Raw genomic sequence first — 243,793 nt, forward strand, 5'->3', positions numbered from 1 at the left:
TTGGCAAGTAAGCAGGGGGCTATGATTGAAACCAGCACTTTCATTGCCGTGCTCGCCCGCACACTTTTATTCTGCGCACTATTTTAGCTCTGCCCTGTCAGCGTCAGACTGCAGCATTGGACAGCTAGGCTCAGTGAAGCTCGCAGGAGTCGGGATGCGTGAACAGTTTGCCAGGTCCTCGCAGAGGGGGAGCCAGGAGATAATAATGGTTGGAACGTGAGGAGCCATGCATGTCGTGCAAAAGAATAATTGCTGCTCTTTCAAGAACACAGCTCTAATTGGCTTCACTGTGGTCGGAGATGCCTCACGTCGAAGAGAGGCTGGCACAAAAGGCTTGTTGAGCTGTTGCTCAGGCAAAGTTGCCCAGGGAGCTGGAGCTGAGCATCTGAAAGCTTCCTCCTGCTCAAGTAAGAGATATTTCAGAGAGCTTTGTTCGCTCACTCAGCACTTTTTGCCAACTATAGCAGCCATCAAGGGACCTGACCACTCATTAATGCGGAGGCTTAGAGTTGCGCTAGTTTTTACCAGAACCAAAAATAAAGTACGTTCAAAAATGAATCCAAGAAACTTCAAGCTTCTGTGGTGTTGTACTCATAGACTTATTTCTCATCATTTCGTATTGCAGCCTAAAAGTCGATGAGGAAATGTTTTTATTGAGAAAATTAAAATTGTTTCGTATTATTTTCATCATGTTTCCTACTATTCATTTTCAATCGAATTTAGCATGCAGTCAACCACATGTACAAAGCCTCTTACTGAGCTGCAGGCAGAATGCTCTATAGATGACTGCTCGTACTTCCCTTATTGCTGTTTTATGACAAGGTGATTATGTTCATCTCCACATGGCGTGTCAGGCAGTCTCTGATGCTGTACGCACAGCTGGGGTTCAGATCTCCAGCGTGTTCTGCTGTCTGAGCTTTGTGCCCATCAGTGCAGGCTTAGAGTACTACGGTCTCAATATGAAGGGGAACAGATTATGTCATGTCACTATCTAGCTATATCCCTTCCAAATCCTCCTTCATCACACCTATCGAGTCTCATATATCAGACTATTCCCATTAGTCTTATCTTCCCTGCTCTCGGATAAGGCCTTCACTTGGATGTCTGATGCCAGGAACTGGTAATATATCGTTCTTAATGAATGTGTGACTACAGTCCCAGCCAAAGAATTATCGCATCCTAAAAACACTATCCTTTCTGTGGATTTTTGTGGCAGTCCATAGAATATCTTACACAACATTTCTTTTTTTTTACATGAATATCCAGAGCAGTTTATGAATTATGCATCCCCACGCTCTCTTTGTAGTTGTAATAAATTTTGTAGACAGTCTTTGTGTCTCAGCTGTGTGTTCTGAAAACAGATTTTACTTTACATTAGGACTCCGGTGTCACTACAGCGCTCTGTGTGTTCAAAGCTTGTTGGACAAATCCTTTGGTTCTTACTTTGTCCTTGTGGTGCTCAGTCCAATAACACCACCTCCAACGGTAGAGGGGAACAGCAAATATGTCAAAGTAATAGTCAATTGTTTGGCAGCAGACCGAAGAATCTCCACAAGGAGCTTGGTACAATAGTGGGTCAGACAAGGTAAAACCAACAGTCAAGCAAGACAGCAAGAAGAAAACAAAATGGCTAAGCAAACAAAGCAACAACCCAGAAGTCCAGACAGCTAACAGGCTGTTGAAATTTATAAGCACAAATAAGAGACGTGTTTAATTTATTAGGAAAGCCTTTTTATTCATGTGGTTATGTGAAGATTGAATAAAAATCCAAGGAATCTTCTGTCCCGTTTGGGGCGGGTTCTGTGCCCGCTAGTCATATACTTGTTCCAGGCTGACAGGCGTAGAAGCTGATGTGCCCTTCTAACTTCATAGCCCATCCACCTTAAAATTAAACATGTCCATTTTGAGATGTTTTTCTGCTCATCATGGTGGTAAAGAATGAATCCGTGTTACTATACTTCCTGTCAGTTCAAACCCATCTGGTCATTCTCTTCTGACCTCTCTTATCAACGACATGTCTGCCTGTAGAACTGCCACTCACAGGATGTCATTCTGTTATAACACTAGATACGGTTGTGCATGAAATCCCATGAGATTAGCAGTTTTTGAAATACTCACGCCAATCCATCTGGTACTACAAGCATGCCAAGGCACTACGATCACATTCTGATGTTTGATGCGAACATTAACCGCAGCACTTGACTTGTAGCTATGTGATTATATGCATTGTGCTGATGCTGCATGACTGGTTGACTGGATAATTGCATGAATGACCAAGTGTAAAAGTATTCCTAATGATTTCTTAATGTATATATTGCAAACACACCATATGATGTGCAAATGTTACTTGTCTTTAAAGGTGCTTTTCTCTCAAAATCAATTTGGCTTGTCTCTACAATGTTCATTGAAACTAACAAATCTTTTTAAAAGCTTTTGGAAATCAAGGCCTCCCCAGTATTAGACAGGAAGTGTACACATTTAGTTGTCTGCTTTTCATTTTATCAGCAAAACATATTACATAGGCACCTGATCACTGACTGTTGCCAACTTTTTGTTCTGTACAATTTATCTGACCCTTACTATCAGTAGAAATGGATCACTGTAGACCAGATATTATTTGGCTGTTGGGTTATTCTCAGCACAGCAGTGCCACTGGCATGTTGTGTTGTGTTGTGCTGTGCTGGAACATGTGTAATTAAACACTGTCTATTTTTATTGACCACATTATTACACACTTTGTTGATCCCTCTTGTAGTTATATAGTTAGCCATGCAAAAATGCATTGATGTTAATTATCCTTTAGTCCTTTATTGGTGCTCAAATTCTGCCCATAGTTTTGTTATAGGCTGTAACACGTCTTTGCACCTTATACACCTTTAGCTACACTATCACACCTGTTACTGCTGCACTGAAAATAATTGGCGTTCCACATGTTCTCCCTGTGTCCATATCGGTTTTATTCATGTTCAGGTTTAGTCTCAACAACCAAAAACATAGCAGAAGATGAATTGTCTATGCTTGACTGCTTAACACTAGGTGTCAATGAGTGTGTGAATGTGGTGCATCATGTTATAGACTGGAATATCATCCAGGCTGTATGCCCGCCTTATTCCTAGGGTTCCCAGGATAGACAATGGATCCATTATGACTCTTATCAGAAGAAAAAAAAAGTTACGAATGAATGAATGAATGAAGGAAGGAGGGAAGGAAGGAAGGAATTAATAGGTTATTAACAAGTCTATCTACAAGTACATATAGTAAAGTATGTCTTCATTATATGCCTAATGATCACCAGATCACCCTCTTCATTTTGTAGTTGAAGACTCCTTCAGTACACTAATGAAGTGCTTGAGGTTTAAGATATGATAATCAAGCAATACATAAATAAAATTTATAAAGACAATGAATTTATAAATCTAATTAATGAAGAGATTTTTTTACTAGAGCAAAACTGATCCCTTCCTAATAGATATAGAATCCTCTAAATAGCTTGAACAGTCATATAAACATTTCCATTTTGCCAGAAGTGTGAAGGAAAAGTAAAAAACAGAGCCTGTGCTTATCTCAACATTGACAGTTTCAATAGGAGGGAAACTGCTGATGTCATAACCTGGGTGTTATTTGTCTGACGCACAGAGTGTGTGAAATTCACACGTTCGGCTCCAGCATTTTTGCCACACATTGATTCAGCTCAGTACAGGCAGGACAAGAGAGAGAGAGAGAGAGAGAGAGAGAGAGATGATACAGGCTTATCCTGTGGACAGCAGGAAACTTGGAGTTCTCAGCATGCCTTTTCCTTTGCAAGTCCAGGAAATGCAAATATACATCGACTGTAGCTTTGTCATGTATGAGTCTGATCATAAAGCTTTTATGGTGTCAACATCAGAGTTTTCATCATGTTATGTACTATAAAGGGCAGGTGGCATCTTCAGATCACTAATGTACTAATTAACACGCCTACATATTCCTATGGCAACAATCACCTTATCGCTTGCATGGTGTTCTTTTTCAAATTGGATCTAGCACATTCTCAGAATCAGCATGCGACCGCTTTTATACCTAATAAACCCATAAAGTCATCATGTTGTAAATAGGTATTGGTCACACCTTTAAGGTTTGCCGCTGCGATGTTCTTTTCACCTTCTTGGTTAGCTGCTATTATTTGCTTATTCAAATTGAAACTTTTTGCTGTGGGCTCAAACTCAGTTCTGTTTCCCCTCTCTCTCTCTCTCTCTCTCTCTCTCTCTCTCTCTCTCTCTCCCCCTCTCTGAGCAGTGTTTTACAATGTACTCCAATTAGATTAAACAGGATTTGCTGGAGGATGATCTACAACTGGCCAGTTATGAAAATCAATCACCACAATGAGCTTCCTAATGTTCCTTATAAGATCTACTAGGTGAGCACTCTTCTTGACAAGAGACAGATTCCATGGCAACAGTACAAAGGCAAACAAATGCTGTCGCAAGATGTAACCTAATAATGTATCACCAACAAATTTATCATACAAGAAATAATAGCACATTAGTAATATTTTTGTGCAGCAGGAGTTTCTCTGGATTTGTCCGGGAAGTAATCCTATTATGGCAAGACAAAGGCGAACAAAAACAACAAAAAAAAAACCCTCCATGCTTTTGGTGGTTGAATAAAGGAAACTTTCAGATGGCATAGACAAGAACAGCGTACGTCTTAAAGGTCTGAGATTTACAGTGGTTTGAAAGGTCACCGTCTGCGTCTCGCAGGCAGCTGGGACTTGTAAACGACTCCTCTTATCAAATGTTAATGCTGCCAGACCCACATTGCTTCAGGGACAAGCGGGGAATAGCCTATGTCTGTGAGGTCTTAAGGTCCCTCAGAAACAAGTAATTCAATTTGCATGCAAAAAACAGACTCTAATTGCATCTCGACTCTCAGAAACTCAAATGGAGTTCCTTTGTACTCTGACTGTCACAAGGGAGAATGTAATACAGTATCTTGGAAGGAAGTGTCTTTTAGCGTGACTGCTGACCAATCTAAAGGTAACACACATACACACACATTTTTGCCTTGCTATCCTTGTGAAAACCTTCAACTGATATAAATCTTAATGCGGCAAGTTTTTGTTGTACCTAGAATTAAACCAAACCCAACCCTAACCTTAACCTTAGTTGTCATTTTTTTTTTTTTTAATAAAAGCTGTAGCTCACATCATAGGATCCAGCTCCGTCCCACAAGGTGAGACATTACTTAGATTTACACACTCCAAAATATTTAAATATCTGAAAATTCAATACCTTAACTGTTCAAATGGTTCAAATCTTTTACAATTAAATTACAGTGTATTGAACTATCATTTCTAAAAGTAAATCTGTCCAATATATAGTTTAAGTTGCTTGTAGGCGAAATATTATTGCTCTGCTTAATGACAAGTGCTAATCTGTTAAATCCTCTTTTTCTTGGACTGATAATTTAGTGCAAGAATTAGTGAAGAGCAGCCCGCCAGAAGTCTTCATAGTGCTAATTATCTGCCAAATCAAGCACACAGTAAAAGGGAGTAAAAATAAGCACGAATATAAATTTGATTGTCCTTGAAGTGAGCAATGAGAGCTATTCATTACAGACTGGTATTAATGCAGACAGTTTTCACAAATACTCTCTAAACACAAAGCCTGCCCCAGTTTATATTTATGCATGTCCACAGACATAAAGAATAGTAATTGTATCAGCGTTAATTATACATGGAGAACAGGTTGTCTAAACAAAATTGAGGCATACAATGCAGACTGCCAGAAACTGCTGTAAATCCACAGGCATTTCATCCTGCTGTTGCTACACAATTGCCCTAAATGTAATGCAGTCTCTTTTTTTTATTTTGAACAAGACTACTGCTCCTGTTGGAGGACGAAAAGACACTCGATTTTGTAGGTCACATTGCCCCCTGTTGACCATTAGCTGCATGTGTAGGCATTAAAAATAAAAAGTGTCTCTGACTTGAAAAGGCTGATTTCAAAAGGCCATGTGAGTCGTCAGAAATATGGAGACACGCCATAATAAGCTGAGTGCATTTGGCCACAAATGGGGCTCACGCAAGGTAAACAGTATGAAAATATTAGGCAGGTTGCCCAGTGGCAGATTTAGAAATCGATCCAGCACCTATGGTTGTGTTTTTGAATGTCTTGACAGTAACCTTGCCACCAGATAAGGCTTTCTTCTTTAAATTATTTATCATGGGTTTCACAAAAGAAACGACACACAAGTTCATGCTGCAAATAGAGAAGTGAGAGCTAAATGGCTGCAGCGGACACGTATGGATTTCCTGTCAGGGCCGCTGTGTAATAGCACAGGCTGAGAGAGCAGATACTTCACTGTGCAGTATGTAGATGAGCCATTGGCTGTAATTGAAAGCTGGCTAATGCAAGACGCTGGAGAGCACTCTGGAAAAGTGATTTTAAGCAAGACAGCAATCCAAGGAGACATCCATGGTGTTCTTTGAATAACCTTTGGTTAGCCACTGATAGACCATGATACCACAGATGTGAAAGTAAGTGGAGAAGGCAGAATGGAGAGAACTCATCAGGATGACCCAGTGGGGTTTGGAATTGATGGACCTGACTTTGTTTACTAGTACAACCCCTTTTCTCCAATTGGTACTGTCCGGGAAAATAAATGATCCATGAGTGCAGGCACAGTGGGTTGTCAGCATTAACTTGGCAGAGTTAGGAGATGTTTCAGGTTGTATTCTCAATGGTCATGCACTGCTTTCTACGAATCTTACCTGTCAGCTTAGCTTTGTGCATGGAGTCCTGCATATTGATCCATCCTGGCACAACATGTCCTCCATAGCTTGCTGTCCATCCTTACAGCATGTTAGTGATGGGAATACACTGAGTGGTTGGGAAGTAGAGGTAAGGAAAGAGCCTACAGAGCAAGATAGGGGAAAGGAGACATTATCTGCCTGATGAGCATTGCACTGTTTACAAACTGGACAAGAGAGCCTCCATTTACGTGAGGCTGTTGTCAGCCGCTAAAAGCCGAGAGCTGTGGGCCCACTTTTCTCCCTTGTTAAGCCAAGGCCAAATCACCAACCCACGCAGTGTGGTTCTTTCTCAACAAAGCAGTGTGCCGCAGCCACCGATGTGATGGCTTAATGTTCCCTACAAGGCATTACTGCCACGAAGGGAAGACTAGCTCTTTCTCCGTGACAAACCTGATTTCAGACACTTTTCAGCTCAGCAAATAGAATGCTGCAACAGGGAAAGCAACATTCGGTAATTTGACAGACCTCTTCCTTCTTTTTTGTTCTTTTCCCCCGTACCTTCTGAGAGCATAACCAGCTTATTGGAGAGTTATATTTTCCTCCCTGTGATAACAGTTAAATGTCAGATTTATTAAGTAAAATCTATCAATAAAGGCAATATTGATTTTGTTGCTTTATTTCTCTGACTGTGTCCTCCGGTAGGGGGGGAATTAATCATGCTCCAGGATGTCATGTAGACACCATAGATCACTGCAGGTTCTGTTTGGAGATGCAAATAGCCACTGCCTTTGTGCTGAATTAGTGCCCCTGGGCTTCCAATTTGCTGAAGGATTAATGTCGGTCAGAGCTTGAATTAGCAATCAATTGCTCTGGCATCGTGTAGGACATGGAACAGCTGAAGATTTGCTAATAGATGAAACTGGAACTCATTAATTTTCTGCAGTGCCGAGTATCGAGTGCATGAAGTAAAAATAGAGCGAGCAAGCCTAGTGTAAATCCACAGCTACTCAAACTGACAAGTGCATGGTAGGAAGGTCACACTGAACTGACAGAAAAGCATCGTATATGAAAATAAAAAAGTGAGAGAGAACTTGAGAGCCTCGAAAGCATGTCAACAGCATAACCATTTAGGACTTAATTGCTTCGAAACACATACGTTATTGTAAAAATCCTGTACAGTAATAACCTCAACCTGTTGCACTTTAGTATAAATGATTAATAAATTAAACAGCATTAAAAAACATTGTCTTCATTCTCCTCATCTAAGAGAGATAAGAATGATTGGTTTGTATTAATACACTCGTTAATTACTGATCTATAGTAACAGCTCATTCACAGGGACTTGTATGGTGGACACTGTTTACTTCAAATTAATTCTATTTTATTTCTATAGCACTTTAAATATCAGACACTGTCACAAAGTAGCTTTACAGAAATATTTAAATATAGGATAGAAATTAGACATTTCTAATGTATCTCTAATGAGCAAGCCAGTGGCAACAACGGCAAAGGAACAACTCTCTGAAAAGATTTTAGCAAGAAACCTTAAAAGGGAACCAGAACTCATCTGGGTCATACTGGAGAGTGTGAATTTAAATCATTTACTACTGTACGCTACATAGTCAACTGCAAGTGATCAGCATAATTTCTGAATTCATTATAGTTTTGACATAAATTCCTCCTTGCCAGAGACCTGAGCGCAAATCCGACTGAATGACAAGAATGTAGGAATATCTCTTATTACTGCTAACTTTGAGACACAATTACAACATACACGCAAACACACAAACACACACACACTCACACACACACTCACACACACTCACACACACAGGGTCTTCGTCAAAAATGGCTTAGCTTCTTAAAAAGATCCAAGATTGTAGGTTACAAGCCATTTGAACCATTAAAGGTATATTTATATATAAACATGTTTAATAGTTTGGGTTTTAAATAAATATTGAATGATATTTGAGAATATAAAATGAAAATTTGTGAATATTGAAAGAAACTAGAGCTCTGCACAGGCACCAGTTTGTGTTTCTGTAGTGTCCAACTGGATTAAACTTTACCTAAAATGGATTTTCAGAAGGAATGTAGAGTCCGTAAGAAATCTGCTGGCAAAATCTAAAACACCATCACATTAATGAATACACTGGCTAATGCTTGTACAGCCCATAATAATACAAACATTGTCTGGCTCTGCAACACCGGGAGCCCCTTGTTCTGTTGTCACACCCTTGTGTTCAATCACGATCTGCATCACTAGCCACTGCAGAAACAGGTCACCCAAAGAAAGATGCACTATCTTATTTATTTGCCAGTAGATGCTATACTGAGATGTGCAATTTGGTTATTTGCACAGATGAGATTTTCAGTACTCCAGGGGTCTGGAGATGTAATGCAATACCACTATTGGTATCTGTATTTGTGTACTGCTTTAAATATCTGAATGTTTATTCAAATTTTAACATAAACCGAACATGGCCTAATCCGAATGTTACGTCTGTTTTTCATTTTAATAAAGATGTATAAATGTCGGTTCAGTCAGTACAAGTGTGTAAAATTCTGGCTCTTAGAGTTCCTTGAACTCAGCTACATCACTCGATTACAGAAGTAATAATAAGAAAACTAACGATACCAATAGGTGTCTACGCCCCTTCGGGGCTTGACCCCTAAATATACAGTATGTCCAGGATTATTCTTGTACCTAATATTTTCAAATGATGTAGTTCATTTTAATTCTCTAAATATAAACAAACTTTGGGGCACGGTGTCAGTCAGGGCAGGGAAAAAAGCAGACCCAAACGCAGGGATAACAAAATAAAAAAGATTTATTAACAAATATAAAACAGGGAAAATTAATAACTAGAAACTAAAACCGGCAAAACATGAAAGAACCAAACCACAAGACGATACAAAGACGAGGACTCTGCGAAGCTTAACGCAACACGAATGAAATAAATACACATAATTATTAGCCCAATTACAACCAGGTGAGAATGATGAGACACGTGACTCACTGCCGGAACAGCCCCCTAATGTTCTGGCAGGGAATGTATAAGCAGAAGTGTGTGGCTTGGTTCTTAGCATGTTTGCACCGCACCTCAGGGGTTGGGGTTCAACTTAGGGTTTAACTCCACATGCTTCTGAGATTTCCTTTCTGGAGTGCTTAGACATGTGCTGTAGGCTGATCAGAATCAGAATCAGAATCAGATTTATTGGCCAAGTGTGTTGACACACCCAAGGAATTTGGTTCCAGCAGTTTGTGACTCTCAAAGGTACAGACATAAATAACACTATACTATACAAGAAAACAATGCAGACGATGAGATACAATATAGACAGAATGAGTATAAAATATGGATATATAATGAATAAAATATCTAAAATATGAATATGGAATATGATCAGTAATGTACATAAAGTGTGGGAGTGCAAATAACAATATTGTGTAATATTATGCTTTTTGTGCAATATATAGCAGCAGTAGTGTGTGTAATATATACAGATGATTTGATGATTGACAGTCCTGATAATGCAGTACTTATGATATGAAGCAGAGTTATGGTGAGTTGTTCATCAGGGTGATTGCCTGGGGAAAGAAACTGTTCCTGTGTCTGGCAGTTTTAGTAAGTAAAGTTCTGTAGCACCTGCCAGAAGGGAGGAGCTGAAAGAGGTTAAGTCCTGATTGGCATCTCTAAAATGACCACTGTGTGTGAATGAGTGTGCAAACTGTGTTGGATTGGAATCCCATCCAGGATGTCCTCTGCCTAATATCACAAGTCCCCTGGGGTAGACTCCAGGCTCCCTGTGACCCTGTGTTGGATAAGCGGTACAGAAAAAGTCTGTTTATGGAAAAACAAACTACTTTAATCCACCATGACCCGGACGAGGCTTTTCCTAAACATGAACGAAGGAACGTTGCAAGCAAATCATGTTCAGATTAATGAGTGTTTGTATATCTGAGCTCTGAGATTGTTGACGCTCATAAATAGAAAAACCGCCCACTTGTGTGTTTTGTTGCGGTCCCAAGTACAAGTCTATTCTCAAACAGATGCCTTTTGAACCTTTCTGCCAAACTTTCTTTAGAAAAAAGTGCACCTCATTTTTGCGTCTATATTTGTATCTGTTAGAACACATTATCGCTTCATTCTTCGGTTACATCTCTACTGAGGCCTAATCCCAACTTTCTAAAGCTCCTTATGTTTTCACCATAAAAGCTTTAATGGCAGATTTTTCTATTCTGGAAAAAACAAACCAGCCAGTTGATTCCATTTTGTCTTTGTTTTCACTTTTGATGTGTTTAAATTTGAACTGCTGAAGCTCAACATTTAAATATGAACAGATGAAGAAGTTAAAGGTTCATTGAAGCATTATAACTGCTGCTCATTGACACCCAACATGCCTTACTAATGTATATGATCAAAAATGTTTATTAGCTTGACAAAGCCAGCGTGGGCAAAGCTGCTTTCTGCATATTGGGTTTTAACTCAGAGGCATTGGAGCACTAAAAAGGAATTAAAAGTCAAAAGCTTACTGAAGCATTATAACTGCTGCTACTTCAATGTTTCCTTTTAAACCTGACATGCAGAAAGCAGCTTCGCACACACTTTCTTTGTCAAGCTAAAAAACATTATTTAATCATATACAGTACTAAGGCATGTTTATAATAGTCTGATGGAACAACACAGACAGTTTGTTTAACTCAGGATCATTCAGGTTCAGTTAAAAAAGTGAAGTTCAGTTTCAATTGAAGTTGAAGTCCAATTTCTGAAGTTAAAGATAAGTCTATTCTGAAACACAATGAATGTTTTCATTTAAAAATTTTGATAATTTGCTGGCTGAAGGCTGTATTTTTATAATTCCCATGAGAGGTTTGCAGTTGTGTGCTGTGCTGAGGAGACATTGCTAGTGCAATTACAATGACATTTAACAGCAGAAACAATTTCAACAACAAACAGAAGGGATAACAGTATTAGGTTTCATTCAGAAAACAAAAGAGCAAGAGAATTTTTTATTCTCAGCTGGGCAGATTAAAGGAATAAAGCACTGCTGCACTGCTCCCTTTAGGCAGAGATAAAGCAAGGGCTAAAGGGTCCACCGGCACCCGCTATGAGTGACAAGTCAAATGGCATTGTGGGTACTGAAGAAAACTGCTTCAGCAAAGTGAAAGTACAAATGTACACGAAAGAAGCTTAAAGGGAAAATGTCAAGTCAGAATTTCCTCACAAAATAAATCGTGGACGCCATGATAGATCACGTTCAGTAAAATTTCCTTTAAGACATGATCAAGTCTAAAAAAGTTAACAAAAGTTGCTCTTTGTCTCCATCATATGGTGATGTTAAGAATCACAGAAGTTCAGCTTACTGTGCATGCAGCCTGGGTTGAGTCATGGCTTGAGGTAAGAATACTAAATGTGTGTGTGTGTGTGTGTGTGTGTCTGTGTCTGTGTGTTAGTGTGTGTGTGTGTGTGTGTGTGTGTGTGTGTGTGTGTGTGGGTGCGTGTGTGTGTTTGTGTGTGTGTGTATGTGTGTGTGTGTGCGCGTGTGTGTGTGTTATGCAATAAAATAATGTAATTTTAAGCATAATAAATGGTATATGGTGGGTGATCTTATTCCACTGAAATAATAAATGATACGGCATACAATTCATTCAGCTTTCAGCTTTTCAGCAATCATTCACTCAAACTGTAGCACAATACCATATTGTACCAGTATTGTTTTTTTATCCGTCACCGTCATTGTAAACCTAATTCGATTATGTTCCCCATTTTCCTTCAGTCCTACTGCATAATGTTTATATAATTGAATGCATTGATTTTTTTCCCTGTGTGTCAGCATGTGGCTGCAGTGTCGTGTGAGTCCGACTGGGGGAAGCAAAAGACTTCATAAAAGCAATGTGACCTAGTTTCTGTTTTCACTGTCTGGAACATTTTGTTCTCTTAGATACTTCCCACTCATTCAAGAGGGCACACAATGAAGCTAAGTTCACCGTCAAGTCCTGGCATAAGTGTGTGAACACGTTGAGATTTTAGTATCTGCAGAATGAAGTTCAAATCTGTGAACATTATAAGGCAAAGAATCCCATGCAAGCTTTAGTTGCATGTTGAGAACACTGGTGTTTCTGTGGGAATTTGTACAAAACCCTTTGTTTGATTTCTTAATGATATGATATTTTAATCTCTGATACATCTAAATATTCGTATGAAAATCACATCGAGCATTTCCAACAGGGATTTTCTCTGGATATCTGGAACATCCTTTCCAAACCTGAGCACTTTCCTAACACTGGACATCCAGTCTTTATGTGTGTGATGTCTGTATGACAGTAGAGACATGCAAAGAGTGTGTTTGTGTCTCATAGACAGCATGAAAGCGTTGTGTACACAGAACCTTCTGTTTGACTACATTGTGGTGGGTGTGGGCGAGGGGATGTGGGTACAAGAGCATTTCTTACAACACGTACACGGAACAGCAGTGTAGTGTTTCATCCTTGTCAAACAGCCAGGTTGAAGCCAATGTGTGTGTGTGTGTGTGTGTGTGTGTGTGTGTGGTCTCTTATATATGCTGAGTTCACAAAAGGTAGATCGAAATCTTCCTGTAAGGTAGCGATATGTGACAATGCCGGCATTCCTGCACTTGTGTGTTACACAAAGTCACACATGTGTTCAAACCAACTGCTAAACACAATTAAACAATGGACAGGTCCATCTGTCTTTCATGCGGCTCAGAGAGCTTTCACCCATTTCCCACAGCTCTAAGTCTTTTCCAGAAACATTTTAATGAGTGCTTGTATATCTGTGAATTCCTCTATCGGACTGCAAGGAAAGTTAGTCTTTTGGTTTAAGTATACTTGTTTTCTATATTAGTCAAAATTTTGCACTTCAGCACAAATTAAGCATTAAAAAAACATTAAGAGATAATTGATGGCATGCTCTGTCTAGAATAAGGGGCATGGCATCATCTGCTAATTTCTGTTTCTATGTTCGAAACAACAGCGCTCCTGTTCGGTACATTTTGTCTCTTCTACACCAGAAAAAGAAGGAAGTAACACTCCACTGCCGTCAAAATAAAAACACGTGGCATGTTAGAAACTAGTTTGGACTGAATTTATGAGGTACAAATTTCAAGCAATGCAAAGTGTTGTAATGTTTGCCAAGGTTAGAGTGCCAATGCAGTTTTTGACATGATAAGGTTTTAAGATAGTGTGAAAAGTACATTTTGTTGTTTTCCTTATTTTTTAAGACAAATTCACATTTCACATTGTTGTGGGTGTGGGAGGCTGCACGATGGTGAATTGGTGACTCTAAATTGCATAATTAGTCAACATGTGCATGAATCACTTGCCCACAAAATTCCAATAAGTAACTTGTTTTGTTTGGAAACATATTTTGGATCCATTCCTATAAAATTCCTATTGGAACTGTCTTAAAGGACAAGATATAAATGTCCAGTAGGACCATTTCTACAGGATTGTAACAAGATCCTTTTTAATGGGTCTCTATAGAGGTTTAAATAAGAAATCAATGTGCGATTTTTAAGAAAGTTTCTAATCTGATCAAATTGAAGTTATAAAAATATGTTTGGAAAAAGTTTTATTGTAATTATCTGAAAAAAAAAAAAAAAACCAGCACGTTGTAACACGTTGTGCTAATATTTATTTGTCAGCACAGTGCGTGTACCTTTTTCTTTCAGACTTTTACAGAATGGTTTCTTAAGTCTTGTATACCAATATATTGTAACCTATTTAATACAATATATACTTTAATTTATCATATTTATCATCACAAAAATTTGGTGGTGTGTGTGTGTTTGTGTGTGAGTCTGTGTGTGTGTCTCTGTGTGTGTGTGTGCGTGTGTGTTTGTGTGTGTGCGCATGTGGGTGTGTGCGTGTGTGTGCGTGTGTGTATGTGTGTGTATGTGTAATTTACAATAACAAGACATTATAAAATATAAAATACAAGAAGAGTTTCAATATGATTCTAAAACTCAAGTAAGATCTTACAAAACAAATTTAAACTCCAATAGCATTTTTTGGAGAAGGGATGTGTGTGCATGGTGCACTGAGCTGGAACAGGAGCTCATCCAGGGTGTCATCCTGCCTCACAATTGTCCAGATACACCATGATTCTGACCAGGATTAAGGTCTTCCTGTAAATGAATGAATAAATATACGTAATAGTTCAAATGTAATAAGTGTAATAACTCAACAGCTGTCAATAAGTCTAACCAATAAGACTATCCTACTATATTAGCCGAATACTCTAATCTATTCATACTCATATGTCATCTCGATCTATAAACAATTCAATGAGCTGATGTATTATTGGTGTTTACAAATTATTAAATCTGTCAAGGTGCATTGGTTTAACAAGACACTTGAAGATACAGTAGAAATACAGCAAACATCTCTAAACAACATAAAGAGAAGGGCATAGAAAAGTCATGTTTAGGGCAGTAACCCCTCAACATGTTTTCTTTCATAATTAACAGAAAAACATCTTCTGCTCTGTACATTTTAGAGGAAGTGGGATCACATGAGCACTATCAGATTTCTCTTGCGGGACATAATGAGGTTAAGAACTGATGCACTGACAGTGTTAACATGAACATTCACAGCAAGAGAGATTTCATCTCTAGACACATATGAAATGGTTCTGGAGCAGGACTAAACATTTAGGGTGTCTATCTCAAGGAAGTTTCATATTCATTTGAATGAAAATATTGAAAAACTTTATATTTATATTTGACCCTTTTTGAGTCTAAATGCACATTGTCCTGTAATTTCAAAGTCTATTGCCATGGGATTCCCTAAAGGTTCTACAAACTTGAAACTCATTTAGATATCTAGAAACCTTCCAAAGATCCATTAAGAAACTGTTGATCTATTGGGAAAGTCTTTGTTTTTCTACAGGTTCTTCTCATTTATTACATTCTTAGGGAAAATGTTTCTCAAGGGATCTTTGGATAGTTAATATGGCTCCTGCTCTGTCAGGCAAATCACATGAATGTACTTGTGTGTCATGTGTATTTGTTATCACGTGACATATCAATAAATGACCATTAAACCAATCATTGTCACTTCATCTATTCATATGGCTCACATGTCTCAAATACATGTAGTTTGTATCTGTCATACTGTATACTGACTGCCTTTATCACATGAAATAGCATAACAAGATCATTGACAGTTAAATCCATAAACAAGACATGTTTAGGGAGCTGTAGTCATTTGAATTTGGGTTTAAAATGTCAAGAAGATCTTGAGGACAGAAAAAACAAATTTGGCCATGAATCTGTTCCCGCAGATTCATGAGAATCATTGCATCAGTTCTATTTACACAAACCATGGCTGGTCTGAAGCATGCTCACATGCTAATGTTCTCAGAAAGTTTAGGCTTAACTCTGAGCCCAAACAAACATGACCATGACCAGTCTCTGGCACACAAAACACCACCTGTTTACATAACTGCCTCCAGAGCAAAATGACAGTCAGGACTGGGCAGCCTTAAGGCCTCAGATATCAAATCATAGAACAGTTATGCTAGTTAACCTGAATTTTCTTTGTTTGACACTCATGATGAATTAAAATGGTTTAATGAGGTAAAAAAGTATTTAAAATTAATTTGGGAGAAGATAAACTGTGCCATAAATAATATTGTAATACAATGTTTGTTCCTGGGTATTAATTGTTATTTATTATTTGCTTGTAAGTGGTAGCTCAGTGGTTAAGGTGTTAGACTACTGGTCGTGAGTTTGAATCCCTGGGACACCAAGCTGCCACTCCTGAGCCCCTGAGCAAGGCCTTTAACCCTCTTTTGCTCAGTTGTATAAACAAGATAATTGTAATAGTCTGGATAAAGGCTCTGGATAATAAAAACAGGAAACTTTCAAAATATGTTGATATTTCTCTGCATGTACTGTATATGAAAGAAACGACGCAAATTCACCAATATTATCAATTAAAACAAAGAAATTTCAAAACTGAAATTAATGAATTAATGAAAAAAAAGTTTGAGTTCATTAATGCCCATTGAGTTCATTAAAGCTCATTTTCTCTATTTTTGGTGTAAGCAATTAGGGCTACACTTACAACACAGGAAAAAATATCCATAACTAATAGACTTGAGTGACAGTGCCTTGTAGTCACAGTCACCGTGGTGCTTTACAAAGTTTTCCAACACACAGCAGTCTTGAAGTTTTTCTTTTCTTGTGTTTGGCCAGTGTGTGGTGTTTGTGTGTGTTTGTGAGAGAGAGAGACGGAGACATGCTGGTGAGCTGTAACTGTTTATTTGTTATTATAATGTAGGTGATTACAGGAACTGCACTTGTTTTGCTGGTGTTCCAAAATATTGTATCTAATTTTGAACCATTAAAAAATCAGTCATTAATAAATGATTGTACATTATAGACTTTGGTTTTCTGTTAAGCAAAACAGGGTGATATGAGATCACTCCAATAGAACTTTGGGTTATGTTCATATCAAACACCAGAATGGGGCAAAAATGTGACTTAAGCTGGTTTGAAGACTCCTTGATCTCCTGATCTCCTGTGATTTTTCATGCATAATAATTGCCAGCGCTTACACACATGGTGCCTTGTGGATGAAAAAGGTCAGAGAAGAATAGCCAGACTGTTTCAAGCTGAAGGTGACAGTAACAAACACTAGATAGGCCTTTAATAAACACTCTTTCCAAATGTGGTGAGCAGAAAAGCATCTTAAAACACACAACACATCAAATCTTTAGGCAGATAGAGTGAATGTTTTTCAACTGCGCAGTTGTTAATGAAGCACAGACACGATGACGAGCTATAGATGTGAATACACCTGTGAGTATCTGAGCCAACAGTCTCACAGGAAGACTATGAATAGAAATAGCTAGAACAGTTATCAAAGCATTATTAATCAAGACCTTAAGGGACATACATCTATAAAACTTGTTTCTCTTTGCTCTCTGTTTCTTCCTTTTCTCTTAAATTTACCCAAAGTATTGTGGCGGCACTTTTGATCTGGTCCACAACAAGTCTCAGGTTGCTCAGTGTATTTAGCAATACACTTTGGACCACTTGTAGCTATTATTTTGTAGATCAATGTACTTAGATAACTGATTTTCACAGTCATATCCAAGTTCGGCTTATGATACTTCCAGCGTGCCTGTGCCGAAATAAACACCTGGACTTAGAGCTCGTTTTCAGCAAGTAATTTTCACAAGTTTCCACTGTTGGATTTAACGATGGGAACATACTTTGTAACAGATGCCAAGACGATATGCTTTCAAATCCTATAATTAGGCATCAGAAATACATGCACAGCAAGCCACATTTATGGTGTACTATATCCTAACAAACACTTTGTGCTGTCGAGACGAGCCGGGACAAACTTGAATAACCTCCAGGCTTTGTTTGCCAATCTGAAACGGAGACAATTATGTCTGCACGTTTGTGAGGACAGGAATATGCCGATGAGATCTTGATACAGAACAGGCTTTTTTTTTGCAGGGAACAGCATGACCTCAAACTCAAGGTCATAAGACTAGAAAAGAAATGCGCACTTTGCAAGATCTTTCCTATGGCGCGTGTATGTGTAGCTTGCCAAGACTTCATGGTACACTTGCAGTGTTTACTGAGATATGAAAGCTTTTAAATATGTTATCAAGAACAGCATCAATATTTTTGTCATGCTATCTTTGCATTTAACACAGTCTGGCACAGACACCTTTGCTGAAGTGACAGTTAATGAGTCGGTATATGAACAATCTCCTGCGTTAAGGGTCACGTACTGTATGCTTAGCCACAGGGCTGTAAAAAGAACATTATACTTAATTGGTCAATTATGATAAATAAGTGTGAGGATTGTGTGATACTCAAAAATCTTCCACAGCACTTCTGTACTTCTATGAATGTTAACAAGTGTATATATAAAGGTTACAGATTTCTACTGCAGTTAGAAGACAGCACTAGAAGCCACACTTGCAAATGTTTAGCAATTTGCATGATTTAAATAGTATGACAAGCCACAAGTGTTAAGCTTAGGGTTAGGATGGATGCTTTATTCATATGAAATCAAACAAAATCGAACGGAAATCACACCGCTACAGTCTGCTTCTTTGTATTTAAATGAATAACTCAATAGCTAACTTTTATATATAGATGTGCCATGTGTAATTAATATATAAATTAAACTTTGCAATCTATTTCAAATCTTTGGCTGTGGTGTAAACAGTATAACCCGCTCCTGTCCTGATAAACAAAAAGAATAAACTTAAGACTGTTATTGTCTATTCGTTGATAATGATTTATCTTATAAATATTCTAAATCCAATAATAATTCCATCCACTAATAATCTACAATGATTACAATGTTTAAATGTATGTATACCATTAGAAATGTACTGTAGCACTTACACAACAATACCTGGTTGTTGTAGCTATACAACATGACACAAGTATAGTTTAGTATTTCCCTATGGCAGCACCTCTGAAGCTTTCCTTACCTATTAACAATATTTAACTATAAGATTCAATCAAATCTGTGCTAATTCATATGGCTGCCATATGTGATCATGACCGGGAAGAACAGCAAAGCATAATCAAGTTCTCTTTGTTCTTCTTATACGACAACGATTTCCCAACAATTAGTAATTCTAATCTTTAAACAATAACACACCAGTTTATATTTGCATTACATCACTAATCAATTGTCCACTTAACAGCCTCTTTTATCTCTTCTAGCCTCTCTGCTGTCTCGGTGAGAAATGTACTGACTTTAACAAATCTAATATAGAAACATGAATGTATTAAAATGAAAATGAGAATCAACATATACCTGTAATATGTCTTAAAGACTGTGTTTTTATAAAAAAAAAATAATCAACACCTTCTGACCATATCAGTCAGAATTGATATAGCAAATATTTATACCAAGGTGTTTTAAATCTCAGTGAAAGCACTGAAAAAATTTGGATTATTACCATAACAAAAATATATAATATATAACAGAGCATAAAATATACAATAGCATTTTTAGTATTTAAACATTCTGAATGGCATTAAACTACATATAATATATAGCGTAAACATATTCATATCTTATAACTTTTTTTATTATATTTTAACATGACACACACAAACACACACACACACACTCAAGGGAAGGGGTGTCACAGCAATTCAATTCAGTGAAAGGAAAAGTCCTATGCTGGAAGGAGTGTTTGAGTCTACATGTCAAGATAGTGGCTTATGGATGTTGCAATCCCCTGCAATAAAACTTAAGTATAGTAATAAAGTGCAGTTACTGTAGCAATTTCAATCTGTATGGGAAAGTTATGTATGGAAATGTTCTGAAATGTTCTGTATGGAAAATTTCTTGACCCACAATGAGTATATTAAGGTATAATACAGTATAATAAAGGTGTTTGAGTAAGTTAGTGTGAAATTGTTGTGTATTTTTCTCGTGTGAGTATTGTATGTCTTGGAAGCAGGGCTGTTAAAAAGAAATTCCTGATATTCCCCATTCTTACAAGGCCTCCAGATGGAGAATTTTATGCCACTTGACAGGGGACGGATGACTCCCTGGGAACAAAATCAGACCAAAATGCAAGGATAGCAAAACAGAGGTTACTTAAAAACAAGATCGATACTCACTGGAAACACTAGTAATAAATTAGGCAGAAAAAAACAAAACAGCATACAAAAACCAAGCGCATAAAACAGAGCACAAGACTATAGTGATAAGAGACACCCAGCAACATCAAGGACTCAGCTAAAACAAAACGCAACACAACAGGTATAAATAGGAAAGTTAATTACAGAAACATGGGGAACAGTTGTGCAGAAAAGACTAAGGATCAGGTGGAGTAAACACACATGAACATAACATAAAACATAAATAAACACACATGGCACATAAAATAACCAAACACTACCAGAACGCCCCCAGTGTTCCGGCAGAGGATTGTCCAACCAACCTTGACATCACTTACAGCAACTGGTTCTTATTCTTGAATGTCAGTTAGATTTTTTAAAAGCACCACAGCACTACAGTGTAAGATTTATGACAGCACTTTCATAAGCAATAGATTAAAAAAGGCAAAGAAAAAAAAAAAGGCAACTAGTTATTTGCTCTTCTTCTCCTTAAAATTTTTCCATAATAGTAGCTTCAAGAAAAGTTGGAATTAGGTTCCAAGTGCTTTTTTTCCTCCAGCCTTTAAATTTGACTGGACATGAAACTTTTTTCCTTTGAAAAAAAATAGTCCTACCTTTTATAACCAATTCTGTTCATAATGTGTCACTCATAAAACCAATACGCCATGGTTAATTTAAATAATCAGTCAGTATCCTGAATTTTAGGGCTGGGGAAAAGAGGATGATGTTGTTGTTGTTGTTGTTGTTCTATCTGTTCCAGCTTCCAACATTGTGGCTTGACATTCAGCCAACCAGAAGAGTACGCAAAAGTTCAACTGCCTTATTATCATCCTTATTATCATGTCTGAGGCTCAGCTGTATGCTTCACTCATTATACCACAAATAGAGATAATAATCATTTCAAAAGGGATGGCACGCAACCTCTACAGGCTACGTGCCAGGGCTAATGCAATAAATGTAGTGAACAAACAGGTTATGTACAACATGTTCTTTGAATCATCGAAATTGAAAATACTCAAAACATTCTGACACAGACATGCACACCCAGGTGTTAAATGTAAATTGATAACAGCCTGAAGTTTGAATATGTATTGTGCAACACTTGTTAAAAGTTACGAGGTTAATAATTTTTTTTTTTAAATAGAATGCATATGCTGATCAATTGCTTCTAACAAAACAAAAGTCTCATGTGGGTCTGTTTCTCTCAACAGTAAACACACTACAGCATAAGAACATTTTATCACGAGTCAAGATGAGTACAGTGCAAAATTATAGTGCAAGGTTACAGTTTGTGCATGCTAATGTGTGGAGGCATGCATGCACTGGGGTCACATGAGGATTTGTGGTCCGGCCTGCACTACCTTTATGCTACCCACAGATGGCATGCTTCATCATAGAGAACCTTTTTCCTGAAAGTTTACTGGAATGTTGTACTGCTCTTTCTGGATTACTTGTAAGAGTCTCACCAGCATGTAGTGTGCGAGTGGATTTTAATCAAGTCGAGTCAAGAGGCTTTTATTGTCATTTCAACCACATATAGATGCGGTACATAGTGAAAAAAAATAATGTTCCTCCAGGACCACAATGCTACATAAAGACACAGAGCTACATAAAACAACACAGAACTAACAGCTATAATGTACATTATACTGTTTACATACAGTGCATATGTGCAACCTTGCGCAAACAGTGCAAGACAAACGACCAGAGACAGCAAACAGACAATACAATACACTACAAGACAGATACATAAAACAGCATGATCGGTATATAGAGACTTGATTATGATTGACTTTATCACAAGTCATCATCGTGAAGTAATTCGGAATCCAGTGACTCAGAGAACATGTCTATCTGATATACAGTAGCTGAATCACAGTGTAGAATAGTTCATGCGTAAGAATTTTCCAAGGGTTAGGGTTATCTGTCAGTTCAAGAAAATGAGCTCCTTCAAAGGGACTCTCCATGTCGGAAAAGTCCATACATTAAAACATGACATGCATACATACATATAGGTGACATTAGTGTGTGCAATAACTGTGTCATGTGGATTGACCAGTCACATAGATGTCTGGGAAAAACCCATCAACTCTTGTTTTAGCTAAATTCTGTAAAACAGCCAAATGACAAATAATAATACACTTTGATGTCTCTAAGACAATTAAAGACAAAACAAAATAGATATGTTTTTATTTAGGCTGCTTTCTAACCTTCACTTGGAGGTTCGACTGCAAAATAAAAACTCAGAAATAAAAACAGTCTGTCTGTCTACCGATATCTTGAAGTGTGGATACCTATTTGGCATTTTTTGATCAGATACTGGTTGTCAGGATGTTTGCAGTTCTCTTGATAAAGTAGTAGACGAAATGCTTCACTGATCTGATAGAAAAAACCTGCAAATTTTGCCAGTAAAATAAACAGCGATGGCTACTCACTACTGTTTATCTTATACAGGTTCAGTGGAGTGAAAAGACAACGAGGCTTGTGTTTAATTGCTAGGAGTGATTTATTTTCTCTGGTGTTGTGTCTGAGACTTATGTGGATGTGAGCACTCTTTTCTCGTAGTAAATGTATAATTCTTTATTAGTTTTGCAGCAAAGTTGTGGTTACATACGTAGATTAGGTTATAAAAGGAGAGGGAGTTGGGCCGTCTTTCAACTGAACCGGACAAGAATGTCAAAATACAAATTTCTCCCTTTACACTTTAAGTGGAAACTTTAAATGTAGTGTTTGTTAGATACATGAAAAAAGTTAAACCACATTTCAGTTCTAAAAAGTGGTAGCTGAGTGTTTAAGGTGCTGGACTACTAGATGAAAGGTTGTGAGTTTAAATCCCAGAGCAAACAAGCTGCCACTCCTGGGGCTCCTGAGCAAGGCCCTTAAACCTCAATTAATCAGCTTTATAAATAAGATAAACATAAGTCACTCTGGATAAGGGTGTTTGCCAAATGCTGTCAATGTATACTAGAAAAGTACTAAATAAAACAGACATGCACAGAATTACATCTGAAAAGTTACTTGGAATATGATATGTTTGGGCTCCCTTTTCCTCCCACCTGGAGTAACAGCAGGTGTTAACTTGTTTAGCACCAAACCCAGTGTGTTGTTGACAGATGACTATATTCTAACCAGAGGGATTTACTTGTGAGACTGCTGTACACATAAAAAACACATGCAAAATAAAATCATTATAAAAGATTTTCAGTGGATTTCAACGCATCATACAGCTTTTACATCTAAGGATTTATTTTTCTGTATATATCTAAAACATGAATAAATTCATTATAAAATCTCTCCTAAGTAGGGCGTCTGTACTTCGTCTGTGACATTTGACTGTTTACTGTGAAAAAGCTCACACCCAGCCGTTGGGTCAATGTCAAGGTGAAACCACCCAGGGAGAAAACTCTTACTCTTATTATCACTGTATTCTAGACCAGAGTAACATCATCTTCGTTGTCATAGGCCCTGGACCTGTTCATGCTCACAGTAGATACCTCATTTTTTTTCTGTTTGAATTATACGTACTATTTTAAGTGCCGTCTGTATGAGATGCCTACATTACGGCAAATTGGCAAAAATAATCTCTAAAAGGAAATGCTGTCACCCGTAGTTGCAAGATGGTTTCAGCAGAAGTTGAGACCGGAGATAGAGGGAAGTTGTGGTTAAGCAAAATGACTTCAATGCTGATTACTACTCAGTCACATTTTGGGTGGGATGAGAAAACTTTGTCATGTGATAAATTTCTGCATTCTGAGGAGGTATAAAAGCGAGAGAGTTATTTTTAAGCTGTAGTACAGTGCCTGATAACACAGCAGCTGTTTCTGCTCTTAGTAGTTCTGCCATTTAGTAGTTCTGCCATTTTGTCACTTTTTTACAGTCTTTGTTGGCAGTTCATATACATTTAGCAAACTAGAACTCGACATAAATGTTATATTTTCTGTGAAGTAAAAATTGTTGTTAGATGTTATTATGTAATCTCTCTGCCTCCTCAAAGTCTAGTTCACAAAAGTGTTTAATATGCACAAATAGCCATAAGTTATTACGGTTGGACTGTCCTTTAGAATTTTAGTAAAAACCAACATTAGTCTTTTTGCCTGATGGCAAGTGAAGAAACTGAGTATCCATTCTTTTATTTTGAAAGCCAAACTATGACATGCCAGCAAAGGTAACTGACAATAACATGCGTCCTTGTATTTACATCTTATTTAGAAACAGAATGTTCCTTGAACTCTCTGAACAAAACAAGCGTTGATTTCCGACACTAATTTTAGGGTACTCAGGCCAGACAAGAGACAGAAAGCAGAGCAATAAACTTTAACGGTGTCTGGGATATTCAAGAAATGCATGGCATTTACAAGAGAAACCAAACAATATGCAACTGCTGAATGTTCCTATATTTCTACAAACAGGCAGGGGCTGATTGAATGCACAAACAGATTAATTTACCCCAATAAATGCTGACTGTTGATTTTTACAGAATGGGACACATGGGATCCTGAATTAACTATTTTAATGAAATTAATTAACCAAATAAAATTAATAAACACGTTCTCTTATTTTGAAACAGAGTGTTAATGGGATTTGCTGATCAAAACAAGGTTGATCTCTGACACAAAATATTAGGGGGTGTGAATTTTTCAGGGTTTTTTAATATGTTTGTAAAAAAAAGATTTTGCCCCTAATTTCATTACAGAAAATAGAAGCAGGTTAACTGCTAATCCAGAAAAAAAAGAAAAAAAATATATTTGCCCTTAATGAACTTAACAGACTCTGCACCCTGTGTGCAAAATAACAACAATGATTGTGTAATTTATTATTATAAGTGTAATAATTCCAGTTAAAGTCTTCCCTCGGGACACTGTGTAATCAAATACACTGAAAACCTTGAGGTCTATTCTGTTTTTTTGTTTGTGTAGTGGAAAAAACAGCATGTACGCCATCAACAAATTACCTGTTGCTTGATTTGTCTGCTTAGGAAGTCTTGAGAGCATGATTGAAGAGCTTGAGAAGGCATTTTGAACGTCACTAGTCAAATAAGTCTCATGACTAGTTTGTTCCATGACTTTCTTGTGATTTGTGATCTGACAGACTTAGCATAATAGGAGATCAGCTAGCATGATAGAAGCACATGTGTGAGAGAGTGTGAGTGACCCAAGAGAGCAATGGGCCTCCTAGATGCACCTGCAGAGTTACTTTCCCTGCAGGCGTTGGGCAGTGTTTTCCGTTCAGGGGGCAGGAAAGGTCACAACGTGACCATCTCCAACATGGGGCTGCAATCTGCATATGAGGTTGGGACCAGCTGCATGGAAAAAGCTCCTTCCTGCTTTTTACCTTTATCCCCTTTCTTCTGCCAGCACGAAGTCACTAATCTTGTCAGCTGGACTTACTCCTCATGGATTACCACGTCCTGCACGTCTGACTGCCTCACGTGCAGGGGCACCTGCCTGAGTACTGTTTAGATCATACAAAGCACACAATTACAGTACAGTGTCATTGAGGCTTTGTTAGAAAATGCATATGCTCTCTTAGGGTTTCTGTTGTGATGTAAGGAACACAATGACCTCGGTGCTATGTGACTGAGTTTCTCAAACACACAAATTAAGTTATTTGCATTTGCATGCTGGGAATTTTCTAAGCAACCCCAATATGTATTGCAGTTAAGTAACATGTTAGCTAGGCCCAAAAAGACAAGATGGTTCACTGAAAGGTTTATAGCCTTTATGTTCACATGTCATAGGCTTCAGACACACCTTGACCCTGATTAGGATAAAGTGGTTAATGTAGACAAATTAATGAACTAGTAAGGTTCAAATTTCTAGACAACCCTACTTTCTGTCACAGCTTATTTATTTATATTTAAATATTCCAGATGCATTAGTTTATTAACTATATATAACATACTTACCAAAGCTTATAAAAATGTATTCATTCATAAGTGTATTTACTACTGGCTATAACAGTTTTACTGCAATTAAGCATGTCCACCATGTACACCAAGGTTGTGCCCTACTGCAGGAAAGGGAAGGGCTGGGTGTTAGATAATGCTTCCTTTTTTATTGCGTAATATATATATTGAAGTACCAGTAGCCAAGTGTGAGAAAGTGAAAAAAATAAGAAGTTAGTTATTTCACTGGCATTTATTAGAAATTCCTGGAAATTCGTATTGGAACATCTTGGAAATTAGTACTGGTGACAAACCAGCAAAATTAAGTGTGAGTGTAACTTGAATGGAACAAACCAAATAATTGGTAATACAGTGTTTACTCCATGCGTTGAAAACTCAGTATGACTTGCAATGACCAGTAGGTGAGCTCATCTCTGTTCCTCTTGCATTTAGCGGGCTTTTGCTGTTCCACTTTCAACACTCAGAGATAAGCTGAGACAGTTATGGCTTTGAGGAAGTTATACTGTGAACGTCTCAGTGTCTTTGCTGTCAAGTTGGTCATGACCTCCATGACAGTTAAATGAGTTTCTTAGACACCCTACTTACTTTACAGACATGATGGGTAATTGTCTTAGCCACTGCAAATCTGTTCTAAGGCCTGATTAAAGTGAGTGAAGGTGCTGTAAGGTTAGTGTGCTATTAAACAGATTTTGGGTTGCAACTGACCATTTTCAATTTATGCACCAGTGAGAATTTGCCAACAAGACATACTAACCTTGTCCTTAAAATGCAATGCACATTATATGACAGGGTTTGTGTTGTTAAGCCATATGTATGAATAATGTATTAGTTTCTCAAAACTAATTTACACAACTATTTAGCCATCCTCAATATGTATGCCAGTGAACACCTAACTCCATTTGAAACAGTACTAGAGTTAGCTCACTCTGATTAGGCATTTTTCGTATATAACTTTTGCATCTTACACTTTAAGTATTGTATAAATGTCCAATTGATATACTGAATCCAACTTGATTGGCATGAAAAGAAATACTGCCATGAGCTCAATGCCGTTACGCAGGTACACAATGTGCAAGGATTGTGCCCTAGTGCAGGAAGGGGAAGGGTTGGGTGTAAGATAGCGCTTCCTTCTTAAAAGTACACAGCCACAGTTTCATTATCCCCACCTCAGATGTGTAATATAAGTTCCTAAGCAGTCAAAAGATTGTAAAACGTAGAATAAACACATTTATTTAATTATAACAGGTATTATGTTATCTCAATGTTCATACCAGCAGATCCTAATAAGATTAGAAATATATAAATACCAAACCATTAATTATTATGAAAAAAATAAGTCATTAGAAAATTATGATACCAATTCAATCTGATTTGAAAAAAAAAAAAAAAAACAGTGCAATTACTTCTATAACCAGTAGGTGAGCAGCTCTTACCTGCTAATCCTACCTTACTGATTAAATAGGTGTCTCCCTTCTCAATTACAAGCTCAACACTTAACAGGAATTTAACATGCAAAAACTTTTGAACTTTCATACAGGGCAAACAGTGACAGATGTGGCTTAGGGGCTTTGTTATACATTGTTATACAGATACACTGATATTGCAGATATTATCTCTGGATACCAGCTAAATGAGTTTCTCAGAGACAGGTGTGTGTGTGTGTGTGTGTGTGTGTGTGTGTGTGTGTGTGTGTGTGTGTGTGTGTGTGTGTGTGTGTGTGTGTGTGTGCGTGTGTGTGTGTGTAAAGGGTGGGATGTTTTTGAAGCAGGAAAAAAGGGGGAGATTTTTTTAGGTCTTGTAGGCTGTTCCTGGTATGCAGTGTTTAATACCTACCAAAAAGGGTCCAAGGAAGGGCAGAACACCTGGTAACACTTGCAAAGGCACAATGATGTGTGAGGAGAGTGAACACTTGCCAGAATTGTCCGTTCCCTAAAAGAGTTACTGTTTAATCTGGCTTATGAAAGTGTCAGTATACACAGTGCATCGCAGTTTGCTGTGAATGTGGACATACAGAGTGACCACGTGTGGACTGACAGAGTGCTTATGATGACCCCTGTCTCTTGTAAAATGCACCTACAGTGGTTATGTAAGCATCAGAACTGGACCATGGAGCCACAGAAAAAGGTTGTTTGGTCTGATGAACACATTTTCTTTGAAATAATTCGGAAAGCCAGGTGTTTGTTTGAAAGAAAACCTGGGAAAGACATGGCACAATGATGCACTATGGGAAGAAGACAAGCAGGTAGAGTCAGTGTAAAGGTCTGAGAAATCTTCTGTTAGGAAACTTCAGGTTCTGACAATCACATGAATGTTACTGTGACCCAAGTACACCTCCTTATGGCATTGGTATTTCCTAAGGCAGTGGTCTCTTTCAGCAGGATTATGCATAATTCCACACTCTGCTTTCATGTGTCAGAGATGTTTTATTGGTATTCTACCATACTATACTTACTATATTAGGCAGGGGATTTTAATGTTATGGCTCCTTGGCGTATATGTGTATGTAGGTTCGGAATGTAGACCCAAAATTCACCAATCAGCTAATTCTGAATGGTGTACTGCAAGGTTTGATTATATTACAGTATTATACAGTATATGTTCATATGAAGGTTTGCACAGACTAGTTGAATAGACACTTCTGTGGGGATATAATGACCAGACTATACAGAAAGGCACATGGAAAAGAAAGAAGATAAATGTACTTTCTTTTGGTTTCGCTGTCATCTGAAGAGATGACCTGCATTTCCCTCAATTTATTTTTTTGACAAATTGAGTGAGTTGTGTACAGACATGTTGTGTAATTATCTTAGCCACCCCCAATATGTATGCAGTAAATCACACCTTAGGCCACAGCCACTGCCTATCAGAGGATAGCAGGCCAGATACTTACTGATGAAACAGTGAATAAAACCAGTAGAAGTAATGTAAGTGAAACTGTGTACTACACAGATTGGTAAAAAGACATTGTACAGAAAAGCTGAAATGGAACCTAAGCCACTGCTTCTATTTTTTTTACAAATACACTGATATCCAATCATAGAGCAATCACTGCCCACAAAAACGTAATGTGTTTTTTTTTAATAAAAGCTGGTACAGGCAAATTTATATAAGAAGGCAAAACCAATGCATCCATGTAAAACCTGTCCCCACACATCTTTCACAATAATGCTTGATTTTATTTACTCACATACAGTATCAGGGGTTGCGCAGCAACATAAATATTTGCACTTCTTTCCAAACTAGATATCACATCCAGATAAGTAACAGAGAACAGCACCCATATCAAACCATGATCAGTATGACTAGGATATCTCACTGCTGACATCACACACTTAGCTATAAACATTGCTGCCGTTGTGTCTGCTGACCTTCCACTTTAGGAGTTCCCTACACAGCACACACTTCTTCTTTTTTTCCAATAATTACAACTCTTTTAAACAGTTGGCTGCTGTAGTTTTGTTTGTTGTGCTTGTTCAAGGGTCACCTGTCTCGTCAATACACAAGGTCCAGCTGGCTGAAATACCTGCTTCTGCTTTGGGTGGTAGGCTCTGGATTATCTCAGAAATCCAGGTCTGGAGCTAGCATACAAAATAAAAAGAGACTCACTGTTCGCGTTAGTGATCCACCACATTAAACTTTTTTGGAAGTTTCTGTAATGGCCTGGCATATGATGCGAGTGGTTCCAGTGGAAAAAAATCAGTTAAGTGAAAGACCATGCAATGTTCTGTTCTATTCTCGTGAATTGGAATATCTTGAACTGTTCCACACTGGAACGAGACTTGAAAGAGAATGGCATGAATTTTTAAAACGCTGTCTACTATTTTCCCCATTATAAATTTATGTTCTTTTCCAATTGCACACTGCTTACTGATGATATAAACTGATATTTTTAGAAGGCAGCAGCATCATCAGTGGATTGTCTGTCGTGAATAATAAGAGTCTACATGTACTGGTTAACTGAGATAGTACGGCTCTACCAAGTTTCTTACCTCAAGCCTGTTCTCTTTTGTTCAAAGCCAATTTAAGCCAGTTTTATGACACAATTCAATTCAATTCAATTCAAGTTTATTTGTATAGAGCTTTTTACAATGGACATTGTCTCAAAGCAGCTTTACAGAACATAAACATAGAACAGAAGATAAACATAAGGAGTAATATAAAGAATTAATATAATAAAAATTCAAAATATATATAGTTCACAGTGTGTATGTATGTATGTATGTATGTATGTATATGTATTTATCCCCAATGAGCAAGTCTGAGATGTAATACAAGTCTATTACATTTAGCTAAGTCTAGCCTGTAGTTTTGCTGCCATATATAAATTGTAAAAATAAAAAATAAATAAAAAAATTATCTCGTGTAGTGACAGAAGTCATCACTGAGATGCCTCTGATGTGAAAAAAAAACATTTGATGTACATTTCAAGGACATGTCTGCAGCTATTACCAAAACCATGAGACCGTGCAGCAACAAAAAATATTGAAATTATAAATATTCATTTATAAAATATTTATGGCTCCCAGTTGGTAGAGAATAGCATTCATACTATCGCTGGGAGGCTAAGAGTTTAAATCCCGGCAACGCCGTCATTATTCATTGCTGGGAGGGAGGGATTGCACACTCACTTTCGCCTGTCAATCACAGTGACACTAACTAATCAGGGTGTTTGTGAGCTTATATGATGAACACACCAGATAACATTTTCTTCCAACTGTGTATTGTTGTGATGCAGCATGAGCTGTGGCTTGAAAAGATGCAACTGAAAGGCATCAGGTGTCTTGAAGGAAGCATGTGTTAGCCTTGACCCTCCCTGGTTAGTACCTGATGTATGATAGTGGAGAACTGGCTGGTGTGAGGAAACTAGCAAATTACATACATTCAGGAGGGGGGTGGGGGGTGGGTATTTTATCGTGAGAATAGATGCATCCCTTTTCCATATGAAATCTTCTCATATGAAATGCATCTACAGTATTTCTCCCTTACTGTTTTTTACACTGTGGTAGTTTGTGGTAGTAGGATTGTCAACTCTCAGCACTTATATTGGGAGAATGGAAACATGGTCTGGATGGAGCGGATGGAGAAACATGACCTTACAGGATACTGAGATCAGCTCAACTGTCAAACACAGGATGAGATAGAGATAGTAAAATCTGGCCTTTTCCTTTCAGTTTCAGTTACTATCATATGTAATAAATCATGACAAAACACAACTGAAGATCATTTAAAAAATTGTAAGACTTTATTTCAAATAAGGACCAGTTTGTTTTATAAATTACATGAACTTTACTGTTTATTGGGCAGAATATCTGAACAACAGCTTTGCAACAATAGTTTTTGCAAGCTTTTTAAGAATCTGCTTGAACACAACTTTGCTCAGCAGTTTCAAGACTCAGATTCCAGAGCTGATCAGTTAGCAAAGTGTCTAATCAAATCTTGTCTGTGAATATGCACACTAGTACCTTTTGTTTTTTTTCCCAGCCTTTTCTTTTCCAGCCCTTTGCCTGGGCTTGTGCCAGTGACCGTCCTTTGAACTTCCATCTGGAGCAAACAACACAGTCTACGTTTGCTTAAATGTTTTTTGACATTTTTTTTTGCCAAGCCCTGTACACTTCAAGCCAAGTTTTTGAGCTGCAATTATTGCCAAACAAAATTTTTCCACCATTTTCTCACTGAAAATTTTGTTTCAACATGTTGAGACAGTGAAGCCTGCAAGCCTGAAAATTCTATGTGAACAAAACCATTTTTTTTGCTTTCTGTTTAAATGCAATGCTTATGTCAATCTAGATAGAAAATTATTGCCATTTCTTTATTTATAAGTATCTTTTTAATCTGCAATATGTGAACTTGAATTGCTGGTCTAGTTGGTTGTTTTTACTGCCCGGTAATTTTGCACTAAATATAGAGCTTCATTTCCCATTAGAAGAGAACTACAAATAAGACACAGATTGGCTTTTTCCACATCTCAATCTCCTCGCAATGCCAGTTCTTTACGTCATCACTACAAGAGTGGAAATGAAATGAAAAAAAAAACAGCTGTAACTGCCTTGTCGTCTCTTAGGAAGAAAAACAGTGAGACATCAGCAGAAATATTTCAGCTAAAATAGAAAAAAGACTAGGCTGGTAAATGACATGGTCAATACATCTTAAATTGTTATATAAACTTCATTAGATGTTCTTATAGAAGTGAAAAACAAATGCAGTGTTTTCTTTTATTTATATAAGACCAACATATCAGACGGAACACTGTGAATTATTAACAATTTGGCAACTGGGAGCAAATCAATAAGTACATTATCTTTGCCATGTCGGCAATCGGGATCTTCCAGATGTAACTGGTTTTGAAATGAAGTGCAGTCAATGGTGTTGTTTTCCTGAAGGTTTATCCAGATTTGTTTTGTGCTGCTGATTAAACTAAGGCAATTTTAAATGTTTCTGTTGGGTACATTCTCACACAAGCATTCTTCTTCTGAGGACTTGTATCAAAATTTAAATCTTTTGTTTGTTTGTTCATCTACAGACTTATAAGGTAAAATTTTGTGTTCATAAAAAAGGGAGCTTTTATTTTTGTATTTAATTGTTTATTAGTTAGTTAGTTAAGCAGCTAGTTAGTTATAGACACATAAAGTATATATATATATATATATATATATATATATATATATATATATATATATATATATAGTATATATATATATATACAGTATATATATTTACAGAGAAAACAAGCAAATAACAAACTAAATAAAAAAACATTTTACAGTTTTGTTACATATATATATATATGATATATTACATGTATATTACATATACATATATATGATATATGTAACAAAACTGTAAAATGTTTTTTTATTTAGTTTGTTATTTGCTTGTTTGTTTACAGACACAAAGTTGAATTTGCATGTGTTTTTCTAAACAAGAAAATGTAGCATTTTGTTAATTATTTAGTTTAGTTAGTTATAGACACAGTTATTGTTTTTTTTTATAGACACAAACATAAAATTAGCAATAATTTTAGTTTTTTGTTTGTTTGTTTGTTTGTTTTTTATTTTGTTTGTTTGTTTTCGCCGAGTAGTTTACCACTATGTTTTGAACTAAACTTATGGGAATGTGGTCCACACTTGCAGCAACACTTTCACACATCCTTTCCAGCACACACTTGACATTTACAGCAATTACACTATTAAGGCTATATGTGGACCATCACTAAAGATGAAAATCCTCTGGCATGAAAATAAGCACTACTATTTTTGGCTACCTACCTGTTTGGGTTTAGAAGGCTAAATTTAGACGGAGCTCTGTTTCTGATTAAAAGGGACCGACTTTGCACGTGAAAAACAGGACGTTCATTCATTCATGGTTGGGTGTGTTCAGCTAAAAGAAGCATGTAACACAGTTTTATGTGCTGGTAGTTTATAAGAGAGAAAGTGAGTACAAACTATTACTGGGGTAAAATGTGCAGTTTAAGAGGGATGAAGTACGTTGTGTCCAAGTCTAAGTGTGTAAAGTGTTTCTCGATGGTTTTAATGCATACTCACTTTCTGGCGTGATTTAGCTGTCTTTTGAAATGTGTCAAATTTTATAAGGGACAATTCAGTCATCACTGTCCAGTTGATACATTAACTGAATACCAGGTATTTTACAACAGGGCTTACATGTAATCAAACATTTACATTTGATGAGCTTGTTTTTATTGTGTACAGTAATCTATAAAGGCTTGTCAGCAAACAGAGGCACTTCTGTCTGGATCAATTAGAAGCTTTCACTTGCACTTCCTGGAGCTGCTGTCTTTTATTTTAGGTCTTTTATGTCTATGCATCTTTATTGGGATTTCTAGTTATAACTTTAACTCTGTTCTACAAAATCCTCTTTCTGTTCACTTTATATCTAGCTGGCATGGTTACTCATTAACTTGATGCAAATCAATTTTTTGTCTAAAAGAGAGCCTTTGTTAAATGCAGACTGTTTGTTTTTCCCTACAGCAGAGCTGCTTTAACAGAGCAAATTTATTACTTTCTCCTTCTTAGCATCATTTGTGTCTCTGAGTGTGCCATAGGAAGAGATATATTAAGCATGGGTGGAGTTTATTTGGCTGAGCTAGTGGGAAAGGAGCACACTGAAAGAGTAAGACATGATGTGTGTTTTTCCATTATAAGGGATTCCCTCAACTACAAACGCAGACTGACTGAGCCATGCATGTTTTTCTTGTTGAGAAACAAAGGCCTTGGTAACGTAGCTCTGACTCACTAGCGGCAGTTTACAGATTTCAGTTTCGCTCAGCAAAGGCAGGAAGGGGAGGGAAAACCAGATCTGGCTGGTTTTGACTTGTCTAGATGTTTATGTGAACTTATAGAGCACTAGCTAATGCTGAAGGAATGAAGCTCTAAGTTGCACATATGTAATTTAACCACAATATGGAAACATTTTGCCTTTTTTCTTTTTGTCCCCTTTTTTTAGAGTCACGGTGCCTATTTTTACTGAAAATAAAAAATATTTAAAAAAAATAATAAAACATTATTTTGATTGAGGATGGTTTACATCATGCTTTATTTTTCCACAATTATTTGGGTGGGTTACACTGGCAAGTGATTCATGGTTAAAAAATGCCAAATTTAGCTATACTATAACCTTAGTTGTTTTTTTTAGCCTACCTATTACAGCCCTGTTCAGGGAACATATGAAATGATCCATTGAAAGTAGGTGTGAATATGAATGATTTCATTGTGAGCTCCATCATTGTACCCAAAATAACAAAGAAACATGACATAATCATCTTATGTGTGGGTCTGACTCTCCAAAAATGGGTGTGGGTAGAAGTGGCATGACATTCTAAGAAGCCAATCAGATCGAACTCATGACTTTTCTTTTTTAAACAACCAGTGGTTGCATGAGAGTAGGCTTTAGTAAACGTTTCACTCAGCATTTGGGTGTGATGTGGTCTTTTTGACACAGGAAACTGGGCTTAGGGAGGAAGGAGACAGTTAAACACAACAAGGAGTGTGTGTTTTCCATGGATAATTTCCATGCTTGTCTGGATCATTTTGGAAACTTGTGGCTCTCTAGGAGCAAATTCCAGGGACCAAGAAACAAAACACTTTAACTGAATCAACAGTAAAGTGAGTTCAAATGAATCAACTGTTAGCAAATCAGTTGTCCAGATGCATCTATACACAAGATTATTTTATTTATGAATGTATTCAACCATTCTAAGAATTCAAACTCTGCACCACGAACACCTGGAAAACACATGCAGACAGACAGTGTATGTGGGTCTATATAAGAGCACCGGCTGCCTGCGTCATCCGTGCTGAGCCACTTCCTCCTTCACTTCCTCCTCTCTCTGTTTTTAGCTACAGCCTGTCTCCATAGGAACGGTATCCTAGTCAACAAAGAAAGAACAGTGTTTTGATATGACAACTCCAATAGAGATCTGATAGTCTTTGCGTATAACGGTGCTGATACCGACCTTAATCAAGCCCTTTGTTTTGAAGTTTCTGAAGAGAATCAATGCACAGCAACATTCAATAATTAACATAGAAAAGTGAGGATATAAATATTTTTAGTCTTTTTGCAGATTTCACTTGTGTCCTTTTTATTATTTTTCACTTATTTTAATTAGACAGTATTTATGCTTCTTTCAAAGTTAATAAGCTTTCCAAAGGAAACACATTATCTTACATTGTATAATGTTGTCCATCGCCTTGTGCCTGAGTCCCCTGTTGCAGACTATGTTCATGTCCAAAACTCCTGAGTTTCTCAGGCCCCCACATCAGAAAGCACCGATAAAATGGGGGATATCAGTAACCCTGGAGATTTTGTTGTATAGTCTCAGCTTACAGTGAGCAATAGATGCGTTAAATTTAGGAGGCTGGACATCATAGTTGGCTTTTTTCCTACTATGACTCAGGGGCTTCCCCAGTGAACACTGTTCAACTAGACTGTCAAGCTTTTCCTAAAGTACAGTGTTTAACTAGACTGAAAATCAGTCCCAATGTACACTGTCCATCTGGAATGTAGTTCTTTCCTCAAAGTACTAATCTAGACTGAGGATTTTTGCCCAAATTTCACTGTTCTTCTAGACTGGAGATATTTCCCCAACATACACTGATCATGTGAAATAGAGATCTCTGACCAGCCTCCACTGGTCATGTAGAATAAAGATCTTTGTCCAGCATACACTGGTGATCTAGAATAGAGATCTTTCTCCAGCATACACTGGTGGTCTAGAATAGAGATCTTTGTCCAGCATACACTGGTGATCTAGAATAGAGATCTTTGTCCAGCATACACTGGTGATCTAGAATAGAGATCTCTGTCCAAAGTTCACTGTTTATCTAGAATGGAGATATTTCCTGAAGCTAAGCTCTTGATCTTGCCAAATGACATCATTCAAAGTACAATTATACAAAGTTTAGCCAGATTGCAAGTCTATACCCACACCCTATATTTCCACTGAAAGAACCACCTCAGGATGGGCGTGAAATGGTTTGAGTGAAAGCACTGATGACCTCATCTGAATGGCTTGTAGTAAAAACCCGGATCTTCATGGGATGAACATTAGGAGATGGAGGCACTGGTTGTTAGCAATTTATGTGACGTCTATGTGACGTCTAGCAGTCTATGTGACGTTGCTGATGTCCTCACTGTTTGGATGCACTGATCAGTTGTTAAGAGTGTTTGGTGTAGGATGTGAGGAGGCTTTGATAAAAGACCCACGTTTATCCTACACATTCATATCACGAGTGACGACATGTTCTCATTGCATGCTACTGTTTATAGAAATGTCCTCCCACAGATTATACACACTTCATACAGTGGAAACTGGAGTGTATCACCTACTTAAATTGGGTGACTCTCAACCGGAAGGGTAGAAGCGATGTCTTAGTCATTGCTTTTTATACAGTATATGGACTTTGCAATCCACCTACAGCATAAATTAATCCGGTGTAAGATGATATGATGTTAGTCATACAACAAATATGATGCAACATTTCTGTACACTATCATCAGACTCAAGAATGAGAAATCTAGATGCTAGATGGAGTTGCATGGTATAACAGCTGTACTGTATGATACAAATCAAGGTATATTAATTTGGCATGTGTTCAGAAGTGATTAGCTCGAAGCCTTATAAGGAAGGTGAAGAATGAATCTCAAATGCCTGATAAATAACTATTTTGAAAAATGTCACCTTGTGAAACTTCAGTGAAGAGTTGAAATGAAACTTTAAAACATGTACTGCTACAATGCTTTGGCTACTGGCTACATGCTTTCACTTTCACTACTTGGATAGAAAATCCCTTTGGCTTTATGTGTCTTACACATTGTACAGGCCTTTAGGCAGTCTTAACATCAACAGTAGATGGTATCAAGATGTAATCTGGTGTAATGCAGACTTTAAACTCTGTGATTATGTTTAAATGACAGTTGTCTTTGTGTCATTGACAGATACTTGTTTATGCCAGACTGAACCAGTTTTCAGCTGCCATTCCCACTGAGTGATTTTGTAATATTAGCTTCCTGGATTTCTGTTCAGGCGCATGGAATAAATTCAGATGAGACTTGAACTGTCCCTTTGGCCTGAAATGAATTTCCCGACACTTCAGAGAGCATGTGTTCAAGTTTCTCTTCACTGTTTACTTTATGATTGGCAGGTATGTGATCCAGTCTGCTAATACAGAACAAAAGGACTATTTTTTTTTGTAATTATTTTAAGAAGGTAACCGTATTCTTTTAACCAGAGAAGGCCAAGACTTGTGTGGGCAATGAAACAGAAACCTCCTATCAATGTTTCTTCATTCAGCTGTAAAAATGCTAATGGTATATGTATTTATGGTGTTTATTATTTTGTTTTTGTTTTTGTTTTTTTCCCCTAGGATTTGGCTCGTGATGTCTTTTGCAAAGAGTTAAGTCCTGTATGACACAAGTATGTTAATTATTTCTGTTTGCATGTTTGCAGAACACCACAAGCAATATAAAACAAGAGGTTGACGTGTGTACCTGCCTATAGAGGGACTTCTGTGGTATCCTCTTGCTGGTTTTCGGGGAAACATCAAAAGTGTGTTTTATAGTGAAAATGAAATAACTTTCACAACCTGCCTGCAGCATGGATCCTGTAAATGGTTTTGTGACTGATTTGTGTGTTAGGTTTCAAATAGCCCTTAGGATTGATTTGCCCTGTCCTGTAATACAGCATGAATTATATGCTTAAATCCTTAATATATCTTATCCCACTGTAAGATCAATAGGTTGAAGGTGGATTTAACCTTCTCTGTGTTAAAAAAGATCCATATAATGGATCAGAGCAACAGAAGATCCATCTGCCCTTCAGCCAGTTAGACCTTGATTCAACCGATTAGAAGGGAATTTATTGGGATTTTTTTTATTTACAAAGTATTCCATACTTTATTGTGTTAAGTTCAACAAAACTTAACTTAAATGTATTTGGATATTGTCTCAAAGCAGCTTTACATGAAAATAAAATCAGTTATTGCTGTAAATATTCCTTTTTATAATATGTTCTTCAAAATGTTCATGTGATCTTTACCGTTTTATGGAAATTCCCAAATTTGTACAGGAGGTCTATTCAGCAGTCTATGCTCACAAACCAAATTCCTGATTTCATCCAAAAGCACGCATTTAAGAGAAACAGAAAGTATTTTATGCACCAGTGAGCTTGTGACCAGAAAGCATTGTTGCCTCAGTGCATGTGACCTCATTGCTTAATGTACCGCTGTGTACAAACTCTGTTGTGAAGTGGTTGTCAATGACGACGCCAGTTATGTGTGCCACACTAATGAATAATACAAGTATGTCAACTTTCTTAATGCTCCGTGACTCAGATCACACTCTCAGATCAGTCAAATCAGTTGTGAAAACTGTGGAATGCAATATGCAATACTGTACATGACATCACACACTATTCAAATAGTGCCCTTTTATTTGAGCTTTATAGGTTGTTGAACAAACTCAGAGAGTGTTAGAGCAAATGGAGCAAGATGTGATGTGTTCTTCAGTCTGGGTAAAGTGTAACAGTGTACAGTCATGGCTTCTGGCTTAAAAAGTGAGCATAAGCGCTTGAATTAGAATGAGACAAGCTGTGCTAAAGGGCCTCTTACACAGACAAGTGAACACACCATACACTATTAGCTCCAAACCGCCTGCACATGTGTTTATGAGTCAGTGTGGCATCCACTCTGTCCAGCAGAGACCCTGCTGACACTGATAATTGCTAGCTGTAGTTTAAGACACTTGACCATGAGATTTCATCCATATGGCATTGCATATTGGCATCTGCTCTGTGACCCTACCACCATTAATCAGACATCTCAGCAGGTCACTTTTTGTTCAGTCGGCCTTGTCGACATCAGAACAAGCCGTTGCATCAAATTACATATGTTTATTACCAGCATGCAAATTTATAATACGCCTTGTATAAACTAGCATTCATCATTTTCACCTACTTTGTGTAAATCTTTATTTTAATCTCATCTCAGGTTTAGCTGTCTCAGATGTATTAGGATATTTTCACTTTTAGGCCACACGCGTAGGAGGAGATTTGGTAGAAATGCATGATTTTTATCAGTTTTAAAGCGAAGTGTTTCACAACCCAGCACTCAGCAGTTTTAACCTTCAAAAATCAAACACAACATGAAGATAAGCTAGCAAGTTTGAAAAACAGTTACGATAACCATGATTATTTAATTATGCTATTAGTAGTCTTGCTAGCTAAGTAAATATAACTTTCTTTTTTATTTTAGATATACTCTATACAGCTAGATATTTGTGTTTACCATCTCACAACATACCAATTCACCAAAACCACCAAATATAGTAAAAGTTCATTCTGGTGCAAAGGTCATTCACAGTAAAATGATTTTCTTAACTGATAAGAGTAGATAGTGATTTGGGTCTAGTAGCTGGGATTGCTGTTTATCATCCTGTGGCATTTCCTGTCTTTGATGGATTCCGTCTGTCTGAATTTCCCAAGCTGAAACCATCATGTTCTGTGTTTATGTAAGTAAAGGTATGCTGCATTTTGAGAAGTGGTAGTGAGAATGCGTTTGAGGTGAACGTTCTGTCCCAAACTACATTTTCATATCAGGTTTAAATTGTTAAACATCCCACTCAATTATCCCTATTAAACCAATGTGCATGTGTCCTTAACTTGATAGCTGGCTACTAAAATAGAAACATCATTAAGGACTACATTGTTTAGTCTAACTGTCTCCTCCACACGCGCAGATACAGATAAGGTCACTAAGTCTGTATGGATCCTTCATGGTCTACTTCAGTTGACTCGGCCGATCTGATTTGTGAACTTATTCACAAAACTTATTCACGGCCGAACTTATTGCAGTGGTCCAAATGTTAATGGGATAAATTAACATTAGCTTTGCTTCTTGTTTGTTTCAGTGCCACCTGTAATCACAATCTACATTCAGGAAGAGAATACATGCCACAGTTACTTTGGGTCCAAACGAGATTAGATAACAGTTTAATTATTCTGAAGTCTTCCTTGAGAATGTTGTTATAGCCAAAGAAATGTTAAGTAATTACTACATCAAGAGACATAAATTAATATGACACTGAAAGTAAGCACAGACACGCTGTTATAAAGCATAGACAACTGGACATGTTGTGAACATTTTTTCCCAGTGGTTGAGATTCTATTAGATAGACCTAAAGTTAGATAAAAGAACAAAAAAATCCCATAAGGTACAGTGTGTACGTGTGTCATCCTCACATGTGGAAATATCAACAGACATTATATCATATCTGGTCTGTGTCATAGAATTTGCGTTCTCTATTTCAATAAATAATACGTTGTTGTTGATTTTTTTCCGGCGCTTTTCCATTTAGGACCATCTGTTGCATGTAACCAAAACACAACAACAAGCTGCTTGCCTTTTTCCATTCAGATGATTCCTGTTATTCTTAATCTGAGACAATAGTCTGTACCATGTTTCAGCAATAGCTGCTGGCAGTGTCTGCTATATTAATAGCTGTGCCAATGGGAGGAAACCGCATTAGAAAACCCTCTAACAATGTGATAATCAAATTCTCCCATACTGTCGGCATCTTAAAAATGGCTCTTGTTGTACTCCATAGAGCAGCTTATTAGCACAGTACCATAAAAGTACTCTCAGTTTCTCTAGAGCCAATAGTATGTTTATGGTCTGGCTAAAGAGCTATGTGGCTTTGTTTCCCAAAAGGAATTAGGATCAACTATCAGCAGCGGTTCCCGTGCATTAAGCTGCTCAAGTCCCTGGATCAGAGCCTTGCTATTTTCTGGAAATCTAAAGAGTATGTGGCTGTGTTTATCCTCTGACTCAAGCAACAAATTAGCAGCTACAAGGCTTTGTCACCAGAAACAAACCATTGTAAGGAACAACAACAACACTAATAATAATAATAATAATAATAATAATAATAATAATAATAATAATAATAATTACCCCAAGTAAGAAAATGACAAAAGCAAAAGAATAATTCAATTAGGGAAAACGTAAAATGTGTGATAGTCATTACTCCTGCAGCCCACAGACATCAGACCGGCCCAATTATAGACACATCAGTGCAGGCCAAGATGACTCAGCAAGTGCTGATTCTTAATGTGTCCCTGTTTCCAGCTCCCTGCCTTACTTGTTATTTACATAAAGATTTCTCGTCACAGTCACCATTGGTAACAGCAACCACAGGAAAGTAAACAGACTAGTGAGCCTTTAGTTAGGGAGGTGAGTCGAGGATGATGAAAGCTAGAAAGCTTTTTTTTAACAACTTTTCCCAGCGTCTCTCCTGGGGCGATGTGTATCAGCCTGTGGTCAGAGAGGTCAATCCAGCTAGGCGCAGATGTGTGTCACAGGAGGATGTAGACTTCTGGCTTAGCATCAAGCCACAGGTTGCCTCCCTTGAGTCCTGGGAAAAAACAGCAGGTGGTTTTAGCATCTTCAGTATATATGATCGTAACCTAAAGATAATTTTTGTTACAACTAAAAATAAACTTTCTGTGAATCAGCTGTGCAAAGAAGTTAATATAGTTAATCCCACTGTAAAGTTTATAGAAAGGCACTTTACAGGTGATTAAATAGACATTGGGCCAGTCATGGAAAACTGCTACCCACTTTCCCTGAGACAGCCATATCCCTAAACTCACATCAGATTTAATGAGGCTTTGTGCTACTTTCCATGAGAACTAAATCTTGCCATATCTTGGAGAGCCTTAGAGGATTTCTCCTCTGTCTGTCACCTTAAGTGTCATCACAGTTGTTGTCCTGTTGCTCTGCATCTACAGAAAAACACTGGAAGATTCACCTCTCCCATGAACTTTAAATGAAAAAAATCAATGGTCAGCATGCTCAAGCAGATAATGAAAATAAATTAAAGCAACCCCTGATGTCAGGTGCACATCTGTTGCGTTTCAAAAGTGTGAGAAATCTTTTATACAAATTGATCCAAATGCTGATGTGGCCTTTGGTTTGTTTGTCAGACAAAATTGCCTGTACATGGGTTTCTTTTTTTTTTTCCTCTTAAAAGTGTCGTCAATTGCGGTTTATACCTCAAAACGTAACTAAAGTGCAGATTATGTACCTTCTATTTAACAAATGGAGTAAAACTGAGAGTGAGACTGGGTGTATTGGTCTATCCTGCCCTGATGTGTCAAAGGTCTCAAAACCCTGCCTCATACTACCTAGATGCCAATTTTCATTCTCACACTCAGTAATGAGGAATTTTATTATTTAATATCTTCTACCATTAGGAACAATGTAGTTGGCATCAGCATGGTGTGTAAGCACTGTTGTGTCCTAATAGCCCATTCAATCCTCCCTCCTCTCATCCCTCAATCCTTCAATCCAGCGCTTAGTGTACTGTCTAGAATGTGCAAAGGACCATGTGGGTGTTCTCTGCCTCTCAGGTTTCTTCACAGGAGTGAATGAGTGTGTGAATGTGTACGTATTTCCCATTCTGGTGTCCTTTCCAGGGTGTATTCCACCTCACTTCCTGTGTTCCTGGAATAACCTCCAGGCCCACGAGGCTCCCAGAGCAGGAAAAAGCAGTTACTGAAGGCGATGAATCAAATTCGATGTAGCTGGGGTTCAGTTTAAACCGGCACTCATGGCCAGCTACAGATATCTGTCTCTTATGCATTATTTTTGGTTCTACAGCACCATAGATCAGGACCTGCCTTTGATGTGTTACCTACTGTAAGATTTCATGATTATGAGAACAATACAAATCTATTGCACTATCTACGTCTGTTTCTATGTCTAAACCAAAGCATATATTTGCTCTTGAAAGACAAATCCACTCAGGTCTCACAGAGATTTCATTTTTAAGCACATGACTCAAGTGCATTGTTGATAAATAAATAAAAATCCAATTCTTTTATCATAAACTTAATTTGACTTGTCAGGGCTTACGCAAAATCAGCAAAGTCTTATCCCGTCATCAGGAGAAATAATCAGCTACCAGTTACTGCCAATGTACTGTAAACAGGAGAACATGGCAGACAAGTAACTTGCCAAGAGAGAAGAGAGCAGAGTCCAAAGTGAGTTAGTCCTTCTCTGGAATTGGAATTGCACACACACATTATTGAACTTTTGACGTCCGAGTCAGTAACAAGCCAGTTGATTGAAATCAAATGTTGATCTCTGACTTTTGCACAGTATTGTACATTATTTGAAATTACTGGTCACTTGGCAGAATCACAAGGCCAAACCTTTACCTATCTAAATGACAATAAAATATTAATTTAGACTAGTTGAATAAAAATAACAAACAACACATGAGCCATACTTCAGTGTCATCTCAATTTCAAAGATGAACTTCTATAGAGATAGGAAAAAAAAAAAATCCAGTGTTGCAACATAAATAATGCTTTATAATATATTACCACATTCTCAGAATGTTCTCCAATTGTTTCATGCCTTGTACCATAAATATATCCAGTCTGTAAATGAATGGCAACTCCCTGAGAGCATGCACGCTCATTTATTAACTTGTATCACAGTATCAGTTAAGAAAAGTCTTTCTAGAGGCTGCCCTGCTTCAGATATGTTGTTTTTGGACACTGGACAAACCTGCATGAGAGATTGTACAACAGATGGATGCATCAGGACACTTTTGAAACCTTTCCCATATAATTATATGTGCTATATGGGTGCAAATTCTAAAGTAAGTAGAAATCACGCAGGAAGGTAAAGGTAAAATATGCTTCATTCATTCGTATTTTCATTGGATGCTTGTATAATTGCTTCTAAAAGAAAAAAACAAAGATCACCTGATATGGTCATTGCATCACTAAAAAAAATGGTGTGAAGGGAGTTGATTTGAGGGAAATAAGGTCCAGACAGGATGTACGTGTATTACACCTCTTCCTCAAAGCCCCAAAAGTAGACTGTACTGCTTTAATAGAACACCGTGGCATGGGAATAATCTGCCCTTCTGAAACTAGCCAACATGCTGTCGTTTGGAAAGGAAATAAAAAGTGTTTCCTATTTGCCATACAGTCACTCTGGGAGGGTCTGCCATGTTAGTTACAATGTCAGAATAGGTGTTTATAACCTCAGTAATTTATTAATAAGAGGAAACTGCAAACAAATCGCAGTTTTGACTGCTGAGCCGTAATACAGGTCGTGGAGGTGTGAATTTGCAGTGTGCAGAAAGGGAGTCACTCCACACTCAACACTTAAATTAGAAGTAAAAATAGCACGTAACTCTGAAACTGAATGAGCAAGAGTTGATGAAGCTTGGAAAGAAAAAGAAAAAAGGACCTGGACGTTTTTTTGGAAATTCCCAATTCATACTAAAAAAGAACTTCTTGGAAGAGCACTGATAAATTTACATGATGGAATATTTGGTACAGATGAGGAACAAAAAGACAGCATATGAATTTATATAAATATTAAAAAACTGAAACTCACTGCATGGTATGATGTTTACACAAGCTTTGACAGGCCAGAAGAAAATCGAAGAGTTGCTGACAAACGCTTTTCAACTTTTCTTTACCGCGTTTTTACTAATTCTCTATCAAACTGTTTACAAGTTTACTGTGTCCTCCACAGATACAGTAAGACCGTCGTAATCTGTTCAGAAGTGCAGAACATACCTCCATGTTTTTTTTCACCTCATTTCATGCAACATCTACAAACGTGAATATTCAAAGCCAAATGTGAAATTTTCATTTCATTCAGATGAAATGGCAGAATTTCTAACCCACTCCTTATTCCTCTTTAAAATGAACCATTCTCACTCTCATTCCTTTGCTTAGTAGTTTAGTATTAAATTAGCATTTTTACAAAACCACCAAAAATAGATTAAATACAATGAATGAGTCATTTATTAATTATTAAGGAAGTACTGGTAAAGCATTACTATTGTGTTTTTTTTTTTACAAGAAAACCACTGGGCTGGTTTGGGTTATGTTTCTTTTTAATAAACACGATGGTGAATGTGGTTGGGCTGGTGGGGATTTTACAGAAATCTGCTGCTCTATGCAGCTCCATTTTTTTATATGTATTTGTAATCTGTATCAAGACAAGCTCGAGTTTAGTTTTGTCTGAAAGCAGCTCCCATGTCTAAGATTACTGGCTCAGACATTGACAAAAAGATTTACGTAATACATGAAAATTTTTCATGGTAAGAAGAAAGCATGCATTGCTAATTTAAAAGCTTATAGTTGATTTTATGCTAGCTTTCGCAGTAATATCAGCCTTTTATATATGTTGTAAAGTTAAAAGAAAGAGGTCCTGGTGTTTTCCTATAAAAATGAAATATTGAGCGCTTGAAGCCAGAAATTCACTTTGCAGCCTTTAGAATTTCCCTTGATCTTTAACATAATGCATTTAAAGCCTATGAACCACCAGCATTGCCTGATTAATGTTTTTCACTTTTCCGAGATTAACTGCTTTTAAAGCCATGTTGTGTGCATATAGATGCATCACAATATTAGGTTTCACACAGATCAAGTGCTTCATGCTTATATATCTTTTAAAATAATGCTTTATTCTCCTCCTAGCAGTCCAGTTCTGTGCCTGCTTTGTGTCGTGCGAAGTTATGACATGAAATGATGGATTGAGGACACAGTACACTAAACACCACCGCCTCCGAGTGTGTACACATTCACTGCTGACTGCATCAGGAGCACAGGATGTATACTGCCAACTGTCTGTGTGTAACACGATGCCAGAGATAAAGTGCCCTCAATTAATTTTTACAAAAAAGGTAAAAATATAACACTGTATTTTAGATATATTTAGAATTGAAAACATGAGCCTTGTTTTTAGGCTGCTTGTTTTTAGTGATTAATTAAGAATAGTCCTCTGATGTCCAAGAAGAAAGAAGAAAATATTAAATAAAACATAGATAAGGACAAAAGAAAATCAATTAAGCTCGGTTAGAGATCAGTCAAGAGATTAAGCATTCATATTTTCCTTTTTTGTGTGTTAACATAGAGCTTTATTTTGTGTTTATCGTGTGGCCAGCCAAGTAAACTAAGATGTTTTCATCACACTTTAATCCAGCCTTGTAAAGCAATTACTGGATGTAATGTAACTTGCTTTTATATTCACAACCAGGAATAGGGCTTACCAACAGATTTCTTTGTACATGCTATAAACTTACATTTACAGCATTTGGCAGACACAATTATCCAGAGCGATTTAAATTTTTATTGCATTTTATACAACTGAGCAATTGAGCAAGGGCCTTGCTCACTGGCCCAGCAGTGTCAGATTGGTGAACCTGGGAATTGAACTCACAACCTTCTGATTCATAATCCAGTGCCTTAAACATTAAGCTACCACATCCCCAGTTCAAAATTATAAACATTAATTAAAACATTGGTCCGTTTAATTAAAAAAAAAAAAAAAATTACAGATCTTATAGTTATCCCTTTTTTTTTAACTGATGTATATTTGTACATTTTAGACTGATGTACATCATTACATTTGTCTTAAAACTTTTGAGCTTTGTGTTATGTTAATTCTTTGGACCCTTTGGTACTGTTTGGATCAGATTATTGGGTTTTAAAAGCACCAGAAAAACCCTATAAAAAGTTTTACACATACTGTCTTTAGCTCAGTCCAAAAAAGAGAGATAACATTTGTGATTAATGTTTGCAATTACTAGATCACATTTAACAATGCAATTGTCATTATAGTTTATATATACAAAATATACTATAATAAGACCTGTGTAAATCTAGAACAAAATTAAAAAGGACCAAAGTTTCTATTAATGATTCAAATTTTGAACTGATTTACTGATTATGAACTGATATACCCAGGCATTCCCTTAACAAGATCTGTTATTATTTCTTTTTTTGTGTTTCTAAGACAAACATTTCTGTCCTTAAGACTCTACCAGTTTAGAAAACATAACACAATTGGAACCTTCTGAGCACCACTATAGTCCACTACATATACACTAGTAAATGTAGTGTAATCTTACTGTATTCTTCAGATAAATAAAAAAGTGTATTAAGTTTACTTACAAGTATACATTTTAACCCAATTTACACCAAATTAATTTTACAGCTAGTTCATATGTACACATTTTATAAAGTTTTTAATATTTTTTTTAATCTAATGTTATATCTAAATAATTTGTTTAGAAGCTTACTAATGTACATTTCCATAAGGACTGTTTTTTTCCCCCCTGGACTTTTTACCGGGACATAAATTAGCCTTGACCTGGTATTTAATGGAATTTATAAATGTCTCTCTTAACTGTTGGGACAACAAACTTCACAGAGCAGAACATACAGCAGTGAAGTGTTTCATGCTCTCAGGTTCATTCTGACTTCCTGAATTTTGACTTGTGTAACGTAAACTAATTTTCAACCTGTCAGTACACACTTCTTAATGTATGTACCCCATTTCCTTAATTGTAGGTCTTCTGACCGACGTCCGAGATTGCGCTAGCAGCATCATTCCGGTTGTGTTTATACAGAAATTATCTGAAGCTTGAGGCAGAAGCAAAGCAGAGCGTTTGGAGGCATCCCACACTGGAGTTCGAGGAGGCATGTGTCCAAGTGAGACAGAATGTACTGTGTGGGATGATCAGTTCAAATTTTCACATTCCCAAATGTGCACACAGCTGTCATTGCAGATTGTTCATCAATGTGCGTTCGAGGAGTCACCATTAACTGCGTGTGTTAGGACTGGATATGAGGACGGCCTGTCCGACATCCTAGCTGTATGCAGATTGTTCTGTTTGAGCTTCAAGTGGCATCCAGGCAGATCAAAAGATGAAAATTGAGAATGCGTGTTGCTTCTTGATTCTGGGCTTCATATGATTTTACACTGATGTATTCTACAAAGGAAAATTCTACAATATACAATTCTACATTATATTTGAGTTCCAGTTCAAATATTAATCACAGTGTGAACATTTTGCTCCTGCCACACGCCAAAGTCTGTGTAACTTTAATTCTTAAAACACTCCTTAGCATATGTATGATTGCTCAACAATCATACAAGTTTTAGAATCCCAAGGCCCCAAAACCTGAAAAGTCGATGAATGATGAACATATGTGTAAATTACTACAACAGAAGGGCAGAAAAAAAAACAGAATTTGTCCTTTTTTTGACTGCTGCATTCAGCCTTTTCACAATAATGCCTTTTCATCAAAATGCTGTCTCAGTATCTTAATATGTTGCATTCTTATTGTATTCTAAGGTTTTTAATCATTAGTATTTCTAATCTTTTTATTCTTTCCTCAAATACCAAAGGCCAAATTCAGCATTATTTTCTTTTGCCCTGCTGCTCATGCTCTGTCACAGGGTGGGGTAACACTCAGAGGAAGGTTCTGTCAGCCTTCTTCTACATTCATGAACTCACGGATGTCACTGACTGTCCAGTAGAGAGAAAGCAGGTCATCCACTAATTATATCCACTATAGACCATGGATGATTGTGTTGTTTTAATGCTTTCCCTACAATTGGATGAGATATTGTAAAGTGTTTTATTCATTGTCTATTTTATTTAATGTAACACACTCAAATTGATCAATGAATCAGTCGATTAATCATACTAATTATTATTGTTATATTTGTATTGCTATTTATTATTATTATTATTATTAATATTGTGTTCTCTAATGCAGGATTGTAGAGGATAGTACAGCAGGACTGTAGATTAAACTGTCTCTTATATGATCCCTTCAACTCTTCTGTCTGTGTTTGTTCATTCCTGCAGCTATACATTTCTCTCTCTATCACAGCAGAGTCAGTAGCCTCAAACCCCTACCATAATCATTTCCTAACCTTATCAGTCTGCATTGCTTCAGTGCTGTCTGTGTTGTTATTGAGACTTATATGGACTGTGACTAATAAAAAAATGCTTTTTGAGCATTGAATGAACTGAGTGGTTAAGGTGTTGGATTACTGATCGGAAGGTCATGAGATCAAATCCCAGATCCACCAAGCTGCCACTGCTGGGCCCTTGAGCAAAGCCCTTAACCCTCAATTGCTGTAAATGTAAGTTTAAAAGTCTGCACTATTTTTTAAATGCAATGTACTGGGATAAGTAGGTGAGAGTTCATGGGTTACAGAGGGCCAGTTTTTTTTTCATTGTATTTACTTAAACCTTGTTTCAGAGTATTTGCCTTGACGCAGTGTGGAGCACAAGATTTATGTGCACTTCTAGAGAATTGTTTTATTACTGAACATAAACACACAAGTGCAGTATGTGTATCTGTTTGCTTTCATGGGTGCCCAAAGGTGTGTGTGTGTGTGTGTGTGTGTGTGTGTGTGTGTGTGTGTGTGTGTGTGTGTGTGTGTGTGTGTGTCACACTCATGAGTTCCTGTATAAAGTCAGCTTGGTCACCAGTAACAGCTGGGAATTTTACAGCTCTTTTCCAAAACAAGTGTCTGCACTCTGTATACCCGAGCCATGTGCTTTATTATTCTACAGCAATTTAATGAGTGGCTGTTTTCTGACTGAAACTCGTAGGAGCACATGCTGTAATCAAATAAAACAGCTATCCTTGACTGTTAACAGTGTTAACATCAAACAGTGGTGTATTCCCAGCCACATTTAAACACAGCAACTAGAATAATGTTCATTTTAACTGTAAAACTGCAGCATACCTTGGTGGTCTTGGTGTTAATAATTTTGCCTCAGTCTTAAGTAATTTTCCCAGTGCATTTTATGGCTAATTACAGGAAGTGAAATGTAATAGACAATTTACAGCATATACAAAATTACTACCTGTGTTACTGTATATTGCTAGTAGTAGTATTTGTAGTAGTAGTAGCATTGTTAATAGTAGTAGAAAATGTATTATAATTTGCTTGTGTTGCTGTTGTTATTGTTCCTACTGTTGTTGTTGTCTCTGCTAATGCTGCTGTTCTTGTTTTAATATTCATGAGAAATAATCAATCCATTTATTCAGTCAGTCATTTATTTACCTATCATTGTTACACTGGATGTGACGCATGCTGTTCATTGGAGGGCACTATGCATAAATGTACACACACACAAACACAGACACACACTCATATTCAAGGGCAATTTTATCACAGCCAGTCCATCATACATTTCAATTTGCATATCATTAATAATTCCTGGTGAAGCAATGTGTGTAAATAAAGCAATTTTTAATATATGGTTGTTTTTTATACTGACATTTTCTTTCCTTTTCTCCCTAGTATAGGTCATGTCTGTCCTAACACAGAGCCTGGCTGTAATGACATGAGCAGATGTGCCTCCCTTTCTGCAAACTTTGACATGGTGCACATTTGAATGCATTAATAGGTTCATCATGCACTGGACCAACAAGTCAAAAAGTCAGTAAAATATTTGGCCTGTCAAAATTTCCTTCATCCAGTAGGTGATGATTTCATTAGTCCATCTGCAACTAGCAGAGCTTTCAAGAGCTATTCGCCAAACCTTCTCATTTGAACTTGTTTGTTTGTATTACATGACAACTTGAGCTATTACGTCTTTAAAACTGAGGAACATGTGCAACATCTGGAATGTTCTGTTTCTCCGAAGTTGCTGTTTACAACATTTCAGCTTGTTTTGCCATGCCACACTACCTCAATTAACACCATGGAAACACCATATCATGTTTAGGAAATTTATACAGCTTTCGAAGACATGAAAATAATAATATTCAATCTAAATGATTTAATTTGACATATTATAAATAGCTCGACTGCACTTTTGGTGCAAAACATATGCGCTAATGTGTTTATGCAACTTATTAAGCACCTTCCGACCTTCAAAGTGAGTAATGGCTGAAAGTTTTATAGTTTTATGGTTTTGCATGTTGTTTTACTTTGTATTTACATGCAGAAATATATTTTTTAATGCTAACACATCGATCATACACACAGTAAATTTAAAGATTTTTGTACAGTAAAGGTTGCATAACAAAATTTGTGTGCAACTGCATGGCGAAAATACATAGGCCCGCACATTATACTGTATAGCTCATGCACACTCAAACTGTGCCCTAGTACTGTCTCGATACCACAAGTCATAAAATCAATAAAGTACACAGTGTACCTGCTCTCTCATGTAAAACATGTCTACCAAATGCATGTGATAATTGTGCTGTTTAATTATACGATGGCACACACAGTGATGGAAGCAGTTAACTATACCTGCTCAGTTCAGGCAACAACTCCCAAGATGTTAAACAGGTGTGTTAGCACAGAGCGATTTTTTTTTTCATTAAAGTATGATGTTAGCATAATAGTAGGCTGTAACGCGATTTAAAGAGCACTCACCAGCCATTTGGGCGTGAAAACTTTGACACATTGTAATCAAAATATGTTGTGTTATAAAGTGGTGCATTTAAGCTTTGCATATGTTGTACTGTGAACCATGTGTCAGTACCCAGAAGACATGTGAGATGTTTGTATACTTTTTGAATATCACATTAGGGTTAAAGATTTATAGTTTAATTAGCATTTTTTAGGAATCTAATGAATCCTCATTATAGCTCAGGCTACACTTCGATGTTTTTTTTTTCTCAGTAGGATATATATATAAATGCTGTAAACACTTTTCAGTAACAGTACATGAGTAATCCTGCACTAATACCTGAATTAATACTTAAATATGTACTCATGATGAGTAAAGGTATGTAAGGCATCTAATCATAAATAAAAAACTAAACTAGCTAATTCACACTGCATTTTACCTACATACTTAAAGTTAAGAAATGGTCCATCTGTTTGAAATTCCATTGTTTACTAAAATTGTTCATTTTTTGTGACTGGGTATTGGATAGTGATTTGCATTTTCCTGGTATGCATAATAAACATAAGAATAAACTACAACTTTTACAGATCTTGTGTGAAATTTGTGAGATCTCCCCAGAGAAACCTTCCAAGATTTGTCAATCATGTTCACACCCCAAGCTATTTCAGCATATTTCACAAGACGCCCATGCAACACAAGATGATCTGTTGTAATATGCTTGATCTGAGTAAAGCACTGACCCACTGGAAAGTCAGAAAATCATATTTTCTAACCTGTAAACAAGGCACAGTACCTATTTCCAGTCTACTGGTTTTGAAAATAGACTTCTGAATGGTTCCTAAATAAGGCAGATAAGCTCTGCCAGATGACTTTACACTTAAATTTCAGTATTGTTTCGAAGCAGTTTCCTGGATTTTCCCTCTCAGGCAGAGTTCCCTTAAATAGTCACCAACTGGGCAAAGCTAAGTTCCTGACCAGAGTGGACAAGGAACTTAGCAGTCTCGCCGTATATAAATAGCCATTATAAGACACTTTTTTTTTTTTTGGATGGAAAATGTGGATTGAGAGAGCTATAATAAACTGCTATGGGATCAAATTTTACATACAAAACATCTCAGCAACAGACAGAGAGATTAGATTAGACCTATGTTACAAAACACACACAAAAGAAATGTTCGTAAAGAAATTATGCAATTTGAATTAGTGTTGAAATCTGTTTTATGAGATTAGCATTATACTTTAAAGTGCATACGTTTGGTGCAGTCCTTAAAAAAGCAATCCATCCATATATACCTCTATATCAGATAGTAGACAGACAAAACACAAAGCATGGTGTAGCAGTAGAAACATCCGTTGTTTTGAAAATATATGCTATTAACAGCTTGTCCTCGAGGTCATATCCTGTACTGTTTGCGACCATACGTTTCCTGAGGTGTGTAGACAACGGTGGGAAAGTGACGACTGCAGGAATAGGGAATTGCGTCTGCTTTCATGACCAAATAACCACAAGTATCGTACACAAACTGTAACAAACACAATTACATAATCATGCAACTTGGCACAAATTGAATACGAGATGTTTTTCTTAAGAATGGGCTAGCCAGTGTAAAATAATGTCTCCTGAATCTTCCTCGTAGCCAAGCCTTTACTGTGGTATATATTCACGTCATTATTGAAGCGCTGAGGTGATTTTTATCAACCACGTTCTTCAGTCCTCACACCACCCAAAACAACCTGGTAGAGTTGTTATTAAATTTCCTAACACCATCATCTCCTCTGGCGTCAGAGACTTGGAAAATAGTTTCAGATTATTCCCATGGAAATGTACCACACTGCTATTATCACAAAATATTATGAAAGCTGTAAACGTCTGAGGCTCGTGGTGGGAAAACAGTGTTTATACTGTAGATCTTATTCCCTTCATCCAATGACGACATTCAATATCCCTTCAGCCTTCGGTATCTAAAGCCAGCACTGAAACATTTGTATTGCCCTTCTACTGAATCAAGTGTTTAAGCTGTTATTCTAGATGTAGTTTGTTCTGGCATTTGGAAAATGTGTACAAATTGTTATTCCAGAGTAACAAATTAGTAATTCCAGCGTGATATCTAAATTCCTCTGAGAGAATTTACAAATCAGTTTGAAAGTATCTAAAATTTTATTCCTTATAGTGTTCAATTCATTCCAAGTCCAGGGTTTCACTTATAGCCCTAGTGTATTTTTATCAGAAGTTATTCCAAATATAACTTATTTATTCAAAGAGACATTTTTTTATCTTTTAACTTTAGACACTGACAAACATTTGTTCGTTCATCTTCAGCAACCTTTTTTTTTTTTGGGCAGGTAGTTGGATTCAGAGCCTACTCACAAACCTATTCCTGAACACTGGTCCACCAGTCCATTATTAAAGGGCACCACACACACACAAACTGACACACTCGCTACAGCTAGAGGAATTTAGCACAGTCAATATACCCACAGTATTGGCATGTTTTTGGAAGGTGGGAGGAAACCTGATAGGCTCAGGCTCAAACCCGGACATTGCTATTTGCTAATGAAACAAATAGCGAGATGAGTTCTACCTTTACTTTTAAGTAATTTAACTAGCATTGGTCCACTAAATTGGAAATAATAGAATGTGTATAAAATATTACTATATAATTCTCCTGTATTTGAAAAATGTAGTGATGCAAGGCCAAAATCATTGTTACTGACCACTGTACGATGGTCACAATCTACACCCTATATTTTTGGGCCAACGCCATTAGTCTTGTCTTTAGTCACAATATTTCAATTTTTCATTATTTCAGAAGGTCAGGTGTAGGCCATGAGCCCTGCTGAAAGACCCACTATGTAGATACTGCATGCAGGAATTTCTGTTTTCAGGGATTAGCTGTCATCACAAAGGCCCTCATTTCCCAACTCTCTGATTTGAAAACAGACCGTCAACAGGTAGTTTGTATTATGCTGGTGTTATGTTTGGTTTTTTCCACTGGTGCACCGGGACTTAGGAAGGTGAATGAAGACCAAACGTGTGTATGTTACTGCAAGAATGAAATGCATTTTGCCTTACAGCTCCAGGGTCCCTAGTGAAATCCTGGGGTTACTGACTGTGAAGTGTTTTGCATGTTCTAAAGATATATTTCAATTTTAAATTTCATCATAATTCCCAAAAACATACTGGTAAGTTGACTGGCTACTCAATATTACCCCTAGGTGTGAATGACTCTCTCTCTCTCTTTCTCTCTCTCTCTCTCTCTCTCTCGCTGTGTGTTGCATCAAGTGTTGCATGGGAGAGGTTCTGGATCCACTGTGGATCTACCAGATTTCATTTGTGTATCTAAAACCATTATAGTCAATAATATTTGAGACAAATAAGCAAATTAGTCATTTTCTCTTTTTAATACTTTGATTCATTTTCAGTAATCATTTTACAGGGTGAACAGAGTCATGTTGAATCTGACCTTTATAGTGGGAACATTGGTGTGACATAGGGACAGGTTGAAGCATTTGTCAACATACATATTATGCAACTGATGATATTAGAACACCAATGATTATGCATGCTACACAAGTATTGATAACTCTTGTAGCTTCTGACTATTTTGCTCACTGATGTAAAACCTAATCTTATAGTAATCTTATATTCTAATAACCTTAAATGTTTGACCTGTGGATATTCTGAACCTGACCCTATTTACCATATGACCCTATTTGCACAAAAATGCTTTGATTTCAATGAGCTAGAAAGCCTTCAGCAATATTTTGTACTTAAGAATCTCAGCAACACAAACTAATTAAAAAAACTGTATTGTTTGTTTGCATTTATGATCAGGATAGGTTAGATATAAAAATATCTGCTCGCTATCATTAAAGCATGGATTTCAAACTTTGAAAACATTGTTTTTTGGTTCTTGTCTCTGTCTTGACGAGTCTTGTACAGTACTAGATAGGACCACACACCTCACCTAGAAAAACAGAAGCTTCAGTAATGTCTATTTGTTAGGAACAGGTGTGTCGCACAGTGAGAGATGGCCAGAAATAAAACCTACCCTCCCTCAAATGTATTATGTAAGGCCTGAACCCTCCCTCAACCACCACTAGGTCAAGGTGAATGTACTCACACTGCATTCTGGGCGAAATCTCAGCTTGTGCAAGTCTTGTGGTGGAACCACTTTACAGCTTTAAATTAAATCCTTCACCTCATGCTGTTGGTCTTTATTCTGCCTTATTTATTTAGCATGAGATGTTCTGGGTTAGCTACATTCCTGACATAGCTAATACCACAAACAGGAGAGAACAAAACTAGGAGGTTACCGACTGTACAGGGTGTTTATCAGACAAAAAATGACAAACATTTACACTCCTTCCAACACCTTCTGCTAAGGATTCCTTTGATATTATGATGAATTGAAACTGTAGGACAATCGAGTCAGCAGTTAAAGGTTCATCCACGTTGATAGACAAAATATTGTTTACATTCGAACATTAACAAATTGGAATAAAAACAGAAGCTTTGACGTGTACGTTAAAGCAAAATATCTAACAGTAGTCATTCTATAGTAACTCGGTTAAAAATAAATTGATTAAAAAAATTAACGAAGGAAAACATAGTCTTTCAAGAATTTGAATAAAAATGAAAAGGTTACAAAGAACAGCGCAGGTTTCTGAGCATGATGAACACTGTGATGTCTCAAGCTTTTGTCTGAAATTACTGTGTAAGTAGTGTAAGTAGCGGATGACTGGGAGAATTAACAATGGTCTTAAGTTCTGAATCATTACACTTGTTCAATTATTTCACCCAGTCGCACCAGAAGGACACATTTTCTAACAAAGAGTCATGTGGGGTTTTTTTCATTCTTAAACTCCTGCCTCAAGCTTGACCCCTTATTAATAATGTGGGAACAGATCTAAGTATGTAAGCTAATCTTTATAAATATTTAAATGAAACTATGTGAACTGTGTGTATTTGTCGTTTTATTCATTTGTTGGTTTGTTTGTTTGTGTTATTTACCATAGCAGTTGTCATTCTGGTGTGTAGCTTGGTTTTGGTTTGGTGTAGCATTTTGCTACTAGCTAGGTAAAGATTTTTTTTTTCATTGTTATTGTTACTATAAAGAAGAGCATGGTAGCTAAGCGAGTTTTCATGATCTCCACATGCTTCGGGGTGACCGTGAATATTCCAGATTTCTACCCAAGTCCAAAAACTGAATGGGTGTGTGAGTGTGTGCCCTGTGACGAATTGCCACCCTGTCCAGGATGTTCCCTGCCTTGTGCCCAGAGTCCCCTGGGATAGGCTACAGGCTCTCTGTGACCCTGTGCAGGATAAGCAGTACAGAAAATGGATGGATGTTAATATCAAATGCAAAATACCAATAGTTTCCTATGTAATATTTATAACTGGTTATAATGAGCTAGCTGGAATTGTGATAAAATGGCTAGTTGGCAAGGTAAGTGTATAATTCACACTCTGGTACAGGAAATCTTTATTTCCTCATTAGCACATCTACTTTGTTTGCTAATACAAGCCTTAATGGATTGGATATGGATTTACAAGGAACCATAAATAATTTACGGAAAATATAAAAAGCATTGGTAAGTCGTTGGTCAGTTAAAATAATTCTATTTCAACCAGAAAAAACTTGAAGCTACTTACAGTAAGCATAAAATAAAAAGATGATGTCTATCACCAGATGTCTGCTTACATAAACCAGATCTATGAATGTTATCAGCCATGTGAATCGCACATGAAGGTGCGTGAAAGTCACAGGAAAGCAGAGACTAGGATAATACAGGACTGCGTGTTTGCAGTTACTGTAGGACTTACATGCCTCTTAGGTGAAAAAGGAACTGTGCTTTGTTGAATTACTCAACACAAAATAGAGACGGACTTGCCTGACTCTGTGTGTTTGCACAGCATGGTACTTGCAACCTTGCATGTTCTTTCTTTTATCCCGCCGCAAAGGAGATGTGTTTGCTGCATTTCCACAATTCTTTATGTGAGTCTCTATAAAACCACCATGTATAACGCTTGCTTTAAGTCACTATGCAATAAAAAATGAATAACAATAAATGAATACTTGCTTTTTTACACATTTTATGCCTTTCAAAAGCTTCATGAGCCAAAACCCCATCACATGTACAGTATATAAGCTCAGTGACATAAAGCCCTTCCTGATGTAAATGCCTTTCTTTCACTACAGGATGCACCTGCATGAACCAAGCATAAAATATCTAACAAGGTTCATGCATTGTATACCACCCAGCATTTTTTTACAGTGCATTGATGTCAAGCATTACACAGAGAGCTTTTGACCTGCTTCAGGGCTATATTTAGGCAAAAGACAAACAAAAATTAGAGCAAACCAAACTGTAGGGTGTAGAGGACGCTGGTATGAGTTGGTATGAGTGACACTAATGGGAAAGTGAATTGTTTCCTTTGCGCTCCTGTTCCACTCAGAGGAAAGACGTTCATACAGTCCATGCGATGATCAAAAAGTGAAAAACATCGGTTGTGTGAATAATAATAAGGATATTGCAATTTGCAAAATGACTGTGTCCTGCATTTTTCCTTTTCCTCCTCTCTCTTCCTGGGACTAGACTTTATTATTATTATTATTATTATTATTATTATTATTATTGGCATGTCTTTTATAGCTATTTAAAAGGCCTAGTAGCAAATAGGTCTTCACTTGCATGCGAGGCGCACCGCAGTCAGTCTAGTCTTGAAGTCCAGAACAGCTCACCACATCATACTCATCCAGATGTTCAAAAGTTACATAAGAGACTTGCATAAAAGCTGCTTTTTTTTTTATTTTAATTCCTTGGCTAAAGTTGAAGTACAGCTCCCAGGCCAGAAGCCATGAGCCACTCCAAAGAGCCATCACATTCCGAACAAATATTGTGGAGAGAAAGTATTTGTTCCAATTCCAGACAGTTTTATTTAGACCATTTCAGAAGCACTAATCACAAGAGTTGTTGAAAAGTGATGAGAACATAAAGGATTCTTCTAGCACTTCTAGGGTTTGAGGATGCGTATTGCTTTCAGAGCTAACAATCGAGAAGACTTTGCACTATTACAACGCTAAACAACGCTAAATCGCGGAAAAAGTACTGCTAGTTGTGTTTCCGAATAGAGTGAACCGAACATGAATAGAGAATACTTCTTTTGAAGTCTGCATGCATGTAAAATCACCCAGTGGACATTCCTCAAGAGATATCTGAACTCAATAACCTTCCTTATAATCCCCTTTTTGGATAGTGTTCCTTGTAAGGAGTTGTACTGAAATGTTAAGCTCTGAATCGCAAATGGAAGGTTGCCACCTGGGAACATGAGACTGCTCCAGTTTCAATAAATGCCCAGTGTTGAGATTTTCTCTGCTTTGAAAATAGCAACGTAAGGCTCGTACACACTAGGGGTCATATCAGGTTCTTATTGGTGATTTCCTCAAAACCTCTAACAAATGCTCTTATAATTTATACGTATATTTACTTAAGTCCTTAGCGATAAACTGAAATGGAGGTAAATACTGAGCATTTGATTGAATCATGTTATGCAGGAAGTGTATATAAAGGACGCAAAATTAATTACTGCTATCTGTGATCATGCCTGATAGTTAAATGTCATGTCACTATTTACCAAAGTCACTCAAGTTAGTGTTTAGTTGTCTAAATATAGGAATATATGTCCTTATTAGATTTTCTTTAGGTTCTGGAGTAGTTTTAAATGATTGAAGTCAATTCTGAAATAAACATGTAAAAAAAATTCTCACTGATGCAACCTTAAGTATGTCATGTCCACGATGCTGGAAGATGTGTTTACCAAATGTAAGCTAATAACCGATGCTGTAGAGGAGTTATTTCCACTGTTCAACTACAAATTTAATGTTACGATTTACTGCATTAACGATCATTTTAAGTGATTACAGCAAGAGTCAGGAAAGATTTAGTGTAAACATAAGGTTTATTGCTATGTGCATTTTGTATCCGTACATTGTAGGAAACATTGTTCAATGGACACAGTGAAAGCAACAGCACTCATGCTTTAAAAAAACAAAAAAAAAAAAAAAAAAAAAACACACAACAACAACAACTTCACCACACGTAGTCAGTGACGTGAGTTTGAAGTGAGACTTTGGTAGTTAGAAATGTTAGAGCATGTTGTCTTCTTCGGACAACATGCATACACAAACAAGTCCTGCCAGTGAGCAAGCTGGCAAGATCAAGAGTGCACATGCGTTAAAAAAAATAAAAAGGAGCAGATGCTGCTCCACTCCATCATTCCATCACTTTACTTTACATCATGTGCTAATTTACAGATCTAAGCAAATTTATACACATCACTACCCCCACAAACGAATCAACAATTTACAAGAGAGTTGATTTTGTTCAGTTGTGAAAGAAAAACCAAAGCAGAACATCCCTTACAAGCAGCGAGCCCGGTCGGCAAAGAATACAAAAGATTCTTATGAAGCGTGTGGAAAAAAAAATTAAAATCACCAACGTAATAGCATGGACCAAAAAGTCCAGCTCAACTACATAAGCTCTTATGGATGTGTGCATGTGAAACCACTATTGTGATTATATAAGCACAGTCAACAGGCTTGACTTTGTGCAATCCCAGGTAGCTTGTAGCACTGAGAACTCCACATGGGGCTCTGAAAGCATGTCTCTTAGGGGACATTCCCTTGGTGCTTATTCTTGGGACCAGCACTGTCAGACAAGCCCCTCTCGTCCTCAATAGGCAGCGAGAGAAAAGCTAGGCCGGGTTCGCCCTCCACGCGGCCGGTCGTCTGGTCTTACTGTAACCTACATCACTCTCTCTTTTTCCACATTAGTCCGAAGAGATTGTCGGGTATTACAGAAGAGGCAAAGGCCCTGGCTTTCATTTGGGTCGAGGTTCTTCCTTCGTCTGTACAGCCAACTTCACTTAGAAGCTGCATATCAACAAGGACGACAACAACTTGTGAGGTCCATTTCAGGTGGGAGCCATGGCTCTGCCCGCCCCAATGCAGAGCCACTTATACAGCCGAGCCTTTGTACAGGCTGCGCTGCTCAGATGTCTCCATCCCCTGTGTTTCCAGCGGAAGCTGGGGCTCTGATGGAATACGTGACTGGAACTTCTCCAGCTGCTCCGGGCTCGCCAAGTTCTTCAGCAGGCTGTTTTCGCGCTCCAGCTGGTTGTTCTTTTCAGCCAGCTCCTTGATCTGCTCTTTCAAGATCTCCACTTCCTCCCTGACTGCATACATCAGGTGATTCTTTACAAGATCCTGGACAAATAAAAAAAAAAAAAGAGCAGAGAGAGGAGAAGGTTAAGTTTGCAGTCTGCATCACTCCATATAAGACATGTAAAGCAAAACCCGTGTTTAAAACTTGGTCAAGAAAATGGGATTCAGAGAATTGGGTCTCCCAAGAAATGTTATCCCTGCATGAAAGAATGTAATTTTATCAGTTAATCAGCTTTCTATTCAAGTTTCGCCATCCTATGATGGTTATGGAGTGCGTGTGTGTGTGTGTGTGTGTCACTGATCTAGTCTTACATATTGTTACCAAATAATAGATTGTATACATTGTTTTCTTGGCCAAGCCTGGGAAAGGAATTTAATTTGTATTCACGCTTCTCAGGGGAATTCCTGCTTACCATTGCTTGCTCGATCTTGTTGTCTATCGCCACAACGCTAGCACCAGAGGCACTGTAAACACAAAAAGAAAGCAAAAATATTAGCACCTTGTGCTCAGGGGTAAACATACACAGACGGTGGGATCTTTGTACGAAGAGTGCAAACAAGGGTGCAAATCAGAGAAAGTCTGCAAGTGAACCGAACAGGGTGTTAAGCGCTAATTAGGATAAGAATAAAAACAATAAGAAGAACAGAGAGATGATTTGCAGCTAATGTAGAAACCGGACAACCATCAAACTGACAGGTTGTTGTGTATTTTATAAAATAATCTATATCTAAAGGCATAGTTCAGACTAAAACTATACTGCATAGCATTGAAGGCTTGGCTGAAAGGAGTGTATTTACCTGTTGTCAAGTTTGACCGATACTACATCCCCTCCCAAGAACGACGAGAAGAAGGAGATGGAAAAGTTGTGCAGCTGATAAACAGCCACCTCCATTGGCGTTTTGAACATCTCCGCGTTCATATTCAGGATTAACCCGCTTTGAATAATGCTTGTCGCCACTTTTGCGACTTTTGTCTGTAAGCTAAGTGAAGTTTTGCGGTTGTTTTTGCTTGCACGCTTCCAGAAACGCCGGACGCTAATTCTACACTATTCGGTTTGAGCGAAACGCCGTCAGCAGAGTGCTGCTATTTCTGCTGCAGCTCGCTTTTATACTCGCAGTCATGACGTCAGAACGACGCATGAATAAATTATGTAAATAAGCCAGGCGGGTTTTGACCCCTCCCTGAACCCATGCAAGGAACACCGCAGGCTGTGAGAAGCCACGGGGCAAAAACAAGAACATAAAAACCACAAACAACCCAAGCGTGCAGTATAGAGATAAATAACTCTCTGAATACGGGCCAAGTCTAAAACACCACAATGCATCAACCTGAATGTCACCTAATATAGTTCGTATTCAATTTAAAATGTTATATATAACATTTTTTCCCCATTTTTATCATGTTCTATTATGCCAAATGCATACCAATAAAAGTTTATTTACATTTAATTATATGTATATTTAAGATTAATATGCATTTTCCCCCGAAACTCCTTTTGCATACATTTGACTGTCCCGTGTTATTGACTGTTTATTGGCTCATGCCCGACCTCTAGTGCCTTTTTTGGAAATTGCACGGTCTCAGAAATTAAATATCCCAAGACAGACTGCATCCTCACTCACTCACTCATATTCTACCGCTTATCCGAACTACCTCGGGTCACGGGGAGCCTGTGCCTATCTCAGGCGTCATCGGGCATGATGCAAGGCAGGATACACCCTGGACGGAGTGCCAACCCATCACAGGGCACACACACACTCTCATTCACTCACGCAATCAGACACTAGGGATGCCAATCAACCTACCATGCATGTCTTTGGACTGGGGGAGGAAACCGGAGTACCCGGAGGAAACCCCCGAGGCACGGGGAGAACATGCAAACTCCACACACACAAGGCGGCGGCAGGAATCGAACCCCCAACCCTGGCGGTGTGAGGCGAACGTGCTAACCACTAAGCCACCGTGCCCCCTTCTTTACGTTACCAGTGCAATGAAAAGAATAAAAACATGGTGTACTGTTGCATGAGATCAGACACAACATATATATGACAAGCTTTGCAGCACGTAATCAACACAACTATGATGAAGCAGTCACATATCTATGAGAAATGTCACTTGTGTCTATTCGCTTAATGCATAATGCTTAATAAAATAAATTGCATGAAAATATCTTCAGCTCATCCCCATCTTTCTCTTTCTTTCTCTCTTTCTTTATACAGTATATTTATATATAAATAGCTTAGTATTATAGTACTAGTACTAAATATTAGCTTTATTATTACAATACTCTGTCACAAAAGTCTCCATAAATTTTAACAAAATGTTCCTTTTTTTACAAAACATCCACTATAGAATTGGCTTTTTTTTTTGTAAACACAAACAGAGTTGTCACACCCACTCATGACAAACTTGCATGAACACATCTGATGTTATGCATGTAATTACACTTTGAATGCGTGCCTTTAAATGATCTTTGAGCTGTATTGTTTCCTGGTACACTAATACCGTCTTCTCTGGTCGTAGGCATTCTTACAGGCTATTTGACATAGAATATAAATTAGGATTGTACAATATTGGAAGACAATTTGATAAATAAATAAACAAACAAACAAACAAACAAACAAACAAATAAATAAATAAATAAATAAATAAAGTGTTCATTTTATGGAAACTTTCAGGACAGACTGTTATTGAATTATTAGAGTGTGTTTTTATATATCAGAATTGTACCATTTGTACTTTGGCTGCTTTCAATCTCATGTGTAAGCATTCCTTAGCACTAGTCCTCGACCCAACCCATGTGTTTACTTGTGGCTCTTTTTCTTCTTCCTACAATTAGTTTGCACTTGGCTTTTTGTTCAATCTGTGGAAACATCTGCCTTTCTGAAGCCCTTGTCTTTTTCTGTCTTCTTTGTGAGATACTTTTGATAAAAGTAGTGTCCAAATTAATAAAGAAATCTAAGCAAATAATCATTCACTATCACAACTGGCTGTAATGTTATATTTGATATATTTTAAGATATGTTTCAGTTCTGTAAAGGCTAAAATTACATCATATGGTTTGGACTCTGAAAAGACATGTCCACATTTTATACAGTGTGTGTTGCAACATGGAAATGTAAAGATTTCCCAGGCATTGTGCAAAAGCAATAATTTTATATATACTTTTTCTTCCCATATCTTGAAAAAGCAAAGTTCATAATCACGTCATCTAGAGACTTTGCAGTCCTTGTTCTCCTTGCATATAAACATCAAACCAATTTAAGTGCAGTATTTCAATGAGCCCATGGAGCTGAGAGTTTACTGTGTAAAGTTGTGTTGTCTTACAGTAATGGCATCTTGAGACTGAATTTGGTCCCCTTGCATAAATGAAGGCAGTTAAATAGAAGGCAAGTTATTCATTACACTATAGATTGAGGAAGTACTTGAATTATTCTTTTCTGAATAGCACCAATTAATCACTATAACCATGTTGAAGCAGAAGCAATAGCATATTTTTAAAGAATCTGGATTTTTTGAAGGTAGTAGTAGTAGACTTTTGGAAAAATTGTCATTTATGGATGGTTATAGGAGAAAACAGGGAGTTGATTCATGTCATCAGTTCTTCAGAACCACATGAACTGCATAAAATGGTGCCAATAACATCCGAAAAGAAAAACTGTAAACATGATTTCATCACAAGGCAATCAAGATGTTGCAGGTGTAATTTATTAGCTTTGTATGTGGGTGTTTTCCTGGGCTGGATCATTTCCCATGAGAAATGATGAATCGGATTAATGATTAACCCTCAGTTTAGCTCATGGCAATAGCATCAAGCATTCCTTCACTTACATCAAGTTAGTCGATTTAGATTATATACACGTCTGTGCCGTTTCATACTGGTGATCTTTTACCAAAGGATTTGTGTAACATGTATATTGTCAGTTATGTTAACTAAGAACTTCTCATAGCATTACTGCCTTACATGGTTTCCAGAGAGAATTCACATCTTCTCCCTATGTCCACATATGTTTCCTCTGGGTCGTCCAGTTTCCTCCCATTTGTAGGGGATCATCTTTTAAATTACCCCTAGGTGTGAATGTGTGTTTATATATGTGTGTACATTGTTCCTTACAATTGCCTGGCATAACATACCCTCCCCTCACCCACCAGTGTTTCCAGCCTAGGCTCCTGAAACACGGTTGAACTGTCATCGTATCAGATATTTAGCAAATATAAGTCCTCGGTAAAAAGGCTTGTTTAGAAAAAAGACTCAAGGCTCTGTTTAGAAAAAAAATCAGCGTTAACTCTCTCAGCTGACTGCACTTTAATTCCTAGATGTACAATACGGTGGTAAAAAGTTTTCTCATGGAATTACCAAATTAATGAACTTAACCCAAAGAACAGTAAGACAGTTAAAGGCTCAGCACCCATCCCACATAGAGAGAATAAACAGAACAGGACGGAAAACCCATTAGTGACTATATGAACCGGCTGTCATGTTTAATTTAAGGCTCTCAGGTTGGATTTTAAAGCTATGCTTGCATCTTCTCTCCTGGACTGTGGACCTCAGCTGTGCTCCAGTCAAACTAATTGGTGAGGACTGTTGACTGTGGAGTGTATGAAATGAAAAGAGATGTAAGGTTATTCATCACAGTGTGAGCCCTGAAAGAGCCAAGGAACAAATCTTCAATTAGTGGTGAGCTCAACATTATGGAATCTTCTTCAAAGGGTCTGGTGTACTTATTAGCTTCATATGAATAAATACAAAAAAAAAAAAAGACAGAGAGTGATGGTTCCATAATTACAGAACTCACTCGTCTGTGGTGTAGTCGTGTGCTGAGCCAGCGTTCTAACAGCTTCTGCTTTGTGCATATACCATTACATACAGAATGACTAAAAATGTCAGTGTTTTGTTTGTGTTTTTAAAATTCTGGTGAATTCTGTGGTTGATCCGAAGCCTATTTCAGGGGCACCGGTCCATTTCAGGGCACCATGTAGCTACACAGATACACACATAAATTAATTTAAATCTAGAAGCAATTTAGACAATTCAGTCCACGGACTAGCATGTTTTTAGGAGGTGGGAAGAAGAGAGCCAGGAGGAAACCCACAGAGACATTAAGAGAACAGGCAGAGAAACTTCACATTTCTAATACAGTTTTGTTAAATTAATTACATCACATTATTAACTAATAAAAGTGAAATGATTCAGTAATCACTGTGACTGAATTCTGGCCAACATTTTTGTTCATGTACGTGGCTGTAATTTGTTAGTATCCATTATTTAAAACTTAAAAAAAAAAAAAAAACAGTTTTGTCTGTAATCTACCTATTGCATGGTTTTATATACATGTTTTTTCCCCTCCTTCTGATTTTTGAAATTGCAAAGTAAATGTGGGTAGGGATATATATATATTTAAAAATAATTCATATTAATGTATTAATTATTAATCAATGATGCATTTATTGTTTCAAAATAAAAGTGTGTATTAGTTTTTGAAACCTAAATAACATTTAGACCTCTTAATTGTATTGATGCACAATAAGACACTTTGTAAAGTTTAAAGTGAGACAGTGAACAGTGTGTCTCTTTCCTGTCACCATGGGATGTCTGAGATGTCTCCAACTCCCTCTACTCACATTCACAAATGCTCTGTGCTGCACAAATAATGTCCTTTACAAGACTATTGAAGGCTAATATAAATGTAGTTAGAAAAATAATGAAAAGAAGCTGTAGTCTGTATTTCTGTAGCATGGAAACAATACAGGTCATTAAAGCATGCATTTCGGTACTAATATTGATATCATGACTATAACCGATAAACTCTTTTCTTATATTAAAGTGCATAAAAGTGAACTGTCCCAACATTATCAGCAAGTTCTAGGTTATATTTGTACTATTTGTCCAATATTCAGATTGATTAGTAAAAACTGTTGTTGATTAATCATCAAGCTCTTCTGCACTTTAATAAACAGTACAAATCAGGGTTAATTACAGCATGATCAATCCATCACCGATTTCAGCAATGATGTTAAGCAGGTAATGAACTTGTTAGTGAAAGCCTTGCCAAACACTTTTGCAACTCTGAGCTGGAAGGAGTCAAACAAGCGCTCTTTTTTCCACTCTCCCTGCATACCTACACAACCAATCAATCAGCTGTCAGCAAGGATGATTTACAACCACTTACCGCCTGTCCCTCCTGTTGAATAGGCTAGGTGAGAAAGGAGGTTTGTAGCTCATGGCTGCATGCGTGTTGTATGCTATCTTGGTGCCAGGCACTGGCGGTATTGTGCAGAATCTTTGGAAAAGTCAGGATAGGACTGAAAGTGTCCCATTGTCTCAGCTGAATGGGAGATGAGAAAACAGACAACAGTGCTTTCTGTCCTCACTCTACTCCTTCATATAATGGATCAATAAAACTATTCAGAATGGTGTTGGACATGAGTCATCAGCAAATCTGCAAATGACAGGATGTCAAATGAATCATACTCATTGACTAGCTGATTATATGACAAGGTCATGTCAAGGGTACAGAAATAGTTCAGGTATGTTTTCTGCCCTCATTTCCTGTAACTAAGAAGTTGATACCTGCCTTATGCAATCCCTTGTATTGTGGGTTTGTTTCCTTCTTTGAAAGAAGATATTGTCATGCCTATCTTGAAGTTTCCATAAATCTTAGATGTTTACTCTTCTTGCACAGGATAATTATACCTTCCTTCAAGGTGTCCAGACGACGTGTTTCAACTTTTTCGAGTCTAATGTTCAACTCAGTCCCCAGACAGCATTGTTACGAATGAATAGGCAAAATCCAGACAACAGAAACGAAAAAAAAAGCTTGATAATTCTCTAAAGAAGGCTGTTGCTGAGGCCAATATAGTTAGACATGTGCAGAATTAATGTACTATGTACAAACATGTGCAAACAGGTGCTCTCTATTCATGTCAGGGGATTAAAAGCTTTTTCAGTCTATTGAATATTGCTATTAGTTTGATTGGGATGGGCCGAGAGCTGGGATTTACCTGGGATTTACCTTTTATTTATGTCTAGTTAAAGTGTTTTCTTCATCCTGAAATAGCTTATCAGAGTAATTGTCTATTATACAGATACTGTATATTGACCTATTAAATATTTCATCTTGAGCAACATTTCAGTTATTTGCCTCTGTATTCAGTAAATCAACAAAGCAGTAGGGTTTTTTTTTTGTAATTCCTGCATGATGCAATAAGTTGAGCTTTAAAATATCATACACACTGCAGCAGAAATCATGTATTTAAATATTTCAAAGATGTGTTTTTTGTTCTTTTGTATGCTTGACCTATACTGTACACAGGGAAAAAAATAAGTGGGTTTCCAGATTCCAGCCATTGCAAAGGCTTTAATGCTGCAAAAAGGTCACAGAAATTTCCTTTGCTTTATATTAGACAGAGTGGTATGTTGTAATGTGTGCACAGTAAACAGCTTTACATCGTACAGCTTCATCTGGCCTTGAGTGACATACTGAAAGTGCTCCGTATGTCTCTGCCTGGCCATCAGTAGGAACAAATAAGGTAATTTTCCAGCTCTTTCACTTGCACGCCCACGCGGGTAATACTGTACGCTGATCACGTGATACACCACAGTTACACGATTGGTAAAAGCTCTAAATGGCACCATTATTTGATTGGGTATGTGACATTTATATAAGGCTGAATTTAACGAATTCATTGTCACATGTATACATACAACACGTACACATGTACAACACGTACAACACGTGCAACACGTACAACACGTACAGCACGTACTCATGTATTCATGTACACATAAAACATATACACATGTACACACACAACACATAGACATGTACAACACGTGCACCATTTAATTCAGCTTTAGGAAGCTTATGACGTCTTCTCTGATATCTGCTCCATCAACAATAAAATATATCTCTCTGAATTTTATACAATCTAGAAACAAAATAGTAAGCAGGATGTATACTGTATGATCATCATAATAGTAAAAATATATAAACTAATGAGTGTATATCAAAATATCATCGTTTGATTGAATCTGTTTCACATGCAATAAGGATGAATTAAACAGACATTTTAAGGCAATGTGAACAAGAGGATTTTGTTATAGAAATTGCTATAGTGTTAAATACAGTACAATCTTAGGATAAAAAAATAAACTACCAAACACAAATGTTTAATTTGTCTTCATGGGGAACCTTGATGTTTATATGTAGAAGACTAGACTAGTTTTTCCTACTAACAAATGATTTAGGACGGAGGCCTATCTAAAGGCATATTACTTTAGAATGTTCTTCCTAATTTGTTCAACTGCCAATTTCCCACCCACCAGCAACTACAACGTGAAAAATGCTTAACACGTGCTTCCTCTGACACGTGAAGCCACCTAACCTCATTAATTCCTCCTTTAACTGCCGCACATGTTGTCACACACTCTGAGAAAATGCTATCTACACTCTTCAACATACATGAGCTCATAGATACTAGTGTCACAGTAATTAACAGTGGAGACTGTTTCCTCTACATTTTACCTGACAACATTTTTCAATTGTGTATCTCTCCCTCTTTCTAAGCCATGTTAACCATTCTTACGTCTCACATCTAGCTCTATTACAAACCTGGCTGGCTGATAGTGCTAGTTAATGCACACCACAAGGTTATACAGTGGAGAATTGGGACCCAGCCAGTTCCTAAATCAATGGTGATATGAGCAACATAAACCAAATCTCCTGACTTGATGAGCCAAGGGGAATCCCATTTCTAGCTGGCGTCTTGTCTCACTTTATTACAGATATACTAAGCACTGCAGAAGGACATGAGTTCTTTGGAGAGGCAGACAGTACAAGTCAGTTCTCTAGGGTGTGTATATAGTGCAAATGCTTCAGATTCCATTTGTTCTGAATTCCAGGTGTGAACCTATTTACTACCATGTCAAATAACAACATGCAGTGAATCTGTGGATGTACCTTAGACTGCAAAGCTATTGTTCTGTCATAAAAATTTAAGCAATAATTATTTCTTCTCATGTGAGGATCATTATGATTCGGAGAATTTATACACATGAAGCAAGTTTATGTTGAGTTGTTGAATGCCTCACCATATATCTGAGTGATTTGATAGTGTAGCTTCAATAAACTCTAAATTATTGTTTTTGGGGGTTTTTTTTATCTCTTTTGGTATGAACAAAAGTAAAACCTGATTTGTCCAAATTCATGATATGAAGGACAACATAGTTACATGCTATGCGATTGTGGTGCATTGGAATATTTTTAAATACACTTCTTTGTGCATCACTCTTTTAAAATCATAAAAATCATGCAACCTGTAAAAGGAACCATCATCACTATCATTTTATTTGTATGATTTAATGGCTTCTACCTCTAAATATAATTTTTTTAAAACATTTTCCAGAATGTGCCCTCTGTTCTGAGTTTTCCTATGTTGTTGTTGCACAGTTCTATAGTTTTGCGTCATTGTCACGCCTTTAGTAAAAGGATTTCTCCTTAGGCTTAAAGCCAGATCAGAAATTCACGAAGATGCTCCACACTGAGCTTTTCCAATCTGATTAGCCCCTATCTACATGATCACAATCTGCTTAGTGTCCCAGAGCGAGTTCTGCTTCACAGCCCAGTGTGACTGTTTGACTGAAATGGTGTGCTTATCTACAAGCACTAATGTCAGGCATTATCACCGAACCCGCCATCAGCAGCTCAGCTCACAGTAAGATGCTTTGGGCTGACTCCCTTGTTCATATCCATGGTGAAGACAGAGTGTTCCAGAGTGTCCCAGATGTAAGTGCAGCTGTGCAACTGTGGTGGTGCTGCTGTAAATGGGCACACTTAATAATGCATGGTTTTACGCAGAGGCGCAGAAATGCCAGAGTTGCTCTCCCACGCATGAGCTCTCTGCGATTGCGCTAATCCATGTTTCTTGTTACACAACGGCCTCCTGTGGGCTTTTGCTGCTTCTCAAGAAAGTGGAGTCCATTGTCACGGCAGGTTTATATAACCAGCCTTATCTGCAGCGCCTGAGAAAGCTGTAAACACAGCAACTGCTTCTGCAGTGGGCTTTTCCTCAACACAACCATACAACATGCATGGACAAAACATAAATTAAACCATGGCAAGTGCATATTTATATCCCTCAGATGTAAGGTGCAGCTACAAGCCAACTAAAAGTCCTGTTTAACTTAAGTCAGGTTTACATTGTGCACTTACTTTGTCTTCGCCATACTGTACTAGATGAACCCTTTATAATTTAAATTGAATTCTAAAATAGATATAACATGCTTTCTCAATGTCAAGCAATATGATTCAAATGGTCTAAAGCTACACCTAAATGTTAATGTCTGTTAATGACACCAAATACTATGATCCAGGTTCTTCTGGAAAATTGTCTTGCATAAACAAAAACAAGCTCTTAGCAATGTTATGGAGACTTGCAATATCCAATGACCTTTAAGGAGTTAATAAGGATATTTTTCTGTACGTTAGCATGCATGATATCTTTGAAAGTCAGTGTACAAGGGGCCAGGCATGTTGACCAGCAACTCTGGATTATTGATTTATGTGGACAAGTTAGTATGATTTTCCATGAAATGAATTTCCCATTATCTTTTGGTGGTTTTAAGAAATCCATTAAAGCAGTGCTCACATTCTGAAATTTGAATAAATAAAAATTCTGACCATGTTAAAAAAAATTTAGCAGCTTTTTACAATGGCACTTAAGGCTTGGAAATTATTTTAAGATAAGATGGGTATGATTTTTGTGTATGACAACATTTTAAAGTTTAAAGCCTTCCTAAAACACAAACTTATCATTATAAAGTTCTATTTGCCATAAGAAAGAATAGGCTCTTCTTTGGTCAAGAAATATAAAAAATGTAATATTATCTTCAAAAATATATTTTACAGAGATTGTGAACCTTGTGTAACCAGATGAAATAGACTCTAAAATAATTTACACTGGGGGGCACGGTGGCTTAGTGGTTAGCACGTTTGCCTCACACCTCCAGGGTCGGGGTTCGATTCCCGCCACCGCCTTGTGTGTGTGGAGTTTTCCCCATGTTCTCCCCGTGCCTTGGGGGTTTCCTCCGGGTACTCCGGTTTCCTCCCCCGGTCCAAAGACATGCATGGTAGGTTGATTGGCATCTCTGGAAAATTGTCCCTAGTGTGTGAGTGCGTGAGTGAATGAGAGTGTGTGTGTGTGCCCTGCGATGGGTTGGCACTCTGTCCAGGGTGTATCCTGCCTTGATGCCCGATGACGCCTGAGATAGGCACAGGCTCCCCATGACCCGAGGTAGTGAATGAATGAATAATTTACACTCATAATCACTTATAAGTGTGGGGGTTAACCTGTAGATATTCTTGCTCAATGTGTGAGCTTGCTCAACAGTTGCTGCAGAAATGCCCATCTTAGCAATTAACACATATCTTGGATATTATAAGATTATAATCTTATATATAAGATTATGCAGCATATTTCAAGATATTTTTCTAACATCTAGTTTGAAACTGTCTACTCTACTAATAAAAATATCTGAAAATAGCATCAGTTTGCTAATCTTGAACATTTATTCCTTGAAAGAAGTACAATTATTTACCAATAGAATAAGACAATCCTCCGGAGTTGAGGGTTTTGTGTCTGGAGTTTGTCCTTCTGCTTAAGGGATTTCCTCTAGGTACTCTACTTTCATCCCCCAGTCCAGAGACATGCATTGTAGGCTGTGCGTGTGTGTGTGTGTGTGTGTGTGTGTGTGTGTGTGTGTGTGATTGTGCTCCATGATGGGTTGGCACCCTGTTCAGGGTATCCCCTGCCTTCTGCCCCAAGTCTTCTGGGATATACTCCAGGCTCCCTTCCGATCTAGTAGCGCTACATCAAATGGATGGATGGACAATATTGTCTCCTGCTAAGATATCTTTTCTCTCTCTCTTTTCTAAGAACACGAGGGATAAATCTACAAATTGAGCCATTACAGATTGAGATACTAGTTTTCCCTTATTTCACTCTGAGCTGAATGACATCAGAACCAGACCAAAGCAGACACGGGTCATGGCTCGGGGTTATTGTTTGGGTGATCACAAAGCCACTGCCCTTCCTGCCTTGAAAAGCAGCAGTGTTGTTTTGGCTCTAGCAGAAGGAAACAGTGCCAAGAGCAGACAACGCGACTCTTCCAAGAATCCACTCTCATGTGGATCGGATGGCATCAACAGCACAGCATAGACGCTGTGCCCGAATCAACTCATTAGAGCACGCCTCTTCTGCAAGCAGAGCCAGGCGTACACCCGCTGTGTCTCATTTATTTGCTCAGGTACAGGGCTGGCAGAGAGTTGCTTTGTTTGTTGCAGGCAATGAGGCCTGAAAATAAGGCTAAATGTATTGAAATTCAACATTGTTCCTGTGGTGCCTCTAGACAATGACAATTTAAGGAATTCATTATCCCGTGGGCACAAAGAATAATTAACCTCTCAGACAACGGAAAGCCACAAGATGGTGGTGTTTTTTTGTGGTTTTTTTTTTATGGTGCTACGGCTGATACATTCATCCTCTTAGACGCATCAGAGCTTTTATTACTTCCATTATTTTTCAACACAGTCTTGACACGGTGGATTCAATTGTCTTGAATGAGGTGAATGCAAAGAAAGTTTGGTCTTTGTTTTTCGAATGTTATTGCCCTTTCTGTCTATTATGTTCTTAACCACAATAATTATTTCTAGTATTGTTATCTATCTATTCTTTACACAATGCAGGACTAAAGATGTCATTTATTGTTCACTCTGACAATAGAGTACATACACGCACAGAATAGGTTAAAGAAGCTGTGAGAGCAGTGAGTAGGAACGTTCATGTTCATGTACATGTTCAGGCTATGAATTTGGATGCCAGGACAGATTTAGTGCACTTATTCCTCATTGTCTTTTCTTACATACTTTGTATTTAAGCCCAGATCTTAGGTCTAAAGACAATTCCAAGAAAAAGTCAGGCTAGAGCCAAATGCAAGCTGTGTCTAGCTAGTGCAGGCTTGCTTTAGAGAGCAGCATACACAGGTGTGTTAGCATGCACATGAAGGTTTGTGTGAATATGTGTGCAGATTCTATTTTCTACTCTTAATTTCAGTTTAGATAAAACATGACATACAGTAAAATAGTTTGACAAAGCAGTGACATACTGTACACACTCTCATCGCATTTCACTTTCAAAAAGCCAGAGTGAAGTGTGCAGCTAAACAGAGCAGAAGAGAGATGAGGTAGATGATGTGTAGGATTTGCACACGTAGGCAGAGAGTTTGGAGCCAACAAGCTGTCATTTTTATCTCCAGAACAATCTGAAACTTGCTGCAAAACTGGAGTTCACACATATGTGGGTAAATTCTGGCACAATCCCAGTGCTCAAAAAACATGTAATGTACAAAAAGGTCAGTGAGGTTAAGGATCCATGCTATGGTGCTTACCGTTCTATGCATTATATAGCTTTTGTTGGTTTGTTTGTTTGTTTTTCCATCCCCAATAAATATGGCAATACACAGACTTTTTAAAAGAGCTTTAAAATCTACATCTACATGTAACACCGGTGGGTGGAAGGTGGGATACAGGTCAACATGGAACAGACATATACAGTATACAGAGATCTTCCTATAACAATACTTTCCAAACTGTAATGTTGTATTCCTTTTATAGCATTATAGAATGTTTGTCAATTTTTACTTACATTTCATGTTTTGGAGCTTCCACTAATTAGATAATGCTTACACTGTAGCTTAGCTGTATATTTCGTAAATACCGGAATTACGTATATTATTATTATTATTATTATTATTATTATTATTATTATTATTATTATTATTATTATTATTATTATTATTATTTTACTCTCACTCTTGAAGTTCATAATGCATAAAAATGCAGCTTGTCATGTTGCCATGTAAATGTAAAGGCTTTTTTCTTCTAACTGTTACAAAGCGCTGACACTGGGAATGACATTTAAAAATTCGAAATAAATATCTCCTTTTATTCAAAACCTCTCCATCAGCTATATCTACATGTGGATTTTGTTTTTTCCAGTTAAACTTGAGGAGTTATTATAAGCATTATGAGGTAAGACAGCTATAAGAAAAGAAAAACTGGCATGTTCCAGTGTCCATTTATACATCCATACATCCATCCATCCATTCGTGTCCATAATCTATTTTCTTTACTGCTTTTCCTGCACAGTGTCACATGAAGCCTGAAGTCTATCCCAGTGGACTCGGAAGGAGGACGCTCTAGATGAGGTGCCAGCCAATCGCAGGCACACACACAAAACACACACATATACACAGTGGACAATTATAAGATGCAAAGAATATGCAAACTCCCCGCATGCAGGGCGGAGACTGGAACTTAAATCCTAACCCAGGAGGTGCGACGCAAATCTGTTAACCACTAAGCCACGGTGGCTTGTGCCCCCCCCCCCTAAATATTTTTTTATAGCTTAATGAGCATTCCTAATAAACCAGATACATGTCTGAAATTCTAACTTGCTCCACCCAAAGTGTTCCAATATATTTTGATAGTCTACTTTTAGTTTTCTTGACCAACATCTCCATCAACAGCAGACATCCATTTGTGTTTCTCAAGAAAATTCTACAGACTCTGTGAGGTAAAATTATCTTTAAGGGTTTATAGTGATGAAAACAATCCATCCCTCTATTATTTGCTCAGATCCACCCAGTGCACCAGCCGAATGATGTTCCTAAACCACTAAATGAGTTCACTCATCCATCTGCATGTTTTTTTGCGCTGATCTTGATACTGTGTCAACATGTAAAGCTCCTTTAGCCTGAAGCACAGGAGTGTGCTGCTGTCTGGCCTAGCCAGGTAATTAGCGTGCCTTTCACGTGTGCACGAGTGCTCGACTGCTTGTCTCGTTCTCTGCTATTCCTGGCATGAGCAGAGGTGTTAAGCTCCTAGCTCTGACATTCAAAATGCCCCCCAGGCCTCTGGAGAGATTGCCTTGAACTGTATGTTTGCTTGTGGCAAAGGAAAGTTTGCACTGTCTCTGCCTTTTGGCTTTTGCATGCTCTACTGATCAGGGGTGTTGAGTTGTCTACAATCCAACCACCTGATCAATCTGTCAGGCTTCCTACACACACCATGTATTTTGTACCTCTGGATATCAGTTAAATTCCTGTAAATGCTTATGATTCTGTGATACTAATTATTTAATACATTAGTCTATTTATTTTTAAATGCAGGTCCATCATTGGCCTGAACGGAGTGGTCCTATATTCTTTTGATTCCTTTAGCACCAAAATATGATGCGATTCCAATCAAATCCACATCTTTGCCTCTAAAACTCATTTTGCATTGCACATAGTTTATAACATACATGCTTGTGTAGCATCTGTGACTATTTATATTTCCTATTTAGAATGGTGTAAATAATAAAAACTGCAGAAAGCCTGCCAACACTCAGCTTTAGTATATACTCGGAGATTAGGTGGACTTAATCAGCCCTGCACTTCAGTCCATATACAAACTTGGTAACTAGGAGTTTCCTGGCAACATGGGAAGTAAACAGCGCATACGACGAGCCTCTGCGTGACCCTCACATGAGGACAGCGTGGAAAGCAGACACAGAAAAGCCCTATTATTAGACAGATCCCCTGAGAAGTGGGATTGGAAGTGGCAGTTAAGGCGCTGTGCTTTCAAGCTGCTGAGTATTCTTTGTTGACTCTTTTTCTACATGAGTGAAGTAGATCCAAAGCACACAGCACACTGATTCGCCTGAACACAATGTTTGGGGTGCGGTGGATTGTTCTGATAGCTATAATATTTCCGAGTCGAAAATATTTTGTGTGCACCTTTTTATTTATTTTGCTGACAAATGGGATCAATGTGATGTATTTTCTTAAGGAGGTGTTAGGTCTTCAACTGAAAATGGGTGCAGCACTAATACTTCTGTCATTAACACTCATTGTTGCAGCTCCAGACACTTGCGTTTTGTGAATGTTCGTGAGAAGGGTGTGCTGTGTCACTGTCTGACACAGTTGACGGGCGTGTGTGTTTATGTGTGTGTGTCTGTGTTTGTGTGTGCATGTCTCTGTATGTGTATGTGTGGAAGTGTGTGTGTGTGTGTGTGTGTGTGTGTGTGTGTGTGTGTGTGTGTGTGTGTGTGTGTTTCATTGCATGTGTGAGAGAACAGCAAAAGAGGGAAATAAAAAAAAAGGAAGAGAAAGAGGTGGGGAGCGAGGGTGCTCACAGCTGTTGTTCTGCTGTGCTTCCTCTGATAGTGTACTTGGCAGTACTCCCAGTTCTTTAGGCAAACTGTAGAAAACATTAATTGGAAGGGGAAGCAAATGTACATTGGATGCATTTTATTAATACAAAGTATGTCAAGTCATGCAATGATCTTGCATTATGGGTGCCTGACCACTTCTTATGAGTATTGTACATTTTTCGAAAGTATTTCTTATCACTTCAGCTTTCTGAATCTAATTCCTAGGTTTTGCGTGACGTTTAACTATTTTTGTCCTTCCTTCATGCATATATTTTACAGATTCTAGACACTAAAAGCGCTTTATTAAAATACATTAAATGTATTTTTATATATCAGAAGCAGCAATCATGACAGAATGTTGCACTACAAGTTTAAAAGAATTAATTTTAAGAAGATTGCTTAAAAAAAAAAAGTGGTTATATTTTTTTACATTGCTGCTACTAATAAATTTGGGCTAATAAATTTCCTTGCTATTTCACTACTGATCTGCTGCACAATGCAAGCTGGTTAATGATTAGAAAACTAGAGCCGCTGAACTGTAGTCAGCGTTTTTTTTTAGTCTCAAGAGCACGCTGAAAATTTTTCACTGTGTTTGCATCCAGACTACAGTCTGCCAGTTGTAGAGCATTTTTGTTTTCATGTACCCATAAAATCTGTGTTGATCCCTTATTACAGTTATCAGACTTCACATGAACAAAAATGCTGACATATGGAAAACCATGAGCTTCTTATTACTGGATCAGCTGATAAACCAGACTTTAATTCTTTAATCTGTTCTGCACAGTTTGCCCTTCATACATGTAATACGGGCAAGAAGGAGCAACAAAGGAATCTCTAAAGAAATGCATCAAGGCCCAGGTGCTAATAAGCTTTGGGTCTATAGTGGCTTAGATATGAAATTCATTGCCACTTCCACACTTGACTTAAATGAATTCTGGGGATTGGAATTCTCTAGAGAGGAGGACAATAAACATAAGCTTCCTAACAAAAGATCTTAAGCACAGAAAAGGACATCACATAAGGCACACGTAAGCTGTGTGAGAAGTCTATTGATTTTATTCGGTGCAACATCAACTAAGTACTATATCTGACATACCACAGCAGGGTTGTGGCATGAAAGTTTTTTATTTTAAAGCGCTGCTATTTAACTAAAAAAAGTCGAATTATTAATAGAAATATTTGTAAGGAGTTTTTTTTTATTTAGAGAACATCAAAATAGTCATAGTATTCTTTTTGTTTTTGTGCCATTTTAACTTTGAAATATGGGGGGTTTGGTGGCCTAGAGGTTAATGTATTGGACTACTGATTGGATGATTGTGAGCTGGAATCACAGGTCCACCACGCTGCCAGTTCTGGGCCCCTGACCAAGGCCCTTAACCCTCAATTACGAATAAAAATAAGATACAAATGTTAGTTGCTCTGGATAAAGGAGTCTTCCAAATGCTGCGAAAGGTGACTGTCATTGCAGTTACAGTACCCTGTAAGTGCTTCATGTAAAAAATGTAATTTTACACAGATAAAAAAGCATGGTGTCTTATCTTTAACATATTGCTGTGGTATAAGAACAGAACAACTTGCTACTGGGAAATGATTAACTTCGGGGTGGTAAAAGTAGCCAAACACATTTTGCTTTAAAACAAAGTATACTGTATATCATGTCTTTTGTGTAAATACAGCAGTGCATTGTGTTGAGCTTAAACAATAAGAACTTGTTCCAGTGCAATGTTGAAGTAAAAGGTATTTTTAAGACCATTTAATTGATGGAGATTTATTTAGATTTAAGTAGATACAAGATGGAACTGACATTGAGGGAAGATTATGCTGGCGCTGAAGTAGATTAAGACAAAAATTATCAAAAGGGATCATATGTGAAGGAAAGCCAGTACATTACTGTGAAATGAATGATTTGTCTGCTCTTTTTCATTTTAGTAGATCAATAACTAGGGGAGAAGACCTAAATAAGGAACAGCAACTAATAGGAAGAATACAAGAACTGTCTGGAAATTGAAGGGATTCTGAAATAAAGACAAAAGGACAAAATTTGTCTTAATCTAATCTAAACTTATGTGATGACGCTTACCGTGCCAAAACTTGCAGGCCTTGAGAATGCAGAATTAGTTAAAAGAAGAAGCTAATGCTAAACCATCTAAATGTTTTGTAATGCAAGTTTCAATATATTCATTGTTAGCATGTTACTAGTAAAATTATGCTAAGCATTTCAGCATTTCAAGGTTTTCCTTTTTTGCATGTAGAAATACTTTTATATGTCCATTAAATGCACCCTGCGAGGATTAGGACACTGCAAGTGAATGAAATCATGCAACAAACAAGACTTTTTTGGATTCCAAGAGCCCTGCTCTGTGGAATCCATTCAACCCTTTGCACTGACATAGAGCAAAATCTTTCACGTCCCAGGCCTCATTCTCTTGGGTTTCTTGGCAGTCTATGTGGGTTTCTTTGGCAGGACGTGTAAGCTGTGTTCTTTTGCTCTTCTCTGTTTTCCAGACTGCTTTGCTCTGCTGAGTCATTTGCCTATTAGCTGCCATGTTAACAGGCAGACTTGTACCTCGCTCATGATTTGCTCTATGACATCTCAGTGGAAAGAATGCCACCACAAACTGGGTAAATGGCACTTAGTGTCCTTCTTTGACAACAGAGGTGCTAGTGCATGCAGAATGATTAGAGCTAGTCAAACTGTGGCACAGCAGTTTTAGTAAATAGATCATAAAAAGTGAGGCTCAGACAGAATCATGCTCAGATGATTTTTTTTAACCTGGGAAAGGCCTAAAGACAATCAGATCAATCAGTCCCTGTTTTTGGCAGAGAGCGCTCTTAATACAGCAGCCTGCTCAGTATGACCCCATCTCAGGAGTCTGAAGGCAAACTTGTTCAATCCTGTATTTACAAGCAATTAACCTAATCCTAACTTACAAGAAAAAGCCTTAAAGGTGAAAAGGTCTAGTGCAGACTAACACTTATAGGCATAAAAATTGGGACTTTTTTGTTTTTGTTTTATTTTCTAATGAAAACACAAAAGGAGACTGGCACAGGCATGAAACAGGGTGTTTCCAAGAGAAGCTGATAGTTTCCTGTAAAGCCACATAAAGGTTGCTTAACTAAAATTGCCTTCCCCGTTATTTTCCCACAGCTGTGGTAAACACAATATAGGAAATGAGTGGAAAGTAAAGGACAAATCTTTACATGCCCAAACACTGCACGGATTATTGAAAAGGCCAAAATGAAATCAGTGATTTCAGATCGTCGGATCTATAACTGGGACTGTATTTACCTCATTCAATCACAATCTTATGCATTACAACAAAATGTCCTATACTTGTATGTTACACATGAGCACCAATTTTGGTTAAAAGTAAAACTTACATAAGTATAAACTTTTTGGTTAAGTCCAATTTTAGCCTTTTGCCAATAGACACTGTTTGAGTCCATTGATTTAGAGAATATAAAATGATATACTCATAGTAAGAGTGGAGAACAGTCTGAAGTCACTGTGAATATGCAAAAAATGCAAACAAATATATAGGAATTGTTGGCAAATACTTCTATCATTAGTTTTGTTTTGTATGACATTTTGCCATATTTTTATTATGATATTGATCTTATTTCATGGACATAACTAAAAATTTTAATCATATATACCAGCATCCTCATTCCTAAACCAACCACCGCTCAGTCCCTAACAAACTGACACACCTAGATTGGACAAATCTTGTATATGCTTGAACAAGTGCAAGCAAAAAAAAAAAAAAACACTTCTGGTATTTTTTCTTCTTGTTTTCATCACACTAATGTAACAAAGGGTTGCAACATTAAGTAAGACACTGATTAAGTAAGGCCTGAGTTGCAGCAGTAGCAGTATCACCTTATATGTCTCAGTGAGAAACCGATCTCTGGATATGTTATGATGAAATTATCTGCTACAACACGAGTTGAATTCTTTAGTCTGATAAAAAACATTGTTCAAGTTTGTGCTTTCTGAAATCTATATTATGAAGGGTTTGTTTCAGATATTCTATTAATGCAAATTTGTATGCTGGTAATTCAACTCAAATTTGAAGTGTTCATGTGTATTGCTTTATTAGACAAACTGATGTTTACCATAGTGTAGAAATTACCACTTGCCACCTAAAAGTTGGATTAAAATATGCAGTCACAGTGTTTCACAGAGAAAATCACAGTGTTTTTACAGCTTGTCATATGGCCTCAAACCGTTGCGTGAGAGTGGCATTTTATAAAACAAAAAAGCTCCTGTAATTACCCATCAGGGGCCACAAACCAAAACAGAGAGTTTAAAGTTGTTTACAAAGGAAAGGCTGTTTTGGAGAAAGAAAATCTCGCTTGCCAGACTCAACAGTACAACTGCAGTCGGCACACAGACAATGACCTGAACATCAGTGTAAAGGTACAGAGTAAAATCATACTGTTTCACTGGCAAGCTTCAGTACTATGTAACATGCATGTGTAGTGTTCACAATGCTTTGACTGCCAAACAACACGCCTGAGGAAAAGCATTATTTGGAGCTTTCTAGTCAAACAAAGGATAAGCTGTGATATCTGGATGATTCATTTCTCCCTCTTTATATGGAGACACGACACAATGATTCTTTCAGGCTAAGCTAGGCCTTGTCTGGGTTAATCTTAGAACAGTGTAAACATGACACCAACAATCCTTCATCCATAGCTAGGCTAGCTTCTGCACAATTTAAAAAAAAAATAACAGCTTCTTTATTATTGGGTTATTTGCATTAGCCTTGTTAACAATGTCACAGAGATCACATTAGCACCAGCATCTAGGTCATGGTGGACAGGATCTGATTGCAAGAGTTGGGTTATGCTTGGCCAGGAAGGGGGATGGCTGTTGCTGACAGTCTCTCTCATTATCGTAATAGATGTCATTGCCTGAATGTGAGTAGATAGGACTAATGCAGAGCAGCACCTTAACAGAGCTCACCACTCTGCCCTCGCTGTCATACACTATCTCTTATGTAAGTCATTCGGCTGACAGCCACTCCCGATGGCGTGGTGGCCACAAATGAGCTAGGCAAATATCTGAGGAATCATGGCAATGCAGAGGTGGCACTCCTTCATAAACAGATTGTGAAAAAAAATCAGCAACAGCCTTCAAATCAATAAGAAAAAATTGTTTATCAGGTATATAAATAACTCAAAATACCGTCTGCAATGTTTCTGTTGAATTCAAATCATGAATCTTGTAGGTTCTTTTTTTTGACATAGTAAAAACAAACAAACAAATCTGGCTAAAATTTGGAAATACAAATTAATATCCAAATTTTGTTATGCCACTGATTGACATTGCCAAATTTCTACACTGGAAAGTGGATCAGAAATAGGAATTGCGGTGCACTCTTTAAAAAAACAAAACAAAAACAAAAAGAGGTTCCCTGCAGTTCTGTACTTGAGAAAGATTTCTATGAAGAACCCTTGGAGAGCATTGTTTGTTAAAATGATTAAATGTGTAAGGTGAAATCAGTCAATATGTACATAACTATATGTGGAATATTGTTTTAAAATGACATGTTTATGAATGTATTATTATTATTATTATTATTATTATTATTATTATTATATACAAATAATAATAATAATAATAATAATAATAATAATAATAATAATAATAATAATGTTATAAAATAGAAAATGTAAATTCACTATAAGAGAAATAATGCTTAAAGAATTTAATAGTAATTAAAGAATTTAATATATCAAAATATATAATACATTTAAAATGACACAGTAAAGGTATATGTACAAAAACCTAAACAATAAACCAAATCAATCAGTCAATCGAAAGGATTAATTATTTAAATTAAATAAGGAATTAAATTCTACAAAAAATTCTTCCAAAAGTAAATAAAAGTAAAAACTATAGTACGTAAACCATCTACGACATATATATATGTGGTGCAGAGATGGGGTGTGGTGGAAAATTGTGGACCAAGACAATGAGCATAAGGTGGGGATGGTATTAGGGATGCCAGGATTTTCAAACTTGTGCAGCTTTCTACATTAGACCCTGCAAAATCAACTCCTTCTGTCCTCTCCTTAACTAATTCCATCATATCGTGTATGCTAGCATGTCTAGTCACTATTGTTTATTGTAACATAATTTACTAAATTATAAATATTCCTACTGGGTATTTTCAAAGCCATAATACTGTCAGGTTTTGTAGTGCCGCAGATTGTTAATGTTTTAACACTCTATATCTCAGTTTTTAACATTTTTGCAAACATTCCCTAATTTATTTCTCTAATAAAACTTGGGTGTGACACTACAGCACCTTACTTATAAAGTAAACTTTATAATCTTTCTAGAACTAAATTATAATATAAACACAATGCCATTATTATTACAGCAAAGACAGAAAAAGAGAGAGAAAAAGATGCAGCATATTTTCTGTTGTGCTCAGATTCTGTCAGAAGGTTGATTCAGTATTGATTTGGATCAGCGAGAGCAGACAATTGAGTGGAGAAGCTGTGCAGATTTTTGCAGAGTTATTTTGGCCTTTTTAGGGCATTGGGCCAGGTCTGAACCCAAAGGTGAGCTATTCCAGTCCACAGCTGTTCCTGCCAGCACTCTCTGTGGGCATGAGTAAAATTTTTTGGATAAGATTTACCTCACTTTGACCTCCTCAGCTGCGTTGACAATAGCATTCTGAACTTGTTAAATTTCTGGCTTTGCGACGTACCCAGTAGTCTCACAAGACCACATACATACATACATACATACATACATACATACATACATACATACATACATGACTAGATTTCTCATCTATATTAACTTACAAAGTCTTGCAAAATTAATTAAACTGGAGATGTATTGGTATTTAATTGCAATGGCTCTCTACAGATTTGTGTTTAAAGACAGCCATGTCTTAAGGCAATTCGTCGAGTATACTCAGGCTTCGACTAGCTCTGTGATCAACATCACTGAGCCCATCCAAGAGAGATTGCGTTGTAAGCCAAAAACCCTTGACCTGTGTGTGTTTCACAAGCTAAGAGCACTAGGCTATTTACATTAGCTTAGCATTGCTTAGCATTGGCTAATCTGAAAGCATACAGTACATAGATAAGTTTTATGGCTTTGTTTTGTTCCTAATACATAAATGGTTTTACTTTCCTTTAGTAAGAATAATCAACCTTTTCATTCTGCCTCTTTTATTACTCCATTATTTGCTAACCACATGGGCTCAGAAGCAAAATTTTTTCGTGTCTGACATTGTTTGATTCACATCTACAGTGTCTATTACGGTGATACTGAATAGTTTGGCATTATCTGCTTGATTCTATTCAGTCAGATGTTTTGGGTGGTTTTGAAAATACCAGGATTGGGTGTGCCTTGTAAGCAGTGGCTTTTTGTACCAATTGCACTGTTTCGGTGAAGAAAAGCACCATGCACCAAGCAGTTGGCCCCTTTCATTGACTGAGTCATTAACAATGCTTTTATTCAACCTGTCAATTAAAAAGGATATCATACTCCTAGGTTTATGCGATTCCCCTGACAATTTACTTACACCCACTATAGTCAATGTTTGAGTTGAATCATAATCCCTATTTTGAAAGCAATTATATGATCAAGTGGGTTGTCTTTAACTACAATTACAAGATGATTCCAAATAAATCTGCCACTCCTGTTGTAGTCATCGCTTCAGAATTTATAAAATTACCAAATTATGTGTTGTGACATTGATGTCAAGGTTTGCCAGTATGGTTTTAGATGCCAAGTGATTTCAGTGGATGTTTATCTTAACTTAATTATTTCTCAACACATTTTGAGAGAAGGTGTTGATATTCCTGACAGCTTTACATTAGTTCTTGCTAGGGGCATCATGATTGCACAGCAGCAAACATAGCTACCTCACAACCTCCGGTTTGCTCCTAAGCTTGGGATACTCTCTGTCTGGTGTTTCTGTACATGTTTTTCCGATGACCGGGTTTTCTGGTTTGTGGTTCAGACCTCCCAAAAAATGATGGTGTATTTATTCCTGCTTCACCTATCCTATGAGTTCTCCCCCCAGAGTGTGCTAGCGATATCGCTTTAAATCCACTATGATCATGACCAGGCTAAAGCCATTAATGAAGTCCAATCCATGACAACCTTACAGTTTCTGGCAACTGTAGTTTATAAATCCTTTCTTTAAATAGCTAATTTCTCAAAAAAGTATTTCATTCTTTCATTTTAAATGAGGTCATACAGGAAGTTATGAAAACCTTGTCTCAGCTTTGTGTATTTCCCAGGGGAGAGGCTTCCCTGAATTAGCGCTTCTGTTCACACTGTGCTTTTCCCTTGCACTTTTTGTTTTGTAATATTTATTGACACAGCTGGGAGCAGCCACTGTGACTTGTGAAATGCATTCACTTGATCTCCTTCCAAGAGATGGCTATAGCATACAAGCAGGTTAAGGGGCATTGTAGAGGTAGGAAGTACTTTATTCACAATGCTTGGGGTCCTCAAAGCCCAGATTTCCCCTGCTTTATCCTATCTTGTAGGATCAGGTTTACTTTCTCCAAAACAACTTTCAAAAGGAAGCTCTTCAGCCAAAACCTCAAGCGCCTTGCATGACCCCAGAAGTATTTGCGTAAGTAGTCTGGCCCATATTCCTTTCAAGAAATATCCCGCAGGCTTAAAAGGAATCCATGAAAATGTGTTTCATCCTTTGGTGATTTCTGTCTTTTAAATAGGCTATTGCAGCCCTAACATTTTGATATAGCCAGAAATTTAGTCTGTTTTAGGATAGACAAATAAAAAAAAATACACAGAAAAACTGTACAGAGTTGCACAACACCATACTACACCTCTTAAAATTATGAGAAGAAAATGGTAAGAGACAGAACTTTGCAGTCTTTAATTATTTGTCCCTTCGTTTGGGGTTTTCCTGCTGTTTTTCCAAATCTCTGGCATATTGTTTATAACCCTACACAGTCCCCTCCCTCCCACTCTGGAGACAAGTTGAAGTCCCCAAGCAGGCCACTGTGCCAGGGTTGTTTTCGTATCGTTTGTGTTGTAGACACAACTGTATGTGTGCTTTTTAATCCTGACTTGTGTTATAGACATGATTCCTGAATCCTTGTCTATGAGTGACCGTGTGTGCTTTCTTAGCTGCTGTCTGACATATTTTTGTGTTAACTACAGGAAAAGAATGACACCATGAACATAAGGAAGTCCAAAAATTTACTCCTGAGACCTAAGCCTGAGAACACAGTGTATTGCTCTGTTCAGGTGTGCCCATGGTCTGGTCAAGTTTTTATTATTTAAGTATCTAATTTAATGTTTTAGAAAATAAGTCAACACCTTTTGACCAATCAGATTAGAAAATTCAACACCGCAGTGTGGTATAAACAGTCTAGGCTCAAGAGTACCCGTGATTGTTTGTGAGGGAGCTTTAGGATGTTAGATCTACTATATGTTCACTGAGGCTCAGACCTTAAACAGGCATAACCTGTAAACATGAATAAGTTTTCCTGCTTGTATTAACCTTAATCCAGCATTAGCATTTATTGTTAACTCCATCTTAATGTTTGAGTGACACAAAGTTTATATACCTCCACCCAGATATAATCCTCATAGAGATGGCTGGCATGAAGCAACTTAAAGGCTACTTGGAAAATAATAGTGCAGCATTAAGGCTGACAACACCCTAGTCCAAATCCTTTACATGGATTTCAACACATTAAATAAACTCTTCAGGGTTGTTTAGTTTTTAGAAAACAGGTCACAGAGTTCTTCCATGTACAGGACACCAGAAAGCAGTCTTGCCAAATCTCCCAGTTACTCTCTGTCCTAAACACTTTCAGACACAGACCCCCATTATCTCAGCTATATCAATAGCCCTGTGCTATTTTCAAAAAATATCAAGAGTTTACATCTTAGGAAACATGCAACTTATTATTTAGGCTTATTATATGAAATATTTCTGCTTGACTGAGTGAAATATAAAAATATGACATTATGTAAGTAAATGGAGGAGGAGGGAGGGGCATTGCTTCTAAAGCACAGTACAGCCGTGGTGCAATTGCTTTTCTGGTCACATAGTGACTAAAAGCACCTGGGTATTTATTAACAGTGGCTTCTAAGAATAACGTCGTGTATGATAGATAGGCTCATGATAGAAATATTTGTTTCTGGTCTTATATATCCTCCACATTTCTCATATGTTCAATTATGCAATTAATCAATTATGCATCTTTGACTGTAGTCTTTTAGTGCTACATCTGAAAGGGGGAATTCAAGAAAAATTAAAAAAGCATCTTTAGTTTTCAATAATTCAAAGATTCAAGGCCCAAGCCCTGATCTTAAAATACTGTATGTGATGATATCACTTAACAGACAATATGACTAACACTGAATTTAAATAATTTTTTCTCTAATGAACATGAGCTATTAAAATATATGCCTAATGTAATTATTCTAAATTAGGAAAGAATTTCATTAGGAAATACTTCAGTGCTGCTGACTGCTTTATTCTGATTCGTCAAAAGCTGTTGTTGTTTAATTTTCTAACACAAGTTAGAGTTCTAACACAACTTTCTTGTCCCAAAACCTTCCTTCAGGGACCAGTAAAAGCTTAAAAACAGCTATTGTATATAGTGACAGCAATTGTTGATATGATGAGGTTTTCTGCAAAGAAAACTTTTTTAATCAGTTTTCAGGATAGAGGACTTGACAAGTTGCATTTTTTCCTATTAAATTTAAAAGAGAGGTAAACAAAAAAAAAAAAAAGACTGTTGGGTTTATAGCTGTTATAGTATAAATGGTAATAAAAAGCTTTTTTCACAGACATTGCATAACAATAAACTTAGCTATAGATGGATTAAATATGTGGCATTCTTTAATAAGAATTGTGTTATAAGAGGAATAAAACATGACAGAGCATGCTTGTTATTGAAAAATAATCAGCTTCCAGGTGGTAACAGATAACATGTTGCACGCCACGTCGTGTTTTATTTCATGCATAAATCACTATCATTGTTATTGTGAAATGTTTTTAGCAATACAAACACTATAAAAGGGGGATCTATGACCTGGGAAGGTTGTGCACCTTATCTGACTCCTCCCTGATTTTCATCAGCCAGTTATCATTAGAAATTTATGATTGCTAATTTGCCTAGAGGTTTTGTGGTATTAAGTGATACGTTAGCACAAGAAATTAGCCATTAATCATTTTACAAGCATAAAAAAAAACTGTTAGAAGTCAGTGATTCAGCTTGCATTCAGTTCTAAATAATTACTTAAAAGCGATTGAGAAATCTGTTTCGAAATGTCTAACCTGTGGCTTGTACAGGTTTGCTGCTGAATAAAGGTACACTATGATGTCACTTATCACTCAGTGGGGAAAAGAAAAAAGACACAAAATACATACTTCGCTGTGTAATGACCTGCCAAATGTCTCTTAAGGAAGCTTTGTCTGCAGGGTGTGTTTTAAATGTTTCATCTATGCATTTGTCAAACTCACATAAAAGCACAGACATATGAAGCCCAAAAGTGTACAATGTGCACTGGCAGCAGATAATGCCATGAGTCATTATTATCCTGACAGATACTTCTATCAGTTAATCAACAAGTGTCAAAACACATTTCACACATGCATGAGTCCTTCCTCTAAATATAGCATCAGACTAAACATTTCAATCTGTAGCAGAGTTAATAAGGAGAATTTGGAAGTGTGCTTCTGGAAAAACAAAAATGCAGCCAGTGATTAAATGTGCCAGACCTCACCGGTAATTACTTGGAATTACTCTTCCTTTGTAACCTTCTGTGAATTACTTTATATTACGTTTTCACTGTAGTCTGAGAGGTAAGAAGCACAAGCAAACATCATTTATACAAAAGACTTTCAAACTCCTGGATATAAAGGAAGGATGTCCAGAAATCAGGCTCACCCTTAGACTCTATTATTATATACTTAGTGCACTGTACATTGTAAATATACTCATATTATTTATAGGAATATTCTTGAAATGGTAATGATAGATAGAAGATGAAGATGATAATAAGATTTACAATTATATTCTGTCGTGACAGCACTCAGTCTATCTCAGTCTTCTGTAAAGGATTTAACTTTGCTATTAATTGATTAGTATCCACAAGCTTACATCCTCAAGTAGTAAAGTAGTTCTTCAGTAGGTTTAATTACTGTGATAGTTTGTGCTTATATAGAAAATGAGGTTAGAAATGAGGTTACAGATTTAGTTTGAATTCTTTGGCACAGTTCTGAGTATTTAATCCATTCTTAATGAACTGTTCCATCGAGTTCCATCGAGTCAGGATTCAACATGCATTAAACAACATTAAAGAAAAACTTTTTTTAATTGTTATTAAATTTCTTCTATAATCTGCCAATCAAATCATCATGGGTTAGTGTGAATGATTTGCTGCCCTTGGCCATGTGTAGAAAGTGTGTGTGTGTTTGTGTGTGTGTGTGTGTGTGTGTGTGAGTGTGTGTGTGTGTGTGTGTGTGTGTGTGTGTGTGTGTGTGTGTGTGTGTGTGTGTGTGTGTGTGTGTGTACCTGTGAAAGAAGAGCAGAATTGACAGCATGGTCTGGTCGATGTTGCTGTTACAGATTCCCTCGTTGAGCAGGTAACAGGGGTCACGCACCACCGACTCCATCGAGTCCTGTCTCATGATGGTGTTTAACTTGTCTGTGTTCAGGTTCTGGAAGATCAGCTGGTCCCGGAGTTGTCTAAAGTTACTGATGGAGGTCGGGCTTCCCAGGCTTGGGAGTCCAGATCGCCCTGGTTCTGTATCACTTTCATTGGCCAGATCCATGCAGCAGCTGCAGCAGTCCAGGCCAATGGGGGAACGACAGTCTTCGTTTGACATTAGGCCAATTTCAGAAAAGATCCAGTTCCTTTCAGATCCGCATACACACACGTCCAATCAGTAGTCCTGGCAGCTCTGAAACTCCAGCGAAACAGGCGTATGTCTGTTTTGGCTGTGAGTGTATAGAATTCCCTGCAGGTGCTCTCCGTCAGAGTCGAAGTTGTCAGAGTGGGTGGCTGGACACAAGCTGTGTGTTTGTATATTTGTCAAGATGGGATTGCTCCCTGAATGTGTTTGAATGAGAGTGTCTCTGCCACGGCAGTTTTGTACGCACGAGGAGGTGATATGGCATGCAGCGAGTGTTTGAAAGCAGAACCAGAAGCTGTCTAAGCTTTTCTGTCCCCTCCTCTTCTCACTCTGTACTTTTTTCCCTGCCCATGTGCGTGAGTACAGCAGCTCACAAGCAGGATTGAGAGAGAGAGAGAGAGAGAGAGAGAGAGAGAGAGAGAGAGAGAGAGAGAGAGAGAGAGCGACAAAGGGTGGGGAAACTCCTGTGATTGGTTTGAGTGTAAGAGATTCTTCTCAGTGCACGCACTGGGCCCTCCCCATTCTGTTCACACACACTCACATCACAAATTAGGGGAGGACCTCAGTCAGCTATGGAGAAAAATACAGTTTGCATGAGCTGAGGTGGACGACAGAAAGCACATGAGAGGGAACAACAAATCTATGCCCCCACAGACACACACACAGAGAGAGAGAGAGAAAATACATGTATTCACACTGCCACTGGTGCTCTTTAGTTTCATTGTATTTCGTTTAAGGTTTATTTGTTGACAGGTATTAAAGTCTCTTGTCTGGCTTTCCATTCCTTTTGACATGCAGCACCTTTAAGTAATGCTACATGACAGGTGATTATTGTCAAATTTTTAGAGTACTAGCAATTAACGGCTCAACCTTCAAAGCTTTTGTGTGTGTGTGTGTGTGTGTGTGTGTGTGTGTGAGTGTGTTTCTGTGAAAGAGAGAGAGAGAGAGAGAGAGAGAGAGAGAGAGAGAGAGAGAGAGAATGGAATACAGAGCAAAGTCTATGCAAGGGCTCCAAGAAAGTCTGCTTAAAGTCCATTTGTTGTCCTTGACAACTGTGTTTGAATTGTTATTACTACTGATTATTTCTTAATTATGTATAAGTAAATACAAAAATATATAAATATGTGATGCTTTTTAAATACAAACCATGGTGCTTTTTAGAGAGCAGGCATGTTAGTATGAGAGGAAATTGATTGCACAAGCAGCATTCTTCTTTTTTTTTTCTTTTTTTTTTTTTCTTTTTAAGTAAATGGAAAAATTCTGTAGTTCCTCCATGGCATTTCATGCAAAGATCATGAAATGGTGCGTATCTTTGTCACTGAACAGACTTTTTTCAGTTCAGTCTTTTGGTATAGAAGATTAAGTGACTCAGGTTTGACTTATGGAACACTCCACTGTTTATTTTAACCTTTAATTCACAAACACAAAGCTAATCACAACCCCTTGATTAGCAAAGCCATAGCAAAGGGGTGTTTCCAGAAATGATCTGGAGAAATCTCATGGCATTATTGTGTAAAGGCTCTATTCTATCTAGTGAACAATAACAAAAAAATAGAAATTCGCTTTGCAGAAATCCCTTGTCACGTTTCATTTCCGCAACTATATATATATATATATATATATACTGTAGTGTATGGCCCCTACACGCCTGTATGCACTCTTTAAAATGTCTGGGCATGTTGAGATGGCTGATAGTGTCCTGGGGATCTCTTCCCAGACTTGGATCACTGGGGACAGGAGGACAGTCTGTGGTGCAGCATAGAGGCTTCAGAAGCTGCAATATAAAATGTCCCAGATGTTTTTGATTAGATACAGGTCTGTATTGTCACGCACTAGGAGGAACCCAGGGTCCACTGCACTAGCATAAGGTCTGACAGTGGCTCAGAGAATTTCATCCCCTAACTGCAGTAAGGTTTCTTCCCCAGACCTTCACTGATCTACCTCCAAACCAGTCATCAGTCATGCTTGATGAGGTTAGGGTCAGTATAACGTTCTCCTCGTCTGCTCGGTGTGAACCTGCTCTCTTCTGTAAAGAGAATGGCACGGCAGTGGAGGACCTGCCAAGTCTGGTGTTCGAGATCGAGCTGCACATTGCTAAGCTTTGAGCACAGGTTCCACTAGAGGAGGTTAAGCCCTCATGCTGCCCTCATGGAGTCTGTTTCTGACAGAAACATGCACACCAGTAGCCTGCTGGAGGTCATTATATAGGTCCCTGGCATAAAGAAAATTCTGATCCTACTGCTGGGTTGTTGCCTTTCTATGGCCCTGTCGAACTCTTCTTGTGTAACTGCTCATCTCCTGGTATCTCTGCCATGCACTTGAAACTGTGCTGGGAGACAAAGTAAACCTCCTCAAGATGGTATGTATGGATGCACCATCCTAGAGGATCTGGACTACCTGTGTAACCTGATTCGGTTGCAGGGACTGCCTCACGCTACAGGTAGAGACAAGTCAGTTAAGAAGGATAAGGAGAGAGCAACTGTCTTTAGCTACCACCTAAAAACTATTTTCTTTTTTGGAGTTGGCTTGCTGTTGCCGCTCCAGTGCACCTGTTGATATATTTATTTGCACCAAAGCAGGTGAAACTGATTCACAATCAATTGTGCTTCCTAGCTGGACAGATTGACATCCTTAAAGTGTTCTTGTCTTGCTGTTATACTATGATGATTACGTGTTCCCTTAATTTTGAAGCAGTGTATATAGAAAACAGTACATAGTGTTCCTCACTAACGTTACATAATCGAGCCTGTGTGAAGCTGTTTTTGGTTCTCGGTCCGTTCCCGGACATAATTCCCAATCCTCAGCCTCTAGGATTATTTATCCATCTATTAGCCCTTTCTCCCTTTCTACCCTGTTGACAGTCATTGCAACTACCATTCAAGAGACACATAAACTGGATGTTCCAAGAGCAATCTGTCTGTTCCACAGACACTGCATGTGTTTTGCATTTGCTGACTTGAATGTCATGATGAACTTCATTCCATCCCTCATCCATTCCTTCTGGCCTTCTTTGGCTACATTTTCATGTTGCCCAGAACCTCAGCTTTGGACTTGAATTCATCTAAAATATATTTACTCTCAGAAAAAATATTATACACCTTATGATACATAATTGGACCCCAATTTTTGTACCTTTAACTAATTTTTAGTCTAGTTACCTGTATGGTGAGGAACACTAAAAATTGGCCAATATAAAGAAATATTATTTTAAAAACTGTGTGATCAGTAACCAGTGGTTTGTTTTTAACCTCTGGAATTAATTTGAATATTGAGACTCGGATTCAGAATCTACACAGACAGCCTTGATCAGAAGAGTACTTTGGTCCATTTTCGAAAAAAGAGTGTCTTTCACAATTTAGGTCAACATTGAACAGCTCAATAATCAACAAAACATGCCTAAAAAGGAAACAGGACTCAGCATTTTGCAGTTAAAACAAACGAGAGATGTTTTAATAATGTAGATTAAAATAAAGCCTCTATGTGATCATGCACAGTTCTACATCCCAGTAAAGATCTCTCTTACGCTCGATGGCATCACTGCATTTAGTGTAGGTGTGTTAGAGTCTCCCCAAGATGCTACACCTCAGTCACTTGAGAAATAGATGATCTTGATATTGAATGCATAAATGACTTTTGAATTGATATCTGTGTGTTAGAAAATCTCATCATTGTCAATTTATAGTAACTGACACTAAACCTACTGACGATGCTGCATGAACTAAAAAGAAATAATAGACTTTCCATAGAATAACTCGAAGAAAGGACTAGGCTGAGATTAAAACATGAGATTATTCAATGAAGTTATTCTGGCAGGTTGTGTGCAGGACATGAAAACAATAGAAAGTGTTAATAATTAACAAATTTCACTACTACTATTAGCTCTGATATGCGAAGATATCTCTTATCCGATCTCAACTTCTCAAATGCGAAGTTACGTGTATAATCTGACCAGAAATTGTCTCCATAAATTATACTTTTAAAGTCTAATCAGTGAGTAAGACAGTAATCTCATAAAGAATTATAACCAGTATTAAAGCATTGTGTAGGTCAAAAGTAATGTGTAATTAAAGCGTTGCTGCCCTCTTGAGGGGAATTGTTGTTATTATTCATGTGGTTTTTCAGTGTAAAAGATCATTGATGACTCTTTACTCAGGCTTTGATAATGACATATTGACACATGTACTAATTCTTAGAGCAATGTATACGTAAAATAATTATGCACATAAATTAACATGCAAATGAGTCACTTATGAATAGCCATCCTGATACTGGTTCACTGGGTCACAGACTAAGAATGAAGCTCTGCTGTGTACTGGATATACATTCATTAATTAACATCACAATTTATGTACATTATGAAAGGTTTGTCTGGATACAGTTAGGCAATTTTAGCTATTTTTTTGGCCACTTTTCCTATCTTGTGTAATTTTGTCAAACTTTTAGAGTTTTCCGGACCTTCTCATTAGAGCCTTATTAGAAGACTTGAGTCCCCTTTTTATTAATTATTTATTTAGTTATTTAGTTATTATTATATAGTTGTTATTATTATTATTATTATTATTATTATTATTATTATTATTATTATTATTATTATTATTATTATTATAAATACATATATATTCTGTATATACAATCAAATATACATGTTAAAATTTTTGTTTCTGGTATAAATCATTTTACATACAGTATCATAAAGACACATTTTTTCACATTTCAAGGATTAGGCATTAACATTTGAGAAGATAATGTATGCTTTGGACTGGTCAGAGTCCAGATCTTAATCTAGTTGGCATGGTGTAGAGAGGTGTTCTTTCAAAGAATTTTAGAAATAGTAATCAACTGAAATCTGTTTGTATCAGAACATTTGGTCTGAAATTTAATTCCTTCTGATTGTTGTCATTGTTGTCATTTGCTCTTCATAGCATATGCTGTAGACTATTTACTTAATAGATCAAACTCTCTCAAAGTTATCAGAACCACATCTATTTTTATAGCATTGCACCAATGAAATGGTTTAATGGTTGGTGGTTTGACTGTATTGACTGATTAAATTACAATAGAATTTTTGTAAATACTTTGAAATAAGACTTTCCTAAATTAACTGAACACCCCGTAGAGTAAAGATAGCTGTTAAGGCTTAACTCAGAGCTGTGTATATTTGAGAGCACAGATATCTGATATGGGGGGAACAGCTGTTTAGTGGTTGCCGTGTTTGCTTTACATATCTGGGGTTTGGGGTTTGATTCCCGTCTCCACCCCTGTGTGTGTGGAGTTTGCATGTTCTCTCCATGCTTTTTACTGTGGTTTCTTCCCCTAGTCTAAAAACATTTAGGCTCATTAGTATTAATTGTGCATTAAGGGATGGGTTTATATGGGTATATAAACTTAAGTTTATCTAAAGTAAAAAAAAAATAATAATAATTATTTACAAAAAACTTAATTGAAGATTACATAATTGAAGGCTCTTTCTGCATACTATCATGCTCCCTGTTATAAAGGTCAATATCATTTCAGCACAATAGTTAAATATTGCTAGAAAAGTATTCTTGCTGAGTGCAAAAGCCTGGAGCACACATTAAAATGCTGTCAGTGCTTATTTACAGTGGTACATTTAAAATCTCCATTAGCTCGAATCCTTCACCACTGACTAATCAAACTTACATAACTGTGAGGAAGAATTTTACACCATTCCTGCTGACAAATATGTTTTTAATAATAATGTCATAAATATTTCTAGGATACTTGCAAGAATAGCTTTCTTAAGACCTTTTTCCCCGCATTGCAAGTGTTAATTGAAATGTTAGCCATTGTTTTGTTGAATTATCCTACTTTAATTAGGTTACTGTGACAGATCACAACCCTGAGATTCATTCATTCTTTCTTTCATCAGTAACCTCATAAGTCAAGCTTGTTGCGTATCTGAGGTGAAACTTTGCCCAATGTTGGAGAATTCACAATGGATGGGACACCAGTCTGTAACAAGGTACCACACACACACACACACACACACACACACACACACACACACAAACACACACAAACCAGGTGAACTTACCCTGAAACGTTTTGTTGAAAGCTGATTGTCCCCTCAATGTTTGAAAAATCTGTCTCATGAACATTATCCCAGAACGTCTAGGTGATTTTGTGAAACTGAGACATTCAGCAATGTGTTTGTGGATGCTGCAGCAAGACACAATGAAATCAACAACAGAATTTTTACAAAAAAAAAGTAGATAATGTATGTTTTTAACTGGTCAGGCCAGAGTCCAGGCTTTAATCTAGTTGTAAATGCTGCAATTTCAATAAATCCAAGAAAGATGAACTAGGGTTTGTATCGGAACCTTTAGTTCTAAGGAAGAGTCCTGTTCTACCTGGCCACTGATATTTGACAATTTTATGGATCTGTTCTTTAAACCCAGACACCTCCATTATAAGAAAATTATGTGTGATGGATGATTTCAATATGTCCTCTCTCAGACTCAGGCTAGCTGCTCGTATCTCATGTTCATGTGAGCCAAAAATGGACACAGCTATGATTCAGAGGGAAAATTGTGGGACCCATTTTAGGCTAGACTTAGTTAAGGTGCAATCAATCAATCAAAATACATTTTCCCTTAAAAAAATACCAAAAGAATGCTTAAATAATTAATAAATAAAACAATTAATTAATGCAGCAGACGCTCATGAACATACTTTCAATTAAAAATGAAGTTTGGAGGCCATCACAATTGAATAATGTTATCAATATCTAGTGAATTTTTATTGTAATTTTTTTTAAATAATATAAAATAAAATAGGGTGCATGATGGCTTAGTGGTTAGCACATTCGCCTCACACCTCCAGGGTTGGGGGTTCGATTCCCGCCTCCGCCTTGTGAGTGTGGAGTTTGCATGTTCTCCCCGTGCCTCGGGGGTTTCCTCCGGGTACTCCGGTTTCCTCCCCCGGTCCAAAGACATGCAGGGTAGGTTGATTGGCATCTCTGGAAAATTGTCCGTAGTGTGTGAGTGCGTGAGTGAATGAGAGCATGTGTGTGTGCCCTGTGATGGGTTGGCACTCCATCCAGGGTGTATCCTGCCTTGATGCCCGATGAGGCCTGAGATAGGCACAGGCTCCCCGTGACCCGAGGTAGTTCGGATAAGCGGTAGAAGATGAATGAATAAAATAAAATAAAAAAATAAATAAAAATAATAGTAATAGTGAGTTTAGAGTCGACAGCATACAGTCTAGTGGCTCGTTCTGAGCATTTTTGTATTCATCTATTCATTCAAGTATTCATGTTTGTTTGCAGTTCCTATTTTTGAGTAGGTGACTAGGTGAAACTGAAATAAGTATGTACTCTGGTCGGCACTGCTTTTCTGTATTGTCTTTTGTGTAATTGTATTGTAATTGTATTTTGCATTGTTTGTTTGCATTGTTCGTTGAACGTTGTCTTATTTCACTATGTACTATATATGGATGAAATGACTATAAAAGCTTCTTGACTTGACTTAAAATATATCTCTCTTGCTGTGACTAGCAATCCCGATGCCGGACAGCAGAGGTCACTCTAAGCCCATAAAGCTACCTCACTACACATTCTTCATCTATCCTATCCATCAATTGTACAGCTGGTAGATTCAGATACTTGAGTCAGTCATCAACTATTTAACATAAACTACTTTTTAATATGTCAGACGTGACTATAAATAAATACTGACATGTTACAGCAAACCAGAGCTTTTGTTTTTTTTTTTTTAACTGAAACAGAGTTTGAAGATCTCCATACAGGATGCAGACTAAATATTTAGTAATAAATAGGACTGCTTACAGGAAAACTGATCAATTCCTTTTGTACACTGAAGTGAGTGTTCCATGATGCTTCTCAGCCAGCTAGAGGTTCAGCAGATATTTTGGAGGCTGATTAATTCTGGATAGAATGTGCTTGTCTTACTGGAAAGGAAATTTAATGCCATGTTTACCAAGCTTTTCATTAACCTTCATTTAAAAGTCTGAAACCTACATTTAACCTGACAGTTCACCAGATTAAAAAGAGAATAAATCCTTCTTTTACTTTTCTCTAGTGCATGTAGCCCTAAATGCAAATATCTGAAGAGGGATTAATCATTTCCTAGCCTTACTCAATGTGAACATTTCCCTAAACAAATTCACCACTGATGTGTATTCTAGGGTAAGTAAAATCAATATGCTGAGCATGTTGAGAGGACACTGTTAATCCAGGATACAGAGAAAAAGACCTTTGCCATTTGATACCTTTGCCTTTTTCCCCTCATGAAGTCCAGCTCATGCCCAGACTTTGTATTGCACGGGATCAACAGACTTTATTGATACTGTCTAGACTTCTGACATTATTCTGAGCCGAGAGCGAAGTCTTATGACCTCCCATCCTCACTACCTTAATCATGTGAAATGTGGCCTCCAGGTCACAGACGATACGACTGATTCAGTTCCACCAGCATGAATCCTTGAGGAGAACCATGCAGTGTCATACCAAAGCCAAGGACGTCAGATATCAGATTTATGATTCTGTCTTATCTAAGCTCAATTCAGAAGCCTGAGGTGGTTTACTTTAAGTGGGAGATTTTGGGGGCTTGTGACGCCTTGTGACAGATCTAAAAGCGACTGATCTAAATCTAGAGCACAACCAACATGTACTTGTCATGCTGAGGAGTCGCAAAGGCATAAAAACTTTTGCAGCAATCCAGAAACCTAGATACATCAAATATCAATTTGGTCTAGTCTTGAAATTTTGCAGTTTTTTGCAGCATGTCTATTTTCTTCATTTATTGATTAAATCCTCTTTGTATGTATTTTCTAAGATTTTCTTCTCTCTTCCTCTCGCTAGCTTCCCTATCACACAACAGCTACCAACCAAGCAGGATGAAGTCTAACACATGCTTCCTCTGACATGTAGCTTTCCCAGTGTATCTTTTAACTGTTACACATGGAACATCACTTCACAGCTTGAATTAAAGCCAACACGCTTGAATGAAAGCCAAATACCATCTTCAGTATACATGACCTAGCAAACACCCACAACAGTTTAGTGTTACTCTGACTGACAGGAAAGAAATGAATGACGACTCTCCACCTACATATGTAAGCTAATGGCTATGACATTGCTATAAAAGTTTACCAGATATTTGTTGATAATGCCATCTAGAATAGACCAGATTTTATCGAGCAAGTGAATCTTTAAAAGCAAGTCACATATCTGCGTAATTAATAATTTTGAATTCTGTGGAGATAAAGCAGCTTACACATCAACATTCCTCAAAGCCATTAAGATGTCACAGGATCCCATCATGGCATCACTCATTTATTCATCTTCAGTTAGAGCTTTATCATGGTCGAGTAAATCTGGAGCCTATTCTAGGAAATACTGTGAGATGTAAGATGGGAATCATGGCACCATGTACACACACACACACATACACACACAACCAAGAGCTATTAAGAGTAGCTAATTTAGTATAGTATAGTATAGTATAGTATAGTATAGTATAGTATAGTATAGTATAGTATAGTATAGTATAGTATAGTATAGTAGCTTGTTTATGGAAGGTAAAAGGAGAAAACCTGAGAACCCAGAGGAATAAACAGGAATAAACCTTGAAGCTTTCCGACGTTAAAGTTAGAAATAGGTATTTATAAGTAAATATTGTAGTAGTGTATTTATGTACCTACATACGAGGTATATATTCAGTCCTGTGGATTTATTCTATTACTGTTAGGGGAAAACCCATAATACCATGATATCTATGAAAAATATATGTGTGTGTGTGTGTGTGTGTGTGTGTGTCTGCGCACTTCCCTGAGTGATTCAATTCTCTATATATTTCCAAATGGAAATTTCCAATTTCCAACATCCCGGACCAGGATAAAGCACCTACTGAAAATCTCTGAAGGATCTCTGTAATAGATCTCACAGAAAATCATCCAGATCAGGTTGCATTTCAATGAGGTCATATTTTTCACTCATCATTTCCCAGGCTCAGAGCTGTTTGTATTATTCATAGCAGGAATTATGCATTGCATTCTTCCCATCGCACTGTATTTTATAGCACAGTTCTGTTTATTGCTATTCTCTCAGAGGCAAACAAAAGTGCCACTGTGACGCCACATAAACAAACACCAGTTTTCTGTTCACATAAAGATGAATACATTTTGACACAAAGTGCTATGACAGTTGACGGTTACAAATAACATGACAAAAACTGGTTGCATAAGCAAAACAGTAGGGTCCCAAAGTGACTCTAGGCTACTTGGTACTATTAGTGAAAAGAAAATGGAATGAATGAATCATTGATGTGATATGTCATATTTTGGTTGTGTATTGCTCTTCCACTCTTAAATGTTTATCTTGACAACAGTATCTATGTATTTGCAGTATGACTCAGTTTCCTGTTGTTCACATAAACCAGTACATCTGATTAAAAATATAACCTTACGTCCATAAGCTTTTAGCAGTGACGAAGGCAAGCAGCCAAAAACAAGCTACTCTGTTTTGTAGTAATAGATTTATGTTTGGTTAACACATTTGAAAGATGGTAAAACTGGTTGAAAAAAAGGTTTGCAATTCTGTTGTCTGAACTGAAAGCTTACAGGCCACATGAATTGTTTTCATCATATTTTCCTTAATTATACTTTTCTAATTTGTAATTATGCAATTAGCAGTTCCTTATAATTTTAGTTTATATGTTTATTTTGAGTTATACATAGTGAAACTTTTTCTCTTTTTATCCAAATAAAACCCAAACCATTATATAAACATTATATCATGAGGTTTAGGGTAACGTTGCTGCTCATTTCACTTCAGAAAAATAACGTACAGTTTATGTGAAAACGTGTGCAGTTTATTTTGGAAAGGGATTTTAAGCTGGTTCAGTCCCACTGTTAATGCTGTTTTCATGATGTCTTCTTCTTCTGGCTGCTCCCTGTGCAGGGTCGCCACAGCAGATCACGTGGTCCGCATATTAGATTTGGCACATGCCCGTCCTGGCGCTATTAACTCTTCAGTAGCTGGGTTAGCTGCCTGCCCGGGAATCAAACCTGGGCCATGGCAACGAGATCGCGGGATCCTGTTGCTGGACCACCTGGAAATTGCTGTTTTCATGATATAATGACCTAAAGTGCTTCCCTGAAAGGAAATAAAATGAGATAGAACATCTCAGCTATAATTTTTAAAGGCAAAGCTAACCAATGACTATTTGCTTTTTGATGGCTGGTTATTATAAAAAGACAGACTGAGGGTTTAGTTTATTAAGTATTGTAAGTCTATGTTGGTCTTAAGTTTTTGCTAAAAGAATACAGTGGAGCTTCTTGAGATTTCAGGCACGGCAAAGGCTCAAAAACTCTTAGCATTCGAGTTTGTGCTGGGTAATTCCAGATGACTACAACCTTTTTGTCAAGGAGTGAGCTTCTAACATGCACGTGCTTTGTAACTTCATTTGATGCCTCACAGACACACGAGACAGCCCATGACCCAAGAGAATAATTGGTGCTGGACAACTATAGAACAGTCTCAGGAGTGTTGAGCTAGTACTGATTGTGTCAAAGACTCCTGTGTGCTTTGATAAGTAACTCTTTCTCAGTTTGCTTTACCCAGAGCCACCATGCGACTGCTGTTAGACTGACCTTTGTGGCTCCCTGCTGAGGGTCGGCTCCGTCATTACCATAACTGACATTCTAGAGAGAGTTTAAAGACAGGAAAGGTGGGTATCAGAGACAATACTTTATGTGTATTCCAGGCACGTATGTGTGACTGAGGGTGATAATCTTTTTATTTTAAAATGTCAACAATGAAAATGTCTAATGGTGCCAAAGTGCTGCCGTAAGCAGACAGTTTTGACCAGTACATTGTGTTTGAAGACAATTTTATTCCTGAATATTCAACTAGTCTGTTACCATTTTTTATACAGTCACTACTTGCATGCAGCCTACCACTGAACTGTTTTTTCCATCAGTGATAAGCTCTGACTGTGTCTACATGTACAAGCAGATGCCCAAACAAACTGGAACATCCTTTGCTTACAAGGGGGCCATAGGGATCCTGCCCTCCTTCATATCCAGTGACATCAGTATTACACCTGAGGATTATGTATGGCTGGAATGTAAATTAGAACTGACACACTGTTTCTGAACTACCCTGGTGTATTTGCCCTCAGTTTTTAGTATGTGAATATTTGATCGTTGTTAAACACACTGGGTGTGAGCCAAACCTTCATGTTGGCTGACAGTAAACAAATGTGCTTCTTACTGTAGGTCAAAGGTTCCCTTTCATCTCCTTAGTGGCCAACCTCTTGAAAAGTGCGCATTATCTCAGGTCTGGTGTGTAAATCAGTCTCTTATCCAAGAACCATCTGTTTCAACTCTCTCGCTTTCTTTTTCTGGAATGTTAGTGAGCTGTCTTTCTAATGAATTTCTCCCAGGTGGCTGAAATGTCTGAAATATACTTCTCTGAAGTGAAGAGTGTTTACATGCCACTAGATAAGAAGTAAGAGTGATTAATACTCATTATTTCTGTTCCATATACTGTTTAATAAGTGAACATTTAGTCAGTTTTTCCCTGATCTTATACCTGAATTTCATATAGAGGACTTAAAAAAAGAGTTTTAGTAAATCTAAAGTCAATTTCATAAATGCATTCGCTCATATCTCTTGTGTCTGAGTGAGTGTCTGAGACAGAAATTATTTTGGAATTCAAATATTTGTCTTTTGAGGCCTAGATGATTTTATAAGAGAGACTGAGGGTTTCATTTGGTGAGTATTTTTAGGTCATTGTTGGTTTTAACATTTTGAAACAAGCGAAACCACAGTGGAAAGTAAAACTTCAAATGAAATGAATCAGATCCAGGTCTTTCTTACATAAGCCTACTTATGTTTAATTTTTAAAGGAATATTTATCTTGGAATCATTTTTTATTAAATTGGTAAGATGTTACTGCTAAAACTAGTGAACTATGCTACATTTATACATATGTTAATCTTGTATAGCTTCAGTATAATTATTCAACGCCAAGAAAACCTGTTTATAATCCTTGCAAAGAATTGAGGAGTGCTGCTAAGTAAGAATTAAGAGTGATTAGTAGTGAAAGTAGACATATAGGTAATATATGTTTATATATTTCTATTTGACTTGATTTTAAATGACTAGGAAGAGGTACTTCAGTAATAAGTTAATATTTATTCAGCCCTTACCTGATCTTACCTCCCACTTTCAAAACATATACCGATTGAAAATATCTGTTTCCTGCTCACTGCATCCACACATCCCTCTTGTGTTTTTCTTGCCTTTCGCTTAGACAGGTCTATCTGAAGGAGCAGGAAGATTGGAGCTCAGAGACTGGGGGGTCTGAACATCTGCTGTGGTTTTAGGGGAATTTGTTCTGTAGCTTTGCTTTTAACCTGACTGCAGGCAAACTACAGCCTTATTTCATCTCACACAGCTCTCACAGTAGCAGTTCTCTGGAAACCTTGGGTCATGTCAGTTTTCAACACAAACACTGTCTATCTTATTCCTTGCTCTGCTTGATGAGATATTTCAGACTGCTCCCTGGGGATCAGTTCAGAATATAGTGAGGAGGTCCATTTATCTCCTTCTGCTGTGAGAGCAAGTGCTTTCACAGAATTACCTTTTTCCTCTGAAATAGCAAGCCTTAAAATCCACACAAATCCATGAAGGCTGTGTTGCCCTTGCTCAGAGGCACTTGTTCATGTGCATGCCAGCACGTATAAAGTGTAGATGGTGCTGGAGGTGAGAGAAGCTCTATTTTGGTTGGTGCTATGATTTGCCTGAGGGGACCTTTGGCTAGGATTAGCCAACAATGATAAAAGCAGACTGTAGTAAGGGGTTAGACCACTATTCATATACCTAAGTACTCACAATACTTCTAAAAGTTGTAAATTCTTCCCTAATTCTCAGATCACCACAACAAAGAGTCTTTTAGTTTGTTTCTTCTCACAGGCTTTTTTTTTTCCTACTGCCTCGGGTGTTTGTGGGAAATGACGGCAGACAACAATTGATTATATTTGGCAGGCTGCTTCCTTCTCTCTGGCTATTAATAGTGCTGATTTTGTCAGGACTCTGCCCGGACTTTGACCATGTGCCTTTTTGTTTATGTTTGGTGTTCACGTGTCTGCCCCACCCTTGTCTTTTCCTCCCTGCCTCTGCACACCTGTCCCTCATGTTTATTGATTATTTGTATTATTTAGTTGAGCCGCGTTGCATTGAGCGGCGCGGAATCCTCTGTTGTCTTCTGTTGTCGTCATGTCTGTTGTCTTTGTCTCCTGTTTCGTGTTTTTTTTAGTTAATAAACCCTGTTTCTGTTAAGCTGTCCTGCATTTGAGTCCGCTTTTATCCCGCGTCCGTGACAGATTTGTTTACTTCAGAAGAATATTGAAGGCTCTAAATGGCTACAGTATGTGACATATTTTGCTTTGATTCATGAGAAATGCTTTTGTTTGTTTGTTTTTTGGCAAAAAAAAAAAAGGCTTTTGTACTTTTACAATGTTCAAATTTTTTTGGAAATTCTATCGCATTTAGTTTTTGTTACTCATCGTAAGTTGATTATTCGTCGTATATATGTCAGTGTATGAGAAATTTACCCAGGCTACACTCATGACCAGAAAACCTTCATTATACTCCGGTTAGATTTGTCTGATCTTTGCTAAATCACACCCACTTGATGCTTCAATCCCAAAACTTTCTTGTGATATATTTTCATCATTATCTTCTAGTTTTTTCTTTATCTTTTGTTTCCTTGACAGATGCTCTCCCTTGAAGCTGCATCTCACACACCAGAGAAAAGATATCGCATAATTGCCCCTCATTTCAAACTACAGAAGGCAGTCAACCAACCATTTCCTTTTCAGACTAGCACACTACATCTAAGAGATTTATCCTTCATCATCGGAGCTTCAGCAGCCTCTGGGAACGTTACCATTGGCTATCATTATTTCACAGGAGTTCTATCAGGAAGGAAGGCTGCATTGTTTCTCATGTTTTCCTCAACCTCAGCAAATCATTTTTCTACATCAGCTTTTGTTTTCTAAGTGGGACGAATATACACAGTGATGGAGCAGTAATGATTCACACTGAAATTAGGTTGAGCTTCCAAACACAGAACCTCTGGAGGAACAAACAAAATCTGCAAATCAGCCCTGATTCTATCTGAATTTCATCATTCAGTTTGGTGACACTGAATATTCGTTAGAATTTCTACTGCTGAAATGTAGAAGACATGATTCTTTCTGACTAATTATAATGCACTCCAACTTAGTTGCAAGCTCTTGAATGTTTTGACATATTGTAAGATCGTTTTGACTGAACCCGTCATTGATAATTAGTACAAACCATATGGTGCTTGACTATGATGAAGCATCACAGCATGTTTGGTTATGGTTGATACTGTATCTGTGATTCGAATGTTACATTTTCTTTAGAGTTCTCAAATATGCATGACATTTTTTTGTAGATATTTTTGTAGTTCAGTGCATGTATTGTCAAATTGAAAAACCACTGTCTAGATGTGGATCCAAGAATGGAGTCTAATGGGATGAACCATGGGAAACAATTCCTCTGGGTTTCTAAAAATGAATTAGCAAAATTTCTTTAGCAAACCTCTGTTTGGAAAACACCTACATGCATTTATGTAGATTATAGCTAAAGGCAGTTCATCAACCAGAGTAGCTACATGGGTAGAGACATTAGTTTTCACAAAAGATAGAAAAAAGATCTGTTTACACATTATAGGTCTTATTAGCAAACTCAAAACATGGCTTGTTGACGATGAAAACGTTTATACAAAAACATATATATATATTCATCCTGTTTATAATTTTATTGTGCTAGTCTAAAGTGTTGTAACGCAAAGCATAAAATCTTAAAAATATAAAAGTTAAAAATATTACCATTTATAGCACAATAAAAGATAAGGGTTCATTCATGGCATATTTTAGAAGGAAATGTATTTTAGAATAGAAGCCTTTATTTTGTCACTTATACATTACAGCTCAGTAAAATACTTTCTTTGCAAATCCCAACTTTTGGAAGCTGGTGTCAAAGCACGGGGTCAGCCATGATACAGCACCATGGAACAGAGTGGGTTAAGGGCTTTGGGTTAAGGGCCACCATAGCTCAAGGTTTTTAATCTTTTACAAATATTGCTTTATTGTTTTTCTTTTCATTTGCTAAACTATTTCAGTTTTTCACCAGATTCTTCATTTTCATTTCATCAGTTTCTAAAATTTTCACATACAATGTCGATTTATTTTTTATATAAACTTTTTCTGTGACATGATGCAGGTACCTTTGCCAAGAAAAGCCAAAAAAAGCAAGTGCTGATCATTTTTGTTTGAGTTTTTGAGGGATCAGAGGGATTTGCAGTCATTAGGAAAGTGACCTTGAAAAGCCATAGTGAAAGAGCTAGGTGACTGCTTACCATCTGTCTGCTTTAACTGTGTCCAAAGTGGATGCCAAGCTTGTCACTTTTACCTTCATCCAATTTTGTCACTATGTTTGGGAGCTAGACTTGGTTACAATATGAAACAATTTCATGTCTAGGCTTCCAGGACCTCAATTTCAACCTGAGTAGATAACTAGAAATATTTCCTGGACTTTTCAAAGTTTTATTCTTCCCCATGGGTAGAAGCAGTTGTCTGCATGTATTGTAATTATTATTGCATATTTGCATGATAAGTGCATCACAGCCCCTACAGGATACCCTACAAGACTGTTTTTTCCTGAACACTAGGGTTTTTTTCAGGTCATTATATCGATGTAGTGAACTTAAATCCTGCAGCCCTCCAGCTATTACAGCTCATCATGATTACCATATTTTCAGTGAGAAACCTGTCTTTGTGTGTGTGTGTGTGTGTGTGTGTGTGTAGGTGTGAAATACTATCTGAGAAGCAATTTAGCAGGATTAATTAGACAATTTTATAATAGCACAAATGTCAAAAGGTCCAGACAGTCGACACACACTGCAACGCTTTAGTTTTGCATGATCATCACTGATCATATTTTATACAGAAATGCCATAAAACAGTATTCCCACCTCATATCTTTGGGGTCCAAAGCTACAGGGTCTGTCCAGAGTGTTTCATGTTCTACCTATGTCAGAGTAGGCTTCTTTTGAGCTCTCTGTTTCCTTCCCACCTCCCCAAAAACATATATGTGTAGGTGGACTGGCTACCCTAAATTACCCCGGGTGTGAATGAGTGTGTAAAAGACCTAGGATAAACAAGCATCCAATTTAGGATATCTTCTCAGCCCATCCCCAGTGTTCCAGAAATGTAACCAGTGCCTTTTTAAAATGACTTTACAAGAGGAAACATGAAACCACATAAAACTAAACAGGTTTTTCAGACACTCGCAAAAGACAGCATGTAGACTCGAGAGTCAGCATCTAGACTCAAAAGTCAGCATTTAGACTCGAAAGTCAGCATTTAGACTCAAGGCCAAAGTAAAGAGGATGTGTTTCCTTAGTATTTATTATTACCAAGAGACTAATGCAGTCTGTTTATTGGTTCCTGTGTATCTACCAGATGTGTCTAGCTTAAAATGTCTACATAACACATTCTGCAAAGCTTCAGCAGATTTATATTTGACCTTGACTAAAAATAGCATTTTTGCCACAATTATGTACCCACTATCCTGGTCCAAACATTAGACAAACTCAATAATCCTATTAGACTATTAAAACATTATCTCATCTTATAAGCAGGGCTCAATTTGATTGGAAAAGCAAGGGTATCATTCCCCCAAAAACATTCCCATGGTAAAACTGGCATGACCCTTTGAATTAATCCCAATGACACATTAGTCACAATGTCACACTAATTAAACTGGCTAGCTATTAGATTAGCTGCTCCATCTGGGATTTTTAAATACTGCTATGTGAAAATGCTTATTTTAAATCTTGCATTTGCTCAAAAGGCAGTTTAGTACATAATTAGAAGTGATTGTATGGTCTGACCTTGCTGTCTAGGACTTTCATGTCTCAAAAGTCTCTTGGGTAAAAGTCATAAAATAATAATCCTGTCTCCAAACACTCTGTTGTATAATGCTATGAAGGGACAGGGTTATTCTTGATTTTAAGAATTAATGAGTAAGTCAAGGTGGTACTGTATGTCTAGAAAATATAAATCAATACATACATCAAAAATACCACTGGTATTTCATATGAATATAGTTTATGAAGCCTCGCATTCAATCTTTTCTCATTTTACCAATGTTCCACTTTTCTTGGCGCAGAAGTGGTACAAAAAAAAGGTTTCAATTGCATCTCTGAAAGCATTTTCTTCATAAAATGCCCTTGTGTTTCTTTCATTATTTGGAAGTTTAGATATCCACCAGTCTAGACCTTATGTTAAAGTAATCCTTTTACTTCTTTCTTTTATCGTTGAGCTAAACACAAATTCCACCTTCAAGTTATTGTGCAATTCTCATAACAGGTTGGAGTTTTTCCTGAAAGGTGTCCAGACACCTGTTTTCTGTGCTGAGGTGATTATAAGAAAGTATGAGAGATCAGCATGTTGTGAAGTCTTATATTAAATATGGAAGAAGGATGAAATCTGCTGGCATTCTTCAACTCATTTGCTATCCCCTCTGTAAATCTTCTAACAGATGGACCAGACAAATGAACACTTCAGCTTACACAGTAAGTAACCACCCTCATGTCCTTCATATTGATACCTGAGTAAGCATTCAAAAGACTCATCAACATTGATAAATGTGCACACAATAATCATTCCACATCACATCCACAGCCTCTATTCAGTGAAGTCAGTACTATGGTTTTAAGTGTGTCTTAAGCCATAAATAAAGAACAGAGCTTATCGGGACTTAATTAGCCATTATGTCCCCTTTGTGGTGCACTTCATCAATTATTTTACAGACTTTACTGGATCTGCCCATAGCCAATGAACTATTTATAAACCTTTAATGATTCAAGATAACCTAATCGCTATGTAAATTGATGTCGTTTATCAGATATACCGTAGTCTTATCCTTGGCCACTCTAGTTACATTTGCTTGAAATGCACTGAGGTTATTGCTTTTATTCAAACTCTATTCCAAATATGCAATTTCCCAAACCAATCAGAGGAAAATTAGAGGGATTTTGGTAGGAACTTCCAAAGGTTAAAATAAGGTTTCAAATAAAGAGTTGAATGACTTTGGTACTTTCCCATACTTCTGCACATGCCATATAGAACCTACAGTATTTACACCGGTCGGCGCTGCTTTTGTGTATTGTCTTTTGTTTAATGTCTTGTATTGTTTGTTTGCACTGTCTTTGGTCCTCCACTGTCTTTTTGTCTTGCACTGTTTACACCAGGTTGCACAGATGCACTTTATGCGGCTAGGATTAACTCACTTATGTCCTTAGCTCTGTGTTGTTTTTTGTAGCACCATGGTCCTGGAGAAATGTTGTCTCATTTCACTGTGTACTGCAACAGCTACAATATACAGTATATGGTTGAAATGACAATAAAAGCCTCTTGACTCTGGACTTGACTTAAAATCTATTGATATGGCTGGCAGAATTTAAATAGAAGCCTTGCCCACAGGCTTACAGCGCTCTAAACCTAAGACTTTAATGAACTTGGATAAGATTCATGTCACTTTTCTTTGAAAAGGCAATTCAAATTCTGAACACAGGCTTAGCAATTACATAAACAACTGAAAAAATGGTTCTAACTGAAAACCTGTTGGTTCCACTGTCCCTGAATTATCTCCAAATATGATGGACTTATTGATACATGAATTATAGACTTCCCATGCTCTTCAAGCAACAGCTGATATCTAATGAGCATCATGGAAAATGTTGCTGATGGATTATCTGAAAAAAATGCTGCTGCTCTAAAGCAAGCACTACAAATTACAGACCAGTACAGACACAAAACATTACTACTTATATTAAGAGTAAAGTGGTGCTGGGCTGTATCATGGTTTTGCTTTCACAATTTACAGATATAGGAGCCGGAAAAGGATGAGGTTTTGTGGTTTGTTTTTCCAGGCATTAGGGCTACCTATTTAGCATTCTGCACAAGGAATCTGAAAGAAATTCCTGCCATCTATAATGTCCAACCCCTTCATTTTCCTTCAGTTTGCAGCTTAGAAAAGGAACAGCCTCTGCCATTTGTTCCATTTTATTGTTTTCACAGCTCACAGTTAGCTAATCTCTATTTCCTGGGGGTTTCAGCTGTAACTGACTCATATGCATTTGGTACTGTACTGTATATTTACTGTCTTCCAACCTTCTGTCTGTACACTTGTTGACTGCCAGGGTGAGATTGGTACTGACATTTATAGGTACGCTTGCTCAATAGAAAAGCAGACAAGACATGACACATTTAATTATATATATATATATACAGTAGTGAATTGGCACAAATTGGAGATAGCAAAAAAATGCACCCACTCCTCCTGACTTCATCCTTAAGAGTCTCCAGTAACTGCAATGAGAACAAAATTCCCTCAAGGGATATACAATGTAAACTGTAAAACTCTGCATGTTTTATTTGTTTAATGTAGCTTAGACATAATCCTTTCTCTATTTTTGCAGCCCCTCTGTTTACATTGCACTGCTTCAAGCCTGTGATCAGATAATGAGGGAATTAAGTTAGTGGTTGAGCCTTTATGGTGATACATGTAATGCTGAAAGCTGTAGTTTAGATTAAATATTATGTTTGCTTTAGTCAGTAGGGACAGATCTTGAAGGGTCTTACCTTTAATACACAGTATAGAGTGTGAAGTTACTCTCTCTTAGGCTTACAACTACTGCCTTCAGTAATTACTGTGGCCAATTTGCATGCGCTCTGTACTGTCTTTAGAATTTATTGAGTGAGAAGTTAAACACACTCAGCTGCACAAAAGTTTCCCAAACAAACGGTGCTGTGTCAGCGAGTGATGCACTTTACACTCCGGAACGAATTTGACTTGAAAGGCTTTTTCATGCCTGCCTTGTGGCATTCCAAGGGCACAAATGATTGCACAAGTTGTTTATTCCACATAGTTTCTCATTTTTGTGCTATATACAAACGTATAAAATTTCTTCTCTCTCACTAGTTATATAATAAGAAATAGTGAGTACATTTCCAAGTGCATGCTTCATGAATCTTCCAAGGCGAAATTTTCCACTTTAAAAGCTGTTTGTGATGGAAAGGTCCCAGTGTCATGCTCCAGGAATGTTGCTCTCACTCCTGGTATTTCTGCAGACTATTGTAGGGCAAATAATTTAAGAAATGCATTGCTGTAACTGTAATAATCCACAGAAATTTAGAATGTAACTCCCTGTTGCATCCAAATTAAGAAACTTCATAGTTCTAACAAAGTTTTAAAAAAGCATTAGCTAATTAGTATGTAAAGGTGGGGTCTCTGTTGTTTGAAAGCCAATGTTGACATTTGAAATCACCAAAACAAACACGCCCCTAACCCAAATGGGTCCCACCACTGTTGGGTCCCACCACCGCCCCACACATACACCAGACAAGTATAACCCAAGTATAACCCAGACAAATATTATGGCGGAACCTGTTGGGGCAGCTGCCCGAGGGGATATTTTTATCAATAAATGAACTCAATGAGTAATACTATGGTAACACAAATGTGTTTATGTAGTACTGTGTGTTGTACCGTGAAAGGTTTATCTCCATTTCACACGGAAGACGTTCAGTTCTCTCTAGCGCTGGAAAGCTGATCCTATATTAACACGGGTCCTGCTTCTTGCCTTATCGTAATCCTTTCTTCGCTTTCTTTCTTTGTTTTTATCCACCATGTCAACGTTAAAACCGCTTTCTGCTAATGTCACACATGTGCACTGAACTCTCTCTCCGCCCATATTGACAAGACACGCCCCTTTCTGCTCATTGGCTACACGTTAGTTTTGTTTTTGTTTTGTTTGGCGGCCCAACACAGTTTTCTGAAGCATTTCTCAAACAACGGAGACCCCACCTTTAATGGATGTAAACTCATCTCCCTTCATGCCACTATGAATCAGTGAGAAGAAAAATCTGATTTGGGACATATGATCCACAAAGAGACAATACATGACATAAGAATTTTCTGTTAACAACAGTTAAAACTTGAAAAGATATCTAAAAAAACATATTTTTTCGCTAATTAATATAATTACTGATAAGTAAATGGTTTAACAGTACAGCCGTTTAACTGTGCAATGGTATAACTATATAAGTTATGTAACTCTATGGCAACAGGTAGCAGTCTAAATATATAAATGTATAACAGTGTTAATTTGTAACTGTATAACAGTGTATAACAGTATAACGGTGTAAGTGTATAACAGTATAACAGTGTATAACAGTATAACAGTGTAAGTGTATAACAGTATAACGGTGTAAGTGTATAACAGTATAACAGTGTAAGTGTATAACAGTATAACGGTGTAAGTGTATAACAGTATAACAGTGTAAGTGTATAACAGTATAAGCGTATAACAGTGTAAGTGTATAACAGTATAGCAGTGTATAACAGTATAACAGTGTAAGTGTATAACAGTATAAGCGTATAACAGTGTAAGTGTATAACAGTATAGCAGTGTATAACAGTATAACAGTGTAAGTGTATAACAGTATAACGGTGTAAGTGTATAACAGTATAACAGTGTAAGTGTATAACAGTATAAGTGTATAACAGTGTAAGTGTATAACAGTATAACAGTGTAAATGTATAACAGTATAACAGTATAACATTGTAAGTGTATAACAGTATAACAGTGTAAGTGTATAACAGTATAACAGTATAACAGTGTAAGTGTATAACAGTATAACAGTGTAAGTGTATAACAGTGTACAGTATAAGTGTATAACAGTATAACAGTATAAGTGTATAACAGTGTAAGTGTATAACAGTATAAGTGTATAACAGTGTAAGTGTATAACAGTATAACAGTGTAAGTGTATAACAGTATAACGGTGTAAGTGTATAACAGTATAACAGTGTAAGTGTATAACAGTATAAGTGTATAACAGTGTAAGTGTATAACAGTGTAAGTGTATAACAGTATAACAGTATAAGTGTATAACAGTGTAAGTGTATAACAGTATAACGGTGTAAGTGTATAACAGTATAACAGTGTAAGTGTATAACAGTATAACGGTGTAACAGTGTAAGTGTATAACATTATACCATTATAACACTATAACAGTGTAAGTGTATAACAGTATAACAGTGTAAGTGTATAACAGTGTAAGTGTATAACAGTATAACAGTGTAAGTGTATAACAGTATAACAGTATAACAGTGTAAGTGTATAACAGTATAACAGTGTAAGTGTATAACAGTATAACAGTGTAAGTGTATAACAGTATAACAGTGTAAGTGTATAACAGTATAACAGTGTAAGTGTATAACAGTATAACAGTATAACAGTGTAAGTGTATAACAGTATAACAGTGTAAGTGTATAACAGTATAACAGTATAACAGTGTAAGTGTATAACAGTATAAGTGTATAACAGTGTAAGTGTATAACAGTATAACAGTGTAAGTGTATAACAGTATAACAGTATAACATTGTAAGTGTATAACAGTATAACAGTGTAAGTGTATAACAGTATAACAGTATAACAGTGTAAGTGTATAACAGTATAACAGTGTAAGTGTATAACAGTGTACAGTATAAGTGTATAACAGTATAACAGTGTAAGTGTATAACAGTATAAGTGTATAACAGTGTAAGTGTATAACAGTATAACAGTGTAAGTGTATAACAGTATAACGGTGTAAGTGTATAACAGTATAACAGTGTAAGTGTATAACAGTATAAGTGTATAACAGTGTAAGTGTATAACAGTGTAAGTGTATAACAGTATAACAGTATAAGTGTATAACAGTGTAAGTGTATAACAGTATAACGGTGTAAGTGTATAACAGTATAACAGTGTAAGTGTATAACAGTATAACGGTGTAACAGTGTAAGTGTATAACATTATACCATTATAACACTATAACAGTGTAAGTGTATAACAGTATAACAGTGTAAGTGTATAACAGTATAACAGTGTAAGTGTATAACAGTATAACAGTATAACAGTGTAAGTGTATAACAGTATAACAGTGTAAGTGTATAACAGTATAACAGTGTAAGTGTATAACAGTATAACAGTGTAAGTGTATAACAGTATAACAGTGTAAGTGTATAACAGTATAACAGTGTAAGTGTATAACAGTATAACAGTATAACAGTGTAAGTGTATAACAGTATAACAGTGTAAGTGTATAACAGTATAACAGTGTAAGTGTATAACAGTATAACAGTGTAAGTGTATAACAGTATAACAGTGTAAGTGTATAACAGTATAACAGTGTAAGTGTATAACAGTATAACAGTATAACAGTGTAAGTGTATAACAGTATAACAGTGTAAGTGTATAACAGTATAACAGTATAAAAGTGTAAGTGTATAACAGTATAACAGTATAAAAGTGTAAGTGTATAACAGTATAACAGTGTAAGTGTATAACAGTATAACAGTATAAAAGTGTAAGTGTATAACAGTATAACAGTGTAAGTGTATAACAGTATAACAGTATAACAGTGTAAGTGTATAACAGTGTAAGTGTATAACAGTATAACAGTGTAAGTGTATAACAGTATAACAGTATAACAGTATAACAGTGTAAGTGTATAACAGTGTAAGTGTATAACAGTATAACAGTATAAAAGTGTAAGTGTATAACAGTATAACAGTATAAAAGTGTAAGTGTATAACAGTATAACAGTGTAAGTGTATAACAGTATAACAGTATAAAAGTGTAAGTGTATAACAGTATAACAGTGTAAGTGTATAACAGTATAACAGTATAACAGTGTAAGTGTATAACAGTGTAAGTGTATAACAGTATAACAGTGTAAGTGTTTAACAGTATAACAGTGTAAGTGTATAACAGTATAACAGTATAACAGTATAACAGTATAACAGTGTAAGTGTATAACAGTGTAAGTGTATAACAGTATAACAGTGTAAGTGTATAACAGTGTAAGTGTATAACAGTATAACAGTGTAAGTGTATAACAGTATAACAGTGTAAGTGTTTAACAGTATAACAGTGTAAGTGTTTAACAGTATAACAGTATAAAAGTGTAAGTGTATAACAGTATAAAAGTATAACAGTGTAACTGATCGTGGCGCAGTAATTTCTAAAGGCGCGCGCGAGACAGAGAGATATAGCGGGGCGCGCGCAGCTTTATTCCCGCCGGTGGGTCACGTGCCCGCGGGGAGCTCAGAGTGTGGGAGTTTGTCGACTGGGGAATAACGTCAACCGCGTCGAGGTGACTTGAAAGCTCCTCCGTGAGGGGGCGGTTCAGGCACAGGCTCATTCTGAGCTTATTTTCAGTGTATGTTTTTTAGAGCGACGGTTAAGGGAAAATGAGCTCGAGCTCCCTGCTGAAGTCAAGAAAAGCGTTTTCAGTAAAGTTCTGACCGGCGGAGCGACAGAGTAACGTTACTGTTACTGTACAGACAGGACACAAGTGCACTTCAAAGGGCGGTGTGAAGAAGGTAGGAGACGTTCATACACGAGCATGATAACAAAAATTGGTGTTTCTACGTCACCTTGTGTGTGTGTGTGTGTGTGTGTGTGTGTGTGTGTGTGTGTGTGTGTGTGTGTGTGTGTGTGTGTGTGTGTGTGTGTGTGTGTGTGTGTGAATAAGCGCTATACTTGTACCTGGGCTTCATCTACTGTATCTACTATAAGTATTTGTTGTTGATTTAAACTGCACAACACAACACAACATTACACTCAGCAACAACCGAATAAACATCAGCAGACCTTCAGTGTGAGCTATAAAGCGCTGATGAACGCGTCAATCTTCACCGTTGTGTCTTCTGCCCAAATTCATGTCTCCTTTTCAAGAGATGTTTTCAACTCTTTTCAGGGGAAAGTAGATAAACATGCACAAGTCTACAAGCCGCCACGTGACGCAGCTGGATGAATTTGCATATTTATTGAATCTTGTGTTCATTTGCATCTCAAAACAGATGACACTGAAAACTAAAAACTAAAAAAAAAAAAAAAAAAAAAAAAAAAAAAAAAAAAGAATAGACTAGATGAAGACTGAGTTTAATCTAATTTTAATTATTATTATTATTATTATTATTATTATTATTATATATGTTAAATAAAATATAGCATTTCTAATAGAAAGAATGGTAGCGTTAACTATTAACCTGTTTAAAATAGTCAGTGCAACTATTTATGTGTTTACTGTACTGTATGCCAGCATTTCTGTAATAGGACCTTTTTACACCTGGTCACTTCATGTTTTTTCTCTGATTCGATAACTATCTGATTTGTTAAAACTGTTCAATTTACATTAGGCCACATAATTGCGTCTTGGCGAATCGGATATCAATCCGATCTTTCTACTCCCGCCCAAAATGCAAATATATTTTACCTCATTTCCGAGGTAATTGAAATGGAACATGCTTTGGTGTATGCGGTTTTCAGAATGCAATCAAAAAGAAGACGAAAAAACTTGTTACGACGGTTATGCTACAAAAAATAGCATTTACTGTTTGCTGCGTTTTCGCTGGTGGCAGCAGTGCATTTTAAAACCCAACAAGACACCTGGGTGAAAGTCACTTGCGAGTGACGTACTTCCGTTTGGGAGGAGTATAGCGCTGACATATGTGGCTCGAACAACAACCAAATGCGTCCCAGACCACCTCCTGAAGTGGTTTGAACGATCAGATTTATATCCGCCTATCTCTAAAACGTTTCGGAGGGCATTTAGACCTGGTCTTTTTACGATCGGAGCTATCCGATCACAGAAAACGCATGAAGTGACCAGGTGTAAAAAGCCCCATAGATACAGATTAAAAGAATCAGTGGTATTGAGAATATGGAGACAAGAAGGAAGTGGTTACAAATAAAATAACTGGCTTGGTGAATATAGTCAACAGGAGTGTTTAAAACAACATGAAAGTGTGCGAAAAGCAATAGTGATTATTTATTGATTATTGGGTACAATAGTGATTTGCTGTTGGGAATAATGATGATAAGGTATGGGAACCAGTGGAGATCGGTGATTGGTCATTGAAGAAAAGACGTGATCAGTGACCGGTCCTTGGGAAACGTCTGATTAGTGATTGGTTGTTAGGAACAATGGTGATCAGTGATTGGTCACTGGGAAGCAATGCTAATTGTGGGTGACAATGTGGTTGTGGGGAACAATGATGATTAATGATTGTTGGGATTAGTGATGTTGACAGTGATTGGTGATTAGTTATTTTTTGATGATTGGGAATGAGAGAGCGAGGGAGAGAGAGGGAGATAATATTAGAAGTAATGTGAGGGGTTTAATTTATGTTCTGTGCTGTCTACTGTAATATATAGTATGGGTGTAGCTTTCTTAAGTACTGTGTCATAGCTGACATCTGATATATTGCTCCTTCACATTTCCAAACCCTAAGGCTTCTTATCCAATAACACAATGAAAAAAAAATACAAGGTTGTTAAGATTCTAATAAAAGATCGAGGACTAAATGTGTTTAGAAAAACATCCATCCACAATGAGTTTCGGAGGCTGAAAATTAGGCTATAGTTCTTATATAGCCTAAGAAAAGTGCTTTTTTTTTTCTTTTTAAGGTTTAGTAATATCGCAAACAATTCAGTGCTTATTATTTCCCTATAAAAACACTAAGGGCTGAGTAATATGACTAGAATATCATTTAACATTTTTTTTATTTCCAAGCCAACCTACATGAAAAGAGTACGACTTCAGGACAGCGATGTTTTCTGGCTTTTGGCGAGGGACCAGTCAATGAGGCCTGCCTTTTCAAATATTCACTGTAGAATGATTTGTGTTTCCTGGCTTTGCAGTAATGTTTGTTCGTTTGAGAGCTGCTTTTCTGCGTGTAATGAATCATGGATCCATAATTAAGGCTGAGGTACAGGAGGCCAATCAGGTCACATTAAGGATTTAGCAGTATACTGTAGTAATGCAGGAACGTGATAAAAGTCATATCACAATTGCACCGTGAAGAAATGATTGCATCATTCCATTCTGTCTATATTGTGTAGCCTCTATTTAAGGGTAAGATTTGATAGACTGTATCTTTTCACATCCAACACCAGCTGCGCTGCTACGGCCAAATAAAACAAGATGACAGGCTACTCAGGGTTTTGACTGCAATTCAACCACAATGTTTTAAAAGGTGACTTTCCATCCATGTCAGTTTTTATATTTAACCACTGGGTGGGTGTTTTTGGTTTCGTAATCCCATAGCTGCTTATGTGCATCTGCTTGATGTTTGGATAGCTTGGATAGTTGGCGTAACTCACGTGAATCTGTTGTACACTTTGGTTATAAAAGCAGATTGCAACAACATACCAAAAGAACGTAAAACGTATGCCACTTCGACCAGTTGACTCAGTCCTGTGTGATAGGTGTGTCTCCTTGGTGGATATCTCTATGGCCATCTGTCATATCCTTTGTTTGCTGATGAAGGTGCTGTTTGAATTTTAATGAGCAGGACAGCTCAGATGACGTTCTTCGGCCAAGAGGAAGTGCGTGGCATTAGGATGTCAGGTATCTTTCAGCAAGCCGTCTAAGGTCTCGCCGTGCCTCAGATAATGCATTCAGCTCTGGAAGAGGGAACCTCCTAAAACAGCACAGTCTTCTCAGTGTTTGTTCAGGTTTGCTCCTTATTATGCTGGCTGTTCTCAACTTCCTGTCAGAGTTCGGTCATTAAGGTAAAAATGTCACGTCACTCAAATACTTGAAGACGTTTCCACGATAAACATTACAAAAACCTGTCAAAAGTCTCCAAAGCAGCAGTGTAACATCTGCAGGGGAACAAAAAAAAAATCAAAAAGACAGGTAAGTATATGGATTTTAAACATCAGCTCAGCTTCCAGTTGGCTGTTGTCATAGAAACACTGGCAATCTCAGGAAAGCAAATCATGACATCATTTTTTGCAATATCAATATCACAGTGTCAGCAGCACCTAATTAATTTAAGCTCACCTCCAGGTTTTGTACATTTTAATAGGAAAATATTACTGTTGTGCTTTCTGCTGGGGAACTTTATTAAACATATGTCTCAGTGTCCCCAAAGTCAAAAAGTTTTTTTGTTTTTTTTTTAATATTTGGAATTGCAGCAGGTATTCTTTCATGGTCTACCCAGTGTCTCAAATCTATTTCTTAGGGCAACTATTCTTATCCCAGTGATGGCAGCCTCATACTGGCTACAGTAAAGCTGCAGGTTATGTCTGTAGACAATACAGAGATGTGTCCTCCACCCACAGCTCCAGTGCCAAGAATCCAGGAGGAGAAAAGAGGCTAGAGTCCATTAATGCTGTTGGCTTCTCATCAGGGGTTTGAAATTCAATTAGCAGGTTACGATCTCATGTAGGGTGAAATGTTTTATGTGAGTGCAGCCCTGTGTCTGATTGATTAACACTTTCTGTACTTGACATCACTGTAATTTATTTTACTCTGCCAAGGGGACAAGAAGAAATGTCTGTGGTGCTGAACTTCTTTTTTATATTATACACATAAGCTGAAGATTATAGACCCTGGTATTTCTATCACTACTGAGGTAAAATATAATAAGATTTCACAGTTGAGCACGACATACTGTATGTTGATAAACATGAAACCCCAACGACTTCTGGATTATCTCAGGCACTCCGTCGTCTGCAGTTATTCCAGTGAACTATACCTCGTCCATTCTTCCAACCTTACACATTCAGCAGTGAATGACTCGAACACGAGTGGAGACCAACACAATAGGTTATCCCAAAACACATCCAACATTTTAACAGAGAATATGTAAGTATGCCCATTCTGAGTCAAGATGTCTGAGGTTGTGTGAGTATGTCCAGTCGTACAATAATAATCCAGCACTTCTCCAAAAAAAACATTTTTTCTTGTGGTCAGTGAAATATAACTTGAGAAATCAAATATATAATTAATTCAAACATTGGATTTAAATATCTCGAATTCCTTAGTGACCTGCGAAAATGTGAGTTCAATGGTATTGACGCTGGTATTTGCTTGATAGTTGCAGCTTGAAAACATTAGCTTTGAGCAGAGTGAACAGATGAGGAGGTACTGTAAAGAAATTGCACATAGTAAAGATTAAAATGCTGCTGCGTTGATCTCATTAAGTCTAAATCCTACCTGCACTGCTGTCAGTAGGAGGGTAATGTATGGAACTGTTAAATAACCTGAAAGTAGACACAAATGTTGATGAAAGAAGACTTTGAAAAAAAAGTCAATTCAGAATTGCATTACAGAGAAATTGATCAAGCTGATGAAGATGAATGTGATGAAGATCCCATTAATTCTGAAGATTAATATGCAAGTCAGTGTGGGTGGATTTTTCCTTTAAGAGTCTCACAGTGACAACTTCATTTACATTTTAGACAATGTCTGGATTTCAATCTACAGATTCTCTGTTCTCATTTGTTTTCCTCATTTACTTGCATATCCACGTCGAAGTGGTAGTGATGCACATAAGCATAGGACAAGCACAAGGACGTATGGATGGCGGAATATGGGGATTTGCTTGCTTTTTGTAAGAACAATGTTTAGCCATGGAGGATATGAGTGCATTTGGTGTCCTCATTATCCTCATGGCAATCCTCATTATTGCTCCAGGTCCAGGTACTCTACTCTGCCAGCCTCCTTTCTTGTGGCTTTTGTTGTGTTATTTCATTACAGAAGTATGAGTGTGAGAAACACCTTGCTACATCTGATTTGACTGGTTACAGTAAATTATTAGTTGAGAGAAGATTAGACACAGGTAGGGCAAAGCGATGCAATGGCTTCCACTTTATGCGCTCTAAATCAGCTGGTGTTGCTGGGTTGAAATGCTTGTTAAAATGGAGTTAACTGCTATGTTTCTCGTCTAGTTTTAATTAGCTTAAATAGAACAAGAACCTAATATAACATTGCCTCAAATGTTAAAGACACTCAAACATTTTTATAAAGAAAAAATTGGATATATTGGGATAGTTTGGAAAACTGAATAGCTCGTGGCTCCTAGTCCTGACTTCTTTATTAGACTAATATGTATTATATTTCACCATTTTCCATTTAGTGTGCGGTTTGTTACAGCCAGTATCTCAAAGAGAGTAGTGTCACTTTTTACTTCAAGCTCTGTTCAAAATGCATTAAATGCGGCTTCAATGGACAAACGATCATTTCATGCAAGTCTGAGGAGACGGAAAACTATACAACCAGGATCTTATTTCTAGTACTATTTCTAGTATTGTGTTTAAATAATATCGAATTTTAGCTTTTTTTTTAGAGGAGCACTTAAGATTTCTTCCTATTGCATCATTAACAAATAATGTCACTGTCTCGGATCCGTTGTTATAGTTCCCAGAATGTTCAACAAAGCACATCTTACAGCAGCACAGTCCTCAGTAAGATGTGCTGTTTGGTCTCTTGTAAGAGGAAAGGATTGTAAGCATGAGGACTGGCAGCTTGTTATGCACCGCACTAAACTGCTGAAATAACTCCAGGAACTAGAAGCTCATTAGATACAATGCATTCAGCTGAATTGCCAAGATGATAATTATTTCACAATGATCATAAAATATTCTCAGACCACCTCAGTCTCCTGAATGACCCCCTGCTGGATATTTGGATTTGGCTGAAAGGGCAATCACAAGGCAATGTTGGGACAGGTCATTAGATGTCCTCGACAAACTCCTTCAGGGAACGATCCTCCTTTTTTGTCTGCTTTTTTTTCCTCATTGTTCTCTACTGTGACACATCAATGACCGTGTTACCGGCATCTGGCTGTTTTGCAACAGATGATACAGAAGAATAGAGGTTACTGTTTCACAGGCAACAGAACAGAGCCTACAAGTGTTCAGTAAAAATGTGTTTGGTGCGTCAACACACTCCTCACACCTTCTTTGTGTCAGTTTCACACAAAGCTCAGCACCCAGCTGAATCCCGCCAGGTCCTAATGCTTTTATTTTACAGCAGAAGGTCAGTGGTGTCAGCAAAGAAGAATAGCACAGATGTTAGGAGAGTTATAACTCTCAAAAGGAGAACAGAGAAAGCTGTCTTATTGTTTTGTCTGCTGACTAGAGACTAGCGAGTCTAAAAGCAGGGTAAGAAATGACCTGCAAAGTATTATTTATGCAGTCAAGTCAAAAGCAATGCAAGGAGTATGACTGTGGAAATGACATGAGGCCAGAGTTCATAATTAAAGCCACCACCAGTCTCTTTTTCTGCATCCCATTGTCTGCTAGATTATTTGCAGGCTATGATAATCAGGCTTCAAATAAAAAAAGGTAATTTTCTGTTGATAATGTTATCTTCTGTCCTGTCAGCTTGTGTCTCAGTTTTCATTATGTTACCGTCATCTGCTGTATCCTCTGTGAAATTAGTTCTCACTCGGTTTTAACCTGCTGTTCTATTTGTACTGATGAAATTGTCCTACATTTTCAAAACAGGTCTTCCAAGTGGATTGAATAATTCATTCCATAGCTGTAGATCAAAATATCCTTACGCTGACAAAGCCAAAATGTTCTGCATGTGAACGCAGGTACATGTTTGGAGAAGCTAAGTGCCTCACTATACTGGCCTAAATATCAGACTGCTAATTTGTCCCGCTGTGGATATGAATAGAAGAAGGATTACTTGGCTTGAAAGGTTACAGAGAATGAAGATTCATATAAGTAGCAAAATATCAATATGGATGTTAAATTCCACTAAATGGCTAATTCATCATTGATTTTATCCTCCTCTTCAGACTGGATTAGTTTTGCACAGGGTGTGGGAATGTGTTTAGAGATTAAAGTGATTAGTTTTTTTTTTATGTTCTTGTGTATCTGTTAGAGTTTAATCTAGTCTAAAGCTTTCATGCATCACTATCAGGATCTATGTTAACAATCCCAGGTAATACATGTCTCCTCTGAATCTCGGTAAAGCCATCCTTAAAAATATTCCTGTTTGCCGTAACCCGGCCGACCCTGTCAATTTAGGACCGACTCAAATTTTTTTTTTTGCTTTAAGTCCGACCGACTTGCCGGTTGTAAATTTGCGTTAAGACCGACCAATTTTTTTTTTTTACTCTTCAAACAACTAATACAAATTCTATTGTCCGAAAATCTATTGCACGAATCGATTGGACCAACCAACACAAGTTTCGAAAACGAAAATAGGAAATTGATTTAAACGGCCTTCTCTCGGAGCACGTCCAGGTTTTTTTTTTTTTTTTTTGGAACGCGTCGCACAGCAACTGCAGCTTCGGACACACACGCATACTGTAACAGCAAATAACACTTCTGCACAATGTTTCTCTTTTTACAACAGAAATGTGAATGGTGTGTTCGACCGAAGGCACGGGTTGAAGACACAGTCAGTGATGTCACGATATGCTAATTTGTTTAAATTCATACCTACGTAATCACCATCACCAAAATTGTACTTTTTTTTTTTTTTTTACACTAAAGAGGTTTTACAGTTATTTACAGCTATTTTACAGTTATTCTGGAGTGGAAACACTCCAGGAAGCATTCATTTGCTGTTACCTTCTGCCAAAACTGAACCAAAGTAGCTTTTTGAATTTTGAAGCTAAATGGCAGGATGACATATAGTAGATTTTTACATTGTCAGCACCACAAACTAAAGTTCCCAGAACACACAACGGCTTACAAACATTGCCTCTTCACACTACAATCCCCAGAATGCATTGCAGTTTACGCGTTGACAATAACCAGACTATTAATCACACACACCTGCACGTATATTTACAGACTACGAATGCTGTGATGTGTTTTCGCTTTTGAAATTCCGAAGCCTTTTTTCCCCATCTATGTTATACTGGTTTTGAATATTTGCCTGCTGATCTATTGTGTGATATATACGTGTTTGTTTTGCATAGTGTTTTCTGTTTGTTCATCGCTTGACGCTTGCCTGTGTTTTGACTTTGACTTTGCCTGACGATTTGAATCGCTCTTCCTTGACCTTTATTAAAATTGGAGAACCGCATTTGCATCCATCTTGACTCACAGTTTGTGAAATACACTTTCTTGTCAAAGAAGCAATAACTCTGTGAATGTTAGGGAAGATATTGAGTCCCTTGTATAGTTACAGCCTCTATACATGTTATGGTCATGTGACCTTCTACTGATCAAGCACAACCTCTGCAGCCTCAAACCCTACAACAAGCTTCAACAATTATTCGATTTCTATTATTTCTTATTTCTTTTCACTTCTTATTTTTAATTTAGTTATTAGCAACATTACTTTAGTGTCATGTCTAGAATACTTATACTGTCATAATAGTATTTATAACTCTCATGCAGACAAAAACGTCTTTTATTTTTTCCCAGAGATGGGAAACGATGGGCATGCCTTCTCTTCCGGAGTCTCCAGGGATTCATGAGAATGTTGTCTGATTAGAAAAGCATGCAGCACGGTCAAACCTACAGTCTCTTTCTGTAGAGTTGTAGAAATGTTAGATCTGTAGAGCCTCTGTTTGAGTTTCTCTAGCTCAGGTCACTTTCAAGCTCGGCCAGGTCACGGATGCAGCTTGTGGGTCAGCGCACCATTTCACTCCCCGTGTGCAGGAGCATCTCGCTGTGCCTTAAGTAACAAATAAAGGCCACCATTGTTGCCTCCCTCTTTGGCTGCTGGATTCCAGGGCTCGAGAGAGGAAATCTATCCATAGCACTAACAAAAGCGAAGCCACATACCTCTGAAGAAATCAGCCTGGGATCCTGGGAAAGTTCCTACCCATCTTAGGGATTTTTAAAAAAAAAATTTTTTTATTGGAACACGATGCCAGATCACATCGTGTTCATCTACTGTGCCCTGCCTCTGCGTGTGGGAAATGACGCTCCAAACGGCGTGACCATTCAGTCTGTTACGTTCCCGCTGAGAGTCTTAACAGTAGCACAACACAGGGGAGCTGTGATTTCCCACAACACAAAAAGAGTTTTAAAGAGTGTCTTTACTCCAGTGCCAGAGAACTATTACTATTCTGAGAGTGGTCGTGGGTGTCAACAAGACATACGATCTTCAAAAAAAAAAAAGAGGATAATAAAGAGTTCTTAGCTGTTCCTCTCTAAGGGGAACAGGGAAACCCTCCACTGCATGGTTCTATATTACATTTAAAGTTTCAACAAAAACAAATAACCTTTCACACCCTTTAAATTTTAAGTAGTACTCAACTACGTTCCTTTTTGCTGGAGTAGATGTACTCTTACATCATTTAACCTTTAACATGAATCTGTTACCCAAATTTGTGGATATAGTGTTCCTTTAAAATGATTTCAGGTAAATAAATGGACATTAATAAGAGTTTACCCAAGATATCAGTGTTGCTGAGTGTTTCTCCTCTCCGGACCTACCTGATCCTTACTGATGCCCTACTTCAGTTTGGTGTTTTATCACTTGGAGGCTGATCACTGCTGCTGCGTATGTTTCTGCATGGACAGCCTAGAGATACATGTGACTACTGTGGATAGTGTCGGTTGGACACCATGGATGTAGCTTTGTACTGTTTGCTGTTGTCACTGTCAGATTTGTGCTCAGGTCTCCATCATCGAACGCTTGGTGGCTTTGGCAAAAAGCCACCAAGCTAAGTTGCTCAAAGGCTCCTAGTTATACAATTGCAGTTGACTAAATAGTGCACAGTTGTAGAAGGGAAATTTTTATGATCACACTCTTTAGTGTCACACTTTTTTTATTTTATTTTTTTTTGTCACACATCCTTTTGTTGAGTCTGGATCTTGCCACTGACACCTCTGGCTTGCTCATATAGCACTGGATATCAGGGATAAACAAGAATATAAATTTCAGACTTATTTTTTTTTATTTTCCTGTATATTTCTTTTATAAGCACTATCCAAATCAAATTGAATTGAGTTGAACTAAATTCACGTGCGCAATGTTTAGTTTATTTAAAGCCAGGCCTGCTGGCTTTTTCTCTTTGGTGAGGTTTGTTTATGTTGCATGAGAACACAGCAATCACACCCACATGCAGACCAGAGCAACCAGTGACTCTGACCGAAGCGGTCTCTCTCTGGTGACAGTCAAAGTCTACCATTGTTTGACTGCAGCAAGAGAAGCAGTTCCACCCCGACTCAATCCAACTGCTCAAAGGGAACCAAGCATGCTGTGTATTTAGAGTTGTAACAACTGTAACATTTACCTGTAGATTCCAGCTGATAAAGTGAGCTGTGAGATGGAAACAGCCAAAGCACAGAGCTGTTATTCTGCAGTAATTCAATGCTGCTGATAAACAAAACATCAATATTGTATATGATACGCAGAAAGTTTTATACTAGTGTGCAGTTCTCTGTGCTTGGGTGAATTTATTTTTCAATTCGTAGTTCAGAATGGTTTTGGAAATTAGTTTTCTGCTTGTGGTTTCAGCTTTACGCAACCCTCAGGACACACATTTTAGTTTTTGGTTTGTTTAATTATGTGCAATGAGATAACAAAGCAAAACAAATAGCAAACAAGGCAAACATATCAAATTTCTATTTGGATTTTGTTTTAAGGCAAGGCAAACCTTTTTGGGTAAATGGTACCTGAAGATATGAGGTAAGATAGTTTAATGACTTTTTTAGTGGTGATAGATATTGTTTTCTTTGTTGTTATAACTAGCATCTGGCTCTTATTTATGCAAGCGAAAATCGTATTTATTTTCCTTCTGGCCATATAAGCAGACAAAACCGTCCCACAATTGCAGATTTATATATACATTTTTTAAAGAGCAGTTAATGTTAACATTAGAGTGAGTTTTATTTTCATACTGTAACTCCATCTGAAATGCAAGACTGTTCTGTTTCAAATGGAGTGGCACAGCCGCTACTCACATCTCATCCTAATGTTAAGCATTATCTAGCCTTTGTATAGGTTGGCTTGTATGGTTTCTAATGAATCTGCACCCAATTCACACATTATTGTGGATTTAGATTTGAAGCAGTTTTGGAACAGATCATGGCTCCTCCAGTTGTTGTTGCTGCTCATGCCGTCGCACAGCGCTGAAAAGCAGACAACCAGCAATTAGCAGCGAGGAAACAATGCACTGTAGAACTTCTCACAGTGAAGCACGTTATTTCAGGGCTGCAGAGAAAGGCCCATATTCACGCTCAGTCAGTAAGACTTTGTTTATTTGGAGATCATTATTTAGCGTGGCATCATGTCTCATGCCTATGCTGTAATTAGCGTAGGCAGCCGACGGTGACAGCTTCTCTCTTTTTCTCTCTCTGTGCTTTGTCTGCAACATTAGACAGAACTTTTGCTCAAGGCTTTCACTGTGTAGTGAGAATCACTTTAACATTTGCACCTATTTCAATTCTTGATTTATATTTTGAATCTTAGATTGGGATTAATCTGACTGCCACAGTTTGCCTGCAGCTTTATGCCACCTTTAATCTTTGTGAGTGATCTGAGACCAATAGAACAATATGACATTCAAGATTACCTTTTTATTTCCTTTCTTCAAAAACATTCTTCATGCCTGTCCTCTGGCTAGGGCCCGCTGTCTCTTTGAATAGCCTTCAAATCTCCCGGCAATCAACCACTTGCTTTGAAGTGACAAAGGAGCCGTACTGTAGATGTTGTTAGCACAAGCGTACAGAATAGCAAAAACAGCAGGTTTTCTAAAACTGTCTGGAGTCAGGTTTAACGGCATTGGAACACCAATCAGCAATATCATTATAACCACTTAAGTGACAAATGAAGTGAATAACATTGATTATCTTGTTACAGTGACACCTGTTGAGAGGTGATATATTAGGCAACAGTCAGTTCTCAAAGTTGTGCTTGAAGCAGGTAAAATGAGCAAGCATTAGGATCTGATAGACTGGCGAAGGCCAAAATGTGTTGATTAGATGATTTAGAGCATCTCCATAATGGCAGATTTTGTGGGCTGATCCCAGTATGCAGTGGTTAGTCCCTAATGAAAGTCATCCCAGGAAGGACAACCATGTAGTCCGATCCCACAGAAGAGCTACTCTAGAACAAGTTAATGCTGGCAATTACTGAAAGGTGTTAGAGCACATAGTGCATCACAGCTTGCTGTGTATGGAGTCAGAGTTCCCATGCTGATCCTTGTTCTTCACTGAAAGTGCCTACAATTGGCATGTAAGCATCAGAACTGGATAATGGAGCAATGACGGAAGGTGGCCTGGTCTGATGAATCACATTTTACATCATGCGGACAATGGGGTGTGTGCGCATCACTTACACTCGAAATGTCCCTTCCCCAGGATTGACTATGGGAAGAAGGCAAGTTTGCAGAGGCGCTGGGCACTGTGGTGCTCTGGGAAATGTTCTGATGGGAAACTTTGGGTCCTGACATAAATGTTTCTCTGATCACCCACCTAAATATTGTTGTAAACCACATGCACCTGTTCATGGCAAATTCCTAAGCTGCTTTCACTGTGCTATACTTCATCAGTGTTAGGTCAGTTGTATCTGTTAGTGTAATGCCTCAGTTTCACACCAAATGTAGTGGTTTAAAACCCCCTTGCCTCCAGAGTAACATGTAACTGTTCAGCCTGTGCTGTTATTAGTTCCCCTAACAGCAGCTCACTGTGGCAGAAACAGAGGATCAGTCATGTGTAAGGACATCCAGGCCTTTTAATCCACATTCACACACGCCATGTAAGCCAGAAGGCCTCCCAGGCTGCGTCCTGGCTGTTGGAGGTAAGAGGATATGAGTTTGGATACACTCATGACAGGTGGCTGTCCCTCGTCTGAACCGCATGGTTCAGCTGCAGGGCGACATGTTCGTCAACTCCCCTCCTTCCCAAAAGCACACAGCTCAGTTTTTAATTTCCACTTCAGTTCTCTGGCACCGTTTCCACAAGCCACAGTCCATCTCACCAGGCCGAATTCCCCAGACATAAGTGGAGTCACGTTTCCACACAGCCATTTAGCCACACCTGAACAAGTGCGCTCACAGTCTTGGCTGTTTAGCATTTAAAAGGGACAATATCCTGGATTACATCTGACATACATGATATACTTAAGTAATATAAGCTGAAAGAAATGAAATGGAAAATGATGATTATTTAAAATGATAATATGTTTCTAAATGACGAATAATTGTGATAGAGGTATTCATCAAAATCATGATTATTGTTTTAGTAATCGCTAAGAAAACCACGAAATTATGTTATGTAGTTAATAAAAGTTTATGTTATCTTTCTTTGATAAAATTCAATTAGAAGCACACTATATATCAACAGATAAGTGCAATATTTGTCATCTGTCTTTTTTAAACTCTATGTAGATTATAGCTTTTCCCTTGATGAAAAATACATTTGAAGTATTATCTCACATCACAAACACTAGTGCACACAAAAGAGGGAATCAAAACACACGATATGGCAACCCAAATAAAGTATGTAAGCAAGCAATTGTCTAGAATGTTTTTGTAGCGTTAAGATTTCCCTTTACTGCATTAAACTTGTTTCAGGATGACAATACCACTGTGCACAAAGTAAGCTCTATAACGACACAGCTTGCCAAGGTTAAAGTGAAAGAACTTCCTTTCACGTTTCATTATCACTGGTGTTCTGACCAATTAGTGAGCCAGTTTATGATTCTCAGCCTGTGTATCAAAGTGGCATTTTTTAATACACACTATGTGTCATATTACAGACTTGCTAGCATACAGTTGTGTTGCTTTTTGAAGAAGAAGAAGAAGGAGAAAAAGAAGCTTTGTACTTACTTAACATATCATGATATTCACCACATCTCAGAAAAGCATATAATGACATAAATGGTTATTATATTGACATTGTGTTTTTCAGCTGTCCAGCCCTGAGGTGAGGATTTTTCACCTCTTCTTCTGGGATTTTGTCACCGTTAATCACTAGATGGCAGTATATACACATTACTTTTACAAAAATGTATGGATACAGTAAGCATACTGTGTGTGCATCAAGTTAATTATAAATGTAAATATAAAGTTAAAAATAGTTTAGAATTTATAACTCGAAATATCCACTCAGCAGAAGTGAAACAATGGCAGAGCTACACTGTAAAACTAAAGGGAAATGGATGTCGTTTGCAGGTTTTGTCTGTAAGTATATGTGTCTATAGCACACAGTAGACGGGGGATAATTGAACAGCGAAGCATTTGTGTTTGTCGGTTTAGCTCTGTGCTCATAACATGTAGGATGTGGCGAGTATGCCCGAAAAGGACGGCACTTCCTTCACTGCTCACCCAATATATATGTAAATATTGATAAATCTGGCATGCTGCTTTACGCATAATCTTTGTGTGATTTCAAATCCAGTACAATGGGGTTCAGTCTCAAAACAGCAAAAATGAGGTAAGCTCCGCAATCCTGGCACGCCTGGCAGTTTGCAGCAAAATCTGTGCTCCTGGTTCCTCAGAGCAGATCGTTTCTCCTGAGAGTCATTCAGTGAGAATCATGCGCTTTACTCAGCACAGCTAATCAGATCCCAGGAGGCGGTTATCATACGCCGGCAAAACACTGCCAAGATGCCATTCTCGTCCCTGATGCCACAAGTAAGGCCAGTGTAAACATTCTTGGCTCTTTCCAAGTGTTTTTTTTTTTAATTCGTAGAATGTCTACATCTTGTATGATTCTGGTCATTGGAAAAGGAGCACATTACATTTAGAGCTGTAATAATCCTTTTTTTATGCAATATTTTGTCTAGACCAGTAGATCTAGTAACATACCACAGAGGCAACTCTTTGAAAGCTTCTTTTATGTGCCATGTTATGTGTAAACGCCAGAGGCATGAAGGTGGGGTTGCTTTAAGACAAGCCATGTCTTCTCTTCACATGAAAGCTAGGTGTTCTGTCAAGTCAGGCTTACAAACCTCAGGAGATCGCATCAGAAAATATCCTCTCTCTCTCTATCTCACTCCCTCTCACTCTCTCTCTTTACTCTTTCACTCTCACTCTCTCTCACTTTCTCTCTCTCTTTCTCTCTCTCAGACACACTCTCTCTCTCTCTTTCTCTCTTGCTCTTTCACTCGCTCTCTCACACACTCTCTCTCTCTCACACTCTCTCTCTCTCGCTCTCACACACACTCTCACTCTCTCTCTCGGTCTCTCTCTCTCTCTTTCTCTCACACTCTCTCTCTCTCTCACACTCTCTCCCCTATATATAATGTTTAATTAAGCAAACTGTCGAAATGTGCATTCAAAAAAATTGTGGTCTGGACAGGTGTTAACATGTGGACATGTATCATGTTTCAAAGGGAAAAAAAAAAATAAAACTATTACCACGGAGAAGCAAGAGGCAGGATGCAAAGTGGTTAAAGTCAATGTATGTTCTATTTCAAGCAGGTCCAGAGCAGAGGTCAGAGCGCAGGGAGGCAACATTAATTCAGGATCATTTAGATTCAACAAAACAAGCAGGGTAAAAACCAGCAACCACAGAAGCTGAGATCAAGGCTCAGACAAAAGGCAGCAGAAGGTTATTCACAAAAAAACAAAAAAACAAAAAAAAAAAAACAGGAACAACAAAGCAGAAATAACCAAAATAATCAACTTGACACATGGAACAGATAAACAAATTAACATCATTAAACAGTGATAGGACAGGAGCGAAGACAGGAGCAGAACAAAATGAACACAGCAGTTTATTTTATGATGCATTGCAATACATTTGTTGAGACTGGATGTTAATGTATCTGAATCTATGAATTCATCCCTTAATTCTGGCACACATGCACTCTATTTGTCATGACTTCTAAAATAAATCATTCAGCCAGTTAGTACGGTTAGAACAATAAGTCCCTTTAGCATCCTCATGTGGATGTATCGGGATAAATCATTTGCTGCTACTAGTCCAGATCATGATTTCACTTCAGTAACATCTTTACCATTACATTACATAAATGACTATTAATATTGGTTGTAATTTAGAGTTGTTAGTGCAGACTGAAACGCTGCTCTACACCTACTCCTTCACGCAATTATCTAGTTAGCCAGCAGTTAAAGGCATGAAATTATGCAGATACATGCCAGCAGCTTCAGGTAATGTTCACCCATCGGCATGGGGAAAACTGTGAACTCGCTGGTTTTGACTGTGATTGTTGGTGCAAAACAGACTGACTGCTTTGTGTATTTCTACTCGGCTGCTAATCCCTGGGGATGTTCACACAGAAGAGTTTAGTTAGAATGGTGAAATAACCAAAAAATATCCAGCGAGTAACAGTTTTGCAGAAGGAAGTGTCTTGTTGAGAGAGTTCATTGGAGAATTACAGAGCTGACAGAACAGCTACAGTGATTTGGATAAACACTGTACATATGCAGTTAGCAGAAAAGCATCACGGGATGGACAACACATCAGACCATAAGGTGGATGGGCTACACCAGCAGAATGCCACTTCAGGTTCTGCCCCTGTCAGCCAAGAAAGCTGAGGCAGTATTGGGCACAGGCTCTGATGAAGTCTAATGAATCTTGATCTTTGCTGAGGCACACCGTAGATTGGATTCGTATTTAGCACCCACAGCATGAGTCCATAGCCCCAACCTCAGTGGTTAAGGTGTTGTGCTACTTATCAGAAGGTAGAGATTTCGAATTCCAGGACCAACAATCTACCACTCCTGGGCCCCTGAGCCAGGCCCTTAACCCTTAATTGTCCTGCTGTATAAATTAGATAAATGTAAGTCGCCTAATGCCATAAATGAAAATGGAACACCTGCAAACCAGAGGCTCTTCTTGAATGGGATGAGGTAGCTCAGCAGTTAAGGTGTTGGACTACTGATAGAAAGGTCTCAAGTTTTAATCTCAGGTCCACCGAGCTACTACAGCTTGATCACTTCCCTCTGATCAAGGCCCGTAACTCTCAATTGCTCAAATTAATAAACTGAAATAAAAATGTGAAAAAATCTGAAATGTAAAGTGGAGATTTTCTTGGTTTTGATGGCATCCTTTGAGGCTGTTAATACCAATCAGTCATCGACTGGTGCTGACCATGTGCATTCACTGCTAGCTACAACATACTGTACAGTGTTCCTAATAAAGTGTTTGGTGAGTGTAATGTGAAATTTAGTATAACAAAGGGATGATGATTGAATTATTGATTGAAAGCTAATTCGTTAGATTATTTTACATAGACCCTTAACATTCACTTATATGACTCATGAAACAAGTCTTTCAATTTTTTAAATCATTTTAAATGTCGAGACAAAGCTTTGCATTTTCCAAATCAGTTTCACTTGAATTAACTATACCGCTTTCCATTTTTATTGAACATTCTCATTTCTTTGAGGCAGTAAAGCGTGTTTATCAGAACAAAAGAACAGCTTCTTATTCTGACCCGGTAAATGACCCGAAACTAATAAAAGAAAATGACAGAGAAAGCACAATAGAGAAATGTACCAAAAAAAATAAATGCGACAGAATGCCTGTGGAATGTCTTGCATGAAGCAAGAGTCTGTGAGGGGGTACATTATTCTTCAGTTGAAATGACTTCAATCAGTAGGCGTAACATTTCATCTCTGGGTGTGAAATAGCTTCTCACTGATCTTTAAGACAGACTCGCACTGTATTAATTCCTTCTTTTAAACCGAAAACCATTCATTCGAGCAGTTTGCCTCATCACCGCAGACTCCAACAAAGATGTGTTGTAAGTCCCAGTTGTTTAATACGCTGGGGATCTGCTGAGCATGTGTGGAGTGTGTACTGATTTCCCACCATACAGAGACCCGATTATGAGAAGCTGGCCGGGGAGAACCCACACCACTAGTTTTATCTCTGCTGTCAAACTTTATTAGATCTTTTTCCCTGCGAAAAATGCTCTGACTAGACAGTACCTAAGGACTGTAGAATATAGCCATGTGAATCTGTAGAATATAGCTACGTGAGTGTAGGTAGCGCTTTTCTGCTTCAAGGGGTGGAAAACCTAGTTTTTAAATGAAAACATGCCTTGAAAATAAACCACAACCATAAAAAAGATGAAAATTCAGCATGTGAGTGCGAGTCGCTTACTTACGGTGTCCCAGCAATTCTCTTCCTCCTTCTTCACTTCATGTGTTCGTGATCAGTTTTACATTCTCAGGATAATCTCACCCGTAGACTCGCACATAACGTCTCCTAACGTTAATCATAAACACTATGTTGCTAACACAGGAGGTCCAGAAGACACCTTGGCTTTGCAGTGTACAACTAGAGAAGAGGAATGAGATCTACAGTCCTGCTCACCATTATTGTCACCCATGAAGTTTATGTACATATTGTCTTTCTGTCTGCTGTCTTTTGCGTCTGGTTTTTCTTAAGGTTTATTTCTCATGTCAAGGTTTCTCCTTGACACTGTAGCCTTGGTCTTGTTCATGAGGTTTCTAAATATAAATCCACACCGGTTTTTTGTTTAATTCACAATTATCAGGATAGAGAATGTATTATTTAGCAGCATCAGCAGCGTGTGAAGAACCTGAGAGACCTGATCGTCACATGGGAATAGCATAGCAGTCGAGGACATTGCAGCAACTTTAAGGGTCATGAGTTCACATTTAAAGCAAATATATGCCAAACACTGCAAGATGTAAGAAGGTAAAATTAAAGCTTGCTATATGCAAATGAAACATTATTTACAGATTTCAACCGATTTTATTGTCTATCCCAGCAGCGACGACAGATGTGCTTTATTCATATCAGGATAGGGCTGGAGGAAGAATGCGCTTCGATGTTTTTGGGAACATCAGCATCGTAGATTGAGACGACCCGCATGCCTTTTTGTGACATAGTTTGACTTCTTGTTGTTGAAAGCTCTATAGAAAAGAAATTGAACTGATTCATAATCTTACATTTAAAACTGCATTTAATTCTGTTCCAAGAAAACAAATGAAAATAAATTGTGATATTGTCTCTCTAACAGAGCCAGCTAAGCTAACAAGAACAACCATGATGCTCGGCATAACATTTTCTCCATTAGTCTTGTGCGCCAAGATAGTTCATGTGACGGGAAGCTAAAGCTAGGCAATTTGATCTTAGAATATTTATATCATGATACAGATAGCATAGGTGTCACATTTTATAACTTCTATGACAATTACAGAATTAAGATAAGAAGCTGATACAAGGATAAAATGTTCTACTGATTTTTTAGTTTTTTTCATGTATTCAACATATCAAATACAGTAGATTTTTCTTTATTTACACAATAAACACTCTTGAACTCTCTAATCACAATAGCCACTCTGAAGAACACCATGTTAGAATATTCAGTCAATATTCATATTGACCCTGTGGCTGCACAATTTTTATTCTAACCAAGCAGCAGCACTGGATTCCACTTTAATCAATTAGTCTTGGTCTTCAAGCCAGTGATGACTTATTAGTCGAGCTCCAACTTGGTTGGAATGAAACGCTCCAGATAAGATTGGACATGTCTGTTGAAGATAAATCTGTGGTGCTGAAAAATAGATAAAAGAAAAGTGTTAGTGTAAGTGTTAGTTTGGATCACTTCGAGTTTTAAGGCAGTTTAAAGGCATTTTCAGGGTATCTTACCAAACGTAGCATTTTGAAAAGCGAGTGTCAGGAATGATCCGTCCGACGGCAGGTCTCTTGAGTTGAGAAGTGGGACGGAGATTAAAAATAGATGTTCCCCAATTCCTTTCCAATTCTGAGACGGAAAAGACATTGCAACTCCATTTTAAACCCATTTATTCATCTACCTGAGGTTTGTACCTTTGTGCTGACCAGTGTGATCATGATTAGGCAGAACAAAAGTGTTGTATGTTGTTCTGTCTCTAAGGAGCGAGGGCTTGCTAATGGGATTACGGTGAAATTCTGGATAATGTGTGTAACCTGAAAGGCCCGTCGTACTTCTCCATTTTACGTCGCACCAGCTGTTTAAACAGGAAGAAAAATCCAATCGGCCTCACTAATGTGTTTAAGGGTGCTTGCGAGTGTGTGTCTTTGTATGTTTGTGTAAATCTCTTTTTTAGCCCATTGTTAATTTTGTGAAATTGAACTCAAGTATGCCTTGAGGTTTTCTGCCTATTGCACTGGGATTAACCTAGTCCCATAAGCAGCAGCTTCCATCGTCCCCCCCACCCAACAACAATACGGCACAGGGATACTGCCCCCGGTTAAAGAGAGGAATTGCAATGAAATGAGTCAGTAGCATTAATGTTTTGTTTAGTTTTCTGCCAATTTGCAAGGGGATTTTTTTTCAGATCTACTCAAGTAATTCTGCTTAACCACAGTCAGTTGAAGTACTCCATGTAGACTTGGTTACACATTTTTGTGGTCATAGGGCAGGTGTCAGAGGACATACAGTATAACACAGTTCATTTATGATTTATGTCTGTAAATATTTGTCCTCGGTGAACCAGTTAACGTTATAGTTTCTGTTCAAAGAGCAAATGATCCACACAGACTCAACAACAAAGACAGATATTATGAAACACAGAAGCGAAACATCAGAGGCGCTGCAGAAGAAAAAAACATCAACTTAATTTCATTAACAATTTACATCTGCCGTTTCATCCGAACGTCACTTGCATATAATTCGAAACAGATCTGAAGACTGTGGCATAGACCTGTATTACCCTACTACCTGCTGGGGGAGCTGTCCGTCACTGACACTGTATCCACAGGCCATCTTACATCTGCATCTGATCTTCTGCGGTTTAAAAGAGCTTTGCCAGATGTGCTTGTACGTGTGGTCACACTGATCAAGCTGCTGAAAGGAAAAAAGGTTCCAGACAAAAAGAGTTTCTCAGTTTATTTTCATCCCATCTGTGCACACTTGGAGTGTGGTGAAATATAAGAACAACAACACAAGCCCAAAAAACCTGAACCAGGTGGCAAAGAAAGTGCAAATAACAATTAAAATTCATGTCAGAGCAGTCGGACCCGAGGCTCATTAACAATTACTGTAAGCGTTTTAAATGAACGGTTGGTGTAATTATAATTAATGACCGATTATAGCTCCACTTAACTGGTAATTATAGGTCCACTTCCAAATCACTCTCTAGGGTTAGAGCATGTCACTCATATTGAAAGGAAATATTTAGCTAGTACACCTATTCTACTACAACCACAGTATCCAGTTGTTTTTTCTAGTTCTTGCTATAATCCATTACGTTCAGTTCTGGCCAGAATAGAAAAATGTGTGGAATATAAAGACAACTGAATTTCAATGAAGTGTAACGAAGCAGCAGTACTCCAGTCTCTTACATACTAATCACTTTGCTGGTCTAGCGATTAACGCTTGGCTCTCTCACGGATGCCGTAACTCTAAAGCACAGCGAGATCATGTGAAGTAGAAAGGTATAAGTCACAATTTTAAAGGTTTGTTTTGACCAGAGTTGCCAAAAAAACAGGCAATCTGAGCTAAGGTTTTTTTTTTTTTAACAACATTCATACGACAAACACATTAATAATGTATAACCGCATCTTGATTTATTAAAAGCCGACAACTCCTTTATCATCTTTATACACAGCAGTTCCCCAATGTAACGTACAAATATAGACCTTTTAACAAAGTAAAAAAAATTCCTAATGAGCAAGCCAGAGGCTGCAGTGGCGATGAGAAACTCCCTCATGAGACAACACGAAGAAGGAAGAGTCACTGATAGGAAGCAGAGTCAAAAGGCAGTGTGTGTGTCTTCACACTGTATGTCTTCAAAGTGCATATGTCTTCACACTGTATGTGTCTTTACAATGTATGTGTCTTCACAGTGTATGCATGTGTCTTCGCAGTGTGTGTAAGTGTCTTCGCAGTGTATGTGTGTGTCTTCGCAGTGTGTGAATGCGTCTTCACAGTGTATATGTCTTCAGACTGTATGTCTTCACAGTGACCCTTCACGGTGTGTGTGTCTTCATGAGTCACACCAAATCAAGTTCACAAAAAAAAAAAAAAAACACTAAGCAAATTTTTAAAAAGGCTGCAGCAACAGCAAGAGTTTAGATGCTCAGGGGCAAGTCCACAGTATCCATTTAAAATTATCCAACGAAGAATAGATAAGCCTGATTTGAGGGAGTGCAGTCTGAGAGATATTCATGTGGTAGCATGTCGCAAGTGCAGAAAACTCCAAGTCACCTAAGGCAAGATGATTCGCAGGGCAAGAGAAGCAGGAGTGTGTCAGGATCAGCCAGATAATATCTTCATGTGTCATTATAGTAGAGAATCTTTAAATAGTAAAATACTTAGCCAAAAAAATTGTCGGGTCATTTTAAGCCATTCTCCACTTTCCAAGACCATTACGTTCACTACACATGATAACACCGAGGGAATTCATTTACATTACCATTTTATATTTACTATTAATATGTCACGTTTTTGGAACATTTTCTGCCACCATTGATTATCTCACTTATTATCTTCTTCTTATGTCTGGTTCTTTATAATGGGTCCAAATCATCATCAATAATTAAAAAAATGATATATAAATAAATAAATCTCACATGTCAGCTGACTGAACTCATAGACGATGCTTTTAATGTTTGCCATCTTCTCATTTATACTGTATGATGGTATTTTTGTCCTTTTTTATTTTTCCTTTTTAAATATTATTGCAATTTCCAGCAAAAAACATCATGCATGTCGTATCATGGTGTTCATTTTTGTGTCAATTGTCTCTCATAAATTGCTTTTACCAGAATCAGAATTCTTTATTAATCCTCATGGGGAAATTGCTTAAATTTATGATATATAATATTACATTTGACAGGAAAGGAAAGAAAAACGATTCCTTCTCTAGTCGTCATCTTCTGTCCGTGGTTATTGTGGGCTAGTGCTCGATTTTAAAAGACACACAGGTCATTTGTATAATGTGAATGGGACTCATAGAAATGACCTGTGTGTCTTTTAAATGTGAAAAAATATGAAATTGACAAAATTTGGACATAGCGGAAACCTCCTATGTCCAAATTTTGTCAATTTCATATTTTTTCACATATCGATGCTATTGGTCAGTCCCCACGTGGGTCTGTTATTTTTACAAGTTATTAACCAAGCTAAAGTCTTGAAAATAGCTTGAGCGCAAATCTCTTAACTCCATTGGACACTTCAACTGTCTGAGAAATCTCGTAACTCCACCTCTTGTAACTCAAGATTAAGAGTCACATCAGCTTATCGTGTTTTGTATTGCATCACTTATAGCTCTTAAACCTTTAAAATAGAGTTTAGGAAGATGTACAGTATGTAACTACAGTCATTAGCTTTGGTTAACTATTGAAGCCTTGTATCATGTCAAAAGGCTCAACGTGACTGCAGACTTTATTGAACACTGCTGGCAGCAGCGACGTCTGTGTCCGTACCATTCTTATCAATGACAGCATAATCTCGTATCTCCCTGCTCCCAAGTCATAAAGCTTGTATCTATGATAAAACGTGACTTTGGGAAAATGTTGTGTTAATGGCGGTACACAACAGTATGATAGCAATATAAGGTATAATAACTTTAACAATACAATGTTTAATAACTCAAAAAAAATACGGCGTTTTTTTTATTTCCTGAAAAATAATGGTTTTGGAGATACGAGGATTCCGCCCGACAGCGACGATATATCAGAGGTGGGAGTAAGTCACACATGTGCAAGTCACAAGTAAGTCTCAAGTTATGAATGTCAAGTCAAAGACAGGTCGAGTCTTTTTTTTATATTTGCCAAGCAATTCTCAAGTCTCAAATTTGCAACTTAAGTCTGACTCGAGTCAAGTCCAGTCCCCCATCCCTGAGTCATTTAACTCATGTCCGAGTCAAGTCGAGTCTTTTTTAAATATTTGTCAAGCCATTCTCAAGTCTCAAATTAAGTCTGACTCGAGTCAAGTCATATGTATATATCAGAGATGGGGGACTCGAGTCATATATATATATATATATATATATATATCTGTATATATATATATATATATATATATACAGATAACATTCCTGGAGTAAATATTAACATAAAGTGTGGATGTGATGCCCCTTAGTGCTTTATTGTAGCTGATAAAACTGCATATCGCTGTATATTGTGTGTGTGGTATTGGGGCGAACTCAACTGGAGTTTAATGTCCAGCATCAGTTGTTCCTTGCTCTTTCTGAGCATAGAGCTGTTTCCTTTAAAGAATGTTAAGGGACAAAAGCTTTCTCTTCACTGTAGTATCCTACTCTGTCTAAATGATACACATCGCTTCATATCGCTCAGACAGTTTCATAGCAACCGATTTAGAGTGCATGTGTCTGTCTGTGTGATGGATCTCGGAGCTGGCTTATTGTTCGAGCTTTGAAAAGCAGATCGGCATTAACGTGACCCGGGTATGACACAATACTCAGGTGGACGCATAATAGCAGCAGAAGGCAGGAGTTTGTGAGTGTAATGCACAGAATTTCTCTCCTGGGTGTTGTAGCACAGGGAGAAGGGCAGGTAATTAAAAGTGCATTGGAGCAATAGGGCGCTGTAGTGAACCCTATTAAAGTGTTTTATTATTCAGTGGAGACTTTATATTCAGCGTAGACTCAGGCCAGACATCCAGATGACAATTAGTTAGCATATCACACACAATTATCCAATTACTGTATAGTGACCGCCTCATGCTAGTAGCGTCAGTAACAAACTTATGCAACTGCAAAATGTAGAAGTCCTTTAGATATTATTTCAGAGATAATAAATGCTTTTTCTTTTACAGAGGAGGCTTTTGTTAATGCTACCCTGACGGATCATGAATCCGACCTGTCCGAGGTCACAAAATCAAAGAACAGGTCAGAGATGCATCTCTCTCTCTCTCTCTCTCTCTCTCTCTCTCTCTCGTCCGTTTTTGAAGTCTCACTGAGAAACATGTTGCATGTCAAAAAGATCTCTCATTTGGTATAAAGGCTGAATCAGACATATCATTATTTATTGCGCTAGCAGATTCCACAGTTATTTTGGGAAGCTGATCTTACTTTAGTAATGCCGTATCTGACATCTGAGAGAATGTTGTATTACACATCAGCGTTATATAAGCTCAAGCTGGCTGTGTTGGTGACCAAGCAGATCTTAAGCAGGGTGACTGCCTTTTGACCACCACATACAGTACCACGTTATTGAGATTAATGTATTAGATCTGCACGTAAAGACATTTTAAAGCTTTGGTGGCATTGTATTGCTCCTGGTTACACGACACCAAATGAATGTATATGACAGTGCATTAAGCATAAGAAAGGGTTTATATGTAAGGTGCATAAGAAAATGCATTATTTCCCTTTTTGAGTCTGGTTCCTATCAGAGTTTCTTCCTCATAACATCTCAGGGAGTTTTTCTTTGCCACAATCGTCTCACGCTTATTAGGGATGAATGCAAATAAATCAAAAAAGAAGTCTAATATTAAATCCTGAACTTTTCGTTGTTATATACTGTTAAGCTACTCGGAGACAATGACCATTGTAAAAATCCTTATACAAATAAAAAAAAAAAATTGAATGTTTGCTATAAACATAGAGACTCCTTAATTGTATCACCATTTCATTTTCACAAGAACGCTATAATTAAATAATAAATCATTAAATCATTACATGCAGCATTATAATAATGAACGATCAAAAGAAATACGGCCCAGTAAACATGCGGCTAATTAAATTACTTTGTACGGAGACGGTAGTCTCTTGGAACGTGATTCTTACTAAAGTTTTAAACACAGAGACGACTCCTGCCAAGCCATTCCCGAAGATTATTGGAGGCAACATTTCATTTATTTACTGCTGAAAAATCCTGACGTTTAATTTCCCTTCTGTGTCTGCAGGAGGACGAGCCACAGAAGACAAAAACAAAATCATAGTGGCATCTTTAAATCATATGTAGCGGGTATTTATAGATCTCAGCCCTTTGTATCTCCTTGAAGTGAGTCGGTGTGAGCAGCTTTCTGGATTCATTCATTTACACTTAGCATTTACGCGTGCGTGTGTGTGTGTGTGTGTGTGTGTGTGTCTGTCTGAGCTATCTCACGGTAACACCAGATCTTTTTACATTTGCTGATTCTGCTTGACAAATGAAGCTCAGGATGTCATTCGCTTTTGGGAAATTATTAATGCAGGTTTTTTTCTTTCTGTTTTTCTTTTGCCAACTTAATAGGAGGGCCGTTTTATTGTTTACTTTAAAAACTTTATTGTTAAGTTTTTTTTTGTTTGTTTTTTTGTTTTTAAGGGGAATTCATTTTTTTTTTTTATTAAACACCAAACCTTTCTTTTTACAAACCTTTAACAGTACACAATTGCTTTGTATGTAGAATTGTTAGTATGAGCCGTATTTCATTTATGTGGTCATTACGATCGGCTGCAATACAGTAAACGAGCCATCTGACTTTTGGACAATGACCTGTCGTGCCCTTTCTCTCCATAAAGCTGCTGTAATGTGGCAGCACTTGTCTCAGAAAGCACTTGTGTGGGAAGAAAAATGAGAGGCCTGTGAGCCAGACATGCTAATCCAACAGGGCCATAGACCAAATGCCCTCATTCTCTCTCTCTCTCTCTCTCTCTCTCTCTCTCTCTCTCAAGCATTCCATCAAGTTTTCCGTTCCACTCAGAAGGAATCGTGCCCTATCCCTATCACTCGCTTTTCTGTCGTCATTATCAGATCTTCTTTCAATCATAGAAACATAAGCAGTAAAAAAAAAAAAAAAAAAAAGCAGAACTTTAGTAACTTTCTATGCCAACACAGTACATGAAAGAACTGAATTTACAAATCCTGGATGTTTGCCTTTTAGGTCAGTACATTTCTCTGCCCCCCAGTGATCCTGGCATTCACAGGAAATGTCTTGCAGTGAAATAGGGATCAGTGGAGAGGAAAGCAGGGTCTAGGCTGTTCACAGATCCACGGCATGTCACAAGATCCAGTCTTTCATCACAGACCGTTCTGCATCACCAGCCCCTAAAAATGCTGACCCTTTACTTCCCCACACCTGCCTCTATTCATAGCCTGCAACTGCTATTAAAATGAAAAGAGGAGTCCAGTGTAAGAGTTGGCTGTTATTCAGATCAGACGCCTGACAATAACAAATGCTGTTTCTCCTCTCTGTGACGGATAGAAGGGAGTGGAATTAAGTAGGCCGGCTTTTATGAAACCGATTAACGAGCATGAATGTTAATCAAAAAGTAGCATGTTGTCATCAGTTATATTATTGTGGCTCATCACAGAATACATTCACAATACAGTGGCAAATAAAGTTATCAGGCAAATTAGGTTTTAACACAGTACATCAAACAATGATAAACTTCATAATAATACATCTGAAAGTTCCTAAACCATTATTTTAATAAACATACTGCTGATGCTGCAGCACCGTGACATTGGATATCATTCTCTTTGAAAAGAGCTGAGTTTGTTATGAATAGAAGACTGGTGGATGTATGCTATTAAGTTGTAAGTTATTAAAAATCCCAATCAGCAGGCAGACTCATCTTGAGAAAGCCACTGTTGGGCCCCTGAGCAAGGCCCTTATTGTTTAGTGCTGCAAGTCACCAGTCGCTGTACTATAAAGTCACCAGTAGGCGTTTGGCAATACTGGTTGCCATAGGAATAACATTTAGCAGTAAGTGGTGCAGCAAGCATTCAAAATCAATCAGATCAATCAATCATTCTGACCTCGAGGCAGATTTGGAGGATGTAGGAGAAGCAGTTTGTGCTCATTGCCACAGATCACATGCGCTTTACTCTCTTCACTCCCATTGGTAGTCGGTGTCGCATTGGTAGTCGAGTCACGCCCACATTTGTTGTGTCGCTGTACATGGGATGTGGTAGCCTAGTGGTTAAGGTGCTGGACTACCAATCGGAAGGTTGTGAGTTTGATTTCCATGTCCACCAGGCTGCCACTGTTGGGCCCCTGAGCAAGGTCCTTATTGCTTAGTAGTATTAAAATAGTAGATAAAATATAAGTCACTCTGGGTAAGGGGGTCTGCTAAATACTGGAAATGTAACATATGGCCTCCAAAGGTTGCTGTCAGTCATGACACCGGAAAGCGCCAGTCCTCATTAAAAGCAAATGTGTCTCCTGTCACTTTGTTGCTGCGAGTCACTGCATTAACACTGTTTCTTAGTCTTTCTCAGGGTGTTTTGATCATATGCAGTGATTAGTCCATTGGAACTGTTAACCTGTTAATTTTACTCTTTTTGAGACTCACAATGGTTAATAGATGTGAAAGCACTTACTTACTGCTCCAGGTAGTATTAGTATCATCACATTTCTGACCTGCATATATGTGTATTAAAAGAATGAAAGCACTCTTTCAGAAATGTATTTTTACAACAGTGCTAATTCATTTTTAATAAACCGTGTCCTCGTCGAGACCTTGAAACCATTGTGTATATGCAGTGTCTTGCTCAATGGCAGGTGGAGCAGGACGGTGTTGACGGCGCTGACTTATTCACAGCAGTACAGAACATTTATCTCAAGCTCAGGATGTTCCCATTATTAGTTCAAACCAGTACGTCTTCAGGGAGCTAATCATAAGCACGAGTTTCTTACCATTTCACTGCTGTGAGCTAAAATGATGTAATACATCACTTCTTGCTATAAAGCTACTGTTGGGATGTTAGTCAGCTCACTGTCTTTTACATTCATTGGCATTTCAATCAGACATTAATACATGCGTGGAGAAATTAGATACTTGAGCCTACAATTTATTATCCTTTCAAGTGATGTCATTCGAGTTGGACGTGGAGCGAGCACTCGGCAAGCGTTGCACGTTTGATGCTGACTTCTCCTTTGTAACGGCTCACTTCAAAACCTTCCACTCAATACTGCTTAGGCATGAATGATTTTGTTGTTTTTGTCCCCTGCCACTAAACATACCACATCAATCACATCAGTTATTATCCTGAATGATGGACAGTTGAGCTTTAACCATCGCCAGAAGCCCGCTCAGCTGCGCATGCAGTTGAACTGAGGTGAGGTTGAATGTACAGTATATTACGAGTCTGTTTCATGTGCTGTGGTTCTCCCATCACATTATCACAAGCAGATCATTGTTGTTGGTGCTCATACTTTAGGTGTGCACTGTCCAGCATTCCATAGAAAAAGATATTGGCTATGTATATCATGTCTGAACACACTTTAAATAATGCAGTAATTAGAGTGATTACTGGTTGTTGGATTCTCTAAGCTTTGAACTAGATTCGTTGTAAATTTGTAATAGCAAAACAACTAACTATAACCTGAGAGGAACATGTACGTTTTTCTCAAATATATTTTAAAATGACCCAGAAAATTAAAGATCCTGAAGCAAATGTATAAAGGACATCATGGTACCTTATGCCCTATAACATGAAATATCCTAGTTAATGAGTTAAGAAGAAAGTGAATCGTTTGCATGCGACTAAGCAAACGCGGAAACAAAGTAGAAACACATACGAAAAGTTGCAAAACTTATTCAGTTACCGTATTAATACTCAGACCAGCAATTATTTATCTATCTTCTCATGCACCCAAAGTCAATTTATCCTGTGTAATAGGCAGACTATCACTAAAAAACTCAATAATTATTACTGGGTTTTGTTCATTAAAGTCCCAATGACAAAGCAAGTTTGGCCACAGTCCGTTCTCAGCATCATATTAAACAATGTAGAGAAGTTTATATACATTTGCCAGACCTAGAGACTTCCAGAACTTGTAAATCAGAATGAAATGTCTCTACATTATGATGAAGCATTAAAAAAACGAAACCAATGTTCTAAAGACACAACACGTTATGACTTTTATAGAAATACAATCAAATGCTGTTAGAAATTTCCTGTAAGATTACAGTAAGGTGTTATGGTGTATATGACAGTTTATCCTGTCTTCCATTATTGTTCATCAAACAGTAAACTAATCGGTAAAGGACTAAAGATCTGAGTGGAAGATTCCATTCCTTTCCAAAACACCATATTAGTGGTCCATGGAATGGTTAATGTATTGTATAATGTAATGTATTCAATGTCTAAAGTTCTTGAATGTGAGTTTCAAGTTCTGTTTTCTGAGATTTGCATTCTGATTTCCCAACTTGTTTTTTAAAGATTCGTAGTCTGAGTTCCAAAGTCTGAGTTCCAAGTACTAAATTCTTATTTCTCAGTTCTAAATACTGAGTTCAGAGTCAGGAATTCTGAATTTAATGTAGAATTGTTGTTTTTCTGCATCATACATTGCATAGAATTGGCAGCGTTGCTGAAACCGTGGCTCCCTCTCGCACACAGCTGAAAAATAAATGATCAGCTATCACTTTATAGCACGCTAATGTTTCCAGTTCCAGCCCTTGAGCTTACTGCCCTTTTCATTGTCATGTTTTCCTACACTAATGAACCTAATTTGTCTTATGATGGTCTTGATAATTAAGTAAATTAGATTTGTTTGGAAAGAAGAAATCATACAGAACTGGGCAGAGGGATTAAAACCCGTAAAACGTCACACCTCAGCCGAGTTGTTTTCCTTCAGCAAACTTCCCAATTTAAGTGAAATATCGACATGACTCTCCTGTCATTCCACATTTTATTCTGAAGATTGTTTGATTCTGTTACAGGAGCAATAGCCCAACCATTTTAAAGTGCTGTCACAGTGTTTTCTCCACAGAGAAACAATATCATTATTCTAGCTGCAGACAAAACAAGAAGAGAGCTGCTCTGTCTGTCATTAGGGGTTTTGGTGACTACTTGCTTCATTTGTCCTTGTCCCGCAGGCCAAGAGCTAGAAAGGGCTGATGCAAATGGAGATAGCAGATGCCCTTCCCAGTTTATGTCAAGACTATGGCTCAAACAAGGCTATGACAGTATTCAGATGCAGTTTTTCGTAACCTTGCTCCCTGTAGCCTTAGAGATCCTCCATAGTGCTTAATAAGTAAGTCAATATAAGTGGGTTCCATCGGTGGTGTTGACAATGGCTCCATCTGCAGAAAGCTAAAGGCTTGGGTGCTGGGCATTCGAGCCACGCTTCAAGAGCAGTCAAATGCAATAAAAGTCCCATTTACAGTTTGTGGAATTCAATCGAAGCTGCCCTCCGTCTGAAAGAGATAAATAGTAGCTAAATCAATTTGCATGCAGAGTATTGCCGAGTATGGCGCAGCTTCAAACACTTCTTCTCATTACATAAGCATTACATCCATAACTGGAGCCCACACAGCTAAACAAGCCAGGCAGCAGGACTATATTAATCCCAGAGAACATTATGCATTTGAGTCCGGATATGCCGGATTCATAATGAAATGCTATTTACCAGTCTAGATGGAATAAATGTGAAGGTAAAATTCAGAAATGAAAACGTCCTTCTTGTCAATTTTACACAATATAGTTGTTTTTCGTCCTCTCACAGTTATCAAGTCCTCTCCATGACTCATCTTTGCATTAAGGTGGAAAGGTTATGCAGGTTATTCAGTTGCAATAATATGCCTGTTTTAGTGGGTTTCACTCGTTAATACGGTTCAGTTATTTCTTTATGTTTTATGTGTGTAGCGCTCATTATTTAGATCACTCAAGGTAGGCAGCATGTTCTGGCAGCGGCGGCTAATTATTGGCCGACGCCGAACGCTTTTTTCCCATTACACATCAAAAATCCTCGGAGAAGCACCTAATGCTGGAGATTGCTGCGTAGCCAGAAAATAGTGTATATCTAAGTGTTTTGTCACCTTAACTCTGCAGCACATGTGAAAAAAGAAAATTCATCTCATATGGTCCTCAGAGAAAAGTGTAATGTGATGCTCTTCCTGCGACATTAGCTGAATGTTTCCATGCTGCCTTTTAATTGAGCTGGCTGCATTTTCCCTGCTTTAAACCAATTGAACTGCTTTTAATATTTAGGGGGCTTTACTGCAAATCGAAGCTAGTATTTCACCACCAGTGGAATTGAAACGGTCAGACTCCAGCTGTGTACATAATTTGAATTTACCAAAAGGAGCCTGAGGATGATTCGGTTATTGGTTTTATATAAATGCACAGGTATGATGACTTTCTCCAGATAATAGGCTAGATAAATTGCACTAAGCCTTATCTTCCATTCGCTCTTATCTTCTGTACATCACACTGACTCCAGTCTCTAACACATGCATCTTTTTTTTCCAAACCAACAATCTAGATTACATTTATACAACATGCTTTATTAAAAAGGCTCGAGGCATGCTGCACAATTGAGAATGCAGTTTTCTCCATCGATCTCACACGGCACATTGTGTCCTGTGCAGATGAGATTCATATTTATGATGCTAAAGCACTTTGTGTCTCTGAGCTCAGTCTGAGCTCTAAGCTGTGTGACAAGAGACGACCCGAACGCATGAGAAATGCTTCTGAATTCTACCCATATTTACTAATAAATGTTCATATAGGTACAAATGTATTTTAAACATATTGGGAAGTGCACTCACTGAACACTTTATTAAGAACACTAATACTGGGTTGGGCTTCTCTTTGTTCTCAAAACAGCCTTAATGCTTCATGGCATAGATTCCACAAGATGCTGAAAACATTTCTTTGTGATTCTAGGGACTTGGATGGTCACTGAACTCGCTGTATGTTAATGAAAACAGATTGAGACGACTGCTGCTTCATGTCATGATGAATTTATTGACAGATCGTACACAGACAGGCAGGGTCAAAGCACGGCAAAACGATATCGAAGGGCAGGCACAGAATCATAAACGAAAAGGCAGGCAGAAGGTCAGGGCAGGCAACAGACAAACGGAGAGTCAGAGTATCAGAACAGAGTCAAAACCGGAAAACAGAATAACAACAGGGAAACACTCAGAATGACAGCAAACGCTAGTCGAGACTTCGCACTGGGGGAAAGTTCAAGTGCAGTCTTTATAGCGTGGGAAATGGGAAACAGCTGGTGGCGTAATTAGGCGCGGGGTTTTGTGGGAATAGTAGTCCGGAAGTGCCTAATATTCCGGCGATGCTTCTCGGTGTTGCCGGCTGGGAGGCGGGGCAGGTGCGTCGACCGTGACAGTAGCTATAAGATGTTTAAATTGTGGCCATGAAAGGAAAGACATAGTGAGCAACAATACTCAGTCTGTTGCATTCTAGTGATGAGAGATTTAGAGATTTTTTAGAGAATAAAATTATTTTTTGACAGATTTAGTGTCATTCATAAAATAAGAAATGCTTCAAACTTATTTATTTATTTATTTATTTATTTTTAGTTTTATTTTTTTCCTCTTTGGAACTACCTCTTGAAATGAGTTTGCCTTTTCAAAACTATCTAAAGACTTAGCTTATCACCTGATTCCCAAAAGTACATCAAATGATGTTTAACTACCTTTCATCAACATGTAATAATATATATTATGCATTATTCATATGTGATTGGTCAGGAGAGAGCTCTGAGATAGATAGATAGACCGACCGACCGACCGACCGACCGACCGACCGACAGACAGACAGACAGACAGACAGACAGACAGACAGACAGACAGATAGATAGATAGATAGATGGGTGGGTGGGTCGGTGGTTGGATGGATGGATGGATGGATGGATGGATTAATAGATAGACGGGTAGGTGGGTAGGTATATAGATAGATACATAGATAGATAGATATATATATATATATATAAATAGTTCATAGATAATTCCTTTTTCTTTGAAGTTTCCTGTAAGGCGATGTTTAATATTTATGGAAGGAGTTTTGACTGTCAGCACTTCGTAAGGGTCAGTGAGTTTTCCATGACAGGAGAATCTTTTTTTGTCTTTTATATGAAATGAGCAAAAACAAGGTTGGTGAGAGAACAAAAGTGATAACTTTTGAAGGACTAACTTGCCTTGCAGATGTTTCACATCCTTATATATTTAAAACGATAAGATTATCGTTTGTCAAGTTGCAGTAATTTCTGTGGCTATAAGAGAAATACAACAGATTGTGACTTACATAATCACAATCTGCTATAACAAGATGACAAACTTCATAGTGGTAACAGTACCAACTTCACTTCAGTAACAACTGACCCACTGCACTGACATGTTAACTAGCTCATCAAACCCATTCGAAACTGGTCCCTTTTGATCTCATTTGCATAAAGAATGAACAGATCATTCAAATCATTCTCCAGATGAGGAAAACAAAAATGTCATACGTCAAAATTGGACTCTTAACCAAAACATTTTTTCAGAGCAGTGGGTAAGTTGTTGTTCTGTCGCAAGCAGCCAGAGGATGCTAGAGAGTCACCACTTGTTGCTAATTAGAGCGACAGTTTGAATGTTGTTACAACAAACTACCTGTTACAGCTGATCACTCTCCCCTACAGTATGTGCTTTCACATATAATACCAGCACTTTAGTTTGGGCTAGAAAAAGCCCTGTCAAAATCCGACTGTGTTAAGCTGTGTTTCTGTTTTTGACTGTCTGTCACTTTCTCCCCCTCTCTCTCCCTCTCTGTCCTGCTTCTGTCTGGAGTGTCTGATTGCAGCAGTTCTGTAATACTAAGTAGACTGGGGCCTACTGGTACTTATCCACTCACGGCAGCACACGTGTTTTCTGTTCACCATCACTCCACCCTGACAGTCCAGCTGGTGCCCACACACACATACACACACAGCCGTTTTTTTTCACTGTTCTATTACTCTGAGCTTTCTACAGGTTTAGCCATGTCCTAGCAGTGCTTATTTCTAGTCCTGGAGATTCTCAGACCTCCCATTGAGTCAAAGATAAGGTGTTTGCTGTCAGGCTCTCACAACAAGGCCTCCCTGCCTGCATGATCCCTGCCTTCTGACAGGTACTTAGCTCAGCTCTCTTCACCAGATAATGCAGACTCATGCTGTGTGTGTGTGTGCATGTTTGTGTGTGCATGTCATCTGCCTCATTCAATTATATCACAGCGCTGACAAGTCCAAAAACGTATTATGGCCGGGAGGTCTATGGATCTAGACGCAGATCAGTGAGAACAATGAAAGTTTATGTTTCAAGTGTCATGAAAAAAGTCCTCAATCCAGCAAACATTTATGTGCAAATGAACCATAACAAAGCATTAAATCACAGTGTGTACATAAGGATATATGCGTGAAATGTGATTCCTTGTAACCAGTCACTGATCTGATGTCATCAGTCTGTTTCTCGTACTCCTTCCACTCCAGACCTGCTGAACAAAGAAGGATTGTATGTATCATTGCAATCCAGACACATTTAAGCCCAAACAAGGCTTCTTACTAGTTTGTTCACATAGTTGAACAGATATATAGAATACAGCTTGTTTAAATGAAATAGTTGCATAATTAAAAGTCAATTATTCTGAGATTTTGTTCTAATAAAAACAGGTCCAAACAACTAAGTACATACAGTAAGTGCATAGTGTTGAGTCTTTTAACTTCGTAGTGTGTGTACTTACACTGAGAAAGCTTTGATTTTAACAGATAGGGTGTCATCTCCGACAGATAGTACTCCATCGTCTGAGTGTGAACATGCTGCCATGCGGCATGGCTAAGAACCAGAATAAATTCTCAAAATACATATTTACAGTATCGGTCTGATATTCTGATTATGAGATACTTCATTTTTTATTTTTAATTCATGTAAAATTCAGACTATTGTCAGACAAGCCTCATCCAGCCTGTGTTTTTTATACGATAATGTTTACAAGTCTTGAGCCTTCCATTAGTAAATGAGAAATACTCTTCCACTAATCATGCCCACACGTCCTGCCAGCATTGCATAATATTTGGAAAAAAGGAGATAGTCTGCTTGCAGCAAATTGCAGTGATTTTAAACAGCATTAAGGATTCCCAGGCTAACTTCTCTAACGCAGCCAGTTTTCTCCTCTTCTCTTGCAAAGATTGTTTGTCATTGCCTGCTTTGTCGGTCAAGTGGTCCCATGTGCTGGAAGCGCTTTATTTCCTGAATCCTCAGTAATTGTAAGCCCTCAGGTATCTTATAGTCTGTCCGAACTTCCTTCCGAATGATCCAAACAAAAGAAAGCAGCCAGCAATGTGACAGTAATAAGAATGGCAGAAAGTTACTACAGTATGTGCTCTGTCATCTAATGTTATTTAACATTATTTAAGATGAGAGATTTTGTTCACTTACTATTCTGATGATCATATTTATGTCAGTGCACATAAAAGACTCCTGAATTATTTAGGCCTGAGGGGGGAAACAGGAAGCAGGATTTTGAGCATCTCTGCTTTTTTCCCCCAGAACACACAACTTCTGGGGCTTGGATAATAATGACACAGCCTAGCAACTCATTTGAATTTGTGCATGTTCACCTCAGTGTCTCTAATTGACATAACTCATATCAGAGCTATGAAGCAAGAAGGTTAATTTGAAGGATTGTTTTGCTTTGTTTTAGCGAATATGTTTCAGTGGAGGCAATAACTAGATGCCATATGGCAAAGCAGCTTAAGCTGAACAAACATCATGCTGAATAGACGTCTCGAACGTCAACCCGAGCTAGCAGCATTTCCTTTCAGCAAATGACACCAGGGACAGAAGATTTTTCTTCTCCACAAACAGTTCGGAGACCATTTTAAACACCTCGTCTATGAAGCCTGCAGTGAATAATGTACTGACAGCTTCAATACATTAGCACTGTCTCGCGATTAAAGTTTGAAACAAAAATAAAGATGCTCCATCCCTCAGTATATTTAGCCAGAGCTGGAAGGAGCAGACAATTGTGCATTTCACCTCTGACGCAGATGTGAGCTGTAAGTTTCCTCCCCGCCTGTGATGTGTGTCATCAGTAAGCCACAGACTGCCTGATGAAAGCCAACATGAGCAAGCAAACTTTCAAAGAGGGTCGACTCTGCCCCGAGTTTCTGTGAGCTCTGTCCCTGGTAGTTTGAGTTCCCTGACTCCTCCAAAGAAAGCACAGCCTTAAATTTGATCAAAGCCCTGGAACTGTAAAGTGGTTTCTCTAAGCCCTTTGTATAGGTTTGCTGACTATCTGTAAAGGGAGTGTGACACATGGGAACTAGAAGCAACTTTGTGTAACACACGCAGAGTGTTTATTTGGGAATTTCCAGAAACGGTGACAGACCTGTAATTGTTGCTGAGAAACCAGAAACACACCAAAACCACAGGAAACAGGACACTATGGAAGCCAGAAGACATGGAACTAGGAACAAAGGGCCTGCGTTGCAAGCGTAACCCTAGCTAGATATAGACACAACAAAGGGGCAAATAAATGTCAGGGGTAAAATAACCCAATCACAAAGCCACAACAGACAGGAGTAAGACACTTTCAGTATGTTATTTCTGTCATACATAAGTAAAGTTCTAACTCTAGGGCAGGTGTATTTCTAAAGGAATATATAGAAATTCCAGCTCATTTTCCAACATGAACGTTACCAAGTATTGCTTAGCTAAACAGTATGTGTTTGGTTTAGGGCATAAAAAAAGGCATTAAATTGTTTTGTGGTGGTGCTTCATGTTATTATTAGCAAGCATAATGAACTTAAAGCAGACCACACACATACAAGTACAAGTACAACCACCCATACTGGTCATTCCTCTTTAAGCTTACTTTTTTCATTACTGACGCAAACTCTGTGAAAGCCGACCTAGTATATCTAGCCATGTAGCTGGTCAATGACTTCCCTTAAGTTAAGTCATTCATATAAATGCATGTGATTGGATTAAAGTGCAACAGAAACTGCAATGATTCATGTTTTTAAAAATGAAAAGTAGATTCACCAACTTATGGTCAGTTTTCTTTATATGTTTATCTTATTCTGTTACAGTATTTAAAAGTGCTTGGTTCAGGCTGTGGAAATCGACTATATGGCCAAATATACAGTATGTGGGCAACTGAGTAACGAACATCTCAATCGAAAAGCACTGCCATTAATATACAGGTTGTTCCTGCTTTACTCTATTAACAGCCTACACTATTCTGGGAAGGCTTTTCCCTAGAAGTTGGAAAGTGTTGGTGGATTTGTTTCCATTCAGCCATAACAGTGTAAGAGGTTAAAGCACCGATGTTGGGTGAGGAGGTCTGGTGTGCAGCCATTATTCCAGTCTAGAACAAAGGTGTTAAGGTCAGGGCTCTGTACAGGCCAGGCGAGTTCTTCCACATTAACTTTGGCAAACTATGTCTTCGTGGATCTCACTGGGTTTGGGCTCACTAGTTCCAGTGAAAGGGAAATTGTACTGCTACAGCATACATAAACATTGTAGTGCAATTGTGAACTTTGTGTACTGTGTGTTTTGGGGAACAGTTTGGAGAAGACCGATGTATGGCTGTGAGGGTCAGGTGTCCACATATATTTGCAGGGTTCCCACGCGTCCTGGAAAACCTGGAAGTCCTGGAAAATTGATGACCATTGATGAAAATTGATGACATAAATTGTCCTGGTAAAAATCTTGTTGTCCTGGAAAATTATTATTTTTAAATATTCTTGATCATTTAAAGAACAGTTTACAACTGGTCGAAACAATTAACGTTAGTAACAGAAAGCGCTCTGTTCAGGGACGCTGAGTTTTGACAGGTTTTTTTGTTATGCTGTTTAATTTCGCTGTGACGGATGACGCAGTCTTGTGTTGGCGGTTTCAGGTGCTAGGAATGGTTTAAGTGCTCGAATGTTTTCAGCAAATGGTGACGGGTAAACAGGTTATATTAACCTTGTTAATCTGAATATCATGTGCAAGGGGATTGCACAGCAAACTAAAGCATGCATGACGACATTGGCCTGAGAAAGGAGAGGGTATTAATATGTGCGGTCTTTTTATTTTATAAATGTTGAAATTTCATTCACATGACAAATTGTCTTTAAAAGTATAGTTAAGTAATAGCCATAAAGTGTACGCTGTTTTTAAGACTTCTGGAGAGAAGAACATATTACTTTAGGCCGCGAATCTGTGAGCCTTGTCTTTTTTTGCTAAATTTGAAATGTCCTGGAAAATGTTCTCTGAAAAAGAGTGGGAACCCTGATTTGGCCACATGGAGTATTTGTGTGGCTGCCGGTTGTTGTCCTCTGCTCTAGGGCATAACGATTTCACATCCAAAGCCAGCAACAGATGTCAAAAAAGTCTCATGTTTCATTGTGAATGCCCAACAGTTACCTGTAAACTGAGTAAGAATCATAAACAGCACTTTATCAGTGAAAGTAGTTCTCTTGTACCTCCATGTATAGTATACTGCATTATCTCATATCAGTTCACACCTTTTCTTTTGCTTTGCTTACCGAAGCAACAAAATACTGGCAAGCCTGGACTCTTACTCTCTGGAAAGCATAATGCCGATCTGCCGTTTCAGGCCGCAGCTAGCGGCCTCTTGGCAGCTCTAGGCAGTAGCTATAGTGCTGAGTCTCATATCGGTGCTGAGCTCGGGTGATTATAATCATTATTTCGAGAACCATCAGAGGTTCTGCGTCGCTGAGTAGGCACACACAGCCGAGCTTCTATTCAGGGCTGCATTCATCAACCTCACAAAGCCAGAATGCCACAGCACGTTTGAAAGATGAGTTCTTTATCAGTTCTCTATTTATGTCTCTATCAGACACAAATACAGCGAAGATGACACAACCTGGATTTATGGCTTTATAATCTGGAACCAAACATCAACTCCTATCAGAGAGGCCGCAGATGTGCTATAAATGCTGTGATGCGTTTGACACTAAAGGCGATAAAAGTGTTAAGACTGAGGATATTACACACTAAGGTGTCACAGTAAACTGTACATTTTCTCACTGCTGTGCAGTTGCTCAATTGTGCACGCTGGTCATGAGTTTACGTGACTCTTTTCCCAAATACGTAGACACTATGAAACTACGGTGAACTTTACCTTTTCAATAGCAGTGCTTGTTTCGGATAACAAGCCAGCATGCCTCGTCTTCAGAATGCGCACGAGTTTCCGCGCTGTTTACTTCTGCAGATAAGGCAGGAGGATGAAATTGTGTTTAATTTTAATGAGCTTGCTGTTCTACAAAAATTTCCAGCAGTCAGGCCATCGAATCAAACCTGCACGGCAGAACCACAGTGCCTGTAATCTCATTTGAGTTTAACCACACAGCACTAAAACAGAAAGCATTACAAATGATATATTTGTTCTTAAAATGTTTATGCATGACAGGACTTGGATTATTTTGCATTTAAAGGCAACGATTCTGGGTCTGAGGAACACTTGTGAACGGCTTCACACTTGCAAGCATGTTTGAGGGAGCTTTTACACTATAGTGCTGAAAATATCCTAACATTATTCTAGAGATCCTATGACTTGGATGTAGATGCCCATTTTCTGATTATAGCAAGTTTTCTAAGAGGTTCATTACATAAGCAGTGGCCTACAACCTTTCTCACACACAAATTGTTCTGGATCTGTTTTTTAGTCTTCTCCTGATTCAATTCCACTGATTATTCACTTTGGCTCGACTTAATTTCTCCACTTACAGACATTACTGATCACCACTGGCTATAATTATATTTTGCCTCTTAACAATGATTACAATTTGTCTCTTTATTATTCCATTATCATGCACAATATTTAAATAAGTCACATGTCTGTTGTAGAGAAGAGTTTCCCTTGTGGCTATGTGGTGAAATAGAGGCTGCTAATGTGACTGAGACATGAGTCAAACCGTCCTGGCCCAAACTACCTCCCTGTGGACGGCATTTTCACAAGGGCAGAACACAGCGGGCAGCACAAAGACTTCCCAAATGTCTGATCCCGAGTCTTTTAAATTACACGGCTGGTAAATGGCGGCTTGTTACAATTGTCCTGTGAATCATAACGGTGTATGAATAATATTTTCCATTGTGTTTTTGCTGCCTAGATTTGGAGTGTATGTGCGTCATGCACATGGTATCCACTGTCCATTTCGCACCCTGCCATCTGGAACGAAAACACCTCCAGTAGCACGGCTAGAACTGACACACAGCCCAGTCATTATTTTCCCCGCTTATGACAGGTCAGGAAAGTGTAGACAGACTCGACCCAGTTTTTTTTCCACACATTGTCCATACGCAATGAGGGGTTGTTAAGGTATGCCCTGGGCTGTGTTTGCTTCCACTGTCACAGTTTCTACTGCTGGAAGTAGAGCAGCTGAAGGTCCCACAGGGCTAGTTTTGTGGTGTGTGGCTGTTATGTAACGGGCGTAAGGGGGGTTTTGAGAGCGGCCTGCAGTGTTCTCTGTGCACTAATGAGTACTGATTACCAGCCTTGTAAACAAACATGAATTAGAACTCATGCATTTACTGCAAAACCACATCCAACCTCTCAGGATTCGGTATCTGTAAAGGCATGGACTTATTGATTCATAGCAAAAATGGTTCAGCATTTAAGTTTTATATCGAAGAGCTATTAAAGCAGTTGAAATTGAAATAACATTTATAGGTATGCAGATTGTGTACACTGTCTACTGTTAAACTCATTGTCAGAATCAGGGCAAAGACCAGGTGACATTTTAACAGTCTTATAATGTCCAATTTGTGATGATCCTGTCCACACTGTAGCCTCAGATTCTTTTTCTGTTCTTGGCTGGCAGGAGTGCAACCCAATGTGGGTCGGTGAAGGTTTTCTGCTCATCACGTTTGTGAAAACTGGTTATTAGAGTTACTGAGTTCTTTTCAACTCAGACTAGTCTGGCTGCTCTCCTCTGACCTCTCTCAGCAGCAAACAGAACTCTAGAGACTGTTGTGATTGAAAATCCCAGGAGATCAGCAGTTTCTGAAATACACAAATCCTTTCGTCTGGAGCCAACCAACCATGCCACAGCCAAATTTACTGAGAAAACATATTTCCTCAGTTCCAATGTTTGAAGTGCACATTAAGTTCAAGATTTGCACGGTTTTAGACATCGCACTGCGGTCACATGATTGGCTGATTAGATAATTGCATGAATATGTGGAGGTGCAGGTGTTGTTTCTACATGCAGACAAGATGTCCAAAACAGGCTTTGACTGTAACCCTTTTTACTAGCACACTGACAGTCTATTCCTACCGAATGGAAATCAGCTTATCAGATATTTTCAATCTGTTTTACCTCTGTTGATAAACTTACATAAAATTTTAGTGGTTGAAGATAAAAGAGAGATGAAATGGGTTTGATGTCACCATTTACTTAAACTATTTAAAGATTTGGGTGGAAAAAACCCTATGAACCACTTCAGATGAATATAGTTTTTTAACATTAGGCTAAATAAAATAGAAATTCTTCTCAAAGGCTACAAATTCTTAAAGGTCTTCTTTCATATGAGCCATTAATCTTTACTGTGGAGTAGAAAATTACCAAGAAATGCAATGCTGAACACGGACATAACTAAACTAATAGGTGCAAATTCTATTTTTTGGTTGTCTTTATCATTTCAGACGAATTTACTTTATCTTGAACGACACAGATTTGTTTTATCTGTCACCGAGTAGAGTAAAGGTTGCCGTTAGCATCTGACGGACTGTTAATCTGGATCACTACTGTACAGGCTTCTTAAAAATAGTAAATAGGGTGACAGTAAAGGAGGACAACATGGTGGCTGAAAAAAATCAGCAAGATTTTCCAGGTGCTGCAGTTATTATGAATATTAATCTCCCCAAATTTATTCCTTTATATCCCATATGAATCTCTCTTTTATGAAAGATTTCAGAGTGCACTTCTTATCTTAGAACTGAGCTACAGATTATAGCCTATTGTACTTTCACATTTACACTGAAATGAATTAGGATTCTGTTTTTTCATATTTGCGTTCGTGTGCATCGAATCTGTAGACTTTGTGTGGTTCGATGTGTAGAAACAATTAAACATTCATTTTAAAAAAAATAAACATTTTATGAAACATGTAGGGGGGCACGGTGGCTTAGTGGTTAGCACGTTCGCCTCACACCTCCAGGGTCGGGGTTCGATTCCCGCCTCCACCTTGTGTGTGTGGAGTTTGCATGTTCTCCCCATGCCTCGGGGGTTTCCTCCGGGTACTCCGGTTTCCTCCCCCGGTCCAAAGACATGCATGGTAGGTTGATTGGCATCTCTGGAAAATTGTCCCTAGTGTGTGAGTGAATGAGTGTGTGTGTGTGTGCCCTGCGATGGGTTGGCACTCCGTCCAGGGTGTATCCTGCCTTGATGCCCGATGACGCCTGAGATAGGCACAGGCTCCCCGTGACCCGAGGTAGTTCGGATAAGCGGTAGAAAATGAATGAATGAATGAAACATGTATGCGCTAAGAAATAAATGGCATTTCCTGTTCAGAATGAAAAATATATGAACGTAACGTAAACAGCAATGTACAACCTGAGAGCTTGGAGGATTTAATACCCCGTCTAAATTTGGAGGGTTATGGAAAATTCTGGATTCTCCATTGTACTTAGTTGTTTTTTTCTGCTCTCAGGATTTTGTGCGTCACATGAGCACACTCTATTCTTTAGGATGTGTTTGTGTTTGTGTGTGTGTGAGAGAGAGAGAGAGAGAGAGAGAGAGATTTGTTTGCTACATAAACAAAAGATTGTGCTGATAAGACTTGTGTTCTGCTTCTTTATTTAACATTATGAAGTGCTCATTTGTGTTCGTGCTTATCATGCACATCTTTTCCCAAACAAGGGAGAAAACAAGGTAACGAGATTAGCGTGAAACACAGACCGTCCTTCATATCTCTGTTTCAGTCCCCTCCTAACTCCCACCATAAATGCCCCAAGGAATATAGGCTATTTACGTAGTTACCCAATACCCAATAAACAGCCTTAGTGTTTCAGCTAATTTGCATGTCATGACCGCTGTATTATAAGGTTATAAACCTGTTTTTTGTTTTTTTTTTTTTAAAAAAAAAGGTTCTCACATCCAAGATAGCTAAATTAACATATTAATTTACATTAACAAATCCTTGACTCCTCAAAAATTGAGTGAAATTTATATTTACATGAAAATTAGTACATTTTTGAAAAGTGAAGGTGATTCTGTTAGATCAACCGAGCTGAATGATTCTGACCTGTACACTCATCAATCTTTTTGGATTTTTCTGACTGTATTCTCTAAGCTATAAAACACAAACATGACACTTGATATACATTAGAACCTGCAGTAGATGTTTAGGTACAGTCACAGATACCTGTGCTATGTGACGTTTAGCCACGAGTTACACCTGGAAGATCTGTTTATTAAGCATAATCCATGGCGCTAGCTAATATCAGTGAAGTGTAGTGCTAATGTTATCTTATGCCAGCCCCATTAGTATCTTTCCACTGCACTGGAGACTTCCAAATCCTGAAGGATGTTGATACGCCGTAGAACCAGGGAGTATATTAAACATTCATATTACTATGCTGGACAATATGTAGAAGCTCCTTTTACTTTCTCCTCAGCTCAGAATATCTAAGCTTCTGTAAGTTTTATGCAAAAATAAACGAAAAAGAAACATAGCAAAATTCTAGCTGGAACTTTACGATAATGGTCACAAAGTGTTAAGCAAAGAGTCATTACTGTAGTAGGGATAAAAACGGGTGTGTCGGGGTCATTATTATGAAGGGTTGCATCTAGACTGCCACAGTATCTGGTTTGGTACAGCTGATTATCCAACCTTTGAAATGCTGCAACAACACACCTCATCTGCAGGAGCTTCCTAATGACCCGTATGCTGCCTGTCTGCCTATAAATGACATTTGGCTGCTTAAAATGAGGTCTATATCGATTTGGCCCCGTAAAGAGCTGGCTTCTTAGAGAGTCTCTTAATCATAAGTGACAGAGGCCCCACAAAGATTTGTCACTCCAGTGCACTTTCAACGGGTTCACAAGCCACTCCAAAGACGTACATTAGCATTTAGCTGCCTCTCACTAATAGTGAAGCATTCGGAAATGAGCGGTGCATCTCACCCAATCAATAAGCACTTTAACAGCCAGCTACACTGAAGCAAGTCCTATTAACACCTCGATTAACACATTTTGCTCAAGATTTTTAAGATATCTTGCTCGTGTGAATTCGGTAAGACAGAGCTGCCTTCCTGTGAAGTAGAACAGCCTATGAGCTCATGTACTGTAGGTTGGCAGGTAATCTTTACAGCCTCTGAGCTCACCTTATTGTGCGTAAAAGGGAATTCAGTTTGTGGGCCAGAGCAACATCAGGCCATTACATATTTAACTGCAGCCATTCCAGTTTAATTCTCATAGCCAGCCGTAGGGCTGTTCAGCCCACATAATCAGCCAAGTGTTTTTTTTCCATCGACATTATGCCCCAAACCTCCGCCTAGCACAATCATTCATTTCACACAGCCCACACAGAGGCTGCTCTTAGCCGGACTTGTAGTCTGGGATGCTGTTTATTCAAGTAGCTACAACAGACCCAGGTGCATGGCTTGCAATTCATACCTAGCGTTTTCTGCATACCAGGAGGAGACACACAGGAATGTTTTTCATTTTTTGTTGTTTATAAGGTTGCTTTGTGAACACACAGAAACTCAGTCTCTGTTCAGTTTAATTCGATTTTGTTTGCATAGCAGATCATCAGAAGTATGGATATAGATTGACGGAAATATATATACAGTACTGTGCAAAAGTTTTAGGCAGGTGTGAAAAAATGCTGTAAACAAAGAATGCTTTCAAAAATGGAAGTGTTAAACATTTATTTTCATAAATGAGCAAAATGCAGTGAATGAACAAAAGAGAAATCTAAATCAAATCAATAGTTGGTGTGACCACCTTTTGCCTTCAAAACAGCAGCAATTCTTCTAGGTACACTTGCACACAGTTTTTGAAGGAACTCGGCTGGTAGGTTGTTCCAAACATCTTGGAGAACTAACCACAGATCTTCTGTGGATGTAGGCTTTCTCTCATCCATCTGTCTCTTCATGTAATAACAGACACACTCGATGATGTTGAGATCAGGGCTCTGTGGGGGCCGTGCCATCACTTCATGCTGGTTTGAAGGCAAAAGGTAGTAACACTGAATATTGATTTGATTTAGATTTTTCTTTTGTTTGCTCACTTTGCATTTTGTAAATTGACAGAAATAAACACTCATTATTTATATTTCTGAAAGCATTCTTTGTTTACAGCATTTTTTCACACCCGCCTAAAACTTTTGCACAGTACTTTATATATATGCGTTAATGAATTTTTCCCTAATGAGCAAGCCAGATGCCAGTGTGGCAAGGAAAAAATCCCAGAGACGACCCAAGAAAGAAGCCTTGAAGGGACCGATACGGGTGTAAATAATTTTCTTTTAAAGCTGTATACTATAAGCTCAAAATGGAATTGTGTTACAGTGTATTTATGTGTTTATGACCAACATATGACTCTAAGCATCGGAGTCAGTTCTGAATTCAATGTAGTTTTAAATAGAAATCTGTTTGTCTCTATTTTGACTTGACTCTTCATGGCAATTGCAGTCCTAAGGCTATCCAATGGTGAACATCCACTTTCATCTTCATGGTTTCACTGTGGTACCATCTACAGTAATGTCATGTATCTTAAGGCTGTGAGTCCATCCTCAGCAGCAGTCAGTGATTCACCAACCAGACGTAGGGCATCATCAGTATGTGTAGCTCAACAGGGAGCGAGAGAGATTATTAGATATGCTTGTTGTTATGTAATGTTTAAGTGGTTGAAGAAAAAAGAAAAAAAGAATTGTTATCATCATTCTTCTGTGTCTTCTGTAAGTGCGCATGTCAATCCATCGCAGGACACCATAGACACATACATTCACACCTGGGGCAATTTAAAGATGCCAGTTCACCTACCAGCATGTAAAAAAATCATGAAAACGGATACAGACACAGGGAGAATATGTGAAACTTCACATAGACACAAGCCCAAGCTCTGGATGGAACCCTGGGATCCATAGCTGTGAGGCAGCACCAGTACACACTGTACCAGCATGCCGTCAGACAGAATCTCCACAGCAATTTATTACTTCATTAATCCTTATTGAGCATGCATCATTATTTAAGTAGTCATTATTTTCTTGATTTATTGCCCCACGTCAGTCTAAAGCTTTGTGCTGTTATAAATTGTGTTTAAAAGTAAAGCGATAGTGCAGTTAAGGTGTAAGCTTCAGCGGTGGACTTTGCATGTTGGCTGATATTTTTCTCAGAATGATTTTACTAACAAAAGTCCACTGAATTCAAGTCCACATGCTCTCCACACTTCACAGTGAGTGATTCATAACTTTCCAACTCTCTTGCCATTGGCCTTGTTTCTTTGTCCATCTGTCTTTTGGTATATGCAATTTTCTGTGTGACTAACAGTGCTGCAAATATTATTAGAATAATACTTGGATACACTATATGTTATTTTGGTCATTAGTTTGCGGATACCCACATGCGGGCCCTCACCAAACTGGTGCCATAGAGTTGGAAGATGTCTAGAATGTCTTTGAAGGCTGTAGCTGTACAGTGTCTCTTCACCGGAGCTAAGAACCCTAAACCTGTTCCAGCATGACAATGCCTCTGTGCACAAAGGGCAAACCTTGGTTTGCCAAGGTTACTGTGGAAAAACTGCAATGGCCTGTACAGAGCCCTGACCTCAACCCCACAGAACACCTTCACAGAACAACATCAGAGAATGACCTCATTAATCCCCACAAATCCCCATAAAATTTTGTGGAATGCCTTCCTAGAAGAGTTGCGATTATTATTATTATTATTATTATTATTATTATTATTATTATTATTGGGGGGCAGGGTGGCTTAGTGGTTAGCACGTTTGCCTCACACCTCCAGGGTTGGGGGTTCGATTCTTTTTGCATGAGTTTGCATGTTCTCCCCGTGCTTCGGGAGTTTCCTCCGGGTACTCCGGTTTCCTCCCCCAGTCCAAAGACATGCATGGCAGGTTGATTGGCATCTCTGGAAAATTGTCCGTAGTGTGTGATTGTGTGAGTGAATGAAAGTGTGTGTGTGCCCTGCGATGGGTTGGCACTCCGTCCAGGGTGTATCTTGCCTTGATGCCCGATGACGGCTGAGATAGCCACAGGCTCCCCGTGACCTGAGGTAGTTCGGATAAGCGGTAGAAAATGAATGAATGAATTATTATTATTATTATTATTATTATTATTATTATTATTATTATTATATTTTTTTTTAACTGACTAAAAGAGGGATGAAATCTGGAATGAGATGCTCAACATACACATAAAGGTCTGATTGTGGATAAGTCCACAAAACTTATTTCTTTATATCATTCATTCATTCATTCATCTTCTACCGCTTATCCGAACTACCTCGGGTCACGGGGAGCCTGTGCCTATCTCAGGCGTCATCGGGCATCAAGGCAGGATTCACCCTGGACGGAGTGCCAACCCATCGCAGGGCACACACACACTCTCATTCACTCACACAATCACACACTAGGGACAATTTTCCAGAGATGCCAATCAACCTACCATGCATGTCTTTGGACCGGGGGAGGAAACCGGAGTACCCGGAGGAAACCCCCGAGGCACGGGGAGAACATGCAAACTCCACACACACAAGGCGGAGGCGGGAATCGAACCCCAACCCTGGAGGTGTGAGGCAAACGTGCTAACCACTAAGCCACCGTGCCCCCCTATTTCTTTATATCTTATGAACTTATCTTCAACTAACACATGACCAGTGACAACTAAAGATCAGAATGACTCCTACATCTATCAAGTCACAGCGAACGCAGAGCTATCAGGTCCTGTATTGAATTGACAGTGAAAGATAAATCCCTTGTGGTTAGCTTTCATTCTCACATGAAAAAGAGCTAAGGCTTCTTAGAGCTCAAAGAGCTTGGCAGTCCATCTGTAATCAGCACCTCAACTATTCTTCGGCCTTTCATATTTCCTCTATCTCTGTGAAAGAGCTAAACAGCACTGTATGTTCAGTTAATACCACATGACACAAGTCATCTAGATGCTGATCGTGTTGTGTTCACTCAGTCCTTGCATGTCCTCCATTTCAGCCCTTTTTTCATTACATTAGTTTGTGTTGTCAGTTGCTTTAAACCCAAAAGCTGACCTGTTTCCGCTACACCGGGTGCTCTATAAAGCCGTTCGTCATACACAGTGTCGTCCATGACACTTCTCACACCCATGCACTTCCGTCTTAGGCCAACATGACGATGTGTTGATGACTTGTTATATAAGCAGGACACATGTCAGGCTTCTCTCCTGCCTCGAAAAAACGTTTTGCATCTCACATAACCATCGTGCTCCCTGTCATCAGAAATGTTATCCCCATTCTGTCACTCGGCTCTTTGTATTGGACTGTTAATCAGTGGCTAGAAATATGTCAGACTGGAAAAAAACATGCTTTTAAACACATCCCATTCATCACACTGAAAAGGCACACTGGAAGTTGTGTATAGATGGGATCAATAACTTCATCATAGTGCATAACCTTGAACAAAAATGCCTCCCGACAACAAAAAAATAGACCAATTTACTTACTCTGTTGTAAATATGTATTGTCAGCACAGATCAATAAGTGCTTTTGGCTTTGAAGGTCTTACAATATGGCCCTTTGGCGAATGTGCTTTCCTATTCCATCAGCTGGCTTTGGTCGCTGGCTTTCATGTCTTTCATGCTATGAGATGAAATGTGTCATGTCCAGTCTAAAACAAGTATGTCTGGCAAGTCTAACAGGTTTGAATCCTTTGATGGGTGTGTCTTGAGGCTCAATGTGTGAAGACCAACAGAATATTATTTTCCAATGTTTTTATTACCCAAACTCCTCGCTGGTTCAGTTATTTTTCAATGCTGGTCCCTATAAGCTAGACCTGTGCTAGTTCATAGGCCTAGCAATGTGGATGGCAAGGGCAGACGTCCATCTCTGTATACATTGATGTGAGTTTAATCTGCTTTGACTTTGATAAATGTCCCTGCCAAAGGGGTCAGTTGTAATTCTCAGAGGTTGAATGCTGGAGCTGGATCACAAGTGCTTTCTGTGGTATTGTAGTTCTTGTACACACTCTAAACACAAACAGCATTTACCACTGCTCCATCTGTGCTTTTTAGTGTGTTTAAGCTATATTTTGTCTTTGAGTCAAACAAGAATGTGTCATGCATCAGGGAATGGTTCATACACACACACACACACACACACACACACACACACACACACAAACCCACACAATGACCTTATCATGAGAAAGACTTTCTGATTGAGTTTCACAACAGGGGACCACTGACTGGGAACATAAACATACATGAAACTGCAGAGTGTGCTATTGTCGTCTATATTTCCATCATTTGACCTGGGATGGGAACGGAAGCAGGAAATAGATTTCAAATGGAACAATGTCTTGATATGAGAGCGATAAGAGTCCTCAGAACGGATACAGTGAAATATTGCTGATTGAGTACGGCCAAATGAGTGACAACTGATGGAAAAAAGTACAGTATATACTGTACATATACGTTATTTCCCCATATTCAAATACAGTAAATGTATATATTGCATGTACACAGTGTTAATAACCCCAGTGTTACACTCATACCAGCAGCCTATGCACTTATATATTGGCAGTGAATTTCGGTATAATATGGTTGTAACTATTTAATATTAGACTACAAAAATAGAAATATATTTAAAATTAATCAAGGCGTATTTGGTACGTTGAAAAAAAAAAGGTTTTCTTATAGCAGATTTGTCTGTTTTTTAAAAAAAAAGGAAAAAGACATTAGAAGTGGGCATAAAGAGATGACTGGCTTCCCATTCCGCAAATGGTGCACCTCTGCTTCATACCCAGGATTTTCCAGCTGAACTCCGGATCACAGCCCTCACCAGCATAAAGGGGTTACACATTTAGACATTAGTAGTAATTCTTTTGTTGAACCTTAATAATAATAGGTTTGCATGTAGGCTTTATTTAGATGCACGCTCATCTTACAGAGTTTACTGGGCTGTTTTGATTTTTCCCTACACATTGCTACCCTATAAAATCCTGAACGTTTGTAACACAGATTGTACCATAGACACACTGGCAATATTGTCACCATTTGCTTGCAGTTGAAAGATTTTTGTCTGATAGAGGATAAGAGAAAACAAGCAAGAGCAAAAGAATAAAACCAAATGACGTTCTTGCTTACTTTTAAATGTTATTTGAGTACACGTGAATATGAAGGCTTGTATATTACAGCTACAGTGGGAGCTGGTAGTTTCCTATTATAGTTCCAGTTTGTGTGCGTGAGTGTGTGTGTGTGTGTTTGTAGTTGTGCTGTGTGAAAGTGTAGCTGTGAGTGTGTAGGTGTAGCTGTGTTCTGCTGTGTGTGTGTGTAGTTGAGCTGTGTTAAAGTGTAGCTATGCCTGTGTGAGTGTGTAGGTGTAGCTGTGCTGTGCTGTGTGTTTGTATGTGTGCGCGCGTGTGTGTGTTTGTAGTTGTGCTGTGTGAAAGTGTAGCTATGCCTGTGTGAGTGTGTAGGTGTAGCTGTGTGTGTGTGAGCGCACGTGTGTGGGTGTAGCTGTGCTTTGCGTGTGTGTGTGTGAGCGTGTGTGTGTAAGTGTAGTTGTGTGTATGTGTGTTAGTGTAATTGTGTGTGTGTGTGCGTGTAAGTGTAGTTGTGTTGTGAGGTGTAGCTGTGCTATGTGTGTGTAAGTGTAGTTGTGTTGTGAACTGTAGCTGTGCTGTGTGTGTGTGTGTGTGAGCGTAAGTGTAGTTGTGTGTATGTGTGTTAGTGTAATTGTGTGTGTGTGCGTGTAAGTGTAGTTGTGTTGTGAGGTGTAGCTGTGCTATGTGTAAGTGTAGTTGTGTTGTGAACTGTAGCTGTGCTGTGTGTGTGTGTGTGAGCGTGTGTGTGTAAGTGTAGTTGTGTGTATGTGTGTTAGTGTAATTGTAATTGTGTGCGTGTAAGTGTAGTTGTGTTGTGAGGTGTAGCTGTGCTATGTGTGTGTAAGTGTAGTTGTGTTGTGAACTGTAGCTGTGCTGTGTGTGTGTGTGTGTGTGAGCGTGTGTGTGTAAGTGTAGTTGTGTTGTGAAGTGTAGCTGTGCTGCGTGTGTGTGTGTGTGTGTGTGAGCGCGCGCGATTGTGTGTAGTTGTGCTGTGAGGTGGGTGGAGTCTGTCTCTTTCCTGTGATTGTCTCGCGCTTTTCCTCTCCGCGGTGCCTCAGTCAGAGTCGTGCGCCGCTGCGGAGCTTCAGGTTTCTCGACAGCTGAACAGTGGAGACGCTCCCACACCGACTCCTGCACCGTCTTTCGTTTTATTTACTACCAGGCTTCTTTCAAAATGACAGAGGAAAAGGATGGTCGACGTACAAAGCTGGTACGTTCACGTCTCTAAACGCTTGTGTGTGTTTTCCCTCATAGGAGACATGAAACTGCTTGAGCTGTTTAAACTGTTAGCTTAGCTTCTTTTACTAAAGGACCAACATTACACATCACCATTTACCGTTTACTACATTTAAGTTAGAATTCGAGGCTTTAGCATAAGTTTTATTCTCTTTTAAATCATTTTATTCGTTTGTAATCCCACACTTTATGTCACCTCAGGAGCAAAAATCTGGATAAACTAGACGTTAAACCTTATAGTATGACGTGAAGTCACGTCTGACAGTTCTGTTTAATTTAACGTCTTTATATTTAATTAAACGTCTTTTTGTCAGTTACAGAGAAATCCCTCACACTCAGATCACTGCTTTACAGATTTGTACACATTCAGTAAACTGGCTAGTTTTCATTAAAGACTCTTTTTCCATTAAAATGTCCAGATCCTGGACCTTTTGTGATTTGGGTTCAGTATCAGATCTAAATATTTAGTGCTTAAAGTAAAGTTTGTACCCTTAAACATGAGTCTGACAGTGAACTGTACCTGTAAAATAAATAAATAAATAAATACACACATATATATCACTCTGGGACTCCAGCAAATCTAAAGCTTTTCTAAAATGATTGCATGTCAGCCTTCAATATATCAATATCAGTAGTTAATTTTGCACGTCTGTCGTTTTTCTCTTGCAGACAGGAAAAAAGTGTGGTGCTTGTTCATTTTCCTGTTTTTTTGTTTCGTTTGACTAAAGCCAGATTTACACTGTGCAATTTCAGCAGGCGTATAATATAAGTTTATTACATCCCACACTAGGAAATGATCTCAATCAAATTGAGGCTGAATTCTATAACATGCTGTGCAATAACATGCATATGCTCAGTGTATAATAACAATACAATGCTGGATCATAGTATCATAAAGATCTAGCGATAGACCTGCTTACGTCATCAGTCCAGGCCCGTTCGAAAATGGGGTTCAATAAACAAACTTTTAATTCGAGTTTGAAAAGAAATAAGGATATTTGTAGCTGTCTTGCCGTTTCATGTCTTCCTGCACTCTCTTATTATTGGTGGCTTTTATACGAGCATCATTGCAACAATCACACTGAAGTTGTGTCCCAAATGAAGTATTACTTATGTATTTTTACTTGATTGATTTTTAATACATAAGAATTTTTAAAAATGAAAAATATATCACACAATGTGGTTAATGTAAAAGACGTTTATAAGATGTCTCGTCTACCAGAGTGTCTATGACTTATCCAGCATTAGCGCCTGGTGGACTCGCCCTCCAAACCCTCTCCAGTACGTAAGCAAAGCTGCGACTGTTGAGTGCTTGAAGTGTTCAACATTCCACACATTTTTCTTTTTTTTTTTAAATACATGTATCATCCAGATACTTGAAGTGCACTTCTTCCTGTTGGAATTTTCAGTGTGAACACACTATGCACTGATTATGCTAGAAAATGGTGCAGATCAGACTCACAACGTTCATCATACTGATAGAAAATCACGTTACGTTTGTGAGCTTGTTGATCTTCATGCATGACCAAAGAATTAGTTTTAGCGTGTGATTTTTGTCTGTGAGCACAAAATCAGCCTGAAAATCGTACAGTGTATAGCCGGATTAAGCAGAACAATTACTTTTTTCCACGTCATGAATCCCTTAAGAACACCTTTAAGTCTTTCATTATTTCCAAAATATTGATCTGAAAGACGGGGCACAGTGGCTTAGTGGTTAGCACGTTCGTCTCACACCTCCAGGGTCGGGGTTCGATTCCCGCCTCCGCCTTGTGTGTGTGGAGTTTGCATGTTCTCCCTGTGCCTCGGGGGTTTCCTCCGGGTACTCCGGTTTCCTCCCCCGGTCCAAAGACATGCATGGTAGGTTGATTGGCATCTCTGGAAAATTGTCCGTAGTGCGTGAGTGAATGAGAGTGTGTGTGTGTGCCCTGCGATGGGTTGGCACTCCGTCCAGGGTGTATCCTGCCTTGATGCCCAATGACGCCTGAGATAGGCACAGGCTCCCCGTGACCCGAGGTAGTTCGGATAAGCGGTAGAAGATGAATGAATGAATGAATGATCTGAAAGACATTTATGCAGGGGGGCTGCTTCCAGCCTGACACAATTATTGATATTTTGAGATATTAGGAGCCTTTTTTTTTTACCTTTGCATCCAAGCATATATTTATTATTTATAAACCTTTATATATATATAAATCACTGTTTTGTTGATTGGGTTGCTTTCTTGTTATATCGGCGCAGTGTTGTAGGTCATATAAATGTCATCTGGCATTTAGAGGTGTATCGTTCACATTGATCTGATTCGGCTTCTGGTTTCATCTATAGGACTCTCCACTCACATTAGTAACAGCTCTAATCCCTTTAATATTTATAGCTGGAAATGCTGGAAAGCTATTTACAGAAGCATGAACACACTGGGCACACAATGTCTCTCTTCCTTGCATATTTATCTTTAATTCAGCTGTTCACTCAGTCAGCTGTAGGAAGCCACTCTTTTGGCCTCTTTTTTACTAGCAGACGAGCTTTCTGACAGTCTGACACACAAGCAGTATAATGTAACCGGTTCCTTCCAACTCGAACGAAGCTGATTAGACAATGCATTACAGGGAGCCGATCAGACCGGCCTGGCCTACGTTCTTTCATAGCTCCTTGTGTCACTGTCACACAGTGTCACAACATTAAATTCTGTAATCGACAGTTATGCATGCTGGAGCATCAGATTTCATCTTAAATGCAGCAGATTTGTCCTCATGTAAAAATCAGGATCAGTTAAAACCTACAAATCAGAATTGTACACATGTAAACATGCTTTGTGCTCAGGCACCTTTACACTAGACGATGTTAACTTCTCTCCTGGTGGGGCTGCTTTACTCACGCTGGTGTTACATGATGGAGCGCGACTGCATGAGTACATGTTTCACTAAGTCACCTTGGATGTGACCAGCCACTTTAATAGGAACACCGGTGTCTCTGCTCATTCCTGCAATAATCAAGCAGCCAAGCATGTGGCAGCGCAGTGTGTGAAATATCAGAGATTAGGTTAATGTTCGCTATAAATATCAGGCTGGGGGAAAAATTCATTTGTGTGACATTTTAGAAATCTCTTGTGCTTTTCATGAAAAACAGAAGACTGGGTAAAAAAAATCATTGCCTGGTCTTTTTCCAATCGTCCAAGCAGCTGTCTAGTTTTGGTCTGTGCTCACTGTAGCCTCATATTTCTCTTCCAGGCTGACAGGAGTGGAAACTGATGTGGTCTATGTGCATTGTCTAATGCTTTTCTGCTCACCAAGGTTGTAAAGAGTGGTTATTGGAGTTAGCATATCCTTGCTGACAGTTTAAACGAGTCTGGCCATTCTCCCCTGACAAGGCGTTTCTCCCTGCAGCTTCAACAGCTGCTCACTCGCAACATCATGTGAAAGCTCTAGAGACTGATGTGCGTATACAGAGATCAGCAGTTTCTGCAATATATACAGTCACTGACTGCTTTTATATACACGGTGTCCAGAAACACAGAAACCTATTTACAAGAAGTGCTTAAAATTACATAACCTTATGCGCTACATGTTTAATCCACTGCTTGATTCTGTTTCAGATTTTGCTTATCATATTCAGAATATATTTGTCGGCATATTCCTTTTGATTCTTGACTTTTACGGCATTCTTTTGATTGCTTGTGCTGCACCGTTTAAGGATATTTGTGGGAATTTTCTAGGTGGCATTTATTGATTTGGTGATGAATAAACATGCTAACGGTACAAAGGTTTTGAATGCATTTTTCTGTGTGTATGGATGTATTAGAAATCTCTTGTAGGAAGTTTCCTGAAACATTTCCCCAACCTCAAGATCCTGTTACGCATTTCTTTGCTAAGGAGACGTCCAGGCTGTTAAAAAAAAGGAGGGCAGCTGAGAGTGTTTAAATCTACTCATTCATGTGATGGGGTAGCGTGTGTTTCAGAGCAGTGTGAAAAGACATGACTTGATACGAATCATTCAGACTATTTGTAGGAATCGAGGATATCGTAGTCATGAAAACGGGATGTCCTGGATGGTGTTTTGTAAACATGACTCGTGCACGTTTTGCCAGACCTCAGTGCTTCTAAGATTCTAAGACCAGTGACACAATGGTGTTATGATTTCTTTACTCATCATCTTACTGCACCGGGTCTGTTTCAGGAATCATCAGGACATCCTGTGTCGATAAAAATCCATCACAAACAAAGTCCTTCATTCATCACCAATTAGAAAGGTGCGATCATCTTGGTTAGGTGTCTGCATTGTTTTCAGTTTTCAGCTCTGATCATGTTGCATCATATTTCAGATTAGTAAGAAACATTTCTTACAGTGTTTTAGAGCTTTTATAGATTCAAAACAGCTGACCATGAATCAGCTCTGATGTATACTCATACACGCACACACACAGATGCAGGGGCATCATTGTTCATTAAATCCTTTTTTTTTGTTACTAGATTTCTTTCTAGATTTCTTTCTTTTTTAAGCTCTGTGTAGAAGAAAAGAATGCTTGATTGACTTTTTTTCACTACCTCACTATATAGTAATGCGCACTAATACCCCCAGCAGATGAGTGTGTGCTATCAGCGCATTTAAAATGGAAATCCATGTACAGAGAGTAATTTAGGTATTAACAGTGCATATAGGTTACATATTTTGAGTCCTCTGGCTCAGGATCACTCTCCCTTGTGTCACTTACTGTCCCACACCTCCAACAGGAAACCCATCCTGTTTTACTGTTTATTATCTTTCAACCTTGTATCCCTGGAGATCTAAAGAGGACTAGTTCCCTCAGTTCTTCAGGTGTAATATTGGAGGTATTGGGAAACGATGCCTTTTCACAAGGCCTGAAAAAATAAAGTCTCGCCATTGTTTGTTGGACTTTGATACTTTCAGGTATCAAGACAGATTTGTGAAGTCTTTAAGCCAATAGTGATGGTTGAATAACATTTAAGGTATAATTGTGTACAGCGTTATATTTCTACTGTAGGAATAGAGCAAAGTAAAGTGTGTGTGTGTGTGTGTGTTTGTTTGTGTGGATTGGTTGTGAAGAGACCCTGGAGATCACATTCAGCTTTACAAAGATCGCCTCACAATAGCAGGCTTGCGTTTAAACCTGTCATAACATCACAGTAACACATCAGTAACATCTGTTTACACATTTGTTCAGTAATTTGTTGTTGATACAACAGAACAGATGTGTAGCTTTCTTCAAATCATGCAGCAGGTGAAAAAAGTTTAATAGTGCTTCATAAAAATGCTATATATTTTCCGTAGTACAGAACAATTCACCTATAGGATGGAGGATAAGCTATTTATAATGTTTGCATAATCTCTTGTAAGTGCAGAGACTTCAAAATAACTCCCAGACACTGCACAGGGAGCGTCACGTACAGCATCTTTGTGTGCTCACGTTTTAGTCATTTACCGCTTCAAATCTATAAAGCACCTTAGTGTATACCTAATTGATTATTTATAATTCTATCATATCAAGTTTTACAGTGGCAATTGGCAGGAAATGACAGTATAATATGGTCATTTTATCTTGAGTGGGATTGATTGTAATATCTGAAAAAATGAAGATTGCAGGATCATATGCCTCTGTGTTTGACGACATTAGTCAGTCCCGGCCTCTGCGTCGAAGCGAGAGGAAGTGTCATGCATTATAAATGAGTTTCCTCTCTACAAGCTGATAATTAATTTCAGGAACACAAGCACAATAGAGCTCAGTAATAGGCCATGCTGAGTCAAGCTCCTGACTTGTTTTCTCACTCCGCCTAGCCACTGAAAGCAGTGTGACAGTTTAGTAAGTGCCATAAGAGCACCAGCTAGTTCACTCTGCAGAGACTGAGACTTTCAGCACCTACTTGATGTTGCACCTACATGTTTCCTCTGACATATGGAGCCTTTTAGGTCTTCATTCACTATTAATGCCCGAGTCACCATAATGTGCCTGAGAGGAAGCAAGGTAAATAGTAACAGGCGTCAGATAATGAAGTTATGAAGTCACCCGTGAAAAGTGACAGCATGTCATTGATATACTTCCATAACAATGGGCTTATGCTCAGGACTAGATTGGGTGCCATAATGTGTCCCCAGGAAGCTTTCACACTGTTTTCAGTTCCAGAACCATCCTCCAGGAGACCGAGCAACCAAGTCACTGAGGCAGTTTGCACATGTTTCTTTAAAAAAGAAGTTTTAATTAGATTTTCTGCCAGTGCTGCTCGGAGTCATGACACACCAGAGATGAGGTTCGATGTACCAATACTCAGTACCACTTAAGAACTTCCATGTTATTAAAGTTTATTTAGAATGTGCCAGGACAATAAGTGAGGGGACTGAAGACTTCAGTCCTCAGGATGTCAATACACAGGAGTGATATGGGGCATTATGGGAATTAGGGCTACAGCCAACTTTTTCTGTGTATCTGAGATATCAGAGCTCTGGGAAACAGCTGAACTCTTATTCAGTTCTGATAAACATCCTCTTACAAAAACAAGCCAAGTCATGTGAAACAAATGTCAACATAACACACGTTAATGGCATTACTTTGATCGGTTAGGAAAATATGTCAAACCTGAACCATTATCGATCCCGCAAAAAGCTTTCCAAGTTGCCAGAATGTCAGAACGCTTTCTCACACCACCACAAATGTTTCAGTGCATCCATCCAGCAGCTCTCTGCCTGGATTCCAGTTCATTTATCAACATCTGCTGCGAGCTGAGGCTTCAGGCTGATGGAGGTGGAGGGGAGAGTATGGGTCTAATTGGCTGTGCTGCTTTGGAGATGGAGGTAGACGAGAGGTCATGAGTTTCCAGCAGGGAGAGAGGCCTGTGCTGTAGAAGTTAAAAGCCAGCTGCCTGTGTTTCCCATGATCTCACCTGGCACTAGGGCTCATCAGCAGCCTCATCCACCCTAACCCCTGGGTCTCGTCCTCTCGGATTGATAAAAGCATTGGAGAGCAGGCAGGGAGGGGTACAGCTGTACGTGATGCACTCTGACAGGCATGTAGGATACACACCTAGTTTTGAAAAAGACGCACATTCATGCAGCGTCTGGATTTTATTTCTCTCTCTCTCTCTCTCTCTCTCTCTCTCTCTCTCTCTCTCTCTCTCTCTCTCTCTCTCTCTCTCTCTCTGCATTTTAAGGGATTTTAAAAAGCAGGCAAGACAGAAACACTCAGAGTGGTGCATGTAAATATTCACATTTCTTTCAAGTGTTCTGTATACACTGTTATCTGTCTGAACAGAGTAGCATAGTTACAGTTCAAGAAGCTGGAAACGTCCTGTTGTTTCTTCATCGTAATGTAAATGCAAGGTTTCTGAATCCTAAGACAAACTTCTTGTCAAATAATTAGCTGCAGCACCTAAATGTTCACCAGCCTTATAAACAGTTGGGACATCACCGGTGTCAAGATTTCCATATTTTAGCATGAACATTCTCTTTCCTTGATTCATTTATGATAATCACGTTAGTCTCCAACCAGAACACCACAGTGTCTTCTAATAAATGTGTCACTAACCTCGGCACACTGTGTTTACACCCAGACGTTACCACTGATCAAATGAATTCGATTTTTATTTGAACTGAACTATTTATACATATCCTAAACCTTATTTATTTGATACCTTATTTATTTGCAAATTACATGTCATTTGATCCAAAATAGTGTGTTTTGTGCATGGAGACAGGTTGATAATAATATATGAATAATAAATCAAAGGGCAAAGGGCTTCATTTATTAAGCTGCATAAGAATGGATTTATCGGTAACTCATTCGCATACGCAAAGTTAAACCAGTTGTTTTTATTACATTTACTGTACTTAGCAGACGCTGTTATTCAGAGCAGTTTACTAAAGTCAAGCTTGGTCACTAGTCAGGGACTTAAATAACGACAAATAAAAGGAATCATTTAATTATGAACGAGAAATGACATGTATAAATGGCCAGGTTATAAGCCGTATTTACCCTGATTGTTCATTTCCCGCTCCCGGCTCATCGAACTCATACGGGGGTTTGTAGGCGTCACATCATGCAGATGTCCTTTTAAGGATGATCAGCAAGCAGACACCAGGATGAAGAAAATCAAGAGAATCGGTTTATTTTAAATTAGTTTTATCTCAACAAAACGTCCTCCAAGTGTGATCTTTAAAAGGACATTGAGCAGTAGAGTTTGTGACAACAGGAATTTCATGGCATTTCACATTTGCCTGAGGTTCAAGAGCAAGAATGCTTTAGTTGTTGAAAATAACAGACAAGGCAAACATTATTTGTCACTAAATCAGATCATTACATTAAATAACTTTTTTTTTAGTTGAAGTACTAAGGTTAGTTCACATCTTGCATGTGCCTTAGAATGGAAGTCTTTCTTACAAACTATGTTTCTTTACATAGCTGTTTTAAAAGGAGTGCACTGTGAGCTAAACCCGTGCAGAAAGCACACGCTGTTCCAAATAAGAAAGCAGTTAGACACAAAGGGTTACATGGCTATTCTTTTTTCTCTCACTGCATTATTAAATGATCTCCCACCATGTTCTGTGTGATGGAAATATAATTCAGATTGGCCTCAATTGTTATTGTTTTTGTTTTTATTATTATTATTATTATTATTATTATTATTATTCATTCATTCATCTTCTACCGCTTATCCGAACTACCTCGGGTCACGGGGAGCCTGTGCCTATCTCAGGCGTCATCGGGCATCAAGGCAGGATACACCCTGGACGGAGTGCCAACCCATCACAGGGCATATTATCATTATTATTATTATTATTATTATTATTATTATTAATTCAGATTAAAGAGTCTACATGAACATGGTTTATTACCATCGAGTTTGTAGTCTGATTTTTGACTGTAACCAGGGTCAAAAATCTCAGCCCTGCTTTTCAGATCTGCTGGGTTCTTTTTGTGAAGAGGCAGAAAGAGCAGGTGAAGGAGAAAGAGGTGGATGAAGAGCAAAGTTGTTTTGGCTGCTTGGCTAACACTCCTCAGCCGCGGCGTTCCCCTTAGCCGAGCACGGCGAGTGCACTCCTACTCACTCCAGCAGCTCCAGATCAGATGGATTATGCTGAAAATTCCCACTTTCCACACTGCATAATCCATCACTGCAAGCAAGCATGTGTCTCTCTACAGCTGATGAAAAAAGCAGTGGAGCAGTTGTTACTAAACAATGCCATCTAATTTAATCTTGATTAAGCTTAGGAGAACACGGACAGCAGTGTTTTCCACGTTTTTCCCCTGCTTATGCAGCGAGGCTTGGGTGAGTTCTTCTTGTAGGAGAAATGAATTACTGTTTGACGTGGGTGAAGATGTCGGACTTGGCCTGTATGATACCGGACACTTCCAGCTGTCTTACAGTAGCTTTATATTTTTATCACCCTGGCATGAGTGGGCTTTTCTACATAACTAACACAAAACAGACAAAAGTGAGCTTATCAAGCATTCACACACCCACACGTACAAGATCCATTACGTGCAGTTTAACCTGCATTCTGGTGACCTGCACAGCTGAATGGAAATAGATGCGAGGCATGTGGGAGTGTAGTGTGTGTGTGTGTGTGTGTGTGTGTGTGTGTGTGTGTGTGTGTGTGTGTGTGTGTAAACTAGTTTCATTTTCTCCTGGCATTCAGGTTAATACACTATTTTATTTTTCCGGACGGTGGCTTATCTGTGCAGATCTGTTTTAAGACTTTTGCTGCATTAACCATGTATAACAACAACAACAACAGTAAGAAAAAGAAGCATATTTCTATTAATTCAACACTGTGATACATTTTTTGATAGGAAAATGTGTAATCATTTTCTCTTCTCTGTTGTAGCATAACAAAAGCTTGACAATGCATTCATTTTATTCAGTGTGCATAATTTATGTACGTAAACATAGCAAAGCTCTCACACTCTGGAAATGTGTCACAGATATCCTTGTAATGAATCAAACAAAGCCTTGTTCAGTTCAACCCAAATCAGAAGCTTGAAGACCAAGACATTTCAGCATACAGAATCAATAAGGCAATGAGACGTTGCCAAAAACAACAATGCCTTCTCCCCAACCTCCTACCCTCAGGAAATACCAAACATTACAGATGCTTATAAATAGAAGCATCTTCCTTTCCGCAACCTAGTGCAGGATAGGAACTACGTCTGCGAGGGGTCTTTGGGAAACAGCCACTCTCTCTATATACATTTTCCTTTTTTAACCCCTGCTTTAGTTTTGCATGGTTTCACAGTCGTGTAACATACATCTCTCACAAACAGCTGTTCGTTTGTTAATCCCAAGGTGTTCTCCGGTGCAGGTGTTCATGACGAGGCGTTAATGATGAGACGTGTGTTGCTCCATTACCAGCCCGTCAACCCTGATCATTCCAAAGCTTAGACTGACATGTAATACATTCATTCATTCATTTTCTACCGCTTATCCGAACTACCTCGGGTCACGGGGAGCCTGTGCCTATCTCAGGCGTCATCGGGCATCAAGGCAGGATACACCCTGGACGGAACGCCAACCCATCGCAGGGCACACACACACACTCATTCACTCACGCAATCACACACTAGGGACAATTTTCCAGAGATGCCAATCAACCTACCATGAATGTCTTTGGACCGGGGGAGGAAACCGGAGTACCCGGAGGAAACCCCCGAGGCACGGGGAGAACATGCAAACTCCACACACACAAGGTGGAGGCGGGAATCGAACCCCGACCCTGGAGGTGTGAGGCGAACGTGCTAACCACTAAGCCACCGACATGTAATACACAAAGCCTTAAATGATCTCAAACACTGAAGGGACACATCAGTACATCCAATCACTTGTTATTCATTTTACTGGCCTATTTTTATAACTACTAGAGACAACACAGGTTGTAGCAATGTAAAGTTATATAATGAAAACCAAATGGCTGTAACCTCTTTATGACCTTTGGTAAGTTTCACATCAGCATCATTTATTTCTCTTTCATCTCTGACTGAGAGCTGTTGCTTTTTGAGGACTGCAGTTAGCAGTTGTTCATCCATAGCTGCCCAGTATACTGGCTGTATTTTGTCATGATGATTGGTTTCATAGAGCGTTTGAATATGAACTTTTTGCACATGGCTACTTGCTGGGTGAGAATTAAACAAACAGGTTTCTGGTTGATTTCCCAGAAGAAACACAGCATTGTCAATTTTTCTTGGAACACACTGTATTCAGAAAGCACATTATGTTTTTCCTACAAAGACTTTTTTCAATGCATAGTCTTTGTCTGTATGTGTACATCAGTGCATGTGCAGCTGAGATAATGCCAAAGTACCAAATAATGGCAAGAAAGAACTTCTAACAGATACACGAGTAACCGTATCTGGCAGATAATGTGATCCGTTATGAGGTTCCCCTGTATATGATGTATATACATCATGTGTTGTTTGGTCAGTTGTGAGAGAATTCATTATTTAGTTGCTCATGTTTTAGATGTGTGGTACAAAACAATAACTGGCCAAGCAAAATGTGTTATCAAGTCATAGGTTGAGATCTGTGCAGATCATGTGTCTTGCAATGGTGAGATCTCTCAACGTTTTTGCAGAAAACAAAATCTATTTTAACATCCTCTTGTTTGACGTTTATAGGATTTATAACCTTTTACTGTCTAAAACTAGATGAAAGAGACATTATTTTTAGCTCACACGGTGATCTATGTTGCATTTGTGTGTTCATCACATTCATGAATGTAGTTTTCTATTTCTATATTCAGACATCTGTGCTTCATCAGCTCATATGTCTCTCAATGGCTTTTATCAACCAAGCTCCATACAGAATGTCAAAGGAAGTACTACGGACCATTACAGCCATCATGTGAACTTTTCTTCAACACCGAATCATGCTTTCCAGTCAAAAGGGTTAAATTCAAGGCAGGTTTTTAAAGTGAAACGAGAGGCCGGAGGGAGATGCGTTGTGGGGGGGGAGATAATATATCTAACATCTCTCATCAGAATGACGACTCTCATTAAACACACCGTGTACTGTGCCAGTGCTGCTCGGCTGCTTGGCCGTCATCCAGCATGGAAAAGATAGAATCTGTGCATCAGGTCAGAAACAGCTCAAAGAAAGAGTGCCAAACGCTTGAGATGTAGAGCCAGCCTTTCAGTGATGACGCTTCTGTTGTTTTGAATTGAAAGAAAGGAATGTCTAGTGTGTAAGTAGATTCCCATCAGTCACAGCTCTCCAAGTGGAGAAAAATGACCGTGTCACTGCGCAATTTCTGCATATTTGGAGATGTAATAGATAGAGGTAATAAATCACAGCCGGGTGTATCTGGACATGACTAAAATGAGCTGAGTTTGGTGAAAAACAGCAGGCAATTTGGTCTGCGAGTCCTCAGAGGAGGACAGAGAATAAAGACAACATGGCCAATCCAGGAGCAAATCAAAACTCGGAGGATAACCTATGAGATAGCAGATTATACCACACAAGCCAATGTAAAGGTAACCCCATCTAATTAGTGCTGAAGTCTAAATGTTATGTATTGTCTGATTTTATTAGCAAGATGCTGTTTCAGCAGATTACAGGGTTCTGGCAGGAAATAAGTTCATTTCTCATGTTACTTGTAGTTTTGTCGCTTGTAGGCGTCTATTGTATGGCAGGGTTTGTGTTGTTTTTAATAGCCTACAGCCCATTATACCATTTATATATATCACTTTTTGTTCAATACATATTAATTTATATTATGTACAATTTTTATAAATTTGCATCAATAGGTTTGCAATGAAGCACATAAGATGCAAAAGACTTGGCAAAGCAACTCAATGGAGGAAACTGCTTATAAATATCAATTGGTGATGTCCATGAGTTTCTAATTTCAGGTAGTCCTTGACTATATTGCAGATCATCCTTATTTTTATAAGTCTTAATTGACCAATTACCTTTGAGTCTGTGAAAATGGAGTGTCTGTGTAATTCCTGTCTATCTGTGAAGTTCCTGGCTGTAGTTACTAAATGTTTAATGCAATATTTTTGAGAAAATTTTTAAAATAAAGCTGAAAGTCTACAATCACATCTTGATTGCATCATTCAAATCTATCTCTGGCACGCAGAGAGAAAAATGTTTCTCTGTCCAAATACTTACAGACATGACTGCTCAGTATGTTATGTGAATCTCTGCTTTGAACCACATCATCTTAAATACAAGTGTTGATAAATAACAAAACAAATGAAGCAAATGAATATGATGAGATGACAGAATAGAGAAACCCATCACTGGTGCACAGCCATTGCACAGCAAAGAAAACTGAAGACTGTGAATGAAACTGTGTCTGGAAGTGTGTTTATAGCGAGATGTAACTAACGGATTTGCCGCAGCTTCTGCAAATGTTTACACATTTATTGATCAATCTGTTATTGTCCGTCATCAGAGACTAGCAGAGCAATACTGAAGCAGATCATCCAAATGGTTCTTATCAGTTAGCCTAAAACACAGCATGTAATGGAAATCATTCAGCTCTGAATTGGCAGTTGGACTTTAAAGAAATAAAAGTGTTTTTGTGGGTTTTTTTCTTTTGATATAAAGAGAATGAAGAGTGAAGAAGAAATTGGCAAATCTTGCCACATCATCTTTTGTGATTGAGAATTGACTCCCGTGCTCTAAGAGGAACGACAAAATCAAAGTCTATTTATTTTCTCCAGGAAGCGCGCCATGGTGCCAAAGCTCAATCAGAAAAAGGTTTGATATTCCTTCCTCGTATCACTCTTCTGAAATACCCCAGTGAAGCAACACAACTCTTCTGAGGACATGGCCATAATGAGAGAGGAGGTCTGTGTCCATTTCAAATTTGTTGTATTTTTTTCTCAGTCCTGAAAACAAGCGGATAACAGTTGAGAGTTTAACCTTAGGGACACAGCCAGTACGGTTATTCTATCATTTTGGGTTTTCTTTTCTGCTTGCTGTTCTTTAAACCGTGCTAAATATCTTCTAAGCTTTTTGCAGTGCATTTTATATCCCGGTTTTGTTCTTAGCACAGCAGAAGCACATCAATAACGGAGGTGCTTTGGGGTGAGTAACAGTGTGTGTAGAGGCTCTATACTGTGCTCAGGCACGATAAGACACAGCTTGAGCTAAGAGCATTAGGGAAATGACAGGACGTTTGAAGGTCTTAACTGCATTGTGTTGGGTAAAGGTGCAGTTGAGTAAAACTGTGGCAATAGCAGAATAATTAAAATGATGAGCAGAACCTCACTTTGTTGTTTCAACTCAGGAAACTGTGGTGCTGTCTGATAGCTTTGTCTTGAGTAGAAGATATCATGCTGGAAGCTAAGGAAAGGTATAAGGCTTTCACTAGGTCTTTGACACTTTCCCTGTTTGTCTTCTTGCTTGTTGTTTTTTTTAAGTGGTACATAATTTCTACTTTAAATGAATTACAGATAATTCTCAGTCAGCCGTATAAATCAGTTGTGTAGGAGAGTTATGAAAACTAATATAGATTTTTACCAGTTGTCAAAAAATAGCTTTTGCTCCTGTTTTGTTGTGTCCATTTTCTTTGTAATGTCCCACTCCATAGTGGTTAATGGCTCTTATCAAAGTAGACACTCCAGGAACTTTAAGAATTTCTAGTTTTTCATAAGTAATTGCATTTTTACATGGCCTACTACAGGCAGTATATTTATAGAAAAGTTAATTGACGTTTGCACAAGTGCGCTTCATAAGCATCTGAAATTCGAAGGCGTTAGCTTCAACCACTAAAATTCTGTGTAGGTTTATCCCAGCAATGGTACAAATATCTCACACTGACAGCCAACAGTGCCTTGACTCATATTATATCAGACTTGTTGGCATAAAATAATTAATTAATTTATACTGTTTTTAAATGTCTGATAATCAGATTTCCATTCCACTGGCAGAACAGAATATCAGTATTCTGGGAAAAAAGGGTTAAGGCAGCTCTTTAATGGTGCTTGAAGCTAGGAGTAGGCAGAATGTTGTGACCTGATGTTAATAACTACATAAATGTCACTGCTCATTTCTAAGACATGGCGAATATCATAAGTTTTAAGTATTTTCTTTTACATACACCTTCATCACACGCATACTTTTGCCTTCCCTGTACTGTTTCCACAAAGTTGAAAAGTCACAAAATGTCCTTGTATGCTGTAGCATTACTATTTCACTTCAGTGGAAGTAACAGGCCCAAACATGTTCCAGCATGGTGGTGGACTTGTGTACAGCACAAGATCCTTGAAGGCTGGCTTGCCAGGGTTCCAGTGGAAGAACTTAATTGGAACGCAGACCACTCCCCAGGCCTCCTCGCCCAACATGCGTGCCCAATTTCACTAAGGCTCTTGTGACTGAATGAGCAAATCCCCACAGCCTCGCTCCAAAACCTATTGAAAAGCCTTCCCAGAAGAGTGGAGCTTATTATAACCACAAAGGGTTCCTAAATCTGGAACGGGATGTTCAAAAGTACATTTGATATGATGTTAAAATTATAGATTTTTACTCTTTTTCAAAGTTCAATGTGTGTTTTTATATATAAATAAAAATGATTGAAATCTTTACATTTTTAAAAATCTGCATCACAGCTTTGTAAAAAACAGACCTGATTGGTTAGTGTCACTCTTATCCCTCCCACCTACTGTCCAGCTTTACTCTCTAGACTCCCAATCACATGTGGCTATGCTATAGTACGGATAGAGACTCGCCATCGCCAGACAATAAGTCAAACACTTTTCTGTATTGTTTGTCTGTTTGTGAGCAAACCTACATATCGTTATACATTTTGTTTATGATAGAAGTGGCATTAAAGAATTGTGCTACTCATCATATGGTCCACCCCTGCGTTCAGTTGTCTGTTCTATCAGTTTTCAGTTGTATGTCCTTAAATACATATTGTTTTTGCTAATATAATGTCCTAGATTTATGACACACTTTGACATGTAATGGGAACCTTTGTATAATATCTTAGTTTGCAGGATTAAGCACATGCTACAGCCAGGCACCCATCACTTCACAGTCACACTGTTCACTGGCAGAGCAGCAGATGGGCTTCGACCTGGATCTGGCTGTGCTAAATGTGAAGGTTAGCCAGCCATGTTTGTGCAGGGCAAATGCCAAAAGAGCTCAGCCTCTGACCAGGCTCAACTTACAGTGAAACACAACTGCTAGTCCACATCGCTGTGTACATTCTATGAATAGAAATGGCAGGTTTCATTAGGCCAGGCCAGCATTAAAGAGAGGATGTGGAAAACCTGAACATCAGCCAGCAACCACAATAACCCCTGACAGCAGGACAATAGACGCCTGGACGCTTGCATGGAAAATGACACTTTCCGTACGATTTCCTGGGTCATTGTGCCAAAATGTCTCCCGGTGTATTCATAAGCTTTATGACTGTATTCATACAGAGCATCCTATCAAAATTTGTCTTAGATTGGCTGATGAGGAGCAGATACTTTCGCTGGTTTAGACTAAATCCTTACAGAATGATAGCTCAGTATTTTTGCCTGTAGGCCGGCTGCAGCAGCGTGTGCTCTGAAGATTCAGACTTCATAAAAGTAACTGCTACAAAGTGTAGGAGGGAACTCTCTCTGGATTAACAAATTCTCAGTGGCAACGCGTGTTTATCATAATCCGACAGTTTCAAATAGACTCGCTTATGTGGGTTCTGACACCGTCTGTCAGACTGTTATAAAAATGACACATTTTCTACCTGCACACCGGCAGTGCAGCCAAAGTCTTAATCACAACACTGTTCATCAGCCTGTTAATTAGCTTTGTAGCTCCAGTATACAGAACGAAAGGCACATCATATAGGCACAAGACATGTGACTGATAGACTACTGTACCTTAGAGGTAACTGGAAAATTGTATGATTTTATGTTACGTACTGCATATTTTTATTTCACTCCCCACTTGAACCTGAAATAGCCTGTAGACTAATCTCATCATTTGCGATTAACGCTCATAGCTTTTGGATTGTTTACTGCATACTAAATTTTGCTTGTCCTGTACTGAACTTGTGCCTGTGGTATCTGACACCTTTCCTTTGTCAGGCTATCGATGAGCTCAGATTCACTATTGTATTGCGCTATTGTAGTAGAAAGTGCACTTATACAAAAATACATCGATTTTCAGCATTCAGAGATGCGTGTCAAGTTTTTTTTTTTTTTAGTCATACAGTGTTTATTAGGAGGGAGAGAAAGTACATAGTGAAAGTGTGCCATGCTTGATTGAGCTACAGTTCCAGGGAGAGTCAGTTTGCCTCAAACACACCTGCTTGCTTTGTTAATCCACCGCTTTCTCCCGGGATTAGCTTCTGCTGTAAACACAACCCACACTCGAGGCTTGTTATGGTAATTGAGGTTTGTTTAAAAAAAACACACACACAACGGTTAGAGATGTCAGGAATTGCTTGTGAGGCTGGAGAGGATTTTAATGGTAGGGGACTGTGAGAGTCATTTTCTTTTCCTTGTATGTGTTCTGGGTCTTCAACTCAAATTTGTAAAGCTCCAGTTACAAAAAGTGACTTGATTAAAAAAGATCCGGATAAGCAACTACCATGAATGTTTACCTTTTAATGTTTAACCATTAGTGAGCAGTTCATGGTTATAAATAAAACACATCAGTTTGAAGTGGTCATGTTTTGTTTTGTAGTGGTGAGGCACGTTACCACATTTAAACAGACGAGACGTCTGTTTTGAACTTCAAGCAGAGAATAAACGCATACTTCTCTACTAAGTCATATTTAGCCATTGCATTCAATGTCAGCTTTCTTTTCTTTTCGATCAACCATTTCATCAGTGTACTACATATGATAGAGTAAATGAAAATTCTACGAAAGTCTCTGAAAACATTATTTTTCTCATAAAGCTGCATTCAGATGAATAATTTATATAAATGCATGTAACGGAGGCTCTGCTACAAAAGCTGAACTAGGTCAAATACAGGCATTTTTATTTTATACCTTGTTAATTTCATATAGCATTTTTTCGAGCGTTTAGTTAGATCCACTCAAGGCTGGACCGCAGTCGTCCAATTAACTAAAAGGCCAAAGGATTCAAATATGAATACAGATATTAATAACAGTCTTGCATTACAATTTCTAAGGGGAATAAAGAGACCGAAAAATGTTCCAGCATGATAATGTCTCTGTGCTCAAAATGAGCTCCATGAAGCTCCAGGGTTTGTCATGTTTGATGTGGATCAGCTCAGGTGGTCTGCACAGAGCTCTGACCTCAACCCCACTGAACACATTTAGGATGAAACAGCGACTACATGCCAGAACTCCTTACCAGACATCAGTGTCTGAATTCACTTATGGATGAATGAGCCAGTCCTCATAGCCACACCCAAAAATCTAGTGGAAATCCTTCCCAGAACAGTGGAGATTACTGTAACAGCAAATGGGGACTACAACAGGAATGGCATGTTCAACAAACACATTGTGATGGATGTGATAGTTTGGTGTGAACATACTTTTGGCCATATAGTGCATATTCCAGGCATGGTAATATTAATGCCTGCCCTGTACTGTGCCACCTCCCTGTAGTTTTCACCACAGATTCACAATGAGAAGTCGGGGACACACTTTTGCCTCCAGTCTGAATAATGTGGAGGTAAAAGCCCAGTAGGCTGTGTAACATGCTCTAAATGGATGGCTGTTCTAGTATCAGTGGAATGAACTTCACTGCGCTGCTTTAACCTCGCTACTTCCGGGGCTCCACCAAAACATGTGGAGCTGCTTTACAGCTGCAGGCTGACAGAAGATAAATTGCTCTATTAGAGAGTCTGGGCCAGCAAGCGAGATCTGACCCACAAGCTCAGCCAAAAGTATGGCCACAAACTCCTATCATAATACACACACACACACACACACACACACACAGGGGACTTGCACTCAGTGGCACTTGGGCTGGCTATAGGAGGCCATAATATTGTGTTATCAGGTATGTAGGTCAGCACTGGATTTCCAAAATATTAGATCTTTTTGTTGTTGAAATACTATACAGGTGCTACAGAAAGTCATTATATCGACCTTTACAGACTCATCTTATGATCACAGCATCATGGGGAACTGTATATGGAGTCTAGTTTCATGTCAGAAACCATGATATTGATTCGAACAACAAAGCTGGGTTGTTCTTCCAAAGACTGGATAGACTGGAAAAATCATTAGTTTGGAGTCTTTCATGGGCCTTTCCCATGGCACATTAAGGACATGTGTTCACTATTTTGCTAAACTTTGGCACCTTATAAATTTTTTTCCCACCAGTTTTTCATTACATTATTGTTAGAATAAACATTATAAATGTGTGATTTGACAAGAATGTTTGTAACACATCTAAAGTCTGTTTACCTGAGTGAATTAGCTTTTACTGCGTGTACTGTGTGTCTTTATCCTTGTACAAATATAATTCAAGGAAGAGCTCTTCTACAAGTCACCGTTACAGTGGAACCGTCCCTATTGTTTAGACAAGGCTAATTGTCATTGTTTCAAAAATGCCACACCATGACGCATGCATTTTGTTTTTTGCATTCACAGTGGGAGTGAGAACAGCAGCAGCACAGAAAGTCCCCCATGGGGTTTGCTGTACCTTTAAAATAAGCATCCAAACCCAGACTTCCACGATCCTACCTCCTCCTGCTCAGTGAGGACACTAATGATCACTAACTGATTGTCACTCATGAACCAGTTGAGCAGTAGCAGAGAATGTTATTGTGTCTAGGATGTTGTTAGAGTTTAGAAAGAGGTTTTATTTTATTTAACGCTAATATCAATGGGGAAATGTCAGGACAATGAGCATTACTTTACTCTTGTGGAGTTTTGTGAGACGTCACTAAATGCAAATAAGCTGAGTCACGTATGCACTAAACATGCAAGTTTGGCGTTCATCATTTGGCGTTCATTTGCACACAAGTTAAATTAAAGGTCTGTGTGTATTAGTGTCTAATCATGAAATATTTCTTTTCTAAAAGAAAATAAGTACTGTTTTTTAACACAGGTTGTAAATAGTTGATCTATTTATTATTTTCTCTTATTTGTGACATCCCTCTCTTCTGCCACACCCAAGATCTTTCTGAATCTATGATCTAAGATATATTTAACGTGTGCTCCATCTCCCGGCCTTCCAAAATTAAGATTACGATTTTTTTCCCTTCAACTACATGGACCAATAAAGCGCCATCTGATGGAGCAGGCAGCAAGGTTAAGGTTACACAAGGACACAGCCTCTTATCACCATGCTATCTATGTGATTAGATCAAGCAGTTTACTTATTTTTCCAGTAATGAATTGACCAGGCAGCCTGGCGCCACTTTAATCATGGTGGCTTGACATGGGAAGGAGTGATCACAGGAGGGTGTTCAGTCTATTCAGCTTGCAGTGCTACTGTCAAAGATTTCATTAGACAAATTCAGGCTGGAGTCTGAGGCAGTGTGTGTGCGTGTGTGTGTCTGTTTGTGGATGTAGCATAGTGGTATTCATGTAAACAATCCCAGGGCAAGATGTGTGATGATTTGATTGAAAAACTGAAGTATTTTAGTTGCAGGTTTACGTCGTATTAACAATGTTCATCAGCTTTAATTCCTTTGTTTCATGCTGCTAACTTAGTTTCCCTGAGGAGATTACACTCTGTGTGTCTGTGTGTGTTTCTATGGGCAAAGTGTATACAAGGTTTTTATAGGGTATTTTTCACCCGTTATTGCCAGCTTCCCAATGTCCCATAAAACACAGAATCAACACTAAACCTGATCGGTTTTCATTGTTTCTTCCCAGAGTGTTTCTTCTTCATTTTTATTTTCTCGTAAATTCACACAGTAACATAAAGCTGTCATAGAGGAAGTGTATATGAGCTTGAGAACGGTGAATGAAGTACCAGAGTGCAGTCCTTTCTCTACACAGCAAAGCACAACTGCCTGTGGATGTTCAAGGCCACAGACGAGCTAATCGTTCCTCTGATGTTCTGATCCTGTTCAAGGTGGTTTGCTAATAAGGAATATGATACCAAGTGAAACGCTTCCTTTAATTGTAAAAAAAAAAAGGCTCTCCATGTCTTGTTTTTATGTTTGTTTGTTTTTATATATATTTTTTAACATGTGAGGTCTTTTGTGGCTTCCCAGAAACAATTCTGCTTAATTACAGTAGTTGAACTTGTAACAGGTAACTAACTATACAGCTATAACACCATCCCTTTTTGAAGGACACAGGCTTATTTTTAATCGTGTCCCTTGACAGTCACTACTGAAAGGTTTTGCTGTCCTGCATAACAAAATATCGTATTCATACCATGCCAATCAGGCACATTTCATATTCCAGGCCAGTTCAAATGAGTCAGAATTCCTGTTTCTAATGTAGATCACTTGGGCTATTACAGAGACACAGGCAGCTGAAATGAAAAGAGAAGGGGAAAAAAGTAGAGTGGTTTCATCTCTGAGAGAAGCAGTTCCTTTTCTAAAGAGTTTGTTGTCTTGGCTGAGAGACGCACACTGAGATCTTGGGCATAATGTGTGTGTGTTTGTGTGTGTGTGATAGAGAGAGAGAGAGAGAGAGAGAGAGTATGTGTGCATGTATGTGTCATATTTGTTCAAATGTTGCAGATGTTACTACCATCTCCATGAGCTCACCCTGCTTGGCCCTGTCTATCTATGTAATAAAAGTCAAAATAAAGATGGGTGACGAATTAAAGGAAAAGGAACTAAATGTTTGGTTTTAAGGGTAAAGGTGGTCAGTCAGAGTAACTGTTTATTGATTTGCAGTAATTGATTTGTGCCTCTCTGTAAGAGGGATAAGAGGACCCAAACATGCCAGCACATCATATCAGATTTAGTAGTGCTTCCTTTAGTTTGTCACCCATCTGGAACACTGATCTCCTGTGTGATTGAGAGGACATTACTGTACGCTTTCGTTTGGTGATATTGAAGTCTACAGATCTATTTTCCACAAAGCCTGTTAAAGCCTTCTGATAAAATTGAATGCTGCTATCACCGCACCTGTTTGTCAATATTAACCAGCCTGCTTTAAGTCAAAGTGACATTCCACTCCATGGGTTTCAGATATCATACTTGTAGTGCAATTTTTGGACCTTGTAGGACCTTACTGGGTATTTGGGGTGGAATGTCACTTTAGCTGCCTCCCCTCCCCCCCTCCCCATGCTGCCTGGGTGCAGAGGGGTGCCAGCTTGCCACTAACCCCTTGGCTATCTGCCACGCAGGTGACTCACCAGCTTCTGTGGGATTTGATGTCGCCTTTAGATCGGGTCCACTGAAGATGGAAACCCTGGAGTCGGAGCTGACATGCCCGATCTGCTTGGAGTTGTTTGAGGACCCGCTGCTACTTCCTTGCGCCCATAGCCTGTGTTTCAGCTGCGCCCATCGCATCCTGGTCTCCCACTGTTCCGGCGCAAAGCCGCTTGAGTCTGTGTCGGCCTTTCAGTGCCCAACGTGCCGTCACGTCATCACGTTAAGCCCACGCGGTCTCGATGGACTAAGACGCAATGTGACACTGCAGAACATCATTGATCGTTTCCAGAAGGCCTCGTTCAGCGGGCCCGGCTCACCCAGCGAGAGCCGCCTTCGCCCCCCACCCCGGCCCCGCAGCGCAACACCAACCGGGGGCAGCGCAATGTCGGCCGAGCTGCGTGTACCCTGCCAGTTCTGCGAGCAGGAGCCTCCTCGTGATGCCGTAAAAACATGTGCTACATGCCAGGCGTCATACTGCGAGCGCTGCCTGCGTGCCACACATCCCAACAAGAAACCATTCACCAGCCACCGGTTGCTGGAGCCGGCAGGAGATGGGCACCTACGCGGCCTGGCCTGCCTTGAGCACGACAGCGAGACAGTGAGCCTCTACTGTGCTACAGATGAGCAGCTTATCTGTACCCTGTGCAAGCTGGTTGGCAGACACCGTGAGCATCATGTCACCTCTCTCAGCGAGCGTTTCGACAAACTGAAGGTAAGCCCATGCCTTTTCTCTTTTCTCACTTTAGAACAATGTTGTATTTATGCCAAGTGTCCAGGGGTTACTGTATAATGATAGTGAAAGATGAATATGATACTAGGATGAAAAAATCCCCAAAAGGCTTTTGAGAAACAAATATACAAATATAGCAGGTGCAAATCAGCTAATATAGACTATATTTTAAAAGGAGAAGATCGAGTGGGATGCAAATATATTAACAATTTTTCTAGTTGAGATGAATACTTACCCTGCCACAGCAAGATGTACAATGTAATTAAATTCCTGTTTAAAGTATGTAGCTGTAAGAAGATACTGTAATACTTCCTGTAAAATAAACTGATTTTACAGTAGAGAATATCATCTAGATGATGACATTCTGGTGCTTCAGGAGCTTTGCCAGTAATCACAGTAAACGGCTTTATTTCTTCAACTTTAACTACATGAATCATTTCTACATTAAGCTTTATATTGTGTGTTTCAGACCTTTTTACTGACATTAGATGGTTCATTGGCTCTGTCTCAGCTGAGTGCAGCTGATCTCTATCATTGTACTTTTCATAAACGTGGAATTTCCTGTTGGTTTCCCCCTCAGCTGTTCGAGTTAATGCTGTACTTAATTCAATTACAAGATGCAGAAGTGTTCATCATGGCTTAACATACTTCATTTGAGCTCCATGATTTTCTTTTTTAGTTTTCTTTTATTCACTTCACTCATTTTGCCACATCACGCACATAGTCTAAGCATCTAGTCTACATTTACATCTTGTTTGCATGTGTGTTTACAGTACTCAAAGGGAAGTGTGGACGAGATCACAGGCCTGACCAGCTGCTCTTTTGAGCTAGAGTTATTATCATAGTAGATGAGTCTGCACTGTGATAAAGCCAGCCTTTGATCAGGGCTCGACCACCACAAAGCACGATACTGCTGATTCAGGATTTAAACACTGAGGCAAAGCCTCGAACTCAGCTGAAGCTGACACACCCATACACCCACACACACCCCACCCACACACATACAGGCACAGAGACAAAGAGAGACACACATCCTAGTCAAAGAAACTGAACTGCTATAAATGATATCAGAAAAAAAGGAATGAAGAAATAATGTTTTTGCTTGACTTTTTTTTTTTTTTTTTTTTTGCTTCAGAGAACGTTTCACAAGGCCACTGATTCGGGTTCCAACAGGATGCTTTTTTTTTACTTTTTCGTAAATGTTTGCAAGCTTCCATGAAGCTCACCACGTTACACTGTGCATTTATAGTGTTTATTTACATATCCATATCTGTTTTTTTCCCTACTGTTACTGGTGACATAATTCTTCTTATTTATACCACACCTACATCAAGTTAAACCACAAATACAGAAAACTATTAGGACACTAAACAGACACTAAGGTAGTGGCATTGTGTTCCAACCCTAGAATGACTTCTGGGAATTACCGGAAAGGCAGAAACAGTATCAGTACAACAGAACTCGTTTGTTTATGTGAGTAATGTTTTTGTTTTCACTGGAGCTCCAGTTAAGAAGAACGAGATGTTGTGTTAGCATGAAATATCATTTATAGTGCTATAGCCCTAATGTTTTATATGGCCTGACTCTCAAAGGCTCATAAAATATTACTTGCCCATTAGGTGGTAATCACTATGGGATTTGTATTACAAGCAGCGTGCAGGTTAAGGTTCCTGCGGTATAAGCAGCCTTCCGCTCCTCGCTGGCTGGCTGGGTGAATACGAGCTATGCTGAAGGCTATAATCTATCCTCACAAAGGGTCTGCCATTAAGTGTGTGCATCACTATATTAGTGGCAAGCACAGAAAAGCATATGTGATCTCTCTGTGATCAGCTATTCATGTTGACCTCTTTGTTCACACACCTGCCTATAAAGGAAATTCTGAGCATTGATGTTTTCCCCCTCTGGTCCTCAAGTATAAGAATACGGCCATGCTGGGAAGCCCTTAATTGTTTGAAATGAGAGGTATTGTGTACTGCAGGGAGGAAAGTCGATACCTGAGAAAGTTCCACCTCTTTTGTCCGGCGTTTCTCTCACATGGAAAAAGAAACTAGCGTGACTCAACGGCACAAGATTTCATTTCTACATGCTGTTCCCAGAGGCCTGAAAGAAGTCCTGTAACCTGCACTGGCTCAGTGGTCTAATTATCTGCAGTATTTTAGCATGTGTTTTTCAGCTGCCCAAACAGTAGTTGCAGTTCTCTGGCTTAGCTGTATTCGTCAAAGCCAGCATTAAAGACACCTCATTTTCTATGCACTTTTATGTGTAGGCTTCTCGTGCAGCGTGTCGGGCCGCTGACGCAGTGTCTCTCTCCATTGCTGCAGCTAATTTGAATGTTTCCCCACTGCAACTTTGAACTTGCTTGACTTTGAACTCCCAAACCAGAACCTGAGGAGGAGCGAGAGAGGGAATGTTGCTCAACTAATAGCAGCAAACCTTTAATCTTCTTGTGTCTTGAGTTAAAGTTGAGGTTCTCCTTTCTAGCACTGTTGCAGAAGGGCTGTAGCCTTGGAGTGAATTGTGACTGCTGGAGACTTGATCTCTCAAATATTTGCTCACTCACTGCATCTCCTGCAGCCTGCTAGTGTGACTGAAGGCAGAATCTTATGTGCACTGCTCACATGGTCTTACTAATAAGCCTGTATCCTTTTATACAAGCATTAAAACACAACCAGTCATGAAGGTGTTGGTAAATAATTAATGACAGACTGGTGTGATTGTGGTGTTACTGACACTGGAGACTTGAGTGGAGGAAAAAAGTAAAATAAGCATCTTGTCACAGAAAACTTCACCATATCAGAATTAAGCATTCAGCAGAGTTATGACATAAAGTCTTATAAACTAAAACCCCCATCACAATTTATTAAGAGCACCAGGCACAGACGAAGATGAATAATACATTTAGGTTTTTACCTTCATCGAATCTTAGCGAGCGTCTACCAAACTCTGACTGATTCCACCACTTTCACACGTTGGACGTGATTTACATACAGAATGACGCTAATGCTTTCAAAGCATATGAGCCATGTTTTAATACATACCCACGGATTATGTTCTGTGTGTGTGTGTTAATGGAAAATATGACATATGAAAAAAAGGTTATTAACGGCTTAATTTTTATGTTGGCAGTTGCAAGTCACAGCAGTCTTTCAGCTTGCTGTTGATTCGAGTTCCAGCTCATTTGTCAGGGCCTCTTATGTTAAGCTCTTCAGAGAAGCTGTCTGTGACCTCCTGATGATAAGAACCGAGCTGAGCAAACACCATTCCTCAAACTTCTTCTACATTCTCATCATCACCGAGATGCTCAGGTCACTTTCTAAATGCTGCTATTATTGGCTTGTTCCGAGCCTGCAAGTGCAAGGAAGTGGAGCTTGGTCATTATGCTAAGCTCTGTAGTGAGAGGAGAGGGTTCTCCTCTCACACACACTCAGGACAGATTTGACTTTTTTTATACAACCGACCTAGTTCCACTCATTCTATAGAGAAAGGTGCTGAAGAGAGATATGAGATGAGGAGTGTGCTAATGTATTAGTGTGTATTGCTCTCTACTTTCATTTAGAAATGATCATACTGACCGTTTGACCTACAAAAGTAATCCTAATTTAAAGGTTGACTTTAAATATGACAGGCTTATGTAATAAATCAAGGATAGAGAAAGCATGCATTGAGCAATTATTAGTTGTTGTTGTTTTTTTACCTGCTCTGACTCTTTGGAAAATACTCGACTAGTTGATTATAATTCAGTCACTTCTGGTGCTTTATTAAAGAGTGTGTGAGTATGGTAGACCAAATCCATGTCTAGAAATAAATGTTAAACCTGAATTCCTATACAAAAACTGCTTTCCATACATAATTAATGCAGAGTTACCGGAGTCACAGAGTGAAATTATTCCTGTGTGATGCAATCATATTCTACAGAGCTATAACTAGTCCTTAAGTTTCCAGATCCAGAAGTTTCTCATTTTTTGTTCTTCAAGTACACAGGCATCACATTCAAGGCCTGCGGGCAAAAAATATTCATGAACCTCATCTGCCTCATCTATCTTGCACAAAAATTGAAAAAAAAAAATTCTATTAAAACGGCTTGTAGTACTGCTCAACATTTCTACACTAGCTAGAATTCACAACAAACTCTTTCAGAGTGCTAATAGAAATCAACATCTAGCTGCTACCTTGTATGGACATCAGACCGGTGTAGAAAAAATAGATTCAGGAACAGGTTTGGTGTTGAGCTTTAGTCTGATTTAGTGAATGCATCTCTTAGTAACCTACAATGAATTTACATGGCCAAAAGGTTGTGGCCATCTAACCATCAAACCCATATGTATATTTCTACATGCCTTTCCACATTTAGTTCCCACTTAGCTGTTATAATCACCCCCAAATCTTCTAGGAAGGATTTCCTCCAGATTTTTGGAAGATAGCTGTATGGATTTGTGAATATTCTGCGACAAGATCAGGCACTGATGTTGGATCAGGTGGCCTGGTGCACAAGACAGCATTCTAGTTCATACCCAAGGGGTTCATTGTGGTTGAAGTCAGTGCTGTGGAGGACATCCTGAGATTTTCCACACCAGCCTTGACAAAAATGTCTTCATGGAGCTCTGCTTTGTGCGCAGGGACATTGTCATGCTGGAACAGGTTTGGATCTATTAGTCCCACTGAAGGGAAATTGTAATGCTACAGAATACAAAGACTTGCTAGACAATTCTGTGCTACACTATTTGGCAACAGCTTGGGGAAGAACCCGCATATGGGTTTGATGATCAGGTGACCACATACCGTCGTTGATGGAGTGTGAAGACAAGGCAGACAGAAGGCTAAGAACACATGTGTTCTTAATAGAGACTGTGAGTATTTTTTCTGAAATGTCTTTCTTAACAATATCTGGAAAACAGATATGTAGGTTTTAAAATGCTTTCATGCTGTCAAAGCCTAGGATATTGGTGTTAATAAATACTATAGATAATGTGCTGAAAAATAAAATGAAGAGTCTTACATTGTGGCTAACCAAAGACTCACAAATAAGCTGGTGTGTCCAAGGAAAGAACTGTGTTTGACACTCTGTTCTAGTGTATTCTCTGTGTTTCAGTACTGTATGCTGAAGTATGCAGGGTATGGCTAAACAAATATCATACCTTATCAGCAAACAGAAGGAGTCACTTCTGCACTGCCTAGGGAGGTATTAAAAGCTGTAGTAACCTTGGTTTTAAGAGATTATTTCATACAATCGGGCTGTCCATTGAAATAGGATTTGTATCATTTATTCATGGGACGTTTCTGGCTTGCAATCATTTTGTCATTCCTCCTTTTTGGCCTTGTCAAAATACGGTATACTGATGATCTTGTGATATAGTGAACTGTCATTAGGTGGCAGAGAGTGTAGGTGGCAAAACTGGCGTGATCTGAAGTCAGTTTGCATGTGGATGCATATTTGACAATGAAATGAAAGATTAACCCACACAAAGAACAATTTTTAAACCGCTCTGTTTCTGTTGTGAGATATTTTGATCTTCAGCTCAGGGCCTCACCTAGACTTGTGTCTCCACCACACTTCCAAAGACGCTTTGCGTTTTTCCATTCTGCGCTGGAAGGCCAAACCAGGGCAGGAATTTCCTGTGGCTTGTCTTCGTCTCGAACTGCTGCTGACATCATAGTATATTCTGTCTGCTGTTCAGGATCTGCTTAACAGCATACCATCCCTTGTGGGAGACAATACACACTAGTAAATGTGAGACAGGCCACAAATCTGCATTATCAGAGGTCTGAGACCCCATCATCTTTGACCTCACAAGAATCTCAGATATCCTCTTCCTATTCTCCAGGGAACAACAATGCCATGACAAAGACTTCAGCTTAATCGTCTCTGCTGCTCTTATCTCTCACCCGTCCAATGAGCTGTGGTGGAAGACAGAGTGCCTGTATCTTATCTCTCTTCCACTGGGGTCAGTGTGAAGGCTGGACATGTCAAAACAAGATATCCAAAGGAAAGAAACCAGGAATAAACAAAGACACTCGCTGGCCACTTTATTATTTGCACAATAACAGTTACCTCTTGACCACACTTTTTAGACCAGCAGCAGAAGCAGACTGTTAACACGGGGCAGCTTGGGATTCATGTATAGTAAATCCAAACAAATCAATGATTTTTTTTGTGTTTGTGAGAAACATGGGAATGAAGGAACACCTGTAAAGTTTTAGTAAAGTCATAGCCAGAAAAAGAAAAGAAAAAAATAGGAGCAGTCTCACAGGAGTCCCTGCTGAAAGGCTGTTCTTTCTACACCACGACTTCTCGTTACGCAAATGGGACCTCTGAGCAGATACACATGAACAATTTGCCTAATTTAACAGCTTCCTATGTAGCTATTTTTCTCAGTCTGGTATGAAAATGAGATCAATCAGTTGTGTTACTCTTGGATAAACAAAGAAATCTAAGTTGTACTATGAATAAGGCTGATTCAACCAAAACCTTGAAAGACACAGTCATGCATATTAATTTTCATAATTTAAAATACTGTCTACTAGCATTTTTACTCCTCTACCGAAAGCATATTATGAAGGACATCAAATGTCCTTTGGCAGTAAATCACAGGAAGCCAGCAGAGTATATGACCCACAAGGAAGTGGACAGCCCCTTTTACTTTCATGGAGGCTGTTCAAAAACAGAAACATTGTGCTGTTCATGCATGCTTTATATCACAAAGCTCTCTTTTAATGGTCTGCTAAAAACAGCCGCATCATCTCTCAGCTGTTTGGAAAGCCGGCGACAGAAAGCAACACAAGAGCGTCACAAGAGCTGCTGAGTTGTTCGCAGTCTCAGCGTGCAGCCTCACCCCTATCCTGCTGACCATTTTATTTGATACGCTAACACTAACCCTCCACTGTGTGTACTAATATAATTACTTCAAAAAATAAGACCCCAATGAGTTAAAAATAGTCCATGTACACATGAAAGTCTTTATAAGCAGAAGCAGGATTCAAGTCAAATCCATGAATCTTCAGCTGTATGTTGAGTTTTGAGTGCATAAAGGACAAGCAGATGTACACAAGAAGGTATATACCCTTTCTTTACAACAGTGGATTTGGATTGATTGGTGTCACAAATGCATATTGATTACAAAGCAAATTCTTTGTCACTGCTGTGTAATAGTCAGTCAACTATTGGTTTCATCATACATAAACATAAATCTCCACCATGTTCAAGGCAGCCTGATTGATTTATGAGTTTTCGATGCAAGCTGATGCGACATATCCAGCCTGTCCTCATTTTACATATCAATATCTCCCTGTCTGCACCGTGTGCTCATCATCTCCCAGTCGTCCACTTGTCATCTGTCAGTCACCGTCACTTTACTCCCAAAGGGGAGTTGTTCTGTGCAAACCCTGGCTGTTGCTAATTATCTGTTTCTAACGGTGTGGATTAAATTTCTAATCCTCTGGCTGTTGGCCCACATGCATTCACTGAGACCAATACGCGAATGCACAGATTTCTGACCCTATTGACTGCTAAACTGGAAGTGCTAATGCTATGTCTGCAGTTGGCAGTTCCTAAATAGCCAGCACTTATTGTTTATCTGTCCCACTGTGACATGATGGGCCTGATATAGCCCTCTCTGTGCACAGCAGCTTTTTTCACCACTCATTTCTGACAGTTTGTAATGTACATCGCTATATTTTTGAAAATATTATCCAGATTGTGTGAAAAGAAATTTTTTTCAGCCAATTAGGAACCGAGATCGGTTTTAGTGGCCCGCCTCACAACATTAAGCTCAGCTATGTTGCGCATCTCAAAAACCCGCTTTTTATGTTGTCTCCTGTGGCTCAAGAACTAGGCCATGTCTTTGCTGTGAACCCCCCAAGAAAGCAACCCTCATCACTCTTGCTGTCAGTTTGCTGTTTCATCTTCCCCTTCAAAACATGTTTACGCGGCATGCCAGCAAGTCAATTTGTCTCTTGTGAAGACAGTGAAGTTTGTCATAAAGTCCGAAGAACAGGCACTACCTATGGTTATACCACAGTGCTGCTGAATGCTCGATTCTGATTGGTCAGGAGGTGTTTCTTATTCTTCTATAATATCTCTGAGAGTAGTTCCAACTTGCAATGTTTATATAAATGCCATCTGTTTAATACGTTGTTATTTATCTGTAAAGAATTTTGGATAAATAGATTTTTAGGAGACATATACTGTAGTTAGCATTTTTGGAATGGAGTCTCTAGTGACAGCACAAATTATTTTGTTCCATTAATGTTTAATTCGCTGTGGGATACGTGGAATAAAACACTTCAGGATGTGCTGTTGATGAAAACTAGATCAATTCATTTTGTTCTTTACTTAGTTTAAGAGTCTTGATGATTTCATGATTTATTTTTAGAAAACCACCAAAAACAGCGCTGCGTGAAGATGAGCCAATTAACGCACACCACATTGAGGTTCTCCTTATCAGTAAACCTCTCTTCTCCAGTTGGAAGCTGTACAGAGATTGGTGGAATGAGTAGAACAAGGATGTAGAAGGACGTTCTGATCCTTCTGCTATTCTCATTAAGGCTTCAAATAGCAAGTTGTTACACATGCCACACCTCTCCTTAGATTTCATTTCCTCTCCAGCGGAGATTTCTTTTATTCAAGCAGGTTTCCCTACAGGTTTTACTCTCTAAAATGTCTCTGTTTGAAGCATCAAGGTATAGGGCTGCTTTTCTTCACCTAGAACTTGGCAAATCATGAATTGAACCACATACCAATTTATTTTTGCACAAAACCTGCAGTCTTCGGTTAGACAGCTGAAGATGAAGACAAATTTCATCTTCCAGCAGCATAACAACCAAAGCACAAATCCAAGCAAAGAAATGGCTTCAGAAGAGGAAGATCAAAGTTTTGTAATGGCCCAGTCAGAGCCCAGGTCTAAATCCTATCAAAAATCTGTGGAATGAGGAGGGGGAAGGACACGAAATATCTCCTCCAAATTTCTTATTTCTGGAGCATCTTTGCAAGAAAGAGTGGAATAAAATTTCCAAACCAAGTTGGTGGACTCAAAAAGCTTACAAGGTATGCCGAAAACCTGAGTGCTGTATTCCAAGCAACAGTTGCAAGAGGTTATTGCTGCATTTTTCTATAGTTTTTTTTTTTATTAACTTTAGTGCTTGTTGTGTCACATTTAAGGTGGAAAATGATCTGATATGATTTATCATTGTTTCATTTTTGTACAACACAAAAACTTGCAATAAATCAGGGGCGAGTCAACTTTATATATCTACTGTATTTATTTTAAAAGGTAAAGGATATGTGTACAAACGACGTACCCATGATAGTAGCCTCTTAGCGACTAGTGAAAAAAACACTGTGGTGCATTTCTGTGGTACTTAGATACCAAGCAGGTTATAGCAGGACTTAGTAGACATAAATATCATCTGACATTTAATTAAAAAATACTGTTGTGGGTGCCTTTACAGTAGTCTGATTTCTAACTTGATTTCCCTGTGATTTCTAGTTTCCAATACCGCAATGATTCACTCAGCTGTAATGACAAGCTGTGACAAATGATTTACTACACCCTCCACCCTCTCTCTCTCTCTCTCTCTCTCTCTCTCTCTCTCTCTCTCTCTCTCTCTGCCTGTCTGTCTGTCTTTCTGTGTTAATTCACACTGCCGGGTAAATGAGACTTTAGGAACTGCAAAATCCTGCATTCCTGGAGGATTACATAAGACAGGCACCTGTTTGTTTCTTACAGCCTCATTGTTTCCGCTGCAGTTTTAATCTTTCCAAATGATAACTCAACCTTGAGCACTGGAGCGCTCACATCTTCTAGAAGGTTTAAATCACTATGGCAGTCGAATTGCAGGGAAATGAATCAGCACCTAACGTTGCTGCACAGAATTAAATGTAAAGCCATTTACCCGACAAGCCACGTGATCCACTTTTTCTGATATTTCATGCTTGTTCAAACTGTTGCCGCTTAACTCACTAGCAGCAGAGCCAGGCTTATTTCTGCAAATTAATTTGCATTTGTTATGCTGTCTGTCAGAAGCTGGCCTGCAGCTTGTCTTGTGATGATTATTTTGGGATGCATATAAGGTTACTGTTCAGTTATTAAAGAGTGTGATGGAGAAATCCAAGCTTTTTCACCTGTCCAGACTGTCCTTGATAGAAAAGCCTGTCTTGTTTCCTGTCTTGTTTTTTTGCATGACCAATTGTTTGCTCACACTCTTGTCCTAAGCTGCTGGCTCTGGTTGAATAAATTCTCTGCCAAACGTGTATCAATCCCAGCAGAGAAGGCACAGAGTCCACAGATAATGGTCTTGTTAGAAGAGCATCCTGCCTGTCTGGCTCACAATCATGGATGTAAGCTATTCCGTTATTTTAAAGCACCACCAGGACTTGAGGATAACAGCAGGATCGACTCACAGGCTCACCAAATGTTAAATGTGCTTTTTTGATAGTTAATGATCGTGGAGCAATATTTTAGGCAAATCTGTCGAGCAGTTCCTTCCCCTTTAACGTCATGCGTGGGTATAATTAGCACGACTAGATATTTTTCTTTTCAGTCCCTTTTCAAGAGACACAGGCCCTCCTCCTCCTTCAGAGGAAGAAGAAGAGATTAAAGAGGTCATTTCTTGTCTCTTTAACCTTCATGCTGCTAACACATGGCTGTAAGATTGACTGTTCTGCATGTTGTCCTCAACATAGTGGCTGTTATACACAAAACAAACGGCACATGAGCTGATTAACTACAGCATACGGAAAATGTGCCCCAGCAACTGGACTTATTGACATGTAGCCTGACTTTAACATGGCATGTGGCAAATTAAGGTCACAGAACAAACGAAAGGGAAAAAAGTCATCCATAATAAGAGCTTAATGGCATCACTATGCAAGAATTAAATAACGGTTATGCAGGGACTCATGGGTCAAATATAAGGAATAAATGAACATTTAGCACAGTGTTGTTCCATAATATTACCTGCTGTGTTCAATTTGTAAATCAGTATTGTAAGTATTGTACTAGAGCCCTTAAAACAGTAAATAGACTACAGGGTGGAATCACTAGGACACACTCGTAAATATTAGTCACACCAGTCTTTCCCATCTCTAATTTCTCCACCGCAGTGAACCAAAATTCATTCTATAATGTGCTGTCTGGTGTGATTTTGAAGGTAATGGTTCAGCGAATTGCTAACATTAGTCAGCTAGCAGCAAGCAACAAGTGTCATTAGCTGAAAATTGCTATCTGAGAGACTGATGTGACTGTTATTAAAGTTCCCAAGAAATGGCTTCTTAGCTGTGATGTGATTCTGTATGCTGATGTAGTTCAATCTAAAAAAAAAAAAAATAAACAGAAAAAAAGAAGAAGAAAAAAAGTTAGAGTTACATGGTGTTGAACTGAAGTGACCGACAAAAATGCTAAATATCATGAAGAACAGATACTTACTGTAGAGTCCAGCTGATGGAGAAGACCCGTCAGTATATATAGACATACTCACATTTGATCTGTAGCAGTTGTTAAAACACCTATCACATAACCATAATATTAAACATGGAGTTATATCAATTCCTTTCTGATCAAAACAAATAAACTCCAACCATGTTTTCCTCACCTGAACAGTGGTTGGTAAAAGGAATACTGTTTGGGGAAAACACTCTTCTAAACATCACCAAACCTTGTTTGGTGCTACTTCTGTAGAGCAAGAACCACCTCCAGGCCTGGAGTATTGTGTTGCAATCCACAACACTAAGGGACAGGTACGAAAAGCTCTGAAACACCAGTTTTTGTTTCAAGGGCACTTTTCCTGTTTAGTGCTTTACAGTCTAATAGCAGAGAATTTATTTGATTTTAAATTGACCACATTCTGTGTAGTAGGCTAGTGTAATGTGCAAGAGTTTCCTCTTACAGGTGGATTTAAGAGGCAAGTCACTGATTTTACATTTCTTGTGTGTGTTTGTGTGAGCTGCGTTTTACAAACTCACAGTGTTTTGTGCTTATTAGTTTGGTTGATTACATAGAAATGCAGCCCCAGTGTGCATTTTAACTGCAAAACACCTGCTTAGATTTCATAATAGTTCAGCCTCTTCATAGCTCCAGGGTCAACAGTTCAATCCTGAGCTTGGTTGACCCTTATTATTATGTGGGTTTCCTCTGGGTTTTCCGGTTTCAGCTGGTGTCTTGTCCAGGGTTTATTGTGGCATCACACCTGAGTCTCCCAGGTTTGGGTGTGGATCTGTCACCAGTCTCATCAGTATGACATGATTACTGAAGATGAAGATTGTACTCCTACCTGTTCATTCATTACATATTCATCTCCAGAGAAATGAGTAAAGGGGCAGATGCAGTTGGTGCACTTTTCAGTGAAGAAATGCTGAAAAGTGCGAGTATGTCTCCGGAGAGTCAGTACTGTAAGCTGTCTCAGCCAGCAGACTCTGACATAGTCGTGCATTAAAAAATCTCCTGTTTACAAAGTTGTGTACAGAGGTTGTTGTTGTCGTAGTTGTTTTTTCTGTTAATAAGAGTCACGGTGAATCCTTTGCTTTTTTTTTATTATTATTACCTTGATAGATTTGCTGTTGCTGTTGCTCTGTTTTCCAAAATGTTAAAGAAACAATTCTTACCTAATAAGCAGCTAACTTCTACGAGCATGCACATCATTATGAATGAGTATTCTGAATGTTGTAGACACTTGACACAGAGAGACCATAGAGCAGCTCTGATTGAGTCTAGAGGCAGAGGTTGACCGAGAGCTTGGAGGTTTATCCATGTTAGGAGATCACTGGTGTGGACATCTGGCTGTGTCTGTGATTACACCACATGTGTGATTATAAGCAGGTGATGTACAGCTGATGGGTTGTTATGACAGGAGTACAATACCTTTTCTTTCTTTCTCTCTCTCACTTGCTTGCCCCTTACTTGCTCTTCACTTTCCCGCAGCCATTTTTTCACTCTCTCTTGCTCATCGCCAGAACTCTCACTCGACTGCTCCATAGATGCCTCTCAGACCGCGGTAATATCACTGCTCCTCCAAATGCAGACGTCCCAAAACTTTTTCCTTTTTTTCCCTTATCCCATTTTCCTCCTCCTTTTTTGTTCATTTCTCTGCTTTCTGTCCTGTCTGCCACGGTATTTCTCTCCCTTCTCTCCCTCTGTGTGCTGCCTGTTCTTGCATGGCTCAGGCTGAGGCTTTGAAGTCTGCTGTCTGCTTTAATGAGTGCATTTCTGAATGGCTCTGTGTGTGCTGCTGCAGATTTAGAGGACTGAGGGCACTGCAATGCTACCTTGCTCCCGGGAGCTGTTTCTCTCTCACTTTCTTTCTCTCCCTTCTCTATAAATTTCTGCCTTTATCTCCATTTAATTCTCTCTCTGTCTCAATTTTTCACTTACTCCCTCAGTGTCTTTCTGACACACACACACTCTCTCTCTCTCTCTCTCTCTCTCTCTCTCTCTCTCTCTCTCTCTCTCTCTCTCTCACTCACTCACTCACTTTCTCTTTTTTTCCCTTCACCCTTTCTTTCTCTCCATAATGCCACTTGAACAAGACTTCTGCCTTTCTTGCACTCCAGGGAAATGCTGCTTGGGTTTGATGTATAAATCATCCCCTTCTCGTTTGCTCTTTAATTAATGACCCCCATCTGTTCTCGCCTAGCCACTTAGAATTTGAAAATGCTGACAAACCGCATGAATGGCTCTACTTGTTCATCTGATGCAACCATCCAACAGCAGCTGTGTACAGGAAGCGTACCTGCTCCCAGGTGGCTCACACAGCAGAGAGAGAGAGAGAGAAAGGAAGAGGGAGACTGAAATAGGCAGGAAGGCAAGGATGACTGGCTGCCACCAGTTCCAGGGAGCCAGCTATCCCAGTAAGGCTGTGTGTATGTGTGTGTGTTCGTAGGGTTTTCAAGTGAGCCCCGGCAGAGTATCTGAAGCAGTTATGGAGGCATCAAAGACAAGCGCTGCGGTGAGTCACAGGCTGCCTCGGCCCTTCGCTGTGTCGGAAGTGTGCGGTGTCCATGATGCCCCGCATTGCTGACAGCAAGGGGATAGGTCGAGAAGGCCAGGCTGCATCCCACTTGCATGAATAGACATCAGTGGATGGACAGGCTCCAGCCTCTTTTCTGTGTGCCGATTTTATTGTTGTGTTTGTTTTGATCATGGCTGTTCTCATCACTCCACGCTTTTTGGAAACTTGTTTTATTTTATCTACCCATGTCATTACCACTAGCCGCCTGGCCAGGCACCATCTGTGTGCTTCTCTTTCATTCTCTCATTTTGATTCGGGTAGATACACGAGTTGCTAACCTAAGAGGGTTCATTCAGACTGACACATCTCTTGCATTTTGTATTTTTTGTATGAATTTTTTTGTACAAGCATGCACAGAAATCTCAATTACAGCCTATAAATTCTCATTATAAATATAGGTGTCTGGTAGAGATTCATCACGGTTAACCAAGAGTGTGTGGGTCTTTTATGTACATGCTTTACAGTCTGTAACTTGGCAGAGAAAAAAAAACAAATGGCCAGTCTCTGGCTAACCTTTATTTTATTACTGAGGATTAATAAGCGGCATGTTCTTCACTGTGGGCGCCAGGGCTTAAGGAGTTCACCAACAGAATGTCTGCTCGTGATTTTTACCGCCTCACTGATAATAACTGTGTGAAACTAATTTACTATTAATAATTTTTAACTCATATTACCTGTGTCTCTCTTTAGTTTGTGACCATTGCTCTATACGTGTAATTCATTAAGTTGATTTATTTCATTGAGATGTGGCAGAAGCATGGAAGACTTTTAGGATCCTAATATGAAATATGCTAATCAGTATGCTACTCTGTTTATGCTCTGTAGAATTTGAAGATGAAATTTCAGTTTGAACCTGCAAAACCTACAGATATCATAAAGGATCAGGCAATTTTAACAAACTCATCCCAAGGCAGAAACTACAGTACTTTGATTACTTAATTTGAAGGCTCGATTACATTCCAAACTCAATGCAGCATGTTTTTTTCTGTCCAACAGCAAACCCTGGAGAATAATCTTACCAATCTGGTAAAAAGGAACAGTGAGCTGGAAAACCAGATGGCCAAACTCATCCAGATCTGCCAGCAGGTGGAGGTAGGTCCAGCCAAACTCACAGCACAGCATTATTTATCATCATCATCACCATCACCATCATCAGACCCCCCCCAACCCTCAAATGCCATAAGCTTTACTTAAACAGCGAGACGAGTTTTAACACTTTTGCCCACCATTTCTTATAACAGTTAAACACCTACATTAAAAATAAAAGGCAAGTCTTTTATTTCTCTCTCCTTTTTAGTGACTTAAATATTTAGAATATGTATTAAATTCAATTTATTAAAATGTTAGTCCACTAAAGCAGAGAGTACTAAGGCAAATGATGAATGTCCCTTACAGGAAATCCAACAATATTTGAGCGGTCACTGTCATTCATATAGTCACTTTTCTTTCCTTCTCCCCAGTCTGATCATAAAATATTTTTTTATAATGGAGGAAAGCCTTGAAAATGGCTATAGTCTGCCTGTGAGTCATACAAAATACACCTGTGTGATTTAATAAAGGTCTGAGTCTGGGAGACACAATGACTTACAAAAAAGGTCTAACTGTTAACACATTTCTTTTGTATTATAGTTTTGTGGTTTATCGCTGTCCAGATGAGGCTTATTACTCTCAGATACTCATTTGTCTCAAAAATATATCAGGTTTTTTTTTTTGCAGCATTGATTTAATTTGTGCATGAAATCCATTTAATTTTCTATGAAATCCTTTTTTACACAAACAGTTGGTTGATTATTAGGTAGATACTGTTTGTAAATACACTAAAGTCTATTTCTTTTACACTGGTTTAATAAATTAGTATCTGCCTGTGAATAATAAAAAATTAAGTAAATAATAATGAAAGTATCTGGCAGCTTTCTTTATGGTACACATGCTACATAGGGAGGCGTACATGTACACACAGCCTATTTATGTGACGAGAGACTAGAGCAGTGAGCTGTAGAGATCATTAATGCTCCGTTTTGATGTAAAATGATGTTCAGGGCTAAGTGACATCCAAGGTCAGAGACAATATCATGTGCTGTTAAGGGTTTATAAAAAAAAAAAAAGACTTTTAGAGTACTATATAAAAAAGGCAAAGTGTAGGAACCAGCAAGTGTCCAGCCAAATGTGTTTAAGGTAGCTGTTTACTGTGTAAATTTCGAAACAGAGCCTTTTTAAAACTTGTTTCCCTTCTACAAAATGTTGCAATAAGATGTATCTCATGCCTACATGCCTAAGGTCTTCTTAATTCACATAAACAAAACCTGCCATGTAGCTGTTTGTTTGTTTGTCTCTCCCCAATTTTTTCACTTGCTAATTCCCACCACTAACCAAATCTCTTTCCATAATGCAAAAAGCTACCAACCGGGACAGTGTGCATGCTTCCTCCAAAAAATAAATAAATAAATAAAAAAAGGGCAATTTATCAAAACCACATTCTTTTCGAGCTGCTGCTAATTCTGCTGCTCATTCTGCAGGAAAGCAGAGGAAAGCGGTCCCTTGAACTCTGAATACATGAGCACGCAGATGCCTACGACTGGCTAGAATAGTCATGATCGACAGGAAAAAGCCACAGATGGTTGTGGCATCATCAGGATTCAAATTCACCAGCTCTGCTGATGGGGCAATTACTTTTCTGTTGCACCACTCAAGAGTTTATTGCTTTTAGCATGCATGTCTAGGCAAAGTTTGTGCATTAGCGGTGGCGTTCAAGTGAGCTCCATTAAGAGAGTTGTGCATCTAAAAAAGAATGAAATGGGGTCATAAAAAGAGCTCTTTTCTAGTCATCTATAAGTTATGATGGATGATTTGGAGGGTTAGAGAAGTTTTTATAGCATAATGGCACCAGTGATCATGATCATGGTCTTGGTGCAGGGCTCTCAGTAGAAGTTTTCTGGTAAAATAAGGATTAAATGAATTTTAAATAATTACAGATCCATTACGGTGCACCCCACTTCTTTATTTTTAAGTGATGGAATACCCCAAGAATTTTATGGTTTAAGTCAAATTCCCCACCTTTTCCTCCAGAAGCTGGACATCTAAGCCATAGCAATTTACTCGTTTTCACTTTGAAAAATTGGATTTATGTACAAAATTGTACAAAACACAATGTGGTACTGGCCACCACAATGCAGTCTATTTCTTCTCCATTCATATTTAATAGCTCGGTCCAGTATCTCCCTCTCGGTGAGAACACAGCCGTGGGCCTCAGAGGATTGTTTCCTGGCCTTTCACTGGGGACTTGCTGTCCCATTTTGTCCTGAGATGTCTGTGCACAGAAAAACCAAGCTGTAATCAGCAGCAGGACAAAAACAGAGCTCTCACTCTTGCTGGCATCTGCTCTGTGCTGTTAAGATTGTGTGTGTGTTTTCCCCGAGATGTCCCTCACTGGTGACAGGCTGCAGGGACCCCCACGTGTGCAGATTAGGAGATTAAACGTACCGCAGGGTCTCACTGAGACAAGGAGTCAGGCTTTGATGAGAGGAGCCATTAGCCAAACCCACTGCAATCAGCTCATGCTGCAACAGCTTCTTCTCACGGACTAAAATCAGAACTTGCACAGTCAAAGCTGGGTTGCTCAATCTGCCTTTGGTTAAATCTGTTAAAAGCAGTGGGTGTGGAATATATTTCAAAGAAGTGAAGGAATTAGCCAAAGTTCCCTGCAGGCTTTGATGTATTTTTTTTTATTAATACACACAGACAACAGCAGGCCTGCAACCTCTTTAAAGTGTAGACCCCTAAAAGATTAATCAGACAGAATAGTGTGAGAGTGTGGAGCTGGCAGCTGCGCTGTTCCACATGCTGAAGGTGTCAGTGTGAATGAGGTCCCATGAACCTCAAACCCCAAGTTCCTATAATATATCCAAGGAACAAATGACTACATAGTAAGGATGCAGTTGGAGCCCAAGAAGGTTAACAAGGTTATTGTCACTTATTTCATTTTAATCACTCTATTATTAAGTCACTTGGCTTCTTTCATTTGTTGGCCTTTGGATTGTTACCCTCTTGAACTACTTACTTCTGCTAATGGGATCACGGCCCGATGGAATTAATTGTATCATAGTATGTGTGTGTGTGTTAATATGTGAGATTAAAACAGTTTAAGCAGCTCTAATGTGTACGGTGAGCTTTTGGTGAAGATTGGCATGTGGTGCGAGGAAAGGGCAAGAGTGTGCAAAAGAGTCACAACTTTTTGTTGTATCAAGTCTGTGTTGCTTACAAATGGATCTTCACATTGAAGGTCATACAGTGACTAACCCAAACTTCCCAAAATCCCCTCTGCAATGACGCAGCCCTCCTCACACACAGTTAAATGTGCATTGTGCATACTGATGCACCCTGAGCAGGAAGAAGTCAGTGGGGCAAGCAGAAAGCAGGATTAGCATGCAGCACACTGCACTGCTCTGAGTATAAGTGTCATGACATCATCTCTCTGCTTTCTTTTCTTCTTTCTTTCTGCAGGTAAATACGGCCATGCATGAGGCCAAACTGGTGGAAGAGTGCGACGAGCTGGTGGAAATCATTCGTCAGAGGAAGCAGGTCATCGCTGTAAAGATCAAAGAGTCAAAGGTACACTAGCCTACACTCACCTCCTCCAAGACAGCACACGAGGGAAATTAATTGCAAATTTGACTCAGCCCCAGAGGTGCTACGTCTGGCTGCGCTTGTGAGTCGCATGTCAATCAAGTACACCTAAAACAGGCTATTAAGTATTCAGACCAAGTGACATGATAGAGCCAAAAATCACTTCAACCGTAAAAAAGGAACGGGTTGTGGAAGCAGGTTTTTAAACAGCCTAGGCTCCTCACAAGCTTCAGTTTCTTCTTTGTCTTTAAAGACCCATCTGTGCTCGCTCCCCAGCAACCTGTCAAATAGAGAGGCCCATATGGAGACGACAGCTCTGAGCTTACTCTCAAAACTCATCACTAGATCTGTCTCAGTGGAAGTGATGCTGCCGGACCTATCACTTGCCTTCTGTCCTTGACGCTTAAAATAAAGGGAGGGATTGCTCATGATAACTGGCTTATTGTTCTGATAACAAACCCTAAGAGATAATCATTTTTTTCCCTCCATGGGGTGATCTCTAAGGACTTGTGTTGCCTATTTTGAGAGACCTGGAGAGATGGGGATATTGCCCTAATGGAGGAAACTGTTCGTCCAGACACGGGAATTTACAAGCAGAGTGCTGAGAGGAGCTGGTCTTGAAGGGGAAAGAGGGGCTGAGAGAGGAAGTGAAAGGGAGAAACAATGCTCATGCGAGACCAATGAGATTAAACAGAGAGCCAGACTCAGGTTTATTCCAGCCAAGCATGGTGTGTTGATTCCAGCCATGTGAGATCACTTAACATGTATCCTCTGGCAAGAAGAAGCAGTGCTTCACTAATGCCAACCAACAAACCCAAACAAGAAGGCCAGTCCACTGCACTGCACTGTTCTTTTCTGGGTTAACTTAACTGTTGGTGCACCATAGGACTAGATTCTGGGTTTTTTGTTTTTGTTTTTCTTAAGAAACTAGCTGGGTGATATTCCTGAGTCGCTGATTTGTTCGTTAATGCTAGTGTTTTGTGGATGTTAAATTTCACTAAATAGTTATTGAAATAACGTCTTTCTTCAAAATGCCTCTGTTAGCGTACTCTCTTTTGTTAAGTTGTACTCACTGGTAAAATATTACTTTCTATTGTTGCTTTTTCTTTATTTTTCTTTCTTTGTTTATTTTTATTTTAAGCCTTTACAGCATGAAGTGCTACGTAACTCATCCTTTTTGGGTGCACCACTTCTTGATCTGGAATCATACTCTACATACCCTAAAGACCTTGCTATTTACTGAACTTACACAGCTCTATCAACAACAATTCATTTAGTGTTTGGGCAATCTCATTTCCTGAGTGTAGAGCATGATAGCTGGATTGGTCACCGTCTAGTGGGGTGAAGGAGGCCCAGGCAGGTGTGCTAATTTATAGCACTGGCTGGCTATCACATCTAGTGAGATTGATTTGATATGACAGGTCTCTGGAAGCATAAAAATACTGTTGAAATTATGTCACTGACCTTTCAAAATTGCCCTAAACACAAGTGTTGAAAAACAGGAGCAGGTTGAGTCTAGTAGAGATCATACCTTTGTAATAAACATGTCAATCCAGAGCTAGTATGCTGTATCTCTCCTTTAATGCACAATAGATGATTGAACTATTTTAAGGAATACTCAGTTTATCATCCTTTTGTCCATGAGAAAATAATTGTATTAGTAATGCGTCAAAGTGTTGACAGGTTTCGCGAGAACTTGAGCCTCAGTGTCAACAAGCTTGTTTAAGCAGGTCTGGGGTGTGTACACAGCAATGCGGTCAGGCTTGCCAATTTTGCTCCCTGTGTTTCCCACAGGTTTTAAAAGGGATGGATGGAGACAGAAAGAGAAAACAATAGTAAGACACTCCAGTATGAACTTGGAAAAGGCGTATGTTATTTTTTGTTTTTTGTAGGAGAACAATGCATACCACTGTTCGTCTAGACACAGAGATGCAGCGGGAGAATATTATCTGCATGTTTAAAGCTTCATCTGGAAAACAACAGAGAGAAATATTTCCAGCTGCTCCCAGCTTTAGCACATTTACATTTTTTGAAAGAGAGGCTGTGCTAACATGTTTCATGAGAATTTGTTGGGACAAGTGCTGTCAATGTCACCGTGAGAGTTAGAGCCTAGTCCTACTGTATGTCAGGATGCACAGCAAGGTAACAAAATGTCTAAGAATAAGGATTGATCTGATATGTGATGAGGAAAGCATTTTGCATAGTTTGAGGCGGTCCTGTGATGATGAGATATTTTTACATGAATGGCCTAACCAAAGGACATCGTCATCAGTCGACTAGAAACCAGCATTTTTAATCAATTTTCTTATCAGCCTGCAGCTTTTACATAGCAATCATGTCCTTTCTGTGGCTGGATGAGCACACAGAGGTCTTATAAGACTGGTTAAGGGCACATCTTTGCTTCATTCTCGTGAATACTGAGGGGAGACGTACTGGAAGAAATGTCCTTCCACATTTTATTTAACTGTGTATATTTTTTTATTCTGGTCATTGGGCTTTGATGAACAGTGTTGCCATTGTTGTCATTGTTGGGGTTCTGCTTATATAGCCAGTATCTATTTCAGTATTTTTACTTGTTATATGTTGTTTTCTTTGGTTGTTACTTGGTAACATCTTGCTTATGGTAACATCTCATGTGAAGGTGCTTTAATATGAATTAAGGACGTGAATTTCGTTAAAATCCGGTATTAGTATTATTCCAAAGTATTATTTGAATAATATTCAAACTTGAATACTTTACAATATTAACAAATGAATACTTTATGAATACTGCTGTACTGTTTTTATGGAGGCACAGTGCGCTGTTTAAACCTTCCACATGGTAGTGAGTTACTTTCAGCATGCAACCATCTCCTTACAATAAAGCCACAAAATCTCTTTACTCCAGCCATAGTTGTTCTGTGGAGAGAGCAGCCAGAGCTTCAGGGTTTACACCTTGCAGCTCAATTAAACTTTCATCAAACTCAAATTTGGCCTATTTGCCACTTGCTTTTCAAAGCTCAACCACCGAAACAAGCTGCTGTACAAGAGCAAAACTCAGTTTGTTCAGACACGGGGAATAAAATCTCTCCATGTTGCAGGATTGAATCATTGACCCTGGGCTACTGCACAGAGATAGCAGGGTGAGCGAATACCAGCAATGAGAAAGACACAAAAAGACAACAATAGACCTATGCCTCTTTATCTTAAATTGAAATATGTTTTTACAAAATAGCACCCAGAATAATAGACTGCAGAACTGCTTTGAACGCTGCTTGAGAGTGCAGCGCTCACAACACTCATAACTTGCCAGCAGCCATACACCTCCACACTGATGACACACTTTCAGCAACTGTGATAAATAATACACTAGTTCATAAGTGATTTTTATTATATTATAATTATAAAGATTCTCTTCAAAATCCAATGTCCAAAAATATGGACCTGTGCCTATTAGAAGCATTTTCTATCAGTCACAGCAAGTTGTGCAAGCTGAAGAACTGTGACTTGTATTTAGGGCAAAAACAAAAGAAAATAAAGGGCTTGTACCCAAAGCTAAATTTGTGAAATATCAGTGAAAAATATCAATTCTATGCTAATCCAAGGTAGTTATAATATTAAGTGGCTCCACAAGTCTACACTAATTGCTAAATTTAGCAATTTAAACTGCAATTTAGCTGGATTCAGGTTTTGTACAGAAATTTTGTTTCATTTTTTTTCTCCACAATTCATTGAAAAGATTATCCATAGGGGGTTAAGCATCATGCATCACTTCCAACATAGTGTAATGTAAAGGAAATATGATATACCTTGTGGGAGTGTTGGACTGATTCAGTGTGTGTGTACTGTATCTCTGTCTCTATCTTTGTAGGTGATGAAGCTCCGTAAGCTGGCTCAGCAGATCGCTAACTGTAGACAGTGTCTGGAACGCTCCAGTGTTCTCATCACACAAGCTGAACAGAGTCTTAAAGAGAACGACCATGCTCGCTTCCTCCAGACTGCCAGAAATGTGGCAGAGAGGTGAGGTATATGCATAAACACATAAGGTGTTTCTCTACACCAGTCAGCATTTCCCAGCATGAAGTCAACTTTTAGCACGTCTGCAAATTTAATATGCTCTGAGCGCTACAGATCACAGTCTGCATTCGGCTCCGTCAGTATTTTGAGCACACGGTCACACTGGATTTTGAAGAACCCTGAAGGGTGCTATGGCTTCTACAAAGTCTCTCTGCATGCACAAGTGCCTGAATGCTGCACTTTCTTCCCATCAGGTTTAGCTTGTAGTGTCAAGCCTCATAATATACAATAAAATCCTACTCATAAAATACAACATTTTCTTCAGATGTTTCCCACAGGCAGGGTAACAGCAAACCTTGCTTTCTGCACACCTTTCACCTGTTTAGTATAGTTAAAAATAAAATAAAAATAAAGACTAAAAAGATATATCCTTTTTAAGGAGGTAGCATACAAGATACCTACAATGCTACAGAGAGTAATTATAAGTGTGAGATATAAGTTCTCATGAAATGGCTGTGACTTGAATTATGTTGACAGGCTTTCTTTTAAAACAGGAGCTAATTGTGTTAAAGTGCTTGACTAATTTACAGAAAAGCCAGTAGCATTCAGGATACACAACACACATGCCAAATTTATACAAAATTCACAGTAGCTTAGCAAACTATCTGTGGGTAATAACTGAAGTGTTTTTTTCGCACCTGTCTTTACCCATTTCTGTTGATTTCTACAAAAACAATATCCTAGACGACAGGATTCTGTGTGTTTATAGAGTAATTCAATACATATGTGAGTCAGGGTTGACTGTCAGTGGTGCCAATGATGACAGAAAGGCATGGAGTCATCATTAGGAGGTATTTGAATTGTCTGAATTGGTGGATAAAATATTACTCTTTAGCAATGGAGAAGCTCAGACAGTGTACAGACAGAAGATATTCCAGCTCTAAGGATCCCAAGGTTGGTAAAACCCTCCTTGGAAAAGTGCCACACAAACAAGTCTCTGTACAAATTCCACCCTCTTCCAAAAGAAAAAACCCCAAATATTTTTCTGAAGCCACAGGGCCATAAAAACACAGACAAAGCATGTTTCAAGACCTTCCTCTGCAGCATGGACCTATATATTGTAGATAACATTTCAAAACAAGATCAATATAGTATGATTTACCAAAAATAGCTTTAACAGCTTTTTAAGCTTTAACTGTAACAAATTATAAAATTATATTATGTATTATTTTTTTTTTTTAAATTTTTTTTTTATATTTTTATAAAAAAAAAAAAAAAGAATAATAATAATAATAAGTATTATGATATTGTATTATATTAGTGTGCTTACACCATGCCACAGCAATGCGTGTGAGACCGGGGACCCATAATTGCCCCATCAGTACCATTACCAACAGTATTACGTCTCTTTGATTGTGCTCTGAGATGAGATTGTAACATGGCTGTCACAGTAAAATAAAGCTAAAAGGGCTAAATAAAGTTTAACGGCGAGTGGAGCTTGCTTTCACAGCGCATCTGTCTCCCTTTCACTGACACCCAGGGTTGCCATGGCCACAGCCTCCTCACAGGTCCTTATCCCGGATGTCAATCTGAATGAGGCCTTTGACAATTTTGCCCTTGACTTCTCCCGAGAAAAGAAAATCCTGGAGGGGCTGGATTACCTGACAGGTGAGTCAGACACACAGCATCCCTACAATTCCTTTTCTGAGCAGGGAAATAAATTATGCTAACAATGAGCTTTATATATTTTCCAGCCCCTAATCCGCCATCTATTCGAGATGAGCTCTGCACAGCCTCCCACGACACCATCACCGTGCACTGGACCTCTGAGGACGAGTTTAGTGTCACGTCTTATGAACTGCAGTACACTATCTACACGGGCCAGACCAACTTCATCAGTGAGTACTATATTAAAATACGGAGTATGGCATGTGCCTTTTTCACATTTAGTTTGCCTTTGCAATATGAAGCTTTGTGTGATTTTTGAAGAATACGTATTGAATTTGCAGTCCAAAATTAGAAATATGAGCTGCTAAAGTCAAGAATGTGCTTCTGCAGTGCAGGATGAGATCAGGTTTTATGTAAGTTAGAGCCCAGCAGAACAGTGTTTGTGCATGCTCTCCATTATATAACAAAGCTTCTTGTGAGGTCTGCTTTCCAGAGGATTCGCTGCTGACACAAATCTTTCTGGCATCGGAAATATGCTTGACTCTCATTTTACAATTTATGATCTCCTACTAGTACCACACCTTTCATTTACATGCATGTTAATGAAAGTCCATTTTTGGACTAGACAAAAGTGGTGACATCATTATGCTTGACATGATCTTGGCAGAGGAAGGCGTTTAAGAGGAGAGAAAGTGAGAAGTGCAATCCAGAGGCCCAGTTCTAGAGTGGCACTCGAAACAGCACCACGTTTTTCACATACTCCTGTACACTCCCACTCAAATACACACTGTGCTTATCATTTCTTTATTCTATCTCACTTTTTTTTCTCCCACATGTTTCTCTGCCCTTTCCCTCTTTTCTTTACTCACCATATGTCTCTATTCCTCTCTCTCTCACTATGCTGGAGTGAGCTGTACTCATCTAGTTACAGCAGCACTTTTTTAGCTACTAATAGCCCAGAGACTCAGGAGCACTGGTCTGGCCACTGTTACTGCAGCCTCCTTAGAGAATTCAAGCCGAGAGGCTGAGAAATGGAGAGGAATGCTTTCTTCCCCGATTGACAACTTTTTCCATTGCTCTCTGGATGCAAGCACTTAAGTGAAGCCACTAGCTGGTTATTGGTAGCATTTGCTTCTATCCCACGAGGAGAAATATGAGCCCTTTCCATTTTACTTTGCTTGGTTTTTACACATAAACAATCCATTCAGAAGACATCCGCATTATTTTTTTATTACTAACCAAATCAAATTTAAGGCTTAAGTCTGTTGTTTTTTTTGCTGTAAATGTTTCTTCTGATAGGTTTCAGAGGAATTGCCTCGAAGTAATTTGAAAATATTGAAAAGGTTTCCTGGGAATGCATTGAATAAGTGTTCTTGTTGCATTTAGTTATTATCGATTTGACAAAAAAAAATCTAATTGACAACAGTTAGTTTTAATTTTCTTTTATGTTACTCCAGTTTTCTTTCCAAGATAAACAAGCATATGTGCCGTCCCTGTTTAAAACATGCAAAACAGCTATAAATTTACCTTGCCCTTCTCTACAGGTCAGATATCAGCAATTACCTGTTTGGCACAGACACAAAAGCAGCCCTTGGTGGCTAATTAAAAACGGCTCCAAAGACAGCTATCTCAGCCAGATCTCACACTAATGGGGTAGAAGTCGAGAAGTGAAAAGCTTTCTCAGTCTCTTGTTCAGGGACTGCACTCTTCCAGACCAGTCATTAGCCCAAGCATGGAGGATGGGTTATCCTGCTGCTTTTCCCATTCACATGAGCTGTCCTGGCATCATGCACGATTACATCTGACCTGAGCTAATGCTCTTTACTCCGCTTTTATTGTGACAGTGATTGATTGTGATGAGGATTGCTGGCATTGCATGCTAAGCCAGCAGCAGAAGGCATTTCCAGCCTCACAGGCGCTCACACTTGTGCTGCGTTGCACAGATTTAGTCCTTTTTGTCCTTACCTCTGTACATCTTTTAAAGTGGAGAGAACCGGGGGAATGCTGATCTGATATCAGGGTAAAATTTTGAATTATGTTATAGTAAGCAGTGGAAAGAGTCATCTGATCAGCATGCGTCTAAGCGCTTATTCATATCTCAAGCTCGTTCATGAATTATAGGTTTGTTTGTATTTTACTATTTGATTATTTTGCCAGGTGGCTTATTTCATCTCAGAGCAGGGTTGAAATGAATGAATGACTTTGACTTTTACAAGACAGTGTACTATCAAATGACAGGTAATGCAAAATAAAGTGAGTGAAGGGACACAGAAATAATGGCACAGAGGACACTGCCACTCCTTCACAGTCAAATGCAGTCATTACACACAAAGGCTTTGAAATTGAGCAAAGAAGAACATTTTCAACACGTTTCCACCTACTGAGAAAGTTTATTCCAAGTGTAATTATAATGGAAATCTAAAGGCACTTGTTGATACATCAGTAAATATTTCTGCATAAGTGTATGTAGAATGCTATTGGGAACTGTTTAGTCAGCTGTATTTTTAAATTGCAGCAATGCATTTGTTTATATAGTCAGATGCTCTGGATCTTTTATTGGCGGTAAGTAAGTAAGATTTGAGGAAACAAGTTTCATGTACAGAATTTTAAGTAATCAAAATTGGTAATCATCTGTGCTACAGAACTAGTGGATAGAGGATTGGTTATGCTGTATAGTTCCTTTAATAACCTCTTCTTTTTTCTTTTTCTTTCTTGATGTTAATAAGCTAATAAAAAAAGTACAGCAGTGCCTCTGTCCTGAAGACTTTCCCTCAGTGGAAAACTTAAATAGAGCAGCTCTGACTTTCATAAATGTTAAATATCTCTTTACAAAAAGCCTCTCTATATCTTTGGCTGTTAAATAATAACTAGCTGTTATTCTAAAGCTGTTTATTGTGTGGCATAATTTTTAAGGTCGTCGCCATTCAAGTCCCTGTGACAAGTTGTTACTATAGTTAGGATAACCTATTAGCATGAGCAGATAAATATACACTTGTGCTTTGCCAGGCAGCAGGTTCTCTTGTTAGAGCCCTGCTGTTATAGAGGATTAATCAACACAATTCAGACCACTTGGATTAAAGAATTCTAGAGTGCTCAATGAAGTGCCTGATTAGCCTGGAAGATAATAATGTACACATGATGTCATTGTTTCAAGTTCATACTGAGACCGGTTTCAGGGAAGCTACTGCAGGCTTATTTGTGATAACATTGTCCATGACTCCTGCAAAAGCACAGTTCTTTATAGTGCAGATATTCATAAGCTGGGCTTTTGAGGATTGCTGAGAAAAATGAGATGAGAATAAAGGCCTCTGAGGCCACCTATGATAAGGGCTAGACTTGGTGTGATGGCAGGAATGGTATGTATCTGCTTGGGTTATTGAGATGCAGAATGCAAGCTGCTCACATACATTAAGGGTACAGTCAGTGGCATCTTTTACATGAAAGCACACCTGCTTAAACAAAAACACAGTGCATATACATAAAAACTCACTGCTAGGTTTAGATTCACAGGCAGGGACTGGAACATCATAGTACTCTTCAGATGTTTCCTCATTTTTATTTCATACTTATATCTGCCTACACACACATACTGAAAAACTGGAAGTGATAATACTGTGTGCAATCCTTCTACATTCAGTGTTCTTTGCTTTTTTTTATCATTTCATTCAGAGCAGTCAGTCGTCAAGTTTGAATGACAATAAAACATCCTCATACTGTAGTAGCTATACTAATAACCCATTTTTTCCTTGTTTTTTTTTCCCATGTCTGTTAAAAATTACCCAAGAATCAATTGAAACACATGAAAGGCACCTTTGAGCTTGTCTTCCCTTCTTTATTTGTGACAGTTGAAGTGTTTATATTTTCTACTTTATACTGAATTATCTTGAAGAAGTCCAGGGCAAAGGAAAGATATAAACTGTTGAAGGATTTTCTCAGTACAGTATGTGGTTGGTCAGAATGAGTGACAGTGAATGTTTGACTGGGGCTGTTTAAAAGTGCGTTTTTAATGCCGTTCAGCTGTCCTTTCTGGGCGACGTACTGGAATCTTGTTTTCTAGGTGTAGGCGTTTGACATTTAATTTCAGTGATTTTGTAAGATAGAGTGCTAATCCCTGGGGCGGACATATTGTGGTTGCTTGGTGGAAAGGAAGCACGTCTGCAACTCACACACTGGAAGTATTGACAGTCAGATTCATGTCTATGCACTGATGTTCTCTCGAGATGCTTTGTATAAATGGTAACACCATAAGAATCAGGGTTCAGGAAGTGTATATTGCTGGTTCTGTTTGCTTGAAGCACGCATCCTGGAACCCCACAGAGACAAATCGATATATCCCTACATGGTGGGAAAAAAAACATTTGTAAAGTAGGAGAGCAAGATTTCATATAGTATTTCCTTTGAAACTATAGAAACCTCCGGACCAGCAGGTGCAGGAATAATAAACCAAAATAAAGGAGTTTATGCAAGTGACATTTATGTGCAAGTGATTAATTAAGAAGGGTTAGTTTCTTTGTGTGTTCTTTTGTTCTAACACATTGTGCCTCTCTGTCTTCTCTCTCTCTCTCTCTCTCTCTCTCTCTCTCTCTCTCTCTCTCTCTCTCTCTCGCCCTCCCTCTTTCTCTCTCTCTCCCTCCCTCTCCCTCCTCTGTCATTCTTTCTCTCTCTCTCTCTCTCTCTCTCTCTCTCTCTCTCTCTCTCTCTCTCTCTCTCTCTCTCTCTCTCTCTCTCTCTCACACTGTAGGTCTGTATAACTCAGTGGACAGTTGGATGATTGTGCCCAACATCAAGCAGAATCATTACACTGTGCACGGACTTCAGAGTGGTACTCGCTACATATTCTTTGTCAAGGCAATCAACCAGGCTGGCAGCCGTAATAGCGAGCCAGCACGCCTCAAAACCAACAGTAAGTCACACATACCACAGCGAGGAAAAATAAAAATGTTTTTAAGCAACAAACTTAACGAATCACTTTAAAACCTTTATGTTCCCACTTGTTATGCATATAATTTGGCCTTTTTTCAAAATATGCATTTGGTTCATCAGTACCAAACTTCCAGAGGCTGTATGTTTGATAAGAATTACGATCTGTAGCTAATGAAAGATCGCTATTTAAATTCTGTTCTGAAAAATTGGTTGACTCAGCGTGTAGATTAATCTGTCGGGTAAAGACGCGCAATCGGGTAAATTATGTAGATCTGTCACACACCAGCTTTTTATCATTGTTCCATCGATAGAGAGAAACCGAGCCTGCTGATAATAATAGCACTGTTGTGTAGCGTGGGTGTTTGTGTCCAGATGTCACCTGCATGGTAACACCTCATCCCGCCTTCTCTCAATCATGTTACAAAACACCCACATGCTCTAGTAGATATTATTTAAACAGATGACTGGATGAGAGGCTTTATGCTGCTCTGAGGTGCTTTAGGAGTGAAATACAGGCTGGAAGCAAAGGTTAATGTTTTATTCTCTTATTGTTTCCTCTATTTTTTTTTACCACCCAGACGCTGTATTTTATTTTATTTTAATATTTATTTGTTTATTTATTTTTTTGCTTTATTTGTTTGCCTGATAAATTCCTGTGGCGTTGGCTTGGGTTTCCAGTGCTGTTAGTTTACTCAACACACAGCATGCCTGGTAAAGACTTGCTTTAAACAGTGACAGAGCTAAGGCCAGTTAAGGGAATCTTATAGTAAGGGTCATGTTACTCAGCAGGTGTGTTTACCAGGAACACTGTTGCATAGCGCAATTTTCAGTCTTGAGAGTCTGCACAAGGCCGCAGTGCCTCCTGTTCTTGAGACTTTGTGCATGTCCCTCATCTGTTTTCTTTCCCCTTGCCCCTACATGTACACTCTCACACAGCACAATAGATTAATCTAAGAAGTAGCACTCTTATTTGAATGCATTTACATAAGCGCTTTGTGTTTGATTAAGAGATTCAGAACGAGCAAATTCTGAAACACTATTGTCTTTTGTTTCCAGCAAGACTCTGTCTCAGCTTGATCAGCTGGCTGTAATTATCCAGAAGCAGAGCTGCTGCTAAATGCATCATTAAAATGAAGTCTTGCTAAAAGCAGAAACACAACTCCACAAGTAGTCAGAGTGTGTGGGGAGAATGTAGCTAGCAACAAGAGTCAAGACGAACTTGTCACTTGTCATCTTGACCTTTACTTGTATATAAGTATATAGAATCTTGGTACATATACAACACAAGGTAAGAGAAAGAGTGCATAAACTAAATATCTACAAGAAAGCAGAAAATTTAAATAATATATATTTTTTCATTTAGGAATTAGCCTCAAAGATTTATTAATTTAAATCATTTAACGTGCAGTTGTTGATTGGAGGATCAGGGTTCAAGTCCCAGCACTGGATACTGTTGGGCCCTTGAGCAAGGCCCTTAACCCTCCCTGCTCCAGGTGTGCTGTATCATGGCTGCCCCTGTGCTCTGACCCCAACCTCAAAAGCTGGGATATGCGAAGAAATAATATCACTGTGTTGTAATGTATATGTGCCAAAATTAAGGCTTCTCTTCAAGTCTATTGGGATATTAATAAACCCCATCAGACAGATTCAAAATGACTTGATATGATTAATTAAATGGCATTTGGGATTAATGTGTGATAAATGAGTGGGCAGTAATACCTGTCAGAAATTTCATTAAAGTTCACTATTTATGCATAACAGCTCTTACTGCCCTTTTTTCTGTCTCATGCAACTTCCAAAATGTTTAGTCTACTAAATGTTTTGTTGTTGTTTGTTTTTGATACTGGCATTCAATCCATTGTGTATTCAAGCTTTATATTTATTGAATTTGTGTGTGTGTGTGTGTGTGTGTGTGTGTGTGTGTTTTCTCAGAATAGTAGTATGTATAGTAATAGTAAGTAAGTAAATACTTGAATCATTACCATAGTTATATAAACAAATGAAGGCATTGCATGTGATATGATCTAGTACGCATCTCAAAACTCTGGAAGAGGAATTTGGACGGTGTTTGATTGCTGGAGGAGGTCGTGGGGAACAGCAGGTTGTTAAGAAGTCTGTCAGTTTGGGGAAAGAAGCTGTTTCTTAGTCTGGCACAAATGGCCTAAATGTTTCATGACCTTTCAGCAGCTAGCAGGGGAGCAAAGAGACCCTAGGAGTAAATAATTTGGCTTTAGGTTTTGTTACAGGTCTGAGACAGTGCAATTACCAGACACATGTCAGACTTTAATACGTCTTGTCAGGATGTTCTCAATAGTATGCCTGTAGCACACAGGGAAGATAGGGCTTAATCAACTCTTACTTTGTGCCAGGAGTAATATCATGTCATATCATGTCTTAAGGGCAACCAAGGATAAGAGGCATTGTATTTTGGGGGCTTGTAAGCTAGAAATCAAAGCTGAAATGACAGAGGCTATAAATGTGAAATAGCTGCCTCAAGGTTTGTTGTGAGACTTTTTTTATCTTAAATATTTAGTATGTTTACTTTTGCAAGCCTCCGATGAGTTCTATTTTCAGTCCTCCTTAGATTAGCAAGATTTGCTGTATATCTCAAATAGTCCTTTAAGCATCAACTAAAATGTCACTTCATCAAATGAGGGATGAGAAATCAAGCTGTGCTGAAGAATATTCCAATTAGTGTGTATCCCCAGTCAGTGAGCAACCTAAACAGTTACAACTCCATAGTGTATGAAATGTGTTTGTGTTGATCTTGATCAGCAGCAAGTTTTTGTGTGTGTGTGTGTGTGTGTCCAAGTCCAACAAAAATGAATGGGGTTTGTTGTTCTAAAATTGATTCAGTCTCAGTATTCTTATAGTTGATATTTAAATAAAAGAAACATCATTTTCAACCATATATTGCTTACGCAATACTCAGTGAAGTGAAATAACATTTCTCCAGGACCATGGTGCTACTAAAAAATGGCATAAAGCTACATACAAGTAAGTAAGTAAGTAAAGTTTATTTATATAGCACATTTATCACAGCCGAGCTGACCAAAGTGCTGAACAATTCAAAAATAAACATAAAATAAACAAAACAGATGATACAATAAAACAATAGAACATAGAAAAAAATCCAATTAAAATGCCTGGGAATAAAAATATGTTTTCAACTTCACTTTAAAAGTTGTACTGGAAGGTGCAAGGCAAATGTCCAGTGGAAGTTGGTTCAAGAGACGGGGGCCGCAATAGAAAAAGCCCTATCACCCTTCATTTTTAAGCGTGAACGAGGGACAACCAAGCTCTATCAGAAGATCTTAGAGATCTGGTGGATGAAGAAGGAATAATATGATCTGTGAGATAAGATGGGGCTTGACCATTAAGAGCTTAAAAAAACAAAAACATAAAACAACATAGAGTTAAGGACCTAATCCTAGTCACATAAAGTGCAACATGCAACCTAGTGCAACAAGGACAGTGCAGACAGACAATACAAGACAAAATACACAAAATATAACACTGACCAGTGTGAATACGGTCTTATAATTTACATTGTGCAACAGTTGTAAACGTGTACAAACTTATGTAGTAGCAGCAGTTAAATGAGGTATTGAAATGTGGTGTGCAAAACAGAAATGTAGTGAGTGATTGATTTGTACAGTCTCGTTTAGTTCACACAGGTGTGTGTGTGCATGCGTGCGTGTGTGTGTTTGGCATAGTTCAGTTCTTTTTGTTGAGAAGCCGAATGGCTTGGGGGAAGAAACTTGCACAGTCTGGTTGTGAGGGCCTGAATACTACGGTACCTTTATCCAGATGGCAGGAGAGTGAAGAGTGTGTGTGAAGGGTGTGTGGTGTCATAACAGCTTGTGTTATGAATGTGTTATGAATGTTCATGACTTATGCAGTTTCTCATCTTGGAAATTGAAATTATCATGCTTTATTAGACACGAGACATATCTGTTTATGTCTTGGCACCTACAGGCCAATTGAAGCATTCATTTATTGTGTCTTAATTAGAATAAATAATAATAGGTGTGTGGAATACTTAATGAGAAGCTATTAAGTGTCTAAGAGTTACTTTGTCCTCTTTGCACTTGTTTTGTTGCCCAGATTTGCATTATTAGACAGCACACTTCCTGAATGTCAGCAACTATTTATTTTTATAACACTTTATAGTCATTACACAAAAGAAAACCTTTCAGAACTACGTAAGTCACATTAGGAGGACAAAAAAACAACAGATGACAATTTTCTTGGTGTTATTCCCACTTGTATTGGAACACAACGTGAGATGAAACACCCTTTCCTTCTGACTGCACTAATCAGCACTTACGTTTACATTGTGAACATGTTCTTATCAGATCCCTTCAGAGTTAGAAATGTGGCGGTCTTCCTTCTGCTGTCGACTGTTATGGATGCTCTCACTGAATTCCATGGGCTCACTCCACATTCTTTGTATTAAAGTAGTTGGTTCACTTGTTACAATGGGCCACAGGTATTCTGCTTCAGTTACTGTGGCTATAGCATAACATGTGTCGTTACATTTGTTGTTTGCCAGACACGACCCCAATGAAAAGGCAATACTGTGCATGTGTTTGGGGAGGACTGCATTTACCACGATAAGCAGTTCAAAGCACAAGTGTACATTATTGGAATTGGCTTGAAGTAGCACATTGTTTGAATGTCCCATAGCCAAACACAATAACTCACTCTGTGGCTGATCGCTGTGCTGTGCTGTCAGTAATTAGGGTGGGAATCAGAAGATTTACTGCAGGTTTGAGTAAAATGTCAATCCTGACCTGTGTTTAAAGCCCAATGCCCAGACTTCTGCAGTGAGACATTGAGGGGTAGAAAACTCTTTAGGAGAATCATACTCAACTAGATTTGCACTGATTTTTCACTGATTTTCCTTTTCCAAATTTCCACATTCCTTGATCTTACCAGGTAATTATAAACATGAAGTTTGTATTAAAAGACTTATTGTGGATTGCACAGAGCTGTTTAAATGTATGCATCAGAAATCACATAGACAATGTAATTTAATGATTATTATTTTTAATGAGCAGTAGTTTCTTCATTAGTTATTGTATTTCATAGATGTCTCCTATGTTCACATTTTCCTCCCTGTCCATGCTTCTATGCTTAATTTATTCTATGTATCAGCAATTTTAAAGCTAGCATCAGGAAAAATGCTTAACTTGACCAAGCTCCAAAAACCTTGTCCTAGCCTAGTACCTGCTGTCTTTGGATTTATTCATGCCTCCTCATTCGCAGGCCAGCCTTTTAAACTGGACCCAAAGACGGCCCATAAGAAGCTGCGCCTGTCCAACGACTGCTTGACCATGGAGAAGGATGAGAGCTCTTTAAAGAAGAGCCACACACCAGAGCGCTTCAGTGGTACAGGTTCCTATGGTGCTGCCGGCAACGTATTCATCGACAGTGGCTGCCATTATTGGGAGGTGCTGTTAGGAGCATCCACATGGTGAGTGAAAAATTACTGTGGGACAGGAACAAGGCTCCTCAACACAAAACTGGTAGAGTTATGTGCTGATGTATGTTAGGGTGTACCTGCCAGTAAATTACTTGCTTTTTCACACCTGATTTGTAGAAAAAAATACCCCTGTAAGCTCCACAACATCTTTCAGTCATCCTACTATAAATTACTAATAAACATTACTTTTCTGTTGCTGCAAACCTTTATGCTTTAAAATTTCAGACATGGCGAAAGGTAGCCGGCTGTCATGATTCAGCCCGGACTTTTGGCCATGTGCTGTTGTTGTTGTCACGTGTCTGCCCCGCCTTCGTCTGCTCCTCCCTGTTTCTTCACCTGTTCCTAATGTTGTCATTGTCTTAATTGTATTTAAGTTAGCCGCGTTGCTGAATGAAGCGGATCATTAGTTGCGTGTACCCCTTGTCATGTCTAGTCTCTGTTAAATGTCGTCAGTTGTATTGTTTCATTTATCGTCATTTTTGTCTATGTCTTCTTTATTTATTAAACCCCCTTCATTTGAAGCTATCCTGCGTACGGGTCTGTCTACTGTCTACTGTTGTTGTTAAAAAAAGCCATTTTTATGGCAATTATACAGATTAGATTAACCTTAGACTATTGCTTTTCACATGTTATCTGTGCTTAGCTTTATCAGGCAGAAAAACCAAGATCAACCATGATCATTACTGATATCTTTTGGTCTTTTTTTGGCTTTGTTTTTGAATTGACCTAGCATGTATTAAGGGCCTTGCTGTCCACTTCTATTTGAAATTCTTAGTTCATAAACAAATCTGTTATGAAAACTTTTGACCTATATAGCAATAATAACCATACATGGGTTGGGCTTGGGCGTTGATTTTTAATCTGCCAAACTGAACACAGAAGTTGAATGTCTTTGATTGACACAACCTCTGCATTCTAAACACATTATGTTCTACAGGTACACCGTGGGTGTGGCGTACAAGTCGGCTCCAAAGAACGAGTGGAACGGCAAAAACTCATCATCATGGGTGTTCTCTCGCTGCAACAATAACTTCCTGGTGCGGCACAACGGTAAAGAGATGCTGGTGGAGGCGTCACTGCAGCTGCGGAGACTCGGAGTGCTACTGGACTATGACAACAACACCCTCTCCTTCTACGATGCCATGAACTCACAGCACTTGCACACCTTTGACATCTCCTTCCTGCTTCCTGTCGCCCCTACCTTTATGATCTCGAATAAATCATTGATGATCCTGTCTGGCCTGCCTGTGCCCGACTTTGTGGACTGCCCTGAGCAGCAGGACGGCAGCAGCCGGCAGCAAGAGTCTCCATATGGCCTGACTATGAAGAGCTGCAACTGAGACACTCACACAGACTGTTCCAGAACCCTCCAGGAACTTTGTCTCTGAGGCCAATGGGCTCATTTTGTCCACTCTGCTTCCTCACATTTATTTTGGCCCTACCACTGGCTCACATTGTTCATGGTGTGGATAGAATCGGTGGAGCTAGGTTTGAAGGATGCTCATTTTTTCTTGTTCTTTGCAGGCAGGGGTGTTTTAGTCATGTTGCATGACTATTAATCATGGATTTTGAGATCTTTAATGGAGTGGGGAAAGTATGTAAATTATTCACGACTAATAGGTTGATTTGCTTCTTTTGTCAGATTTACTGTTATCCTTAAAAGCACTTTTTTTGAGTGCCCCGTGTGTAAAAAGAGAAAAAAGAAACTTGACTTAGGACAGGGCAGAACATTGTTTGGATATAATATAGTGGATTTATCTTCTAATAGAAAAGGGGATATAGATATGGAGTTTCTACTGAGGTTAACATTTAATAATATCTGATGAAACAAACTCACACTTTCATATTCAGGGAGAACAAGGAGAACATTTTCTTTGTGTTTTTTTGTCTAGATAGCATGATCTGTATTTCCTCTGTGATTTGTTCCACTATATTGGTTTCTTGTTCTGTATTTTGTGGAAAAGCATGACAGTCCCACTGCTGATTTTAGAGACATGGATCTGTACTGATTCATGTAGGGTTTGTTTTGGGGTTTTTTTTTATTGTAAAGCTGAATCCATCTCACCAACTCATGAAAGCATTGCGGGTGAATTAAATCTCCAAAGGGCTTTATGGAATAAAGTTTCTGTACAATTGAACAGTTCAAAGAAGGGTCCAATTATAACGATAATTGCTTCCATGCTCATTTTTTACAGGTTGCTAAGGGAAGTCTATGTTGAGATGAACATGCAGGCATCTTGAAGCCAATAATCACATCATATCACTGCTTTAGAAATTTTTTTTTTTTTGCCTCATATATGATTTTCCTCAGTACAATATTCAGGGAGGAGTCAGTGAATGATGTCACAGACAATCATTTCTACATTGTGGGCAAAAAATTATTGTGTAGCATGATAATGTATATTGGCAATAGTAAGCCCCTCCTTAAAACAGATATGGGCGTCCAACTGAACTATGCTGTCTCTGTGCAGCCAAGAGAGCAGACATACTACTGATGGCACTCTCCTGCTGCTGCTACTATTGTCATGTGTGGGGTCTCTCTCCTTTATTTTTCTGCCCCTGTGGCTGCTCAGCTCAGATCTCCCCTCTCCCATGGCCATTTTTGCTTTTCGCTGTTTTTGTGATACAGTCCCAGAGCATGATTCTGATCACAGTGTTAATGCAAGTTCACACCATAATATTATTTCTTGTGTGTTCTGTGAGGTTATTATTAATACTATTGGAAACAGACATGCACAATAAATGGCAGTTGTTGCAAAGGTTTTTTTCCTGTACGAGCTTGACAAATTTTCAGCTGTCCAATATCTTGATTCTTTATATTGTCAACTGAGTTAAGATGTCATAGTGGACCCTAAACATGAAAGCAATATATGTGGATTGAGAAAGTCCATTTTGAACATTTCCATTTTTATTTTACTTTTTTTGGTTGTTTATTTTAATAACAGTTATATTTCAGAAGCCATTTAGGTTGGGTAACTGGTAAGCAAAGGTTTTCCAAAATGCATAAGTCTTATTCAGGGGCTGTTCATCTCTAACTGACATGTTTGAATCGTTTGTTTGTGTATGTCACTAGGTCCTTCTGACCAGTAGAACTGCTTCCTATTAATATTCTATACTGTTTTGTAAGAAGAATGTGCAGCATAAAGATCACTGAATAATTTGCTATACTGCATATCAGGTTTACAACTAGCTGTATATTTCTTTGCATTTAAAACTGATCACTTTTGCATCTCCAGTAAGAAAAAATATGAGCTTACACAGTTACATCTTTTTTCTTTTTTTATTTGTTGATCAAACACTACTGTGTTTATCATGTTTTTGTGTCGAACGATCTATCGATTTTAGCAAGACGAGGATGTAAATCATAGGGGGAAATATATATTATATGAAATTGTATAATATACAAATATATGAACATTGTTATTTATGTGAGCTGAAACCCAATTAAAAAATCTGATCCCAAACATCCAGGTTGACTTGTGTGTTGTCCTGCACTGACATTTGTATTCTCTCTGTACACAGATTGTGTCACAGGAAGAGAAGGCTAAAGATGCCAAGCAAGTGTGCTTACAAACCCCACAGGCATGAGAGGCTAGAGAGGAGTCTGCTGCACTGGCAGGGTGCTGAGTGCCCACAGTCAGGAGACGGGCATTGCCCATGCTCTTCAGCTGGCTATCCTGGCACAGGGCACAGTTAGGCCAGAAAACCAAAGGGTGAGTTTGACTAAAATGGAGAGAGTAGGGGGTGTAGTGAGAAAGAGGAATCCAACACCAGATGATCACGTTGCATAATAGTCATAATATGGCCTTAAACAGAGAAGTTTGGGGAACCCACAAATGGAGTAGCAGGGTTAAACTCCCTGACTTTCAAAGGTAAGAAGGCATCCATATAAGGTTTCATTTGTGCCATCCTCCTCAGATTATTTTGTTAACTAATTACTTTGTTAACCAAATTTTAAAGAACCAAGCATAACACCATGTCCAGTAGTCTTAAGAAAAATACACAGAACTGTATGAAGATGCATACAATAAGAATGTGTATGTAACAGTTGTGTAATAGCCCACATCAACACGTTATGATATGTAACAAATAACACACAACAGACCATGCTATTAGATGAAAACAGTGCATAACTACGGACCAATCAGATTTGAATATTCAACCACACCTATTTGTTATAAAATGCTTAACCCTAATAGTTTAATTGTAAAACTATTCATAGATAGCCATTAGCCCTCCCATCTAATATCATGACCAGCCATAAGGTGCTTTTTTATGTGTCTTCTTTCAGCATCTATTCAGCAATGGTTATTTCCTCCAGAGCTGATGTGCTCTGCATCATCCTCAGTAGACACTTTGATTATGGTGCTGCTCAATAATTCTGCTTATCAGCCACAATGCAAAAGTGCACAAATGGGCCTATATTCAAAGCTCTTAAGAGACACACACAAGCCTCTTTAATTACTGCCACCATTACTGCTTTGGAAACTGCAAAGGCACTGAATTGAGATGTTCCCAAAACGAAATGGGAAATGATTCAAATGTAGGAACTGGAAGAAACTGGCAGACAGTTACTGTGGCTATTGTGCAGATTGCGTCACTTGAAGCTGTTTTGCTCACTCAGTTAAAGATAGTTTAGTTAAAGATGGTTCAATTCATATTCCTGTGCTCTTCATTAAACCCATTTCCATGCTTGGAATATATTATAAGGAAGACATGGTGTATTTACAAGGAAGCTGAAGCTACAGAATGCTTGTTATACACGAATGCATGCTGCACATTTTTATATACGCTGTTATCATCATCATCTATTGCTTTTTCCCCAAACTGGTATTTAAGAGCTGATCATGTGACTGTAGATATTAATTACTATAATTCCAGTAGCATACGAAAGCATAAACTGCAATCATTAGCTTAAAGCTTCTGCATCACATTTAGTGCAGTTTGACTGTGAACTGTACAAGCCTACAGCTTTACTGTAATCAGGCATCTTCGGATTGTGCAGTAGATTCATCCTTTTTTATCACAAGACAGATTTAGTGTTCTCTGGTGAAATGCCACTCTGCTGAAACGTTCAAAATTACTGTAATCCCCGTAGTGTATGGCTCTGCAGGATTTCAGCTCTCTGCCTGTGTTATATTCTTACCTCAGGACTGTAGTCAATCTTCATAGCTTTCTCATGGATGAAGGAGTGGAATGGAATTTTAAAATGCCGCAAGTGTTCATTCTAATGAACATAACTAGCAGGTTGGAGCAAAGGATTTATGACTTAGATCCTAAGATTTTGTCTATCCTTATATCAAGCATTGATTCTGAAAGTCGTTAATGTTCAAAATACCACAATGTACAACAGGCAACAGTTAGTGTACTTGTTTACTGACTAGCTTGCTAAGTTACACAAGATATGAGCTAGCTATTAGCCTTTAGTCTAAAGCAGTATTTGAAACCATTCACATCTGAATTCACATTGAAGGGAAACATTGAAGAAGATCTGGAAGATGTAACCAATGCTGATTCAAGTACTTGATTATGGTTAACTTGTGTGGCCAAAGAAAAGGAAGAGATTTTTCTTGATTGCGGCTGGACTAGATGTTCCTGATATTTTCAGTACTATACAGCTAAAGGTGGTGCAGTAGCAGGACTACCACCTGTGATCATTAGATTTGAAACTTTTTGTTCTTCTAAGAAAAGAGACATATAAAAGCAGATTACAGTCAGCCTGGGCACAGATAGTTAAGGAATTGTTAAGGGACTAAGCGAAAAGTTACTCTTGGGTAGACTGATCAGATGTTAGAAAAGAGATAAACAATTGTGCCAGACAAGATATGCAGCAAGATAGAAGGAAAATTGTAGATTTCAGCCTGAGGGAAGTCTGGAGATGTCTGAAAGATTAAAAAAATGGATGATGATGACACCACAAGCAAAAGCTCTGGTGATCTTCTTGGAAAAAGGAGAAATGAACACTGGAGTGCTGCAGTCAACTGAACAGATGTCTTCTTCTAATTGGACACTCATACACACAACATAGTGTCCTAACCAGAACCAACCAGTGTGATGGAGACTGGGGAGTCTGTCCCTTTGCAATGTCTTAGAGTAATGTGCTAAAATCTAGAACAATCCAAGTTGGCCAACAATCCATCCCTGCATTTTTACTGTTTATTTGTTTACAGCCATTATGTATTTTGTTGTGAATTTCAAACTGGCCTTTAGATTCTTACTGCTGACGAGTGGTTTGCATCTTGTGCTGTGGCCTCTAGATTTGAACTATCACGGGGCGGGGGAATAAAAAGCTAAAATAAACTGTATTTATTAACTTAAAAAAACACAAAATAGAGACTAGGACAAGCTGACAACAACAGGACAAAACAGAAGACAACAGATGATTCTGTGCTGCTCAAGGCAATGCGGCTCAACTAAATAGACAAGACAATCAACGAAGCCCGGAGTGTGGCAAGCAAAGCAGCATCTTTGTTCCCTACTTCGTGAACTTACATACAGTATGTAACCTGGTGTAGTTCCCTTTCGAGGGAACTCAACACTCTTTTCGAGGCAGTCGCTATGGAATGGAAATACGAATGCCACGACACACTGGGACATGCCTGTCCCAGAGGTGGTGAAAGGGCACTAAGGACTGGGAGCAGAGTACCACTAGCCCTGAAAGAACCAGGACCTAGTAGTGGGGTCTAGGTCCAGGTCATAGAACCCGATATAGGTGTCTGGGGAAGACCAACCCACCGCAGCACACAGCGATTACACAGAGCCTTAGGCACAACTTCCGTTAAATCTTAAAACACTTTACAGTTTTGGATGATTTACTGTAATCTGATGTCTGTAAGTGTTAGAGGGGTGGCAGTGGCCACGGTTAGGATAAAAAACCAACCCAAATGAAGGGATAACAAAGACATGATTCATTAACAAAAATGAGAAACATGTTTCTAGGAGCTAGAAACATGGCACTTCAAACAAAAACAAGGACAGCTAGAAGATTTGATCTAGAGTCGGCTGAGGATACAATGAGTAAAAATGATGATTAAAGGAATCATGCATGGGTTTTGTATATATATACATACTACACTACACTATTCAATATAACAACTCAAGAATCTCTAAGGTCTTACAAGCAAACATGCTGATAAAAGGCTTAAGGAACATTTGCGTAAAGGCTAAGTATGTATGCAGATAGTGAGACATCCATGCAGTGCTGGTCCAGGAATGTTTATGCTGGACAACCATCATAAATACACTGGTAAAGCTGGTCCCGAGGGGTTCTTTCTTGCAGTCCACTTGGTTTTTTCAGAAGGGATCTGTCAGGCCAAATAGAGAGACATATTTGAGTAAAGGAATATTTATACTTGTCATAGCTTCATAGTTGTAGGTGTGTTCATCCAGGAGGCAATTACACTGTTCCATTGCTGCCAGCCCTCAAAATTTTGGCACAAAACTGATGCTTATAGGTCCAGTCTCATAGTGTTAAACCACCCAGCCATATTTCTTAGCCACTCTCTAATGAAACAAAATATCTGATCTGCAGAATGCAGTTCAAGGATCCTCTCAGTGTCTCAAGAGACATAGTCCCCAAGGAGGTTCAAAAGGTTACTGAGGAAGCTAATTCAAAAGGAAAGCCGTATTCATGCACATGATATACAACAGAACATTTACAAATGCTGAAGACAGAAGATGTCACAGGACCACTAAACAACTGCCAGGGCTTATTGAGGAAATCTAATTATTCTAAACTGAAGCCCTGATACAGTATAATAGGTATGTCAAAAACTCTCAAAGTTTGCGTAGTTCAGGGCTGATATGTATGATGCTTCTAAGAAATACTCTTTAAAATATTTAAAGTCTACTTAATACCTTATGTGTTAGAACTTCTTAACAAAATTCTAAGAACAAGCAGTTGGAGGTAATCCTAGGACATAGGCTGCAAATCTAACTGATGCCTCTCAGACTGGATTTAAAATCCTTTAGTGACATGTAAATCGATGATAGTCTGCCATTTTTGCTCATGTAACAATTCTTAAAATGCACTCTAAAGGATCAAGGGAACAGGAGTTAGAAAGCTTCTAGATCAAAGATAAGCAGGTGCTTTTTTATTTTAGCATGCGGTTATAAATACTCCACCTCTCCACCCAGAAAATTACAACAACAACAATAATAACAACCAAAAATAGGATTAATTAAATAGACAACAAATAATATCCTTTGATTTATAAGAAGTATAATTTTGTTTAATGTAAACCATCATTACTCAGGTGTGTAACGTACACAATCATCAGTGTTCACTTGTTCTAATCAATAGGTGAATTTAAGCCCGTTTCAAGTACGTCTCATTTGTCCTTGACTCCTCTTGTCCTTGTTTCCTTTCCTTTCCTTGTCCTCCTTCCTCACTTTTTCAAAACCACCTCAAGCCGCTAAAAGATTGGATGGAAAGCATTGCTTAAGCGGCATAGTAAAGCCGACACTCGGTTCGTGCCAAGCTCTTTAATAATGTTGGGAACACATCATTGTATTGTGAATTTTTATTTTTTTTTAGTTAATAATTAAAATTTTCTATATGTGTAAGATCCATTAGCTATAGATTCCCAACATCCCCTAGTCTGGACTAGGAGCTCCTCATAATTACATTTCTAATTGCACAAGTAATGAGCAGCTCTGAAGCAGCTTGTTATGTCATTTGTTGTCCCATCCCCTAATGTAGTGTAAACCAACAAGTTAATTAGATCTGCCTGAAAGCACCTTTAATCAGAGCTGAGGATCTTGTACAAGGTAAAAGAGATCAAATGGACTTCAAATGGACAAATATTAAAGCTACCAGTGTCTAATTTAAGCAAACCAACCTTCTGTAAATCAGGCGCAGGTTAACTAAACTCATTAACTAAAAATAGTCAGTTGTGTTATCATTGACTTTGGCATTTTAAAAATGCGAGATGCAATACATGGCGGTATCGCTAGTGTAGTGTCTGTAAATATTTTAGTCAAATGAACACGTTTTGGTAATAATTCTGAAAACTTTGATGATAAAGGTTTCTAGTGCGTTAGGAATTAAGTATTAGAAAGAAGAAAAGAAGAAACTAAAAAAAGCATTATTTTATATGGACAGCATCATCTCCTCAAGGCTTTCAAGCCCTTCTTCCCTTCTCCAATTACAACCACACCTTCTGAGCATGACTGCATGAGCACAGCCCGCTGATGTAAGTAAAATACAACACTATTCTTAAAAATACTGACTGTAAATTTTTCTGTATGTCAATAATAAAAAGCTTCTTAAATATTGTCTCAGGGAGTTTTTTCTTGCCACTATTGCCTCTGACTTGCTCATTAGGGATAAATCTAAATTGAAATTTGAAGCTTTGTCATTTTTATTCTTAATTTCTATATTTATTTTAAGCTGTTTTGAGACAATGTCCATTGTTAAACGCTCTATACTAATTAAATTTAATTGATAATCATACACATTTTTTTAATTGCATTTAACACAAACTCATTTGCACAGAGCATGCATGGATAATATTCATTTGTGACACACATTCATTGGTTAAAAAAAAAAACACAAAAAACAAGCCTTGCTGAGTGTTTTTCACTAAAATGATTATATTTGTTTAAGAGCAACGCAGTGACTGTTTTACTTTTCAGTGTGACACGTTTGTTATTAACACAAAAGCTACCATACTACCAACTATACGACATTTTAGGTTAATTGTAACTGACTTTCCGCCCTCTCAATATAAAACTAATGGTGTTTTAAGTCATTTATTTTAGAATTATTATATTCATTTAATCAATGCTTTTCTGGCATTATTTGTGTCCAGAAAAGGTCAAAAAGTTGTTCAGTAATTCTGGCTGACAGTGTGGCATTTGCGTAGTGCAGGTGACATGCTCTTTCTCCCACTAAAAAGTGCACCGTTGGCATTTCACCAAAGTACAAATATAATCAAATGTTCACACTATCTGACCCGTCAGCCTCTAAATCTCTGTTCTTAATTCACACAGACCTAATGTTATTTACTTGCTGCATAGCATATTATTTTAATAATATTAGTTGGAGGTGTTGAAGGCTTTTTCATGAACACACTCTACCGTCGATGACTTCTCAGCATCCTTTAACAGCTGCATCTACTTCATATCACTGACACCTCTGTAAAAAGCCCACTTTAGCTCCATCTGTTCCACCGATAACTATAAGGGGGAAGCAGCAACTTTAAATGAACCAGAAGAGTAGAAAAGAAATTCTTTGGCAGTTCAGTGAGCGAAGATCTGCTTTTATTTACTGTTGGACTATATAATGATTTTTCTTTTATTTAATTTGCAGTGACACATATCGGTTTAAAGGCTTCCAGGTTGTATATAATATGTCTAATTGGATGTTATCCAGTTCTGCAGTTGTTGGCTTATATTAGATGAAACCACAATTCAAATGAAAATCACTCGAATACATGTGGAAGCTGTTTGATCTCTTTTGAGTTATAAATTGTTCACCTGACCCATAGCTCTACACAGTATGGAGTGTGGTACTATATATGTGGGATGTGGTATCCTAGTGGCTAAGGTGTTGGACCTCTGTCAGGTCGTCATTGTAAATGAGAACTTGTTCTCAATTGACTCATCTGGTTAAATAAAGAAAGTTACCTCTGATCAGAAGGTTGCAAGCTTGAATATCAGGTCCACTGCTGTGTCCCTGTACATGGCCTTTAACTCTCAACTGCTCAGTTGAATAAAATAGCTAAAATTTAAGTCATTATGGAAAGAGGCTTCTGCCAAATGTCGTAAATGTAGTATGACTTTGGTTCAGAATGTTGGGAGCTGTGAAGTGAGCTGAACACTAACTGTCTCTATGAAATTACTCACTTTGGATGCAGTCCAGCAGTGTAATCGATGGACGTGTGCCCAGAACGTTGTCCAGTGAGGAACTAAGCATGCAGTAGATCATTACAGACTCTAGATTAATCTTACAAAAAAGACATCAATCACAGAAGCTCAGATCCTGGCTCCCCACCTTTTCATGGTAGTGTTGACAGAAATTGAGCATCCTGTCTGTCTCTGAAATCTCAGCATAATCTATAGAAGAAGGACACTGAAATGCAGAAAGAGTGAGACATCATGTGCTCATAAATCTGGGAATAAAGTGTCTAAAGTGAGATTTTACTCCACTTGATATCACCCTTGGATACTGTGGCTTTTGTGATTGTTTCATCTCTTTCTTGGTATATGACCTTGTGTTGACGTCAGATTCGATTTAGGGATTTTACTTCACGCAGTCCAGCTCTATGAGAATGGGATATTTTCTCCACTGCAGTGTTGTGCTTTGTATTGACCAGCTGATAACAGCGAAATGAAGCAGTTGTTTCAGAAGCTGTTACTCAGCTGCTCTTCTGTGTCTGAAAACAAACCTCTCATTTCTTACATTGATATTCCAAACACGCATCCCAGGAAGACTTAAAGTAAAAATCCACACTGAATGACTTGCTTATTAATCTTTATAATTAACATGTAATGTAATGAAATGGACTGTTGTTGTTGTTTTTTTTACCCACAATGTCTTTTATAGCGAATCAGACCTTGCTTTGTCTTTACCTGAAAAGGTTCTGAAATCAGTCAGGTCTACATTAACAAACAGATCAGTGCTTTGATGATAAGGTTTTCTTTTGCACAATAATACACATGTAATAGACATTTAATACAAACCAAGCAAACCTTGCACCTTTCCTTTTAGTACTCGAATTCTGTTGTATATTTAGAAGACCACACGTCCAATAACATTGCTCCCAGTTCCTGCATTATAGCTGGAATATCTGAATAACGATCAGTTGACTCTGAGGCAGAGAGAAATTTGATGGAGCAGAGAAGCAAGATCTGGATGCTTACTCAGTCTGCTTCTTGATTTATGTGTATGTATAATAAACAGCTAAATTCGAGAGGACGTTAGCGTCTTCGGGCATTTTTTAATGGATTTAATGATCCTGAAGGTCAGATTATTTGTTCAGATCCAGTTTTAGAATGTAGTCTATAGGAAACATGTATTGATATAAATACAATATATAAATGTCAGCTGTGGACAGCATGTCTGTCCAAAACCGTCTGTGCGTAATGCTGCAGGCAGATGCATGCTTCACAGACCCACAGAGACAAGCCAAACCTTTCATGCATGATCTCTGGGGTCAGGCTGGTGGTAATTTGAATGTCAGCCAATGAATGCATGAGATGGAGCACCTGAGCTCCTTCATCTGAGAGGTGCATGCTAAAGGAAAGTGCTTCTTCAGAAATACCCCTCTGTCCCCTAGTGACTGATGCTTCTCTGGCCCTGGTGGTTTTCACCAAACCCTTTGATATTTAATCAAATCAAGCTTTCATGTGGATAAAGAAGGATTGAGTATAAATTTTTATAAGACTGTGTGTTTATCTAATTGGTTTCTGGGTTTACAATAAACAGGTTATGGCTTTTCTTTAGATTTGGCAGTAGTGAAAATGTATTATTTTCGATTGAGATCATTTAAACAGCAGAGCTATTTACCTGTAACTTATGGAATAGAGATTATAGTGATAATAGTGAAAATATTGTAGAAAATATTTTGGATTAATGATGCAACAATTAAACTCATTCCAGTTACATTAAATGTGTCACATTCACCCTGAACATTACACCACTCTTTTTTCATCACCTAGTTTCTTTCCAGCTCATTTGCAGTGTGAGGTTCTGAGCTTTCTGAGCTTACTTTCTGTGATTGCTGTTCTGTTTACACTTGCCTTATAGATCGACTGTTCTTTAGTTTAGACCTTTTTTCTGATCTGTTCAATAATTCCTATGTTTGACCTCCACATGAATTCTCGCACATCTCTATCTTGTCCGTTACAAAATGATCTTCAGACGAGCTGCATTTGCTGGAGATGCTATCAGCTGGTGTGTATGGCTTAAATTAGTAGGCTATATTTGTCAAAGTTGTTCGCACAAGTTTCCCTCACTGCAGAAAAAAACCAACAGTCCTTGGGGTGGAGTCTGACTTGATCCAGCTCCTCCTACCTGTTCCCGACTGAATAAGTGTGTTTAATATGTTTTATGTTGTTCGATGTTCTTTTGGTTTGGTTTGGTGTGAGGGTTCGGATTATGCTTATAGATCTGATCTGGTTTCATCCCATGAACATTTGATTCTGCATGAAGGACTGTCTTAATTTATAAGATTCCAGACAGATATCTATACATGTAACACAAACATTGAACAAATACCAGCACCAGTAAACTACAGCATTTGTTCGTATGCACCCTTGCAACTGTTTCTTGATATTATCCCTCAGAAGGAAAAAGCTTTCAAAAGTCTAATAAGTCTCATTGATCAGCTTAGAATTCCTGCGGGTAATGTTGGAGTGCAAATGGCATCACGCCACAGGAAACCACTGCTGTCCATTTGGTGCACAAGCACACGTGTTCAGCTGAGGGAATACAGCCGAGCTGATGAAGGATTGAGAGTGAGTCTGCGCTTCTACATCAGTACTCTAAGCCTTATCTCCTCACTGCTTCCTGCTCTGCCTTTGAAGTTCTGCATCTTATTAGTCTCAGTAACTGAGAGCGGCGCAATAATAAAGTGGAGGTTTTGAAGCTGATTTGGAACGGGTTGTAAAAGCGTATGAAGGCTCAGGCTGTATCCTTGCTGGAGTGTGTACTTTGGCAGCTCTTTTCGTGATCTCCGTCTAAGAGGAAAATGTGGCAGCGTGCTGTATAAGCAGCTGGAACGTGTTTTTATGGGTTGTGGTATTTCAGTGGCCTTGCTTTAAACTTGATGTTTCCTCCAGTGCGCTCTATATGAAATGCCATAACATTACCACACTGAAATTATTACAGATGCTGGGTCTCATTTTAGAGAAGATGGAGTTTAGGCTGTTAAAAAAAGGAATGTTTTGTTTGGTGTGCACTTCAATTGGGCTGGTGATGATTTGCATATTCACGTACCTTGCATGTCAGTGCCCTGGATATAACATTGTAAGTCAAGTGAGAATGGATACACTAAAGAAAGGGAAAATGTGATCAGTCAGATTTACGAAAAAAAGATTATGTATATTGTACATAAATGTTATATACCTCAAGTTCATAATTTCTGGATTGAATGATGTCGAGTGAGTGTTTTCATTGCACATAGTATTTAAGTAAACCAATTACATTGAGAAATCGCACATATAAACATGTATAGTATTAAATGTAAGCAATTAAAACATGCATGGTAGAACAGCACAGGTGTAATGTGTCAAAGTCCAACACTAGTGTGGGTCTGATTCTCAGAGTTGGATTTTCAAAGATTCAGAGATTTAAAAATCCACTCTCAAATCATGTTGGATATATGAAAACGAATGTTGTGTCATGCTTTTTGACTTTTTCATACTCCTACAGTGTTGCTGCATTTTTCATTGTGGGGAAACATGGATGGTTGCATGAGAAAAGTTCACAATGTTCTACAGTATAACCTCTGAAAGCAATCCGTTATTACAGCGGATAATTTTACAACACTAAGAAAGTTGTTGTTGTTGTTTTCTACAACCTAAACCCCATATAACATATTTAATAATGAATCAACTTTCTCATAATATTCTCTCTTACTGTAGCTGTTTTGTTGAGGCCACTTTCCTAGACATGTGTTATGAAGTGAATAAAACACACCTTCATCTCAGACTGCAATAAACCTCACCACAGTTGATTATTTTTCAATAAGAGCACACAAATCATATTTTTTAATTGTTTATAGTTACATTTAATGCTGTGGATTGGAGTCAGTTCCGTATCGCTTGGATTAGAACACCTCTAAACAGCCATTCTTTCACTTTTTCTTGTAAGAATGCAATTTGTTACATGAAACTGCAAATTCCTCCATCGTTATACTTTCTCAAAGCTGAATACACATAAAAAAGCACTGACACTAAATCTCCTTTCTTTAGGGAATTAACACTGTTAAATAATTTTAGTTTCCTTACAGAAAGCTTCACCATATCATCAATTAACATGATTTTTCTCACTTAAGGTAAGAGTTAGTCAGGGTCGAGGGGACTCCAGAGCCTATTACAGGAACACTGGGAGTGATATGGGTATGTATCCAGGAAGGGAAACCAGTTCACCACATGATACCAAACATACACACGTTTACACCTACCGTAAAGCTAATTTGTGACAATGTGCATTGTTGACACTTTATTGAATTAACTTTGAATTGAACTGAATTTTGTCCAAGCGGGTCACGGTGGCTTAGTGGTTAGCACGTTCGCCTCACACCTCCAGGGTTGGGGGTTCGATTCCCGCCTCCGCCTTGTGTGTGTGGAGTTTGCATGTTCTCCCCGTGCCTCGGGGGTTTCCTCCGGGTACTCCGGTTTCCTCCCCCGGTCCAAAGACATGCATGGTAGGTTGATTGGCATCTCTGGAAAATTGTCCCTAGTGTGTGATTGCGTGACTGAATGAGAGTGTGTGTGTGCCCTGCGATGGGTTGGCACTCTGTCCAGGGTGTATCCTGCCTTGATGCCCGATGACGCCTGAGAGGCACAGGCTCCCCGTGACCCGAGGTAGTTCGGATAAGCGGTAGAAAATTAGTGAATGTATGAATGAATGAATTTTGTCCGAGGTACAAAGAAACTGAAGAACCCAGTGGAACACGTGTGGAACGTGCTGCCCAGATAAAAAAATCTTTTTGTTGAATAACAATACAATAATTACATGTAGGATTTACTAAATAGGAGTTACTCTAGTAATGATAATGTATTAGAACAAGCGTGTTAATATAAACCTGTGATTTGAATAACACCCAGAGTCATTATGTCTTATATCAGCTTCTGTTTATTTAAAGACTCTTCTGGGGATGTTTGCTCTCATATATTACATCTATGTTGACTTTGTGTTATTCGCTTCTCCTAACCTGTTCTAATAGCTAGACATCACACCAGGTTTTTTGAATTAGTGCTCAACTTAGTGACATGAGTTTTATTATTGTGAGATGAAGACTACAGGAAATACACAAGCTAGATCATTTGTTCTAAGACTTTACGAGGGTGCAAATTACAGTGTACCTCTGACATTGTACAAGAAGTTAAATGTTTCTTTTTAAATCATATTTCTTTAGACTGATGGCTGTTTCACTGCTTTTATAATTTTGCTATCATTGTGTTACTGTTTTATTGTATTGTCTTTTATCACTTTTGTTGGTCTATCCACAAGTCTGTAATTTAAGTTCATTTATTATAGATTTTATTTGTATTTTCATTTCAACACCATTGCACTGCCTTGCAAATGATGGATCCACCTCGCTGTAAATGGCTTGAATTACATAAATTCAAATAATTTATTTAACAATTCATGTTGTCTGAAAGCAAAGTATAGAAACATATATATATATGGCATGGTGGTTTAGTGGTTAGCATGTTTGCATGTTCTCCCCGTGCCTCGGGGGTTTCCTCCGGGTACTCTGGTTTCCTCCCCCGGTCCAAAGACATGCATGGTAGGTTGATTGGCATCTCTGGAAAATTGTCCATAGTGTGTGATTGCGTGAGTGAATGAGAGTGTGTGTGTGTGCCCTGCGATGGGTTGGCACTCCGTCCAGGGTGTATCCTGCCTTGATGCCCGATGACGTCTGAGATAGGCACAGGCTCCCTGTGACCCGAGGTAGTTCGGATAAGCGGTAGAAAATGAATGAAACGCTTATCCGAACTACCTCGGGTCACAGGGAGCCTGTGCCTATCTCAGACGTCATCGGGCATCAAGGCAGGATACATGAGGAATACAGGATGATATGAGGAAGAAACCTTGAGAGGATCCAGGCTCAGAAGGGAACCTCATCCTCATTCTGGTGATAATGGCCAGGAAATTGTGTAAATGTAAATAATGTCATTTATACTACAGTTTATGAATAATGCAAACGAGAGCTCCTGAGGAACTAATCAGCACAAACTCTGAGTTTATCATGGACACAACTGTAATAAACATAACACTAAAACACATAACTTCTGCTCATGATGGTCCATTATTTTGCAAAAGGTGATAAACACTATAGAGATACATAAACTCTATTTCACGTGTAGGTAGGTTAAGGACAACCTATACATGGAAGGTTCTTCACATTTCACAAGGTCATGCTCATGATTTGTAATATTCATAGTGGCATTTCAAGTATGTGTCGATTGTCAGTCAAAGCGGTGGCGGTGGCAGGTCTATGATAGTGATGTTCCCTGGTGCTCTCTGTGCCTTGCTCCTAATGCCCTCTGTCACTCATGTAAGGAAGACACATTTCCGAAGAGCTCGTTACGGCCGTGTCTGCTGGAGGTTTGAGGAATGAGGCTTTATTCCTGCCCTTGTTTGAATGACTGCACTCTGCACTCTGAGAGGATGATGGATAACCGTGTTCGTGTGAAAAAGAGCCGGGTGACAGCTGAACATGTTGATTTGGAATTAGAACTGGCAGGGTGATTCGCTGCAGGATCTGGATCTAGCACTAAACTCTGTTATTACACTTTGGGGAGATAGCGAACTGTGTGTTGAGGGAAATTGAGTAGTTCTGTCTAGTGTGTGTGTGTGTGTGTGTGTGTGTGTGTGTGTGTGTGTGTGTGTGTGTGTGTGTGTGTGTGAGTGTGTGTTTGTTTGAGTGTGTGTGTGTGTGTGTGTGTGTGTGTGAGTGTGTGAGTGTTGAGTAGTTATATCAATAATTTAAGGGATTTAATAATTTTAATAATAAGGTTCAAAAAGACTAAACATCTAACACATTAGGACCTAAGAATTTTATTTATAAAGACAGGTGACTATTGAACATCAGACAGACTGATGAACATCTGGAACATTCCAGATGGTGATCATTGTACATTTATCAGTGTAATAGACAG

At 38.5% G+C, this 243,793-nt stretch overlaps 2 protein-coding genes across 9 annotated transcripts; one reads left to right on the top strand and one right to left on the bottom strand.

Moving 5' to 3' along the window:
- Positions 1-59,945: 59,945 nt before the first annotated feature.
- tsc22d3 (TSC22 domain family, member 3) lies at positions 59,946-90,715 on the bottom strand. The gene is made up of 3 exons (XM_060885333.1): positions 90,027-90,715; positions 61,642-61,693; positions 59,946-61,270 (listed from the first exon to the last, which is right to left on the bottom strand). The coding sequence occupies exons 1-3, from the start codon at positions 90,338-90,340 to the stop codon at positions 61,022-61,024; spliced, it is 615 nt and encodes a 204-aa protein (XP_060741316.1). The 5' UTR covers positions 90,341-90,715; the 3' UTR covers positions 59,946-61,021.
- Positions 90,716-115,592: 24,877 nt separating this feature from the next.
- mid2 (midline 2) lies at positions 115,593-229,421 on the top strand. 8 transcript variants are annotated; one of them, XM_060884653.1, is made up of 12 exons: positions 115,593-115,888; positions 140,938-141,010; positions 190,542-191,241; positions 205,129-205,194; positions 206,254-206,349; positions 209,758-209,865; positions 213,731-213,879; positions 215,417-215,544; positions 215,631-215,774; positions 220,286-220,447; positions 225,739-225,946; positions 226,893-229,421. In XM_060884653.1, exons 3-12 carry the CDS (start codon positions 190,558-190,560, stop codon positions 227,293-227,295), a joined length of 2,148 nt encoding a protein of 715 aa, XP_060740636.1. In that variant the 5' UTR covers positions 115,593-115,888; positions 140,938-141,010; positions 190,542-190,557; the 3' UTR covers positions 227,296-229,421. The 8 variants fall into 8 exon arrangements, with proteins under 8 accessions (XP_060740636.1, XP_060740635.1, XP_060740634.1 ...); XM_060884652.1 differs by lacking the exon at positions 140,938-141,010 and having other exon boundaries at positions 190,502-191,241; XM_060884651.1 differs by lacking the exon at positions 140,938-141,010.
- Positions 229,422-243,793: the final 14,372 nt, after the last annotated feature.

This window comes from Tachysurus vachellii, chromosome 13 (genome assembly GCF_030014155.1).
Source record: "Tachysurus vachellii isolate PV-2020 chromosome 13, HZAU_Pvac_v1, whole genome shotgun sequence".
Taxonomy (NCBI): domain Eukaryota; kingdom Metazoa; phylum Chordata; class Actinopteri; order Siluriformes; family Bagridae; genus Tachysurus; species Tachysurus vachellii.

Bases quoted from the DNA above. Each gene is read 5' to 3' on its own strand.
- mid2 (XM_060884653.1), top strand. From the start codon at position 190,558: ATGGAAACCCTGGAGTCGGAGCTGACATGCCCGATCTGCTTGGAGTTG. The intron at 205,195-206,253 runs GTGAGTCACAGG...TCTGTCCAACAG, and splicing joins CATCAAAGACAAGCGCTGCG to CAAACCCTGGAGAATAATCT. The intron at 215,775-220,285 runs GTGAGTACTATA...CTCACACTGTAG, and splicing joins GGGCCAGACCAACTTCATCA to GTCTGTATAACTCAGTGGAC.
- tsc22d3 (XM_060885333.1), bottom strand. From the start codon at position 90,340: ATGTCAAACGAAGACTGTCGTTCCCCCATTGGCCTGGACTGCTGCAGC. The intron at 61,694-90,026 runs GTACACACACAC...TTGTGTTTACAG, and splicing joins ATTCTGCTCTTCTTTCACAG to TGCCTCTGGTGCTAGCGTTG. The intron at 61,271-61,641 runs GTAAGCAGGAAT...TTATTTGTCCAG, and splicing joins ACAAGATCGAGCAAGCAATG to GATCTTGTAAAGAATCACCT.